Raw genomic sequence first — 288,358 nt, 5'->3', positions numbered from 1 at the left:
TTATTGTATTGGTCTATTCTCATTTTTTATTTCTTCTTGGTTCAGTCTGAGGAAGAGATTTAAAACAGAGGAAATGTCTAAGAATGGTAGTCAATGTACTGGTCTTTCAATACTGGAAAAATGGCATCATGAAATATTTTATAGATCCTGAAAGAAAAGTAGAATCTCATCCAAAAAAAAAAAATCATCCCTTTTACAACTGCTTTAGTTTAGGTTTGCTGCTGTAACAGAATACCATAGAGTAAGTGACTTAAACAACAGAAATTTATTTCTCCTGGACACTGGAAATTTCAGTATCAAAGTACCAGCAGATCTACTGTCTGGTGAGGGCCTTGTCCTGGTTTGCAGGTGGCTGTTTTCTTGTTATACCCTCACATAGCAGAGAATAGAGAGCGAGCGCACTCTCCTGTCTCTTCTTACAGGGGTATTAATCCTATTCATTGGGGATCCATCTTCATAACCTAATACTTCTCAAAGGCCCCAACTCCTAATACCATCACATTGGGGGTTAGGATTTCAACATATAAATGGGGCAGGGGTGGGGGCAAAAACATTCAATTCATAGCAACAATTTTCCCTATGCCAATACAGAATCTCAGCTACACCACATTAATGTTTTAAAATACATAAAATATTTCAAGGTACATCAAAATACAACACCAATGTGTATGCTTCTGTGATAGTTTATCAGGGGGATTGATGCAGTGACATTTAAAGAGAACCTGAGAGTTCTTCATAGCTTCAAAACAAGCATGAATCAAATGTATAGCATAAAAGAATATAGTGTAAGACATATGATTATTTTTTAACTGTACCTTCACACAGGTCAACATACACACACCATTCATTTATTGTTATGTCCCCATTTTCATTCCTAACATTGCTTATTTGTACCTTCCCTTTTCGTTCTTAATGCATTTTGCTAGTCTCAACTAGTTTTTTTGTTGTCGATCTTTATTTTTAATGTTTTAATTCATTATTTTGTGCATTTGCACACTGTTTTCTACTTTCTTGCTTTTATTCTGCTGCTCTTACTCTAACTCCCTAAATTCAATGCTTAAGTCATTTTTTTCTGTCTGTCTTGTTTTTTCTTAGTTATATATGAAGAACTAAAAATGTCTCACTGAGAACTTCTATAATGGGGTCCCACAAATTTCTAATATAATGTATTCACTGAAATCAAGTTCTAAATGTCAAAATTTACATCATTATTTCATTTTTGACCCACAAATTATTTAGTTTTTTAGTTTGCCAAGATGTGACTAGGAGCTTTCCTTTCTTATTTCATTTTTGATTACTTAATTGCATTTTGGCCTGAAAATATATTCTACATGATATCAATTTCTTGATATATGGAGAGATTTCCTCTGAGCCTAATAGATGGATTATTTTTACAAGTAATCTGTATGTACTTGAAAGAATGTATATTATCCATTTTGAAAGCCCATAATTAGCCAATAGATCTAGCTTTTAAGTGTGCTGTTCAAATTTTCTTTACCATTATAATATTTCTTTAGCTTGAATTTATTGAATTTTGAGCAAGGTGTTCAGTTATCCAATTATGATTTCTCCTTGTAAGTCTGTTTGTTTTTAATATATACACACACACACACACACACATATATATATGATATGTACATATATATTTGGGGAATCTGGCTGGTACAGGGATCTGAACCCTTGACCATGGTATTATCAACACCATGCTCTAACCAACTGAGCTAACCAGTCAGCTCTTTACTTTATATATTTTGAGGCAATATTGTTTTATGCCTACAGACTAAGAAATATTTTATCTATCTGGTGATTTGAAAGTTATAATTACATATCCTGCTAAACCTAATAATTTTTTTAAGGCCTATTTTCTCTGTTATCAATATACCTATGCCAGATTACTTATGATAATTATTTTGTGATATCTCTTTTTCTATTCTTACACATTCATTCACGTATTAAGTAAATGTTTTGTGCACTCTCTTTTCAGTGAATCACTTATAAATGCCATATATATAACTGAGCTTTCAGAAATTTATTTTGAGATCTTTGTCTTTTAACTTAAAAATTTTCCTGACATACATTATGATGATGATACACAGTGTATCTGGATTTGTTTCTACTGTATTATTTAAACTTTCCATTTACCATGCATTTTCTTTTTTCTACCCTTCTTGCTTTCTAATGAGTTGATAATTTTTCTTTATTCCTTTTTTTTCTTTACTGGCTTACAGCTTTATTCTATATCTATACTTTTAATGATTATCATTAATATATAACATGTTTACTTGATCAATAATATTTAAAAATAATCATTACACAGAGGGAACTAATTAAATAATTTATATTATTTCAAACAATATGTTATTAGGCTATCATATATGTACTGATCCAGAACAATCTCCAATTAAGCAGTTTAATAAGAAAATGCAAGGAACATTTATTTCTGTGTGGAATAAGCTGTTATTTTTTAGGGCACTTCAAAAATTTCATGAAAAAATAGACTTGAAAGATATTATTAATATTTTCATGAATTTTTTGAAATACCCTCGTATATACAAACACACACATAACTATACATTCAATTAAATGAATGTATAAAAATATCTCTGGAAGTATACCTATGAAACTAGTAATAGTGGTTGCCTCTGGAGAGAGGACATAGGCATGTTTGGAATAAGTGTGAGAAGAAAAATACTTTTCACTGAGTATTTGTACATTGAGTACATTTGTACATTTTGAATTGTGTAAAATATACATATACTAATTTACAAAAAGGCAATCATAATTGTTAAAAGTTAATCAATACCTCTTTTCCAAAACAATTCAAGGAACTTAGAATATCTTAAACTAAATTTTCTCGCTTTTATATCCTTGTTAGTATCTAATGTATCAGTTAGATATTGCTCCTTAATTGAATAAAATCCCAGGAGCATTCAACAATAAGCAATCATTTATCACTCATTTGTTTTGGCTGAGCTGGGAATGACTGGGCTATGCTATACTTGGCTGGACTGAACATTAGGTCCACAGATCTGTTCCCAATGTCTCTCATCTTCCTTGAACCAGTGGCATACACTTCTCGCGGCAAAAAAGCAAGAGAGCAAGAGTAATTGCAACAGGTATGCACATTTTTTAAGCTTTTTCTCTTATTACATATGTTAACATCCCATTGATTAAAGCAAGTTACAAGCCAAATCCCACATCAATGAAGTGGAGAAATGTATTCCTCCCACGGATGTGTAAGGCAAAGAGTGAGTGAATGCTTTCTAAATAATAATCAAATCTATCACACCTGAATTTTAGCTCTTCTTTCCTTTGAAATGTCCCCCAAATTAGTCTCTTTTTAATATTCAGTATTTAATTTGTTTAAGTCTTCACCAATTTCTTTGCCTAACATTACTCCTTTCATTCCATTCTTTTTTATTTAGTTCAATTTCCTTCTTAATAAAATAAATCTTTCAGTACATACTTCTTTCCACAAAAGTCCTTGAGTAGGAAACTCTCACTGTCTTTGTCTAGAAATGTGTTTTGAATGATAACTTAGCTAGCCATGGAGTAGAAGTGGCTGGAACTTAGACTCAATAATTAAGTGGGTAGTTAACAGTATTAAAACATAACATGAAGTCTTTTGTGCGAAAGTTAGAGTTAGGAAACGAATGGACCCTAAAACAGGAAATAAGCACATCTGGGTGTATTCAGACAAATCCAAATATTTGGAGCTGTCAAATCTCCCTGAACCTTTCTTGCCAGAAGTAGTCATTCCTCCCGTATCTGAGAAGACAGCCATTTCCTTGAATACTCTGTCATCACCTTGCAAAGTAAAACCTATTCTTCTTAACACTCACCCTCCAATAGCCTTCTTTGCCTCCAAATGTATGACTAGAGTCAAACCCAAGCATACCTCTGGGGAGAGTACAAAGTCTGACAACACGTAATGAAGTGTAAGATTTTGCTAATTTAAATTGACAAATTTCAGAGGAATATGAACTCTAACAATGTTATACAGATGGGATAGAATAAATATTGGACCAAAGTTATCAATATGAAATACTTGTCATAAATTCTGTGTAATTTATAAACTTCAACAGCTGAATTTAAAAGTCTGAATTTTTGCTTAGAAAAACCTGGACTCACTGATGAACTATAGCAAATGAAGATGAGATTTCAGAACTTCCCTTGCATCATCACAAAGCTTAGGAAGATAGCAATGTCGAAGTGCATATCAGATGTGTCTTTCTTACCCCCCTAACCATCATGTCTAACAGGAGGGCCCAGACTATACTTCTTTAAGACATTGAGAAATTCAACAGAAGGGGCAACTAGCATCTTTGAATAGCTTTGTAAAATCTGACTCATGCAGGCCAGGGAAAATGGTGAGAAGACCATCACTGAAATACATTTCCTGATTTCAGAGGGTATGGTGGGATCTTGAGGATACAAGGCCAAGTAGGTACAATTACCTAATAGGTAGCAAAGACATAGATTGATAGCCAATACCAGAAATCTGCATCTTATATTCTACTTAAAAACACTAGAGGGTTTTCTTAAACAAGACATTACCATCCCAGGACCCCAACACACACACACACACACACACACACACACACACACACACACACACACACACACACACACACAACAAGGCTGATGCTAGCTCCTAAGATAACATTCTTAACCCTATGTGAATGTAAAAAGTACTTAAGGAAATATCAAGACGATTTGGTGACTTGTAATGGGATCTTAAGTGGGACCCTCTCTGTTGCCCCAGAACTAGTAACAAAACCTGAAGTTCAGAAAAAAGAAGCCTTAAGTAGCCTCACTCTCTAAATATAGTAGCAAATAATTGAGTAAATCCTAGGAGCTAGATAACCATCTGGAGATAAGCAGCAGCTGAAGTGGCAGTTCTCTCTTCCCCACCTATCATCCAGCTGCACTCTGCCTCCCTGTCTATATATACAGAAAACACAGGAGGGGTGAAGTACAGTGGTTGTTATTTACTCTTCTCCCCACCTCCCATAAGCAGTAGAAGAAAATGGGACAGGAGGGGTGCTTACCTTCCCCAAGACCAATAAGGGAGGAACTCCAAGAAAAATCACTCATAAAAAATTTGGAAGTACCTGCTAGCGGTAGAGAGTGACATCTCAACCTGTTCAGCCAATGGATGTGTTACCTTTCCCTGAGCCAAGTAAAATATAATTGGGAAATGATAACAGGACAAGGACAGGGAGGAAATGTATCAGCTCTTCTATTGTTTATCATGGCAGGGATGCCTAAATTTCCTGTGTAAAGAAACATGAATAGAAGGTAGCCAGGTCTGAACTGTGCTACTGGTACATAAGAAGAAAACCTGCCAGGTGAGGGGAACATCAGTGGAGAGTAGCCAGGAGAGAGACCCGCAGGAACTGAAGAGTACTGGAAAAGAAATAACCCAACCAATGCCAGTGCAGGGAGCTCCAGAATGGAATCGTCTCCAAATGTTATTAAGGGATGGCAAAGTTTTGATCACTGGTTAAAAGCAATGATTCAAGAAAAAGAAAACCTTTCTTTTATGTTTGTGCCCATATTGGGTTCAAATGGATCAGTAAGTAGGTTAAAAGTCCATAGAATGTTGAAAGTAAATGAACCAAAGAAGAAATAAAGATGACTCTGAGATTTCAAATTTAGGTGACTTAGAAAATGATGATTTTCCTGAACAAAGGAAAGGGAGGAAGAGAACTAGTTGGGAGGGGGCTGGAGAAATTGGTGGGTTGGGTTTTAGACACTTGAGTTTCATGAGGCACTGGGATTTCCAAATGGAGATATCCAGAAAATATCCAGAAAACTGGAAATGCATGAAAGAAGGTAAAAAAAGGAGGTTACAGAGGACAGATGTGGCAGTCATTCAGAAAGACATGATCACGGAGCAGGTGGAAGGGAATAAATTCTCCACGGCAGGGTGCTCATTAAGCACACTCAGTCATCCCCCTAAGGTCATAATGCACAGTTCCTTTTGTCACCTTCAAAACACAACAGAAAATTAAAATATTTAAACATTGCATAAAAGTAACGATGGAAAAATCAAAACAATGCCTTTTAGCTGTTCTTATTACTTCATGAACGAAATATTAAACTCTTAAACATTTGATGATAGGCATTCTACTTATAAGAAAGTTTCTTCTACTTTTTATGAAAAGGACATGCTTTTCTTTTCAAGAAAGCCAAACTTTGTTGAAAGATCCTGTCACTTAATAACTCCAGCTTTGCTATTTAAACAGGCTGGATTTGTCCTTAATGACCAGACAAGTGTCTGTCATTGTAAAATTAGGCGAGTCCAACTTTTAACTTTTGGAAAGTTAAAGTTAACTTTCTGAGAACCATGCTTCACAGGAATGAGAGAACAAAATGTATGAGGGCCTAATTTCCAGGTCATATAATCTTTCTCAACCAAAAATAAATATTATATTATTTGTTTTCTTCTATCAGTTTGACTTATATCACTTGAACTTCATTCATAAAAACTAAAAAAGATTAGGCTGTCCATTTTAAACAGGACAAATGTGTGTATCTGGATATTCACAGTGTTTAATAAAGCATACCCTGATATGAATAAAGAAAAAAAAAACACCTTTAGTCTGAAAGCAAGGGTGTTTTCCCCCCTGTGGCACTTTATGACACTTGGCAGCTCATTATCACACTTCACAGAATCTCATGTCAGCATGTCAAATTTCTCTAGATTTTGACAGAATTAAAGTAGTGCCATTTGATATAATTGATATTGTACAGTTAATCAGGCAGTGGTTCCTTCACAGAGAAACATTCTCAAAAGGCTTAATTACTGAACTGTGAAGATTTACTGCCATCTGGAAGTTCCTTCCCAAAATTCTGTTCCTGAATTTTATCTAGGGTTCACAAAAATAACTTGGTCCATTTAGAAATCATGCCCTCGATTTGGAAATTGAAATTGTTATTTTTGGAATCTCATTTGTCCTAGAGATCATAGAAACCTTCTGAAAAATAAAGGAGCAATGGCAGATGAGAAAAAAAAGGAAATAAAAGTGAAAGCTCTGGAAATTAGATTTCTAACTCCAGTTCTGCCACTTACTAATCCTGTAACCTTGAACTTTGATTGAGATACTTAAACTCTCTGTGCCTCTGTTTCTTCATCTGTTAAATGAGGATACTAACGGCACCTACATTGTAGAATTAGAGTGAGGATTAAATGTGTTAACAGTTGAAAAGGGCTTGGAACAATGCCTGGCACATTGCAGAAGCAATATAAGTGCTTGCTAATGTTATCATTAAGATTTTAAATTTTGTTTGTCCTCTGGATTTTTTTTCACTCTAAGAGACAAACATACCATTTGAAAAAATATTTTCTCAGGTGGTAAACTTCCTATGTCTAAAGACTAATAAGTTAAAGTAGCACCATCACTTCTCAGGAATCCTGTAGCTGGGACCCTTTGTGAGTAAAAGGTTAAATTAGATTCCTTCTAAATTCCATCATATTCTAAGAGTCTATGATTCTATAGACTCTATAAGATCAACTACAATGGGTAAGGTAACTGATAAGAAATTTCAGAAGTGGAGGCTTTAACCAGAGAAACACTCATTCATCCTCTTCTATCCAGCTAATGCAATACACATGAACAAGTAGGAGGAGGAGGAAGAGGATGGGAAGGGAGTGAGCTGGGGGTGGGGAAGCATCAGTACCATGACAGGAGTTTCCTATTGATAGGAAGTGACAAATAACTCCTAGAGAGAAAGTACGGTCTTCTACAGCCTGAGTAGAGCCCCAGGAGGATATAGCAAAATACATAGGAAAGAAGTGAAGACAAAAGTACATAAAAGTTTATTCATTCCAAAGAATGAGAAAATTACTGATTTGGACAAAAAATAATTGATTTTATAAAATCAGGCCGTATATTGCCAATATGACCAGATTTTCCAATCTAAAATTTATTGTAAATATTTTTATATCATTATATATTCTTCTATTACTGTATTTTTTTGTTGCTGTTGTTTTTGGTTTTATTTATTTATTTATTTGTTTTTTTACATTCTAAGATGTTGTTGCAGAGCAGTTGGAGTGCAGGAGGCGAGAGGGGGGGATAGGATAGAAGGACAAGGAGGGGGACATGGTTGAGACCCGTGGAACTCCCGTCATTCCAGCAGAGGAGCCCAGGGGTCTTCCTGAGGCAGCCTTGGCTTGGGGCCTTGGGGCATTTCTGGCGGCAGCCTCCTGGTTGTCCCTATGCTGGATGAGGATGTGGGGGGAGGGCGTGGCCAAGGCCCTTGGTAGTCTGGAGGACTTCTGGTCCTTCTAGGTTTTATAAGTGTTCTTTGGTGGTGTTAGACCTTTACTGGTTAATATCAGATCTTTGTCTCTGATCTGTGGGTTTTTTGTGTTTGTTGTCAGTTCTGTGTTGGATTATTAGCTACCTTCACCACTTAAACTCTGCATTGGAACTAATTTGCTGTCCTTTGCTTACTTCTAAAATGGGGGAACTTCCTTTGGGAACCAGCACTCAAGCCCTGTGGTTGAGTTAAATTGTTCTTTACTGCTGATTTCCTGGGGGAGGCTTTTTGTACAGCTCAGGTTTTAATCATTGACCCTGTAAGCACTTCCAGGTCTCAGGAGATCTGGTACACATGGGTTGAGTGGAAACTCCTGTCTGGGCCTGAGTCTTTTCAGCAAACTGCACCCCCTGCAGTTCTATATTCCTGACTAGTCTCCACTAAGTGGTCCTGTGCTGATTGGAGGACAGATGAGCAATCCATGCTGTTCCCCAATGCTCCCCCACCACCCACACTCCAAACACTTCCCATGGGATGAGCTATGTGCTGGTCCCTAGCAATGACTCACCAGTTTCTGAGCGGCTCCTTTTTTCACTTTTCTGTGGTCCCTCACTCCTGTGTGGGTCCATGGGAACCCTATCAGTGGTCTAGCTTTCCTGGGGGCCACCAAAGCCCTTTCGTCCCCTGCAGACTATAAGCAACTTCATATGAAGGGCACAGCTGCAGATTTTGCCAGCTCTTGCTCCCTGTGTTCACAATGAAGTGGCTGTGCAATGAAGTGGCTGTGGCTCTAAATAGTTGGAGTGGCCCTTTCTTTCTCTCATTGCAGCTTCTCCCGCCTTCATGAACTCCGAAGGTCTCTCCTCCTCTTCCTCTGAGCTCTAGTGGCCCCGGCTTGGCAGCCATTGCTTTATAATTATTATAAATTGGTTGACTCTCTCCTACAGTCAACCAATTTACTACTACTAAATGGGTACCATCTTGACCACCATCTTGACCAGAAGTCTTATCTTGACCGGAAGTCCTACTACTGTATTTTTTTGTTGTTGCTAGGGAATTCAGTGTTTCATTGAACAGACATTCCAAAATTGGTTTAACAAATCCTGAATTGAAATTTACATTGTTTTTACTAGTTGAATGATATGATGTATGACCTTAGGACTATAATATCGAACACTTGTTAAGTACTTCTTTAGACCCTCTCGGCCTTACCTATGTTCACTTCAAAAACTTCTGTGGCAATTAATACTGAGTAGGCTCTGACCAGCTTCACATAGATGCAACCAGATACAATTTGGCTCAGGCACCTGTGATGAGCCTCTCACCTTGCATCCCAGAAATTCTCCATTTACTCTGAGGCATTAGATTCCAGGGAATCACGTGGTGCCCACATCCTGTGGGGTGAAATTTTGACCAATGGGAATAAAAATTAGTGGATACATACTTATCATATCTCTCTCTCTCTCCCTGAATGGACACATTTAATATGCATTTCAAATGGTTTCTCAGATGGTCCCGCAGGATTTAGCAACCAGATGTCCATAGGAATTTCCTTCTTTCTCTGCTTTCCTCTCCTTGTTCCTCACTTCTATTTCTCCAAATAAAGCACCTATACATAAGCCTTTGTTTTAGGTTCTGTTCTGTATTAGTCAGGGTACTCCAGAGATGTAGAACCAATAAGATGTGTACATAAATATGGGAGAGGGGATTTATTAGGAGAATTGACTTATGCAATTTTGAAGGCTGAGGAGCCTAATGATAGGCCTTCTGCAAATTGGATGCCAGTAGTGTGGCTTAATCTAAGTCCCAGAGCCTCAGAACCAGGGAAGTTGATAGTGTGGTTCTCTGGAAGCCTCAGAACCTGGGAAGCCAATGATGTGACTCTGAGTTCAAGGCCAAAGACCTGAGAGGCCAGGGTGCCACTGGTGTAAATCCTGGAACCCAAAAGCTGAACAGTCTCAAGTTTGAATGTTCACAGACAGGAGAGAAGAGTGTGTCCCAGCTCCAGTGGAAATAGAACAAAAGATTCACCTTTTCCTTCATTTTTGTTCTCTCCAGGCCTCCAGTGGATTAGATGATGCCCACCCATATTGAGGACAGGTCTTTACCACCTTGTCTACTCAGGCTTACATGCTAATATCTTCTGGAAACACCCTCCTAGATGCACTCAAAAATAATGCTTTACCAGATTTCTATGTATTTCTTAATCTAGTCAAGTTGATACCTAAAATTAACCATCATATGCTCTTTACGGAAAACAGATCATAAAAGATGGACCAGGAATGACCTTGGAAAGCAGACCCTCAGAATGGGATTTGGAACTGGATTACTTAATGGTCAGATATTAATAAGGACTGCCCCACCCCTACTGGTGGTAAGAACCCCTGTTATTCAATGGCATCACAACCACCAAAGCTTTTTCCTTTGATTGATTGAAAGAAAGTACAGGTAGAATGTGAGGCCTTTGAATGACATGAGAACAATCATAATCATAGTTTTTATGATTATAAGGATTTGGGTATAGGCTAGCTTTTGTTAGCTTGTTGGAAGCCTTGAAAAAAAGAAAATGAAGTCTCAGAGTAGCCAATCATCAAGGCCAGCAAACTGGGGACCTTGATGGCAGCTTTGAAGGAGAATCTCATCTCAGCCACAGGGCAGACAAGGCAAAAAATCAGTCTCAGGGGACAACTGTAAGGTTGGCAGAGCTTAAATGAGATTATGAGGCAGCATTTGGACAGATCTTCTAGATCAGAAGTTAGGGCCCACATAAGTAAATGGTTGCACTTGAGAACTGAAAGGAGGACATTTGGGTGGACAAGCCGAGAATCACAAACCCTCACATTCTTCTGAACCCTCAATTTTGCTGCAGCCAGACGAAAGGAGTCTCCCCTTGCATCAAAAACTTGCAATGACTTTACCTGAGGCTTGTGCCTTGCAAAATGATGCAATACCTGCCCTCGATGCCTCACTGCCTCCAGGCCAGTGATCAGGGTCAAATCTCTGAGTAGCTACTTTGTGTATTCTCTACCCTTGAAAAAAATAGCTTAAACACCAAAGAATTGCAAGACCTGTATTATCAGGGTTCAGTAGAATATGTAGGAATGGATCACAGGTGTAGATAACAAGGGTGTTGAAATAATAAAAGTCTGGATATGGGGGAATTTTTTAGATGTTGGGATATTCCAGATTCAATGACCTGTCAGGAACGTGTTTCCCGTTTTGTTTTTGTTTTTCACTCATATTTTTATACTATGTCATTGCAGAGACTGTGGCTATCCTCCACCTGGAAGGAGTCTCTGGCATATTTGACTTGCGCCTCTCCTTTTTTAGGGAAGAAGTGAGGGCAACTTGTTCTCACAAAAACTTTGGTCCCATCACTTAGTAAGGGAGATGCACACAAGCAGACCTTAAGGATGTTGCAAGGGATGGACTTTCCTGTATATCTCCTATGCACCACCTCATATCCTCTCAACCTCGTATTTCAGACACTTCAGTGCACTAATCAGCTTCAGACAAATGCAAACTGACAGCACCTCCCATCAGACACTGCAGAATGACCCTTAAGCAGAGACTTGGGATACTGTGAGGGTGGGGGTTTGGGCAGAGCTATTCACGTATAACCAGGAAATGTGATAGAGTTAACTCCCTGATGGTTGAACTTCTGCCCAGTGAGAGATGGGAGCAGGTGTATATATATATGTGCCCCTTTCTCCCTCAGCTGGAAAGCCTGAGACACATTTCATATAGCTTCGCAGATAATCCTGCAATAACAAGCAACCTTTTCCCGTAAAGGTGACTGAGTTGATGATGCATCCTTTTTCTGTCTGTCCCTCCTTCTCACTTTGCTTCCCTGTACTCAATCTTGCTTCCAGAGATGACATGCCAATAAAAGACTCACCCATAAGGCTTTGTTTCAGGGTCTGCTTTGGGGGGATACAGGTAAGATGCTAAATTTCTTCACCAATTTATATCTCCTTAGGATAAATTCCTAGATCTGGAATTGCTGAGTCAAAGCACATATTTTAAGGCTTAGATACATGTTGCCAAAATTACCCTATGGAAAGATATTGCAGTTCACTCTCATGAGGAATTTACAAAGTGGCCATATCCCCACATACTCATTAATGATTGGCATCATTTTTACTCTTCAATATGTAAAAATGGTGTATCCTTGCTTTAATTCTTCTTTTTCTATGTAAGAATAAATTTGGAATTTTTTCAATAAGCCTCTCCTTATTGCCCACTTGTTTATATTTGGAGATGTTTATATGATTTATCACTTATAACCATTTTTATGTAATTTTGAGAGATCTTTATTCATTAAAGTTATGAATAAATCCATTTTCTTTCTTACATGTTATATGTATTTTTTCAATTTGTTGGTTGCCTTTTAATTTTGCTTATGATGTTTTTGGATATATAAAAGCTTATCATTGTTGTTGTTTTGAAGGTCTGTCCCATTAAGCTGGCTTTTTCTATATCAGAATCACATAGTTTTATTATGACATTTCTATGATACTTTAATATAATTCTAGCTCACCATTTTCTTTGCTCATTTTAAAAAATATTCTTAGCTATTATATAGTCATTCTTTCCAAAATCCCATTGGTATGTTAAATTTTAACAAATGACTTTGAACATCTGATCTAGGTGTTCACATGTTTTTTTAATTTTACTTATTTGCATTGTGAATTATAGCAATATATTTCCAAATTAAACAATCTCTTAATGTCTTGAATAAACCCAGTATGGTATATTTCTTTCTATTCCCACTGCTGCTACCTTAGTTTAGACCTTTACCATTTAGTATCTGATTTATTACAAAAGCCTCCCTAAAAGATTCACTATCTACAATCTGTTCCACTCTCCAAACCATTCTAATAGGGTTTTCTTCAAATAATAAAATCTGATGAGTTTTCCTGATTCTTCATACCCTTCAGTAGGAAATCCATTTAACATAGCATACAAGGCCTTCATAGTCTAGCCTTTGGATATCTCTCCTACCTTATCCTTTGCCACTTCCTCTGCCCTTTTCTACCGTAACCCAACGCGGGCCTCTGCAGTCCTTCAGTTGTTCTCAGAATTAGCAATATACTCCCTATGAGCAATAATAGCCTCTGCCCAGGCTGCTCTGCAAGAAATGTCTCATCATTTCACTACTCATCTTTGCCTGTCTAATGTCTATCCAAGATACTCACCTCAGCCCTCATCTTCTCTAAGATGCCTTTCTTGACCCAATTTTCAATTTGTTTTCTTTCCTATGTAGCCTCCAGCACATCCCACACATACTGCAATCTTTACAATACTCATATTCTATAGTCTTTATTACTAAATCTTTGGAGTTAAGAATGATGCCCAGTTACTCCTGTATTCCCAGAGTCTAGTACATGTCTGGCATGTTAAAGTCAGTTTATATCTGGTTGTTGATAGAACAAATAAGTTTCAGTTTCCACACCTGAAAAAATGAGAATAATGTTTCAACTGAACAACGTTATGGAATGGCAAAATTAGATAAATATACAAAAGGGCTTTGACCACTATAAATTGGCATACAAATATAAGGTGAGAACCAAAGATAGGAAGTTATAGTCCCAAATGATCAGAGTGATGGAGTTGTTACTTCATAAATTAAAAAAGAAAAGGTAACTATTTACATATTGAATTCTATTTAACCCAGTGATTATCAGGAATAATTTTGTTTTTAAACATTTCATTTTGGATATTTTTATCAGTACTTAAAAATGTGCTTATGATTCATAATCACAGTTATTTCTACCTAACCTTTATATTTTGTGACATTCTCAAGTTTAGAAACGTTCCTTTTTCAAAAGGTTATCTTTCACCAATATTTTTTTGCAAAGCAGTTTCATAAATTATCTCAAAAGAAGATATAATTTTTCTTAATTCTAAAAACTGTAGATATCTATATTCATTTGAGAATCCTTTTAAAGGATACATATGTATCCTAAATAACCAGCTACATATATTAAATGAATATAGTAAAAGTTGGAAAGACTGACCATAAATGTCTGAAATTGCTGACATTCTTACCACATAAAAAAGGAGCATGCAGTGGAAAGTTTTTTAAGCTACCCGTTAAAAAGCAGTTTATAAATGGATTCAGAAGCTGTGATCTCCTAAAACTAAAAAAAAAAAAAAAAAAGGAAAAAAGACAAATTTTAATGCTAACAAATATACCAAACTGTTCTCTATCAATTTTGCTAAAAGTTTTTAAATATTTTTCTTTAAAAATATATTTACATATATTTGTTTTAATATAGTATAAATTTTATTTTGTATTTCCTTATCGATTATTTTAATGTAACATGGTTGTAATAAATTTACTGGGAGCAAGATTTGTTTAAGTACTAACATATAATGGAAGAAACAGGAGGAATAATCTGAATCTTGTGCCATTTAAATCATATTTAATTTATTGACTAAACATACATCCAAAACATTCAGAAAATTTTCATAAGAGCTCACTTCTGATTTTCTTCAATTATGATCTTCTAAAAATGTATACTTCCCATATTGAATTTTACTTTTGGGTTGTTTAAATCACTTCTATATTTTTGTTCTCTTTTTAATTTCTTAAGATCTTAAATAACTGACATTGCAGTTTCTCTTTTTTAAAAGTTTAGATGTATATAAAATACATTTGAAGGAACAAATTTTATCTTAATAGTAATATATATATACACATATGTATGTAATGGAACTTTTCAGTACAGTGCTTGACTCAAAATTTCATAAATTAAAGTAATACATTCCTCAGGAAAAAGCACTTCTGTTAAATGTGAGTTAGGGGAAAGGAAGGGCAATGGTTCCCCCTAAGAAGTTTCCAAATATTAAACTTCCCTTGCATTTACTAATTCTCACCCTTAATACTTTTTTGTTTGTTTTCAGTTCTCTTCCTGACTCCCAGGATTTGAAGCTCACCTTCCACAGGGTCTGTGTCCCCTTTTGTACTTCATTCCCTCTCATGAATTTCCCAGTCCTTTCTTGCCGCATTCTTACTGCCAAAACACTTCATCCAATAGATACAAAAGCAAACTTCAAGATGTGGCTGAATTTCTGTGCATACCTTTTCTGTACAGGAAAACAAAAAAGATGGGATGGTGGGAAGTATGATGTGTAATCAAAACCAAATATTTTTTCTTTTCTTATTGGTATCCTTTTCAACACTTAATGCAAAAGTCATACATGATGGCACATAAACAGACTTATGATAAATAAATTTTTTTTTCATCATTTGGCTCTAGGCTTGTTGAAATTAGTTTAGTATGCTGTTTCACTCCCATCTGAAATGCCAGCATGGAATTTTTAGCATCACATGTATGTTGTGGGATCAACACAACATACTGAACACTGAGTCTGTAAAAAGTGAACTTTGCATATTTTAAAATATACGTTTTACAAGTTAGGAAGTAAAAAGAAAAAATATAAAAATAAAATAGACAAAAGTCACCTAATATTAGATATAATACAGATTGTCAACAAATAATTTCTTATACAGTATATAGTACAAACATATTTGTTCTTCTAAAATATATTCATTAAAAATGTCTATTTAAAAATTAAACATCCATTTTTAAAAAACTGAACAATTCAAAAGCAATGCTTCATGAAATGAGCAAACAACTTTCTGTATTAGGAAAGAGAGGAGTTACTTAAAACTTTCTTTAATCTTAACAGTTGTGTTATCAATTTTGAAAATCTGATGCACACTTTCCACATTAGGGATAGACCTCCACTTTAGGAGATATACTTTGGAGACCAACACTTGGTTGTTGGCAGGGTGTCTCTCTTCCACTACCCAGCTGTGTTTCTCAAACTCTCGTTACATATCAAGAGGCCCTGCTCAGTTGTGACATTCCATCTTCAGAAAGCATAAAACTTTCACAGGAAAATCTAAGTTTGTGTTTCCAAAATTTTTCAAATTCATAAACATTATAAGGCTTTTTTTTTCCTCTATTTTCTGAGCCTCCACATCTGGCAAGAACATTTTATCTACTTTTATTTTCTATTATTTTTAAAATGTGCTTTTCTGTATGTGGAATACGCTTTTCATTTCTGAAAATGCTTGTTTTTTAAAAACAAAATAGCTTGCTTTACTGGTTAACAAAATATTGTATCCTCAGTGTAAATATTTCAGACTATATAATGACTTTTTATCATATGTACTTTTATTTATACTTTTTACATAAATGGGAACCTACTATAACCTACTTTTTTCACTTAATGTTACATCTTAGAGATTCCATCTTCATATCTGGAAAGCTGATCTGCTATATTTTTCTTAATGACTAATGAGCATTCCATTGTATAACTAATATCTTAATTGGCCTATCCAATCCCCTACTTACTAACATCAAATTTGTTTCCTATTTTACCTCAAACAATCTTACATTCTTGGACATACGTATTTGCTCACCCATTGGACTAATTCTTAAGGATAAAATCTAAGACATAGAGAGACCTACACATTCTTTTTAAATGTTACAAATACTCAAATTACCCTGCACAGCACAGTATTCATATCCATGTGCTCTCCCACCAACAGTGTGGGAGAATACTTGTGCTGTATTTATATCCCCTTACTTTCTCCAATGCTGGGAACTTGTCAATTTTTTAAAAAAACAAATCAATGAAAAATGAAATTTTCATTATTATTTTAATTCCTTTGATTAACAGTGAAATTAATGACCTTTATGTCTTTGAGGTTATACTTAAAAATACCTCCTGTTATGGACTGAATTATATACTCCCAAATATTTATGTTGAAGGCCTAACTCCAATTTGGCTGTATTTTGAGACAGGACCTTTAAAGAGGTAATTAAGATTAAATGAGATCATAAGTGTGGGGCCATAAACTAATATGACTGGTGTCCAAGACACCAGGGATGCAAATGCACAGGGAAAAGACCACGTAAGGGCACAGCAAGAAAGTGAGAAAGAGGCCTCAGGAGAAACTGGTTTCCTTGATCTTGGACTCCCAGGCTCTGGAACTGAAAAACTAAATTTCTCTTGTTTAAGCCACAGATATTTTGTTTGGCAACCCTAGCAGACTAATACACTTCCCCACCTCAAGACTTTAAAATTATTAATCTAATTTTTCTTCTTGTCTTTTATGGTCTTATTTTTTCTATTTAAATCTCTGGTTTTACATTTCAAAACATAGTTAAGTGGGAGGTAGGGTTCCAACATTATATTTTTGCAAATGCTAGCCATTTGTTCCAAAACATTTTTTGAAAAATTCATTCAGTACATTGCTTTGAAATGTCACTGACAGTGCTTGCTAAATCCCCAGGGTTTTTACGCTAGGGTTTGCTTCTGGACTCTTTAATCTCTTCCATTGACCTGCCTGTTTTCCAATGCTGGTATCACACACTATCACACTGTTTCAACTGTCACACCTTAACAATACGGTTTAATACATCATAGGTAAATTCCTTCTCATTACTCTTTTTTTTCCGAATGTTTCTGGGCTATTGTCACACATGTAGTCTCCAAACAAATGAGAGTTATCTTGTCATGTAAAAAAAAATGAGATCTCTGTGTTATATTTACAAATAAAATTGTAAAAAAAAAAATTTACATCTTTATAATATCTGTCCTCTCAAAAAGGACATGCAATGTGTCTCCATTCATTCTGATATTGTTTTATGTCCTTCACTTGGTTGGTGTTTTTTCTTCATACAGGTTCTATATAATTTCTTGTTACATTTATTCTTAGCATCTTTTGTACTGGGCCTGGACTTTTCAAGACAAAATAGAATGCCCTGCTGTGTAGATTTGAGTCTGAAACTTAACCCTCCTTCTCAAGCCTGGCTTATTACTCAAAACACCATTCTTGAAGATCTTTGACAGGCTTCCAGTCAATTTTGTTCTTGAGAACTCCATAGTTGATAATACAGAACCAGAAATCTTGAAATGAGAGATTTCTCCCCGCATTGCTACATGCACCTTGTCTCTGATTCTCAAGAGCTACCAATGTGACAGAGAAAGCTTTGGTCGCTTAGCAACAAATGGGACTAGCTCCTCCCTTCCCCATTCTTCGAGAAATAAAAGCTTAAGCCTCAGGGCCCTGAAGGAAAACATCAGTTAGAACTCTGCAGTAAAGATCCTTTCTTCCTTAATCTGCCTTTGCTTATTTCCAAAAGCCCATGCTGCATTCCAAGCTTTGGTCACAGGATGGATTTATAAAGGGATGTCTCATCACACGTGGGAGGGGGCTTATGCTGGAAAATGCCTCAGAGAGGCCACAGTGCCAAGAAGTCCCAGCTCCCCCATCCTCCAGAATAACATTGTTCCCTGTCAGGATCCCAACCAGACCCATAGAAACACAACTTAGTAGAAGACCCTACTGCTATCATTCAGTGCTCTGGAACCAGGAACCAGGGCCAGAGACCCTCCCTGCTGCAGGGATATACTGAACCCTTGCATTCCCCTATCTGTTTCTCACCTGGCAAGCCAGGGCAAGCTTGGATCCATGGGTACCTTTTCCTGCTGTACTTCATGTTAAGGCTGCAAGGAGTTACTGGTTCATTCCAACAACACACTTCCATTCAGCTCGTTTATTTAATTCCCCAAATTTATGAAATAAATCTGATTTTATCCAAAGCCTTTTTTAGGCAGGATGCAAAGCACAGGCCACTAGGAAGATGATGGCCTGGGTGCCCTTGGTCCAATTAGCTTTAGGCAGGGGTGAGCTAGAGTCAGGGGATAAATAATATGGTTGGAATACTATTAACAAGAGTGAATGTGAGTGGACAATAGTGATCAGCTTTTCTAGCATACTGCCCTTTTAACTTTTGAGTCACTTTGCTTCAGTTGTCTCTTTTACACACCATATAGACTGCTTTTTGACCGAATTTGAGGATTTTTCTTTTAAATAAATGAGGTTAATCTCATTTTATTTTGATTTAATAACAATATTTAATGTAATAATTTAAACTAAATATATTAAATTATTTAACTTAATAAAAGCAATCAGCATTTATGGAACACGTAGCATGTTCCGTGTGCCATCATAAACCCTCCTTCTATAAATGACATGTTATCATTTAATCTTCACATATAGGTTATTCTCCCCATTTTATAGATGAGGAAACTGAGGCACAAACAAGTTAATAAATTTGCGCAGTAGCACACACCTAGTAATTAGTGAACCAGGGTTGGATCCGGGGATGACTGCTGAGGGCAAGCTTTTTTTTTCTCATCTTAGTTCAGTTTTCCTACTTTATGTTGTTCCTCAGCTTTTGATTTTTTGATGTGTGGTCAGTATTCTCTTCTCTACCTCATCTGGTCTCTTAATTCCTGTTTCTCTCCGATTCAGACCTGCCCTCTTCATATTAGGGGGATCCGCTCCTGCATCTGATGGAACTGGGTAACGACCAAAAAGCCAGATCAGAGAAACAAGGTAAAGGGGGGCTGTGTGCCCACTTTGCATTCCATAGATGCCAGCATGGCCTTGGAATGTTGTTGAACTCTGGTGGGAAAGAGGCTCCAAGGCCCCATCATATTTCAGAACCTGCCTGCATCTCCAGCCTTTGTCCCTTCAATATTAGCAGAGTTTGCCAGAAGTTCCTCTACTTTCTGTAAGACTGTTACACTCCTTTTTAAAAAATGGTATCTTCCCTTAATTTGATTCTAAGTGCTACCGTATTTGCAGCAATTCTTTGGTGTTTGTGCTCTGTGTTTAGCATCATTCCCAAGGTCAGCATTACCATCCCCCATCCCATTCCACAGTACCTGTCATACCTGTCATTGCTTAACTTTGATCAAAGAGGTACTTTTTTGGTTGGGGGTGGACTAAGTGCCCTTATTCTGGAATTGTTAACTTCCTTTTGATTTATCCTACTTTAGATAATCTTTAATTCATTCCATCTACATGAGGAAAATTTTCAGCTATCTAATACCACCATTACAACTATGTTTAAATATTTTAGGAACAAACAACCAGAAAAAATTTATTGTTTCTATACATAAACTCCTTTAAACTAGGATGACTAAAAAGTAAATTGAAAGGAAAATAACAATAATGATAACAATAAGTGGTAATGTTAATATTTTATACAATAAAATCATTAAGCATATGTATATATTATAAGTTAATACTTATCTACCAGGAATCTAAATGTCATTAAAAATGCTACATATTTATCAAAAAATCTCACTGAGACCAGGAAAAACATTAAAAAAACATTACCTTGCTATATGGCACAAAGTTCACCAGTTTCTCGTTTGTAGTTTGTATTCTGGGATATAGCAATGAATTAGATCCTGGATGTCTGACAAAATTTTACCGACTCCAATAAAAGTCAATGGAAGTTTTGCATGAGTCAGATCATGTTCCTTAAGTTATTTAAACACTAAGTATGAATTTGGACTAATAGATATAAGAGAAATTGATTAAGGTCAGCAGTTTATAATTAATGTGTAGGCCAATAAGCATTGCAGAAAGATTAATTGCAAGTGTTATGCCAAAGTAAGACAAAATAATTTAAAAATTAACTGAGGGAGTAACTACTGAATCTTACATTTTATTGAAGAAGGTAAACAGAATTGTGCAACGATGTCTTCTTTTAAAGGTATTTTAAAGTAAAATTGAAAAATGCTCATATTCCATATGGAATCATCTGCCACATTATTCCTGAAGTACTACTAATAGAAGTAGAAATATATATATATTTCATTAATGTTCCACAAACTAATATAAGAAAAAACTTCTTAAGACTTCTTTCTACTGCAGAAATATAGCAGTAAAAAAGTCTAAATATAATATCTACTAAGCCTCATAAAATACAAAATCCTTTCTCAACACTAGAGTCTATAAGGGAGATGCAACATGGTCAGAATTATCTCTGGTTTTGCAAACATCAATTATGAAAACCATTAGGATTGTGTTTTTACTAGCAACTCCTTACCACATATCTGGGAATTTGGTATAATTTTCACAAATGAGGCAGCTAATGCAGTTTTATGCTATAACTTACCTCAAAATAGTACCATACCTCTCAAGGAGCATCCTAGGTCTTGGAGCTATTGAGTGCCACACAGGAAATTATATCTGTGCTCTGTGGGAAAAAGAAAAAATATCACAAGACATGTAAGCCCATGAAAAGGAAGGGAGGTAGGGCAGAGAAAGAGAACAAAAAGAACATAGAAAGGGATCAAAATTTAGAAAGAAAGAAAATTATGACTGCTATTTGGCTATAAAATAACAATTATGGTTTTGGTATGAAATATTTTTCATGGCTTTTTAGTTACATTTTGTACATTTTTCAGAAGAGAAAAATTGCTTAAAAAGTTATGACACATGGTTGAAAGCTACTCTTATACCCTTAGTGAGAGGACAATTAATTTAGACAGTGTTCATCATCCAATTGTAACCTTGTGAGCCTAACATTCATTTACTGACAAAACTTACTCATGACTATTCAGTATATAATTTTTCTACACTGAATCATTTCCATAATAAATTATTTTTGTGGCTCTTTTTATTATATCTGAAATTAGTGCTTTACTTTAAAAAAATAAAATGAGTCTTTATCATATTTCCAAAGGGATTTTTAAAATTCTCTTTTTACCTATTGGTCTCAGCTTTGAAGACTAATCAAAGCTAAATATTGATATTTCTTATGTACCAATATTGCCTCCTCCAAGAAGATACCCAAAACATGTATTATTCAAGGCAACTGGTAACTTCCCTTGAAAACATAACTCCTGAGCCACCGAACCCCAAAAGCTACATGCAGTGTGCCAGTTTCATAGTTCAACAAGAAGAAATGAAAGAATTTCTAGCTGATAAAAAATAATCTTTATTTGTGTCAAGAAACATATTTGGAAAATGGAGTATTTCTGGCATGTCCTTTTGCTGCTACACTGACACTGGCCTCGATCTAAGGAATCTGGGCCTAATGATATGTGATTTCACCAGCGATGTGGCATTTGGAAAAAATAGCATGTAATATAGCATGGAGTAAATAAACTAAATGGAAAGGACCCAGAAAGAAGGACTTCTTGCTGGTTAACAAAATTCAATGTCAAAGAGCCAGGCAGGTAATATAGATGAGTGAAAACGGCCCACATAAGCACAGATGTGTAGCCGAGTGGGTAGAGGGGACAGCAGCAAATTAGAGAGAGCAAGTCCTATCTTAAAAGGTGGATTAATCAGCTGACATATATATATATATATATACACACACACACACACATATACATGTATATATATATATATATATATATGTACTTTTTTTAGAGAGCCATTTGTTAATTATTTATTAGCATACCCTTGATGTACACTCATTTCCAAGTACCCTCAGTCAGTCCAATAGCTTTAAAACCATTATATGCAAATGACAGAAAAAAGTTATAACCTCGTCCACGCTGCTCACTTGAACTCCATACTATCATATCCCGGACATGTACCACATATACCATGCATCTCAAAAGTAACAGATTCTTGATTTTCCCCTTTGAAATCCAAATAGGATCTTGCCTCATTCTTTCCTGCCCCAATGAATAGCTCCACCATTTGCAGTTTCTCAAGTCAAAACCTTGAAGTCCTTGACACTTCTCTTTTTCTTGTCCTCAAATCCATCAGAAATACATTCAAAATATGCTCAGAGTCAGACCACTCCTCACCATGTCCAACCCTCCAACTCTAGTTTTTTCTCTGCCCTGGATGACTGCAAATAACTCTCTTAACTGTCTTGCTGCTTCCACACTTGTTTCCTCACAGTCTTTTCTGCACACAGCGGCTAGGGATTCTTTTGGATCATAAAATGCATAAAATTTTTAAACATAAAGTTCCCCAGACATATTTAGCTTTGAGATGATCCTAGTGAGGGGGAAAAAGCTATTCAATACTCTTCTTCCTTGGAGATTTACCCTTCTTTCATCTGTCTGAATACCACTACATATGTACACCAATCTCTCCACAATTGTTGCTATAGAGTGCTTTATTATCAACTAACTTATTATTTTCTTGTTAATTGTTCATGTTGTGCCTCTAGAATAAAAGCTCCAAAAGGGCAAGCTTTGTCAATATTCTTCAGAGGCAATAACTGTGCCAGACATACAATGGTTGCTCAAAAATGAATGGATGGATAGATGCATAAAGATTCATGGATGGATGGATGGATGGATGGATGGATGGATGGATGGATGGATGGATGGATGGATGGATAAATGGATAAACTGTTAAGATTTAAATCCAGGCATGAAATCTCAAAACTTATGCCTTCACCAATAAATAGGTTGACTCCTAGAATGGTGCTAGGTTATGAAGGACCTTATGAATCACAACAAAGAGTTTCAATTCTATCCTCAGGGCAAGAAGTAATTGAAGGGTTCTAAAAGGAAGAGTGACACAATTAGATTCACACTTGAGAAAGATTGCTTTGACAGTATCCAAAGAATATTTTGAACGGAGGGTAACTACGTACGAAGTTTTGCAATAATCTAAGTAGTATATGCTGGTGGCCTGGAATACAATTGTGGTAATAGAGATGATTGAAAAGGACCAATAAGAAAGTTATTTATAAAATGGATTTATCAGGAATTAGTGACTGATTAACTGTGGGGACAAGCAGAGTGAGGAATTCAGGATAATTCAAGATGCCATTCTCTGCAATAGATATTAGCAGGTTTGAGGAGATTAGGTTGGTGTAGATATGCTGAGTTTAGGTGTCAGTAGGATACCAACATGGAAGTATCATAAGGCCAGTTAGATATACTCAATATAGAGGTCTAGCCTGGGGGCTTAGGTCCTGCAATCATTTAGTAGATAGCTTATAAGGAGCCATTGAAAAAGAGATCAACCAAGCAGATCATGAAGATTAGGAATCAAAGAGAACCTAAGAGAGAATCATGAAGAAAAACATGTAAGAGACAGGCAGAGGAAGAAAAGCTTGCAAATGACAATGAAGAGTTGTTGGAGGGTATAAGCAAAATCTACTGGTGTATGCCCAGAAAGAACTAAGGCAGCTTACGGAAGTGCCTAATATATTCTCAAGAAATAGTATGCACCAGGAGACTCTGAATCAAATTACAACATCATTCAAAAGAGCTAATGTGTAAAGCCATCAGAACAGAGTAGATGGACAAGCTGAAAAGACATAATGGGTTGATCAATACAATGTCATGCTTGATATTAAATATGGTATATGATAAATAAGCAGATAGCAAGGTGCTGGGAAATGTCATGTAGAGGAATGATGATAGAGGACATAAAAGTAGGGGAAATGAAATATACAAAGCTATTTGCAAAATTTTGCAACGGTTTGAAATCTCTGGAGATTCCTCATTCTCAACACATATGGGGAAAACAAAAACCCCACGTGGTTAGAAACTTCTGTATGGACTTCACCGTAATTCTATAATACACAGCCAGTCATGCTGCACACTGTTAACCCTCACGATCAAGAAGTAGTCATTTTAATGGCAAAATCATCTCATTTTCAATGGTTTTTTTGAAAGTATTATTGCAAGATCTCTTAGATTTCTGTTTTAATGATTTTGAATTCCAATTTTTTCAAGTATGATTTACATAATAGTGTATTCAGGATAAATTTGAGAGTACTATTGAAAATATATCTTGTTTAGAAACAGCTCACATTTATTAAGCAATTATTATATACTTTGGGGAATCTTTTAAGTTCAATACATGTATCAAATAATTTAACGTGCAACAACCCTAGAAAGTAGATTCTATCATTATTGCCATTTTGCAAATAAAGAAACTGAGGCCTAGGGCTTTTGAATGTTTTGTCTGATTAGTAGCAGAGCCAGGAATTCTTGCAGTCTAGAATCTGTGGTCATTTTCCTTTCAGTTACTTTGCCTCCAGTATTTCATCATGTTGGCCATTCACTTACCAGCATTTATTTTGTGGTAAGAGCATAATTTCATACAGAGAGTCAACCCCATCATTTTATATGATGCAGTATTAATTTTTTTATATTTACAGTAGAAGCAAATTCTACTGTGTTGCTTTTGGAACTGAACAATCATACACAAACTGTACTCAATAATGAGGCACTTACATATAGATTTTAATATGAAATAAATATAAAATTGTGATCAATATTTAATCTCTTACAAATAATGGGCTTATTTCCATTTCCTGGTGAGAAAACCTCAAGAGACCTGATCAGCCGACAGAGCCAATGACTGGGAAGGGAACACAGCTAGGTTAAGTTCTCTAAAGCAGTTCCTGAATGCCTAGTCTCTGCGCCGAGATTATTTAAAGCATACGCAGTACAACTCCTGAATTCACCTCGCTATATTTCCCCTTTGTTTACATAAATTTCCAGTTTTCTGTAATTTTTTACACATTGATCAATGTACCTATTGGCTGATAGGCATTCCTGACTATAATTTTACCCTAAAATGACATTAATAATCTAGATTTAACTTTCATTTTTAACATTTTATATTTTATTTTAGTATTTTGTATTTACATTTAAATATCTCTAATATTTAAAATAAAATAGAATTTGTATTTATATTTTAATATTTTCCATAAACAATCTTTAATGTCATGTATGTCTCATAACCATGAGTAAAATGCTGTATATAAAAGGTGAAATTGGAGCTTGGAGTGATTGAGACAGATTGCAAAGTCACTAGTTTGATTTTAATTATAATGACTAGATCTCTGTAATTCAGAAAAGTGACAGTTGAGTGTGGAGTAAACAAATGAACAAGACCTTATATTCTCAATTCTATTGTAGACAGAGATAAATATGTGTACAAATGCTAGAGAAATGTACATATATTCACAAAAATACATAGTCAGATGTGCCTGTTAATGAGCATTGCTCAGGGAAATTTATGTCAGAAGTGTATGACCATTAGCAAATAAACCTGGTCCTTTGTAAGCTAGTAGTGGAAGTAGTATGTGGTAGGGGTGTTTGATTAATAAGGGGGTTTTTTGTTTGTTTGGTTGGTTTATCTTTTTTTAAAAAAACTAATTTTTAGTTCAAAAAGTATAGGAAAGGCAGGAGGGAGGCATGGTTTTGGAATTGTTCAATATGCTGACTATGGTGATAAGTAGACGAATGAACATGAACATAAGTGATAAAATTGTGAAGAATTCATGCACGCAACACACACACACACACTCACAAATGAATAAGATTGCTAGATTGTATCAGTGTCAATAATCTGGTTTTAATATTATATTAGGATTTTGCAAAATGTTACCATTGGGAGAAACTGAACAACATGTATGAGGGATATTTCTGTATTACTTCTTAATAATGGCATGTGAGTATACAATTATCTTGATAAAAATTTCAATAAAAGTAATCGTATAATTTTAAATTAACTTTATTAAACAGTGAATTCAAATAAAATTTAATTTTTTAAAAACATACTTTTCACTTATTAAAGCCCACTGTGTTGTACTCATTTAAAAAGTACTTTCTGGGCTGGCTGCTTAGCTCATGTGGTAGAGCATAGTACTGCTAATACCAAGGTCAATGGTTCAGTTCCTCTTACTGGCTACCTGCCAAATTATAAATAAATAAATAAAATAAAAAGTATTTTCTATTTATATAATGTTCTTATTTTTGATGACTTTCTAACATACTCTTTCTAGGGCAGGTCTTATTTGTTAATTTTCTCATATGTATACATATTTGTTGCATGAAAATGTTACTGAAAAAGAGACCTGTCAGGTTTGATCTAAAACGCATACACAAAAAGATTGTTTTTTATTGTGAAACAGCAACTATAGTGTTTTATTGCACTTCAAAGTAGGAAAAAAAGTAATTTTACATGGAAAAAATATATAATTGTTTCCCAGCCTGGATGGTTCTAACAATAATATCAGAACAATAAGATGAAAATCATTGCTAGCACTTATTAAGTATTTATTCTATTTGACCTTAAGTTCTTTGATTTTATTAACTCATTTAAACCTTATAACAATTTTATATGCTTGATACTATAATTATCCCCATAAATGAGAAAACTAAGACCCCCAAAATGAAATAATTCTGCCAAGATCAAAAATCAAATATAAAAAGATATATACGATATATAAGATAAATATTGTAAGATGTGTTATATCAAGATTAAATACAGTGTAAGTGTCAAGACTTGAATTAAAAATAAGACCAAATTTCTTTTGGCCTTTGGCTATCTTCAATGTACCCAAATCCTAATATATAAATCCCTTCTCTACCCAAGATAAGGTTGCATTAGCTAAGGAAAATGTCAAGATACTTGGCTTTGGCTAGATTTACATCAATAGAACTGATAACACTGATTATTTTTTGCCAGTCCTTAAAACTTTAGACAAACGGTCATGACATCTTAAGAATTTCTGTGATCCATGGAAAAGAAAGTAAAAATCAGATATCACTGTTACAGCATTTCTTATAGACAGGAAGAGAAAGGAGCAAATAAACAAAATCAAACAATTAAACAATGATGCTTTTGTACTCAGTTTATTCAAAAGTCCTGTTAATTATTAATATATGTTAACTACGGCATGGTGCTAATGTGATCAAATACACAAATTTACAAGTTTGATGTATTCATTTTAGAAATATTTATTAAACACTGTTATATACAAAACAGCAGTCTGAAACCTAGAAGAAACATGGAAATATGAGATTGCAGTCCTTGCCCTCAAAGAGCTCAAAATCTATAAGGAAAGATAAGAAATATAGGCAAACAAATTCAGTGCAAGGCAGCATGTAGTGAGACTGAAATAAATAAGAAAAAATAAAATATTTAGTAAATGAGTATAAATGTAATTCAGAAAGGTGTCTCAGTTATAATATTCAACTGATTTTAAATCAGTAAAAGGTAATTTATTGACTTACAAACTCAAAAATCACTGGTAGTGGAAGTTGCAGGCAAGGCTTTATCCAGCAGCACTATTGTATTCATCAGGGAGCACAGACTTAAACCCTATGCTGACCCTCAGCTAATCTCTCTGACTATGAGAATTCCATGTATTAAGTTGGCTTAAGTCTTCATTCACATGATGTAGCCATGAACACATTTCTGCTGTAAGGGGGCCCATGACTGTGTCACTCAGTTTGGCATCAGCCAATCAGGGTCCAGTCTTAAGGCAGCTGGACTTAGTTCCACCCAAAACATGTGGCTATTAGACAATGAGGGTCTGTGTCTTATGTCTCTTTGTATCCTCCACACAGTGCTAAGTATACAGGAAGGGCATAATACAGAATCGTTGAATAAAGTAAATGAAAGAAAACTTGGTTCTAAGGTGGTGAATTTCTTTGCTTCTTGGACCATGTATGCATTTTCCCTGAAGAACCCACAGTTTTAAAAATAGGGTGGCTGGTTCAGTTGGTTAGAGTACAGCCATATAAAGCCAAAGTCAGGGGTTTGGATGCCTATAATGGCCAGCTGCCAAAACACACACACACACACACACACACACACACACACACACACACACACACACACACACACACACACACACACACACACACGGACAAATAGGAAAAAAAAAAGATGGTTGTGATTGTTGATTTTATGTGTCAACTTGACTGGGGTAAGGGATGCCCAGACAGCTGGCCAAACATTTATGGGTATGTCCCTGAGGGTGTTTCTGGAAGGGGTTAGCATTTGAATCAGTAGATTAAGTAAAGAAGATCACCCTCACCAATTCCTTGAGGGCCTGAATAGAACAAAAATGCAGGGGAAGGGCAAATTTCTTCTCTTTCTTCTTGAGCTGGGGCATCCATTTTCTCCTGTCCTCGGACATTGGAGCTCTTAGTCCTTGGGCGTTTGGACTCTGGGACTTACACCATTCCACCATTTACCCCGTTTCCAGGCCTTCAGACTCATATTGAATCACACCACTGGCTTTCCTGGTTCTCCAGCTTGCAGACAGTAGATGAAGGGACTTCTTCACGTCTGTAATAATGTGAGCCAATTCCCATTATATGGAAGTATACAAAATGGGAATATAATATACACGTATTCTACTGGTTCTGGAGAATACTGACTTCTACAGTGCTAGATTTAAGGCACCTCTCTTGTGCTGGCAACTCAGTGGCATCTCCTTACTATTTATGTAGAGAAGGAACCAACAAGTTTCTACAGTCAAGAAGTATTTATTGAGTGCCAAATATGTGTCAGGCACAGTTTCTATGTGAAGAATTACGACCTCTGCCCCAAAGGGCTTATATTCTAAAGCCATGAGGACTGAGTGTCAAAGGGGCTGTCCCACTCCCTCAGTTTGAATTCATTCATTCTCCTCTTTGCGCTATTAGACAACAATCTTCTAAGCTACTACAAACTCATCCAAAGACGGGTGACCTTCCTAGCCCTTCAGATATTGGTCTATTCCTCAAGATGTTTTTCCTTTCCTGTCCTGGGGTTGACAGGGAACTTCAGTAGACTCCAGGTTCACTCTCACTAAATAGTAAATAGAAATTGTCAGTTAGGTATATTCATGACTAGCAGTATCTCAAAGCTGAATGCTCATTGGCCCCTAAAATATTTGCCCAAAGGGCAGCTTTAAATTCTTCTATATATTTACTTAAGAAGATGAGAAGTCATGGCTCTGAATTCTTATTCTACTAAGCAGGGTGTTTTTATTAACCTAAATCTCTGGAATATGGCGGTGGTATCTCCTTCCACAAATCTTGGAATTATTACCCTGATTTGTTGAAATGACATCAAATATACATGATTTCAGAAAATTAAAAGTAAACTAATCCAACCAAACAAAACCAAAACTAAACCAACAAAACAAACAAACAAAAAAACATTTTTTAAGTGGCTTTGGAACTGAGTGTGCATTATACAGTCCACTTTTTGTATGATATTTGCAACATTTTCCCTGAATATCTAAAACTATTCTAAAATAAAAAGTTTACTTAAAACACAGTTTCTGACAAAAAGAGGATAGAAGAAAGCATAGATGCCATTTGTCTCCTATTTTAGTCTTTCTATTGCCTCAGCTTCTCTTCTTACTATAAAGCCATTAGGGAGAAACATAAAATCCAATTCATTGTATAAACTGAATTATAAGATATTTCTCCTTTTTCTTTTTAAAACCTCTTGCTTGATTTGCTGAGAGTTGATCATATATACATATATTTTTTTAAGTCATTCTAACCTTCATACCAGATAAAGAAAAGACTTAAGTGCATTGACATAATGTGTTGTCCTTCATACATAATCATAAGGCTGACATCCTGTCAATAGCACTCAGCTTCGAGATAAGCACTGATGACAGGTTGATACCAAGCCATTCACAAAGAGCCAGAGTACATGTTCAGTGGAAAATGGGCCTGAAGCTTGGCTGCAAGTGGGACTGGGGCTAAACTTGGTTCTGGTACACCTGCATGAGATTCAAAATTCTGTTAGAAGCAAACTTTGCCCAAGGTATGGAATTTTTCCTGTCCTTGGCCAGGATGATTACTGGAAACTGAGCTAGCACTTAACTTGTCAATAGTGGTCCAATGGTGTACTCTTTAGACCAATGGCTACAAAAGTGGTGCAGGTACACTCTAAGAGGTCTGCAGAAAAATTTCTCAGACTTAAAGGAAGAACACATTAGAACTGGAACTTATATTTATTTTTACCTAAAAATAAACACATTAAACTTTACTGAAATTCAATATGAGTTGATCCTGATACCCTCAGTAGATCTCTTTGTTAAGTGATCTTCAGTAGAGGGGAACGTTGTTCTCACGGACCTTGTTTCTGTTAGAAGAGATTTTCCTAGATAAACTCTTGGCCTCTCCCACCTTCAGTATTCTCTCTTGGGGAGGTCTGCTCCTGTCTAGAACACCAAGACAGAATGGTGGCAAGTCTGCTAATTTTGGGGTCCCGTTAAAAAAAAAAAGCATGAGGACTAGGAAACAAAATATAAGGCTTAAACAGTAAGCTACATTCTTTAACCTAGATTTCTTAGACATAAAAATAATAATTTGTCTTCATATGCCACGTTTCATTTCTCAATTTATTAGGAGAAGAGGCCCCATTAGAGACTCTAACAGTCTTTCCTCACTCATGATAATGTGAAGTCTTCGGAGAGAAAGGTAGGAGTTCCATAACTGGAGGTCTTGACAGTGTTACCCTCATCCATTCATTCATTCACATTCAGTGTCTTACAGTTCACACGTGTGTTATTACATGATTTTATGGGTTTGTCAGATATCTCGTGTTGGCCCCTCTAGATTTACCCTTCACCCTTTTTACCTTCCTCTTTGCCTTGGGAGACTGACCTGAATGGGCTATATCCAAGGGCTCTCTTGACCATCCACTTCTGGTTGGTGATATATTTTATGATAACCAATGGCAATACTACCTAACAGACACCTGCAAAAATATAAATAATCAATCCTTTCATGGTAGAGGGAATATTTTAACAAAGAGTGAAATAGAAACTTCTTTTAAATAGAATTTCATGTTATGGAGGATACATTTTGAAAAGGGGTTTTTTGGAATGGTTTCAAATATCCTGGTTTTTTGTTTTGGGGGGGGGTTTTGGCAGCTGAAACAAAATCTCCCATCTTTAAATACAGCTTTTATGTCCTGATAGCTAGGAAATTTAAAAACAGAATCTTTCTGACATGCTTAAAAATATTTCACTGGGCTGAAATGCATTTGTTAAAAACAAAACAGTCAGTTCTTTGATTACTTTGCAAAAACTATTAATTGACATCAGGGAAGATGGAAATTTAAATTTACAAGTAAAATTCAACAAAATCTTTGCATAAATTGGTAAATAGGATTGAACATTGAGCATCACTTTTTTTTTTTTTACTGCAGAAAAATATATATTTCTTCCAGTTGGCTCTAGCTCAGATTGTGAAGGGTCTTTAACTGTGACCACCATTAAATCCAAGTATTACAATAAACTGAACGGTTTTTTTTTTCCTTTTGGTGGCTGGCTGGGAGGGGGATCCAAACTCTTGACTTTGGCCTTGGTTTTACAAGGCTGTGCTGTAACCAACTGGCAAGCCCTGAACTTCTAAACAGACCTTTTAATTGCTTCAACAAAAAGTTTTACACAAAGATTTTCAAAAATTTAAGGTTTTTTATATTTATTTAATATAAATTTTATATTTATTTAATTTAACTTATTTATATAATAAAACAATTTTAAATGGAAGGAGCCTGATTCTCTTAATCATTGAGTGGTAGGTCAGTCATCATAAATCCACAGTAATGTGTTATATGAGCAGAAATAGACTTTTAGTATATTAAGATGCAGAGATTTTAATGTTTAGTTATAGCAGCTCTCCTACCTTGGTAAGTACAGAGATTGGTACTTTGACATGTGCTACTATTGTAACAAAACTCCAAAATAAGTGGCATTGATTTAGTGACTTGCTGGCAGAAGGTGAGGATACTATATATCAGGCATGATGTCTGAACAGTTCTGCTGTGCATCAGCAAATTTTCCAAAAAAATTTGAAAAAGCAGTCATGGGGAAACTTGGAAGACAGGCCACACATCTACTGAGTCTGAAGCTCTAGGGGAAGTAGTTGGAACTGTAACGGTGACAGCATGTTGGCCACAACTTAAGCAAGAAAGAGATGCACTCAGGTGCATTTGGACTGATTTGCAAGGAGAGAATGGAAAAAAAGTTTAGGGATCAAGGGCTTTACATGGTTGAAAAGTTGTTAACTTTTGGACCCAGAATACAAAATGGCCATGAGTGAAAAAAGGGCTAGTGAGATTTCTCAAACAACCTAGCTCTTCAGTAAACATCAGATTAAGAGAGAGATACTTTTCTACCATAGCATATTGTTTCAGATAGCCTCAAGGTACCTGCCGTTAAGTTGAAGGAAAAACATGAGGACTAGGAAACAAAAAGGAGAGCAAGTTTAATGACTATGTCTAGTAAAAACCTTGGCACATGGAACTAACAGGAAGCAAATAGATCAGAAGCTTACTAAGAAATTTTTGAAGAAATTATAGTGCCAAAGAAACTATGAGCTAGGTCTTAAAAAAAAAAAAAAAAAAAGCCCTTAAAACAACCCTTGGGAAGGAAGAGAGATATGAAAGTCACACAGACCCCAAGGAGAGGATATTTCTCAACAAACACTTCAGATATTGCCATGGAGGATAACATTTAAGGAAGAAACTCTCAGAGAAAGTAGCCAAGGGCTATAGAACTAAGAATCTGGAATAGACAAGACACTATCCCACATCTTGGCTAGTCACTGTGCCTACCCAGAAGTATTTAATGATTTCTATTGGGTCATTAACTGCTATGTGTATCATATTCTTCCTTTTTCTGAATGGGAGCTTTGATTGCAGTTATATTGGGTCGACAACATAGATCATCAGACCTAGGGCCAGCTACATAATTTGCAGCACCTAGTACAAAATTAAAATTTGGGACCCTTTGTTCAAAAAAGCAGAGAAAATGAGCCATTAAGAGTACTGAAATATAAAGCTTTTTTCTCTCTTCTACAGTATGCTTTGACTTGGCATTGTGTTTTATATTTGCTATTTAATATCATTCTAAATAAAGAAAAATTTAATTTCACTGTTCATCTTCATACTGTGCAATGCTAGTTTTAAATGCAAATACAAGAGCATTTAACTCATACGCAGAATTACCAAAATTAGAATTCATATTTTATGGCTTGTACATGCATATGTATTTCATTCTTCCCAGAACATGGAAATCCTGCACAGGACTAATTCAACTGTTTTTATTTTGCTTCTAAATGTGTGCACATTCTAGTAATACTCTCTACTCTGGCTTACTGATGAGTGAGAAAGAAGTAAAAGGAGAAGGAATTATGGTTGCTCTATCATTTCCTTTCTTTCTATGACATCATTTTAGTGTCAATGGTTGGCTAGTACAGGGAAAGATAGCACAAGGAGAAAAGGATATAATAAGGTTCTTTGATCTTTTGTGCTTCTTAGAACACCATTGCCTTCTCTTTGTGTTCAAAGCACGTTTTGGGTCAAATGGAAAACGTGGCTTCTCAGGGCTGTCAGTGCCCTGTTTACTCAGTCGTAGACACAACATGGTCACCTTATATTCACTTTGTGTCTTGCTAAACTCCCAAACATTGTAGGTCTACCAGAATTCTGTGCTCACAGGGCATCACAAACGCTATATGTAAACGGGGCAGCAAAAAACAGAGGATACACATACGGCACATATCTGTTTGTACATTCATGCTCTATTATCCCATCAGACTTCATTTTAAAAACACAAGTTCAAAAATAAAATTATTGGTAATTTCAAGACAGTGATAACAGAGCATTATTCCAATTGCAGTGGCCCATCTGAATGTAGACCCCTGTGCAACTGTATAGGTCACACGCCCATAATGCCAGTCCTAACTGGACCTGAGAGAACCACAACAGGCTTGACCCGGTGATACTGGATTTTGAGCTAGATTCAGTGATAAAATAGGGCATTGGATGCTCTCACTTGGGTTGAGGATGAGTAAATTCTTTGTGTGGGAGGAAGAGTGAAGTGGATTTTTTGGTGAATAAAAGGACAGGCTATTGGCTCATCAAAGCTTATTTTTTTCCTTCAGGGCACACAGTTAGATTATATTTCCCAGCCTCCCTTACAGTTAGGTATGCCATGTGACTGAGTTCTATCAATGGAATTTGGGCAAAAGTGATACACAGTGGTTTCTTGCCTGACCTGTAGAAACTTCCCCCAGGACCCTCTGCTCTCTTCCTTTCCTCATCTGCCAGGTGTATGCAGACAAGCCAGCAGGGGACACAAATCCCCCAAAGGGATGATTGAGCAACAGTTTAGAAAAGTCCCAAATCTCTACTAAACACTTTAAGCAATATGTTAAGCCACTGAGATTTTGGGGCTTGTTTGCTACAAATGTTAGCTTCTCTTGAATAAAAGAAACCCCTAGCCTCATAATAACCTATTTTCAACTCAGGAACTTATCATTGTGGGGGCTTAAGTAACAACAAGACAAACCAGGTCAAGGATGTCAGCTGACCTTGGAGGCTTGACAGACATATGGGGTAATTCATGGATGTGAAGAGGATTTGAGTGGTGAGAATCTTCAGGGGCAGGGAGGCCACTGATTAATTACAAAACCTGGGAATGGGGCTAACCCTGGATATGTATATTGAACAGCTGTAGTTTTAAATTGGTTGTCCACAGTGGGGGTGGAGGTTAGGGTAAAGATTTTTTTAAACATCAGTATTATATTCACTGACAGGACTTCAGTGATTCCTCAGCAGTACCCCTCCACCCTCACTGCTTTGTTCCTTATCATGACACCTTGTTTATTTCCTCCATGACACATAATGAACATTATAATTATACATTTACTTGCTGAATTAATTCTTCATTGTCTGCTTCTCGCAGTTTAATGTGTTTCATAAGGTCGACTTTGTCAGGTTTATTAACCCCTGTGTCTTGTAGAGTGCTTAATACTGAATAACTGAATAAATGAAAAAAAATGAATATATGCATAACTGAGCTCACTCACGGAAACACTTAATACCTTAGACTCTTCTCAGTTGGCTCCTGCCTTGTCCTCTGGTACCACAGTGAATGGATATCCTACTTCTGAGCTCAGTCTTTCTTGGCTAGGTCCCTGTTCCATGCAGTCGGACCCCTACCACACTGCCACCCACATAGCTTAGACCTCTTTCATTTGCCTGCCATTTTGACCTTTGCCCAACACCTGCCTCACCTCTGGTTAGACACATCCCCTGGACTTTCTTCCCTTGATTTGGACTCTTTGTTCTTATTTCTACTCATGCCCGTCTTCTCATTCCTGACCTATCTTCAGACTTTCGATTCTGTGTGTTTGTTACCAGCATAACTGACACTGGCTTCATACCCTGGTCCAAGATCACATATCCAATTGTTACCATTCTGAATCCAAGTGTGCCCAGTGAGCAGCTGCTTCTGACTGTATCTCCAGTTGTTCTTAGTGCCTGTATTCAACAGAGAACACCTTACTTGGGGTTGGGCTCAGCTACCAACTCTTCTGAACTAATTTATGGCTCACATCAAATACGTACACTTTCAAAAATAAAATGGAACTATTTAAATAAAAGAAATTAGGACTTAATTTAAAATATTGCAGTAGTTCTGGGAAAAAAAAGTGACACTAATAATTAGACATTAATCTCAAAGAAGGGCTTGGGAGGTCAGGGGTGTGTTAATTCACACATGGTCCCCATTACAGTACTATACACATAGCAAGTACATGATAAACATTTTTTAAATGAATTGCTTGATTATTGTGTATAAAAATTCATAATTTTGATAAATATCGATGTAGTAGAACATGCCACAAAATCTGTTCCTAGTTCTAGTCCTCTTTAGCAACCTTGCTCGCTATCCAAATTATTATGTTCTGAGGTCTCTCACAGCTACATTTCATCATAGTAGTGATAGCACTGAAATGGCTGAGTGAATGTAGTGCCTGTCCATAAAATCATTTCAAGTAAAGGGCTTTAAGATCCATCCAGATATATCATTATTTACTGTAGAACATAAAACACCAAGGTCTCGTATATTTTTTCCTTGATTGAACTAACACCAGCCAAGCCATATGACAGGGCACCGAGGTATAATAAAGTTGGTCACCTCAGAATTTCCTTACTCAAGCATTCTAATTTTTCTCTAAATTGTGGGTAATTGGAATTGACAGTCACATGGAATTTAAGGGAATTAAATGCAATAGGCTGAAAAGCTTTGGTGCTTTGAAATGAATGGGTGCAGATCACTGAGAAGTTAATATGTATCTGTTTTGAGATAAACACTTTGCTGGGGCTAATATTCTGTAACGTTTTGTTATATTTTCAAAAAAAGTAAGTGAAACTGGTTGCCATGGAAATCATTATGATGTCACAGAGGATTATGACTTCTTGTAATCTAGAAGCAGCAAGAGCAGATGTGCTTGTAAGAAACAAAGATCTTGTTTCCATACAAATGTTCTCAAAATAAAACACAAAGGAAGAAAAATACCCAGAGCACATAATGCAATGAAAAAGAATTGCTTCTAAATAGAATGTTTTACAAAGTTTTCTATAAAGCCTCAGCTGCTCCTCAAAGCACAACCAGCTTGAACATGGATAGCAGACATGAAATTACAGTATTCAAAAAATTAGTATTCAGCTTGCAGAATATCTCCTTTCAAAGGCTTCAAGCATACTCTATGCATGCACAATTATAGCAGCAGGTAATGAGAGAGATTCTGATCTACCTCCTATTGTTGTTATTGTACTTAGCTAGATAAGTCTTGATAAAAATTGCTTTGTAAAAATAAATCTAACCAATAATTTATTAATTCTATTGAAAAGATCTTTTGGCTCTTATTATAAGATACATTAGATGATTTCTCTAAAACACACTTTATTCTGTCTGTGGAGAGGGGTAGCAACATATCAACTTTTAGTAAAGAATCAAAGTTCAGTAATAGTAATCTGCAAGGTGTAATAATTTTTTATAATTTTATTCCTTCACACCACAATTACTTTCATTTCAGTTATTAAAGATTTTTTAAAAGGATATTCAGAGTTTATGACTATGATATGATAAACAATATATCAAATGAATGGGTTGTGTCAAAATATATTGCAATGTTTTCATTATACCACTTTGAATTTAATTCCATATAACTTGACGGTCATTGATACCCTCATAAATTAATTCTTCAGATTCTCAAATATCTCTCATAGTAACCTCAAATATTTCTTAGAATTAACCAAAGTGTGAATAATAAAAGTATATTAAGTTCTCATTCCATGCAATAAAAAAACCTTAATTCAACTTGCAACATGGATTTGCCAATAAAAATTCTAAGTTCTTACATAACCAAATGAGAGATATGAACTAAGTGGAAAGGAGATTAAATTAACTATCTTGACAATTCCTGAGGTATTCTGCTCCTAAAGAAATCTACCATAGAATAACGTTTTACATGAAAACATAAAAGATCAAGACAAGATACATTGGGCTAGAATTCTACATTACTATTAAGTGCATATACATTAATTTTACTTTTAATTTAATATCCAAATTAATTTTTCATTTTTCATTGAGAAACACAAAATACTAGAAGAATTACATAAAAGAAAATAAAAACAAGTGACGTATAAAAAGTAAAAGTTCACTATGTTCCTAGCCTGAGTTAAAAGAAATTGAGAATTAGTTAACAGGTGTTTCTGAAAGCTAGACTTTAATCCTAGTTTTAGTTCTGTAATCGTACTGAAGTCAGATACTATTTTAAGACATAAGCTCACTTTTTAAAAGTATATAATATGAATACAGTACTCTAAATGGACACTGATGTTTGAGGTGTATGTTGAGAACCGAAAGACTATGATAATATGACTTTTGAAAAAGAGGGCTAAAAACACTTAGGCAGTTTTATAAACATTGAAAAAGATTTAGGAGATGCCAAAGAGATTTTAAAAACTGTAGAAGACAATAATAGCTTGGTTGATTTCACCAAAGGACAAAGGCCTAAATAAAAAAATAGCATAGGTATTTGAACATAGAAAGAAAGGAAATAGTATTAAAAGTGCTTTTTAAGGAATGAATGACTATTGGAATATTTTATAGTAATTTATTGATGAATTATCTCTATGACAATTTTTTATTAACAAAGATAGTATCAAATTTGTGTAAAGCACCGTATTAAGAAATATGAACAGTCTTTCTGTAAAATTGCTCTAACATAGGGTAGATAAGGTACACATTCATGAAAATATATATTTTATTGTGAGCTAAATGATAACATTATTGATGTAGATGGTAGGTGTTAAATAAATTAAATTAAATGGAATTACAAAGCATTCATTCATAATGTACTCATATAGTATCATCATAGTTCCAGAGCAGAAATAAAAATGTGATATTATGAATTAACACGATTAAAGTTGCATAAGATGTAATAGACTATGTTGTGTTTTCATATACAAAGGTTTTTGTCTCTAATTAGGTTTTACGGTACCTTTGATTTGATTTCATTAAAAAATGCTTAAGCCAAAATTTTTCATCTGAAAGACTCCCAGTGAATGCAAGCAAACAAAACTGGACAGTTTTTAGTCATTAGAGGAGACAACTTAGTTGACATATTGTCTTAAACCTTGCAATCCCTTCATGAACATAGGTTAGTTTAGCTGGTTGCTGCTATGTGAAGCTTTTCTAGGCAATGATACAGAGTCTCTAATGTTCAGATTTTTTGTAGAAAAATCTGAATCTGACATATGTTATTACAAAGATTACATTTTGAAGAGCAAGCATGAGAAATGTGTACTAGGATCCATGTAACAGAAAATATGTTTTTTATTTGTCTGATTTTTCTTTTTAAAACAATGACATCAGACATCAAACATTTGGGAAAAGACTTTAAAATATTGGGAAAGAAATCATTAGAAAATTGAGGTACAAAATAATGGTCATCTTTAATGTCACTGCAATAATTAATTGTAATAACTTCAATTACACTAATTTAAGAATGTGCTTTGTAAAACTGCTATTTCGAATATTTGCTTGCTTAGTTTTTTAAAGAAACATGTATATAACCCTTACCAGAGATCAGCCTTGATTTGATCAGTTATAAATATTAACTCATTTTATTCTTATTTTAAAAATTGATGAAGTAAGTTTTATTATCTCCATTCATTTTTAACAGATGAGAAAACAGAGAAATTAAGAAACCTGTCCAACTGTTAAGTAACACAGTAAGTAGTAGAGCTCGGATCTGACCCTAGGTTTTCTGGATTGAATATCTTGATCATTGTACCACCAATGAAACTTTTGTCAGTATCCCCTGAGTCAAATTCCTTTTAGAGCACTGAGGTAGAAATTTTTTTTTTTTTTTTTTTGGTTGTTTGGGTTTATGATTTCACTGGCTTCCTAGAAATTTAGAGCTATGTAATGTATGGGGTATTTCCTATTTTGCCTGGTTGTTATGATTTCAGAAATAAGCTTTGTGTTCAGTTGTAGCTTTGTTTAATAACCAGGCTTTATTGGTATTTTTTTCTTTCCCTTTTGCTTTTTAGTTTCTTTCATTGTGTGTGTGTGTGTGTGTGTGTGTGTGTGTGTGTGTGTGTGTGTGTGTGTGTAGTTACATATGTTTCATCTTCTTTTTCTCTGAATTTACTGCAAGTTCAAATTCTTTTAGGAAAATTTGGTGGATTAATCAATCAACCAACTTCAAAAAGTAGCCACATGTCAGCCTTGAACAAAACTCCTTCCTATTTTCCAACTTATAAATCATAGAATTAGAGGCTAGCATAAATCATTTAAGATAAGGTATGGCTAAACTAAACTGAAAGTTCACCTCAAACCAGTGATCTTAATTTCTTTTAATATTTAACAATAAAAACATACATTTGAATAAATTTGGCCTTTTCAAACATTCATTCTCTCCTTCAGTAGTATTAGAAGAATAATTGATCACTAGAACCACTTCATATAGTGAAGATGAGGATAATGGTGCTATTTTGATTTTACCATTCCAGGTAAAATGATGCCATATCCTTTTATCTTTCATCAAAGGCAAAGTTAAAGGGTCGAGAATGAAATACTGTAATTCCAGATGACTTGCCTCTATCTAGCCTGAGTTTTGCCACTAACTAGGTGGTTAACTTTGAGAAACCATTTAAATTATGTGGTTTGAATATTATATGATTAAATCACATTTTCAATACACAATTCCACTTCTCCTTTTAGCTTGACACTTTGATCACTCTCTGGTATTATACCTTAATTTCACATAGAATATGAAGAAACAAGGACAAGAGCAAAGAAGTCACCCAATCAGAGCAAAGCAGTTAATGGCAGAGCCAGAATTAGAACAAAGGTCTCCTGCCTTCTAGAATTGTGTTTATTAAGAAATCAAACATTGCAGAGACATCTCATCTTCCTCTGTCTCTCTCACTCTGGAGGTTGCTACTCTGAAAGTGATGTCTTTCTTTTTCCATTTTATTATACTTTTACTACATGGACATATGTAAGTAAAAAACACATAATATTGTTTTTCATGTTTTTAAGAATTCAATTATTAATCTGAACATCCTTTCTCAATTGGCTTATTTTACTCAACATAATATTTTAGAGATTTATATAATCGTATACTTGTGTATGAATTATTTAGTCTATATATCTATATATGGATTGATATATGTTGCAGTATATAGTTGCTGTATAGTATTTCAATGAAACTATATGCCCCAATTTGTTTATCCATTCTCTTGACCAGTGGCTTTTAACCTTTTTTGACCATGCAGTTAATAGGGGGTAAAAATACATTTTACATGGTGACCCAGCCAATAGATATGTGTGTCTGTGAAATAGAAGTTTACCTTTTCATTTATCCTCATTATGCATGATGTGCTTTCCTTTATTCTATTTAATTTTTTTTTAGATGCTGCTTATAACTCTCTAAATTACACAGCCTGCTAATGGGTTATAACTCAGCATTTGAAAAATACTGTTCTAGGAAATATTTTTCAAGTTGATATAACATTTCCAATATTCTGATATTCCTGTAAGATGGAGTAGGAAGCTAGGACACTGGGTAAGTCCAGTTTAGTACTTTTTCAGGAAATGAAAGATGTAACTGAATAGAAATGTATTAAGCAAGTAGATTGCTTAGGTACAGAAAACAAGTTTGTGAACCATGGTTTTAGGCAGTGAAACTGATTTCTTATCATGAAGTAATTCTGAAAAATTGTGTACAAGTTTTTGTTTTTTTTAATTTTTATTTATTTTTTATTAAAACATAATTGTACATATCTAAGGGGTACAGCATTGAACATCAATACCTGTGTGCATTATGTGATGCTCAAATCAGGATAATTAGTATATTCAACATTACACAGTGAAATCATTTTTTTGTGGCCTTTTACCAATTTCTCACTAACCCCCCTCAGATTTTTAAATAATTCATATTTAGAATTGATGCTGCAAACTTACTACTTTAAAGAATTCCTATAGACAGTCTATTTGTAAATTGGAATGGATATTTTTAAAAGTGAATAAAGTCACCCATTTTAACTTATATTTACTTGTCGTGGTGATTGAAGAATGCCCATAGCTCAGGGAAATGGCTCTACCTACATTTTCATCAGTTGCATTGATAACCTTTATGTCTCAATTGCATTACAGTATATTATTTGCAGACTTAAATACAAATGACCTCATTGACTTAAAGGTCTCTATGATGATGTTGTAATGGGGATTTCTGTGGTTAGTGGGAGGAGATCATTTCTTTTTCTAAAAAAATATTCAATTTCAATATTGTTACATGTTATATTGGTCTTTGAAGGTACATTTTAGCACATGGCTGTGACTAGACACATAAGAATATTTTGCTTTTAGCAAGGATGATAATTTCTACCTTTTGGCCTTGTCTTCTGACTTAAATACTCTAATCCTTTCATCATTAGCTCTCAGTATACAATGCTTGTCAATATCTAGTGACTTCGATGAATAAACCAAAGTCTTCATATGATCTAGAGGCCTTAAGATGCCTTGTTCTCTTACACTGATTTTGAAGGAAGTACTGTAGTTGAGTTGGCAGAGAGAAAGCCAAATCTGCCAAAACTCAGAATAAAGAACACTCAAAAGAGAAGTGCAAGGGAAAGCAAGTGTTAGGAGGCTATCATCCCAATTAGAAGCCATTGCATGGTTATGATCTAAAGGAACTTGGACACTGGTAAACACTCATAAAGGTCTCTTACCTGAATCTTTCACCTTGTAGTACACTGGCCACTGCAGTCACTGGCCACAATGTATAGATATAGATAATAATAGGAATATATAACCTCTGCAGGCTTGTCTGCCCATCTGACTCCAGTTTGAAGGAGTGAGAGAGTTGATAAGGAGATTGAAATGGAAGATGGGGGTTCCAGTGGAGGCCCACTCCTCTCTTCTGAACTCTCAGTTCCAACACTGCTTGGTACCTCCTCTCCCCTGACTCAATAGCCCACTTCTCAATACACTGCCAAACTCTTCTTACTGTGTACAGCCCCTGGAGCTCCTCTGTCAAGCAAAATTAAAAAACAAGCAAATTCATCCTACATCCTCCCACTTCTTTAAAAAAAGATTTGTTTCCTAAATGAATGAGCTCTTCCATGAGGCCACTATTTCCCTCTAAGCTAGGGTGAATATATAATTTGGCATGGAAACCAGGACACTTTTAAAGTATAAATGGGGGCACTATTAATAATTATGTCAAGACCACAGGTATACATTGGGACTGTTCTTGGCAAACCGGCTCATACAGTCAACCTAACTATAGTCATCTCAAGCAAAGGGTATTCATTTTCCTGTGATTCACCTCATTCGGGGTTACAATCCAAAGATACTTTAGGAACAACAACACGTCCATGCAAAACCCCAGTTCCTCTGCTGCTCATTCTTTCCTGCAACCTCTTCACAACCCTTCCTCCTTGCTGTTATTATCCTCCCAGGGACTCCTTCCTCCTAGACTTCAGCACCTAGTTCAATATCTCCCTCTGTTCCTCAAGAACTGGATCTATCCTATCGCTTTTCTAATAATCCAACCCCTAGTGGCCATGACATCTCAACTTTCACTCTGGATCCTGGCACCTTGCTGTCCATCAGAAATATCAAATTTTTGTTCACGATTCTCTATACTTTCTTATCTCTTTCAGTGTTTCCTCTTACATATGTTCTTCGACCTCCCTGGGACCCAAGATCACCCACACTTCTTCCTGTCTGCCAGTACCCTATCTCTTAGTATCTTTTATATAGCTTACTCAATGGTTCATTACTCCAATTCAATTCTTTTAATTAAAACTCAACTTCTTTGATTCAGTGTCTTCCAAATCCCCACCTGGCAAAATTTTTACACTGAATTGATCCTGTGGTTCATTCTTTTCACGATTATACTTGGGCTATGAGCTCAGCTATTGTCACAGCACTGACATATTACATTGATAACTTATTTGCAGTCACCAGCCTCAATGTCTTCTTTTTCTCTGCTCACCAATTCTTCTCTATCTTTTTAGTTAGTCTCTCCACAGTCTTCAAAGCAACTATTTCAAGCTTATTCACTTTTCTTAAACTTTCAATCCAGTGGATTTTCCCTTCACTTGTAGCAAATAACATCAATACCTTCTTCAAACCTTTCCTCTACTTCCCATCATGACAACTAACAAATTTACTTGCATCTGTACTCATTCTTTCTTCTCTTAAGCACAACTGGTATGTCCCCTCCTATCTAAAGTTAGTCATGCTGTTTATCCTTCTGTTCTCATTTTTTAGATCTTCTGGTTTCCCTCTCAAATCTCTGCGGGCTCTATTTAGACAGCTTATCTCCAAAATACTGCTGTCCTTCATGAATCTCCTTAAGTCGGGTGGCTTGGCTGAGGCTGAATGATCCACCCAAACTCTAAAACAGGCAAAAGGATTAGTCCATGATGTTCTCGAGGGTCAGAAGAGAAGTCTTGCCAGATGACAAGGAACACTGGCAAATGTTATGACCTTAGTGAGCTCCGCAGTCTGGGGTCTGGCATTAGCCTTGAAACTCAAGTTCATAGGTACACTACTTTACTTCACAGAAAAGACAGCTATAAATTCCTAAATTCATAAGACATGCATGTAAGAAACAAGAAAAACTATATATTTATAAAGAAAAATATAATTATCATGTATATTCTCTTCACAAAGGAAAGATATGGAAAGTGAAAATATCAAAGTTGCTAATGTTGGGTTTAGCATTGATCAAGCAGTTTTGTGTATGATATACTGCCTAGGGGGTTACCCCTCTGCCATTTAGATTAGATTGTGAAGAGAGATGATTCCTGTTTAAATATTCAACCAGTCTGATGTCAAACATTCATTCTCTAATTAAGTATATATTGCAAACATATCAGATACCATGTTCATTTTATTAAGTAGCTACTTCCTGATGTTTTGGGAAGCTCTTCTGGTTAGAACAAGTTATTCAAAATGCCTGAAAGCAAAATTCCCTCAAAGCCATTAATTAGCTTCTCTCATAAATTGTGTCTTTGTTATCAGATAAAAGCATTACAGTCGGCCTTCTGTATCCACAGGTTCCATATCAATGAATTCAACCAATCGTGGATTAAAAATATTCAAAAAAATATAAAAACTAACAATACAACAATAAAAAGTAATACAAATAAAAAACCAATAGAGTGTAACAACTATTTGCATAGCATTTACATTGTATTAGGATTATAAGTAATCTAGAGAGATTTAAAGTATATGGGAGGATGTGCTTAGGTTATGTGGAAATACCAGGCCATTTTATATAAGGGATATGAGTATCCACGAATTTTGGTATCTGTTGGTGTCCTTGAACCAGTCCCCCATGGACACCAAGGGATGACTAGTCTGTATTTCCTTTTGATTTTAGGGGAAAAAAATAAATAAATAAAAACCTATGACAGAACAATTAGGCAACAGAAACACCTATACAAACTGGGATAGAAAAACCTAATTAAAATAGTACAGTTATGTTTCTCTATTACACTATTCACTATCTTTGTAAATTAAAAATGAGAGAAAAATCTTAATCTCACAGTCTTCACTTAACAAACCCTAGTAGAATATTCAAATTGATTTTTACTCTAAACTAAGAGCTATTCTCCAGTAGAAGAAAATGTTTCCTAACAAACCCATCATTTAAGAATGCCATAACCATTTAAAATCACAATGTTCATCACAAGAAGTAATTCATTCATTCTCTGCACATGCAGGTGAAGTCTACAAAAAGGAAAAGTACTATCCATGTGTTTCTGGAAGCATCAAATTGGAAATTATTCCCTTTGAAATAGAATACACAAATATGCTTGGTGGCCCAGAATTTAAAATTATGTTTTTGTCTGTATCTCCCTGTTACTATTAATTGTTACTCAATTCTTTATAAAGTAGTTATCTTTTAATTCACTCTCAGTGGTTGTCTTGTCATTCGCTTATTCAGAATAACTCAAGGCAGATATTAATAAATATCTGATTTTAAAGGAGTAAACATCAAATAGGTTATGTTTTAGACACAACTAAGCATTAGGTTTGGTGAAGAGTTCTGTGTTGATCCTTGTGTTAGTCCGTTTGTGTTGCTCATAACAGAATACACAGAACTGGGTGATTTATTAGAAAACGAAATGTATTGCTTACAGTTTCAGAGGCTAGGAAGTCTAAAGTCCAGGGAACAAATCTGGTGAAGGATTTCTTTGCTGGTGACTTCAATGATGGCCGATTATCACACTGCAAAACAGTAGAGGAGAGAGAGCAGAGGGAGAGAGTAACCTCCTCATTCACTCTCCTTTTAAAGCCCTACAATCCATGCCCATGACCACCATTTTTGGTCTATTCACTAAAGCATGGTCCTACAATCTAATCACTTCTTCAAGGCTCCACATTTCAATTACCATAAAAGGATTTCCCACCTTCCTAACAGTCATAGCGGGGGTCAAGTTTCTAATACATAAAACTTGGGGGGCACAATTCAAGCTTCAGTGAGTTTTGGGGTGAAATAACTCAATCCACTACATTCTACCCCTGGCCCTCCAAAACTCATGTCCTTTTCACATGCAAATACACTCATTTCATCCAAAAAGTCTTAACTTGTTTCAACTCAAAAGTCCAAAGTTCAAAGTTCCATCTGTGAAATCAAAAGCAAGTTATCTACTTACAAGATACAATGGTAGGAAGCATAGGGTACATATTCCCATTCCAAAATGAGAAATAGGCCAAAAGAAACAGGTAAAAGGTCCTAAACAAGTCTGAAAACCAGCAGGGCAGGCATTAAATCTCAGAGCTGGTGAATCATGTACTTTGAGTCCACGTTCAACATCTTCTGCATGCTAGTGTGGGGGTTGGGTCCTGTAAAGCTACACGACTAATTGTATGGTAAGACATAGCCATACAATTCTATGGCTAATTGTATGGCTTCATAACTAAAGCCAAAATGTTTCATTATTTTCGTTATACTAAGTTTTCCATTTGTATTTTCAAGGCTGGGGCTCAGACCCTTCAAACCCATTGTACAGACTGTGCCAATTGTATGGTAGGGGTTATTGTCATACTCCTGCCAACATACCCCTCACATGCCGGGCTGGATCCCCAGACCCTGCACATGCAAGTCCACACTAGATAATTAGGAAAAGATCCCGGGAGCTGTTGGCAGATGATACAAGCTCAGTCCTCAGCAGTAGCAGCTGCAGCTTGCAGCAGCAGCTTACAGCAGCAGTAGCAGCCGAAGCAGCAGTGGCGGTGGCCTCTTGGGGCATCCCAGGCGCACTGGCAGCAACAGCTTGCAGTAACAGCATCCAGCAGCAGTAGTGGCCTCCCCATGCCCCCCCCCAGGGGCATCCCAGGTGTGTGTGGGGGGCACTGTGGATCAGAGCCACTTGTCCTTTATTAAGTCTGATAACCTAGGACACCTGGGCACACATACGCAATTACATTAGACAATAACCAAGGAACACCTGGGCACATGTGCATATTTACATCAAATGCTTGGCAAGATTCTGAATATCTGAAGAAGCCCTGACCATTTTCCTACATTTTCCATACAGGTCCCCAAGTCCTTGGACAGCTCCTATGGCTTTCCTGGTCTCAGGCCACACTTCAGCTATCCCAGGCTGCTGTTCCACTCTGGTAGCTCCACAAGTCCGGGGTATCCATGGCATTCCTGCTTTCATAGGAATGAAAATGCTTCACTAGGTATGGTGCTGTTGGGGTTTCTCTGCTGCAACTCTGATCCCATGTTTGCACTTGTCATTGCTCTAGTAAAGGTTGTCTGCAGTGACCCTGCCCCTGTGACAGATCTCTTTCTGGGCCCCCGGACTTTTCCATACATCCTTTGAAATTGGGGTGGAGGCTTCCAAGCCTCCACAGCTCTGGTATTCTGTAAGCCTGCATACCTCACACCATATGGACACTGCCAAAGCTTCTGACTTGTATTTTCCAAAGCCGTGGGTCCAGCCACACCTGCGGCCAATTTAGCCATGGCTGGAACAGCCAAAGCAGTTGGGGTGCTGGTGCTGGAAGCAGCTTCCAGAGGTGGCCCTGAGCAGTGAGCCTGTGGAGGTTGCCTCAGGCCTGTTTCTCTAGACCATTCTGTCTCCCTATGCCATTGGCCATGAAATGGAAGGGTTAGTCCCTAAGGCTTCTGCAATGCCTTCAAGGTCTTTCCCCCCTTTTCTTGATAATCCCATTCTTTTGTGTTAACCTTTTTAGTACTATTAAATTTTTCTTCTGAAAATGCTCTCTGCTTCTCTACCACATGGCCAGGCTGCAAATTTTCCAAATCTTTACACTCTGCTTCCCTTTTAAATTCTGGCTTTATGTCATGCCTTTGCCACCATAACTCAGCGTACACTATTGCAAGTAGCCATGCAGCTTCCTTACTGCTTTGCTGCTTAGAAATTTTTTCTGCATAATACTCTGGTTCACAACTCTTGCGTTTCAACTTCCACAAAGTCCTAGGGCATGGGCAAAATGCAGCCAGGTTCTTTGCTTGTTCAAAGCAAGGGTGATCTTTGCCCCAGTTTCCAATAAACTCCTTCTTATTTCTATGTGAGACCTCCTTAGAATGGTCTTTACAGTCCATATTTCTATCAACATTCTGCTCACCAATGTATAACTAGTCTCTAAGACATTCCAAACTTTCCCTCATCTTTTCGTTTTTTTCCGAGTCTTCCAAACTCCTTCAACCTTTGCCTAACACCCAGTTCCAAGGCCACTTCCACATTTTCAAGTATTTGTTATGAACAACACCCCAATTTTCTGTATTAGTCCTCTTGTGTTGCTTACAACAGAATACACAGAACGGGGTGATTTATAAGAAAATGAAATTTATTGCTTACAGTTTCAGAGGCTAGGAAGTCCGAAGTCCAGGAAACACATATGGTGAAGGCTTTCTTTGGTGGTGACTTCAGTGATGGCAGATTATCACATTACAAAATGGCAGAGTAGAGAGAGCAAGAGACAGACTCTCTTCTCTGTTCTTTTAAAGCCCTCAGAACCATGCCCCTGACCATTTTTAATCCATTCACTAAGACCATTTTTAATCCATTCACCTCTTCAAGGTTCCACCTTTCAATTACTATAATAGGAATTCCCACCCTCTTAGCGGTCACAGTGGTGGCCAAGTTTCTAATACATAAAACTCGGGGGACATAATTCAAGCCTCAGTGAGTTTAGGGGAGACACAATTCAATCCATTGGAATCCCACATTTGATTAACCTTCTAAGAACACCCTGGACTTTCAGTTTGCTTTCAACAGGCTCAACATTGGATAGAATGTTACTCAAAGTGCAAGATTTAACTATAGCAACATGTATGATTGATGAAGATATCTGGCTATTTAGGAGACAGTATAGCATGATAGCTATGAATATGAGCTTTCTAGAACTCAAAATATGTGTTTGACACTGTCCAGCTCTCACACTGGGGGACCCAGGACATGTTAATAATGTTTCCAACATTCAACTTCTTTATGTGAAAAATGAGGATAATACTACCTCTGTTAAAACAACAGTGGGAAGGGCTGGCTGGTTAGGCCAGTTGGTTAGATCACAGTATTACCAAACCAAGGCCAAGGGTTTGGATCCCTATATAGGGTTGGCTGGTTAGCTCACTTGGGAGAGTGTGGTGCTGACAACACCAAGTCAAGGGTTAAGATCCTCTTGTGGGTCATCTTCAAAGAAAACAAAAAACAAAAAACACAGCCTTGCAATGTAGGAGTTTCTGGAATATAGTGCATAGGACTTTTAGTGATATTCTTAATTTACAGAGTGGGACTTTCCCAGGTGTCTAGCAGCTCACTATGACATCATGTTTTAAGTACCATTTGGAAGCTTGAACATAGCTGCTAGAGGGAGAGATACTGATGGTGTTGTTGTCTTCTTCATATATCATGTCTTGAGACAGTTCAGAATGCCACACTAACTTCTATACTAAGCTAACCTTTCTTTAAACCACAAGTCATGAGAATTGGGGGAGGTGGCCTTTGACTTTACTATCTTCAAATGACCTTTCTTTGATTCAGTTTCCTTTTCTATAGCACACACCCTCTTTCAGAGTTATGAAACAGGAAATATCTCCCCAGTTCTATCCCTATCCAGCTCTTCACTCCCTAGATTGCCACCATCTGGCTATAAAAAACAGGAAAATAGAATCCCTAGATATTTTCCTTCACTTTCTGTTGGTAATGCATTCCTCTATTTTCTTCAGTCTATATAGGACTGTTTAAGCAAGTGTTTAGACTTTGCTGTATTGTGAAAGAATTTTGGCTTACAGAATTGAAGCTTCTCTCAAACACTGGGCATGTACTTCCACAAGCTTTTCACATGATTAAAAAGACAGGATCATACTGCTATTGGCACCGGTTTCACTACCAAACGTTTCCCTTGAGATGCAACCTGTCATCACTCTGCTTTAGAGTATGGATCTCTCTAGCAGAAATCAACCTTTGGCATTACAGATTATAGGCTAGTCTGTCCTATTTTCACCTCTTAATTCCAAAGTCAAATAATCATTTTTGGTTTTCTTTCTTATCACCAGCAAAATAAGTTTCTTTTTAATCTCTTGCATTTAGCTGCTGAAAACATTCTAGATTATAGAGTGTGTTTTGTTTTTATTTAATCCTGAATTTAAATCCATGCTCACTAGACAATGTCTTCTTCCTTTTTCTTTTATTGTTATTCATAAGGTATGTCTTCACAAAGTTGAATCATATGTTTCTTTTCTTTTATTCGCACTTTATTGGGGATTCCAATAACCTCACTGTACTTTTTGTGATCTAATATTTTAGGGTTTCTTAGAAGGATGTTCTTCCCAATGCCTTTTAGAGTTGGTTTTCGAGCATTATCACCTGACGCAGCTTAAAGTTCCTTCATTTTTGCATTAATGGAACTCATTTCCTCAAATGCTGAACATATCTGCATTTTGAAAGCAACTATAATGAATTTTAATGGCATCTCTGAAAATGTTTGCTTTCATTTTTGTTCAGAAATCTCTCTGGTCCTTACTCCCTTGGTCTCGCTTCCTCAATTCATAGTTCTTATTTGGGATAGAGTTAGCTTATCATCTGCTCTACATCAAAATTTACTCTCTAGAAGAAATCTGACTTTAAATGTGTATTTAAGTCATAATGTTGCCTTTTCTAGGGACATGGGTATTTGCACAAGAGCCTTATCTCTAATTGTGAAGTGACACTCTCAAGAATTGTTAAAAGAAACGATTCTTCAAGATGGATGGAATGAGAAGACCCTTACCAAGCGGGACTCACATGCCACTTGGACAGACTCCAGAGTGTCAATGCTACTCAGGGAGGCAAAGATAGGAGGTATTAATATGCCTTACTTATAAACTAGATTTGGTATATTAGAATGTGTTCTTTGAAACTATGGTTTTATTTCCGGCTTCCTTGCTTCTTCGCAGTGCCAATCTAGGTTGAAAGGAGAAAGGGAGACCACTGTTCCATATCCTGCTTAAAAAGAGAACACTACTTCAAAGAGAAGAATACCACCACCTGACAAAAATAAAACAAGCTATCAGTTTTAAAACATTGTGCCTATGTGTGCTTGTTCATCTTAACTTTTTCAGGGATTCAGGTTATTTTAGGACACCTACTCTGAGTGATTACATTCTATGTCTAGCATAATAAAGCCATCTAAATAAAAAGTTAGCATATAGTTAGTTTCCAAAAATTTCTTTCGTATTAGGAAAGAATTGTAATTTTCCAAATTGTCCCCTCCCACACTCTGCTAAAAACAAAACCAAACTTAAAAACATGGGGTTAATTCCTTGAACAAACAAAAATGAGATTTTTTCCAAATTTCTTTAAAGAGTACTTAGGGCTTTTACATTTAAAACAGATAAAACAAACCATGCAAAGAAAACAAAACCAATACTCCATAACGTACCTTTTAGGTACACTGCCTTGTAAAATTTTTCTTTTGCTGATTGCACTTAATGGTTATAAAATTAAACTCATTGCATTCCTTGATAGTCACACTGGTTCATGAATTGTCAGGTAGTAATATAAAATATTTTTTTTTATGAAACATAGGGGTCACGTGAATGTAATTTACTCAAAATTGCATTTTATGTATAATTTTAACCACTTTTACTATTTACATTTGTAACATTTATTTTATAATATCTACATTAAGAGATTCACATTCTAGATGTAGACCATAAGCCAGAGTTGACTTGTTAAGGATATTTGTAACATGATTTATGAGACAAGATCTGATTAAATTCTTTATGGAATCAGAATGAATACTTGATATTCTACCCTTTCTGTCCCTTGAAAACAGAATTTTATACATGGAAGCCAGATGATTATATGATTTCCTCTATATACATTCATTTACAAGAGTTGAATACCAACTTGTGCCAAACGCTGTGCTAATTCTGAGAAAACAATGATTAACAGGACAGACATAGACCCTGACCTTAAAAAGATCACATTCTAGTGGGGTAGACAGATTATCTTTTAAAACCTAACACATAAAATAATCACAAATTGTGTTATGAAGGAAATATACAAGGTGGTAAGATAGGAGTTGGTGTGGGAAGTAGTTTCAGTAAAAGGGACAGAAAGGATGAGAAAGAACCAGCTTTGTTAAAAATGGTAATGGTGGGGTAAGTTTTCTCTCCACCTTGTCACCCCCTCCCTAAAGTGAAAATTTAACTCTACAACTAGATACAGTGGCCAAAGAATATGGTATTCCACTTCTCTGGTAGTATATTTTCATGCATAGTATAGCTATATATGTACTTTTTAAAATGTGTACAGCGTAGTTATGGCAAAGGACAAAAATAAATGTATCCTCTAACCACTATTAAAACACTGTCAAGAGAAATCTGAACAAAGTGAATTACTGTAGTTTAACATGGGTTCCTTCCCATCAGTAGATTTCACTAAGTCTCAGGGTCAGGACTGTAGACTTCAGAGGCATCTTAGTGTGTAATCATAACCTTTACTTCTCTGGATGAGTTGGATACACCATGATTTGCAAATGAGAAAGGAGCATGAAATGTCAAAAAGGGGGAAGCATTTGCCAAGATGGTCTAATTCTCACAGGTGGTCATGAGATTCTGCCATTCTGAAATCTGGGATCTATTGCCCCTGCCCAAATATCCTACTTGTGGGGAGACAGGGTTACCAAATGTAAACTGTCTGAAGGTTTAGCCACTAGAGGGAGAAAGTGTGCCTCTGGTGACTAGAGAGCCAATGAAAGCAACTCATGAAAAAGACAGGCTGCGAGGGAGCTAAATTAAGCTCTAATCAACCAAGGGCAAGGACTATATCAATTGCAGTAACTTGGGGGAACTTGAGGATGTACCTTTAAGACTTCACAATGGATCCTCTTCTAGCAAAGAATGAAATTGCTTAAACTATTAAGATATTTTATCTTAATTGTGAAAGTGTTTAATCTTTCCTGAGGACCTCTATAACTTTGCAGACACTTAAACACTTAGGCTTAGTTTTTAGGTGGGATTTATGACAATTTAGAGATGTTGCCCTTTATATACTGGGTATTTACATATTATGAACAACATTCCAATTTTTCTGAGGTAATTTAAGATTAAAATCTTTACTGTCTATTAGGCTAATTAGAATAATGTGTGGTCTCTGTCTTCAATTTTTCCCAAATATAACTTTAGAAATACTTTCATTTAGATAATTGGCAGAAAGCTTAAAAAAATTTTGGTTTACCAATACGGAACTCACAGGAACTGCAATTATGCTTAAAATCATCAGAAAGTTTTTGTAAGCCTGAGCCGAAATGATTTATCTTGGATGAAAATCAGTTAATGTTGTTTGCTGTATGATCCCAACTATCACTTTCTGTAATTAGAAAAAATGAGATATTGGGCCTACCCCGTGGCGCACTTGGGAGAGTGCGGCGCTGGGAGCGCAGCAACGCTCCCGCCGCGGTTCGGATTCTATATAGGAATGGCTGGTGCACTCACTGGCTGAGCGCGGTGTGGACGACACCAAGCCAAGGGTTGTGATCCCCTTACCGGTCACGAAAAAGACAAAAAAGAAAAAAAGAAAAGAAAAAATGAGATATTGGTATCATTTATTGAGCAAAACAGTGTTTAACAAATACAATGTATACAATAAACATTTAAAAAGTAATTCATCATAAAATTTAAATATAATTATACAAGTTACATGGTATCTATTTAGTGTTTATCAATGTGAATGAATCCCTTCCCAGCAAAATCCAGAGAAAAGCCATTATCCAACATTTCCAAGACCTACAGAGTGGTGCTTAAGTATATAGTTGATGATTTTATTTTCAGTGTGTCATTTCTCTTTCCTCAGCAGAAAAAAACCTCAGCAACTAATTCTGGGATTCTTGAAATGAGTAGGAGTACGGTGCCTGCTCTTACTCTTTCAGCATTGATTTTCTTCACAATCTGTGATATGGTTTCTCAGAAATGCTGTCTGGCAGTCCTGATAATCTCATGTGTTTTCAAACTTAAGCCACCCAGACTACACAGTTCAGTATTTTCAACTCCTTTCATTTTCCTTTTCCCTTTAATTATAGAAGTCTCTATTCCCTCTTTTTGCAAATGCGGTCAAGAAAGATACGAAATGCTACTATTTGCAGAAAGAATATACATCTGTTTTTTTCATGATGATTCCTATTAGATGTTCCCAAGTAAAGAAGCTGTGATTGATTATACTGATGGGCAACACTTACAGGGACCTTTTGGACCCTCCTCCGTTCCTTGACTTAGGGGAATGTGGCAGATGCCCGGGGGAGAAAAAGCAAGCACACACTCTAATATCACATTTGCACTGCAAAGCACTTTCAAAATAGTAATAGTTGAGCTTCATTCCGGACCTGAATTTCTTTCTCCGTCCATTCCCGAGACCTCTCTGTCCTGCTTGACGTCCTGGTCTATCGAGTGCCGTTGTGTGAAACTGCACCGCATAGTTGATTGCGAAGGCTGAGTGGGTGGGTGGGTCCACGCGCACACGGCGACTCGGGCCAGGACGCAGATCCCGGAGCTCCGCGTCGGGCGCCCGGGTCGCCGTCCCGCTCCCTTCGCCGCCCGGCCTCACCCCACATCCCAGTTTGAAAGAAAACTTCACGCAGCCGAAATGAACCTCCCCTCATCGTTCCATTCCTTCCTTCCTAGCCGGCAGAAAACGTGAGATTTATTACAACTCGGGGGGGGGGAGTGGGTGCGGGTGGCCGTGGCACCCTCGGAAGATGGTTACCTGGCGCCCCCCGGGGGGGAGGGGTCCGCCGTCCGGGGACCGCAGGACTGGGGGACGACGCGGCCGGGCGCGCGCGGGTGGGCGCCGAGGGAGTGCGCGCGTCGCGGAGCTGCCGGGGCAGCACTTGTCCTGTAATCGATTGCCGAGCGCGCCGAGCGGCTGAGCGCACAGACACGCGCACACGAGCGCGCACCCCCACCTCCCCCCGCACAGGAGCTCAGGCCCCGCACACACGCACGCGCGCGCGGACGCACGCCCGTCCGCGCCCGGGGCCCCGCCGCCCGCCGACTGCCGCCGCCAGCCCGCCCTCCGCCCGCGGGCGTCTGCGCGAGCCCGGCCGGCGGGGGAGATGTGCTCGGGCTCCGGCGGATCGGTTTCTCGGGGTTTGACCAGCTGTCCCGGGCTAACCCTGCTCCTCGCTGAAGATGGAGGAAGTAAAAACAGGATTACCCTTAGCTACAGATCCACTGCCTTAGTTTCCACCACCAACTGCAGTGCACAAACACACGTTAGGCACAGGAAAGAAAGAAAGAGAGAGGACACACTAACAGTAAACACAAACAAAAGGGTGATGGGATTGTTTTACTGCATGCACTGCTGAGGTAAATCTCCGCTTGGCTTTTGCGTGGTGAAGAACAGCTCTTGTTTTATTTGTCTTCTGATTCATAGATTATAGATATAAATATGTGTGTGGTTGGCAAAGGGGGGGAGTGTTTTCAAAGTTGAGTGTAATGATATGGCATCTCGTTTTGCACTGTGATGTGATCAAATGACTTGTTGCTGTTAACCCGTAATAATAATAATATAGGTCTTTTTCTCCGGGAAGGATGGGTTGTGGCTATGATTAGGATCATGATTTCTGTAAAGGACGCTCAGGGAATCGGATGGAAGATGCTGTCCTCTACCTTCATTTATCGTCCCCTTCTTGTTATCCGTTTCTGGGATGTTAATCGATTAATCAGTTCTCATCTCTATAGCTGTCATGAATTTGGATTTGTTTTGCTTTGTTTCAACTTGAAATCTAAGAAGAAAGATCGGGTAGCCTGGAATACATTGCAGCTGTCCAGTTAGAAGGGAATATTCAGATCCTGTCGAATTAAAAAAGAAAAGAAAAGAAAAGAAAACCAAAAAGCCCCCCAAAACTGGTATGACACATGTAAAAAGGCAGCAGTTAAATCCCTTTGACAGGTTCTGGGATGGGCGAAAGAGATGGAATTAAGATGTAATTTTTTTTTTTTTCCCCCCTCTTTTTGCCAAGAGCCAAGAACCGTCCTGTGAAGTTGGCCTGGGCTCCTTGCTGGGTTCTGCCTGACCGTCCCTCCTCTCACCCCCCCCCCCCCCCGCCCCTTTCAGTTTTCTTGTCTTAGCTTTTGGTCGATTCTTAAGGAACCGGTGGATCAAGTTTTTTCTCTTGTTAATCGCATTGCTGTAGCACTGACTGACCTCTCTCTCTCTCTCTCTCTTCTTTTTTTTTTTTTTTCCTCTTTCCTGAAAGTACGTGGTGCCATTCCTGAGTGACTTTTCCTACTAGACCATCCCAAAGGGACGAGGGGGAGGGGTAGAAGGAGGAGGAGGGGGAGGAGGGGGGTGTTCCTTCTCTCTCAATTCTGGGTTTTGTTTATCAGCCGATCTGTTTGCTGGATTTGGGCTTTGGAATGACCCACCTGTAAAGTGCTTTTCCTTCCTCCTCGCCTTGAACTCTGCAGGGGGCTTGGCTTGGAGGGAGCAAGGGAGGGAAAGAGAGAAGGGGGAACACAAAAAACTTCTTTCTTTCTCTCTCCGTTTATCTTCAGCCCGACATTGTCACCTCCTCTTTGAGGGTTTAGAAGAAGCTGAGATCTCCCGACAGAGCTGGAAATGGTGATGAATCTTTTTTAATCAAAGGACAATTTCTTTTGTATGTACATTTCGTTTCTCCTTTTTCTTTCTTTCCTTCTCTAAGGGTTAATAACCATTTCATTGATGGGACAGACTTCTTTCACTTCTTCCTGACGTTTCTTTCTTTTTAATATGTGTGTATTAAATGTGTACCTTTTTAAAGAGATAAACTCATTTATCTAAAATATCCGAAGAAACTGCTCCCCTTTTAAACTTTACCGGTCCCTTTCTGTAAAGCCTTATGTAATCATAATTTGAAAGAATTTGATAACAGTACAGCAGGTTGAAATTTAAGTGCTATGTACTGACTGAGTTGGGAATTTGATCTGATTATTCCATAAAGAAAGAAAAGTTTTTTTGGGGGGGGGGGGTAGGGAGAGTGGTGGTGAAGAAGGGGAGGGGAGGGAGAAGGGAAGTGGTTTTGGAGACAAGAAGTGAAGCTGCCTGTTTTCCAGTAAGTAATGGAGAAATTCCAGGAGCCAGGGCTAAATATACTTGGCGATCAATACAGAAATGGCTCATTGTGAATAATTTAGCTGCTGGTGCAGTGAGAGTTTTGAAACTAAAGGCAAAAAGGACCAGGGCCAAAGGGAAAAAAAAAAAATAAGTAAAAATCTCCTCAGGACTTGTCAATTCTTAAACTTTTTTCCTTCAAAGAAGACAGATTATCGATCTTTTCATTATGTGAATCAAAGCTAGGGGGTGTCATCTCATACAATTTACTTTTGTTTCTGAGAATGAAGTTCTGTTTTGTGTCATTGGTGCATGAAATAATTCCCCAAACTTTAAAAAAAGTGATTCCCTCCTGTACAGCCAAAAGTTTATGAAATTTTCAAAATAAGAATGCATTAAGTAGGCTTGGCATTTGTATCCAACCATGGTCTGGCAGGAAATTAAGGTTACATTGAACAGGTGCTTATGCAGAACTGGGGGAAGGCTAAAATGTCAGTACTAGTCAGGGAGTTAGCCAACTGCTGCAGAAATCTTCGAGACACAGTTGGGCACTAAGTTTTTTGTTTTGTTTTGTTTTCTTATGTTTGTTTGTCCTCCCCTTCCCTATTAGAACATGATGAACCAACTTGCAACAATTGTGAATAGAGCTATCTGTATACTGGGGAAGTCCTCAAACTGCAGTGTGATTGTGGGAAGTAGTGAATGGTAAAATACTTAAATCCCAGTTAAAGCTGTCACATTTGGGATGTCCTCCCTTCCCATTCTTTTTCTTTGAAACAAGTACATTTTGATTAAGAGAGTCATTCCTTTCTTGCTGCAGCCCATCTCACAGCACACTTATCTTTCCTATCCTATCTCCAGCAGGAATCAGATCATTTGCAGAAAGAGTTGAGTGACTTGCAAATGAGCACATACAGTACACTGTAGTATGTTTCTTGGGCACAGGTTGCAGCAGCAACATGGACTAACTGCTTGGAGCTTCAACAAAATTAAGAATTTAATGGCAGATACTGAAAAGAATCATTGTGTTAAGAGTATAACCTTTTGTTTTGCAGCACTGCACTTTGACTATGGAAACAGAGGCTATTGATGGCTATATAACATGTAAGTATTCATTTTCATTAATTTGTTATTGATAATAAACTTATCTTCACATTACCTGTATTTTAATTCCTGAATTATAAGATTTTATTAAGAATTATGTACTTTTATTTTCTATATGTTCACAATTTTATCTTTAAATGAGTTTGAGAAAATAACAGCACAGAAGTGAAATAAGAAGGAAAAATAGAAGTATACTCACTACTTAATAAATTTAGGATAATATTTAAATCAATAGTAGCTTAGCAGATAAACACTTTCCTACTTGAGTTTTTTTCATTTACTTTACTGTAAGTTTAGAATAGGTCAGATAACATATATGTCTACTAATACGGTGTGTACTAAATGTTAACTACTCTGTAACCTAATTTTTTGGACGGAATTAGTTTCTTTAAGTTGACATTTTTTTAGCCAATTATCTCTTCAAAAACTCAGCTCTCTCTTGGATAGCCAGCATTTTGGAAAATACTCCTTATGAATACTATATGCTTAAAAATTAAATTGATGTTAAAAGAAGACTTTTTTTTTCAATTAAAAGATACTTTAGAAATCAACTACTTCATTTCCCCTTACTTTACGCTTTAGTGTATTGCAATAATAAAATTTTGGTAATTTTTAAATTCTGGGACAATTGTAGGTTTTGTTGTTTTATTCATTTACTGTATATTTCTAAATGTTATTATTTCCTTATAGTTTCTTTTAAGGGTAAGATGTATTACCTTAAAATCTCAAGGCTATGCATGCCAGTGTGTGTATGTGCAAAGTTAGTAATTAAATTTTATGTAACAGTGAATAGAGACCAAAAGATTTTATTTTGTGAAAGCAGGTGACAATGAGCTTTCACCTGAGAGGGAGCACTCCAATATGGCAATTGACCTCACCTCAAGCACACCCAATGGACAGCATGCCTCACCAAGTCACATGACAAGCAGTAAGTCTTTGTTTTATGATTTTTTTTTTTTTTTTTTCCTATTTCTCTAGTGACAGACTTGAATTTGTTAGGTCTGTGGGGTCTTCTCACATTGTGGTGTAGCTACTGCTATAGATTTTGCTAAAGAAAGAACAACACAGATTTATTCCTGTTCATTCTAGTACTATAAAACATGAGCCTGCTTACTAGTCTGAACTATCCCAAGGTGGCATTTGGGAGCTGGTGCTTACCTGTATCAGGTAAGAAATGTTAGGATTTGCTGGTTGTTGTTTTGATTTGCCAGGTTTATAACTGGATTTGTTGTTGCTTTTGGAGGAAAAAAATAAAATGGAAACATGTCCTTTCCAAAGGACTCTTCACAGTAAAAAAAAGTGAATTAGTTTTATATTGTCTTGGTACAAAGCTCAACCATCAGTGGTAGAATTGCAGAGTTAGTTGTTGTTCTTTGTTGTCTTTGTTTTTTGTTTTTAAACATGTGAAAGTTTCTCCTCTGAAGCATTGGAAGTGAAGTGTAATTGAAAATTTATGGACCTCATTTATATCTATTTCTTGAACAAAGTTGAAAGCATTCTCTTTTAGATTGTCCAGAGAAGGACTGAGAAAATTTTCAGTGATGTTTTGTACTTAAAGGAATAGATAGTTTTGGCTACTATGTTTGATAAAGGGTCATTCATTGGTGTAGTATACATTTTTGTGTAATAAGCAACTTACATGCTGTCAGTGACTCAATACTTTTATTTATGGAGAATATGGTTTGCTTTCTTTTCATTGTAATGTTTTATAAGTTTAGTTACCAAGTGCAAGTGCTCTATTACTTCTACTGAAAAGTAAATTGAAATCTTGTTTCCCTTATACTTTTGATATGTATTTGATTCTTATATAAAAAGGACATGGGATTTATATGTAAATATAATTTAATTTACAAGGTTTTTATTTGGATGATATGTGAAAAGAAAGGCATTTTCTTTTCTTTTTTTTCTCCGAGAGATTTAGTAACTATAGAAAACTGAATCATGTGCTTAATCATAAACATGTTCTTAAGTTAATTCTGATTATCTGGAAAGAACAACTTTTCCTTTCCACTTCCTTCTTACCGCTCTCAAAACTTAGAATTATTAGACAAGTTTTGTAATTAGTAAAGACTACTACTGAATTATGAGCAAAAGCATATGGAATGCTATAGAGTACATTTTGCAATTCATGAACTTTAAGTTATTTTAGCTATTGAATTGAAGTTATGATTGTACCATTTGAATTTATTTATTTGAAAGGTTTATTTATTTATTTATTAATAGGGAGAACTTCCTAAGAAAATGTCATTTTAGAAGCAGACCTTGAAATTCCTTTATTGTGTAGAAAGGAAAAACTAATAAAATTAGTGAGTGGTTATGCTAATCTGTCGTAATGGATCTTATAGCATTAATTTATTTTTTTGCTAGTTGATTTCAGTTATATGACTATTGCAATGTAGGCAATATAATTTTTACATTTTAACATTTTATGTTCCTAGTTCTTTGGTAGAATGTTTTTATTTTTCAGTTTGCTTTCACATAATTTCCTAAAGAGTAAAGTTGGATTTATATGCAGTTTAATATTTAATATTTAGTTACTGCTTTTAGAAACATTGACTATCTGGAGTAGAGAATAACTGTTAATCAGAAACTTTACTGTAATTTCTTAGCCAGAATATCAACAGGAAAATACTTATTAATTGGCTAATTGGCTCCTTTATTTGTGAATTTGATTCTGGTTTTGCAAGTACGTGCTTCAAAAAGGCAGTTCACTCATCTTTTTAAACAGTGCAAAGCTTAGGCGTGATCAATTTGAACAAATAACTGTGCTTTTGACATCTGAGCTTTTCTCACCCCAAAACAGTAAACTTATGTTTGGTAAAGAGCTTTTTTTTTTTTTTTTTTTTTAAACTTACTAGCCTGTGGCAATTCCATGTTAGTATATTTTTTGGCTAAGCTGCACATGTTTTCAGGTTCTTTTCCAAAGAGTTGCAGGTTAAATATTTTGGCTCTCACTTCAGAGCTGTCTGTTGCATCCTTTATGTTGCCTCTATTTACAGTATCTAGGTTACCCACTTAGGTGTTAGATGGAGAAGATACCCATTTTTCCTCTCTGTTAGATCTAGGAGAATATCAGCATTTTAGATTGCCAAAGCAAATAGTGGTAGAGAGAGACTCTTGTCTATTAATTAGAACAAGAGACATAGAATGGGTCACTCAGATATTTTTCTGTGACTTGGAATAATTTTTGTGTGCCTGTGGCCTGTCAAATCAGTTATGCCTGAGATCACTGGTTTTCTTAAGTCACTTTACATGCATTATTGACTTTGTTAAATGAAAAAAACTTATTTTCTGCATTTTTATATCCTCAAATATACTTCTTGGAGGGCTGCTGCTTCCAGAAACAGAATTGTAATTTTGATTGAAAGTTTTAAAGCCAAAAGTAAATGTGAAAACCTTTATGATAGAATAAGATAGTTTCTAGTTGCAGGAAGGAGAGGACGGAGTACATATGTAAGGGAGAAAAAGTTATTTTTAAACAGTTTAGGAAAAAAGGAAAGAAGTAAAACCTTTGATTTTTCGAAAACAGCCAACATTATGGTCATGAAGTATCAGTAAGGTATGCTAGGCCACTTATTTGTCTTTAGAAAGTGGTACTGTAAGGTCTTCGCCATTTGTTTAAGTTATTTGGTGACTATTCTAAGATGAAGGGTATCTGTACAACTTGCTGTCAGCTATTGTATAAAAAATAATGACAGCAGCTATCATTATTTGACAGTGCTAGAATAGATCACCGACAACTTGGGAGAGAACTAAAAATGTTATAATGCCTGACAGTTTTTGGTTTTAAAATTCAACGTGTGAGATAACCTTAAAGAGAAATAAGAGGTAATAGTGATCCTAAGATTTTATAATGACTACTTCCTATGTCTTAGAATGAATTTTCTTGGAGAACTTTAGACATTTTCTTCTAGAATAGAGATCTCTTTGATAAGAAGATGGGCATTGTTGCCTGAGATCATTAGTGTACATACTGAGTCTGCTGACAATCTTCGGCGTCAGGGATGACAGTATATGCCTTGATGGCTACTGGAAATACACAGTGTTAAGTGATTTTTAAAATAGAGTCTGGAAGCTAAGAATCTGAGACAGACAACTCAGACAGAACAATATAAAAATAATCCATATTGTATTTTGGCCCATCGGATGAAACTTACTTTGTGATCCCTTCTGTTTCTGGCTTAGCTCATTTCCAGTTCTTGCATAGTTGCTTCAGTATTGGTTGCAAACTGTTCTATATCTGCAGCTGACTATTTTGATAATTTTTTAAGGTTCAAAAAATTGTAATTATTTTTATTTTTCTTATCATCTAATTTTACAATGCCAATAAGTAAATTTTCTTTACAGGTAGTTTCTTTAATGGTATGAAAATACATCATGACACAAAATTTATTTCTATTACTTTAAAACCCTTAAGTGGATCAGCTGTGCAATCAATAGTATTTATCAGTCAGTTTGATGGCCAGGTGGCATGTATGGAATTGTAAGAAGTAGTAATTCTAGTTTTACAAGGCTCTGACCAATAATCAGGTCAGGGAATCTAGTTTATTCTTTTCAGAGTGCTTCATATTCATTTTTTTCCTAGCTAGTTTCCATTTTTAGAACCTAGTGAAGCAGAAGTATATTATAATTTCTATTTTTCACATGTGGAAATTGAGGCTTGAAGAAATCAATTGACCTCTTAGGTCGCTTAGCAGAAAAATGAAATTATCAGGAGTGGGACATAAAACTATGATATTACCTTGTGGATTAGTTAGATAACTGGTGTCTTTACAATGTCATCATCTCAGGGTGTCCACCATCTCCAATACTGACACATGTTTTAGTGACAAAAACAGTATTACAGAAATAGAAGAATGTTATTATGAGGGTGAAGTGATATCAGATAATCTTGTCAAGCAGGTGTTCTCATGAGCTTTTTAAAATGTAGCCTATACTATGGGACTCACTAGCTTTCTGAATTGTCTTGTATACCTAAGTTTGGCAGTCACCCTTGGTTGGATTTCTATTGGATACACCCTAATATAACAACATCAAATGGGCTTGATGTAAAATCTTGCTAGGTTTTGAATAGTCGTACTTAGGTTCATGTATGTACCCAATGTAGTTTACATTTAGTTGTTGTTAGAAAATTAAAAAATAACAACAACAAAAAAACCCCACTTCTGATTTGATTTTTTTACAGCTATCAGAGGTAGGTGTCATGACAAGGTAGCAAAAGATAAAAAGGAATAAAAAGGAAACTAAAGGAGGAAACTATATTTGCAAATAATTAACAGCAAAATGATGTATTTTCTTTTCTTTTCTTTTCTTTTTTCCCTCGTTTCTCCTACCTCCCACTTTTTAGGTTGCTTATTAGTGAGAGTTAAGGTTTGTCTTCAAAAAACAAAACAACTTACTATAGAGAGATTATTTTTATTGCCTCTATCTTTGACTAAATCTGTCTTTCCTGCTGGAAGTACTTTTTAAAAATGTAACATGATTGATTAGATTCTATTGGGAGTCTTCCTGTAAGATGTGATGAATTAAAATTTCTCAGTCCCATGCTCTTGTCTCCTAACTTTTGATATATTGATATATTCTGGATATTCATATATTTTGATCTTATGACATTCTGAAATATCAATAGCAGGGTCATAGTTCTAAAATGAGGTAGAATATGTTGTTTTTCTTTACTTTTTTCCTTTATATCTCTTTATATCAAATATATTGGTTGATCTGGTAATATTTTCCTTTTGTGAATTAATCAAGACTCAGAATACCTCTGCTTTGGAATAGATAAGGAGTATTTAGGAACTGTCTCCTTTATTGCAAATGTTGTCACCACTGGAGTGAGAGAAGGTAGAGGGGAGTAATTTATCGAGTGTGTATAGGATGCCCAGCACTATGCTAGATGCTTTCTACATTAATTCACATAGTCCTCACAACAACTCTGTGAGATGGGTAATTAATTAATCCATTTTATAAGGCATAAAACTGAGGTTCAGAAGCAGTAGATTGTAAGTGGTTAAAAATATGGGTTTTGGAATTATACTGGCCTGCGTAAGAATTCCTGCTTTGCCACTAACTTGCTGTGTGATCTTAGGCATGTTATTTCACATCTCTGAGCTCCAGTTTCCTTATCTGTAGACTGAGGATAAGCAATACCTACCTCATTGGGCTGTTGTGAAATTTAATTGAGGCAATATACGCAAAATGCTTAGCACAACTCCTGACACACGCTAAGACCCAAAAAATAGTCACTGCTTCTGTTATTCAGAGCAGTCAAGTTACTTTTTCATGGACTCATAACTCATAAGAGAAAGGGTTTGTTTTCAGATCCAGATCTGTTTGAAGTCTGGGTCTTTTGCTCTTTCCTGTTTACTACATAGGTCCATGGAATAGAGACAGGTATTTATAATAATTTAGGGAAAAAAATTGAAGAAAAAATTCACTATTGTTTAAGGTGTCTGTGAAGATTTTGATTAAGAAAGTAGAGTTTGTCTATATATCTATTAGAAAATTTTTAAATTGGGTTTCAACGTTCCTGAGTACAGCTTTGTATTTTTGGTTATATGCAAAGAAAATCATTGTTTATTATTGGTGCTTCAAAGACATTGGTCCATTAATAATGAAGAAAGAAAAGGTCCTCTTAATAGAGTAGCCTATCCCTATTGAGAATCAATTCTTTCTTAGAGAGTCCCCATCTAAAATATAACCTCATTTGATGCTTCTGGCAGTACCATAAATTCTCATTTGATGGTATCTAATCAAGTTGTAGGCTTTATTGTTGCTATTTGTGCATTTGGGGAGTAATAGTTTAGGTGTTTTAAATTTGAAGTAAGCTTAAAAGATAATTATTAATTATAGGTACTATTTTGCTGTATCATTCTAGTTGATTAATTCAACAAATATTTGTAGGCTACCTTCTATGTGCCAGGCAATATAATGTGAATGCAAAGGTGAATAGCATACCATCGTTGTCCTCCAGGAACTCATACTCTAGGGGGAAAGACAGACATCTGAACAGGACATTATACTGAAGTAAACTCAGTGTCTTGGTTATTTTTGGAGGGAGAAGGGTTAGAGGTGGTACTAGTTTGGGAAGATTTCCTAGAGGGAAAGGTTGCTTGAGCTGAGATTTATTAAGTGAACAGGATTTAGGAGAGAAGTGAATAGCTTTTTTGGAAAATGCTGCACCCAAAAGGATAGGTGAAAAATAACATGCAATATTCTGGGAAATACAAGCAGATTGGTATTTCTAGAGTGTAAACTTGGAGTCTAAGAATTTGAGGCCAGGCATGACTTTACTGTAGAGTTAATCAGAGCAAGATGATGGCATATCTGGTATGAGAAGAAACTTGGCTTTCAATTTCAGGGGAGCCAATGGTTTTAACAAAGCAGGTGACGTCAGTCTTTTGACTGGCATGGATCACATTGGCTGCAATGTGGGAAAAAGATTGTAGATGGGGACCCGTCTGTAGGCAGGGGCATCTTTAATAGGCTGTTGCACTGACTGAGTATGAAGTCATGAGAGCTAGTAGTAGTGGGGATAAAAAGGAAGAGAAAGATTTGGGTAATATTTAGCAGCTTAAAGTGAACAAGACTTGGGTAGTAGAGTTAAAGAGAGGAGGGAGTTAACGATGACAATCCCTAAATTACTTGATAGATGGTGGTAGGTCCCATTAGTGAAGACAGGAAATACTGGAGCAGGTTTTCAGGAAAAGACTGTTTAGTTTAATTCTACATACAGAGTTTGAAGCACCTGTAGGGTAGAATTTGGGAGGGGAGAGCAGGCAGGTGGATAAATTTAGACTGAAGTGTGAATTTTCCTAATTAGTGAAAACTAATATGTAGCTTGTGGTTTGGTTACTTTGCTCCTGTATTACTTAAAGAGTAGTTTAATATTTCTTAAAAATTCATACATAAGTAATTCTCAGCATTTGATCAGTGGCCTTATTTCCCCACTTGACCCATTAAATCAAAATTCTATATTGAAATATATGAGCAGATGCTTTAATAAATGTTTGTTTAATGGAATCCTTTTATGCTAGTCTCAGAAGTTGCATTAATTGATGTGATTAACTCACTGTGTTTTAAACAAAATATGTTAGCCCTTTCCTTTAAGATTTTGTGGTATATTTAATATCATAACTTTTATGGTTATATTTTTTAAAAGATCATAAGGCTAATGTATGCCATATACTCCAATACCTCTACTCTAGTGATTTGTCTTTCTTCTGTAACCTATTTCTTTACAAATAAATATGTAATGTAAAATACATGAGCAGATTGTTAGCTAATTATTTGTCATTTCTGCCACATTAATAGCCAAGGAATTTAACATTCTTATCCAGAGCTGTTTTGAAAACTTTGAGATAAATATGCAGACACGAAATATATTATTTTAAAATGACTTGGTATATATAATTTTTAAAAAAAAATTGTAATAATATGCCCCTTGGGGTAAAACTATCTAGAGGCAAAAGTGTGGTATAGAAAACATCTTAATCAACATACTTATTATTTTAAAATATCTATTACAGAATTCCATCTTAAAAATGTAACCTCTGATTACCCAAGACACCATGGAATTCCAAATGAATGTTAATGATGGAAATACATACTTCTGAGATTTCCTGTATGTGGAGACTCAGAACTCTCTAGGGAGATATTTTTCATCTTTCAGTTATTGATCTAGCAAATGTTTATTAAGCTCTTACTTTGTGGGATGCATTGCTGGTCCTGGGGCAAAATAAAAGATGTTTGGGGTGTTTCATAGAAAAGGATGTTATCTTCAAGGGTCTAAATGCATTGATGTTTTATTTGAGATTATAATACTTCTTATTGAATTTAGAAGTAAATAAGTGTAATGTGCTCACTGTGATTTATGTCCATCATAGATGAATGAATTGCTTCTTACTTTTTACTTCCAAGAGTTTTTCAAAAGTATATAAATTTGAATATGTACAATAAAGAGAGATGAAAGGTCAACCAGCCACTCAGAGAGGTTCCCAAAGGATAACATTTACCTACTAAAGTATTTATAATGTAGAATTTGGCCCTAATCCTTGAAAGTTCTGAAACTTGATTTCTGACACACTCAGACTGGATCCCTATCTCAGGAATGACTCACGTTAAACAGGCTTAAAAAATTGATATTTAAAATCAGAATGCCAGTTTATGGCTATACCCTGATTAAAAATAAAACAGACAAACAAAAAACCCAATCAACTAACATAGGATTTGGATCTCACTAGTTGGCTTGACCAGATCATTTTGTTCTTGTGAACTGACCTATATGGGTAATCAGTGAAGGTCATTTGGTGAGCAAGGAATCTGAACAAAGAGAGTTAGTTATATCATTCAAATGTTTAATGGCATCAGACTAAGAGAGCCTAATATATTCTGCATCACAATAGAGATAGCATTGCCACTGGGATCATTATGGTTGAAGTCCTTTGTCTAAATTTTTCTCCCTTGAATGGACATGTATTTACATTTTCTAGATCTAGGTTCAGCCAAAATATCTCTGAGAGTCCTTTCTTTTTTTTCTTGGCTTCCTTGGCTGAATCCCTCAGATTCAGTCTTTAACCTATATTAATACGTATAATCAGGTTGCAACCAATTCTTGCTGGACTGGGATCCTTTTTTTTAATGTGATTTATGTTTCTGCTTTAGATTTGTTAAATGTTGATTTTATAGCTTAACTCTATGAAAGCAATCCTATAATGCCTATAAAAGATACCTCAACTACTATTGCCATGAAATAAAACATCCATTCACAGAAATGTTGACAGGTGATGTGGTCAGCAGTTTAAGAGGTCTTAATATCTGTTTTAGATGAAGATGTAAAATAGTGCTGCCACCTGAGAAAGATGCCTTAAGATAGCTGGAGATCTAGAGGAGCTTCCAGTTTATAGGTTAAAAGAAAAATATCACACCAGTTTTATGAAATCATTGAAGTAATCCGATCACAGCAAATGAGATTTCATAGCAAAATCATAGTATTTCATGTTAGTTAATAGGAAAGCTATGTCAATTACTATCTTAATTGTTTTTGAAAAATAATATTTTTCAAAACATATAGCTTTATTTGGGTGCCACACATTGATTAATCAATCAAGATTTTTCCAGATGTGAATCTTTGAGGACAATGGCCATACCTTATTTCTTCATCCCAGTATACAGTATGCATTGTGGGAGTAAATATATTGTGAATGAAGGAACTAATTATGATTATCATATTGTTTATGTCTATTTAAATAATGCACTTTGGACCTTTTTGAAGAAATTTGGAAACTTGATTTTTTTGATATAGAAATAATTCTGAAATCCGGATTTACTTGTGATTTTCTCTGTTCGGGTATGTGTTTATTTTTATAATGTCTCACTTCAAAAAAGATTTTGTAATCTTCAAATCAGTCCCAAAAAGATAATCTTTAAGGTTCTACACAACTTTTAACTTTCCGATTTTATACAGTCATGCTCAGTGGAATCCAAGTTAATGTTAATGTAGATGTTTCCATGAAACCATCATCATCATCTGCATTACTGTTACTAACATATTTATATGGCACATTTAGAGTTTACAGATTCAATTCCATATTCTTGTCATTTTAAAGCCAGTATCTTTCACTTATTTAAAGTAGCTTGTACACGATGGAATGCTTCAATTAACTTTTTTTATGCACTCCAGATATTTTGAGGAGCATGTAATTAATCATTGTAAAGTCACGTTCTAATAAATTATTAACATTCTGGATGTCTACACCTTTGACATTTTTGTCATTGCTCACTCATTTTCATTGAAACTGTAGTTCTCCCTACACCTGAGTGTGTCAACTCTACCTGCTCTTACTCAGACATCAACATGCAGGGCTTGGCCATTTTGAAGTGCTGGGGTATTACATTGCTTTGTTTCAGTTGAATTAACGTGAAGAATTTCTGGTTGAATTTTAAAGAGGCATCATTTCTTCTACAACTATATAAAACAATTTTTGTTATGGCCATTTTCATAAAGATTCTTGTTTTATTTTTGCTGTTTAAAACATGCATATTTAACATACATAAATAAGTAATATTTATGTATGGAAATACACTTTTTTGTAAGGTATGTCTTACAGGTCTTTTAATCAGACTTATGTCAGTATCTTTATAATCCAGATGGTCTAATGTAGATTGCTTTTTTCCCAATACATTTGTTACCGTATAGACTGAAAAGTGGCATATCTATTGTTTTTAGAGTTGAGGATTTATGTTTAATTCCTGTTTGTAAAATATCCATCTATATCTATTAGAAATGATTTCTCAGATTATCCATATATTGTCTAAAGCATGAAAATTGGGTTGTTTAAAAATTTTTAGGTAGGGCCGACCCCGTGGCGCACTTGGGAGAGTGTGGCGCTGGGAGCGCAGCAGCGCTCCCGCCCCGGGTTCAGATCCTATATAGGGATGGCCGGTGCGCTCACTGGCTGAGCGCGGTGTGGCCGGTCACAAAAAAGACATTAAAAAAAAAATTTTTTTTTAGGTACCAAAAATACATAGGTAGTACCTAACCATTTTGGGGTACTGCTTTAGAATTACAATCGTGTTAAAAATACTGACTTTAATTTAGTATTTTGAAATATAAAATTACTTCTATTTTATTGTTAAATTTTCAGAAAATATTTGAAAGCAGCAATAGATTTTGTATGGACATAGCTGAGAACTAGAAAAATAAATGTGAGATATTTTCAGTGAATCTGCTGTTTTTGTACCCTCCAAGCATGAATTACACACTGCCATCTGTCTGAACTGTGACAAATTAGTGACCTAATGACAGTTTTGATTCAGTTTTTTGGAAACAGAAACAAACAAAAAGCAAACACCACTTGTACCCCAACAAAACAAAATTTAAAATAAATTGTTTTTACACAAATTGTTATAGTGCGGCTGTTTGCATAAAGGTTTTTTGATGAATATGAATAGTTTTAGTTTGTCCCACAGTTTGAGTACAATAGCTGGTAGCAGTTTTGAAGAAATATTTTTCAGCAACTCAAGACATTATAGTTAATTGGACAATTGATTTCTAAAATTGTAGAAGACAATGCCATTTATGTTTTTAATGCATATGTGCGTGCAAGTGTGGTGTGAGTGAATGCAAGGAATGGGGAAAAGAAGGAAACATCAAACTATTGACCGAGTTCACTTTTGGATATGTAAGTGTGAATAGAGCTTTTTATCTTTTATTCTAAATAGTTCTGCATTTTTGGATCTCTTACAAAGAATTAATTCATATATTAATTTTAAAAAATAAATGAATCAGGGAAATATCTTCTCAAAGAAATACAGTATGGACCAGTTCTGCAAGAGAGCTGCCTTGAAATTTCAGTGTTATTGTAGATTTATGAGAATGGACAACTGCCATTGATGATAAATGGCAGGGGTATTTTTACACTCAAATTCTATCTTCAGATTTATTGAATACTATTTTAGATTTAGTCAGAGTAAAAGGTATTTTCTTAATTGCTGTGATACAGTTCAATTTCCAAGTAACATTATATACTCTGAACTGTTTTATCAGTGAAATTCGCTCATAGCATGAGATACTGTATAAAATAATCTAAATAATATACATATGAATGTTAAAATAACTTCTGGTGATGGTGAGGAGACATTGTACCATCAGATGGCCAAAAAAACCTGAGTACAATGAACTAAAACTTACACGTAGATTTTCTGTTCTATTTTGTATATGCCAAATAAGTTTACTTTTTAAAAAGAGCCTTAGTCTCAATTTCACGTTCGTCAATTTAAAACTCCATTGAGTGTTGCTAATTTTTTACATTAAAACTTTTAAAGAGAAACTGTTTTTAGCAAGACAACTGTGGTATGTTGGTGATGGGGGTAGGACCTGTGAAAATAACTTGAGACATATGCAAAAAAAAAAAAAAAAAGAGCAGAGGTGTGAAGTAAAGAGAACATAGAAGAGAACTAGCTCAAGAAGAAAGAAAGAGACGTACCCAGGTAGGCAATGGCGCCAGCTGACGCCTGGGGGTCCTGAGATGGGACTGTGGACCTTAGCCGTGCCCCCACCCCACATTCAGGCAAGCAATGGAGGCAGCCCACGCCTGGGATCCTGAGATGGGGGCCAGGCCAGTTCTGCCCTTGCCCCCAACTAGATCTTAGAATGTACTTATTAGCCACACGTGTTTCTTTGTGGTATGTGACTTATCTGCTCATGTCTTTCCCCGAATTTCTGCTTAGATTTTTCTAATTTGTTTTTAAGAGTTCTTTTTGCAATAAGGACATTAACCTTTGCGTGTTAAAAAAAAAAAAAAAAAAAAGTACAGAGTAGAATAATGGAATAATGGTTACCAGCGGCTGGGATGGGTGGGGGTTGAGGGGAGGATGAAGGATGAACTAATGGGATAAAACTATGCTATGTACCCTAAGCAAATCTTTGTTCAGTATGTACATGTATTGAAACAACACACTGTACCCCCACAAAAATGAATATAAAAATAATTGAATATGAATATGTGAAAAAAATAAAAATAAATTTAAAAAACGAAGAAAGAAAGAATAACAATAGGGAATCCAGAAGTGAGGGAAAAAACCACAGACTCCATTAGGAGATCTACTAGAGAGAGAAATAGAGCAAATTAAAAATAGGATCTTTCCCTCCTTCTTTTTTCTTTTTCCAGAAAATATAAATGGGGAGAAATTAGAATTTATAAGTCAATCAAATATGCTATCTGCTTGAATGATAAAGAATAGGGTAATAAGATTAGAATGTTTTCTGGTAGATGCTAAATGAATAAGCATGGAAAATCAATAGAAAGAAGCATACTTCTTCAGGTATCTGAAAGCCAGGGAGTGGAAGATGGGGATAGATTGGTTAGAACTGGGGTCCTGAGGGTTTGAGCCTAGAGCAACTGGCTGATTAAAATAGAATAAAAGTCAGCAGTGCCTAGAATAGATTGTTCTAATAAACCAGTGCTGTTACCAATGTCCACCTTGGATTAATCTATTGCTTTTATATTTTGCACACTGTGTAATACACTATGTGTGTGAAATATCATAACTGGTTGTGTTCCTAAATTATCACGAATGCAGTAAACTTTGGTCTTGTCCCTCAGTTGCCTTTTTACTTCACTTCAGTGGAAAGGTGGGTTGGAGAGTTAGGGAAACCATAAGCCTGCCAGAAACAGTAAGGACTTTCTCTGCTTTTTTCCCCCCCCTCTTGGGAGATGGCGATGAAGGAGGAACTTGATATTGAACAGATGAGATAGGGTTTTGCATCCAGTTTTCGTTCTCTGATCTGTTGTTTTTCCATTTTCCACCTGAAATGTCCAAGACACAGGCACTAAGTGTTTCAAAAGACTTTCTTCCATCATACTCTGTCAGAGATTTAGAATCCCCAGGTTGGCTTTTACCCATTAAAACTTTTCTAAAATTAACCTTGTGATAATACTGCAGTAAAATTTTAACATGAGATGCAGTTCACATGTATATTACTGTTGAAGGAAAAGTTGCTAAGCCCATAAATAATAAAAATAAGATCAGAGTATATGTTTAACTTGCTTAAGAAAACAAACTGTTGTTAAGCCTATTAAAAGAATATACAATTTATTTGTAACATACTTTGTGCTATTCAAAATACTTTCATATCTAGCATAGAATGTGCTGATTAAAACTTGAGCTTAATATTTATTTAAGCAATCTCAGAGGAATCTACTCTTTCTGTCAGTACTTAGCTAGCATTTTATTTGTTATTGGAAAACAGTAAACATTTTTTAAAGTTATAGAATTAAATGAATTTTTCTCTTCCTCTCCCTCTGTAGTATAAAGTGATGAGCACTGATATTTAAAAATTATGTGGTTATTTTATCTCATGGAATCTCAGCTTTATTTGTAAAATGGGGGCATTAATATCGGCCTTGTCAGAGGAGTGGTGAGCATTAGAGATAGTATACAAGGGTATTTCACAAAGTTCCTAGAAAGATTCATATTATCTTTTAATTCTATTTTTCCATGAACAAACTTTTTAAAGTTTATATATATAAAGCTTCCAGAATGATGACTGGCACATGGTAAGTTAACCAGAATGATAGCTATTATTTTGTTGTTAGATCAAAACAATATGTGAAAAAAGTAGAATCAAATGATAACAAAGGAACAGATCCAACAAATGTATGTTATAACAAATAGTCTTCTAGGAAGGACATATTTTTAGTCTGCTTTTAATCAATGACAATAATAAAGTAGTCCCAAACATTACCTAGAAAACAGAAGATATCTGGATCTTTATTCACTTACTGAATATTTTTGCTTTTCATCTGCCTGAGTGTTGTCAGGTAGAAAGATTCAAAATCCTTGTTTGAAAAGAAATGTGTGTGCAGGTATGAGGCAATTTTAATTCTGTTGTATTCAAATCAATTACTGAAGAAATTTAAGTAAAATTACCTAATTAAAGTGAGTCACAAATAAACGTGGTCTGTTTGTGAGGGATATGATTGAAATGGTAATTATGCAGTAGTAATTAATTTTGTCTGAGGATGGCAATTCAGAAGATATGTTCGGTGGCAGGTCTTGGCTGTATGGTGTACCTCCCTACCGGACCTTGCCCAGGGTGATTTTTTTTAGCATGGACTTGTTTACTTATGTGCTAGATGTGTTGGTGAGTGAATTCCCAGTATGGCTCTGAAATTTCACAAATTTTCATACTCATGTGCTATATGTCATAACTCATCTCTCTGTTGCATATCTGGAATTCTCAGAAGTATGCATCAGACCTCAGTAGTGTCCTTTTTTTTTTTTCTCTTATCATGTGCAGAATCAAGGAGAAAACTGAATATTCTTTTTAAAAGATTTCACAGCAGAGTACATATAAACAGACATTTTATTTTCATGTCTGAATTTTAACTTTTCTTGGGTCAGAGTTACTATTAGCATTGGCTAATAAAATCAGTAAAATCACTCCCTAAAAATCAAATAATCCTTTTTATCCAGGAGTGGTTTCTTTTCTAAAAGCTTGGATGCCTTTATCACTTCCCATCTTGTTTTACCATGACTTGATTACTTAAGTACAGCTTATCTCCCCTATATGACTAGAAACTCCTTGAGGGGAGGGAAAATAGTTTTGTAATCTCTGCAGCCTGAGGGTAGCAGACAAAGCATGGCCGGATGTTATCACTCAGATTAACCCCACAAATTTGGTCACTTCAGTTTTGCTGCCTGTGTTGAGGATACCAGAGACCACACATCACCTAGCTAGTCTCATCCACAAAGCAGTTTCTAAAATAAATGCTCTAAAGTTAACTCTAGCTTAGACTTTAACCTTTCTTCCCAATACTCATTCAAGCAGAATATTATGTTGAACTAGAAGCTTCACATGGCTTCAAAAAATATACATCCTTTCGGCCAGTGTCAGTCTAAAATTTAGAGATGAATTTTATAGAATACTTAAAAGATATGTGGAGAATCTCGATATATTGTGTATACATGCACCAATTAAAAATGTTGAAATTCACCCCAAGGCAGTTTTATTTATTCTAAGGAACATGAGGTAAGAGGTTGTTGGAAAAGTTTAAAGTTACAGTTTTAAAATTACTGTTACTATTATTATTTTGACTAATTAATATTTCCAATTTCCATGATCCAAGATCTCTTAAATCAAAAATGGGCCATTTAGTGGACACAAAAAAAATGGCTTGTAAAACTAATGTTTTCAGTCAGTTCTTACCCACTAGCTAATTCCAAAGATTATTTAGAAATGTATAAAATCAAGTGGTTCTTCCTTGAAACTGTTAAGCAGTTATGTTTATGCCAGACTGTGAGGCCAGACCTCAATTTTCTTATAGCAGTTCTGAAAACTATCATATCTGTCCATGACAGAAATATTGTAACAGTATCTGGGATCAGATACACAACCTTTACAAAGGTTTCCCCCCCCCCCAATTAAATTCTTTCTTGAAATATTTAAATGTGTCCAAGCAGAGTCCCGAGCAATTTGTTAGATAAGCAATCTAACAAATCTAGTTTTACAAACATTTATATCTAGTTTTACCAACATTTGTTTGTAGTTGTTCCTATGGCTGCAAGAAATAAGGCAGTGTATTTAGTAGTTTGGAGAATACCAAGTCTTCTCATTGTTTACATTGTAACATCATCTTCTTAAGAAGTAATTTTTTTTTTATTGTTTCTCTACTCCTGTTTTGCTTTTTTTTGTTTTCCTCTCTTTAATGTTACAACAAAATTGTATGTCATTTGGAAGCTCATGAAATGTAATTTGCTTTGCATAAGGTCCTGTGAATTAAGCACATAATATTTAACTGCCATATATAGGAAAGCAATGTACTTAATCCCAAATGAACTGGAAGTGCAAACATAGATCTGTATAATTTTTTGTAGCAACTTAATAACAGGTCATATGCATTTTTATGCTGAAAAGAACCCTTTGTGGTAATCAATTGTTAATTTTCTATTTGATATTTTTTTCCTTATTGTGTGAGTGGTTGGAATTGAATTACTGTAGAACACTTTCTGCTGCTAGCAAGGTTGTTTTAAATCAAAATTAAAATGCATTTTTTTTTACCTACTTGAGTGTCTCTTAAAGATGGTGGGGAACTTCAGCACTTCCCCAAATGCTTTCAAGTATGGCATTTATGGATGTTTTGAATCTAAATGCATTTTCAGGATCATGTGTCTGGATGCGTACAACTCTCGTGACTGATACCTATTAATTGTGTTTATTACTTTATAACAAAGCATTATTGCTTCAAAACGCTCTCATGTTCTGAATTTGGTGTTTTTACACAGCAAAGAGCTGAGAGACCCTGAGCTTGATAATTAGTATTTGTTTCTGAGTTTCTATTTTTACCATGTGTTTTGATTTTCTAGATTACTGGCTAGTCAGATAAAGGAAATGATCCAGTTAGTTGACATCAGAAAACTAGAAACTTTTGATAGAAAAGTGAGCTCTTTTGCCCTTATGTAAGTGAAAGAAATAGAGAGGGAATGGTTCCATCAGAATTGTTATAATCAATGGTTGACAACTACTTGGTGAACAGAAAATATCTGCTACTAACCTTCGTCTTTTCGCAGCCTTTATGTCTCCTTCTGCAGATCCTCTTCTCTCTCTCTCTCAGTTTATTTCTTTATATATTGTTGATTCTTTGGTGACTTTCAACTCTGTGTCTAGTACTGTTCCTTTCTGCAAATCCCACATTCAATCCATCAGAAACCATTGGCTCTGGGCCAACCCCGTGGCACACTTGGGAGAGTGCGGTGCTGAGAGCGCAGCAGCGGTGCTGAGAGCGCAGCAGCGCTCCCGCCGCGGGTTCGGATCCTCTATAGGGATGGCTGGTGCGCTCACTGGCTGAGCGTGGTGCGGCCGGTCACAAAAAAGACAAAAAAAAAAAAAAAAGAAACCATTGGCTCTGCTTCTAAAATGTGTCCTGAATTTAAACAATTCTCACCATGTTCACTTCTATAACTTAACAGTCTACCATCATTTCCTAGTACCCTAAACCTGAAATTTTGCAACAGTTTATAAATGGTCTTCCTGCGTCCATTTTTGCTCCCCTATGGCCCATAATCCACACAACAGATATAGCTGGACTTTCTAAAACCTGTATCAGATTATAGAAATCCATTGCTTTAAACACAAAAGCTTTCCATTGGAACTAGAATAAAATTAAAATTCCTTTCCACAGTCTGTAAGATCCTGAAGGATGTGTCTACATCTCTGGCTTCCTCTGCCTCCAATCTTCCCTTTGTTCATTAAACTTTTAATACCTCTTTCTCCTTCTTTTTCTTTGAGCTGACAAGTTCATTCCCATCAAAAGGCCTTTGTACTTGCTGTTCCTTCTGTTTGGAACACACTTCTTTCATAACTTTGCATGAAAGCTGCCTCCTCTTCTCTCAATTCATCTGTTGCCTTCTTGGGGAAGATTTGCCTGAGTACTCTAGTTAAATAAGCCCCTCATCAGGCATTCTATAACATTACCCTATGTTATTTTCTTTATTATATTTAATAGTATCTGAAATTATCTAATTTATTTATTTGTCTCTTCTCCCAACACACCCAGAACAGGACCAGACATGTAGTAGACAGTGAATGTGGACCCACAGACTCACTGACTTCCTATCCTTTCTCTTCCATAAGTAGAATTCTTTGTGTGTGAGTGTCTGTATAGCAAACACAGTATTTTATCCTGTAGCATCCATTCCAAAGCTTATATTTTAGAAGTCTGTACATCGAGGCCCAAAGTAACATGAGGAGAGAATAGTTGAACAATGATTAAAAACCTTGTCTTTTGGCTCTTGGCCTGGTTTTCCTTCCTTTACATCATATATTTATTCATCCTTTTTCATTTATTTATTTACTCCATTTGTAACAAGTGTTGGGTTCATGTATGTTCTGGACCATAGCAGCCCCTGTGGATGCAGCTCTTCTATGTTTTGGGGTGAGGACCTGTAGAAGTGGCTAAGCTTTCAAGTTACGGAGACCTGGGTTCAAGTCTTGGTTTCATTCCTTACTTTTAGGTTAAACCATAGGGAATTGCTGATATTCCATTGTTTTTCAACCTAATAGCTATGTAACCTTGGGAACATTCCTTGGATTTTCTAAATTCAGTTCCCTCTACTGTAAGATGGGTATAATAATACTCGTCACAAGGTTTTAAAAAATAAGTGCAGCAACTTGCATAAAGCCCTTAGCTCATTTTCTGGCACAATTTGCTATTATTATTTATAGACTGTAAACATTTGCATTTTTTTAATACTTATTAGGTAGAGTTCTTAAGTTTAGAAAATTAATGAGTATCAACTTAGTCTAAAATTACCACTTGTATTCTAGAGAATACATTTTTTTCTGATTTGTTATGAGATTTATAATATTTCTTTCCATTAACAAACAAACAAAAAGTTTGCCATCCGCAAATTTCACTGTTTCACAAATCTATTGTGTTGTCTCACAAATATATTTTATTCTATAATGGTAACCTTATTTAGCTTTTCTATTTGATTTCATATTATGACTTAATAGTATTTTAATTTCTATGGTTGATTATCATGGTAATTTAATAGTCTCTTAGTACTAAGGAAAGGGAATGCTTTATAAAAACAATCAAATCTCATTTCTTTAGTTCTTAGGATGTTTTGGAAATATACATATTTTCAAGTTAGTTAATTGGGTGGAAAAATTGCATGTTATAATTCTTTAGAAAAGAAAATTGATATGTCTAACCAAAATTTTTTATAATAGATTAGGACCTAAAGAGAAAATGAAAATAAGTATGCCATTGATTCCAAATTACCTTTATTTGGGTCAGGTTAACTGTCTTTATTTTATTTCTATTTGCACATAATATAGATCAAATAAGGTGTTCAGAATGGGATTAACTACCTGGAATGAAGTAGTGTTATCTAAACCCTACAGCTGGAAAATATGAGATTTAGAAACAATTGATTAATACTGTATCACATCATTATCCAATGATTAAGGACTGCTATGTGGAACTGACATAATGGGGTTTTCGTTTTGGAAAAGAGTATATTAATTGTAATGGGGTTCCACTAGGTATTTAGTAAAAATGATATTTACTGAGAACACGCTTAGAGTTTAGAAAGAGATCTAACTCTTTAGCTTGGTTGTTACAGAGCTTCTGATTCAGATATGGGGAGAGGTTTGAAATTGGGATGTACAGTCAGAACAGCATGACTTCAGCTAATGTACTGTTTGCCCTGACCCATTCTCCACAACCTGCCAGTAATGAAAGGTCTTTGATAATTGTAACTGCCCTATACCCATTTTATTTAGTTTTCATAGCTGATGAATAATAAGAAAAAGTCCACCAGGACCTGATTGTTTACCTCTCTAATAGCAATTTACAGATGGTGCATGCTGTGGCTGTTACAAACCATGTCCTGTAATAGCATTTGATGTAAGTAGCTGCTTATCGTTCTGTGTTGTGGTTGGAGCTGGAGAGATAGAAAATTGGTCATTTCCCGGCAGATAGCAGTAAGTTTCAATTCAGTCAGAATGCTATATACACTGTGATAGGTTTATAATTATTACCCAAAGATTGATGGTATTTTGGTGAGTGTAAATTTGTGCAGCAGTAATCCATTAAGAAATCAATGATCATTCCATTCTGATGTGTAGTTCCTAGTCACTGTTATAAATGTGTACCAGGAGCTAAAACCAATATTTTCTTTTTCTCTTTTTGAAATAGTAGTTGATACTATTGGAAATGAGGGAATTATTGTAATATTTTTTTCTTCAATCAAATTCCTTTTTCTCTGCTTGTGCTCTCTTCCCTCATATGGCATACCTACTAAAACTCTGTGTATTTTCCTAAACTTCTAAAAAATTTATTTAGACCTCTTTTTATTGTATCTGTCCCTTTCTTCATCTTTTACTTAGTTTTTAATAATGGCAAATTATTTATAAGTTTAAAGTACCTCAGTGTTTCTTTCTCTAATCTGGAGATGATTTATTACCAAATCTGTATGGCCAGGAAAGTGGTAGATTCTTCATTTTTAAAACAAAATTTTAACTTTAAAGATATAATCTCATTTTAAAAAGGCAACTCTAATATTTATTTATTAGGGGTACTGTCTAAACACTGTCCTAGATGCCATTGAGAGAAGCAAGGATTAAGGCAACATTGAACCTGCTCTCAAAGGAGTTTATATTTTAGACAGAGAGAGAGGCAGAAATTAACACAAATAACATAAGGATGTGAAGAAAGGGGGAAAGTGGTGGGGGAAATGTTCAACTCTGAAACCATCCATTACGTAAGTTCCGAACTGGAACTTTGGTGTTATGGCCTGATAGTGCTGGGGATGGGGTGTGGGTAGTGAGCTTCATCCCACAGGGGATGTGGCCAGTATTACAAAATTCTATCATGATCTGGGGCTGAAGAGCAGTCTAAATAGAGATTCTAAATGAAAATGATTTAGGAACACAACAAAAAGTTAAAACAGTGAAGAAAGATAAAATGAAAAGTAAAAGCCCCACCTGCCCAAGTAATCCAAGTCCTCAGTTTCTTTTGTTACCAATTTCTTAATTAGCCTTCCATAATTTTTTAGTATATACTAGCATGTTCAGTTATCTACATATATTTTTACCGTTTTCTTTCTTAATGATACAAATAGGATTACACTGTGTATACTGATGGCTTAATATTTTTATTTGGGAATTTTTTTTTATATCAACACTGTTCTTGGCCACATATAATTCTATTATGCACTGGGGATACATGTGATTTAATGAACTTGTCCTCCACTAGTGAACATTTAGGTTGTTTCTTAGTTTTTGCTGTAACATAAACAGAGTTACAGTGAATGTCCTTGTTCATCCATTTACCTTTGCTTACACCCTTAGGATAACTTACCTATAGATTTGCTATGTCACAAAGTCTGTGCAATGACCATTTTGATAGATAAAATGTGGCCAAATTGCCCTTTGAAAAGGTTCTCAATTTACACTACAACTAATAATGTGTGAGTCAGCTTGACAACAAGACATTTTGTCAGTTTGGGTTAACCTGATAGGGGGAAAATGGTATCTAAGTGTTTAAATTTGACATTTCCTAATTATGGGTACTTAAACATCATTTTATATGTTTTTGGGCTGGAAAGTCTGTGTTTAATTTTTGTCCCTCAAGAATATTTCTGCTTCAGTGTCCATGGGACATTATAGTTTAAAACTGTATTAAGAACTAGGAGAAAGGGGGGAAAAAAAGATTTTACTTGGTATTCATGCCTGGAGACATTTATTAAAGGATAATGGGAGGATATCAATTGTTTGATGTTAAGTAAAAACTTCCAAATGTTGCACACTCTAGAGCAGAAGATATAGCTTTCATTCCTATATCTGCTTTTATTTCACTGGTTGGTCTTGGTAAATCCTATAAGAAACCCTTCCAAGGTATTTAGCATAGCACTTCAATAAAGTTTATAGGTTAATGAACTTTGAATTGTTATACTGAGAAACCTGGCCATCTAATTAGCAATTTCTTTAGGAGAAAAGAATGTGTATCTAAGCAGTAGAAATAGCAGGAAAAGAACACAGAAAGAAAATAAACATTTACTTAAAAATTATTATTTTTGTTTAACTACATTTAAATTGCTAGGTAAGATAAAAGGGGATAGATATCTTGTATAAAATGTAAGGGGGTAAGGACCTAATTTTTCTTTTCTATTTCAAACTGGTAGAGATCTCTGGGTCTGTCAATTGATAAGCAAGTTGAATTGCCTGGAAACTCACAGGCTGAGTCTGCTCTTGAGAAAAGCTGAGGTCTGGTACGCTCTCTCTCTCTTTTTTTTTTTTTTTTTTTGTATACTTGTTTAGGAAACTACCCCTTTTGGACCCGCCCAATGCTTTCCTCACATGGGAAACTGAAATATACTTGAGAGCAGAGAAGGTTCATTGCATAACATACATATTTTTACATAAGCAATTATGCTTCAAATGTGTTGTTGTAGTTCTGTAGCTCCCAGTCTGTCCCAAGAACTAGATTGTTGGCACACTGTTAAAGAATATGCTAGAGATCATCAAGGATTTGGGTTTGTTCTTTGACCCACAGAGAATCCTGAGGTAGAAAAACCTGTACCACCTTTCCTTTCCCCTTTCTCAGAGTGGCAGTTTGAGGACATAGCTGATTGATTCTCCTCTGCTTTTTGCCCTTAATATCACATGTTAAATGAACAGGCTTCCAAGTTCTCTTCTGGAGCAACAACTGTGTGTGTGTGTGCGCGTGTGCGTGTGTGTGTGTGTGTGTGTGTTACCCATGTCATGCATCTTACCACTGAGAATAAGCCTTGAATTGAACACTTACTTGAAAGTGACCCCAAAGGTCATTTAGAACAACTTCCTAAACAAAGCAAGAATATCCTTGACAGCATGCGTGACAGGTGGTCTCTGGGATTTTGCTTGACTGCTTCTAACTCCAGAGGAAGGAAGCTTAACTGTTGGCATTTTTGATCAGCTCTAATTCTTAGAAAGTTCTTCCTTATATTGAGCCCTCATCTGCCTCTCTGGAATGTCACTGCTTTTTTACTAAGATACAAACTAAATATCTCAGGGGAGTTTTAGATGCTTTGTTCTGTATTAGTGCTTGTAGATCAGGTTTTCAGGTAGGTTTTTAGAGGGTTTTGCATTGGCCCTTGTTTTTAAAATATTATCTTAATTTCTTCTGAGGAATAATGCCACAGGTGTAATGCTCAGTGTGTTTTCTGTCTCTTTCTACCTTTGCCCAAACAGCTGTAAGTAAAACATGTAAACATGGCAAATAACAAAAACAAAATCCTGAATTTTATTTTCAGTAATTTATATCTTATTAATGTTACTATCAGGCATTTGACTCTTAATTAACTTTTAAGTCTTTTATTTGGCAATTCAGATAAATTATAGTTAAAATGATATTTTGTGTGGAAACAATGCATGTTTTGAAGACAAATCCATTGAGTATGTTTTCATTGCAAGTACATCACAAAATTTGGAGTTTATAGGAGTTTGAATGGTTTCAATGTTACTGTAAAACCTGATACATTGAGATTTTTAAAGTGGGACTTACAAGTGAAGAGAGATATTGGGAGATATTGCAAAACTCCATATCAAGGAAATGGGATCGTTTTTCAGGGCTTTATTTAGCTTAGGGTGTGAGAATTTACCTCAGTTCTCCAACTGACATTTTTTATGAAAGATTCCTAGATGAAAAAAATAGCGTGGAGTCTACTGAAAGTGGTTCTAGGCATCCACATTTGTTCCACTGAGGATATTAGCAATATTTGAATTGGCTATGACTTCGTATCTCTTCCTTGCCTGAGTGGCAGTTTTACTGTGCCTTTATTGGATTTATTATTGTAATTGGATATGGAATTGTGCCGGGAAGCATATATTTCAATATGTGCACCTTAGCAATCTAAATCGTTAGGATGGTGACTCACTCACATTTAACAGGGAAATTAGCTGGCTTTGTCTTTGTGTGAACATTTGGGGAGGAGCTGACCTTAGCTACAGAGATACTGCCAGTATTCCAGGTCACTGATGGCAAAACCTAGCCTTGTGGAGGGTTAAAGTCTCTCTTAATTAGCTCGCCCAGATTTTGTCAGGCATGTCTTTGTTTTAGTTTGGAGAATTATCTAATTAGGAGATTTACTGGCTGAGAAATTACTGGATGTAAGTTTAAGAGATGTTAGCCCATTTAGTTATGTCGCTGCAGATTTGGTAAGGGTGCTTCTGCAAGGTACCATAGTACTTTCAAGGTCTCCCGTCATGGCAAGGGTGTAAAGCTACATGACTATGCCAGTTGTTGGGTTAGGGCTCAGACCCTTCAAACTCATTGTACAGACTGGGTCACCAGACTCCTCACATGCCAGGCTGGGTCACCAGACACCTCACACACAGGTCCATGCTAGGTAATTGGGAAAGATCCCGGGAGCCACTGGCAGACGACACGAGCTCAGTCCTCAGCAACGGTGGTAGCAGCTTACTGGTCCAGCATCTTACAGGTCTGGTGGTGGCGGCAGCCTTGCAGAGGGTCTTGGGGGCCTTGGCAGCAACAGCTTGCAGCAACAGCCTCCAGCAGCAAGCAGCCTCCCCAAGGCTCCCCCCGGGGGCGGGCATCCCGGGGGTGGGGGGCGCTGTGGATCAGAGCCACTGGTCCTTTATACTTAAGTCATAACCCAGGATACCTGGTTGCACATGTGCAATTACATGAGACAATAACCAAGGAACCCCTGGGCGCATGTGCTTATTTACATCAAGTGCTCGGCAAGATTCTGAACATCTGAGGGGCCCTGACCATTTTCCTATATTTTCCCAACAAAGGGGTATTATGAAATTCATGGGAAAGAATAATCCTTACAACTAAGTTATTTAAAAATAGTTATGTTATAGGGACTTGTTTCCCAGACTTGCTTGATCATAAGAATCATCTGGGATGCTTGTGAAAATAAAGATGCCAGACCTCACCCCAGGTGTACTGAATCAGAATCTTCAAGGGAGGAGGCTGTGACTCTGTGATTCTGATGATCAGGCAGGTTGAGGAAAAACCATCAGATAGTGTCAAAGCACTATGAAATGCAGGGAATGGGAAAGAAGACAGTGGTTGCTCCAAGGAGCTAAGGTATTACAGCATTTTACCATCAAACACTAAAATGTCCTCTACTTTTCAGTGGATGGTAGAAGAATATGATTGAACTGTATCTTTAGGGGTGGGTGGGTGGTGGAGGGGGTTGTAACTCTTTTCAAGAAAAAACTAAAAGTGTGAAGAAATATTGCATAGTTTTACTACAGAATGCAAAAGGTCTTTATTCTTTTTCTCTCTCTTTTTCTCTACCTGCCTTTAGTCATGTTCCTTTCTCATGGCCTTCCAGATCCTATTGTTTGGGATGAAAAAGGCCTTTTGTTCTATAAAATCATGTATAATATTTTCACACTGCATTTTATGAGGTTGAATACTCCTCTCTCCTTCTCTCTCAGTTGTATTACCTTCAGCCTGTTTACGCCAAATAGACACATGTTCTTGTTTCAGCCAGGGAGTTTGTGCATCTGTTGACACTTCAGAAATAATCAGTTTAGATTTCAACAGCTGATTAGTGCTCAGTTCTAACCAAACTGAGAAGGAACTCTTAAGAGTGGTAACAGATATTATTCTACTTAGTTTTCTGTACAAAAATGTAGTAATGACCATTTAAAACCAATGCTATGGTTATAAGAGGCCTTGGCTAAAATTATGTTTTTCTTTAATGTACTTCAAAGAACTTGTTAAAACATTTAGTGACCAGTAATGCACAAGTAATATTCCAGGAGTAATCACAAGCATTTCATTAAGGTCCTTTCATTTATAGCAACTCTATGAGTGTTAGAAAGAATAGTGGTACAGTTCCAGGTATATCCTATGTGATCTGCTAAACAGTTTCAGGGACTCCAGCTTCCACATTGAATTACTACTGAATGTAAGAAATATAGCTAATGGTATCAGCGTGGCACCCAAGTACTGATTTGCGTAAGATAGGAAGCCATATCCCCATGAGCTAGAGCCAAAAGGAAAGAAGAGATGCACATTTTAAATGCACTTGTGCAAATAATTACCTGGTTGACCTTTTATTTCTCCAACAGTCTGTAGAAATAGATTAGAAGTAGCATCAGAGAACATAATAGAATTGATAGAATAGAATAGAAACAATCAGAAAGTATAAAACTGAATTCTATAAAAGATCCCATAGAATAATTATTATTCATCTTAATCAAATAGCAAGTATTTATTGAATATTTTATGAAAATATTGTGCACAGGACAGAGAAGAAGAATAAATTTTTCCTTTAAAGAGAATGATATTTAGCAAAGTGAAATCATAAATGAATTAAAAAATTAAATACCAGCTGAATATTTTAGATGTCATTTTGAGACATTCAGACAAACATTAACAGTTTTCAAATTATAGCCATATAATTAAAGCACAGGATACAGTGATCTCTTAGGAAGAATTGGCATTCATCTGCCTTCCAGGTAGATTCATAGAATTAATCATTTTCTTTCTATAATTTTGTCACCTATTTCTGTAATAGAAATCTGTTTGCCATTCCCCTTCCTGAAAACCTTAATGACTCCTCTTACCTATGGAGTGAAGTCTGATAAGCATTAATTTGGTATTTTATACTATACTCTTTATTAAACAACCCAATCTTTTTGTCTTCAGTTCCTGAGGTTCCCTTTAACAATACTGTGCTTTAGCCACTGACACTTGCCATGTCTTGAACATAAGTGTTCTTTCATATTGCCTTGCCTTTGCATAAAACCCTCCCTTTTCCTTGAATTTCTGTTCCTTTTCCTTGAATTTCTGCCCCTTTTCCTTGACCAGGCAAACTCCCAATGTCATTGCTTCTTTGAAGCTTTAGTTAGTCCCTATATTCCTGTAGCACTGAGTGTGTATATATCCTTATTATAGTGTTTATCACATTGTATTGTTATTGTTTTATATTGTTTACTCCCGTATTAGACTTTGAGATCCTCTGGGGCAGAGACTGTGTCTTGTTCATCTTTGTACCTATAATCTTGCCACTGTGCCTGGCACAAACTTGGTATATACCCCTCCTCGTTTTTTTATGAACAAATGACTAAGGGAGAGTGAGTGAGCTTTCATAAAGTGGATGGGAGTAGGGATTGCCCTTGAAGAGAGATGGAGGTGGCTTCTTTAGCTGGGGGGGTGGGGGGAGGGAGAAAGGACCCAGGCTTATATAATGTGTAGTCTACTTTCAACAGCAAATCCTTTCTCCAAACAAATATGTGGGCACTTCAAAAAGTTCGTGGAAAGACTCATAATTTCTTTTAAATCTACCTGTGAACTTTTTGAAGTACCCTCATAGATACCATCTCACAAATGTCAAACAAGTGAAACTACTCCTTCCTTTACCATGGACTTTCCTCTAAGTGCAAGTTACTTATTGATTAATTAAATTAATTTTTCCTTCAGAATTGCTACTAAAAGCTGATTTTGATCTAATTTCACCTGCCTTTATGTGAACAGAATACAGAAAGGATCCATAGAAGATGGTGACTTCTGAAACCAGATCTGTAAAAATAGTCTTGCACTCAAGTTTATTCAGGCCCCATACTTCATGCTTATTCTTGTAATTTGGAGCTGACCATGATGGAAACATCTGTAGCTGTGCCTCATAGGAGGGTAGAGTATTAATAAGCAAAATTCCTATGGACTTCCTTATATGTATCATCTGTAACAGCATAATAACAGTGGTACACCCTTTCTTCTTTGTCCTTCTCGTGTTTCTTGTCTTCCACACTTTCATTTATCCTGTTTGTGCTAGCTCATGGCTTTAGAACTTCTCATGAAACTTCCTCCAGCTGAACTTAGGGAAATTTGTCTCAGCTCAGTCATTTGCCCTTTGTCAAGCTGACCTATTTCATTAAAAAAAATGAGGTTGTGGTGGGATGAGTACTTAGAACACAGGAAGGGGCATGCCACCAGTGCCCCAGCAAAGGTTATGCAGATAGGGCTGGCTTTAGAGAAGTGCGTGAATTGTCTTTGGGTCCCTTTCACTATTTTTTCTTCTTTCTTAGCACTCCCTTTTACAAACCCACTTCCCTCGTGGTACTTGCTTCTGCTGCACTGTCCTTGCTATTCAGTCCTGCCTTCCTTTCAGGGTTCCATGGTTCTGATATGTGTCTTCACAGTCCCTCTTCATCCAAACCAAAACCTGCCTGTGGGCCCTAGGAACCCTTTTCTCAGCTTTCCATATTGTCATAGAACAATTCAATTTGACTAATTCCAGCAGAGGTTTTAGAGAGTGACATAGTTTAATAGATTAATGTTGTTTTATAGTAGCATATATGCTTTAATAGAGGTGTCTCCAGAAACTCGGTCTCAAATCATAGTAGTAAATTTCTAATAATGGGAATTTCAGGCACCAGGTTATGCTGGAGAGAAGTTTAGAGCAATGAATATTATTCTTTTGTTTTCTATCAAATTAATAACATTAACGTAACTGTCTTCCCATCCCAAAGGTAGTGTCAGACTTGAGGTGAGACTTTATTAGTAGAGAATATTGGCACTAATTTTGTGGTTACAAAAGCCTTCTAGGATCTGAAAGTGACCCCTAGGCCATTCTTTGGCACTGTGCCAAATAATTTTTTTTTTTTTGTGGAGGGGGGAAGAAGCTTCAGGTGGTATCTATAAAGGTAAACAAGAGCTTTGAGCTAATAATAAGATTTACAATTACCTTTTCCAGTTTGTTGGAGTTAACTGCTTTTTACTTTTGTTTCAATATAAGGAACTTCTAGTTATAGTTTTATAAATGCAGAATAAATTTACAAATGTCTTCAAATACTGCATAAATATGTACTTGATAATCTCAGACTGGAGACCTCCAACCAGCCCGTCTCTTGTGGATAAGCAATGCTCAGTCATGTGTAGTGTCAAGAATGTGTGCTTATTTAATAATTTCTATAATTGCCAATACTCTACAATGGAAAAGAATTTAACTATTGAGACAAAACTCCCATAAAACCACAGCTTCTAAATATCCTTAAAGATGAAAGTGCCACAGTTGTAAAAATATGTTTTGCAAAAATATACCAAACCTTTCTATTTTTGTATCCAATGCACTTGTCCTAAGAAGGAGGGAAAACCTGGTTGGTTGGTGGACACAGAGTAATAAGTCCTCAATGTAACAGAGATAGTTTTGTAAGTCCATTTATAAACAACTTTTTTTTTTTATTATTAAGAATGCCTTTTTGTTCTGTATTCTAATTATGGTAGTGGTTACACAAATCTATACATGTTGTTTAGAACTATATGCTAAAAGGAAAAAGAAAAACTCAATTATTTTTCTGTATGATAATTTTAAAAATAAAATGATAGAATGGAAGAATGTACTTTTCAATTGAAACAGTGGTAAAAAATAGTGGTCAAAATCCCAGAATAAAAAGTGAAAAAAGGCTTAGTTAATGTGACATTTATCTGACCAGTACTATTAACAATATTACACAAACTAACACCATTTATGAGATGAGGGAATACATTTTTCCCCATACATAGTCAGGAGTGGGGAACAGAGCTATGGTAATTAGAGTTCTGGTGGTCGTGGCAATAAATGCAGTTATGTTCACCGCAGTGATGGATGTACGGGCTCAGAAGCAGAATTGGAAGAGAATAGATGGGGAGTAATTGTTAGAGACCCTGGCCTTAGCAGGTCAGGGTTACAACTGTTGTGCAGTCATCAGCTTCTTGATGCAACTAGCATCTTGTGCCGCATTTCCCTCCTCCCTAAAGAGTGTGAAGAGGTGCTTTCTTATAAGGCTGTTGGGAAGATTAAATGAGATTAAGCATTTAAAGCTGTTAGCAGAGTATGGTGCACATAGTGTTCCATAGTAAGTGTTCCAGTACATGTGAGTTGCCATTATTAAATAACTGTTGGATGAATGGCAGTATCTCCTTGGCTTGCTGTGTTGGGGAGGCAGTGTGGATAGACAGTTGCTCATTTACACATTGGTTCATTTATAGGGGTCATGAGCTTTTGTGAAATTAATTTCTTTCATAGTATAGAAGAGAACTCTCAGGTGTTTAAAATTTTAATGTTTATTTCTTCCCTTGCCTTTATACCTTCGGTTCTGAGCTTTTGTCCCACAGAATTTCATCTTAAATGCTATTGAGTAAAAATTTTTTTTCATGTACCTGTTACATGAAGGATTTATGATATGGGTTAATTTTCCTGGACTGTGATTATTGTATGTGAAAAATTATAATTTTAATAAGTTTTTTTCCAATGGTATATATTTTATTATAAACATTTTTAATAGAATAAATGCAGGTTTATTAAGGGGAAAAGAAAGTATGTATAAGGTAAAAAAGAAAAGTCAGGGATAAAGTACTCATACTCCTACAATCAGAGCAAATTACCACGCAGAATGATAATAGCAGAAATTCTTATATAGCATTCACTGTGTATTCAGCACTGAACTAATTGCTTTGCATATAATTCACTTAACAATTCAAAGTAAATCTGTTTAGGTTATTTTCTATGCCCATATAAACATAGGAATGGATAGGAATATATAATAGAAATTGTTCATGGTATGACTAATTTTCCCTTAACATTATACATCTGTTATTGTTTGAATGCCCCCTCTCCACCACGCTCGTGTTGGAACTTAATGCCCAATATGATACTTGAAAGGTGGGGCCTTTAAGAACTGATTGGATTGTGAGGACTGTGCCCTCATGAATGGATTAATCCATTCATGGATTAATGGGTTAATGGTTTAATAGGTTATCGGGGAATAGACTGCTTTAAATAAGGAGAGGAAGAAAGCATGAAGGGAGGTGCTTTTGCTCATCGCCCCTCTCACCATATGATTCTCTGCACTGTCTTGGAACTCTGTAGAGAGTTCCTACCGAGAGGAAGGCCCTCACCACAGGTGCCCCCTGATCTTGGACTTCCCAGCCTCCCCAATGGAAATAAATAAATTCTGTGTCTTTATAATTACTTAGTTTCAGGTATTCTGTTATAAGCAACAGAAAACTGACTCATACAACATCCTCAACATTGTTTCATGCTACTAAGCACATACATTATGATTTATAACAGCTACAGAGCATTTCGTTCTGTAGTTAATGAACCTACTAACACATCACTTTTGTGCTCCTGTGACCAACGTAGAGTTTAACATCTAAGATGTTGATAATGTGATTTTGTTTTTCTACAAATAGTGTTATTAACTAGAAAGCCGATAAAGTATAATCTATTATTCCATAATAAAAGAGACTCAGGCAGTTTATTCATATTAGAAGAGATTCAGGCAGTTCTTTGGTATATATAGGAGTTGTACCCTGTTTTTGTATACCCGTATATAATGTAAAGAAGCTCTGATGTTACAAAGCTGTTTTTTTTCTGTCACACATGTGTGCAATGTGATAGTATGATAGCTATTTCTTTGCTAAAATGATTTAAAGTAAATAAAATCTAGGTATTTATCATGCCATGTGAATAATTTGATTTTATTGTTTTACTGACATTTCATTTGTAGCATTTTTGTTTTGTTTTAGTTTTGATGAGGAAAACTTGGTGTAATACCAATTACGACTATTCCATGATAGTAAATGGGACATTTTTGTGGAGATACACATGATTCGAGTTATGCTGTGCCTTTACCTATCACTTTAATTTATTTTTAAGGCAGGAGATCAGAGTGATGGATTGGTTTCAGGGTGTGAACACCAGCCTCTGATTATAATTCGGGAGATATGTGGATCTGAAGTTGATGGGCAGGCTGCCTGGTTAGCCAGGCAAGCTTCCATTATCTCCAGAACCTGTACCGATTAGTCTGCTATCATTTTGAGAGACCTCCCTATAAAAACAGACGTTTTCCCAACATGGCAGATAAATAAATATATACATACACACACACAAATGAGTTTTAATTCTTCTGTTGTTTCAAGCCTATAGAATTTTCTCTGACAGTTTAGCATATTTATTCAGGAGGAGACTAGCAGTCTTGTTACCCTCTCTAGTCTCTTTCTAGTTTCCCTTTCTCCTACTTCAAATTAGGACCATTTATATTTAGTACATTAAAATGCGTAATGTTATTTTCTTAGGCCAACATGGCTAAAAATTCAGTAAACTTATTGAATACTGAATAAATGAAATTAGTCTAAATTAGTTAAATTTTATTAGCAACATGAGATATGATGTATTATAGCATATGATTATATATATTTATTATCCAGCTTTTCCATTGTTACCATGTCCCCAAAATTACCTAATTTAGCTGTGATATTGCCTTCTTTGAGCCAGATGTAAAGCTGCTCTTTTGCAACTTTTGAGATTTAAAATGCATTTGCTGTAATTCTAGAAAACTTTCTCTGAATAGGGTCATGCTTTTGTTTCTTAAGAGGTTTATGCATTTATCAAAGTTATATGAGATGTTGTGCAGGATCATATCTTCAAACTTTTCGGAAGACTCTTGGAGGAATCTCCTACTTATTATGAGTTTCACATTCTCTTCGTACACTTTATTTTGGGAAGGCATTTGGTTCATGCAATGTCCTACATCGCACAGTCAATTAATATGATCACTACATTCCTCAAGTCCATCCAGCAATAAATAAGTGGGTGAAACATGAAGGAAAAAAAATCCTGATCTTTCTTAACATTTTATTTAATTCAAAATACCCTTTTAGATTTTTCTGTAACAATTTACATTTAGAATGTATCAAACTAAAACATCAAAATACTTGTCAGCGTAAAAAAGAAATCCCTTTGCTCCTACAAAACATACACACACCCTTTTTATTTTAGAGGAAGATTACATTATTTTAGATTTCTCTGAGGAAGAAAGCAACTTTTTGAGAGACTATTGTTATCATTAACAAATACAAATACTGGGGAAAAAAAAGTTCATGGAAACAGTCATATTGCCTATTAATTTCATTTTCCCATGAACTTTTCCATATACCTGTGCATATTGAAAACTTTCAGTCAGTTGTTATGTGAACCTAAAATTTGGAGTTGGGTCGTAATGTTGGAGGAATTCAGGAAGACATGTAAGGGCAGAAAACTAGGCTCAAGCAGATGTAATAGGCAGGACTAATTATTACAGGTATATTAGAAGGAGGGCAGCATTGCAGTTGCGGGAGATAGGTGTTCTGCCAATGTGCTAACACTTGCTGTTCTTGTGATAAGTACAAAAATATGCGCTTACCTTTATTTCTGTCAAACTTTACCCTTGCCTGCACCACCACCCCCGCCCCCCGCCTTGCTGAATAGATCACAACTTTAAGAATATAATCCCAGTGAGATTTGGAAACATGCTGAAACAAAACAAAAACAAACCCCTTCCCCTACTCTACCCCTGCCACCATTAGAATAAAAAATGTGCCAAATATTAATAGGTACAACTGAAAGGAATAAGAAAACTTCTCACTTCCAAAGTAAATTAACTTTCAAATGTGGTTCTTCGTTTTTCAGAGGAACAGACATTTGAATAGTTAGGTGTTTTCTTAAGATTGTACCTGAAATTAAGGTAATATATTTACCAGAGATAGCCTACATATGAATACCATTTACTATATATTGGATACTTTTCAGCGAGTTGATTTAACAGTGAAATCATGTCTAAAAAAACCTATACTCCATTGGCTCTAATGTTCACTTTGGAGAGGCCCTGGAATACCAGGAGTTAAGGAAGAAATAAGATTACTCTTTATTGCAGGCTGAGTTTAAGATGTTTATACCACAAAATACCATAAAGATTATGGTACTGTCTGTGCACCATTTCAGACTGAGTTAGAATTGTACCATCATAGATTTCCTGGATAGTCCCTTGCTACAGATGTGCCAAGAGCAAGCCTGGGTGTGCATTAGTCCTGGTGGATAAAATAGAAATACTCATTTTTCTGTTATTGTGGGAATGATCACTGGATACTTGTGCCCTTTCATATGGATCTTGATCACATGCTTGTCTCCGCTGCATTTTGAGTCCCCTAAGTATTAACTTATAAATCTGGAGAAGGAAAGCTCTCTTCTGCTCCCTGGGAGGATAATTGTTCAACCAACCCTCCTCGTGTCATCACCTTCTCCAATAGCATTTCTGGGTAAGAAATATGGAACCCATGTATTCCAGGAGTTAGAAACTGAGTTTCTTATGATATACCTGTGATTATGTTGACAGTACCATTACCTCTTTCACTACTCAATCAGAAGCAGTAAGGAATAGGAGATAGCCAATAAGCCTGAAGGTTTTAATAAAATGTCTTCAAGAAATGTAGCATAAAAGTGTTTTTTTAAGTCACATTTATAGATTTGAAAATTTGGAGGATAAGACTACATATACCAGAGATATTTATATGTTGTTGTGGTTAAAAGTTAAAAGCATATAATTTAGAATTATAATATATGGTAACTTCTTCAGAATGTACTGGTAAATTATTATTTTTTAGCATGTTTAGCAGTTGCATGAAGGCCTTTGAAGGAGTTAAATGTATCTGTGTATAAAGGAAGAATAAAAGAGGCCCCTTAATGCTTGTTTAATTGAGCAAATATTTATTAGTTATATCCAAGGCCTTGGAGGGAGGACACAGTTCAGATTCAGTTTTAAAACAGACATTTAGTCAGGCACAGAAAGAGAAATACCACATGTTCTCACTTATTGGTGGGAGCTAAAAATTAATATATAAATTCACACACACACACACACAAAAAAAAAAAAAGGGGGGGGGGAGAAGATATAACAACCACAATTACTTGCAATTACTTGAAGTTGATACGACAAGCAAACAGAAAGGACATTGTTGGGGGGGAGGGAGGAGAAGGAGGAGGGAGGGAGGTTTTGATGATGGGCAACAATAATCAGCCACAATGTATATCGACACAATAAAATTTAAAAAAAAAAACAGACATTTAGATTATATTGGCATGCTCATAATTATTTTTATTAGATGACAGGAAGTCTATAGTTTTAATTTAGTTTTTCCTTGGTTTCTAAATTTGGGGGATGCCATTTTTCTTTTAGCAACTGTAGGATCAAAGGAAATGTTTTATCAAATCAATCAAATATATTATTTTAAACATGTATTTATGTGTACAGTATTAATTCATTTAATCCCCATCAAACTTTGTGAAGTAGATATTAGTATTGCGTTCATCTTATAGATGATAAAGTAGGTACAATTAAAAGCCATAAAGAGGTTAAGCTGCGATTCAAACCTAGGTTGTGTGGCTCCAGAATCTTTGTTCTTACCTAATATGACAATATTTTCAAAACTGCAAATTCCAATTTATTATGAGTTGGGAAATCAATATAGTATATAGCAATCAACATTTTAATAAAATAATATGGGATAGATTAGAATAGAATAGAATATATCATTGTGTAGAGTGTTAGTATGATTTTGAGATAATTTTTATAAACATATCAATATATATTAAGATACACATAGACATGTGTATGTTGAGTTGCAATAAAAAATATACTTTTTGTCATTTATTTGGGTCAAAAATGTTTGCAAGCCATTGAACTACACTATACAGCCTCTCAATACCTTTAAAATAATAGATGTTCAGTAAATCTCTGTTTCATTAATGTATTGTTAATAAAAAACAAACCTATATGCAGTGTTAGGATAAAATGCTCCTGCTGAGCATGTAATTTTCCTGTGGAGTAGGACTGAAAATTTTAGTTGTACAATTCTTAATGAATGGAACTGTAATAATCAAAGATAATCAATTAATTTATATCGACTCTTCAACCTAAATTCTAGTCCTTTTCTGCAAATCTTTCTGGTTGGTAATTTTTTTATTGATGTAAGGCTTGGGCTCCTGTACTTTAATACTGTCAAATAATCACAGTCCAAAAATAAGTGGCAATTTCTAAAAAATAAAGTTGAATTGACAATCTAGATTTCCTTAAAATAATACTGCATTATGAACAAGTTAGGTTTATTTCAGCAATGCAAGGATGGCTCAGTAGTAGGAAATCTGCTAATATTTATCACGTTAAATTGAGGAGAATAATCATATGATGACCTCTATAGACACTGAAAAGACATATGGCAAAAATTAACAACCATTCTCTACACTCAGAATGAACCATGCAGATATCTTCCTATTTGACAAAAGCCCCCCCCCCCAAAAAAAAGGCAAAGCAAAGAAAACAAAAACACTAAAAAGTAATAAATGAACTGTACTAGAACTACACTAAATGTTAGTTTGTTGAGAACATCATATTTCTATGGAGTGGGACTAAATGTGTGAGTCCCTCAGCTCCTTGCTAAAGGAACTGTAAGAGACTAGCATAATATATTAATTTTCTTCCCCCATACCTGGCTTAGATATAGGTTCCTCACACTCTAACCATTTATTGATAGTTTTATTTCTTGTGTGCATTCAATAATTTTAATTACATTTTATGTCTTAGATTTTTATACTTTAATACCATCAAGCAATTGTTATCTAAAAATGTGTATACATGGCAATTTTAAAATACCACTCATACAAAAATCAAGACTGGTATTCATTTTAGAAATTACTGGACATTTTAACGCAACGTACAACTTTGGAAACTATAATATTATTTAAAATCTCTGTATATATTTTACCTTGCTTATGTTTAATCTCTTTGAAATATAACATTGTCAAATTGTCATGCTGTAACATGATGGTAAGAGTGGTAGTGTTAGGAATTTGTTTTCATTAGAGTTATAGTACAGTTAGTAAATATAAATATGTGGTACTTAAATATAAATGAGAACATTGAACATATGTTCAGATATGGAATTGAAGAGCTACATCTTAAGTTTGGGTAGGATTAATTTACTAACTGCATCCTTTCAGAAAGTTAGCTTCTTAATCTATAAAAAGGTGGTGGTCAGTATTAGAGTGAATGTCTTTAAAACATGTAGCATGGTATCTCAGACATAACAGATACCAACTACAAGCATTTATTTTTCCTGTGCTCATATTAATCGTGATGTGCAGCCCTAAAATTCCAAGATGGATGTTAATAAGACAATGTGCACAGTTTGCCACTACCTATAATATTTGATTTATTTGAATTAAATAAAGGGGGGCTGATTATAAAATTTTCACTAAAATGATTTCATATCTGATTGCATTTTTCACTTACTGAGATCTCAATAGGTTCAACTATTAAAATCATTTAAAAATTAATCCCCCAATGTACATATTTAATATGGAGAATTAACTCTTACTCTGAAATATTTTAAGTAATAGTTGATTGTTTTAAAATGTCATATCCATTTTATAGACTAAGATGTGCCTATTAAAAACCATGTGCTACAAAAATAATTATGATATAGGAATTTTTCAAAATACATTAATTAAGAAGGTTGCACAAGTTTATATGGTAGGATCTCAAATTTATAAATAAATCCTGCCATATATAAATATGTGTATATTTCATATAGAAAAGATGGGAAGAACATATATCACATGTTAATAGTGGTCATTTTTGAGTGTTGGGATTCTTTGTGATTTTTGTTTTGTCTATATTCTTTCATAGATTTTCCAAATGTTTGACAACGAGCATGTATTGCTATTATATCAGGGAAAAAAGCAGTGCATTTTTATTTATTCTTTGAGATTGGATTTCAGGATGAATAGAATCTAAATATATGTATATCTCCTTTTAAAGAGAAACAGTTCAAAGATATATTAACTTTGTTAGTAGAATCTTATTCCAGAAGCGTAGAAGTTGGCAGCTAGATGTACTCTTGGAACGTTTTCCTATAGAGGAGGGGTTTATTTTGGTAAAGTAACACTATCACTATAGCCCCATGGCTACTGCAGGGGGATCAGATCTCAGGTCACATCAGTTCAGTAGCTCAGCGTGTAGCTCAGCTCTCTGAAATTGTGGGCCACACTAAGAAGTGTGTTTTAGAAGCTGATCCCAAATGTCTTGTCATGCACATAGATCTGCTTATCATGACACAGGGCATTGGGGATGGCAAAAGTAGCACATTAAGCTAATGCAAACAAAATTATTTTACACTATATAAATGCAGGAGAAGTTCTGCTCTACTTCTGCTCAATAAAAATCAGCTACTTTCCAATGAATAATTCTACATCTTACACAGTCCTCATTATTCCATTTCTTAGCAGTTGGTTTTATCCTCATTGACATCAGACAAAGCACCCATTTTGAATACTTTGGGGAGTCTCACTTAATATTGAAAAGGACGATGCTTTGTGGGTGCTATAGAATAAAATTAATCATTTTCCCTTTTTTTATATTCATTCTATTCTCCTGACAATTCAATATGGTGCCACTGTTGTTTTTCTGTTATTTTTTGCCTAATTTAGCATTATGCCTTGATTCTTTACATTTCATTTAATTATAGCTTTTGAGATGTATCACAACCCCCTTTGTTTTAAGGATATGAAAGGTGAGATGCAGAAATGTTAATGAATTGTCCAAGGCTACACAATTAGTACTTAGATAAACTTCCAGTCTTTTGACTTCTTATTCAGCATATACTGTGCTCTACCATGTTCCAGCATTCTTCATAATTCTCTAAAATGCTGTCGAGATGGGTCTAGAATTTTTGTAATATCTCTCCAAAGAGTTTAGAAATATGTATGTGTGATGTGTGTTTGATTAGTTTTTTCTCCCCTAAGCATTTCTGGGAAATACACACACACACACACACACACACACACACACATACACACACATACACGAGGGGTCTTCAAATAGTTCATGGAAGGATTTATATTATTTTTTAATTCTATTTTTCCATGAACTTTTTGAAGTATACTTGTATAAAGCAGGGCAAATTATCACTGAAAACTCTAATACATGAAGTTAGGTATATAGTTCTAGGAATGACTGAACTTGGACTATGATTTACATACCTTACCTATTATTATTCTAGTCAGGTTTTCACTAACAGATGAACAAATCTGCTCCTTTCATACTGAGAGAAACATTTAGAGACAATTCTACAATTATAATTTTGAGATTCTAATGGAAAGTGAAAAAAATATATGTGTGCACACATATTTAAATAAGCCATACAATTTGCTGGGGGTTTAAAGATGCATGCTGCTCTTCAAAAACTAAAACCATGAAGCCATGAGACCTTATAATTAGCATTTCTTTCTTGACATAAATGTAATAAATCTTTCCCAAGTATGAAATAGTTCATTTTTTTTTTCACTAAACCTTAAAGGTCTCATGGGCAAGGGATTAAAAAATATCTTCTGAGGACCATTATTTGATTGTCTTTAAGCAACAGTCCAAGTGTTTGGTAATGGTCCTCTTTCAATATATGACCGAGGGAGCCCTAAGTGTTGTTTCTGAATCTGGGCAGGCTGATTTGGCCATATTAGACAAATGAACCTGTTGACAATGGCACGTTCTTCTCACTCTGACCTCCTATATATGATATAGTTAACTTCCAAATTTATGATTTCCTCACTATAATTAATCAACAGCATGATATATTTGTTCTCTATCATATGATGGTTTGCTTAATGAGTGAAATGGTAAGAGATATTTTGAATGAAAATTACATTAATATTTTTCATCTTTTAGCTCTGAGTTAGAGGGGTACTTTTAAATCTAAATTAGAGATACTTGTAGCTTTGTCCAAGTGTTATGTATTAACCACATCTTAAATATGTATGTTATTTAATGTGTTCATGATAGTACTAAATATGAACAACGAGATATGAGAGTGAGACTTGAGATACTTCATTTTTGTTTTTCCAAGTGTCAAAGGGCTTTCAGATATTTGTTATTAGGAACCTAAAGCCTACTAAAAACAAATATTTTTTCTTAAAAGTATTTAGACTATATTCATTTTTGAAAAAGCAAGGATCTCCTAAATTAAACTAAAAATAGTTTGGACACCTCTTTCTATAAGTTATTTTATAAACCACAGAAGGAATGATAAAAAGATAAATAGGATTGACTTTTAAAATATTCCAATACCAATTATTTGGTTCATTATTTTCAGTTATTGTGGTAACATACATTTTTTTAGAGAGATAAGAAGCCAATCAAAGTTTAACAATTTAAGTAAAGACAGGTTAGGTAAAATTGTATCTTAAAAGGAAAAATGGAATCACAATTCTTGTCACTATATTTCTAGTATAAAAATATATTGATTGGACAAAATATTTTCAAACAGATTGTATATTTATCTTTTGCCCCAGAGATCTTATTGTTGTATGAAATAGGCAAAAATTAAAGTAGTGTGAAAGAAGTTGTTTGGAGACTCTTAAATCTAAGTACAAGCCTTGAAATGAAATAAAGTTTTCTGAAAGAGTTTGGTTAAGCAGTGAGCTAGAGCATAGCATTCTCATAAGAGAAGTTTTGAGCAAGATGCCACAATATCAATAGTTTTAGCTGAAGAAGTTTTGTTTGTTTGTTTGTTTGCAACATTCTGATTTCCAATATTTGATAGTCAGGAAGTAAAAAAAGATCTTTGCACTTGTGTTTTGATTTTGGTCACAATTTTGTAAGTTGGTGCGTTTTATTAGAAAAAATGTATGTGTACACACACACACACACACACACACACACACACACACACACACACACACACACACACACACACACACACACACACACACACACACACACACACACACACACACACTACATTTCTTTAAATGTTCCAGATAAAATAGTTGAATCACACTGTTTGGGAATGTTCGAGTGTATCAGAGGTGATATATGATGCATTGTGTTTAGACAAAGGTAAGAGAAAACCAGTTCTGGTATTAGAATATCATTCCTTCATCTTGTGTGTGTTGAGGGTGGTGTTTTTCCCTTGCTCTAGTGGTATTCTTTCCTCCCCACCCCCCAAGCCTCTGGTGTATTTTTACTGATGGTGATGTCAGGTTCTTTTGGGAGCAGTTGTAAAGGAAAACAGCAAAGGAGAAGAGGATTGGATCTTCAGGGAATGATTGGTAGGGAAAGCAGTCTGGGGAACTGGTTTCTATGGGTAGCTCATGGGAGAGATTTTCAGAAGAGGAGTCAAATCTTTTGGGAGATTCAGGAGAATGAAGGGTCAGGAATTGGACATTTCAGGGGTTATTGGAATTGAAAAAAAGCAGTCAGAACACTGAGGGAAGTCTTTTGGATTCTCTTCAAAGAAAGTCAGTGAGGGAAAGCAATGAGGTCCTTTGAGAAAATTCCTGGATAGGAGCAGAGGGGGAAATCTCTTAACTGCCTTTGTTGTTGGCTCGCTTAGGTCCCTGGTGTGTGAAGGTATCTAGATAGGTGTCGATATAAACGGGTTGGCCCTGTGAAGCTATTTGTGCCTATGAATGTCTTCTGATTTCCTCTTCTTTTTACAGTCTTATCTGAGTATGGGAATGGCTGAAGGCTTTATTGCTATCTGTGCATTGCATACTCTGTGGATCTTTTAAGGCGTGACCTTATCAAAGTTGGCATCTAAATGCAAAGGAAAATGCAGGGCAAGCTTGTTCTAGTTGGGGTTCCTGTCACCAGACCAGAGCAATGTGGAACAATGGATACAATTACCTGAATTTATTGGGTGAAAGCAGACTCCCTGCTTCCATGCCCTTATCACTGTTTTAAATGGTGACCAGTACTATGAGTTCTGTCTATAAAGAGAACACCTCCTTCTCGTTCTCTTCCTTTCCCGGTACGTTATGAATATTTTGAGCGGAAAGTCGTTCGTTTCAATAGTTAGAAAATGTGGAAAAGCAAGATTACAAGGTCGGGGTGAAAGTAGAACAAGATTGGAAGAATGAAACTCTCTTCACTTGAAGTAAGATGATACTTTTGGCTCAAGGCCAGGGAAACATAGGATCCTTAGGATGGTGCAGAAAGGACTAGCGACAAGACAAGTTTGAAAAGGAATGGACTGAGAGCACCTTGTCTCTGCCCTGTGGTTTACTGTTGTATTTGAGTTTAACTCTTAGTTTTTTGTCCGTTGGAAGCAGTGGTAGAGAGATTACACAAAGCTGCAAAACCACAGCAAAGGAAAACTTTTAAAACACTTGTGTGGTGGCTTAAGAAAATAGGTTAACAGGTTCTGTTTTATCTGTACTAGTAATGTTTTTCGAAAGTTTGTAATACCTCCAGGCATGGAATAGTTAACTCTTTTTTTTCCGTCCATTTTATCTATATTGAAGATAGAATCTGAGGTGTGCAAGCGTTAAAATAAAGGAAATAAAACACCATTATATTCGGAAAATATATACCTTTCAATACTAAAAATTTCAGAATATACCATTTGTATAATAATTAGCATCACTTTTATTGAGTACATTTCAAAATATACTACTCTTTTTAGCAAATTTAAAGTAATTTTAACATTTCCATATAAATCTGATCACTATGTTTGTAGCTAAGAAGGAATTTTAAAATGATACTATTTGATCCTATTTATTTCTGTAATAACTTTTCTAAGTTATAACAATTAACATCTTTAGCACATCTATATACTCCTTAAAATAGCTCATTCTTATTTAAACTACCTTCAAATATTGTATTTCATTCTTATTCACCCTAATTATCCAACGTTTATGAAACAAACATTTATTGAAGATCAAGTATGTAGTTTTATTGTAAGAAGACATTTCCTTTCAGGGAATGGAGGTAGCAATAAGAAAGGTTAAAGAGATTTCCCAATCACTTCTTAAAAAAATAAAAAGGGCACTGTTAATTTATGGCTTGTCATCTTGTCATTCATTCACTATTTCATTCAATGTGTTTTCATTAAGTGCCCACTAAACTCTCATTAAGCCTTACCTTTTATGTCTGTTGATTTGATAAATCAGAAGATTATCTTTTGTAAGCATTAATAAAATATTTTTTGATTAGCCCTTTATGATTGCTTATTAAGCTGTTGATCCAGGCTTTGGAGACAATCAGGCCTAGGTTCAAATCCAAGTGTTGCCATTAGCTGTGATATAGGTGTATACATGTCTGTTTGTCTATCATCATTTATCATAATCTATTATTGTTTACCCAAAGGAAACTAGTCTTAACTGAGTGACCCTGTGTGAATAAATTAATATCTCTGAGCCTCAGTTGACTTACCTATATATATAGTGAGAATACTTACATTTGTTAGAATTGTTAGATTAGTTGTATATTTAAGACCCCTGTACAGTATTTGGAACATGATAGAAGCTCAGTTACTTATTACTGTTTACATTATCATTATCCTGACCACTATATGGACTTGAGTTCCAATTATTTCCTTGGATCTATACCATCTTATCTTCCTTATTTTTCTATTACTGTTTACCCCATAATATTCTAGAATAAGAAAGAAATTTTGGTTGCCCCATTTCTTCACTTGTTTCCATCTCGACACCTTCATGCGTGCTGTTTTGCTGGCTGTTGTAGAGCAGCAGAATATTGCTGAGAAAGTACTCCTTTTTTTTTCCTTCTCTTTCTCTGGTACAGCTGGAAATGTGAGGAGGAGTGGAATATTTGATTATTATTTAAATCAACAGTATTTTTTTCTATTGATTCAATGTAATTGAGACCCCCTTCCTATAAGTATTAAAGTTAGACTTATTAAAACTTATTTTGCCATTTGCTGTGGATGTATATGCATTCTTTTTGTTAATTTCTAGTGATGAATTTTTGAAATTCTATAATATTAATCTTATTTCTTTTAAAAATTTCATATTGCTTGTACATTGGGAACAAAGAAAGAGGTGTAAAAACAACCTCTAAACTTGTCTTTGGTGAATTGTGAACTGCTCTGGTTTATTTTTGTATTTACTGCATTTAATGGTCACGTATTATACTGTACTATGCATTTTAATTCAGTATTGAAAACTCAATCTTCAAATTTTGTTTTTTTCTACCTTCTTATGCTTTTTTCTACCTCCTTTTTATGCTTCAAGAGCTTATTACCTTTGCTCCAGCTGGATATAAGTTGGGCAAACAGATACCTTGACAACTGCCAACAGCACCACGCCTTGGCTTTCCTGGGTAAAGAAAGTAGTTGATATTTCTGGGATTACACATCTGTCCCTTCTGAAAGATGCCACTCACAAATTCCAACTGAAATATAGTATGACTGAAAAAAATGAAAATCACCACAACTTAAAAAATATGTATTGCATGTGCTTCTTTTCTGGTTTTACCAAAAAAATGTCAGAACAATCTATGTAGCAAATTCAGATCTCCCAACTGCAAATTGCTTCCTGTTGGCCTGTATGGTTACACTGTTCTAAGTGCCAGTTTTGAATACTAGTAACCTGTCATGGATCAGTTATCTGAAATGGCAGGCTTATTTGTTAAGGGAGGAATGACATTATTTCCTGTCCTTTAGACAGAACTAAAGTGAGAATAAAGTGGTAAGAAAGAATGTTCCTTTGCACTGTAGGTGTGAACGTACTATCACTTATGCTACTGATTTGATTGCCACAGCTACTATCATTAGCATCTTGGACCAAACATGGAACAAGCTGTACTGTATTTCATGTATGATGGAATACAGAGACTGATTAAAAAAATACTCTGAAAGGTGCTGGATTATTCATTTGATAGCTGATGTGGCCTTATACATTGTGGTCTTAAAATTATTTTCATATGTGGACATTAAACATTTTTAATCACTGCTTTTGAATATGAAATATAAATTTAATTTGGATCCTAGGGAAAGATTTTATTCATTTGAACTAATTTGTTTTTGTAATCTCAGAATCATCTTGATAGTATGTGTAGTGTCAATCACCAGAAAAAACCTCAATGTAAAAGAAACTTATATGAAGGATCTTCAAAAAGTTCATGGAAAGATTTGTACTTTTTAATTCCATTTTTTGACAAACTTTTTGAAGTACCCTCATATCATAATTCTTTTTTCTGGTGCATTCTTAAGGCATATTGGAGTGAATATATCTATTTCCTTTCAATTTGGTTGACTTTTCTAGAGTACCTTAGCTAAAAATATTTTTAGTTAAACTTCTGAAAGAAGAAAATTTCCTCCAGGTTGGAGAAATAATGAGTAATGCTGGTTTAGAGACTGCCTCTTATCTACCTCTTCAATCCCGATCACTACGTTAGCGTTTTAAATAAACAATGAAAACATTTTCATGGTTTCTGAGATTTTTTTTTAAAGCAGGCTTGAAAGGTATGAAGTGATTTACTGATAAAACAAACTTTATCATACTTTATCATTGTAGACACAAGAATGTTTTCAGTCCATTTCACTTTGTTTCATTGTATTATTTTTCTCACAGGGATAAGGGAATATATGAGATTTTCATCAATAAAGGAATGAGTGTTTGTGTGAGTATATATATGTGTATTTATATACATATATTAGTATATAAAAGGGTACTTCAGAAAGTCTGTGGAAATAGAATTAAAAGATAATACAAATCTTTCCATGAACCTTTTGAAGTACCCTTAGATGTCAGCCCTAATAGAGTTCAACTGTGTAGGTAGGGTCTGTATTATTAAGTTCTATTAATACGAAAACTGATAAAAGGTTGTATTGAAACTCAGGAGAAAAGAAAATACCTAATAGATATTATGTATTCCATCAGAAAACTAAAACTAAATGTTTTAACATATTATTGACTTCGTTGGTTTTATGCTGTTGGGCCTTCTATTTAACTGTATACAGGTACTTGGCCTTTTTTCTTTTTTTTTTTTTTTTTTCATACTACCTAGAATAGCAACAGGTTCTGTTAAAGTTGCCAAATGTTCCTAAGCATATTGTAGTTAGATTAGTGTGAGGTTACTCTTATTGGTTGTTTTTCACAGTTTGTTTAGTGACTGTTCTACAGTATGGAAGTTTTTTTGTACTGTTCTGTATTAAATCAGTACCAGTGAAAATCTAGTTACTTTATTAAATAGCATTTTTATGAGAGTGTATTACATAAATGATTTTTATCAAGAGGGCAATATGGTATATTGGGTATTTTACTTTTCTTTTTTTTTAATTGACATCTGGTTTGAATTGAGATCTGTGTAAGTGAAACACCATCAATAAGGATATTTAGTTTTAATTTTTATTTTGTTATAAAGCAGTCAATATTTGCCATTTCTAACAATCCCACATTCTTTAGAAGAGTCTTACTTAACTAAGAGCATAGACTGAAAAGTGTTTGTTACCAGTCTGCCATAAGATGAATGCAGAAGTTGAGTAAATGCTTAAAACATTTATAAAAATTTGAGGGGGTAATAAAAATCAGAGGCTTGAATTTTATATTTATCAAATTTCACTTTTATTGTATTATGCAAAGCTACTTGCGATGAATTGGAAATTTAAAAAAAAAAAAAAAATTGGTCCTTTCCCACAAATCATTTGAAGAGCACTGCTTTAGAAGACTTAAGTTATCTAAGTTCTCAGTGTCAATTAGCTTAAATGCTTAAATGCTACACATTAAAACGTAAACGTACTGAAAACCAACTTATTTACTAACCTACCTGTGTAGATAACCATATAATTTTTATAAAGAATACTAAAGTGAAAATGAAAGCCAACTCTTTAGTGAATCTAAAGCAGCAGACAGAGCTTTTACTCACACGCCTGACAATAAGTATCATTTACTTATTGTTTACAATTGAAACAACCTCTTTTTAAAATTTTTTATTTAACTTGATCCTGTAAAAGCACATGAGGTAGGTTCCATATTACCCTAATTTTAAAGATGTGGAACTAAGAGTCAGTGAGCTTAAAAAATGTGCAAATGGTCACTCAGCTCACTAGCAAAGCTGACATTAAAACATGCTTTCATATGATTACACCTCCTGTATTTCACATAGTTTTTCTTTTCAAAGAGGAGGTAATAACACGAACTGGGTAAAGAAATGCTGTCTTGTGCTTGTAGGTAAAGCTGTGTGTCGTGTTATAGCATCAGGAACTAGAGATAGAAGGGGAAAGCTCAAGTTTTTACAAATCTTCAGTGGGAAGTTGGTACAGGAGTAAGATGAAGCTACATCACATGTGTTGATCTTGACTTCACAGTCTGTTATTACAAATTATTCATAAATGCAAAATTTTAAGCATAATGTGTTTAAGTTATAGTTGATACAGCTTATAAGGTGGAATCCCTTTTCCCAAAAAGCAGATGAGATGTGATTTTTGAATGGCATTCCTACTCTTCATGTGGACATAGGTACTCAATTTTCACAACAATAGATATTTGCATCTATTGGTAATACTTAAGATATTTTTGTCTTTCACCAACCTCTTCAATCATCTTTGTAAATGCAAAGAAGGAAGGAAAGAAAAAAAAAAGGAAGGAGAAAGGGCTGACTTTCCTCACGTAGGGTCCACAACTAAATAAGCCTTCAGATCTTCATCAATATTTTGAGTTTAACCCAGTTGGTTTACTAAATGCTTTCCTTCTGTAAAATTCTGTAATTCTACTAGCTAATATTTAGTTGGATTTATATTTTATTTGTCTTCATTTGGTCATTTTGACTGCTGATCATTGATGTCTATCTGACTGATAACTTTTGTACAATGTTTAAGGATTGAGGATAAAAACTGTCAAGGGCAAGATTAGAAGAGGTGACTGACTCCCTGATTCTCTCCTGCCCTTGAAGGCACTGGATAATGGAGAAACAAGTGCCTGCATGTGTTGGATTTCGTTGGTTGGATCCAGATCCAGCAAAGAGACAACCGAGGTCACGTCAGCACCTTGGAAGGCTGGGAAGCTGGAACTGGAGCAGCTGAGCCAATCCCCAGACAAACAGGTTTTAACCAGGACAGAGTGAGAGAGTGCTTTGCTTTGGAAGCTGTTTGCCTATCATCTAAGGCCGTGATTCTATTCATATTTTCCCTCTGCTTTCTATTCATTTTTGTATAGAACTAATTAGTTGTGAAAACTTATTTCTCTTTATATATGGCAAAAGGTAATTGCTAATTTTCATGTAGGACTTTAAGGTTTTTTGTTTTCTTCAAAGTAAGAAGCAAAGGAAGTGTGAGCTTTGAAATGAAAATTGCCTGATGGAAGGATCATTCTTGGCAATAGTGAGGGTGACCATTTGTTGACTATCAGCATTTTGTGTAAGGTTAAATGCAAACTACATTTGGTAGCTGCCTCAATAATGTGTTTAAACAGTTCCAGGCTATATAATATCAGACATTCAAACCTCTTTTGACTCTAGAGTGAGGTTTTCTTATAATTCCTAAAAATGGAGACTTGGATTCTAGTCTCAGCTTCTTTGCTGTCTTTTTCTGTGAATTGTTGAAAGTCACTCTACTTCTCTGTAACTAATTTCTTCTCATTGTATAGATCAGTGGTTCTCTACTTCACACATTGGAATCATCTGGGGATGTCTGAAAAATACAGATGCTTTTGCCCCACCCCGTACCAATTTAATAAAAGTCTTTGGGGGTGGGGCTCAGGCATCTATAATGATTTTTTTTTTTTAATTTCCCCAGATAATTCTGATGCACAGTGAAGGTTTAGAACCACAGATACAGAATGGTATAGCTGACCTAACTTTAGTGATTTTCTGAGGTTTATTGATACATATTAGCTGTTTTAATCACCCATGCAATTCATACTTTATAATTCATATGGTGTTTTTCTCTTTCACTATTTAGTTGGAAAGGGTTCTTTGATATGATCCTGTGCTTTGGCAGATTACTTTCAACTTTTATGGAATGTAATGCTGTTTGGCGATGGATATTGTGAATTTGTAATTAAATGTTGTTAAAATATAATTACATATTAAAATACATTTTAAATAGTATTTTAAATAATATATTTAACATTTAAATATATTAAAATATTTTATCAGTATTTAATTATGAATAATTATTTGATTTGTCCACAAGTACAAAGTGATAGAGAGAGGGGGAAAGAGGTGAAAATAAAGGGAAAGGGAATGCCATTTATTGAACACCTCTGTGTACTATGCTCCAGGTTCTGCAATACTCACAGTAATTTCTAATATAGCAATCATGATTCCCCTTACCCATGAAGGAATCAGGACTTTTTTACTAAGTCATAGAATCTCAAGAGTGTGACTGATCTTAAAAGTCATCTGAATAACTCATGTAGGGCACGTAAAGGCTAAATGTACAGGTTTCTGGGTACTTTAAAAATGAGAAAATAGGAATGAATCTTGGGATTTAAAATGTTGTCTGTTGGCAAAAAGTAAACAGGAAAAAAATAGTCTGGAGAAAGACTATATAACTATTTGGTTATATACAGGTTCTACACTATAACTATTTGATTAATAGTTCAGAATTTTCATGTGATTTATTTGGTAATTATGGCACAGATGAAATTTTACTTTAAGTAATAAAGTGTTTTAAAATATTATATATCAATTATATATTAAATTATATATTAAAATTTATAATTTACATTATAAATCTGTTTATTTCCAACTACTGCATATTTTTTAAAACTACTGTAGTAAATCTGAACGTCTAGAATAATTTCCAATTTATATGAATTAAAACAATAAACTAATTAATTATCTTATACAGCATGCCATCAGCCTTGATTTTACTGCATGTTTGATGTATGATCTCCTAGTCTTTTAAATATAAACACAGTAGTAGTTCATTCTTTTAATGACTGATTATATATTGGCATTTTTCAAAAAAATATTAATCTCAGGTGTTATTAGCTTGAATAACAAACTCATCTTTATAATGCTTTAAAAATAAGAAAAAAGAGAGAGGTTCATCCCTATTTGCAACCAGTGAAATACACATTAAAAGAATAAAATACCATGTTTGACCCATACTAAAAAAAGATATGAAAAAAAGATTAAAACTACTGTGATTATTTTACATTGATAACATTGTATTGGTTTTATTGATAACATTACTTTGGTAACATTGACCCTTTCACATAGTATTCATGGACGTATAAATTGGTACTTTATTTTGGAAGGCAATTTTATATATCAGGACCTTTTTAGTGTGCATATCAGTTTTGACCTAATTATGTCTCTTTTAAAACTCTAATCTTAAGAAACTAATCAGAAATGTGGACAGAGGTTTATCCATAAATATGGTCACAGAAGCATTATTATTGGAAATTATTTTTGTATGTAATGCTTAAGTAAGTTATGGTTATTCCATAAGTTGAAGTATTATATAATGATAAAAATTATATTGATGAGGAGTTTCTTAATGACATGAGGAATGCTTAGGTTATTTATAGAGGGGTAAATAGTATATAGTATATAGTATATATATGTTCATTATTTATGTATATATATAGGCTCAACTTATCTTGAAAAGAAACAACAGAAAGAGACATGCTAAATGTTAAAAGTAGGAGTAGGTTTGGGTGTTGGTTTATGTATCTCTGTATATACTAATTTTATGCAATGAAACATTGTTGCTTTGGTAATCAGAAAAAAAGACAAGGTTAACACATAATTAGCAACTTTATTTTGGGAGATTTGCTATTCTTAGACATTTTTAGCATCCTAGGACATTTTTAGAGCTAATCTTTTGTATTGATCCTCTGGTTGTTAAGTTTCTGTCTTGTGAAATTACTGTCAAGTTTAGAGTATGATGTTCTCTTGATCAAGAAACATATCCTTAGTGAATGGATGCTGGGTTTTTTTGAGATTTCTTCCTCAGTACCTCCTCTTCTTCAGTACCTCTTCTAGGTTCTTCTGAGAGTATGTTCTGGATTATGTTCTCATAGGCTGTGTAATACTTAGTGGGTACTGTAACCCAAAGATAGATTATTTATGAATATCAACTATTGTTACTGACACTCCAAGTGGGATTTTTTATTCCAAGTCATAATGTTTAAATTCTTTTTCAAATTTCTATGATTATCTCTTTAGTAAATGGAAACAATATCCTTAAATAAGCTACAAATATTAAATTAGGAGTTTTTCCTGAATTTAGCTTCCATTGAAATACATAAAATAGTTTTATTTAGATCTAGTAAAATATGGAAGTATGCTTCTTAACATAAACTGAAATATCACTTTGTTCTTCAACCTTTTATTAATATACATTTCTACCATAAGAAACTTCATAAAAGTAAACTAGATAAAAAGCAATCTCAAAGATATGTTAATTTTTATAAAAACATTTTTAAACAGCTTATCTTTAAGATGTTTATAATATACAATTGAATAACTGAAGTGTTAACTATGTAATAAAATAAGTTATATATGCATGGTTTTAAATTTTGACTCCTGTATCTTTAAACTGTTTTCATTGTCTAGATAAATATTGTTGTATATATCTCTTCATTGGAAATTATTCAAGGTTTTATATTTTTTCAGCTTATGAGATTTGACTTTATATATGTTCTTCCCACAAGATCATTTTATATTTTTTAATTCAATAGTTCTCATGTAATTGGTCAACATCAGTCTATCTTTAAAAGTAATCCAAAGGAGTCTAGTACAAATCCCAGATTGAGGACCGTTTTTTGAAAATGAACTTTGGGCTTTTTTGAGAGATTTATTCAGTGTAATGTTATATAGCATTCTTATTTTTCATTTAATGGTATGTTCTGGTCAATTTTAATTTACTTTACTCTGAAAGAAAGCTATCTATTTATCTGTCCATTCATCCAACATTCATTGTAATGTTCACTTACTTAAAGAACTTATCAACAAACTATTATATTTATACTGATATTTGCTTAGTTTTTCCGAAAGTCTGCAACTTTGAGTTTAGGTCTAACTTAAGATCTGTATTTTTAGCTTCCTTTAAGGACATTTACAAATAGCTATAAATAACATTTTTAACACAGTCATTTAAAAACTCGTAATTCTCATATGCCACTTCATTCAAATTTATTCTCTTTCCAAATGCCTTATTATCTCTGTCATTAATATAATTCTCTCCCCCATATGGTTCTTCGGGCTTGAAATCTTGGAATTGTTGATTACTTAATGATCTTTGTTTTTCATACTTAGTCTGTCCCCTGATATTTTCTTTTCCTACTTTAGGATTTCTCTTGGTCCTCTCTCTTCCTACTGGTCCTCGTTTTTGTTTTTTTTTTTCTGTGCTTTCTTTACCCGGGGCTGATAGTCACCCAGTACTTACAGGTACAATTATACTGGTTGCTAATATATTAAAATGCTTTTGTTCTGATTTGAGAAATAGCCCTTCCGCCAAGTATATGTTAAGTACATATACTCCATCTATCCCAAAAGCTTCATTGGTGCCCTGCTGCCTACTGTGCTATCAACTGGCGAGCCAGCCTGTCTCAGCTCACGCACCTGAGCCTCTGTCTTCCCATGGAGCTTCACTCCGAGGCCAGTGGGGGCTCATACTCCCTCAGGAAAGGTGCTACCCTTGGTGGCAGTGCTGGCAGTGCTTAGCAAATGCCAAGTACCTAGCAGGATGCCTAAAGCTGTGGTAGTTCCTTGCCAGCTCTCTCCTGCTATTGCTTGTGGGAACAGCAACCTCTAAGTAGTTTGCTAACTTACATAATTATTAAGTATGTAGGACATGGTCCCTGCCTTTACTTCAATCTTCATAGTCGTTATGGTAGGTTAGTACCCTCTTACTGGCCCTTTACCTCTAGCTACTTCTCCCTCTAGCGTAGCTGGATGAATCTCCCTAATTTTGCCACTTCTCCAAGACTTGTTGCTTAGCCTGTTAATCCATACCTCTGTCATGTGAAGTCAGGTTGATTTTCTCACACAAGATGTTCTCACTTACCTTTTTATGTTTCCCTTTACTCATTTTCAAATCTTTGAAGTTCGCTATCTTGTGCCACTTCAAGTCAAACATTTCCTCTAAATTCTGCCTGAGTTCTATTTCTGGTAATTCCTCCTTGAAACTTTTACTGATTTCCCAGATCATAATGACCTTCTCTTCTTGGAATCCATATAGCAGCTTATGTCTTATATAGTATTAGTTCCAGAACTAGAAATTTCAAGGTAACGTAGTTAATGTTTCTTCCTAATTTAGGAACCCTTTCTACAAAACATGTGATGTACAATGAAGATTTTTTCCAAGACTGTAAAGCTGTTGATTCTGTTTTAGGTGCACTCCTAGTTATTCCTTCAATTATTTAATAAAATCTTTCTTGAGGATTATTATGTGTCAAGCACTGAGCTTGCTCTACAGCAATGAACAAAACAGACATGGCTCTCTGTAGAGCTTATAGTCCTAACAGAGCTTACAGAAGACACTAAAATGTTAGCACATATATAAATATGTAATAATTTATGATAGGTGCTGTAAAAGAAAAAGGATAGGGTATTATAATTTAAAAGAACATCAGGGCCTTAATTTATATTGAAATTTAGAAGAGGTGAAATTTAAGCTGAAGAGTGGGTAAGGAGGGGCTACTCAGATAACAGTGGAATATAGGAGACTATTGTATGAGGGGTCTTCAAAAAGTTCACGGAATGACTCGTATTATCTTAATTCCACTTTTCCATGAACTTTTTGAAGTATCCATGTGTGTGTGCAAAGGCCCTAAGGTAGGAAAAAGTTGGGTTTCGTTATGTTTATCATAGGAGGGAAAGAAGGCCAGTGGTCCTAATATGTGAGCAAGATGAAGGGTAGCTCATGAAGTGGCTGGAGAGGGAGGCAGGAGCCATATGATAAACATTTTCTTACAGATCATGGGAAGAAGTTTGGATTTTTATCCTAAATGCAATGAACAACTGTTGAAAGATTTTTGAATACTGACTTGGTAAATGTGAATTTGGTGGGGGGGGGGGAGCAGGTTTTTAACTCTAGAAAGGCTTATTTTCTATATTATTTCAATAATTTTCTTAGTTAAGCAAATGTAGAGCAGGCACAGAGCCATTGTCCTAGAGCAGAAGAGTTTTCTGTCTTTAATAAAATTCTGCCCCTCCCTAAGAATGCAGTTGTATTCTGCTGGGAATAGATCACTTTACATAAAATGCCCATGGCCTTCTGGGAGAAACAACTAATAGCTCATCTCTGTTGGGATAAAGTTGGGTGGTGCCAACTAAATCCTAGTCTCAGGGAAAGGCAATGTTATTTCTGAAGTAAAATTACCTTGAGGATAGAAGGGGGGAACCCAGGCTGGGAACCAACATTCATTCAAGAGAGTAGCTTCAAAAGCTCATGGGGCTAATGATAGAAAATTATATAAATGCTGTTGTCAGCGTAGTTTGTACGCCAAGGAAGAACAGCTGATAATGGTAGTGTAAACCACAGAGGTAGAGCAACTTTGACTGAGCTGGGCACCAAAGGAAATGGGATCATCAAACAACCATCCCTTGAACAGGGAGCCAGGATGGTATCCTTACAGGGGAAATTAGCATTGCTGAGTGGTTAAAGACCATATAACCTTGGGAGTAGCAGACTCAGGGCTTACCACCCCTCTTTGAGGTATGGTATGTAGACTGTATGTCTGGGGCAAGTGAGAACTCTAGCTAGCTATGTTTGAAGCAAAAATTTAAATATGATCATAATTATGTATTGAAATTTTAGAGCAGGTGATTATGGTTACAGTTTATAAAAGATGACTTATGCTGTTTTATTGGGGAATGGACTGACAAATGCAAACGAAATGAGAAAACTAGTGGATGTGAGGAACCCAGCAATAGTTAAGTAAAACATGTTAGCATTATTAGCAAGATAATGGTAGAGAGAAGTGAAATATTCTTTTATTAAGATCTCAGATCTTTTCTGTACGAATTACTTTGATCCTACATCTTCCATATATCTAGCCTTGATCTTTCAAATCTACCCTTGCCCTCTTCCCTGGTTAAAGGTTAAACATCTCTAATTTTATTCAATGATTGCTCAGATACATGATTTCTGGAATCCAAACTCAGCCATTCAGAGGATCAGGTATCCCTGTCAGTTGTGTGTCATCCACAGATTTGATAAACAAACGTGCCTTGCATATTTTTCTTCAGTCTTGTTAAAGTAGCCCTATGACATACAACTTGAGACCTCTTTTCAAGTTAACATTTTTTCATTAATCAGCACTCTGGGGTATGGTTGTTCAACCTGTTAGAAATATACCTCTCATTATTTCCTGCATATTTCTCTATTTTGACGTCAAGAATATTATGAGAGGTTTCTTCAAATATGTTATTAAGTTAAGAATGAACAAAGTCCACATTTTTTTGAAACTACCAATCTAATAATTCCATCAACAGTAATAATATTATTCTTAGTGAACCCATTTTGGTCCATACCTTTTTAAAAGTTGTTATACAGCCACTTTTCTATCAATTTTAATGGGCTTATTGTAAGCTTACTTATCTGAGATTTGCAGAATTTACAACCTTTGCCTTTAAAAATTATAAAATTAGCCCATCTCTGGTGCCCTGGAACCTTTCCTCTTCTCGGAAGCATTTCAAAAGGATCTTGCAGTTGTTTTTTGATCATTTCTGCATCTTATTTAGGCCCCTGAAATATATCTCGTAGAAGCCTGTATTAACTTCCTGGGGCTGCTGTACAAATTATCACAAACTGGGTGTATTAAGAAATTTATTGTCTCAAAGTTCTGGAGGCTAGAAGTCTGGAATTAAGGTGGCATCCTGGTCAGTTTCTTCTGAGAGCTGTGGGGGAGAATCTGTTCCATGCCTGTCTCCTAGCTTCTGGTGGGTTGCTGGCAACCTCTGGCATTCCTTGGCTTGTAAGATGTATCACCCTGATCTTTGCCTTCATGTTCACATGGCATTCACCCTGTATGCATGTCTGCGTCCAAATTTCCCATTTTGGTAAAGACACTGTCATAGTAGATTAAGGGCCCATGCTATTCCAGTATGACCTCATCTTACTTTAATAATTACATTGTAGAATTCTCTTTTTTGTATGGCCAGAGCATCAAATAAAAGTGTCAATGTCAAAGTAAATGAACCTGGGGCTACTGACATAAAAGATAACATTTGTTTAGTCTTCAGTAGAAAGCTTAGAATAAAAGAAAGAAAAAGTTGAACTTCACCTATGGGCAGAACTTAGGTGTTAACAGACCTCATCAGCCTGTGACTTCCACATACAGCCGTGTACTTTAGTGAGCAGATTGCAGTAGCTCTGGTTCTTCCCTACCAGTCCCACTGGCCCAATTCATGGAAATTAGCCTTCTTCATAGTGTTTCTAGTTACCTCTGTGGACCCCCTGTCACCTCACATATGGCCACTTTCCTAGTTGTCACTACCACACAGTGCCTGCATTCCTCGCCTGGCTCCTAAATAATCTGCATTTACAGCTCAGGAAAGTCCATTGGCAAAAACCCTTTGTTGTCACTACCTATCAGGAGAAAGCCAGTGCTCATATCAAGGGTGCCACATGTTGCTTGTGGGTTTTTTTTATTTGTTTGTTTATTATTTTGTAGGAGCTGTCTTTCTAGCTGGGTCATACCATGTCATCTGTGCTTTAAAAAAGCTCTGCAAGTACCCAGAATATCAGGAAGTGCCTCCTGATTAGTTTCTGGCCATAATCTCTTTTTCAGAATTTCATTTCTTATGAAATGCTGTTCCATCATTTTTTGGCCCTGATTTCTCTACTATGAGCATTTAATCTCAGGCAAGAGGTTCAGAGAAGACAAATGCTAGGCTATACTTTCTTCTCTATACTTACCTATTACTATCCCTGAGTTCAATTTCCTCCTCCTTCCCCTGCCCTTTGTAGAATAAGGGTTGTTATGCACATAAATGGTTACAAATAAAATTGGGGGCTAGAGAGTGGAGATTAATTTTTTTTCCCCACCTCTATCAGCCAAAAGTGTTCCAGCACATAAATCATTAGATCTAGTAATTAGAATCATTCTTGGGAATTGTAAAACGTTGCATATTTGGTGTATTTGAGGAACAGCAAGACCACCAGTGTGGCTATAATGGTGCAAGTGAGAGGACGAGTAGTAAAGTATGATGTATAGAGATGTTCCTCAACTTAAAATAAGGTTATATCCTAATAAAACGATCATAAGTTGAAAATGCATTTAATACACCTAACCTATTGTACATTATAGCCTCGTTTAAACATGCTTAGAACATTTACCTTAGCCTGCAGTTGGGCAAAATCATCTAACACAAAGCCTATTTTATAGTGAAGTGTTGAATATCTCATGTAGTTTATTGAATATTGCACTGAAAATGAAAAATAGCATGGCTTGCTGCAGCTGTGCAGTGTTGAGAGAGAGTACCACTTATCGCCAGCCTGGGAAAAGATCAAAATTCAAAACTTGAAGTACACTTTTTACTGAATGCATATGGCTTTCACACCATCATAAAGTCAAAAATCCTTAAGTCAAACCACTATAAGTTGGGGTCCATCTGTATTTCAAACAGTCTGCTCTGGGTACTGTGTGGAGAGTGGCCGAAGGGAGCAGTAGTGCAAGCAGGGTCCACGTGAGGAGTCATGCATGAAAGTGATCTGCATGAAAGATGGTGGCGGATCCAGCTAGAGCAGGAGCAGTGGGGATGGTGAGAAGTGGTCAAATGGGTTTTGTAAGTAGATTTTATAAGTGGACTTGCTGGTGGATTGGAAGTGGCATGTCAGGGAAGAAGAGGCATAAAGAATGACTTAGATTTTTGGCCTTAGCAACCCAGTGAATAGTGATGTTGTTCAGTGATATGGGGAGGAGTAGACTTGGGGATTGAAATGAGGAGCTCTGTTTTGAAAAGGTGAAGTTTGAGGTTCATTTCTTGAACACATGCAAATGAATGAGTCTTAATCAAAGTGTCTTAATTGACAAAAGGATTGGTGAAGCACAACACTCTTGCAGGACAGTACAATGCAATGGAGGACCAAAGCTGTCAGATATCTTTTAAGACTTGGTGTCTTCATCTATAAGTGGGAATATATTACTTATTTCACTGGGTCATTTTGAAGATTACATTATATAATGTTTGTGAAACTCACCACAATGCCTGGCATGCAATTAGCACTTTGTAAATACCTTCAATTATTGTCATTATTATTTTTGGCAAAAAAAATATATATATATTATTTTTAAAGCTGATTTTAAATATTTTGGAATGATACAGGATATAAATTAATAAATAATGATGGATAAGCAGCTTACATGTACATGTATACATACACACCTATTTATAAAAAAAATTTTTTTTTTTTCTGACCAGTAAGGGGACCGCAACCCTCGGCACAGTGTGGTCTGCACCACGCTCAGCCAGTGAGCACACTGGCCATCCCTATATAGGATCCGAACCCGCGGACTCGGCGCTACCAGCACCTCACTCTCCCAAGTGAGCCACGGGGCCTGCCCAGAAGATTTTTTCTTATTTAAATGAGTTGCATTTTTCTGTCTCATAGAAAGAACCACCAAGTATTAAAATCAGTATTTTGAATTTTATGAGAACATGTGGAGACCTTTCTGAGTTATAAATATGATTAGTGATGTGTTTGCTGCCTTGTAAGATCTGCCATACCTTTATGCAAATCAAAGTTCCCATAGAAATAATGAGTCAAAAATGCAGCAAGGTAGTATTTAGATCACTTTTTTCTCTGCTCTACTTGGGTTAATCTTACAAGATGTTGCATATCAAGACCTTTATTTGCTCAGGTTTTCCGTTGATTTGACTTCCTCTACCCTTTGTTTTTTTTTTTTTTTTTTTTGTCGTTTTTTCGTGACCGGCACTCAGCCAGTGAGTGCACCGGTCAGTCCTATATAGGATCCGAACCCGCGGCGGGAGCGTCGCCGCGCTCCCAGCGCAGCACTCTACCAAGTGCGCCACGGGCTCGGCCCTACCCTTTGTTTTAAAACCTGAGATTACTTCTTTATGTGTACTGGTATTATGGGAGGTTTTTTTTAGAACAGAGTAAATTTGTACTAGAGAATATTATATTGAGACTCTCCCTATTGCATTAACAGAGAGATCTTTAAGGTGCAAAGGCTAGATTACTTAATAAAACCACAGTCTCTTCTTTGGCAGTAGTGTTGAACCTGGAGGAAAGCCAGACATAGCCAGTATAAAGTTAGATTCCACCCCATTAGCAAAATAGTTAATAATAGTTGATTGACAGGGATGTGAAGGGTGCCCTCTTTCCTCCCCGCTCCACTCCCATTCCACACTAACCTCTCTAGGGAATATGCCATTCCTTTCCCATTCCTAAAATTCTTTGTTTGAGCACAGCCAGGGGCTGCTGGACTGGTGCCTGACTGTATAAGGGTGGGGAGAGGGGGGTCTGTCTGAGAGATTGTTTGTCCTTGTAGTTACTGCTGAGGAAGCCCAGCAATCTCCAGACATCTTTAGGGATATGAAAGAAAGGTGAGCTTCCCCTGCCAGTATTTATGTGTGAAAAATAACCATACTCCTGTCACTCACCTGAACCACGCAATCGTCAGGATCAGGATCACTTCTGCTTCCCTTCAGTCACATGTGAGGTTCTTGTCAATGGAAATTTAGAGCTAGTTCAGTCCATTTTTCATGAGTCATATCTCATGTCACATATTATTTATTTGGGGGGAGTTTAGTACTAGTATATTAGTAACATTTGCAGCTTTCTTCCAGCTTCTCCCCCCCCCCATTTTTTTTGGATGCAGGTATTTGCAAGATATGAGCTATTCAAACAGTTACAGCATTCCAGAGATTCTTTCCCTGAATTCTGCATGCTTACATTTGGAGTTATATTTAAATACTAAGAAGTGTTGTTGAATATTGCTAAGCATAAGACCCATCAGTATAGTGTTTAGGTAAAAATTTAAAAGCTCTTTTCTAAGTCCAAGTAATTCCTGTTCTTAATGGAGTTCTTAATTCCTATACTAAGCAGTCTTGTATAATTTGGTACAGTTATTAGCATTTGGTGTTGCCTGCAGTTTGGGTTTAACAATTACTCTTTACCCCATGTCGCGTCACTACAGAGCCGCTTGCTAACTTTTAATCACCACCTTCTCAAGTTTAAGAACTTGGCCAGAGTGATCCCGGAAAGACTCAACATTTTCCAGTGAGTAAAGTCCATCTCTTTTGGAGATCTTGACACCTATCTTTAACAAGGCTGCAACCTTCTTAAGGATAATCAAGAAAAGAAACTGTTCTTCTGTATGTATAGCAAAACATAAAGAGGTTATACAGCAGGATAATTCTTAAATAGAGTTCATTCTTAAATGGAGTATTGTCTGGCAGGATGACCTAACATCATGTTGCTGCCTTCATTCTACAGGTGATGTTGAGAGTTTCAGGTGTTTTTCTCAGGTCAGTTTCCCTATCATTAATGCTGCAACACCTTTGCCGAATAGATATCTGCTCTTTCATTCTTTTATTACACCACGGTGAAACCAGCACTGCTGACTCTCATGGGTTGATGAATAAACCCCAGTTTTACTGGTTTTGTAAATAAAAGTTCAAAAATAGTTTCTAGAATAAGAATATGGTGAATAAAGTCCTAAATGAGATTTTTTAACAAAGCCCCATTTAAATGGCATCACATTGAAATATATTAATGTTTAGTGTTAATATACATACCATTCATACTCTAAGATGTCAATAGTGTCACTTACCTTCCAGGCAAATTTGGCTGGTAACAAGAGCATGTGTCCAAAAACCTTTCTATTTCATAACATAAATAATCTGAATAATATTTAGTTACTTGTCAGCATCTTTTAATTAAAGGAGTTCACCTTTTGATTTTAAAAATGCTTACTAAAAATTTATACTAACATCATCTGTTTCTAAGTGTTTTTGTAACAAAAAAGAAAGATGACTTTAGGAAAGGATTCAATTTGATTCAGTAAACATTTTCTGAACATTACTGTGTGCCAGCTACTGTGTTAAGTGCCTGGAATGCAGAGATGAGTAAGATTGTTCTTGGGTCCCGGTGTACAGTGCAATGGAAGAGACAGTTAAATCATATCACTCCCCTTATAATTGGGGTGTAGATGAATTATTCTGTTAGAAGCCAATAGTTTTGCCAAAATTGGTCACAATGGGATATTCTCTCAGGAAGTTAAAGAGGGGCTGGACCTTGAATGATGAAAGCTAGAAAATGAGGATAAAAGAGGACTTTCAATGAAAAGGGATACTTACTACATGATCAAAGAAACTTATAACAGTGTGTGGTGGGGAAACAGGGTAGAGCTGCAAAGATTGCAAAATATGATTTCAACAAAGGTTAGTGTTATTGCAATTTTTCAGATTAGAGAAGGTATGATAATATTTTTTCATGTATGAAGGGCCTTCAAATAATTTCTATCACAATTAGATCTTGGAACTTTGTAGCAACTTGGAAAATATGTAAGGAAGAAACTGTTGAAGGAACGTGTTTTTCTTTAAATGGTATTAAACTGCAGAGGCTTTCAAATGAGTAACAAGGAAGATTTCTTGAGATTGAAGACCCTAAACTTTTGATGGAGGAAGTGTATTATGTCACTTGCACATTCATACACTCATTTATACATACAACAATATTAATTGACCATCTACTGTGTACTTAGTTCTGTGCTTGTTATTAGAAAGACACCAGGTGACCATCACAGAACTTTAAGGTTAGAGTAAAGATATGACTTTTCTCAATTGTATTTCTGTTCTAGAGTGACATAGATCATTTTTTAATTCATATATTTTATCATTATATGATTGTTTCGAAAACATTTTGTGTTGACTTTGTTACTTCTATAAGATCTCATATATATTTATTTCCTTGTCTCAAGCTATAATAAAAATAATTGCTAAGCACTGTTCTAACACTGACTATAGGAACTAAATTTATATTGCTATGAGTAAACTATAGTTTAGGAAAATCTTTTGGAGAAAAGCGAGGGAAAGCATTAGCATTTATTGAGTACCCTTATATGGTAGGCACTGTGTGAGGTGATTTCATAAAGTTTACGTCATTTATTCCTTAAAGTATCTCTGGAAAGTAGCTGTAATTGTCTCAATTTTTTAAAACAGGGAAACATTTTAGGAGAGGGAAACCAAGGCTGACTGATTGCCCTGTGACACACAGCTGGTTAAGTAGGAGCTTTGGGATTTGAAATCAAGATGGTTGGATTCCACAGCATGTGCTCGGTTCACTGTAACTTAGAGAGGGGTATTGGAATAATTGGCAAATGATAAATATCACTTTGGGTATTTAAACCAAGGTCTGATTTACTGCAATATCTGTGTTCTTTCTACTAGAGCTTATACACGTTATTTAAATTTCAAACATTGCAAAAGCAAAGTGTTTTCATTACTTAAGGTGTTGTTTAATTTTAATATGCCTGCCTTCTTGCTATAGTTTTAATAGCTTTTTTTTTTTTTTTTTACCTATATGCCTCATTTTAACTGCAGGTTTGAAAATTGGGGGTTTGTTTAACTGAGGTTTGGTACCTTTTATCAAAGGTGTAAAATTACTATCATATTAGCAGACACATGAAGGAAAACTTTTTTAAAATGCTTTTCTTGGGCTCTAAATGAATTGCTAATAACCCTGCAAAGCAAAGTAAAACCTCTCATTTGAAATTGTATTTTGCAAACATATTTTAGAGTGAAAAAAAGAAAACTTGAACTGTCAAAAGTGGTGAAAATATCCCTGGTTTTTATGAATGTAGTAAGTTAATTAGCTGAAAACCCCATCCAAAACAATCGTCACTAAAATTTATGAGTCTTTGTGGAAAGTTGATAGCAGATCTTATTCACATACTCACCATACTTTGAAGAAGGATATTTTTAACTCTTGCTCCATACTAAGTAAATTCAGATGGTCAAATTATGCCTTCACTTCTCATATACTGAAGGCTTTGAGTAATTTGAATGACGTGGGATATTGTCTGTGCATGTGTTAAGATCCAAACTCTATGTATAGACTTAGAGTTTTAAAACTGACTTCGTCAAGAGGATTTGTTTCATTGACACTATCAGCACAGATTCCCTCATGTGCTTTTCTTCCTTTTATCAGTATTCATGTTAATATAAATCTCATCACTTTTGGCATGAATGTAATAATACCACAAGGTAAGCTAATAAAAATACATTGGTAAATTAAAGAAAGCACTTATCTGATACTTGCTGTACTTTGTATATTTGTTCATATTTTTAGATAGCTGTTTTATTTTCTTAATTTAGCTGTAAACTTCTTGAGGGTCAGGATCATTCCTTGAGTTAAAGGATCATTCTTTATCATTCCTTTTATTCCCCAAACTTAGAACAATTATTTTTATATAGCAAACCTTCAGTATGTATTTATTGCTGCTGGATTTCGTGATAAATTGTTTCAACATTGAGTACTTAACACTGAGTAGAACAAAACTAGAAACATAAATTTCCATTTGACATGTTATCAAAAATTCTAGATTTCTCATAATTATTGGATAACTTGTAGTCAGCTTCACTTGTCTTTAACTTGACATGTGTTCCACTAATTCTTTATAGACCTTTATTAGGTCTATAAAGTTCTCATTAAAATATAACGAGTTTAGTTCTTATTACAATATACTTAATGATCTGCCTAATTTTTCAACCTGACCTCTGACCTTTACAGCTGAATATCCTTAGGGACTCAAATCCTGGACCTTAATCAGGAAGGATAGTAGGAGCTGTATGGTGGTTCATTAGTTTAGTGCAGTTAGTCCTGGTCTGACCTTGGTACCTCAGTTCTTCAGGGCCTGAGTTTGTGGTTTACTCCCAGGGTTTTGAGTTTTTTGCCCTTAAATCCCACTTTCCCCATGACTAGTTCCTGGCCACCAACTGTTTGCACTCCATTTTTTCACACTCTTGTTGCATCGCACATGTTGTTTCTTCTGCTTGGACATCCACTCACCCAGTTTGATTGGTATGTGAACTCCTCTTCATGTTTCTAAAATGGAGTTTAGAAATTTTCTTTGAGAATTCTTCCCCAACCCACCCAAACTTTTGTGGTTATCCCCTCCTTTATACCGTCTCCTATAGCTAAGTCCACACATCTATTAGTGCACTCATTATGCCATATTCTCATTATTCGTTGAATTTCTGCCTCTATTGGACGTTGAGCTCTTTGTAACTCAATAAATGTTTAAAAGAGTGAATAACTTCTGCTACTTTAATTTGTGTCATTGCCAATCACCTGTCCTGTACCTTCTTTGTGGATATTATACATACTGGAGTTGAATTGAATCTACTAATGACATACTTACATACCTGAGTTTTTTTGTTTGTTTGTTTTTTTCTTTATTGTGGTTAATATCCTGATTTCAGTATACCTTTGGGCCGTGCTCCACTTTGTTGATTGCTGGGATAACCACTGGCCAGCTCTATATGCTGTAAGTCTTTCTGAACTACCTGTTGTGCTCTTCCCAGGCCTGGTATGTTTCCACTTGAGCTTGTGGGCAAGGGTTCTGCTACATTCATCTTTTTAGCATCTAGGCTTATAACTGCCTGACTTAATAAATGTTGGACAAGTGGATAGAAACTCTAACTGCTTTTTATCATTTTTAATAGATTTATACTAAAAAAAAAAAAACCCAGCCTAAAACCAAAATAATACTCTTTCTAAAAGGTATATTTAATGATTGGAGCTAATTTAAGAATAGGTCAAGACCGTGCCAAATATTTCATCTCTTATTAAATGGATTATAGAGATAACTTAGTGAGTGGCCTTTTTTCCCCCCATGTGTGTTGCAATTGTCAAGGCCATCAGAATCGGTTAGGATTTTGAGTCAGTAATATGTTTGGTACCATATAGTTTGTTTAATTACCAATAAACCATTTCTTGCCATCGACAACTTATACACTTCATCTTAAATTTTTGGCTGTTTTGAAAATTAATGTTCTTCCTTTTAAATATTCACTGGATGATTAATATCCTGATATATTGATTTGATCATCACGTATTGTACACAAATACTGATAGCTGTGTACTCCATAAATTTGTGTAAATAAAAATTTTTAAAAATTCATCAAATGTGTGAAAACTTACTAGATGTTAGAAATTATTTGAAATTACTTTGTAGACATTTAATTCTTATTTATTTTACACATATTCTTAATCACTTGCATTTTACTCATGTCTTTTATTATCATATACTGTTAAAGTTTTTTCCATCTTTTGACTACTTACTTTCTATTTTAAACATTTTTGAAGTTCTCTGAATTATAATTACTACATTTTCCTAACTGTTGTCCCTGGACTGATTGATTGATCCATTGGTTTGCTGGCTTTTATTTCTTTTTGCTTTTAGTGTGGAAAATTTGAATATATAGAGAATTAGACATTTAATGAACCTTTGTATATTCATCAGTTAGCTTCAATAGCTATCAATTCAAAGTCAGTGTTTTTATATATCCCAAGCCACTTTTCCTCCCAGATTATTTTAAAGCAAATCCTCAACTTCTTTGGAAGGTCACTAATACAATGTTTGTAAATTGCTGGTTGAGCAAAGTACTCTCCCTTTCCTATTATCACATCAGAACAGAACAAAGATCTCTCTGTGTAAGTATAGATAGATAGATAGATAGATAGATAGATAGACAGACAGACAGACAGACAGACAGACAGACAGACAGATACTTTGGGGTACATAGAAGCTTGGTACTTATATCTTTTTCTCTTGAGAGGTTTTTAGTTTGTTTGTTTTTTTTTTCTTTTGTTCCTTTGAACTTTCTATGTAGTTATAAGTTACAGGAAGTGGACTTGAGGTACACATGATTTTAAAGCATTAATCAAGTTCTTTGCTGGAAATTGCTGATCGATTTATCAAATTAGGTAATTGTTTTCTTCAAAAGCTTTTGGCAGGGTTCCAAGTAATAGGAGAAATGACAGTTGAATTTTATGTGGGGCGAGTGATAGGAAAGCATACAAAGTTGTCAGGATACGTCATAGAAAGGATGACGTGGATGTCAAAATGGAGGGTGGAAAACATATGGGCACTAATTAGATGCCTTAAGGGGGCTAGCACTTTAGGAAAAATGGAAGTGGCTGCCCCCCACCCCCTGACAAAAAAAGAAAGAGAAAGAAAGAAGAAGGGAGAAAAGTAAAAGCAGGAGATGACAAACTTTGCCTTTTTAAAATAATTGTTTTCTTGGATTGGCAAATATATACGCCCAATTGTAGTGGGGCAGTAGGAGCTTCCTCTCTTGGTCGTATGTAAGAAATTTATGGTGGTAGTCTGGATGGTGACTGTTGCTGATAGACCCTCCTTTCCCTCTCCCTTCAAAAAAAAAGAAAGAAAACTAAAGAAAAAAGCAAGTACGGTATCTGAAGTTTTTCACTAGAGTTAACCTCATGATGATGGGCTAGTCCTGTCATATCAACTTTGTGTATCAGAAGTTAGTACCCACCATGCAGCTGTTGTCCTTCGTGGATCTGGAAACAGAAAACTCAGAGAATGCAATTTGGTTGTGAACACAGTTGGTTGACATGGAAGAGAAGTGTGACATTGTCATGGCAGGAATTGACAAGAGTCCCATTCTGTATGGTGGGTTGTTCATGCTTATGGGACACATAATTGAGAACTGAATCGTCAAAATTAGGCAGTTACTCACTTTATTTCACCAAAATGTAAAATCACCTTTCTGAACTTACTTTTCAAAGGGATAAAAAAAAAACACACAGTATTTGGAGGAAAAAACAAAACAAAATACAAAATGTAGGCCCTGGCTCTTCAACTTAATAGCTATGTGATTTTGCTCAAGTCAGTTGAGTTTTCTGGGATTCAGTTTCCTTATATGTTTATTGGGGATAATAATACCACCTACCTCATATTGTAGTATGAAGATCTAATGAGATGGAAGATTTGAAAATACTCTGTGAACTATATAGAACTATCTGAGTATGAGTTCCATTATGATATAAACTCATAAACAAAACAGTGTTTCTCATAACCTCTGTAAGACACAGATTTTGTTTTTGGAAGGAACATAATAATTGTTGCTGTGGACCAAAGAACTAACATAACATTAAGTAAATGGAGGAGGAAAAAAAAAAAAAAAAAGAAACTTAAAAAAAGTCCTTTTTGTTTAACATTTTCAACAGAAGGTAAAATATTACTTTCCACATTTTTAAGTTTCCTTAACAATTTTACCCACTTTTTTCTATTCTTCTAAAATTTACCTACCTAGACATAAATCTGTGTATTCATGAATTGTTTTTTTTAAAGGACACATGGGTAATCTGTTTACAATTGAAGATTTGAGGATACAAGAATATGGTTTATCAGTTGGATCCCTAGAGGGATCGTAAAGCTTTAAAGCTGGAAAGGAATATAAGAGCTCTTAATTCAACTCACTTGTGTTATAGATTAAAAAAACAAAACTGGATTTAAGAGAGAAATATAGATACAGTTTCATTATTCAAACTACTATAAGCACGTTTTTTTTATAAGTACATAGAATAAAATTACAACTAGAAGCCTGAGTCAGTTAACATTTTTTAAGAAATTGACAAATTAAAGATGCTAGACAGTTTTCTATTTTTTGTAATTCAGATTCATTTGCTATTTTCATTCATTTTGCTGTTTGCCAGTATTCACTATAGATAATAGGTAATTAATGGCAGTGGTTTAATATAATTCTTAGAGAAAATTTAAATTTAGAAGTTCAAGAAATTAATATTTCTGTGATGGGAAGAGACTAGTATTTTATTTTTCTTGAGCTATGGAATACTACAATTTAATGTATGGAACACTTTGCTTTTCAGGAGTACATTTTAAGAATGTACACTTATTTGTTCTCCATCATAACATTAATTTGGTGCTAGAATTCTGGAAATGAAGAGTCTTCTTTACACCAGATTCAGTAAGATGGATATTTCTATCATTATTATGCAGCCTACATGAAAAGGACTATTCCACAATGCTTTAGGTAAATCTGTGCCAATGTGTAATCATCTTTTATTCTGAGGAAACCAAAATTTTCCTTTAAATTATTTTTATTTATTTAAATATAGTTTAACATTTATTTATACATGTTTGTGCAGTACAGTGTGTTATTTCAATGCATTTTACATTAGTTGTATGTCTCTGGATTTTCCAAGTTTATGTACCTTAATATCTTAATAGTGAAGTGCAGAATTGGTATGTAGAAGTGGACCATCTCTCAGCCTTCTTCTAATTTAAAATAACACATAATTTTTCCTAAATATTGAAAATAAATAACCATTTCATAGTGTTGAATATAAAGAAATGTCAGTATCCCATTTATGTATTAAATATTTAATTCCAAAAATATCATAATAACCATAGTTAATTCATGCATTTGATATTAGAGTTAAAAAGCACTTCACATACATTATCTCATTTAACCTAAAATAAAGGATAAAGTACAAGTGCTGAAGATAAATCCATAGGTGCTATATCAGTATAACTATATAGCAAACCACCATATTTAATTTTCATAATAGTATTATATGCCTAATATACATTATTTGTCTCCAAACAGTTCTCTGTGTTATTCATATTTTGTTTATATCACATATTTAAGAATATTATTATTATAATTTTAGAAAATGATTTAATATAGTAGGAATACTTTCCTGTTCAGTGTTTTGTAATAAGTAGAATATCTACAAATAAATTTTTCCTTTTTATTTTTGGTCAAGGAGAGAGTTTTTGTCACTTACCAAAACATTTTATTTTTCCACTATTATTTTTCAGAGGGTATTAATCCAAAGTTACAAACCATGAGAATGCTGGTTGTGGCTGGGTTTGGCTTCCCCCAGCTCCATACCTCAGGATTCAGGCAGGGCCCAGGTTGGTGGTGGCAGTTTGCCTAATTGTGGCTGGGTTTAGCTTCCTCTGGCTCCAGACCTCAGGACCCCAGTGGGTCCCTCGGGCAGTGGCAGCAGCTTGCCTAGTTATAAATTTTTCTATATAAGTGAGAAAACTACATGATAATCCATAGGACAACTTCATCCCTGGGAAAATTATAAGTTTTGTAATTGGGTTTTATAAGGCTTAATTCAGTTTTTTACTGATCGTTAAAAAAAAATTTAGTTTAAATGATTTCATGTGTAGAAAAGAGTTGGAAAAATCTATTGTTTTAAAAATAATGATTGAAAACATATAGTCATTAGTGTGTCTATATGTTTTACAGGATGTGTATGAATCATTGTGATGCTACATCTGCTCTGCTCTTTGCTGTGTGCCATTAATCTAAATTTGATAAAGTCCAGTGCCTGGGTGGTGGTATATTCTCAGTATTTGCTTATGATGATTTTATGCCCGTGAGTCCTTTGACAATGTCTCCCAGCTGAAGAAAGATCATGAATCTTCTTTCTATATTATTCAGGTTGTTTATCAGTAATTGAATTGTACCAAAGTAGAGGACACGTGAAAATGTTTAATCTGCATTTTTCATCTAAAGACAGATGATAAAAATCAACTGAGTGTGTTAAATATAAATTACTTAATGGTTATTATGTCAGTGCATATCAATTAATGAAAGATTAATCAAATGTTTCCTTTGAGGATACTGGTTTCATTTTTAAAGAAAACTTTTATACCTCAGACAAGCAATATTTATACTAGAATTCTCAAATGACAGTTGATAAATAATAATATGTATTTAGATGACATTCAGAGCAAACTGTGTGCTAATTAAAAAAAAATAAACCTCTTCTAATGACATTATAACAACATCCACATTTGAACTTAGATATGGCATAAGATATATGTATTTTCTATTGAGTCTAACTCAAAATTACTTGGCCTTTTCACATATTTCTTGGCTAATTGTAAATATTTCCTCCAATACCCTAATTTTAAGTATTTATACCCTAATTTTAAGTATTTAAATGACCAATTTGCTAATGAACATAAACACATATAGCACGTGCCAATAGATTGTTTCACTAAGGCATGAAAAAAAAGTTTTAGAAAACTTTTCCCAGTTTTACTATTTTATATTTAATGTTAACAAATGGGAATGAAATATATGTTGAAATACTGATAATACTATATTAAGCCAGCAGAACAAAATAAAATTTTAACTGAGTAAAATAAGGTAGTATAGACTATAGCATTTCTCATTTGGTGAAACTGTCTAAATCATATTAATAACAGAGTATCAGTGTGGTAGATAGCTAAGGAACAATTAATTTTTATGCCATTTTAGAATTTTCTAGAAAAGTACACACAGTTCAAATCTGAAATCACTGAAGGTTAGTTTTAAGAAAAGAAACTGCTTTTATGATCAGGGTCTATGCCTGTCTCTCTGGCCTGAATAAATTGGCTTGCATTTAAAGAGCATTTAAATAAAATTGTAATAAACTTATGTACCACCACATTAGTGTGCTAAAAGTCTTGTGAATGAAATTTGTACAAAATGTATAAGGGGAGGTTTGTTTCCTAACTGGAATAGTTCCAGAAAATTTAGTATTCTATTACTGTAGCAAAACTTGGCAAAAATTGAAGAACAGAATCTAGATTCTAAGTGAAATTTCAATCATAGCTACTATGCAGTGAGTAATGCTATGTCAGTCTTTAAAATATAGATATATAGATATATGGAGACATATATATGCATAACCAGTTGATCAGATTTAAGAATTTTGTTGTGCTTTTGTAAATTCTGACTTATATTCAGTCTGTGTTTTAGTCTTTGACATAAATATTTGTATATAATGGTTATAAACAATTAAGAATAATTTATTTTCTTTCAGTTAATGTAAAAGAACAGGGAAATGTGATTATAGAAACTGGGTCAAATAGGTACAAGTTTCTGGACCATAGGGATTGTGAAATTGAAATTCACTTTTTCTCAGTCCATAGATTTTGTTTGTTTTAGTGGTAATTTTTCACATCATTCTGGATTTCTTTCATTTAGGTTATTTATAAGTTTATAAAGACCTCTGGTTCTTTAGGAGTTAACATGGCTTTCACATCCCTGATTTGCATTTTATATATTTAATATGAGTTTTATAGTTTGAAAACAAAGTGTATGTTGATTTTCTTCTGCTTTTCTTGTGGGTAATAGGTAAATCCTTCAAGGGCGTACATAACTTGTTATCAGTTGCCCATCAAGCATTTGAATAATTCTTTGTCGTAGTGTAAAATGTTTTTATGATTATGAGAAAATAGATGATGTCAGTAATGAATAACTATCATTTATATAAACTTCCCTGGAAGTGTTTTCTGTTTAACTTTTGTAAAGTTCATCTGTGGTAAAAATGGAGTTAGTTTATTTCCATTTACTCATTGAGAAACTGAGATACTGATATTTATCTCCAATTTTACTCCACTGAACTCCATCACTAGCCAGCAGTAGAATCTAGGAATCTTACGTTTAGTTCTGTGGTTGGTTTATTTTATCTCAGTTCCTAGTACCGCATTAACTGCATTGGTTTCCTTTATTAACTTTTATTTATGGTGTTTCTCAAGGAATGGAAAAACAGTCTTCATTTTTCACTTCCCCAAGTCATGAAGAGTATGGGCTGATGAGATATTGTTGTTTAAGTAGATCTTAAGGTTTCTAAATAAATTATTTACATCTATTCCTTTAAATGTTCTGCCTTCTGGCACCCAAATAATACTGTGCTTATACTGGATGATAAGTATTCTGCCTTAATATTTCTTGAATTATGCATTATTCAATGAATGAAAAAATGAAACCTTGATTGAACATCATTAGAAAGTGTAGGATAAGGTTAAGCAGTAAAATTTATAGAACAGAGCATAAATTCAGGCGTCAACTGAATGGGTTTCAGTGACCTAAACTTCATGTTCGTGTGTTATTTGAGTTGAATTTTCCTATCATTTTCTAGGCCATACTTAATTTTTATTGAGTTGCTATGTTTAATAGTTTTCAGTAAAAACTTAAGATAAGAACACTAGAAAATACAAGATTTAATGTGCTTAATATACCAGGCTCAACAAGATGCCCTATAAACGGGGGAACAAAGATAAATAAATGTGGTCCCTTCTCTTATCAGGATGCCTTTCAAGAGTGTTGAAATTTATAAGGCTTATAGAACTTCATAGTTAAAGTCAGGATATGTAGACAGGTATCTTTGCCTTGTCTATTTTAGAATGAGCTGATTGGTGACATATTCAATATCCAATGAATGATAATGATTATTATAAAGGCTGCAGATTATAGACTGTCTACTGCATTATCCCTTACTATTTTATAGTACTACATATTTTTGACTAGTTTTACTTGACATACTTGCTGGTAACAAAGTGAGTTTAAAGAAAAGAAGTAGCTGACTGGTAACATTGGAAGACATCACCAGTGGAAACAGAAAAAAAGCAGAGGAAAGGAATCTGAAATCTAATGTATTCTTGGCCAATTAGTGACAGAAATTTAGGTTGCTCCTTTCTTATTTTTCATTGTTAGCCGATTTGATTGGGAAAAGAAAAGAGATTTTAATTTTACCCTTGTCATGCAGGGTGAAAATTCACTGTCGCAAAATAGAACTGACAAGTGAATTTCATTAGGACTGATAATGGCAGCAAAGTGAAAGCTTGCAACTATTATCAGCACATAGAAATTTTAACCAAGCTATTACTTTTGGACTGATGTTCTATTACTTGTCATAGCAAACTTGCATCTAATGATGGTGAATATAATGGGTTGAAGAGGTTTCATTTTAGGTTTTCATTCATTCATTTTTGTGTGTGTGTATGTATATGTGTTTCCTTTTAGGTTTTTTAGGTTTTGCTCGCATGGTGGGGCTAATTTCATGGTAAAAAGTGCAATTAGATAATTTTGTTTATATTTGTGGTGTAGGCAATCTAGGAACTATTGGTGAGAACTGCCAGTTGAAACTGACATGTATGTTTTCAACAGTAAATATTCTGCTATGTTAGTTGCTTATGTAGTAAAACAAAAATCCACATCAGTAAAGCAGTGATGAAATGAAGCTGCTTCTGATAAAGGGATGTATGGTAGGGCAACAAGTCCTTAGTTCCAGGGATTTAAGTGAATTGTTCTCAGCCTTTCTTGTTCCCAATTCTATGCCTTTTCACTAACCCCCTCCCTCCACACAGACAGACTCTTGCAGGATTGTGGTCTCCTCCTCTCCATCTGATACAAGCAGAATGTTAAGGCAAGGACTATGTCTGGTTTGGTTGTCACTGTATCTTTAGTGCTTAGCACTACATCTGGTAGAAAAGCTGTACCCCATAGATGTTTGTGGAGTGAGTTAATACTCACACTTTGCCACCTTGAAACAAGGTGTAAAAATCCAGTTCCTAGACCCACTCATGGTGTTCAGTTCCTTTTCTCTGCAAATTCTTTACACTTTTGTAGTGATCATGTTGCATTTCATTCGTTGGCATGTTTCTTAGTAAATGAGCTTGTGTTTAGTTTAATGTTGTTTATCTTTATTTATTCTGTAATATTCTGATATCAGTTATCCATACATATTTGTTTGTGTAGTATCTAGTAAAATATTAATGGTAAGATCAATGGAAAATGATCTTTGAATTCCTACATTTGTAGAAGCCCCCTACCCCATCCCCAGTTTTGTTCCCTTTGTAGCCAATGGTATACATCATGTGGGTATTCAGCTGGTTCAGACGCACAGTAGTATTCAGCATTATGATGTGGTACTGATCCTTAGCTTCCTTTCCTACAAAATGAAGCTAACTCCTACCAGAAAGATTTGTTTGAAAATTAAATGGCTAATGTTGAAGGACACCCAACTAAATGGGCCCTCACTAAATGTTAGTACTTTTTCCTCTCTGTTCATTTGTTACTTCCATTTCTAGCCATTTCACAAAACTGGCCCACATAATGGAGAAATTCTGATGACCCCATTGGTAGTGGATCGAACCTTTAAGAGGCTTAAATCTTTTCCAGCAATGCTATTTTGGGAGACCTGGACACCGTGGTTGACTCCCGTGTCTCCTTCTTTTTTCTCTTCTCAAACTCTGTACGTTTGTCACCGAGACCTGTGCTTTCCTGGCATTCTATACTGTCCCTGTCAGAGAAATACCTACATTGTTGGGATTTTCTCTATCCCCATCCAAACTATAAGTTGTCCCTGCCTTGTTCACCCCTATATCTTCAACACTTAGGAGTATCTAGTGTATAGATTGCATACTATAGATATGTATTGAATGAATGGATGGATTTGCTTGCTCATTTGTTTATTCACCCATCCATTCATTCTTATGAGAAAAGGATGACAGGAATGGGACATCATGAAAGCCAGTGAATTCCCTGATCTTGGAGTATAATACAGTACCTTCCCAAGCATACACTCTTTATATATTAAGTATAAACAGTAACAAGTGTTTGAAACTAAGAAAGAAGTGAAGAAAGGAGCTGAGTTTTCTGTTTGTAAAAGTTATTCTTCAGGATCTTATGCCCATTTGTTTTTCCTTTGAATGGTTAACGATATGCCATTTAAGCCTTTCTTGATCTCTTTCCTATAATTGAGCACAGTTAAAAATTCAAGTCTCGTGCTTTTCATATTATTTGAAAAACTATATCTGGATTTTATTATATTCCCATTAACCTTCTAAGTTTATAATTCTGGTGTTAGCTGGAAGTTTAAAGCTCTGTTAATTTAAGGAAGTTAGTTCAAATTTTGGAAAGGTAATTTTCTCGTTTCTCTGAGTATAACAGTTGAACCAGACACTTGAAAATCAATTTAATCCTGAAATGTATGAAAATAATAGATTTTACTGGGAGTATTTTTTTTTTAATATTACTGCACAATTAAAGAAAGGCTACCTTGCCATAAGGTAAATTAGTCATGCAACAGGTTTAAACTACTTAGAAATAGCACTATGAGGAAGAAAATAAAATTAATTCAAATGATAGTGTCAGATCAAGGGAAAAAAAATAGTTTACTCTTGCCAGGTAGATATTGTTAACTTTGTTCAGGTGGCAGCTTTTGTGGTTTGTTTAGGTTTCAGCTTGTCCCAGAAGGTGTTACTGTACTGTGAAGGTGATAGATAGTGTAGCAATGGAACAGGAGATAAAATGGTAGGCTTATAAAATGTCTTATCATTTAGACCTTTCTGGAGAAACCTAACTTGAATTTCTGAGTGGTCAGCTTGACATTTTAAAGCAGTGAGTTATGTCATTATTTCTAGAATACTACAGTAGTTAGAGGAAAAAGATTTAAAGTTCATTGCAGTAATTGCTGACAGCTTCCATGGTATGAGAGGTGCTTTTAGTAAGCATGTACTGCCTTAAAAAAAGGCAACCTACTAAGAATGTGAAAGAAGACAGTGGTCTTTGTAAGATGAGGGTGACGAAAAATGCAGATTTGGGCATTCTTGTGTTCCTGAAACAATTGCATTCATTTTGAAGGTAGAAAAGAAGTAAAATGATTGTTAATGGTTGTTCATATGTTTATGGTCTTCAAGCAAAGAAAGACTCCAGGTCACTGAAACTAATACGTTATATATTTTCAGTAACTAAAAGTACAAAACGTGGTGGCCGGATTGTCACAGCGAGTAAGGTAGCTACTATCACTGGGCTTGGCACAATCCATGGTGAAGTGCTGAGGCGATCTCTACTGTAACAGCATTCCCCTCCCTGGAAACCTGCAATTTGCCTCTTAGTCCCAGATGGGGAGGAAACTCGCAAACAGCCGCAAGCCATACATAATGGCAGGGTTCACATCCTGACAGGGACAAAGAAGAAAAAAGGAAAAATTCAAAAGAGTCTTCATAACATCATTCCAGTCAAGGACTTTATGCTTTTTGTGAAGGTTGTAGCACTTTTTTTTTTTTTTCTTTTTAAAGTTTTGAGTATGTTGTGTTTTGTTGCTTTTTTTTCTTCTCCTGGATGCCAGCCACTATTCAATTGAAGGAAACACATAGGGATGGCACATTAATCACATTGCACTATCTTCTGCTTAAGTAGCTAACATTTATTGCTTAATGAAGAATATCCTGCACACATACCAACTAGGTTTCCAGTGCATATACTATGCATATGTATAAATGTACATTCACATTTAAACATGCTCTTGCCTGTGACCTTCAGAAATGCATTAATTAGGAATGTTCTATTTAGCCAGAGGTTTTAAATATATAATCTAAAAGTTAGATCTTTATCCAAACCCCAAATCTAGGAACAGATTTTATATAAACAAATTTTCATTGTAATACTAAGTGACTAATACTAATTATTACCAATTATACAAATTGTTATTTATATAAAATTTCAATTTATCCTGGAATCATAGATACCAGACTGAAGGGACCTCAAAGAGCCTTGGCCTCAGGCAGGTAGGCTCTTAATTATTTTACCTGCGCAAATATGTAGATTACCTCCGTTTCACAGATACCTCTTAAAAGGTAATCTGTGCAATTACAGCTGGCATACATGAGATCTTCAGTGCTAAATTACAAGTTTGTAGAAGAAATAAAGCCCAGTTTATATAAATTTTAGTCAACATATTATCTGACCAGAAAACATCAAGTATTTTAAAAGAATAGTTTTTAAATGGAGAAGGAACTTTCTTACATCTGATAAATGATTACATTTATCTTACCTTTATAAGCTTAAAAAAAGCCATTTATATGCCCTTTAACTATATCAGACATGTCTATCTATTTCGCTTTCTATGGTACATAGAACTATGTCATCACTTCAATGTGTTTCATACACAGTAATCCATCGGTGTCCCTGGAGGATTGATTCCAGGACCCTCTGAATCCACAGATGTTAAAGTTCCTTATATAAAATGGCATAGTACTTGCATGTAATCCGCACACATCCTCCTTATAGCTTATGTCATCTCTAGTATACTTATAGAACCAAATACAATGTAACTGCTATGTAAATTGTTGTTATACTGTATTGTTGTTTTTATCTGTGTTATTTTTTATTGTTGTATTGTTATTTTTTATTGGGTTTTTTTTCTCTAATATTTTCCATCTGTGATTGGTTGAATCCGCTGATGTGGAACCTGTGGATACAGAGAGCTAACTGTACTTTAGTAAGGAGCTTTGGAAAGCTGGCTAAAGGGTGATTTAGAAATGGAGACAGACAACTCATTGAATAATCAAAACTTCAGTTCACAAATAGAAGAATGATGTGTTTAAAGTAGTTACTTACAGTCAGAAGAAGTTATCTTTTTGATTTGGAGATTTTATGAGAATATTTCTTGACACAGTCAGAAGAAGTTATCTTTTTGATTTGGAGATTTTATGAGAATATTTCTTGATTATTATGCTCTACACTTTGCACTAAGATTTTGTAGTTGCATATTCAGGAGGGGGCCATGCTTCTGCGTCATTGTATTTCTCAGCACACTACAGTGCATAGTTGTCCACATATAAAAGAAAAACAAAGGTATACATATATGTTAATATGCACACATTTTGCAAGTGCCATCAAAGCAGGAACCATATCTGTCTTGTTCACTGCTGCATCATGGTGCCTGGTACAGAGCAGGTGCTTAGTGAGTAATTTTGAGTGATTTCTTAAGAATTCCCTTCTTCATACTTCAGTTGTTGAAACACAAGTCTGCTAATAAGTGGACAGCACTGTCTTTTGAAATTATTGCCATTCAAGCATTAATTCTTGTATGCTTTACTCTATTTTAAACCCTGTTTGATTTTAGAATATTCTATATGTTACTCATTGAAAGTATGCATTCCAGAAAAAATGGTGTCACTCAAACCCAACATGTACTTATGCCTTTTTTCTCTTTTCATGCTTGCCCCTATCTTGAGTGCCATCTGTCCTTTCTCTTTATATAAATCATGACCAACCTGTAAGTACTATCTTAAATGCCACTTCCTTCATGAAGCCTTCTGTATCTTCCCTGTACATCCCTGTAGTAAACATATCCCTAGAGTTATGTTTATTTGATGTTGTATATTTATGAAATGCTTTCATATAGTCTGTTAATAAGAAGCAAAATAGCTCTAAGCATGTTGTATAAACAATTATATTTAATTCCCAGAACAACCCTGGGAGGCAGTTATTATCATTATATTCATTTTAAGGATGAGAAAATTGAGACTTCTGTTTTCTAAGGTCATGTGGCTAATAAATGGAAGAACCTGGCATTAAACCCCAGGTCACTGGATCTAGATCCCATTCTCTTAACCACGGGGCTGTATTGCTTGCTCTAAGTGACTGCACGCTTTCCCAATCTTACAATTATTTTGTAGAGGATATTATCCCCCCTTTCTACAGTAAGAAATAGGGAGAGATTAAGTGATTTTGTTCACACATGTTAAGAGTTTAAACACAGGTATTCTAATCCAGGGTTTCCATTTTTTACCTGGTAGCTCATATGTTGCTTTGTAATTATTTTTTACCTTTTAATGTGTGCATTCTGTATGCCGACGTAGTGTCCATTCATTAGGGATAGGAAATTAGGTATAAGCATTGTAAAATATTGCGGTTGCTGCTGCTGCTGCTGCTACATTGTAAAACATAAATATCTGGCACTGATCTGTTAAAATTTGCTTGGCAGTTGTATAGATTAATTTCCCTTAAACACCACAAGTTTTTTCTTTGTCCACTACTTGATACATTTTATTGGTTATACATTTCCAATCAATCCTGCCTGCATCTCAGGGCCAAGTGTGGACTCTGTTTATTTGATTCAGACAAATAATGACTTGTTTATGGAAAAACACCAGGGAAAGAAACTTCTGTAACCTGCATTTCAGTATGTATGACCTAAGGATATTTGAACCCAGGATATGGTAAACTGTTGGATTCCCCTGTCACATCACTTTAGAGACTCAGTAAAGCTGCTGAAGTTAGTCACACAGATTTGGTGTGTGACTCCCTCTGTTGCAATTACCCAGTAGTAGAAACCCTGCTCCATTCCTTATCTCTTTCTCTGTAGCACTGCCTTCTGACCTGGTTGAAGCGTCCTTAGTGACCTCTGGCAATCCTATGTTGCGAGTCCTTTCAGGGATTGCCCACTAGGCTGGATTTTACACTAATGATTTTACTTCTTGCAGAAGTTAGATTGAGTTTTGTACTCCTCTTATTAAAGAGATAATTTCATAATGTAATTTGCTTCACAAACCTCCCACAGTTATGTTAAGCGGATGGTTGCCAAACCACCAGTTCAAAGTAGATTGCTCTTATATGAAATAAAATACATGTTCAGAAAATTTGGCAGTGTAAGGTGGTGTTCTTCCAAAACAGGCCTTAGACAAATTTCTCTTTACCTGAAACTGGCAAACTACTACACCTGGATGCGACGTAAAAACATAACAGAAAGTATACACTGATTCAAAGTTAACATTCTTTAACATATTGACATCCTTTTCTCTCTATTGATATCTAGTAGTTGCTCTGCTTTTGGTGATATAGAGGAAATAGCAAGAATTTGGTCATCAGGTAGTTCTGGTGCTAGTGTCTGCTCTGACTCTAAATATTACTTGGATGTACTACTTTACCCATTCTGAGCTTCAGTTTCCTCATCTGTAAATGAGGGCAAAATTATATACTTTACAGAGTGACTGTCATGATTAAATCATTTGATACATATAATGCGCCTAAAGTCTATCCTTTCATACAGTGGTCCTTTAATTAACATTATGTTGATTATTTGTGTTTAAAATCTAACTCTGTATTGTTATACTTATTGTCACTTATAGTTAATTTATGAAAGGTCTCGGTAACTTAAAAAGAGTAGTATAGTATATAAATTAGCAACAATTCAACAAACATATATTGGGTGCTTAGTATATTTAAGGAAGGATGGTTTTACACTGTGAATAAAAATAGTATTTGATTTCAAGGGTCTTACACTATAGGTAGTATAGAGTTAAGGAAAATACACTAATGAAATCACTGTAATGTAAGGTGATGTAAGGTTCATGGGAAAAGAACTTTGTGCTCAGAAAACATTCATGAAAAAGGGTAGTAGATAAGTGAGCCTTAAATGGTGTGCCAATTTTGATAGAAATAGGGGAACTATTCCAGAAAATAATGACAGGAGCCAGAAAAAAACAGTAAAGTGAGATGCATAGGGTGCACTCCAGGAAGAGTGTGGAGAACAGTTTGACTGGAAAAGGTATGAGTGACTAAAGGACTAATAGGACATATGGCTGAGAGATATGATGGGAGGGACTAAGCTATGGAGGTCCTTAAATTCCACACCAATACTCTTATATTTAATTTGTAAGCAGTGGCCAGTGAAGACGTTTGGAAGATTAACATTAGTTCTGCTTTGGAAAGATCAAATAACTGAGTATAGGATGAATTGGGGGAGCAGGGTATGGTGAAAGACTGAAAAAAAGAAACCGGTTAGAAAATTGTTGAAATCATTCCAGGTGAGAGGTCATGAGGCTCTCAAAGTAGTTGTATTGCCCAAGAAGATGCAAAAACAGAGTTGGATATGTAAGACATGGCAGATATTGAATCTTTAGGACTTGGCAAATACTATGTTTCATTTAAAGGATAGTAGATAAAGGGATAGATTTTTGTTTGCCTGTTGTAGCTCTACTTAAAGTAGGCTTATTTTCTCCACATTATATGGTTCTCATGAAATAGTTGTCCGTCAAAAACTAGAAACTTCATTCTTGGGCCACAGTGGTGCCACTGTGCTGGGTAAAGGTGTGTGTTTTGATGATGGGCATGCTATATAAGGTTTCATGCATTGTGAGAGAACATGAGCGAGTTAGATGCTTTGCCCTTCCTTGTTTTATTTTTTCAGTAAGGTAGGAAGGACACCTTTTCTGTGTTTCTTTTAGTTGTGAAGATCTGTTTAAATGTAAATGAAATGCTACATGAGCTGCTCACAGGTGTGATTTTTCTTTATCAGTAATTGACACAAGACAGTCAAAACTTGACCACACAGGAAGTCCTGAAATGCCATTTGCCATAAACTGTTGGTTTAGAGATTAAAATTTGTAATATTGACTTATTCCTCAAATTGCTGTTTTTATGTACCATTGATAAACCATAGCGTGACAAGGAATTTAGAAATGAATGGGAAAAGTGGAGGGGAGAAGGAAGAAGATTGAATATTGACAGATTGTTCAGCAGCTAGTTGTACTGCTTGGGCCTACCTCTGCCCTGAGACTAAAGCAAATTTAAAAATTAGGAGGCAGTTGTTCTGAGTGACCTGCATTCCAGTTTTGATAGAAAGTATTAATTCAGTAGTTTGGTTTGTGGAGACTTAAAGTATCTTTATTGTATCTGACCATTCGGATTTGAATTCCTGGTATCCTCTTCAATTGATGGACATAGTTTTATAGCAACTGAAAGATGTTTATCTATCACTGATTTTTGTCCTAAATATAATACTAATGTCAGTTACTTGTTTAATTGGTGAACAAGTATCATGTCATAGAAAGATGGGTAGGCTAAGAGGCAGAAGATCTTGAATTGATATCAGGCTCCCATTTACTAATTATTGATTCTTTGAAAAGTCATTTAACAACTATGCTTCAATATTTATCTGTGGCTTCCCTACCAACAATTCAGTCATTTTTAGTATCAAATGAGACGGACTATTTTACAAATTATGAAAACTGTAAATTTTATCTTTCTATTATCATAATTACTGCTATTATTATTAAAAGAATCCTAATTCCTTAGTTTACAAGAGATTATCTTATCTAGTCTGCTGTTTTCAAGAACATCAAGTGTTATTTTCTCCCATATTTTAGATGATACAGGTGGCTGAGTCAGGATAAACAGATTTCCCAAGTTCCCACTAGTTACATAACAGAGGGGGAGGTAGAGACCCTAGTTTCCTGCTTTCAGGTGCAGAGTAACTTTTACGACACTACTATTCTTGGAATATTAATAGTATTTCAGAAATCAGTAGTCTTGATCTGGAATTACTTCAGTGGGTTTAAGAAATGCATAATCTAGCTATTACTGGAGAGAGGAGAGAGAGAATAGGGAGAAAAATGAGGCGATGTGATGTACAGACTTAGAATATTACCCACAAGTGGCTCAGCTGCAGTTCAGTGAAACCAGTGTCTAGACTTGCCCAACCATTTATAAAACGAATACTTTAAGGATGTAGTGAGGGAGCTGTTTTGTAAGACTTACCCATTTATTTATCCGCAGTTAAAACAAACAAAGGTTTTATATCACATGAAATTTTGTTGAGGAAATAAAAAAAAATGATTGCATATACTTTAAAATAATTTTTGTTGTGGTGATTTTATTTTAATTTTTTAGACTGTTGGTAAATTCTTAGTAAATGATTATGCTAACACATTATCTAAACAGCTGCTGGGCTATTAACACAGATTTAATCACATTTGGTGTTTCTGTTTTGAAAGTTTAAATGAGCGAGAGCTATATTAGTGCAGAAGCAACTTCAACAGATTATTAGAAAAACATGTTGTTTTAATTAGTGTGTGTAAGTAACACTATTTCAAGTATCTGGCAGACTAGGAGAAATTGATGCTTTTGTCAGAAAATCCCTCACGTGTCCTCTTGAATTCTCACAGAATAGCAACCAAACATTTAAAAGTCCACTTATATATCACATCTGAAAGATTGCCTTTTCTCATTGGTTAAATAAAGAATGATATTTTACCTTTTACTCAGTACTGTGAACAAATATTTCTTTAACTCCCATAGTATTTACTTCTTTTAATAATTAAAAATTAAAATTTAGAAAATATAATTGGAAACTAAACAGAAATAAGCCCCTACTGTAATAGAAATTAATTTAGAAAGTTTGTTTTGTACTCTATAAGATCAATAAATATTATATCCTGACAAATAGAGAAAATAAATCATAATCCCTCTGCATTATTTTCCTGGCTTGTAAACTTGACTCATCTTTTTATGGATTAGTAGAATCAGGTCATACTAATAGTAAAGTTTTAAATTGTAGAAAATTCAATTTAGATATTCAAAAATATTTTAACAATGCTATTTTCAGTCCTGATTACTATGGTATTTCTAGAACTTGCCATTTAAAACTTATAGGACTATTTATGAAAACCAAACTCTAATGATAGGGTAGAATTTATTCCCCAAATTTGACAATTAAAAATTAATTGCATATATTTCACCATGCATATAAAAATGATCTTTTTCTTAAAATTTTAAAAATTGAAAAATTTTTTATTATTTGAAGACATTAGTTACCAGACATCACAAAATCATAGGCTGTCTTGCATTGATAGGTGACTTGGTAAAGTTATGAAATAAAAAATAGTAAAGTAAAATGTTTAATTTCTAAGGAAATACCTCTTTATACTTATGAACTGTTCAGTTCAATAAATTTATTACAGTATATGTTAGTAAAATATTTCCTGTACTCTTACTCATGAACTCTTTCATAGGCTATTTCTGAGTACATACTATTCTGTTAATGTGGGTTTATTTAAGTTAGTAATATTCTTCTACTTTTAGTCTTAGACCTTTGCTATCATTTTTAGCAATGTGTTAGGCTAGCAGTAGGTACTTAATAAATGTATCCTAGTTCAGTGATTTTTAAAGAGAATTCAGTGTTCTCTTTGTTTCTTTTTGGTTGAGGTGAATGAGGTTTATAAATATAAGGTCTATGAGTGTATATAACAACATTGTACATTTAGTTTTCCATTTCGTTCTTATCTGGTATTTATTTGGGTTTTGCTTTTATTTTTTAACTTTTTGAAGTATGATAGTATTGGCAAGAAAATTTCCATTATGTCATAGGTTGAATTAAATTTATTTTTATCAGATTTACAAAATAATATAATTTTGCTTCATTTGGTTTTAGGTTCTACCCTTTTTTTCTTTTTCTTCTCTTTTTTTTTTTTTTTTTTTACAGAAATCTATATCAGTTTATCTGTGTAAATGCCTTTATTTAGTTATCTCTTTATTTATTGTCATATAGTGAATTAAAGGCAAGTCTCGTGTAACCATCCATTCGTTATTATATAACTAGAAACAATGATAATTATAAAGGTGTTTGAGTGCAGAGTGCCTAGTATGGTTAGTGAAGGAACTTTTATCACTGTTTGGCCTGAAAGTCACTTAAGAAAAGAGCTCCTGTGTAAATCTCTGTACTTCTCCACATTGGTAGGGTCATTAGGGAGATGACTAAACTATGTGTTTTTATGGCCATCTATAAGATTAAATTCTAATGTTTATGAAATAGCATTTTGAAATCATAGATAAGAAGAGGGGGGAAAAGCTAGAATTCATAAACATATTTGCATTATGAAGCAATCTTTTGGAAAAATATATGTGGAACTTTTTATCCTGAAATATATTGCAAGCTTTTGTTATATAAACTCGATCATAAAGATTTTCTAACTTATCCTTTTCATGTGTTCACAAGCCTCAGAGTCAACTTAAAAAATGGATAGAACAATTAGAGATAAATCTAAGTCTAAATAGAAAAGCCATTACAACTTCAGTATAAGAAACATTTTTATCATCGATTATTGACTGCTATGCACAAAAAAAATAGCATTTTCTTGATTACTAATCCTCTAAAAGTTGACTTTTGTTTTAAAATGTAAAACCTATCTTCTTTATATTAAGAAAGCAAAATTACATATTTTAAATATCTTTGTTTTATTCATTGTAAATATTCGAATATCTGTATAATATAGTTATTAGTGGCTACAACATTGAATAACAAAGAACAAGTTGACCAATTTACTGAAATCTTATTTTATATCCCCCTTTATTGCTAATAATTGTTGTGGCAAAATACTTTTTTTATTAAGCATTTATTGCTTGTCAGTATATAATAATGTATATAAATTCCCACAGATATGTTTGAGTTTTACATCATTTATTTCATAGTAGGGAAACAAGCTTGAAAAATAACTCTTGGTGTTGAGATTTGTAATACCAAGATTTCATTTTACTCAAATTAACAAGCTCTCATCTTTATAGTCCACTTATGAGAATGTCTTCTTTTAGCAAATTGTAAAAGAAATTTCATATAATCAAGATCAAAAATCTAATTTCAAAGATTTGAAAAGTAAAATACTATGAATATTATTGTGCAATGATTAATAGTTATAATAGCTTCATATACAAATAGTCATTATACAACTCTTTTATTAATATATAAATTATAATTTACAGTGTATGTAAGTTTACCAAACACTTAATTTAATTATTTATTAGTTAAAATATTAGGTACTCTGCATTAATTAGAAACATTTTAAATAGTGACAATAAATCATGGGAAAGTTTCTCTGATGAGATAAAACTTTTAAAAGTAAGATTCAAAGATTACTTTGTTTGATTAATTGCTTTTATCTTAGAATTTCAGACAAATTTTAGTGAGATGGGTTAAAAATTAAATGCTATGGGTTTTTCTTTATACATCGGTCATCATATATAAGCAAAACTTAATCTCCAACATATATATATAAATACACATTAAAATGTGTTGCACTTTATTGATTTACTATATCAGTACAGCAAAAGGATATACATCCATACATGATAAACATATAATTTCTTAGACTATAGTATTGTTAGAGAAAAGATTACTATATCTTTACCATTTCTCTATTTCAGTTCTAGCAAAAACATACATTTTTTTCTGTATTTATTTCGTTTATATTCTTCTGTGGATCGAAGGTTCTAACTTGTAATTATAATATCCTATAGTTTTTTTGGTGGGGGGCAGCTGTCCAGTACGGGGATCCAAACCCTTGGCCTTAGAGTTATCAGCACCATGTTCTACCAGTTGAGCTAACCAGCCAGCCTTGTAATATCTGATACTTCTTTAAATGCCATTTTTATCTATGTTTGATATTTTGTTTTAATTTCCCTATTATTATATTCTCACTAGAGATGATAATTTAATGTTGTACATCAGATCATATTTTTCATAATTCTGTGCTGTTTTGAAATTTAAGAGGCCTGTAGTTTCAGTCTCAAAAACTACACTTTTAGGTATATACTTCTGTAGTCCTTAAAGTGGAATTCTGGTAGACTTTATGCTCATTAAATGTAGCTTATCAAACATTGGCGAGTTTAGTCAAGTGATGGCATTGCTGTGAAGCTCTAGTCTTTAGTACATTACTTGAAATAAACATGTGGGACAGTTTGCTCACAGGATGGTATAAAGTCATGCTTTATAAAGTCATGCTTTTCATTTTTTTTCTTAATTTTTTAATGACAATTATGAATTAAATATGGGACTGCATTGAGTAACCAATAGCATTTTGCAACGATTAGAAGTCTTCTTTAACAGAAAAAAATATGGGAGAATTTCTTGTAGTATGGAAAATCCTATTGAAGCAAGATATTAGAACCCAGAAGCCATAATTGAAAACTTTAAAAAGTAAACATGTGAAATTAGCATTTATGCTAAAAAATACCCTGAGTAGAAAGATAAACCAAACCAAAATATTTGCAAAACACATCGTAAACACAGGGCTAAATTCCTTACTACATAAAGAGCATTTAAATTCAATGACAAAAGACTGAAAACCTAGTAGAAAAGTGGGCAGACAACTTTGATAAACAGTTCTCAGAAAAAAAAATAAACATTTAAAAATAGAAAAAGATGCCTAATTTCAGTCATAATTTTTAAATGCATATTAAAAACTATAGTGAAATACCAGTTTTGACCTGTCAGATAGGCAATTCCAAGTGGTATAAAATAATGTCTAAAATAGAAACAAACAAGAAATAATCTTAAATTTTTAATGATGGAATCTGAATTAATAAATTACATTACATTTATAAAATGGCTTCAGACACATTTCTGAATTTGGAAGTTATGATATTGGTTGCTTTTGAGACATTAACTGAGGGTTTGTGAGCCTTAGGTAGAAAAGGACTTAATTTTTATTTTTATCCTTTATGTTGTTTGATTTTTCTTTACTATGTGCATGGGTTCTTTAAACATACAAAATAAGTTTAAAGCAATAAAATTCTTAGTAAAACATCTTAGTACTGCTTGAATATCTCCTATATACCACAAAGTTCTTGAGTATGCTGGTGATATAAAGATGTGTAAAATATTGTCCCTACTCTTCTCACAAACCAGCAAGGAAGTATCAATTCATAATTAAGGTAAAACTCAATATAGTAGAGCTTCTCTATTTGAGATGTGTCTAGCAAGGATGTGTGTCCCTTTGTAGATCTTAGAGTACTATAGTTCACATACTTATAAGCTAATTAATCTTCACAAAAACCTCATGGAATAAATACAGCACTGTACGTCCAGAGACAAATGATAGATAAGCACATTCTTATATTTATACATTTAATGCTCACATCAGCCCCAGGAAGTGGTACCATTGTCATCCCCATTTTATGGAGGACATAGAGAACAAAAGTTCTTTAAGATGCTTAAGAATTTAAGCATTGTCACTCTTAATAGATAAAACCTAAACTTTATTCAGTAATCTGAATTCATCTCCTTTGCAAATTAAAAACATAAGATTCAGAGGTTAAACAATTCCTTCCAGGTTGTACTGTGAGTACTCTTATACCACACTGCCTGTAGCTAATAGGGGCGTTCCAAGGAGAGGAGCAGGGGAAGAACCATTTTAATAGCACTCCCTGTCAAGATAAGTACAATGACAAATCACAGAATGTGTGGTTTCTCTCAGAAAACAATTGCAGCGAAAAGAACTTACTTCCTTTTTATGAAAATATTTCCTCTGTTCAAGTAGTACCAAATAATTTGTTTTGCTCAGTAACTTTGATATGATTTCTTAAGAAATTTTCAAGATCACTGGATAAAAAACTGATATTCATTTAAAGGTTGCTTCTGCTCTGTGAAAAGACTTTGTCAGCAATCCAGAATGAGGGCCGTGCTAACAAAATTCCAACTTTTCTGTGGGATGGTCCAAGAACAGCAAACAGAAGGCATTAAATTTCTTAACAGTTTCAAGTGTGAACACGCATGATATGCCATTCCTGTCATTAGCTCCTTTTCGATGTGCAAAGATCAGAGTTAAAATACTTTGATTTGCAGACTAATATGTCCCATACAGAATTTTTTTCATCTAGGAAAAAAAGCAGAGTAACTTAAGAGCTTGTTAGGTATGTGTACCCTGCCCTACATTTTTACGGCTCTTAACTGAATATATGTGTTTAGTCTGATTTTAGAACATTTGCCTTAACAGTGTATCTTCATGTGTCAAAAGTTGCTGGATTAAGATTCTGAGTTGTTTCTCTTGCTCTGTTCAGAAGCACGTTTACACAAGTACTGTGATGTGAAACAGAGAGTATGAAGTATATCTAATGGTTGTTAAATTAAGAGGAGGCATGGCTCAGTAAATTAAGCAATATTTAATCTCGTCTCATCCATAATTCTATCTTAGTCTCAGTAGGCTTAGTGACAGACTCAAAAGCCAATACCAGAATTATTTAAAGACTTGCTTAAACAGTAAATAACTGAGTTAAAGAAATAAATGTGTGCAGAAATAGAGGGTCATTTTTTTACCTACAGCTTTCCTGAACCATCTTCATTTTTATGCCAAAGCTTCACTAAAATATCATACAGTACAATATGAGTGAACATGGCATTTGGTGATGGACTGTATTCTACTTAATCTATAATTCTTACCCATTTAAAAGAATGGAAGTGGGTGGAAAAGAGATGTAGTCACATAAGAACACATACATGTATTTAACATTTCTTTAATTTTTAAATTACAGCAAATTCAGTAAAGCTAGAAATGCAGAGTGATGAAGAGTGTGACAGGAAACCCCTGAGCCACGAAGACGAGATCAGGGGCCATGATGAGGGTAGCAGCCTAGAAGAGCCCCTAATTGAGAGCAGCGAAGTGGCTGACAACAGGAAAGTCCAGGAGCTTCAAGGCGAGGGAGGAATCCGGCTTCCGAATGGTAAACTGAAATGTGACGTCTGTGGCATGGTTTGCATTGGGCCCAATGTGCTTATGGTACATAAAAGGAGTCACACTGGTAAGCAGCTGAAAGAATAACCTGATGACTGCCTGTGACATCTGATGTTGATATTACCTGACATCTATTCTCTTTCCTTTTTATTCAGGGGTGGCAATGGTGAAACTACCTTTTCAGAATTCTGCTAGTATTGGATTGCTGAAAAGCAGAGAGTAGCCTGGGTCTTGACTTCCAGCCTTCAAATCTGAATAGCATATCAGAAAAGAAGTTTGGGATTCAGTTTCCACAGTTCTTAATATAGCAATAATATGATAAGGGTTCAAAAGGTATAGGAGAATTTCATTGTGTAACTTAATCTTTTTGTATTTCTATACATATTTTACCATACCCATGGGCAGGTAATATAGTTTGCTAGCTAAGAGTTTATACTACAGAATGGCATTCATCCATTTATATAGGGGTGAATCATTTTCACTTTGTCTAGTTAGCTCCTTAGAATAAAATTTGCAATCAATCTTTGCCTACCACAGGCTTTCCATAGTTCAGGGATGTTACCATCTTCCTGTAATTTTTGGCTTTAACACCTGCAAGGAGCTGTATAGGATCAAATATGACAAAGGATGAAGGATGTGCAGGTCAGAATGTCTAATCATGGAATAGGGTGAGGAAGAAGCCCTCAGATTAACTTCATGTATATTTTTAGACATTTTAAAGATGGACAGTCCTTCATGAAAACCACCAACATAAGGAAAAAGAAAAGACCTTGTTGAAATCTCTTCAAATTCTTTGCCAAAATTAAAAAGCAAACAAACAAAAAACAAGGCAACAGAAATGAGGTTGTGGTAAGATAGGGGAACCATTAACTCTTAAAAAACAGTTTCAAGTTCATGTAAAAATTGGTTTAAAGGTAATGGTAGCTTTTACTATAATTCGCAGTAGAAGTATGCAGTAAAATATTAATAACTAATATTCTCAGAGTTTTAAAATGTGATGCTCTTTTGGAAGAGAGATAAATCACAATAAAGAAATTTATTTAAAAGTTTTACTTCTGAATAATTTAATAATTAGGTGCTTAAAACATGAGGATACAAGGTACATCAAAGTCTTTTTAGTCCAAACCTCTCATTTTACACATGACAAAAACAAGTCAAGTGGTTTGTGCATTATCCCTTACATAGGTAAGGGCATTGCTGAGGCTAGAACTAAGGTTTCCTGATGCCTAGACTGTTTTTGTTCAAATACAATATGCTTGGTATATCAGTATACCAACAATTTATTGTGAAGTATTACTATAAAGCCTGGTATTTGTTAAATTGCAGTGAGAAGTTACACATTAAAATCAGTGCTGTAATCGAAATCATTGGCTTAAGAGAATAGACACTTATTCCAACCATGTAGTTACATTTTTGATTTTGTTTTGATGTGAATTTTTTTTTGAGCAGCACCATGTTTCAAAATATTTATATTGCTAATGCAAATTTTTCCCTTTAATTTTTTTAAACGTCTTAGGTAAAATTTGATAACAGAAAAGGGACAAGACTATAAAACAATGACTCTACTTTTTGTCTGTGCTCATAAAGTAATTCTAACTGCAGTAACAAACAAACGAGTTAGTTATAATATATTCATTGTGTCATAGTGATGATGTAACTTCTCCTACCTAGTAAAATACAACCTAAACAAAATCAGTCTAACAGCTTTGCGGTTGAATTGCGTATAGTGTTAATTTTAAGGCTGCAGAGTATCTGAAAACCATCTTTTCAGATGGTTTTTAAAAACACTTTATATTCTGAGTTAAGAAAATTCAAACACTTTATATTCTGAGTTAAGAAAATTCAAAGAACCAGATTACGCTTTCTTGAAAATTCAAGTTAATCAATGTTTCACTGAATCTACAGTGATATCCATGAAGATTGTTAGTTTGTAAATAACAGTAATAATCACGTACCTATTCTACTGTCCATTTGATATTTACTACTATGGTAGAATTAAATTACTTTAATTTTGAAAATAATCTAATTGGCATAGAAAATGTTTGTAGTTACACAGATTTCCACAAGTCCTAGGAATATGACATTCATTCAACTAGTGAAGGCAAGGACAATGGACTAAACAACCATTTCAAGTACACTTGTTAGACTATGAACTTTTTTTGTTAATAAATGTTTATTGGAGTTCTTTACAAATTATTGCTTTCTTCAGATTTGGGATATTTTTGTTGACATTAATAGCCATTCATGGAGGATCTTAGGATACCTACCATGCTTTGTTGACTTTGAAATTGTGGATATATCGTTAAATTAGCAACTTTAATACATATTTTTGATGACTTAGTTCATATATCTGAATGGGTCCTGACATTTTCAACACCATTTTAGTACTATTTGAGAATAAAAGGTTTATTTGTGTTTCTTTAATTTGTACTAGATTGAGAAAAACATAGTCAGAATCTAGTCATTAACCAAACGTTAACAACTCCTTAATACCTTAATAGAAATCCTTAATAGAACTACTATCTTCATTTTAGAACTTCCCTCTCTTACCAGTTTTTTACAACTAATATAAAAGGCACTGTCTTAAATCCTTGTAAAGCATTAGGAAACATATTTTTGAGTGTTTTTAGCTCATAGAATATCTAACATAAAATTGATAGTGAAAAAAGTTACATTACCACCCAATTCATTACAGTGACATGGAGTATCAGATCTAATTCAGTTTTTCTTTCTCTTTCATATTCTACTGAAGTGCCAATTCCAGTGTCTTATTAATGGCTTGATGTTATTTCTTTGGTATTGCTACTTCAGTAAGTAATCAGGTAATATTGTCATTGGATACTCCAGGCACTCTTCACTGGCAATATAGGGAGAGGAAAACAAGTAGGGGTAGTACATCAATTCATGTATAAACAAAAATTGATGGGAGCATTATAGATATAGAATATCCTTAATTTTGCCTCTCTTTGGGATAGAGTACTCCCATCTTTGTAACTAAGTTTCAGCACCATATTTTGCACATTTCAGCTTTGTGGAGCCATTCTCTTACTCCAAGAACCTCTCAACAGGTGCTTGGGATTTTGCATATTTGTAGGTGGTCATTCCATAGAACGCAGGAGCACCCCCTGTCTTTGATTCACCGAAGCAAATTGACGCATGTATATTTGCATTTCAATTTAATATTTAAACACAGATCTAGAAATATGTGTTCATGAGAGTGCATAAGATATTAAAATATAATTTATTACATAATAAAAACAGTATATAACCTCATCCAGGGAATAAATAAAAATAGACAAGTAGATTGGTAGACTGGGTTGTAAAAAAAGCGGATTGAGAATGGACACAAAGGAGATCGTGACTGTATCTTAATTGTTCTCCAGGATCCAGAGTGGTTAGTCCAAACTGTTTGTGCTCATCAGTAGGAAGATAGCTATCACAAGATACAAACATCTACTTTTTAAAATTAGATTACTCTTAAAATGTTATTAATGTAGCTAGTAAATGTGTGGAATTTTCTTAACTTTGATTCCATATGAAGAAGATTGTGATTAATATTTTTTCAAAGTCTAAACCGACTCAAAACAGACTAAGAAATTCAGTCAAGTTAAATAGCAAATTATTAAAAAGAAATAATTGAGACGTGTTATTTAAAGTTGCATAGACAATATGCAATTTTTTGCATATGTACTTTTTGCAGACAAATGGTAGCTAACTGAACCTTTTATTTAATTACCAGATAATTTTACACATATCTCTGTAATGCCTAGGCCAGGAAATATCCCACTACATTGCATAAAAGGGTTGCTGATGTTTTATAGAAATGGCTTTTTCAAAAATTGAGTTAATTCATATACTTTCTATTTGTTATTAAACAGATATATATATGAGTCCTATATTTGAATTATTCCTGAAATATGACTATGTATACTAAAAAAAAAAAAAAAACTCACTCATAAGTTATGTTACCCTCTGTTTTCATCCTTGTCTCCAACAGTAGTGTTATTGAGCATTTCACTATAATTCCAACTAACTTTAGTGTGGAACACAATGAAACAACTGGATTGTTGAAAGAATTATCGTTTCGTACAATCGAGATGTTAAGACTAGTTAAGCAAATTTCAACCTAAAATGAGGAAAACTATAGAATTAGTGACCAAAAGTAAAAAAGCATTGATCAAGACATTCATAATTCAAATCAGTATTTCTCGAAGGCTTTCCTGGTTGAAATCAAAGTGCCTTGTTGTCAGGGTCCCTTTTCTATTATCAAAAAAGGGAGCATGACTGGTTACTTCATCTGCCTTGTTCTTTACTTCCCATGGCCATGGGGACTTGCCAAAGGCCTCCATATTGCTTCCTACACACTCAGCAACCTGGCAATATTTTCAGATATACCTAGACCACCTTTCATTTTTTCCTACCCACTTTGAGAATGAGCATGTAAATTCAGAAGTAGTTTCCTAAAAAAAAAAAAAAAAAAATCAAAGATAGCTGGACTATTTTGTAAATGTAAAAGCTAAATTATCCTGTCATTAGTCTTGAAAAACTCAATTAGGGAAATGTTTAAAGTATTTTTTAAAAAGCGTTATCCTTATTATTGTTTTTTTAGTTAGCATTATTTTGAATAATGAATTAACTACTCAAAATTTTTAAGTATTTCCTCTCAAAAATTGTAGGAGGTTTAAAGAAAATCTGGTTAATGGGCACTAAATTACAGCCAGATAGGAAAAATAAGTTCTAATGGTGTACAGTAGTGCTAGGTATCTATAATTTATAATAATTTATTGTGTGTCTCCAAATGGCTAGAAGAGAGGAACTCAAATGTTCTCATCACAAAGAAACAGTAAATTTTTATGATGGTGACTTTGCTAAGTATACTGACTTGATCATTACACATTGTTTACATGCATTGAAATATAACTCAGTATCCCATAAATATGTACAATCAATACATTTCCATTAAAAAATAAATTCTTTAAAAAATAAAGAAAATTTAAGTCAGCATGCTATAGGAGTATTTTCCAAAGGCAAACATGATTTCAATTTTTTTTTCTTACCACATTCACTAATTTAATTCCTTTTTAATGTTATTGCATACTAATTTGTGACTTCTCTGGAAAATTTTACATAAAAAGATTCCAAAAGTTAAACCAAATATTTAGAATTAAAAGTATAATTTAGATATGCTTTTTCTGCTTTCTTTAAAAAGATTAATTTGTAAAGGTAGTACCTCTGTCTTTTATTACTAATTCCATGGCAGGGGTAGGGAGTAGAAAATTCTGATTTTATAAAGTTGTAGACTTTTATTCAATTGGAAAAAAAAAAATCAAAGAAGTTTAGTTGTATATGTGTGTGTAAAATAAAGAAGATCTGCTAAACTTAAGTTTACTTAAGAACTTTGATTATTTTGTAAGACTTCATATGAGTGGTTTTAGATTTTTACCAAGTGAATCAAACAAGTTAAGTAAGATACAATTTAAGGTAACTTTAACATGATGGATAATTTTTTTCAACCTAATGTATCAATATAGGACCTTCCGTAAACTTAGCTCCTAAGAGTTCCGGATGTCTTGAGAAAAAAACCTTAACCTCCACCACACAAATAGATAATGGGTTTTTTTGGTATCTACCTCATTAAGTTCCCAAAAGAATAAATACTACAGAATTTGACATACACATGAAAATTTATCAATTTTTAAATTTCTTTAGGTTTTTTAACAAATCTGTATGATAGAATTTATAATGGTTGCTGCCAGAAAGTGACTACAGTTTATCTTCTTTATGCCTTCTAGCTTTCTTTAATAAAAGAATCACTGAGTTTACATTATATAAAAGGGCCCCCCAAAATTAAGATTTCATTAATCACTATTATTAGGGAAGTTTCAGTTAAAGATGTATTGAATATGACAAGTCAATATAAAATTTGTTAAAACTATTAAAACTATAGTCTTAATCTAGCTTCAAGTACAGAAATGGTCTAGCTCAAGCAAAAGAGAATTATTTTATGATTTTCTTTTTATCCTAAACTTTCAGCTTTAGTGTGATACATTTTTACTATGTGTTTATTATAATTTATTTCATGTCTATCTTTAGAGATAGACAAACTTAAAATAATAGTATTTTCTTCATGGTTTGATAATGTTATCAATTTGGACCCCACTTGCCAATTTTACTGCTTTGTTACATATACATTTTTATATTTGATGACATAGGTGTCAGCAAACTGATGACAACAGACTGAACTGATAATTCAGGCTTAAATAATTTTATAGCAATATCAGTGATAATATAAAAGGGAGAAAAGATTTCTATCAAACAAATGATTTCCACAAAATAAAGAGAATATTCAGGAAATGTCCACATGAATAATTTTCTTTGGACTTCCCTTGATATATCAGGAAATTTTGCCAAAGGTTTTACTATTAGTGACTAGGAGAATCAAGAGACTTGGGCTGTATTTGGAGATCTTGTGGTAATGAACATTCATTGCTACTTTTTGGCCCCCTTTTCCTTAAATGAGGTAGTTAGACTAAAGATCCATTCCAACTCAAAATTTCTGTCAATTTCAAAGAGATAACATGGTAAAATAAAGAGCACAAGATTTTGTAGTCAAACTGACCAGGTTCAGTTATCTGCTTGAGTGCTTACTAGCTCTGTGACTGTAATCAGATACTTTGATATGTGATCTTCAATTTCTTCATTTGGAAATTGAAATTAATACCTAATTATTGTCAATTGAGGATTGAAATATTGTATGTAAAGCAACCAGTAAATCAGTAAAGTGATGGCACCTAGTTGTTCAACCAGTGCTAAGTACTATTATTGTTATTCTTTTGAGTCAATAACAGGAATCTTGTCAAATTCATATGAAGTGGGGAAATGGCCACTTAACACAAAGCTTGAGATTTTGGTATTAGCAAAGCAAATTCTAGGAAAATAAATGTTTAGAAGGTTTATGTGGGAGATGAATATTGTTAGCATAGAAAACTGGCTCTGGTGGATGGCGAATTAATCACTTGCACGTAACTTACTTGATCTTTCCTATTTCTCTTTTCTGCAGGTGAACGTCCCTTCCACTGTAACCAGTGTGGAGCTTCTTTTACTCAGAAGGGCAACCTTCTGAGACACATAAAGTTACACTCTGGAGAGAAGCCGTTCAAATGTCCTTTCTGTAGCTATGCCTGTAGAAGAAGGGACGCCCTCACAGGACACCTCAGGACCCATTCTGGTAAGTATCACCAACTCTGAGACACAACTCTTTGAGAAGAAAGCTAAAATATGAAAATTCAGGAGAGTGCTATGGAATAATCCTAAGTAATTTATAGCTTTGGTGTGTAGCTAGGAATGACCTAGCCAATATCTTGATTTGTGTACGTTAAATAACTGATAAATTTTGCAGGATGTATATGGCCCTGCATTTTTAGACTTGTAGATTGGCAAAAAGGAGAACTGTCAATTGAAGAGTGTCTTGTTTCAAGATATTGGAGCGAAAAAGCAGTGGTAATGTAAATTTTCTGTGATTTTTAAATTTTTACAGTTATTAATACAGTAGTAATGTTTAATCCAGGATTATTGAAGATTTAGTGAAATATCATGGTTACATTCTGAAGTTACTATAGAAGAGATAAAAGCTGCGATTTTTCTTTTTTTGACTAATATAGTGCCCATGCTGACACCTCAATAAGAAATCAAATATTACCGTTTTTAAACTTGAAAGCATTATACTTATTGGAAAATTAGCTGTTAGAGTATTTGTTTGTTTTTGTTTGTTTTTTGTTTGTTTGTTTTTTTGATCATCATGCTGGTTTTGGGATCTGAACCCTTGATCTTGGTTTTGCCAACACCGTGCTCTATCTGACTGAGCTGAGTATTTTATATTTAATTTTAACTCTCCTTGTTTCTTTAGTTCTCAAACTATAGTCATTGGGCACTATCTCAAACTTTTCTCTGCTTCATAAATCATTAAAAAATCTGGAATAAATTTGATTTTTTTAAATGCTAGAATATAGTTGATAAAAGAGAAAGAATGATCAGAAAACTGAATAATCTCATTTGACTTTCACATGAATTGTCATAACCAAGAAGTTAAGGGTAGAAAATTAATATAGAATACTCTCAAGCCAGCTTTATATGCCCCTTCTGTCCATAATGACATATTAAATTTTCAGTTTAATATGACGATATGATGGAAGTGATAGTTTTATCTACATTGACAAATTGTATTAGAGAGTGCTTAAGATTGTGATGTAATGCTCGTATTTATCTTTCTTTCCATTTTTCTTGTTAATCCTCAAGGCTGTACTTTGTTTTATAAACATGAATGTGAATCATATAAAACTATTTTAAACATTATTCTTAAGTTTGGGGCAGTTACAAAAATGAAATTAATGCAAATATTAAAACAAAATATTTTTAGTGTGTATTTTACTTTTTTCCCTGACTCAAAGTTATTCACTTATTTCCAACTTTGACATTTTGTTTTATTTTAACATTATGTTATGAAAATTATACCTTAAAGTGGCATCATTTCATTTTGAAAAGTATACTTTATAGAAAGATACTTTTAAGACATGACAGGTATTTCCTTTAGCTTATTAAAGTATTATCAAGTTGTCCAAGGATTATGTAGCACATAGATTTTCAGGCTAAGGTCCATGCTTAACTAATTGGTCAAAGAACTCAAAATTCATTGCTGTAGCTTTCTTCTTCCACTCAATTCCATCTTCCCCTTAGCTTTACCTTCTGCCACTGGGCAAGACAAGGTTCTTTATCTGATGGGTGACCAAACAGTTTTGGGAAGCCCAAGCGTACCATGAGCAAGTAGCTTCCCAAAATTGCTTGGTCACAGTTTCATTTACCAATGAAATGCTGTTATACACATCTTATTTTATGATATATTGAATCAAATAACACCTAGTTCATGAAGCACAGTTTGTGCCACATAGTCATTTGGAGTCCCATAGTCCAGTGCTCAGTCTTAGTCACAGTCCAATAGCAAGTTAGGAGCTGCTTTTCAAACAGAGAATAGTTGTTGGTGGAAGATCACATATCTTTACAACAAAACCAATAGGGATCTGTGCTCTGAGGCTTCCATTGACAGAGATGTCATACAACATCTCTGTTTGCCACAAACATTTCCAGAAATCATTAGATCTGCTGGATCTTAGAGCCAAAGATATAGGGCAGCTTTTATCATGGCAGGGGTATGCTATAGATCCTTTTCTTGCCCCAGGCTCCTTTCAAAACTGGCAGCCTTGTGGGTTTCCTAGTACATGTATTAGAGCAGCATACCCAAATGTGATCTATTTTACTTCCAAAGTTCAGAGGTCACCATGTTTTGTGCTTCATTCTTCATGATGGAAAGTGTAAGGTGCAGCAATTTATCACTCACTACAGTGGATCTATTTCAGCATGCCCAGACCATAAAATCTCACTGATGCTGAAAGTCCCGAACTTTCATGGAGTTTATCTCCTGTCCTCTAGCATATATCTTACTGAGGCATCTTGGGTGTTTACTGTTTTCTGCTGACCAAGTCCAATCAACGTAATGTCATGAATGTCATATTCCAGCTTCATGTTTTGTGGAATGTCAGGATGAACGAGATTCCTCCAGACTATATTATTACAGAAAGAGGAGAGTTGATCTAGCCTTAAGGTAAGATAGTGAAAGTATGCTGTCCCTTCTGTGTAAAGGCAAATTGCTTCTGATTATCTTTGTTGATAGGAACTATTTTAAAAAGAAGTCAAGTCAGTAGCTCCATACTTGGTGTCGGGGCTATGTTAATATTCTCCAGTAAAGATTCTACAGCTAGAACTGCATCTGCAGTTGGCATTATGGTGTGATTAAGTCTGAATTCATCCACAGAACAATCTAGGTCATGTGTTAGCCTAATAAACAGTTTAAATAAATATATAGTATGAATCACCACCCCAACATCTTTCAGTTTTCTGATGGTTTAACTAATATCTATAATTAACCCATAGATACATTATTTCTTTTAGTTTGCTGTCTTGGGAGAGATGATAGTTGTAAGACTATGCTGTCCAATATGGTAGCCACTAGCCACATGTGGCTATTAAGCACCTAAATATGGTTAGTGCTCCATGTTGAAATAATATTTTTGATTAAATAAAATGTATTAAAATGAATTCTACCTTTTTAATGTTAGTACTAGAAAACTTAAAATTACATATGTCATTCACATATTTCTATTGAACAGCATATTTCTTAGCTCTTTAAAATAGCCCTCCTTCCATGTGTCAGGGAATCAATGTAAGCATTTTGAGTTCCAGGGATTAACGTCAATTCAGAACTAATCTAATAAAGGTATCTAATAACTCCTGGAAGGACTTGGTATTTTTCTTTTCCCGATGTGCAGTCACCATCATAAATGGCCACAGGTGATTCTAAAATGGCTTGGAGGAAAATTCGCAGCATACATCTGTGGCCAGATTTCAGGACCCCTTCTAATAATAAGTCATTCTCCACCAAAAATTGAATGATTTGGGTTCTGTAAATAGGCTTAACTCTAGGCATGGGATAAGAGGTCATGAATCCCCTCCAAGGCTACTCAAGTTGGGTTTTTGCCCACAAGACCTAGACATTTTCTGCCTGTGCAAGTCAGTAAGCAGATTGGAGGTCTATCCATCTGTTTCATTCTTAGGGACTCGATGATCAATTATCCATCACCACATGTGGCACAAAACACTCTGATTATCACCCCATTCCTATGGCTTGTTAAGGTGATTGTACCTAACAAATTATTGTTTAAATCCTACCACATAGCCTCTGCCACTCTGAGATTATACTCATGCCTTGAACTCAGGAACCCTGATCCATTACAGCATCTACCATTGTTCTCTCCATCCTAGAGAAGATAGTTACCATAAAGCTTTTCAAGTATACTGGTTCTTTCCTTACCAACATATTTCTTAATTCTTTGGTGAAGGGTGTGTCCCACAAGCGCTTCCAGGGTAAGCGTAGTGGATGAATGGCTGAATAGGGTGATCCATAATAGATCAATTTCAATATTCTTACTTATGTGAGTTTTTATATTTCTTCCACTTTAGTATGCCAGGAAGATTTTGCCATTTTAACATTTTACTCTATAAGCTAGCATTGAGTTAAGGATTTAATTAGCAAGTCATTACCACTTGCTCAAGGCAATACGCTCAATCCCAAATCCTAGGTGAATGCACACATATTGATAAATTTGGCCTGCTCTAGCATTTTCGTTCATCCTCTTAACATAAAATCCTTAGATTCCATTCCCTTCTATGCTACCTAGACTCCTGATGACATAAATTGCCAAAGTTCTGCAATTCTTTCAGTGTTTAAGCTATCTCCTCCTGGATCAGGCCTTGGTTTTAGCTGTATTAGGATTTAACTTAAGAATCTGTAGGCAATGAGAGGTAATTGGAATGAGTACTGAAAATAATTGCTACTCTCTAATTGGGTTTCTGCCTCAGCTAAAGCAATTGAAAGTCATTTTTACTATATGGGATTGCTGGTTTCCTTAGATTACAAGGTGAGGAGTGACAAGGACTGTATCTTCTGGCAAGGATGGTTCTGAAGTGTTTGGGCATTCAACATTCTGAGTCTTCTCAGTATTTTATAAGTTATTGCCATCCCAAATTTTGAACAAGAACCAGAAAGCTCAAGGCATCATACTTTCTGATTTCAAAATATATTACAAAACTACAGCAATCAAAACTGTATGGTACTGGCATGAACAAAGGTACATAGACCAATAGAATAGAATAGAGAGCCCAGAAATCAATCTGTGTATCTTCAGTTAACTGATCTTCAACAAGAATACCAAGAACACACAATGGGGAAAGGATAGTCTGTTCAATAAGGATGTAGGGAAAACAGGATATTCACATGCAGAAGAATGACATTGGGCCCTTATCTCACTCCTTATGCAAAAATCAAATCAAAATGGATTAAAGACTTAAACATAAGACCCCAAACCATGCAAGTGCCAGAAGAAAATATAAGGGAAAACCTCATTGACATTGGTCTACACCATGATCTTTTGGAGATGACACCAAGAGCATGGGCAACAAAAGAAAAAACAGACAAGTGGAACTGCACAAACATATCTAACTCTTAGTGACTACAGTTCATCTGCTAGGCTTGTACTTGGACGTACCAAAGAGGAGCCTATGAGCTCCGAGAATTCAGTGTTTTAGGATAGCCATGAGTATGAAAGGGAATAGAGAGGCAGTCAAGACGAGGTCACTTACAGGTGTTTCTCTCTATTATTACTCCTATTGTACAGGTGAGGATACTGAGGCAAAAAGAGGTCACACAGGCAGAGCCTGGATTCAAACGAAGCCAGTCAGACTCCAGAGTCTGTGTTCTTACCACTATGCTATGGTATTCATGATACAACCCTATGTGTATTCCATAAAACTTCAAGTATGTTAAAGTAACTCCTAATGGCAAAGAAAAAAAGAATACTCTCTGGATGGAGGTCAAAACATCTGGGTTTTAGATGAGCTTGAGCAAATTAGCTGTGGGAATTTGTCAAGTCACTTAATTTGCTCTTTAAAATCTCCCTATGCTGCTGTATTATATGAAGCTAAATACAACGTTTTATCTTTTCTCCTGGCTGATCACTTACTACTACCAAACTTAAAGAGTTGTATCCACCTTCTCTGAACTTCTTCTTCTTCTTCGTTTTTATTTTTTTTTAATTTTTTTTTACAGTTTTCCCTAGTTTATCTTAACTTTTAAAATAGATTTGCATGAAACAGACTTAATGTCTTAAGGTTTTCATTGAATCTTCACAGCACCAATATTTCTTCTGTGCTACTGTATGCTAAGGAATGTCTATGAGATAGCCTTCATGTGTCTAAGAAAGAAAAAAGCAACATTTTCCATGTGAAATTTAAATGACATTTAAAGAGGGGAAGGGAAGAGATATATTGTTGCATCATCAACAATATATCAGCTGAAGAAAACAGTCACGTATTTAGCCCAATGAAAAGATGAACTATACTTTTAAATACATGCCCCAGATATACTTGTGTATTACATAAAGTGGTAGGAAAATAAAAAGTACTGGTGTATACTTTAAACTCTTGCTATTCAGTTATCTTGAGTTTAACCACACAGATCAACTAATTTGCTTTATATAAATTTATAACATAACATGGTATTTATGTGACTTTTTAATGATGAGTCAGTGAATTACTGCTCCTGATACAAAAAATGATCTTTATTGGTTTTATCTTTTAGATTTTCAGTTTAACAAGTGATTGTAGTTCTTTTATTTCTAGAATTTTGATCAGTGAGCTTTGTACATTACATATTACTCCTTTTAATTGTCTTTATTACACCCAGTACTCTAGGGAAATAGTGTTTTAATTAAGCCTCAGACCACTATTAATCAAAATGATACTTAGTATACTTGTTACTTTTAAAAAATCTATGAGAAAGTAGAATTGGGTATTTTTTTCTAATTTCAGGTATATTTCTCACATACTCTAATGTATCCAAATAAAAGATTTAAAATAGAAGAGTATAGATTTTTAATATATGGAAAACATAATACATATGTGTTACATACCTTTTTATAAACCTAAAGAGGAAAAAATGAGTAAGAATGCCTATTACAGAGTATCAAATATTTCTATGCCATACCAAAAATTCAATTTTGGACATGGAATTGTGCTGGATTCAGATTACTATGAAAAAAATTATCTATGGCTCAGCAATAGAATCATTTAAAAACATTTGAAAATGAAAAATCCGAATGCCCTTAAGAGATTATTTATTGTGTCTTCTAAAAGAGCCAAATACAGTAGTGCCCATTTATCTGGGGGGGGGGGAGGTGGATATATTTCAAGACCCCAAGAGGATACCTGAAATTTCATGTAGTACCCAATCCTAGCCAAGAAACACCAAGTTCACCTTTTCACTTAAAGGAAGCATTTTAGGGCTTCTCTTTGGCATGTCCGCACCGCCAGCACCACTACTCTTGTGCTTTGGGGCCATTATGAAGTAAAATAAGGGTTACCTGAACACAAGCACTGAGATACCCTGGCAATAGATCTGTTAACCTAGGTGGCTACTAAGTGACCAACTGGCAGGGAGCATAGACAGTGTGGATACGCTGGACAAAGGGATGATTCACCTCCCGGGTAGTAGGGTGCAGGGTAGCACGAGATTTCATCACAATACTCAGAATGGACCTCAACTCAACTTATGAACTACATGGAATTTTCCATGTAATATTTTCAGACTGGAATTGTCCACAGGTAACTGAGGAAAGCAAAATCACAGATAAGGGGGTACAACTGTATTTCTTAACAGTACCAGCATATTTTTAAGATGCTTGTTAGTTCTAACACTAAGTTGTTTTTGAAGGATATATAAATAAGATATACTCAACTAAGCAGACCAATGCAGGAATTGTTTCTGATTTTTTTGTTGTTGTTCATCATCATTTTAAGAAAAAAATTACGTAATGTTTTCAATAATAGATGCTATTAAATTCTAAGTAAAAACTTAGTTTCAATTAAATCGGTATTTGGTATATGATATATATTTTTATTTGTATATATCACTTAAAAATAAATTCTTTGTAAAATTAGTTTATGTGGTATATTTGTGTCACATACCCTTGGAGTAAGAGAGATTTAAGGAACTTTCCAGTGACAAAGTTCTTTTAACTTTGGGTCAGTAAGCCTAAATTATTCTGAACGGATACCCAATTTATTTATAAAGACCTCAGGAATGCTGATTTTTACAGCACTACTTTGTAACCTAGTCAATGTTTGACAATTTTCAACTTAAGAAGTTTGTTGTTTATGTATAATAATTGTCAGCTTAAAGCTATTTTGTGCTATGTAAAGGAACTAGACCAGACATATCATATAAATGCCCATCTGTTAAAACAACAACTTCCTCCCCATTGTACATTTTCAGGGTTTTTTTGTATAAAGACTGATTTTATTTTTCAAGGCCATGTCATTCTAAGGATTATATTTTACCCACCAAAAAAAAAAAAAAAAAGCTAAGAAATACTGAATTCTTATATTAGTTCTTAATGTTGATTTAGAAAAGAAAAAACAAAACATACCAATTAAATAGTACAGTGATTGCTGAAAACTCCTTAAAAGTTTGCCTTTTCTTTTTTTTCTTTTCTTTTTTTTTTTTTTTTTGTCTTTTTGTGACCAGCCACACTGCACTCAGCCAGTGAGCAGCGCACCGGCCATCCTTACATAGGCTCTGAACCCGCGGCAGGAGCACTGCTGCGCTCCCAGCGCCGCACTCTCCCAAGTGCGCCAAGGGGTCGGCCCAAGTTTGCCTTTTCTTAATCCCTAGTTTATGTTTTGTTCAGTTATGCCTTTACCTGTTATGAGAAATTCCTATAAAATAAAATATTATGACCCACCCTGCTTTTGAATATATTTTCATAATTACCTATAGTGGAATATTAAACTAACCAACTGGCATTTTTAACGTATAAGCTACATGCCATCAGAGACATTGGTAAGACAAAATAGCTTTTTTCCACATCTTCAAATTTCTTAAAAATAAAATTCAAAAGTACTGTCTGGCTTGGATTGAGATGGAGGTAGCCTTTGATCATATCGTTAAAGAAACAATTTACCGTCAGTTGCTCTAGTTTTAAATCTCATATGGGACACTCTGTTAATTTGTCATGAGAGTGGTATGCCCTCAAACATATTGTCATTTCTTACTAAGGAGTTCATTACCACAACCACATAATTTCTTTAAATTGCTGACTGATCAGCAATTTCATAAATTAAAATGTATTCTAACGTACATGTTGATTTGTAGTCACTCACTTTCTGTTCTAATGTATCTGGTTTCCATCTTGTTTTATTTAGATTTTCTTCCCCTCTTCTCTCTCATTTTTTGGTCTGCTCACTCTTGTCTTTCTCCTTCAACCATTTGCTTCAGTGTTACTTCACTTTATTTTTTTGTGTGGTGACTGCCAGAAAAAAAGTACATGAATAACTTCCTTCAGTTTATATAACAGGCAGAATGTTTTGTGTAACATGGATTGCTGTAGGTTATAGACCTTTGGATATTAACAGTACTGAATATTTTGTGAAATGAGCAAGGTATAAAAAATGTCTGAAATTAGGTACTGGGCCAAAAGATTATTATAGTCAGTTATTTTCATATTTACATTATTTTAAAATCAGACCGTCATGACTTTTGTATCAGATGTGCCAAGGAGATCCTTTAAAAAAAGTACTAATCCATGGACCATTATAATGATAGACTTGTTTGATTAAATTATGCTGGTTCATAAGTTGAATTTAGTATAGCTCGTTTATAATAGTGATGGTATATTAAGTGTAGTATAATTTGTCCTGCAGGCTTCCCATGAGAAGGAATTGTTTTAAACTGATTGTAGACCTGGCACCTGGCCCACTTTCTAGATAATCTCCCAAGTGTGAAGTTTCCCCACCCTCAACCCCTCCTTTCCTTCCTGGAGGTGGTTGATAGAGGTGGATTACACTGATAATTACACAAGCAGTGTCAGTTGCACACATGATTTGCATAACTGTGCTGTGCTGATTTCACCCATCAAGTCTTGATACTCATGCCCTTGGTGCCTCTCTGTATGCTTTTCAATAAACACTGAAGAGAGGGGCTGGCATTAGTATCTTCATTCCTGACTCTACAAACACACACTTAAGGCCCTGCCTGTTGAAATTTGACCAGGAGTTAAAAGCCACTTTCAGTCAGGCCAGCTGGTAAGATAATCCATGTAATTTCCACCCAGTAGTAGAACAACTCTTCCCCTCTCACCCCCAGACCAATTATTATTATATATCTCCTCTACCTTATATGTTCCTTATTAAAGAAATTTTAAAAATTTAATAGCATATACAATCTCATCTTTTGCAAATAGCTGTAGTCATGCTTCTTTAAATTTCAGACATTTATTTCTAGAAGGAATTATTTTTTAAAAGACTTTCTTCTATAATACATACTCTTTTGATGTAGCTCTTTTCACTTTGGTACAAAGACATTTATTAGATCTGTTTACTGTAAGAATCTTTCCTCTCTACCTTTCTCTGTTCTCAGGAGTTCTAAAGAAATGGACAAGATTCACTGGCTTCTTTCTCATTGTTCTGAATGTTCTACAGACATTGTCCTCATTCCAAACTTTACTTGCAGAGTTTTGCACCCTGCATGAATGTTGGTGTGGACAGTCTTAACTTGTGGCCATTGCACATTTTCCCTTCCGCACCGTGAGTCTGCATGCCTGGTATGTTTGGAACTTCATGGCAGAAGTGGAGAGGCTGCATGCCAACTTCATTACTCACCCAGTGTCCAAAAGGGCACGTCGCACTGGTGTGTGTGTGTGTGTGTGTGTGTGTGTGTGTGTGTGTGTGTGTGTGTGTGTGTGTGTGTGTGTGTGTGTGTGTGTGTCTGTTTTGTTTGTTTTTTTGTAAGCTAACCTCCATGCTCTCCTTATATTTTTCCTCTTGATTCATATATGTGAGTCAAAGAAACCTGTTCATCCACAGACTCCCAAATAGCAGAAAATCAGACAAATGAGGAAAATAGAAACCAAGTATCATTCATTATAAGCGTGTAAAATATGTTTAGAATGCAATTAAAATTTTATTTAAGGTATCATAAGTCATCCATCAGAGTAGTATCACTTTAAATTGTATGGATATAAATAAGAATGAAAGATCTTAAATTCATCTTCTTAAAAGAAGAGATTTTATTATATTCTATTTTGTATCCCTGGCCTTTGTATACCATATTAAATGAATGGATGCTTTCAGTTTAATATTCCTACATTAACTAGAAAGTTTTTTTTAAGATTAATAGAGGTCATTGGTGGTTGGGTATGTTTCCTAGTAAATGATAAATATCAGTTCATTATAAAAATTAAAAATATGGCTAATATTTAATAGTTCTTATTTTGTGATAAGCATTATTTTAAGGACCTTACTTTACAGTTAAGGAAAGTCAAATTGAAAGACAGAGATGTTACCTAATGTCCTAAATTACAATCTATAATTTTACATATTATGTGTATAGTCCCTTACCAAACTACTTAATAAAATTATATTTATTTCTCTCTTTTTTTCCTATTTTGCCAATAATGTATTATCTGAATTAGATTTCTAAACACATACACATAAACGTTCAGCATAATAAAACTAAGGAACTATAACATGCTCTTATAAACAAAAATATTCCATAATGCTTGAGGACATACAGAAGTTTAGAAGAAAATAAATAAATCTAATAATAGTATAAATTATCTTTGTGAGAGTCCCTCTTAAAAATTATGCTCTGATATAATAAAAAAACAACAACAAAAAACCTTACCATCATAGCTATGTATGCACAGTTTATACAAAAAGGTGGGATGTAAAATCAGGTCTGCCTGACTCCAGAACTCATGTTCTCAGCCACTATACTCCTGTTTTCCAATCTATTCTCTGTAGAGAGCCAGAATATTATTTTAAAACCTAATTTAAATCATGTCACTCCTCTGCTTAAAATCTTTTAATGGCTTTCCATTGTCCTTATAATAAAATCAAACTACTTACGGCCATTGGAATTTCTGCCTACCTCTCTCATCTGATCTCATACCACTCTGCCCCTCATTCTGAGTTCTTTACCACTCTAGGTTACTGTTTTCTGTCCTACCCTTGGGATATCGCACTGACACAATGATCCTAGAAGTTGCTACCTTCAGCTTTTTCCCTAGTTCTTGGCATGATTGCCTCCGTGTTTTTCAGACTTTTGCTTAAATGTCATTTCCTTGGATATAGTAGCTTCCATAAGCACCCTACCTAAAGTATCCTCTGACTCTATATTTTGCTGTCTTTGTCCTTAAAGTTTTAAAAAGCTTGAATCAGAATCTGTGGTTATCGTGTTATTTTTTGTTTGTTTATGCACATGTTGCATGTCTCCTCTCACCAAATATAAACACTGCAAGATGGTAGACATCCTTTGTTATCTGTTAATGTATCCTCAGCTCTGAGAATGGTATTTGGCACGTAGTAAGTAATCAAAAAGTATTTGTTAGTTGTTGAATGAGGAGGCCCTTAAGGTACAATGTACTTGTTCTAAAAAAGTCCCATAAAAGGAAAGAGAAGAGAAATACTGACATGTTCTAATTTCTTTAGAGTCAACTAATGTATATTTTTAAGTTTGTGAATCACAAAACAAATATACGTTTAGACATTTTCTCTTATGAAATAATACATCGCTCAAGATTGCTCTTTTCACTCACTCTTAAATGACAGACATAGCAGACATGGGTGATAGCCTCTCCCAGTTGGAAATCCTTGGTACCATGTGGAGAAACCCCAAAACACTCTCACAATGAAATTTGAGTGACATTTATTCACTCAACACGTATTTCTTGAGTATCTAGGTGCCCGGCATTTTTCTAGGCACTTGAGATACAGCAGGGAAGAAAAAAAAAAGATTTTGACCTTGTGGAACTTACATTTTAATGAAGGTAGAATGGGAGTAATCAGTAAATGTAATAAATAAGTTATATACTGTGTTGGAAAGTGATGACTGCTACAGGGGAAAAAAAAAAGAGTTGCCATCTATTGAGCATTGACTGTGTGTCAAGTACGTAAGTTTTCCATGTGCATTTTTTTTTTTTCTTTTTTGCTCGCAGAATGCTCTGAGTTAGGTATAACTATTTTCTCATTTAATATAACCTAGGATTCACACACATTTGGCATTAGGGCTACAATTTGAAATCCAAGGATGAAACCATATTCTGGATGTATATGTATATATTCTTTATAAGAATACTCCGTAAATTAGAGCAAGTTAGCTTTTTTCAAATGGATTGTTCTTGGACCTCTTTGCTATCCAGATTTCTTGCTTACTTGTAGCCTGAGTTGTTATAATATTGTAAAGTCAGTTAAAGAAAAAATTGAAGAATAGAAATTGTATCAAAAAGGAAGAGTTTATATGATTGGATTATTCATTTATTTATTCTTTATGCCTAGAAATTCTTACTTGGCTCTCTGTTTCTTTTGATTCCCCATGATGAATGTTTAACATATTTGTAATAATGAAACAGTATCAAATGTATCAGCTGTTTATCTTGTGTCTTAGTTTTTATTGTACCATCTCCTTTCCCCATGATAATTTTTTGCACCTTTATAATTTCTCTAGCTCTTTTTTCTACATTCATCCATCAATCAGTTGGTTACATAATTATGTTACAGTTAGTGTGAAAGAAGTGAGCATCCCTCTGAGTTCAGTGGTTTATAAATATTATATTTATTGTTGTGATTGTACATACCACATTTTAGGCAACTGGTAAATATCTGTGGCATAAAGAAACAATTGACATATATATACTTTTAACAGAGCTGCAAAAATTTTGAGAGATTTCAGCATCTATATTAATTATTTTATTAGCAAATATAAAAATAAGCAATAAAATAAGACATTTTATGTAATAACAAAGAGGCTGGGAAGCCTAACTGTTACACTGCCAAAATATTTTACGATGTATATTTTGCTCCATTCTATCTCGCTTCCTTATTTCAACTGTTCAGTTCAAGAAATTTGGGGAAATATGTTGCATAAACAAAATGATAGAAAAGTAGAGGCCAACAATTTACACTGTAATGAAAATAATCTCACATGAGGCTTTTATTTTTGAATTGTGCCTGGTTTTTTTTTTTCCCACAGTGAGCTACAAGTAAAAAGTAGATTCTATTGCTTTCAAATGTCAGTGATTTTTTTACTGAAAAGGTACACCTGTACAGTTTTATGTACAATTTTCTCTGGTGTTTGTGTCCTTTATAAAGTTTTTAATTTAATTTGAAAATTAATGTTATTACATTATAAAACAAGTGGAAATATATGAATGGTTAAATAATGTTAACTTGGGCCGACCCTGTGGCTCACTCGGGAGAGTGCGGCGCTGGGAGCTCAGCAGCGCTCCCGCCGCGGGTTCGGATCCTATATACGTACGGATGGCCGGTTTGCTCACTGGCTAAGCGCGGTCACAAAAAAGAAAATAAATAAATAAATAAATAAAAATAATGTTAGCTCTGTGAATGCAGGGTTAATGTCTGTTTTGTTTGCTGCTGTATCCACAGTACCTACCTAGAACATGGTGTGTGGAAAGCTGAAGGCGCTCAATAAGTATATGTTAAATGATTGTTAAATGAACTCTTTGTCCTTGCTCAACACTTGGCAAATCCTATAAAAGAACAGTAAAGTGTGTTAATGCCAACAGTATGTACCTGCTTTATTATTATAGAGCAGCGTTTCTCAAAGTATGACCACAGAGCAATTATTGGGAAATTAGTAATTGTTAAAATAGAAAAATAGTACTAAAATTAGCATAATGTGGGGAAACATTGGGTTACACAGGCTTTGTTTGTTTGCTTCCTTCTTTTGTTACCAAATCTAAGCATCCGAAATAATCTTTGATATGCTCACGTACATTGTGAATCTCTAAGAAATCCACATTAAACCCACTGTTTCACAGACTTGTTTAAACATTTAACATTCTCTCCGTACCCCCAGCTGCATTGATAAGCTCTGCTTAAAGAGATAAAAGTTATTTTACTGTAATAATTTTTGACAGACATCTAATTATGCCAAAATGATTTAATATAACAGTTTTTCTTTGAAAAATAGCTCATTTTTCAGGTCGGAATCTGTTTCCTTTCTGAAGTATTCTCTTCCCACTGAATCATTTTATTTAAAAAGCCTAGAGTTAAAACTTACAAAGATTTAGAAAAAAAGTGAAAAACTCGTATCAGTCAGATTTTTAAAACTTAGAACAGTCTAGGGAGATAAATACCAACGGTTTTGACCACATGGAAATTAAAAACCTCTAAACCTCAAAAAAAAAAGTAAGTTAAATATTTATAAGAAATAAGTCAAAGAGTTATTAACATTAATGTATACAAAGATTTAACAAATTGATGAGAAAGACAATAGCAATAAGACCATAACTGATAAGTTGGTGAAGGTATTAAACAGATAATTTAACAGGATAATATACAAATGGCTAATAATTGTTTTATTGTTGTTTAATGTTAAGTTTCACTGATGCAAATTAAAAAGAAATAGAAATTATGTATCTCATATTGCCTAGCAAAGAGGTTCCCAAACTTTGTTCACTGTGTCTTCAGTGTCTTAGGAATTTTTTCACAGTGCCTTTAGGACTAAAAGAAACACCTAATAGTTTCATTTATTAAATAGTCAGGTCCAAACAAATTATAGCCATTTGAAAAAAAGTGTAATGCTTAAATTAAGAAACAAAAAGTTTTTTTCATTCTTAAGGAGCCACAGTTCCTTATGAATGGGATTGTATGCTTTGTTGGGCACTGCACATCTTCCTAAACATTGGAATCAACTTGGATACTGCCACTCTCATTTCTTGTTCCATATTGACTTCACATAGTACTTGCTTTATACGGCTTCACAAAGATATGACATTGCTTTAGTGCCCCCAAGTACCTCACTACAATGTGAGGACACAGGGATTAGCACATCAGTGGAGAATTTATTATTTTAATGAGAGTACTCATTGTTGGTGACAGTATGGTAAAATGACTCTCTCATACACTACTAGTATGAATGTGAATTTGCAAAACATTTTCTGAAGCAGCAGTATAGGAGTAGGGATCAAGAATCTTAAAGTTTCCCATACACAGACTTCATACAATAAAACAGACCAAGATAACTTACGGATAATAAAACCAGAAAAAAATTAAGTATCAGTTGTGCCATGTCAGTGTTAATCTTTCTTCAGATTAATTTATAGTTCTATAAGCAATTACCAAGTAAAATCAGATATCAGACTCCCTTTGTTTCCCTCGAAATATTTATTTAAAAAGTAGGTGCACTTAATTTTATTAAAGGAAGTTGAATGTGACATAAGCATAATGTTTTGTTGCTGATTTTATGTCATGAAAAATGGTAAATATATATTCTGAATATAGATGTTTCTTTGTATGTTTTTGTATGTGTAAACGTACATGCATCTGTATAAAGTATAAAACATTTACATATATTAGTGCTATTGTAATTTGTTTTATAGGTTTCACTAGGATAACTCTTGAAGTGACCTATTTCAAGAAAATATAAGTGAACAAGACTTGGTTGTGCTATATATCTTCATAACGCCCTATGAATTTATGGTAAACATACCTGTTTCAAAATTCTTTATGGCTATTTGACTTGCTCTTACTTTTGGTTAGGTATATGGGGTTTTTAGGAGTACAGGGGCAGATATTTCTTATTTCTAATTCCTCATAAGACAGATGGAGAAAATGCTAATAAATACTGGCAGATTTTTCTAATTAAATAGTTAAAAGAATTGTCAAGTTTCCTTTACTGGATCTTTAATTTATTCCTCAGGTCAGGAGTCTGTATCTACATATCTGACATTATGCTGATACTTCTTTCGTTTTTGTTATTTTAGGATTTTTGTGAGGGACAATATGTCAAAGAGACTATATGTTAACTTTTAAGGTAGTTGGAAACACTGACCCTACTATCTCTGGTGTCTTTGAATCCTTAGTATTGTAACATATCTTCTTAGAATTATATCCATAAGAAACTCTATTTCAGTTACCTGAATAGTATTTGTACTAAAACTGATAAAGTTAGCATGACTTCTTGGTATCATTCCCATTAAAAATATAACATTGCTTCTAAACATGATGAAGTATCGGGGACCAGATTTATCCTCCCACCTCAAACAACTAGAATATTGGACACATGTATTAAATGAATTTTAGACAATAACAACAGGCAGTGCAGGACTGTGATCCCAGAGAGAGGAAAAAAAGGCAGTGAGTCCTATGATTGCCCCAGCTTACTTTCTGTAGGCAATTTCCAGGCCAAAGCTCAGGGAGAACAAATCCAGAGCCAGGTAGTCTGGCTGAATTGAGGAGACAGAACAGAGTCCAGTGAGACCAGTGTACTTAGAGTTTGTAGAGTAGAGTATCAGGTAGGAGGAAGCTGCTCAGAAAAAGCTCTGAAGTTTTGTATAAGTCCCCCTTAACTCTTTGGCTGAATAATGACCTATTTATGTGTATGAGATAACTACCTGAAGCTGGGAAAAGAAACACTAGAAAACAGAAGGACAAATAATTCTTGGAGCTCATGCAGGCTAGGAATAAATAGTTCTCACCAGTCAAGTTGGAAAGACCTTGTAATATGCACAGCACTGAGTAAAGTCCTAAGAAGAGTATTGCCTTAGTACTGGGGCTAAGCTAGCCCTCAGATTAAAGCGTGCTCTGGATCTGCCTTAAAGCATAAAAGCAAACTTCAAAGAATCAAACTGATTTCAAGTAACATAACTACATAACAGAGCAAGTCAACCACATTTTAAAGAAATCCAACAAAATCTAGAACCCACTAATGTAAAATTCACAATATCCAGCATTCCATTAAAAAAATCAACAGATATGCAGAAAGGAGGAAAATATTATCCATAATCAGGAGAATAATCAGTCAACAGAAACAGACCCAGAAATGATCAAAGTATTAGAACTAGCAAAGTTGATAAAACAGTGATTATAAATATACTCTGTATGTTTAAGAATACAGAAGAAAACATGAGCTGATAAAAATAGAAGTGGTGCTTAGAGAGAAATGTATAGTATTAAATGCTTATGTTAGAAATGAAGAAAAGTCTCAAATTAATGATCTAAGGTTTCTTCTTAAGAAATTATAAGAGCCAGTAAAATCCAAAGTATGTAAAGAAAGGAAATAATAATGATAGAGACCAATGAAAGAGTAACACAGAAAAATCGTGGAGAAAAATCAGCAAAATCAAAGGCTGATTCTCTGATCAATAAAATGTTTGACAGAATTTACCAGTGATCAGTAAAATGGATAAATCTCTAGCCAAGACCAATTAATATAAAAAGAGAGATCACACAATTTGCCAGTATCAGGAATTAAGATGCAACATCACTGTAAATCCTATAGCCATTGGAAGCATACTAAAATAATATTATGTCAATAAATTCAACAAAATGAAACACGCTCCTTGAAAAATAGAAATCATGAAAGATTACTGAAGAAGAAATAACCCTATATTTATTCCAGAAATTAAAATTGAAGTTAAAAAGCTTCGCACAAAGGTAACTCCAGATGACTTCACTGGTTAATTCTGTGAAACATTTAAGGAAAAAATAATTTAAGCGAAACATTAAGGAACAAATTCTTCTAGATAATAGAAGAGGGAGGAATACAAGTACTTATAAACAAATTATATGGAATCAGCATTACCCAGATACCAAATCAAAGACATTAGAAGAAAAGAAAATTGTATACAGTTGACCTTTGAAAAACATGAGATTGAACTTCACTGGTCCGCTTATATGTGGATTTTTTAAATAAATGCCGTAAAGGTATTTTCTGTTCCTTATTATTTTCTTAATATTTTCTCTAGCTTACTTTATTGTAAGAATATTGTATATAATACTTATACAAAATATATGTTAATCAATTGTTTATGTTACTGGTAAGGCTTCTGGTCAATAGTAGGCTATTAGTAGTTAAGTGTTTGGGGAGTCAAAATTTATAACTGGATTTTTGACCATGCAGGGAGTTGGGGTTCCAATCCCCGTGTTGTTCAAGGGTCAACTATAGTACTATCCCTCATAAACATAGATGTAAAAATTCTTAACAAAATTTTAACTAATTGAGAAATACATAAAAAGGATAATTTATCATGACCAAGTGGTGTTTTCCCAAGAATTTAAAGTTGTTTTAACATTGGAAAAAAATTAATGTAATTCATCATAATAAGAGACTAAAAAATACAAACGATGTAATAATCTTTATAGTTGCAGAAAAAGCATTCAACATAATTCAGCATTCACGCATGGTAAAAATTCTCAGCAATAGAATAGAAAGGAACTTCCTCAACATGATAAATGTCATGTATGAAAAACCGTCAACTAACATCATACTAATAATAAAATAATGAGTGTTTACCATAAAGATCAGGAACAAGGCAAGAATGTCTCCTCTCTCCACTTTTATTCAACATTATACTGAAAGTCTTAGGCAATATAGTAACGCAAAGGAAAGAAATAAACATTTAGATTGGAAAGAAATAAAGTAAAACTGTCGTTTTGTGTGGCATAATCACTTATATCGAAAATAACAAGGAATCCATCAAAAAAATTAAAACTGAGTAATTTTATTAAAGTTTCAAGATGCAAGGTCAATATAAAGAAATCCTGTATTTTTTTCTATAAAATTAATTTTTAATTGGCAAATGAAAATTGTATATATTTATCATGTACTATGTGTTTTGATACATGTATACATTGTGGAATAGCTAAATTGAGTTAATTAACATATTTATTACCTCACATACTTATTATTTTTTGTGGTAGCATAAAATCTACTCTCAGCAATTTTCGACAATACCATACATTGTTATTAACTATGGTCACTATGTTGTACAATACATATCTTGAATGCACTCCTATCTAATTGAAATTTTTTATTCTTTAACCAACATCACCCCACCCCCACCCACCCCCCCGCCTCAGCCCCTGGTAATCACCATTTCATTTTCTGTTCTATTAATTCAACTTTTCTAGATTATACATATGTAAGTGACATCATGCGGTATTTGTCTTTTTGTACCTGGTTTATATCACTTAACATAATGTCCCCCAGGTTTATTCATTTGTTGCAAATGATGGGAACTACTTCTTTTTTAAGGCTAATAGTATTCCATTGTGTATATATATATACCACTTTTTTTTTTTTAATCCATTTATCCATTGATGGACACTTAAGTTGATTTTATATCTTGGCTATTGTGAATAATAATGCAATGAAAATGGGAGTGCAGATATCTCTATGACATATGAGAAGAAATCAAGTGTATTTCTATATGCTAGAAATGTGGCTGGAAATTGGAATTTAGAAAGCAATGCCATTTGTTATAGCATCCAAAAATGTATGAAATACTTAGAGATAAATTTAAGTAAATATGTATAAGAACTGTGCATTTAAATTATAAAACTTTGGTGAGAAACACTAAAGCATGCCTAAATAAATGGATACAACATGATCGTGGGTAAAAGAGTCAATACTGTTAACATGTTAATTTTCCTGAAATTGAGCCAATCATGTCAATGTAATTCCTGTCAAAATCCCAGCTGGTTTTTTCTTTCTTCCTTCCTTCCTTTCCTTTCCTTTCCTTTCCTTTCTTCCTTTCTTCCTTCTTTCTTCCCGCCCCCCCAAATTTGTTTGGAATGCAAAGAACCTAAAATACCTAAAGTGATTTTGAAAAAGCAAAGTTGAGTGACTTACACTACCTGATTTAAAGACTAACTTTATTGGTTAACTTGCTTGGTTGGTTTAAAAATAGACATAGAGATAATGGAGTGGAGTAGAGTCCGGAAATCCACCCCAAAATAAATGATGAATTGATTTTTAACAAAGGTACTGAGATCATTTAAGGTAGAAAGGATACTATTTTCTACAAATATGGCTACAACAATCGGATATCTATATTTTTAAAAAGAATGGTATAAGGCTCTTATCTTACACCATAAATAAAAATTGTTGAAATAGTCATAGACAACTCTAATAATTATCCATATACATATTATATGATATGTATTATCTGTGTACATACTAAATATTGTGTGTATATATTAAATATTCTGTATGGAATATATATATAATACACTCACACAAACATACACACATTTCTACAATCCTAAAGGGCAAATACCTAACTTAGGCACTCTGGACCAGAGATGCATGACACATATTTCAGAAATTTCAAAACATCAGGGACAAAAAGAAGATACTAAGAGCTTTCAGATAAACAGTCCACATATGAAGCTACATTTGCATGAGACTTTAAAAAAAAAAAACTCGAGATTATTATTTCAGTGGAACAAAGCCTTCAAAATGTTATGGGAAAACAATTTCAAACCTAGAATTTCCATACTCAAGAATGAGAGAGGAATATATGGGATTCAGGCAGCAGGGGATCCAGTCATGAGGGAGACAAAGGAAAGTCCCAGGACAACAATTGTAATAAGCCCAGGATACCATCAGTTCCAACTGGAGCAAGAAGTACCAGTGGCTGTGAGAAGGCAAGAGGAAGTGGGGGTTGTATAGACCCCAGAGATTGTGTGGGACTCTGAGTGTTTAGAACAATTATTAATAGGTGTGAAAACATTTTGGGGGGTACGGGAGTAAGTAGCACTGGATACAGAAACACAAGCAAAAGTAGAAAGTGAGACAATTATTAACTCTAGGAAAAATTTAAAGCTGTAGAAAAAAGGAAATGTAATCACTGTTGAGTCAAGTAGTATGTTATAATTAAAATTTACATTAATACTGGAAATTTCTGGAGGTTCCAGTCAAGATGGTGGAATATATGGTCCCCAGCATCACTCTCTCCCACAAATCAACCAATTTACAACTATAAAGATGTAACATCAGCCAAGCTGGGGCTGCTGGAGCTCAGAGGAAGAGGAGGAGAGACCTATGGAGTTCATGAAGGCGGGAGAAACTACAGTGAGAGAAAGAAAAAACTGCTCTGAGCATTTCGGGCCATGGCTGCTTGAATGCTGGAGCTGCTGAGCACATGAAGCAGGAGCCAGCAGAAGCTGCAGCTGCGCCCTTCAGATGGAGTTACTTGGAGGCGGCGGCAGGGAAGAGGACCTTACGGGCTCCCAAACAGCAAGACCACTAATAGCATTCCTGTGGACCCACGCAGGAGTGAGGAGACAGAGCAGCTGAAAAAGGGGAACCATTCAGAGGCTGCTGAGTCATCACTAGGGACCGGCGCAGGGCCCATCCCATGGGAAGTGTTTGGAGTACAGGTGGTGGGGGAGACAGGCCCACCAGGAGAATACTAGGACACAGCAAGGACAGCTGATCCACCCCCCAATCAGTGCAGGACCACTCAGAGGAGACTGGTCAGGAATGCAGAATTGCATGGGGTGCAGTGTGATGAAAAAACTTAGGCTCAGATCAGAGTTTCTACACAACCCTGGTGCACTGGGTCTCTGGAGAGCCAGAAGTACCTATAAGGTCAACCATTAAACCCTGAGCTGCATAAAAAGCCTTCCTCAGGGAAACAGCAGCAAAGCAGCAATTTAGCTCAACCACACAGCTCAAGTACTGGTTCCCACAGGAAGTTCCTCCATGTTAGAAGTAAGCAAAGGACAAAAAATTAGTTCTGGCCCAGACATGCCACCAGCACCTTGGGGCCCACCAGGGGACATGAGGCATGGAACCAGGGACAGGACCCCCACCCACAACCACTCACACCTCCAGTGCCTCAGGGCCTGCCTGCTGACCCAAGGCATGGAGAAGAGGACCAGACCCCCCTCCTACAACCAGGCACACCATGCCAGCACCTCAGAGCCCACCCGGGGACCTGAAGCATGGAGAAGGGGACCAGATCCCCCTCCCATAACTAGGCACACCGTGCCAGTGCCTTGGGCCCTGCCCGGGGACCTGAGGCTTGGAGCCAGGGACCAGACACTCCCCACAACCAGGCACAATGCCAGTGCCAAGGAGTATACCAAAAACATCACCTCCATGTGAATGGCCCACCACAGCCACCACAATAACCATGGCTGCCATGCAAGTGGCTCGACACCACAACCACCAAGAAGATGGTCTGCCAGTCACTGGAGTGTATTGGCACAAGGAGAATCACCAGCAGAGAAAAAGAAAAGAAGAGGATGTCTCTCTCCACGAAGCCCATTTCAGAGTGACAGAAGAAGCATCTGCTCTATGATAATATCATGGGACCTGATCACACCTCTCAGCATTGGACAGATCATCTAGGCAACAAATCAACAGAGTAACCTTTATTATTTCAGAAGGAGAGAAGAAATCTAGGTAATTAGAGGGGAGGGAGGAAGGAGAGGAGGATGGGAAGAGAATGGACAAGGGGCATAAAGAATAATTACGATTTGTAACAATATATATGCTAGTAATATTGATTTGATTAACATATCTCAATGTTGAACCCCAAAAATATGTATAATCAATTTTGATTCAATAAAATTTTTTTTTAAAAAGTACACAAGTGAAAAAAAAATTTTTTTAATTTTAAAAAATAAAGTGTATAATTTAATGATTTGCAGTCTGCTCACAGACTTGTGCAACCTTCACCACAATTTAATTTCCTGAACATTTTCATCAATCCCATAAGAAACACTGTACTCATCAGCAGTCACTCTTTATTTCCCCTCCCCCAAGCTCCCAGGTAACCACAAGCACTAATTTACTTTCTGTCTCTATAGATTTACCCATTCTGAATATTGCCTATAAATGGAATCATATAATATGGAAAAAAAGTAGAAATTTCCATTTCTATACTATTAATCAGAAATTGTTATGTAACTATTGAAAGAAAACTATTTAAATAGTTAAGAAATGAAGTCATTCATGAAAACTACATTTATTAGATTTTTTGTGTGAACAAGACACCACACTAAACTCTTTGGAGTAGACAAAGATATATAAAATATTGTTCTAATTTCTCAAGGAGATCACAATCTAACATGAGAGATGAAAATGAATGTACAAATACCATGTATGAAAACAAAAAATAATACAAAATAAAATGTTAAAAGTATCTGACGCATGAGGGCCAAGGCACTTAGAGTTCTTTAGTGAGAAAGATGATTTTTAGATGGAGCAGAGTTAAGAGTGTTGGAATTTGAAGGATGTGGAGGATTTCAAGAGGCAGAAATTATGTGAAGCCATTCCAGAGTAAAATGAGACTACCAAGTGTAAGTGCAAGGTAAGTTTGGCTGGAGCCTGTGGCAGAAGATAGTATGTATGTTTTGGTACCAGATCGTGTAGGATGCTGAATACCAGGTAAAGGGATTTGGATTTTGCTGAATAGAAGTTAACAGTCATTGAAGGTTGTTGAAGAGGGAAGTAAATTACACATGGGATGAGAAAACCTATTTGAAGTCTGTCATGCTAGCTTAGATTAGTGATAGTGAAGCCTTGAACTAGGATATTGATTGTGGAAATGAAAAGGAGGGATAAACGAGAAATATTGAAGGAGAGAGTTGAGTATATAGAATTTAGCAATTATTTGGAAGCAGAATAGGTAGGAGGCAAGAAAAATGGCTGCAGTGTTGTGAGTCTGGATTATTCTAACAGTGGTAACACTAACCAAGAAGTGCAGTGAGAACAAAGCAGGGATTTGGGGGAAGAAGGCAGTTGGGGATATTTTGAATATTAGATTTGATTTCAGGGGAATATCCATGAAGCAATACTCCAAAGGCAGTTGGAAGTATGGATTTGGAGTGTGGTCGTTCAGCAAATACTTATTGTCTCCTGTGTGATGGTAATAACTACATAAACATTATCAATTCAAAATTGACTAAAACATAATCTCTGTCTTTATGGAGCTTGTTGTTTGGACTAGAGCAATAGATATCAAATGGATACTTACAATGCAAGTATCATAAGTAATGTATCAACAGAGTATGAATAGAGAGTTGTGAGAGCACAGAGGAGAAAGCTATGTCCCGATCCTCTTTGTTTCGGTTATGCGGAAGGGATACACCAAGGTCACTGAAGATGGTTCATATGGCCAGTAGGAAGTTAACATCATGGGGAATTATTTCAGGGGTGATGTGGATATTTCATGGAAATGAGAACTTAATCTAGAGAGCAAGGAAGAATACTGTACTGAGAACAAAATCTGGAGGAAGGAATGTATATATTTGCAAGGTAGGATGAGGGTGAGAACCAGTGAGGGGGAACACAGAATCTGATCCCAGAAGCTAAAATAAGAAATTCAAGGAACAAGAAGTTTTGACAGTGGCCAAGACATTAGGAAGATTTAGGATTGATAGAAGTCCACTGGGTTTAGTCATTCAGAGCTTACTGACTTTTCCAAAATGTTCAGAAATATCAATATAGGTGTTACAGTTGGTGAGAATGTGTAATAACTATTATAAAAATAAAAGTAACAAAATACTGGTCCTCTTCTATAAAATATGTATGCTATACATACTAACTCACATAATTTATTTGTATTTACTTATAAATTACAGATAAAGTCATAACTTACATATAAACTCATCATGTATAGGAGTAAATATAAACAATATTTTCATGAGCTTGATTTAAAAGAAAACATCAAGGAACTGATTGGAAATGGCCTTGTGGGGTAGTTGAGCCATTGGATTTGGCAGGGATTGTCAGTGGTGTTTGGAAACAATTTTCAAAAGAGTAAAAAGGTTCATATAAAAAATAAAATTCAATAAAAATTAAAAAACAAAAACATTTTAATTATTTTTAAATGACTAGAAAGGGTAGAATGTAGACCTTGAAGGAGCTAAGAATTTGAGAGAAAAGAGATGACAGCTGATCTCAAAAATCCTGCCTCTCCACATCCCACCCCCCTAATTATCTAACTACTTTTCCTTCATTTATCACCCTACATGTTCCTACCTCAGACAGATTTTCCTGCCTAACCTTCTGACACTAAAGTTCCCCATGTCATACTAGCATACCATTCTTTTGCTCCACAGAACCTACCACAATTTGTCATATACTGCTTATGTGTTTATTAATGTCTGTCTTCCTCACTAGACTACAGGTTGCATGAGGATAGGCACCCATGAGAATTTGTTTTTCACTTTACATTTTACCCTTGTCACAGTTTTGCTACCTCGCAATCTTTTAATAAATATATATTGAGTGAATGAGAGAGGTAGAAGGATAAAGTAGAGTATTCCCAGAACAAATTTCTTAGAGATAGGATATGAAGGGGTCTTCAAAAAGTTTATGAAAAGATTCCTGTTAATTCCTTTTTTCCACAAGCTTTTTGAAGTACTCTCATAGTTATAAGAAATGTCCAAATCAACATGTCACCCAGTTATTTGGGTTGCTGGAGTAGAATGGAGGTAAAGAGTTGGGAAAATTGAGGCCATACTTTTAGAAGAATTCCTCAAATCCCTGTTAGACTCACTGAGAACATGGATGGTATGAAGAGAGAAGAGTGATGTTTTAAAATGAATAGGTGACAAAAATGGGAGAAACTGAAGTAAAGCAGATGAAATAGACTTCAAAAATGAGGGTAGTAAGAAAATGAGTTGAAAGCAGTGAAAAGTATACTGTCTTCTCCTCTTGATCAGCTAAGTTGGGACTACATAGAAGGTTGTTAGCCAAGAGAGTAGAATGGGATCATGTTTCACTTAAGCTGAGAAGGTATAAAGATTGCTTGCAGAAATAAGGAGAAGAAAGAATAGGAGGTTATTATACTCACAGTGAAACAGAGGCAACATAAGGCACAATGTGGTAGAACTAAAACCAGGGAAGACCGGGAGATGACTGACCTATTTTACAGTGGGCTACAACTACAATGTATGTGCTTAATAAGTATTTATTGGTTAACAGTCTTCTTCAGTAGAAATTCATCACTATTTCTAGAGAAACAGTATGAAAGAACCCACAATTGGATAATGCTGATTGCAAACAAAGGCTTTTTGTTGTGTGGACCCATTTCTTAGAATATAATTTTGTGTAAATATATTTACATTATTTACACTAAATAATTTTGACTAAAATATTTTCTTGTATTTTTTAATGATCTCACATAGTGGTATACATTCTGCATAATGTTCACAGCTACTTCCCAGAAATTCTTGGTTTTGAAAAATAGAAGTTACTTTGCCTATTATTTTTTAAAAGTGACTAATCATGTCTGAAATAGTTTTTGATTAAGATGACATAAAAAATTCTGATTATAAAATAACTGACTTTAATATCTGTGTACCTTAAATGCAATCTAAAAGTTTGGTTTGGTTGTTTTAAAATCACTACTGAGACTTTTAGGCAGCCATGGATACCTTGTCTTGTTATAGTATTTCAGTTCCTCTTGTGACCAGTGTCATAATGCAGGTGTGTAAGGTGACAGGAATTAGAGATGCTGTCTTTGGTCATAAAAAAGAGTTGTCTATTCTCTGAGCAAAACTAAATGATTCCTACCTAGGAGAGTCAAGTGAGAGACACTAGTCTGATTTATACTGTGCTTTACTACTGAGGGCTTTGACATAGACCACCTGGTGTTATATGTTGTTCTGTACCCATTGAAAACCAAGAATCAAAGTGTTCTGTGATGTCCTTATGAAAAGTCATATATTAAAACATGCCTCTTTCCATAGAGGTTTTTTTTTTTTTTTTCTTTTTATCAATTATTTTGAGTTTTTTTTATATGAGCATCACAGTATTTTAACACATGTACTGAGATAATCCCTCCATGGCTATTAGGGAATAATTCATTTCCTGAATGTGAGATGTTTTGGAAAATGTTACAGTCATTGTACAACTAAATATGTTAGGGCTTCAGCAGTTATTGTTAATAATCCTGACTCAAAGCACCTAGCAGGTTAGTTCTTGGTATTATAAAAGCACTGCTGATGAGAGAGAATATACTTGTCTACCGCAAAGTTTTGCATATGTGAATAGTTATTGCCAAGGCGGAAAGAAAAGAGAAACTCTACTTTTATCTGTACTTTTTCTCAGCACTTGAATTCTTTTTAATCTTCTTGGTACCCATGAATAATCTCTTTTTATTAAACAATGACATTTTGAGTTGTTGCATTTAAGTTGTTTTTTGCAGTAAAATTCCCTGCCCTCACCCATCCCCCCCACCCCAAAAAACTTCATCATGTATCTAGGAGACTCCCAACTTCTCTTTTGAATGAGTCAAAGCTGAGATAATTGTGTAAGAGTAAATGTGTTAAGAGTCAGATAATTTGAAGATTGTTCATCAGCCATTCATGTTCTGAATACAGGCAGAGCATGAGTTTGATTTCAGTATTTCCCCTCTCTCTAGAGGTACGACCTGCCTATCTTCTTGCTGTTTTAGACTTGGTATTTATTATCTTCTCTTGCCTCAATTGGAAGGTAGAGGAGGAAGAGATTTAATTCAGAAAAGCATGTAAATGCTTCCTCCAGACTATCAAAATTTAGTTGTAAATTTTGCTTTGCATGTGGAAGAGCCTGACAGCATACTAACCTTGAGTTCTCTTCACAGTGGGTAAACCTCACAAGTGCAACTACTGTGGACGAAGCTACAAGCAGCGCAGTTCACTGGAGGAGCACAAGGAACGCTGCCACAACTATCTCCAGAATGTCAGCATGGAGGCTGCTGGGCAGGTCATGAGTCACCATGGTGCGTAGAAATCGCATTTGTGATTTTCATTCCCCCCAGACTGCTTTTGTAGTGTTTTATGAGTTAAATGGTTCCCTCTGCCCTTCAACAGGAAGATAAAATCTTATTCTGTTTGAAACAAGTTTAGATCACATTAACTTTCTGTGGGATTATCTTCTTAAGCACTTGAAATGAGTTGAGCTTTTGGATATATTACAAACTAGCTGTATTGAGTTTTTGTGATACTCTCAAATTATTTCTGAGAACATGTGTTTGAATTAACATAACACAGCCGACCTTTAATATACCAAAGGAATGTACTCTTTTCTTTCATTTCTGTAACCAAATAATTAGAGATTGTTCTACATAAGTCTATTGGTTTCCTAAAAGAACAAACTGATTACTTGCATATTTTCATCTCTGTGAGGTTGGTGATCAGTGATATAATTTGAAATTTTTCCAATCAGTCTTGTAATTTATCTGGAAAATTACTGATTTTGTTTTCTACAAGTGTGAGAAACAATCTAGACCAAAGTTAGACACCACCTCCCGCCACAAAAAACATCCTCCATGCAAAACATCCTGATCTCCACAATATACTATGGCAGGTAGGAAGGCAGTTTCCTAAGGTTTATCAGTTAATAATCCTCTATTCCTGAAGAGTTAGTTTTAGTAAATCAGCCTTACAAAGGAAAGTAATGAATTTTTGGTCTCTAGATTTGTAGTGTCTAACTTTTTGTCTTACTAATTGTATTTTTATACTGACCGATTTCATTATTCACACAAATACATACAAAAATCTTAACTTATTGGTACATTTATGTCTTTTATTTTTAAAAGGTTTGGCCAATATTGAGTAGTACAGTTTAAGATTTCTATAGTCACTTTTAAAATATAAATATCCATTTATTGACTTAGACATAGCCAGCTGAAGGATTATTTGTGGGGTTTTTATTTGTTTTATATAGTAAATGCTATAGAACTGTGTTCATTGTACAGCTAGTGAATATTTATTGTTGAGTTGGGAATTTTTTAAAATATTTTAAAATATTTATTGTTATCCTGAATATTTGAAGAATCTGCTTGTATTAGGGATAGTTTCTATAATCTGGAGAATTTGTTTTTAAACATTTTTTTTATTAAAGCATAATTGAGTATACCTATTTGTGGGGTATAGAGTTAAATATAAATACCTGTGTCCAATGTTTGATCATCAAATCAGGATAATTAACACATTCATCATTACAAAACTTAATCATTCCTTGTGTCCATTTAACCAATTTCTTGCTAACTCTCCTCTCCTTCCCCCTTTCCCACCTCTAATAACCACAGTTCTGTTCTCTCCTTCTGAAAGTTCAACATATTATGGTGATTTTTGAATCTGAAGAATTTAATTCCACTCATTATGACTGAGTCCATTTATTTTTATATTGTTATCATTATTAACTAATATTTTTACAAGCCTGTCTGTGTTTCAAGTCTTAGTGAATTTGATATTGCAAGCTTGCATTGCATGGGCTTATGAGAGTAGTACAGAATCAAGAGCATCAAGGTTATAAAATGGTGGACCTCAGAGTCCAGCAAATCTGCTCTGGCCATGTGGTGTCTGAGTGTGTCACTCAAAGGCTTGATGTGAGAATTAAATGTGATTAGGTGTGTAAAAAATACCCAATGAATGGGTTTTTTTTTTACCATTACATTTCAGGACATTAAATACTAAGAAACAGTAAATATGTCATCCCCTATAAAGTTGTCACTTAGAAGCATTAACTTAAGCATTAGAAGTTCCATTTGCCTACTAAGCATATTGTTTCTCTTTAAACTGTTGTTTTTAAGAGTAGCTTGAAGCAGAATGCTGATGAAGGCTTGGGGGTGTGCCAAATCTTCCCAAAGACACCTTAAGCCATCCCTGCTAGTTTTTTTTTATATAATGTTCTCCCGTTGTAGTTCTGACCTTTTGATATGATTATACATGTGCAAATTTTATTGATTAATTTATTTTTCCATTCACAGTTATTTATGGAGCTCTGAAATGCATACATACCTGCATAAGAAATAGAGACTCTCCTAAAAGACTTTATATTGTAATAGGGACTTAAATTGTAAATAAATAATTATAATCAACATTTAACTATCCATTGGCAGACTGACCTTTTAAAAGAATAAAATCCTAACAAAAAATTTAAACAAGTATATTTGGTGGGGGTTACGGGGAGAAAAAGACACATCCCCTAAATAACTGGGTCTTCAGTATTATTTCCCATTTCCCAGCCCTAGACAGATGGTGCTGAAGCTGAAAGAGAGTAGGGAAAAGTGGGAAAGAGACTTGGAGCATTGGATAGAGCACGGAGCAAAGCCAATGAAGACTGTGGGGTGAGGGTAGGTTTTGCTATCATTTATAGACCCAAATATTCGTCCTTAAATACTGGATATTGTTTTGACCACATCAGTTTATATTAATGCCATTTTGTACTGTACTTTTCCTAGGTTTGTTGTAATAGTAATTTGAGATTATCCTTCATCTCCTTTGTCCTTTGTTAAAGTTCTCACTGGGGAATTGACTGTATGAGGTAGGAGTAAATATATGCCATAAGAGAGAAAAACAGTAAAATGCTACTAGACTAAATCATTAAACTTGTGTCATCTATATAGCTTTACAAGTGTCTCCTTTTAACTAGAGCCACAATGAAATTTATATTTATCCCCTTCCCTCTCTTTCTATCCTGCTGTATTTTTTTTTTTCCTTTAGTGGTAGGTGTGAGGGTTACCATCATTGTGGTTGCCATTATCTTCATAAAATGACTTATTTGTTTTATTTTTCATATCTGATATATTTGTATTTCCTAGCCTCTCTTTCACAAAAGCCCATGTTGGCTCTTCTAGTAAAGTAGTGTCTGAAGAAAAAGAGACATTCTTTCACTTCATTCAAAAAACATTTATCAGGGACTTGCTATGTACCAAGTTCTGTGGAACATTCTTAGGATATAAAGATAAATGGACACATTTATTTCATACACATATTCTGATAGGAAATACATACATTTTTTAAAGTTGAAATAAAATGAAGCAAAAGCTCTAATAAAGGTGTGTATACAATTCCCCAGGAGCACAGATATAGAACTAACTTAACTCTGCCTGCAGAGGTAAGGGAAAGCTTCTTGCATGCAGCAGTGTTTGATCTGAGCATGAGGGATAAGTAAAAATTGTATAGATCGAACAAGACACAGAAAATGTATATTTCAGGCAGAGAAGAGGCTTGGAGGTATAAAAGATCATTAACAGATTCCTTGACATTGAATATAATTGGAGTTAAAGGAGTAATAGGAAATGAGACTGAAATAGTTGGTTGTGATACAAAGACAGAGCCTTTTATGCTAATCCAGTGTTTGAATTTCATAGTGTAACTGGAGAGCCATCAAGGTAGTCAAATCTGCATCTTCTAAAGAAAAATGTCGCCAATGTATAATATTGGATAGATGAATGCCTGGGCCAGGGACAGGGGGATTGTGAGAAGAGACTTGAAGTGAGAACACAAACGAAAAGATGAAAAGGCAGTGGCAGGACAAGAGAACAAGATGGAGCATTAAAGACAAATTTAGGAGGTAGAGTAAAAAGTTCTTAGACATGTTGATCGAGTTGGAGGAATTTCATGACTGGGATTTTTGGAAATAAAGATAACAATAAATTGAGTTTTGTGGCAGATTATTTATCTTATTTGAATGTTATTTTTATGCTCATTTTTCAAGTCTCTTCAGCTTGTAGAAAAAGATTTAAAAACCAAACTGTGTAGTTACATTTTCCCCCCTTGCCTGAAGACAAAAATGAAAGTGTGAATCAGAAAGATAGCTAACTTTAATGCTATCTGCTCTGAGGTTTATGCTTTGAATTATTTGGGAAAGGACGGTTTTTTTATTGAAAGTATGGAAGCATAACTGGAAACGTGCAAACTTTCTAGTACGTTTTTTGACTTATTTCCGTTGAGTGACATAATTCCCCTCAGTAAGTCATTCAGTAAACATTCATTGAATATAATATTTGTGTCACATCATAAAAGGTACTAGAGAAACAAAGTCAGGTAAAACATAATCCCTAAATTTCTTACCAACTATTGATAGAAATAGACCAGTAAATCAGCAATTAGAACACTGTGTGATAAGCATTATGGGAGCATAGAGGACAGACATCTAAATCAGACTGGGTGTGTCAAAGAGGAATTTCTGAGGAAAATTGTGTTTTAGTTGAGTTTTGAAAGGCAAAAATAGTGAGTTAATAAGTGGAGAAGGGTGTTTCATGCAGAGAGAACAGCATGTGTGTAGAAATAGAAGTATAAAAGAATGTGGAGGGTTAAAGACCTACATGTAGCTTTATATGATTGGAGTCCAGTTTGTAAGGACAAGGAGCAATTGAAGGTGAGCAATTGGAAGGTGATAAGGCCAGAGAAATAGGCTCTGGACAGAACTTCAAGGGCCTATTGTGCTAAGCAAAGAATTTTGTCATTTTTCTAAAAAGCAGGATTACATTTACATTTTATTGCTAGACATGTGGGAGATGGATCAGAGGAGTCAAGAAATAAGTAGGCCACTTAGGAGACTGTTGTGATTGAGGTGGGCAAGGTTAGGTACTTGAGAGCAACCACAGATGAGAATCTAAAACACTTGGTGCCTCTACGTGTGTTTGTAAGAAGATGTGGTAGAGACGAGGAGAGTATCCTGGGTGAAAGGAAGAAAACTAGGATTTGCCACAGTATCTAGCACGGATGGTGATGTAGATAGCAGTGTCGTGCACTGTGATGAGAATTAGGAAAATAGGAGAAAGTATGGGAGGAAATGGAGATTTCCATTTTTGAACTCATTATCTCTTATGTGCCTGTTAGACAACCAAGTAAAACGGTCTAGGAGGAGGTTGAGTGTATAGATCTCGAGCTCCTGAGAGAAATCTGGGTAGGAAATCAAGATGTGGGAGCCATCATTATATAGGTAATAGCCTGGAGTAGTAGGTTTTAATAAGATAATATGAGAAATGTAACTAATATGGTAATATAGGAAATTAAATATAAATTTAATAAGGAATAGAGTGAGACATCTAGAAGGCCAAGAACACATGTGGAGGAAGAAAAAAAGTCATGAAGATGAGTAACAGCAGAGTGGGAACATGGAAAGAGTGATTTCACAGAAGCCAAAACAAGTATCAGCACTTTTAAATGCTGTCAAGAAAATAACTAAGATAACTGAAACTTTTTTTAGATTTGGCAACATAGAAAAAATTTGTGACAATATAGAAGACATTTGCTGTTTTTGCCTGCCCGACAACCCTTCCTTCTTCTCTTGATGACAAGACTTCTATTTTCCTTTAGGGAACTTTCTCCCATTGCATGCAACTATGGTAGGACTGTTAGTCTGGGTAACCTGTCCTCTCCTCACCAGGTGGTAGTTATGTGACCTAATTTTGGTCTCAGACTGTTTTCTCTTGGAATTTGAATTTTGATTATATTGTTAGGGGAAATAAATTATATTGGAAATAATCTTATTGTTCTGCCTTTATGGTTTATCAATGTGATGAGATAATGACAAAGAGGAAATATAAATATATTTTTATCCTGGTTATAACTTCAAAAATAAGGTCGAAGAAGATGATTGATTATGAAGTTTGCTCAAACAAGTGAAGTTAACATATTAGTATATTTTTAGCCTAGTTAAATATCTTACTATGTGATTAATACATTATTGAGATATCTAGAGAATTTTTTTTGTGTTTCAAGCAATACATGTCCAGAAACATTTTGATGAGTTGCACCCAGATTCATGAAAGTAAAAAATTCAGATTAGTTACATAATTAAAGAAAAATATATCAAGTCTTTTCCCAATGGCAGACCTTACAAATATGTCAAACTGGTTTATAAGAAGTCAGCACTCAAGATACATCTACAAAGAATAGTATAGAATAGTTGTTAAGAGCCCAGGCTCTGGAGCCAGACCCAATATTAGTAGCATCTACTAACTAGATATAAACCCTGAATAAATTACTTAACATCTCTGAGTCTTTGTTTCCCCATCTGTAAAATGAGGTTCTTGAAAGGATTAAAGGAATTATGAATGCAAAGTCTTCAAACAGTACTGTACTTAGCATGTAGTATACAAGGATACTTCAAAAAGTTTGTAGAAAAATAGAATTAAAAGATAATATGAATCTTCCCATGAACTTTTTGAAGACCCATCATATGTCAGTTATTATTATTGCCAATATGGTAGAAGCAAGATCAATTTATGGGTTGTTGTAAGGTAGAAGTTAGACCAGAGCTCTGCTAAAGTCATTGTTTTCAGTTTTCACATGAGCTTCATTGAATTTAAGACAAATCATCTGAATTGAGGTGGATGTGGCTTGGGACAGTTCCCACACCCAAGTTTCATTTTGAGTGTTAAATATGTGCAAATATGAAAATTCAGGGTGAGACTTAGAGCAAAACTGCCAAGTGTTAGACTACTCATCTCAGAACTAATTAGCATATCAATTTGGGGGGCAAACCCCGTTAACCAGTTTTGCTTTTTTTTTTTTTTTTTTCTTAGCAAAATTTACAACAAATTTTTTTTCCCCAAATTCTTTCATTTTGGATCTTGGTCTGTGACATAGTTTCACCTTTGGTCTATACATGGACCGCTTTTTAGTGTTATAGTTAAGTAAGTCTCTGTGAATCCATTACTCAAAAAAAAAGTTAAGATTTTGACCATAACCTATATCTCATTACCTGGTTCCCCACCACATCACCACCACCTCTTCGCCCTTTTATCTGAATTCTAGGTCATCCTTAATTTTTTTTTTTTTTTTTTTTTGACATTCATTGCTTGTGTTTTTAATCCGTTGCTTTTCTTTTAAGTAATATTTCTTTGTTGTTACCAAAAGAGGGTATAATGTTTATGTAATGTCTTGGGACACACTTTTTCTACTTGATAATATCACATATTAAATCAGCATAGAAAATAACCTAGGTGTTTCCTTGTTACTGAACTTCATCTTGGAATGTTTTTTTTTTTTTTTTTTTTTCCAAATTAACATCCAGTAGTCGCAGAATCCCATGCTGTTTATAGACAGAGGACCTCTTATTAAATGTGGATTAAAGATTAAATTTTTCTGGCCCATCCACTAGGTTAACCAAAACTTAGGTTAAGTTTGGTTGATTTCTTTAAACATGGCCAGATTGGGAAAGCGTTTTTTATTTCTTCAAAATCAGCAACCTGTATTGGTTATTAAATAGGTCATTTTAATTGTACACTTGGTTTTCTTAATTTTCACATCTTGTTTTCTCACTTTATTTTACAGTCTGCCAATAGGATCCCCTTATAAATGAGAATGGGCTATGTTTCACATAGTGCAGCTATCTTGTACAAATGAAAGGATCAGAGTAAATCATTTTACAGTGCATGCTGAACAAGTAAAGATATCCCAAGACACGAAACCTTTAAGTTTCCAAATAGAACTGTCACAATTTTAACTAGGGACAACACACATACTGAAGAAGTAATTAAGTTATAGTCCTTCCTGTGAACACTGATTTTAATCAACTGATCTGATCTGTCTGAAATGTTACACTATCCTTAATAAACATCCTTGCACAGTATTTCTACTCAAAAACAACTTTTATAAGTTCTTTGTCTATACTGTGAATGTCAATATCTAATGTTGGGCTGGCCTGTTAGCTCAGTTGGTTAAAGTACAGCCTTGTAACACCAAGGTCAAGAGTTTGGTTCCTCGTGCCAGCTAGCTGCCAAAAAAAAAAAAAAAGAAAATTAATGTTGGTATTTAAGTATTAACATATTAGCCCATAACAACTTAGACAAATGTGATAAATAGGGAGCAGCACTGGAGAGTTTATGTCAAATGAATTAGGGCAGTAGTTTAGTGAGCTAATGTGCCAGTCTGGAAATGGATTCTTTTATCCTACTGAAGAGTTCTTTTTAAAGTAAATTACAATCATAAAGCTGCCACAGTTTACTATACATAGACATGTTCTGAATTGGATCCTCTTCATGAAGACTGCTTTGTGCAGGTATTAAGCTCCTGCCAACCGGTCTAACAGCTCATCAGATAGGAAATCTGCTGCAGGAAAATACTTGGGTGAAAAAAATAAAAAGGTTAAATATTGTGCTGTTATTTTGTGTGTCTATTTAAGCTCTTCTCCATACCAAGTAGACTTATTTAAGTTGTTTTAGCAAAATAAGCTCCAAAAGCCTAGAAAATAGTGCAGTCTTAAAGTATTATTGATTTTAATCAATGTTAAAAACACTTTCAGAGAAATAAGATGAGAAACCAGATGAACATGTTTGCCACTGATAGTGGCAACAGTTTATGTCACTGATCTGAGAGAGACTCAGATAAAAACAAATCCTGTGTGTATGTGTAAAATGAAAGAGTATACTTTTACACTAGAGGTTATTCCTTCTACTTGCTTTTATTTAGGCATACTAGCTCATGTTTTTATAATACATATTGAGATGGCAAATCCAGCTTTGTATCTTTCAAAATGTTGAAGAAATTATCAGATTGCATTTTTTGTATGGTTTTATATAGTACCTCCTATGGAAGATTGTAAGGAACAAGAGCCTATTATGGACAACAATATTTCTCTGGTGCCTTTTGAGAGACCTGCTGTCATAGAGAAGCTCACGGGGAATATGGGAAAACGTAAAAGCTCCACTCCACAAAAGTTTGTGGGTAAGCATTACAAATGCTTTTGTTTCTTTACATGGTGATTTTAATGGAAAAAGGGAAGTTCCCATGTATTAGAAATATATATGGTGTATTTCCATTCATGAAATAAATACCCATCTCTTTTATTTTTCTTTTCTACTCTATGATACTCCATGTGTCCTACTTAACACACACATAAACACACCCTTGGGCATATGGGCACAAGAAAGAGAAATAAAGACTGATAATAGTAAGTCATCATCTCAAAATGTAAACAGTCATGTGCTGCATAACAATGTTTCAGTCAATGATGGACTACACATCTAAAGGTAGTCCCATAAGATTATAATGACTACACCATATACCCTAGGTGTGTAATAAGCTGTAACATCTAGGTTTGTGTAAATACACTCTATGATATTCATACAACAACAAAATCACCTGACACATGACTGTATAGAATGAAATAGCACATAAAAAATAAAATGTTAATTTGTTTTAAAAGTAACAATGCATAAAGCAAATGGTCTAGCCCATTGGCCAGTGTTGTCATCTCTTTTTAAATTTGCAGTAGTGCCACAAACTGGTTTCTCTAGATGATATTAATTCTTTTAGTATTTGATCTAGAATTGAGAGAAATTTGAATTTTTTTCAAAATTCTGTGTTAGGAAAATAATGCAGCAACCTACAGTCAAAATATTTTATGTTCAGATCTATATTTTATATTTTGATCCTTATGTTTTCATCCAGACTGATTTTGAACTGAAAAGATTAAATATCATATGTTTAGATTTTTCTTATTCATTTCAAAACCCTTAGATTTTCTTTTATATACCCAGTGTTGGCATCATTCTGAATGAATGCTGTAAGTCTCTGAGGATACAAAAAGCATCTATTCTTTAAAATGAATATATGAGTAATAGAGATTCAATAGAAAGAATTGTTAAAGAATTGTCATTCTTGTATTTGTAATATATCTGTTCTTATGGACTTAATGCTCATTTAGGATAAAAATAAGAAGAGATAAAAAAATTCAAACAGATTCTTACATTCTAGTGTCAGAGAGCATTGTAGGACATCCTGATTGAATGGTGCTTGGTAGAAAAATCTTTGGTTATTTCAGGGAGGAAAGGGTAATAAAATTCCATTACTCCAATAAATGCTTAGAGAAGGTCTTCTTTCAATCTAAAATTGAAGAACTAGCAAGTCATCAAACTATCACTTTAAGACTAGATGGTGAAATCTATTGAGAACTCATTGAAAAAAAGCTAGAGTGACTCCAAGGGTCACAGTTTATCCTAGGTCAGCTTAAGGGTCCTGAGATTATAATCAAAGGCCTGCCTTGGGCCTTAGGTAACTTTTCTTTTTGTTCTTCTTTCTTCCTTTTTTAGGTAATTATGAAAAAGAAAAGAAAAAGAAAAAAAAAAAAAAAAGCCAGTTCATTTCTTTTTAAAATTGGCTAGTGTGATGGACGTCATTAAATGCTTAATCTAATTATATACTACTGCAGTTGGAAAAACATGAAATGTCTTATTATTCTCTCTGCCTTTTGAATAAAATCTGCTCTTTGTAACATGTTAGTCAAACTTAGAGATGCTGCTCTTGATTTGATTTGAGAAAAGAGGGGCAGATTTTATGATTCTAAAATAATGACAGTAGATTTTTGTTAAGAATTTGAGAGTATTTTTTCTTTATTTGAATTCTATCCTAGTTACATATAACAATAGTTGTAGTAACTATTTCTATGATCACTCTTGAAACAAAAAATTTTATCATTCCACACTTACTGTAAATTCCTTTTCACTATATCCCTCAGTTAAATTCTATTCATTGGCCTGATCAATCTCTCCCGGCCAATGACCCCTGAACTTTCTGCGTACCTACTTGTATCTTCCTCTCTTTTCTTATGCAGCTTGGATTCCATGATTTACCACTTTTCTCTCTTTAATCTCTTGCTTTGTTGTCCTGTCACCTTTTCCTGGTTAAACCCCAGTCTCTCGTGAAGCAGACTGAACATCTTTTCAATAGTTAAATCTCTGCTGCTAGTACTTTTGGAAAAAATCCCACCGTCTTGTGAATTGGTGTCACTATAGATAAATAACGGATCTCACCTCTCATTAGGCCCATCCATACCACGTATCAACACTTCTTTAACCCATCCTTGAACAGTCTTCTCTCCTACTCTCCACCATGGCCATTTCAACCTTTCTCTTCTCTCTGCAAACATAGTACCTCACTCTTTGGTGTTCTTATATCTATCCTCGCAGGGAATAAAGTCAGTTGAAATGATTTCAGTCCAACATCACAAATCACATAAATGCTTTTTTCTTTTTTCCTTATTTCATCAAACGATGCATTGCTCTTTCTGATTAAGGTTAATTACTCCTCTTGTGCCCTGGAATCCTCCTATCCTGCCTGACACATCCCCAAATACCTCACACTATTATTTTTCTTCTTTCTCCCTTATTTTTTATCCTCTCCCTTCTATTGGCATTTTCTATCAGCATTTAAAATGCAATAAACTCTTATAATTAAAAAAAAAACTTCCCTCAAACCCAAGTCCAAGTCTTCTTTCAGCTACCACCTATATTCTCCTTTTCTTCAATGACAGGATTGTTGAAAGAATTCTCTGTGCATTCTTTTTTTTCATTTCTTTCTTTCTTTCTACTCATTTCCCAGTTCATACAACCTGGCTTTCTTCCCAGTGCTCTACAAAATTATTCTCATGAAGGTCACTAATAGCTTCCACAGTGTCAAATCCAGTGGACCCTTTTTAGTTACTATCTTATACAACTCCTAGAGAGCATTTGCCACTGTTGAATAGTCAGTTCTTTTTGAAATGTGCTCTTTTCTTGGTTTCTGTGACATTGATCTCTTGTATTTCTCCCAGCTTTTCTGACTGTTCCTTCTCAGTCTTCTCTGTGGACTTGTCCCTAACAGCTATGCAGATAGAGCAGAGTATGTGGCCTTTATTCATATGCCTAAATATTTTCATATTATAAATCAGGCTGAAAACTTATGTTCTACCTTCCTAACTTGGAAGACTAAGTTAAAATAAATATGAAATTCTCAGATTCCTTGGAGCGCTGCACCAGATGTTGGCAGCATAAGCAGAACTACCCCTTGGCTTACCTCCAGGCCCCTCTCTTAGACCCTCTACTGGTTGTCTACTAGCAAATGGGCCTCATGCATTCATTGCATAGACACCCCAGCCTGTACATCCAACTTCTTTTTACGTTGTGTTCCACATATACCAAGCACATGAAGAGTAGTCCCTTGGCCATGCTTTAGGTCAAGGTGTGTGATTAACTAGCAAGCACAGGTGGTACTCAGGAAGATGGATCCTATGAAGAAGGATGTGTGCAGACTGTAGAAACAGGCTCAGAGCCATTTGGGCAAGGAATTCCAGGGTCCTGGGTACCTACAGGATGATCTGGGTAGTGAGCTCTAGATCAGCACATTCCCTTGGCCCTACAAAGTCTTCATTCCATGAAGACCATGGCCCAGGGCTCTCTAAACAAGGGCCCAGTGCAAGAATCCCACTTGCCCTGGTCAATGGGTAGGCATAAAAATCTTGGTGTTCTTCCAGGTTCTATTTTTGACCCTCTTTTCTTCACACTCTACCTATGCCTGAGTAATATCATCTATTCCCGTAATTTCAGAAGTTGCTTTCTATCAGCTGATGACTGTCATATCTCCATCTCAAGTCCAGATCTTTCTCCTATGTTTGATACTATATCTAAGTACTTACTGGACATGACTATTACTCATACTACTCCCCAAACTGAATTCATCATCTTTTCTATCTCTTTATCATCCACTAAGTTCCTCAGCCAGAAATCTGGGCTTCTTCATTCTTTCTTTCTCATTCTCTGTGTATAGATAATTACCAAACTCTAGCAACTGTATTTTCTAAATTTCTTTTCATTCCATTAACTTCTCCATTTCCACTGCTACTACAGTAGTTCAGGCCACCATGATCTCTCCACCAACAGCTTCCTAAGTCCTCTTGCTAAATGAATATCTAATCTCTTTGATCCTTATTGCTCTCAGGCTAAATTTCAAATTCCTTAGCTGTTGAATGAGCCCTATATTATCTGATTTGTCTTTCTTGTCTATTTTCATTCTCAGCCATATTGAAGTATAAGTAATTTCTTATTAGTCATGCCCTCTTGCCCCTGAGCCTTCCTAACCAGCTCCTCCACCCTTGCATTTCTTTACTTGGCTATTTAACTCACATTAGGAGAGTAAATACAGGAAGACTTCTTGAAGGAAGTGGTATCAGGGATAAGAATGTGATGGTAAATATTTCTCTTGTTTGACCCCACATTACACATCACACTGTACTATAAATGATCCTTAAATTGCTTCACTTTGAAACTCTTGACATTACAATATCTTAAATTGGATGTCATGAGATAATTTCTAATCATTTTCTTCTTTCATTTTCATTACTCTAGTCATCACTTTGACCTGTCTTTGGGACCTTTTCTTCACATCTGAAATAATACTAACTAACTGAATGTGCTTTTCCAGAATGCAGTTCTGTGGATCAGCATTTCCCTATCAACATTACAAGTGAGGTATTCATTCACAACAGTGCAGCTAAACATTTATAAGAACTCTACATATATTTTTCAGAAGCATTTTTTTTTTTTTTTTGTCTTTTTCATGACAGGCACTCAGCCAGTGAAGTGAGTGCACCGGCCCTTCCTATATGGGATCCGAACCCGCGGCGGGAGTGTCGCGGCGCTCCCAGCGCCGCACTCTCCCGAGTGCGCCACGGGCTCGGCCCCAGAAGCATTTATTTTAAGAGGTAATTAGGTAGTTAGAGACCGCATTGTTTTTGTAGCCAAATTTTTAAAAAGTAAAATATTCTGTCCAAACTAGCAATATTTGTAGAAAACTTAAATTTTCTTTTCTTGTTTTAAGCACCCAAACTCTTTTATAGTTAATGTTAAATTAATTATAAAATTTACATTTTTAAAATTACATTTGTTGAAATAAATGTTAAAGGAAAAACTACAAACATACTTCAATCAAGAAAAAGTATGGTGAAAAAGAAAAAGATAAATTTTAGCTGACCAGTTAGCTAAGTCAGTTAGAGCATGGTGTTATAACACCAAGGTCAAAGTTTCAGATCCCCTTACTAGCCAGCCACTCAATAAAAAAAAAAAAGGTAATGAAAAAGTATGGAAAAGTAACAATGGGTGTATGTACCAGCATTATCACATGCATGTCTGATTAACAAAGGGATTAGGTAAAAATGAGTAATTATCAATTTCAAAAAGCAAAACAGTGAAATGTAAGCTTTTCCAAATGTATGAGCAAGTACTTTTAGAAATAACTCCTAAATATATTTTATTTTTAAATAGCCCTAAATTTCTTTCATTTTATCATGTGTACAGCTTTTAAAAGTATCTTAATAATGACTTTTTTGAATTTTCCGGAATGACATATATTGGCTCTATCATTTTTTTCCTAAAATATGAGCTAAAGCAACCAAATTAACTCTACACCATAGTGAAGAGACATGTGTTGTAACCAGCTCACTCTCACTTTTATGATATTTGTAGCTTGGTCACTGCTGTTTCAAATACAGTAGTCCCCACCCTTATCCTCGGGGAATATGTTCCACGTCTCGTTGTGGAGGAAGCCTGAAACCACAGATAGTACTGAACCCTATATATACTATGGTTTTTCCTATACATACATACATACCTGTGATAAAGTTTAATTTATAAATTAGGCATAGTAAGAGACCAACGAGGGTACTTCAAACAGTTCATGGAAAAGTAGAATTAAAAGATAATACAAATATTTCCATGAACTTTTTGAAGATCCTTCGTCACAATATACTGTAATAAAAGTTATGTGAATGTGGTCTCTCTCGCTCTCAAAATATCTTATTGTGCTGTACTAACCTGTTTTCAGACCTCAATTGACCTTAGGTAAGCAAAACCATGGATAAGGGGGGACTATTGTGGGCAAAAATAAACATGGTCTCTGACTTATTTTCACCTGGTATTTATTTTTTCTCCTACAATCCCTGAGTTATATTCAAGCGAGAATTCTAATAGAAGATGAAAATATGATAAACTCAATCATTGCTTTAAGGCAAGATACGTGCTCATGATGGCACTAGAACAAGTGCAAATGGCATGTGAAATTTTTATTACTTATCCTTTTCTCATGTTAAGAGTATCTGTGAGTCTCAACAGAACCAAAGAGCCCAAATACTTGATCTATGGAAAATGAAGGTGGTTAGTTAACTTTGCACCCTTATATATTGTTTAATACAGTCACTAATTTCGTTGTATTTTCTTTTTCTTCCCCCTTTTCTCTCCCTCTCCCTTTCAGGGGAAAAGCTTATGCGATTCAGCTACCCAGATATTCACTTTGATATGAACTTAACCTATGAGAAGGAGGCTGAGCTGATGCAGTCTCATATGATGGACCAAGCCATCAACAATGCAATCACCTACCTTGGAGCTGAGGCCCTTCACCCTCTGATGCAGCACCCGCCAAGCACAATCGCTGAGGTGGCCCCAGTTATAAGCTCAGCTTATTCTCAGGTCTATCATCCAAATAGGATAGAAAGACCCATTAGCAGGGAAACCTCTGATAGTCATGAAAACAACATGGATGGCCCTCTCTCTCTCATCAGACCAAAGAGTCGACCCCAGGAAAGAGAGGCCTCTCCCAGCAATAGCTGCCTGGATTCTACTGACTCAGAAAGCAGCCATGATGACCACCAGTCCTACCAAGGAAACCCTGCCTTAAATCCCAAGAGGAAACAAAGCCCAGCTTACATGAAGGAGGATGTCAAGTCTTTGGATACCACCAGGGCTCCTAAGGGCTCTCTGAAGGACATCTACAAGGTCTTCAATGGAGAAGGAGAACAGATTAGGGCCTTCAAGTGTGAGCACTGCCGAGTCCTTTTCCTAGACCACGTCATGTACACCATTCATATGGGTTGCCACGGCTACCGGGACCCACTGGAATGCAACATCTGTGGCTATAGAAGCCAGGACCGTTATGAGTTTTCATCACACATTGTTCGAGGGGAGCACACATTCCACTAGGCCTTTTCATTCCAAAGGGGACCCCTATGAAGTAAGGAACTGCACATGAAGAAATACTGCACTTACAATCCCACCTTCCCTCAGATGTTGACATACCTTTTTTTTTTTTTAATATTATTACTGTCAATAATTCTTATTTTGTGGACGCAGTGTCATTTGCTCTGCCTAATTACAATAAGGAAGAAACAGAAGAGAGAAGGGATGGGAATATTGTTTCTTGATAACTTGGCTTGTTTATTTTGTAAGGATTTAAGAGCAGTTCATTTCTGCCATGCATAGATATAAGGCATATTATACTTTGAAAAATTACTTGATTCATATAGATTCATCTGAGATTCTAATTTGCCACTGATATTCAGATTGTGATTGAAGGCAGGAAAGTTTAGAATTTTCTGGGTAGAACTTTGGCAGTTTAAAATGATGTAAGTACTTTTACTCTTGAAAGAAGAATTTGTTTCAAAATGTAAACCATTTTTTTCCCTTAGAGATTATGGAACACCATTACATTGTTATTTTCAGTGATAACTCCTAGGATGAGTTGATTCGTTGTCGTGGGTTCTATGTTTACTTCCCCTATGGAATTTATAATTCAGTATGCTTTACACTGTACCATATAGCAAAATTTTTAAACTACAAGTAGTTAAGGACCGCCTACAATACATCTAAGGTCCTGGGATCTTATTTTTCTAAACTTAAGCACTGTTTTTTCCATAGTTTTGATGACTGGCATTTTATAGACACCCTGGCAGCCTTACTTTTAACACCTTTAACAAATAGTATTTTTATGTAGTTTTCCAAATAACATATGGTCTAAGAGTGGGTGAGAGACAGTAATTTCTGGGAAGGACTTCTACTTTTCATAAATTTGTTTGGGAAGTTTTCTTTTAAAGTTGTAATGTGACAGCAGCATAGTACACATATTTGTTTCTAAAAGTATGCTTATGATTTTACCTTTATCAGCATTGAATCAGTGTTAACCACTTAGCAGAAAAATATAATTAGGTTAACACTAGGGAGAAAAAGGCACTTAGAAATCCCTTTTCTGGTATTTCTCTTTTCACTGTTTTTTTCAAGCTGTGACCACCCAATGTTCTGTCCATAGTTGGTTCATCTTTTACTCTTCCAGTAGAAGGTCTTAAGTCTTGCTGTGGGTTATTTCTTTCAAAATCTCCTTGCAGCAATTGCTAATTTGACCTAAATGTGGTAACTTGAACCCTGTAATGCTGTTGAACTGGGACTATTTATTCTATTATTTTTTCAGTAATATGTACCACTTCTGCTGTAAAGAAGAGGGAACTTCTTTGTAACGTACAAATTGGACTACAGATAAAGCAAACAAACCAACAACTAGTTTACTTTTACCCTTCTTAGATTCTAGAAAATATCAGAACCTCCAAGCAAAGGTCCTGCACATATTTTTTGTTTCAGAAACATTCAACTCTGTAAGTCCTTGTCAGAGAAGAATCTCAATCACTGAGTACACAGTTTCTCTTTTTTTAATCCATATGTGACATATGTTGCCATATTTCATGTGCAGGTTTTAATTTCATTCATGTGGGTGCTCTGTTTTTTCTTTGCAGTCCAACAGCATTAGAGGTGAGAGACTGAGTGATGTTGATTCAAGTCATTTTGGGGGACACACTTGGAAGGCAGATCTTGCTGCTTGTGTTTGGACAACACAGGCCTGACCATGACTGGATTATCTGATAACGATTTGTGAATACTGAGACTATGTTAAGCAATAGCTGATAACGATTTTAAAAGACCATTAAATAGGATGCTGAAATTATGTTTCTCAATACAATGTGATATGAAAATTACCAAGACTAGAGAACTGTGGATAGATAAGCAAGTCTGGTCTCAGTACTGCTCTTAAATCATTTTCCAGTTTGCAACTTCTAAGCACTAAGACAGCTAGAACTAGGCAAAAATGATTACAACTTGGCTGTCTTTTACCAGGCCCTATCATAATTATTTTTGAAGAAATGTCCAATCTGTTTCTTTAAATCTAAAAGAATGCACCAAAAAAGAGATGTATAGAATGTCAACTCTTACTTTTTTTTTTTTTTTCCTGCATGCTTCAGTACACTGTGAACATACAATTTTTTCAAAGGTAAATCATGTCTTTGAGACTCCCTCACACCCACCAACCCAAGCCTTTCCCAAATAATAATTGGAATGCCATTTCTTTTTTGTTTTGGATGAGGTGAATAATTTTAAGATTCATAATTTTGTGTTTTACTGTAATTTAAGGAAACATTTTGATGCCAATCAATATGTTCATAACTCTGGATGTATGTGAATTTCTGCTGGCATCATCTATGAATTTTCTCCCTGCTTAAGTTTTTTTTTTCCCCCCAGTGTATGAACAATCATGTACCTACCTGCCCTGGGAAGAAACTGAATTTAAGTGGACCTGAAGAGTTGTGTGGTTCCCCTATGAAGACAGTGCTAATGCACTCTCTTTTTTTGATTTCATCTTTTTGGGAATCTATTTTATTGAAGGTAGTTAATAGTTGTGAGAGTATACTTGCTATAAGTGTGTACTTCTATTTTCTTAGCTTCATGATATGAGAACAGAAAGAGGTGGAAATGGCTCAGGGTGTGACAGGGACAAATGATGGCAAAGTCAATTCAAATTTGTAGGTTGGAAAGAATTTTTGTGGACATAGTGCTTTCTCAGAAAATTTGGATGGCTGTATTTGCAGACCTGTTCTTCACAAAAGGAAATAATATGCAAGGTGGTAGGTAGCACCTAAAAATAAATACGGCAGTCAGACACCATATAAATCAGGTTTTACATAACAGTTGTATGCCCAGTTTATTTAGGTGAGATTTCACATTACAGAAGTATTTGAGGGGCATGAAAATGGGTTATCCTCTGTATTTTCTGGTTTGGCAAAAATTCATAAATTTATCACATTGCTTTGCCCTAATTTTGTCCAGAATTTTGTTTCCAGCTCCTGTTGGAGAACTGCTGCCTCTCTCTAATAGAGGTGAATCACTTTTTAAAAGCTATTCAAATCAGGCTTTTTGTCAGTGAAAATGACCAGTAGGCAGATTGGAAGAGATTTCAAGTTGTTGAAACATTCCGTTAAGATTTTTCTGGAGGAACAAAATGGGAGAATGAGAATAGGATTTAAATTGGGCTATAAAGTAGGAAGCGATTTTCCTGCATACATACAGGCAATTGTATGTATAAACCATGTGTATGTCCATGTGTGTCACACACACATTCTTTTAAAGAAGATTCACAAAAGGAAGCCAAAGGATAAGATATGTTACATAGAGTTAAAATTGTAGTTAATACCTGAGCAATTAGGTGTGTTTACTTTACCAGATTGTATTAAAAAATTCTTTACAAGTTTCTAGTGTATCTTTAGGACTAGTAGCAACTATTAAACATAAACCTTGGGTCTTTATTATCTACTTCCAAAAAAAAGATGAAACAAATAATGAAAAAAAAAAAGACTTTAGGCTAAGATATAAATTTAAATAAATATAAATTCTTTTTTGAATAGGAAGAAAATACAGAAAAAAATTACCATCTTTAACTTGCTGGCAAATAGAAAAAAGACAAGAAAATTTTAGTGAGCTTGATAGATTTTTATTTATAGTTTTTGTGTCTCAGTTGTACACCTCACAAAACCATGAAGTCATGTGATATTTTATAAATATTTAACAAAATTTACATCAGAGAAGGCATTTAGATGAAGATTATGTTTTAATTATTTTCAAATCTTATTTCATCCTATCTCCAAAGTGATTTTGTAGGGTAGAAAAAAAGTAAAAGGGGTTGCAAAAATACAAATAAACAATTGTATGTTCCTAGTTTCAAGACAGTACTTAGACTTATAAAAGGTACTAGCTACCTTTTTTTAAATTCTGGATTGTTTACTTGACAAAGAGGGATAAGTTACATTTGTGGTCATCTTCAGTTATAGTTTAAATATTTAATAAGTGCTATCTGTATGAAGATTAATCTAAAAGAGAAAATACCCCAAATCTAAAAGAAAAAAGGGGGGTGGGTGAAATTGAAATTTGTACATAAGAAAGTTATCTTAGAAATATTTTTAAACCTCCAGTTTCTGCAAAATAATTAAAATATACAGTAACTGGTCTCTTAAAATCCTGAAATTGATGTATTAAATACTTATAATTCATTTTTTATATTGGTGCCTTTTTAAAATGCATTGAGAGTGTTGGTTAGCTATTGTAGCTCTACAACGCTTTTATTATGTATTTTTAAAAATCACTTAAAATTAAGTACTATATAATTCATCTTTGTGTTCTTAGAGCAAAACTGTTAAAGCAATTTCCAATACAGAAACTTTCAGCTCAGCTGTTAAAAGCAAAAGGAATCTTGGAACCAGATTTTAATATCTTTTTAGTTTGATAGTATTTCTGAATACCATTACAAGATTATGCTGGTAAAATATAAGGTAGAGTGAAAATTTAGCTATGAATTAAATTATGATGTGTGTTTTTGTTTTGTTTTTAAAGAAGAATAAATTCTGTATCACACAGGAATTTATTAGGGGAATTTTTGTCCAATAACATACAGTATTGTTTTAGATTTTCATCTCCGGACTAGTATTGTTCTAGTCTTGGAATTTCTATCTTCTAATCAGTTAGTGTTTTATGAAATAATGTAAAAAATCAGGAATTAATTCTCCTTGAGCAAAATGAAACTAAACAGTCATATCACATTGCTATTCTCCAAAGCATAATCTCAAATGGTTTCATACCATGGTTGTGTATTACTTGCGATGGATGTGTTAGGATATGACAGCTTTTGAAAAAATATGAGCTGCTGGTTATACAAAGCAAATGTCATATGACCAAGAAGCTGTGATACGCTAGTGTTTCTTTTTATCATAGTGTATTGCTAGGCCAAATAATGACACCTTGAATATTTTTACATTTATTATAGAAACCTAAAATTTTCGAACTTCCATAAGGTTTTTAAGTAACTTCTATTTCTAGCTTTTTAGTTTTATCTTGCTGTACTGTAAGTTTGTGGATATTTTTCACGTGCACTCTTAGAAATAAGTTCATAATTCTGTTTATGGGGTTTTTCCTCCCATAACATTGCATTTGTATATTTTCTGTATAAATTTGTTGTGAATTAACCTTTATCTCCCATACAGAGAGTGGTACATGAATGACTAGTTTTCTACGATGTCCTTTTTATTGTGAATAAAATATAAAGTTTAGAGGCCCTCTGCTAAGCCACATAAAGTACAGCATATAACTTCTTATAGGTACAAATAAGCCAGTTTGCAGTGAATTGGGCCTTCAAATTACCTCAAGTGACACACAGTAAGAAAACTTCTTGAACAGGTGGAGGTCACTGAATCCCCTACTATGCACTTATCATGATTTTAATTAATTTAATTTACTGGAAATGAATTTTTTTTAAAAAAGAATACACTGTAACAAGGGAAGAATCTGGGTTTTGTTTTTTGTTGTTTTATTCTTTTTTTTTTTTTTAAGTAGTTTAGTTCAAATTCTGAAACTGATATGAAAAAAATGGACTGTCAAGCACTCTCGGATTTTGGACATGTTACTCCCCCATCTTTGTAACAAAGTTCTCTTTATCTCTTCTTACATTTTATATACTCTCCCCTGCCTCTTTCTTTCCACTCTGACCATCTCCCTTCCATCACTGTTTCTGAATGTCTTTGCCTCTCTTTCCTCCTACTAATTTGAAGATTAAGTCAACTCTTATTTCCAGTTCATTGGTCTCAAGTCTTAATTTTTTGTTTGTGATTTTTGTTGGCTGTATAATCTGCTAACATATTTTTAGACTCAAGTGTACTTTTATATTAAAAAGAAAAGTGGTTGGATTAAAAAATAGTAAGCTGTATAATCCTCGTGTTACTTTCACTTTCAAGCACTGGGTACCTAAAATATGACTCCAGAGATTATGTAATCCTATCATGGTATGTTTGCCTTCCTTTTTTGTTGGACTTTACATTCTAATTTGGCTTTATTCCAAAAATGTATATCATGACACACTAGACTTTTTCAAGTATTTAGAAAGGTATTAAAAATGTAAAGCAAAGAGTCTTAACCTTCTCCTAATTGGGAGAAAAATGCTTTAACTTTACTATAATAATATTTCAGGTTTGGAGGGGATCCTCAGGCCCCATATTTGCTCTTATAGTTGGACCTTTTAGACCATGTGTTATTTGCAATCCTAGATGATTGCTTCTGCTGTTTAGTTAAAATGATATTATTCTGTTTCATTTTATTTTGTTTTCCTGTACAAGTGCAATACTCCCCTTGAAGTCTTAAAACTATGGTGATTTTTTTTTTTCTTTTCTGACCTATCCTTTCTTTAGCTAATGACAAAAAAGAATCCTTTGAAAATCATGGTATATTAAAGGACACAATAAGCAAGGAGAAAAACACTCCACAATTAAAAGATTATAGAATGTGGAAACCACTGGTCTAATCTTGTGGTATCTTCATTTCAGCTAAATTTTCATTAAAATCAGTGTTGCTTGAGAAATGCATCCTGAAGTTGAAATTTTTACAGACTGACATTTCTTCTTTGACCCTTGCCCAATGCTCTAAATTAAGAACCTAATATTTAATATTTTTATTTCATTTCTTACTTTTTGAAATGAATTTTAAAATAAAAGCAAAGCTCTTAGCTCGATTTTAAACACTCATCACCAATTAGAGAAACATATTTTAAATAATTGGAGGTATCCTGTTTTCATACAAATTTAAGTAAGGAGTATTTTTTGTATCATACATATTTATATGTAGTGTGCTGGTTTTCTTTTTTTATACTTGTGTCCCTGTGGTAAAACTGCTATAATGTTTTGTTAAAAGATAAAATTTCTTTGACATTTCTTTTAAAAGCAGTTACTGATTTTGTACAGTATATGTCTTTGCCATTTTAGATTTTTTTTTTCTTTAACAATACCAAAGGTAATTAGATTATTTTAAAGACTAATTGCTTGACAGTTTCTAGGATATTTTGAGTTTTAGAAGCAAAAAAATTTAAAAAATAGGTCAAACCAGTAAACCTCATTTTTTTTCAAACTAATAATTTGGGGAAATAAAAACTATTGTTTAAAAAAGAAATATATATATATATATAAATATATATGTAAAATTAAAATTCCAGACCTTGTATGTCAGGTTTGCTCAGTGTAATGTAGTTTTTTTAAGGCCCAAATACCGTACCTCAGAAACTGAGGTTTACTATGGAAATACTGAAACAGTCTTTGCAGCTGTGTGACAAGTCACTGCTATATACTGATTTGGAGACCTCCACTAAACAGTTTTATCACTGCAGACTACAATGTGGGACTTGTATTTTCTTTGTTTTTAATGCACACACATACATGTTCTGTGCATGTATGTGGGTACTGTGTATATGTGTATGAGTGTTGTATATGCATGTGTGAGTGTGTGTCTGTTTGTCTGTACAACTAAAGCTGCAGAAACTTTGTAATACTTTGTGAAAAGGATTATATTATAAAGGTTTGTACTGTCTGAGTGCACAGCTACTGGAATAAATTTAGGGAATCTCAGGAACAAGCATATAATTTGTCCAAGGTTTATTTCTTCTCAGAAGTGTAAGTGCAGTTTTTAATTCTGTATATTATTTAATATTTTACCAATAAAATAAACTTCTGTCATAAAAAGTTTGCTATAAAAACTTTCTGGTGAAAATTCTGTACGCAAACACCTCTTTTGAATACAGAAAACTAAACTATTGAATAGTCCGAGACTTATTTAAGTCATCATTGCTACCATGTATGTGTCCAACTTCCTGTCCCAGAGATTTGGATACATGTGATCTCAGCAATCTCCACCTCAAACACGAATCATCTCTGTTGTTACTATGCAGTCCATCAGGGCAGAGAACAAGTATTCCATGATTCGTTAAGGATGACATCTCCGCCCTTCAGCGGGTTTTCACATATATCTTATTTTACCTTCTAAATAAATCTAAGAGGAATTTATATATCCCCTTTTTAAGGAAGGAAAAAAAATGACACCCGAGGAAAGAAAATTGTGACTTGCTCCAAAATGCACAGTGAATTACACAAATGGTCAAAGTAATGGTCAATAACCATATTAGAAACTAGCGTTTCTTAGAGGTCTGACCAAGATAAAATTAAAGATCAAGCCTTAGAGATTGTTCCAGCAATTTGACAAAAAGTTAGTTGCTGGTTCTGCTTTGTGTACTCAACTACGTGAGTCATAAACTTCTCATTTCTCAGATTTTACAAAAGGAATTTATCTTTGCCATGAGAAGTTTGTTACAAACATCTCCATAACCAGAAAGGTAAAAAGGCACATGTGATTACAAACTCATTTGTTTAGCGTTAGCTATCTGCTCAGCCGTCATGCCAGTAAGAGATCCACCATCACATTTGAGAAAAGTTATTAGAGCTTTCCTTCATTGATATATATTTACAGAATTTCATGCGTATTTATCACATTCCCCAATAATATTACTTCCAAATGTCACACAGAATGAAAAATATTACAAATTCAAATTAAATTTTACTTTCTTGACTGCGTCGTAATTCAAAATATTAACCTTCTTTGGTGGGGGGTGGTATGCAAATGAGAGAAAGCCAAAAGAGGATGAATTTACCAAATTACAAAATTTCTTCCTCGCATTCAGTTTATGAAGAATCCTTTCAAGATGAGTAAGAGATACCAAACTCTCCCGGTTTACAGTATCAACAAGAGCCAAATGAAAAAGATATTTTGAAAACGTGCCATATGCTCTTGACTTTTCCATTGCAATAGGATCAGAGAATGATAATTGAAATTTCGATATGATTGTAAGACTTTTTATCAACATGTTCAAGCCAAAGGATTGTTCTTGGGCTGTAAGCCCTATGGTAAAGGCATTTTATTTAGCATTTTAGCAACTCTTGGTCCTGCTGTGAGGAGGTTCTAAGATGGACCTATTAAACTTCCAACATAATCCCGTTTTTTGTTAATCACCTTCCTGAAAGTTCCCAGTGTGATTTTTAACTTCTCGCTAGAGATTCCAACAAGGATAACAACTGGTGAATTTCAAATTTTGCTGTTTTTCTCCTGTTTGGCTCAATGCCTGAGGGAGGTGCTTCCATAAACTAGCCTAACAGGCAAATGGGAGAAATTGACAAAGAAGATAAAGTGATTCGGACATCCATAATCCCATAGAAAAATGGGTAAAAATGGGGGGAGATCCTAGAAAATAATGAATGCTCAGTCTGAGAAAAATAAATGTGTTAGCCTTTTTCTTCTTGTCCTTACTGCTGCTTTATAATACTTGACTATGTCTTGGATCAGATCAACTGCTTCTAACTTTAAATTTGTCAGGCAAAGGACAAATCACTTAAAACAGTAAAAAGAGATACTGCCCATATTGGTGTTGAGCTATTTGTTCTAGAAACTCTTGGAGAACTCTTTGAACCTTACAGTGGAATGCTTGTGAAGCAAGATTAAGTACTCCAGGAAGAACTGAAGGTAAAAAGGAAGGTAAGGTGTTTGTGTTGGGTTCCGCTGGGCCTTAGGTAAGCATATTAACTAATGAGGAAGGAGTCACTCTGTACTGTCTTTTTACATCAATAAATAGAGTTGGGATCAGAATCAGCTGTATCCACTGGGAGTGCTTTGTGAAATCCCTCGATTAGGAAGTAGAATTTAACTTAGAGGGCATGGCAACAGTTTATATCAGTGCCCTGCGCCCAAGTATTGGTTCTGGTTTGGGGCTTAAAAGACTCTGGCCAACACAGCTTTTCTAAATGATGGAGGGGTCTGAAACACATTCCCCATTCAAAATGCAAGGGGGAGACCCAGGGCACTTGGATATTAGAGCAGTAAAGTGGATGCATACCTTGGAAGTGGAATATCCTAGTCCAGGGAGTGAGTTGCCGTTTTTTCTATCTTTCTTATTTTTTCCTTTCTTCCCTGTTTATTTCATTACATCATGTGATTCATCTACACCTCTTTCCAGCTCTTTTCTCTCCTTCATCTTTGTTTCTTTATATCAACTTTTATTTTCTTTCACCTCTCTTCTCTATATAACCTGTTTTACCATTTGCTATCTGTTCTCTTTGACCATGTTGCAATTCTGATTAACTACTGTAAAATACATTCTCTTTCAATATGAGTAATTGAATGCAACCAGAATATATATGAGTTTTAACCATGCCCTGTTTTTACAAGTACTTTACAAATGAGCACAGCTGTTACTGGCTTTATCTAATTTACTCTCAAAATGTTCATGGAAAGTGTAGGGTATCTGATACTCAATTTCATTTTATTGGCAAGGAAACAGGTTCAGGTCGGCTGTGATTTTGTTCATAAACGCCCAAATCAGTGAAAAAGCTGAAACTTGGACCCTAATTCCAAATACACTTAGTCCAGTGTTTTATTTTCTAAATCAGTTTATTTAGCATTTGATCAATAGACCCCATTAGTAAGGGGGAAGAGTACACATTACAAAATAGTGGATAACAAAAACTATTTCAGCACACTTTAAAATGATATTTTGCTTATTCTGATTTTTTTTTTAGAAAGGAACACAAAACATTTTTAATAGATTCATTTTTGAACAGAATGATCCCATTGGCGGGCACAGTCAGGAGTGCTGGGAAATATAGTATTAAGTAGCAAGGCAAAAATAACCTGAAATTAAAATTTTGCTGCAGAAATTTTAAAAATGAATAAATTATTCTAACTTGGTCTTCTAAATACTCCTCTTATACTTAAGCAAGTGTGTGTGGGCTTTTGATTATTTACCAAATCTTCACTTTTGATGAAATTCTTTGCCCTTTCTAATCATTATATCCATATCTCATTTTCTTTCCTCCTTTCATTGAAAAATGTAATTTCCAGTTTTTGTACTTTGCTTTCTGACTCCTCTTCATTTAAAAATCTTCTGCTGACTCATCATGAATATGTGAATTTATCAGTACTGGAAGCTCTGGCAGTGACCTCCAAGTGTTTTCAGATATAATTGTCACTTATGGTATCTTCCAAATTCCATGGGCAGCCTGGACATTGTGCTTATTCTTAGGTGCTAAAACCTATCTACTAATTTATCTCCTTACTGATAATTCTGTAGCATAAAGAAATACCAAGATTCACCCCCAGTCCCAATTTTAACCATTGTGAAGTGAGTGATAAATTTACCAAAAAATCTGACCTCATGTTTCTACTCTTAGGAATGAGACATTTATACAACCATTCGGAATTTCTTGGCTTTCACCTGACAAGTTTCCCCAGTCTTCAGGGATGGTTGCTGCAGTTATGCCTACCATGATGTTCTCCTTGGCTTACTTCGACAATGTAAGTAAGTAACCTAGTTTTTTGGCCCACTAATAGTCTATTCTTTGTCTCCCCACCATATCCCACCTCCTTTCTTTGTTTGTTTATTTATTTTCATCAGATTGTAACATGCCTATATATTACTATCATTTACTATCATTTGATTACACTCAAGGGGGAGGGGAGAAATGGGACAGCAAATGACTCATGTTTTTCCAAACTCTTAGCCAAATTATTTTTTGGTCAGCCTAACATCTGCTAGTTTGGCTATACCTCAACCCTGATATGTTTTCCAAACTACAAGTGTAATCCCAGAGTCGTCTTCTTACTTCTTTAATGTTTTGACAAATCTGATTACAGCTAAGAAATTGATCGCCTGATCATATAACAGGCATGAGAAAAACTCTGTCACAGGCAAACGTAATGAGAAAACAGCACTTTATTCCCCTAGAGAAATTCAAGTAGCTTTCATGGATCTTTAAGTTATGAAATGGGTCATTGCCTAATTCTTCTGAAATGATGATAATCTCTATAGTTTTATATTTCTCACACGTTTTTTCTTTGCTTTTAGTTAAAACTCTAAAATGCACACACAATATCATAAATTTAAATTACAGTATGCCAAAAAACACGCTCTCTGCCTTAATTATAAAAACGTATTTTTGACTTTTGAAAAATTATTATCAAACATCATCTTGAGACCAGCCACCATATTCAATATAATATAGCTCAGCTCCAAAAAAGACCTATTCATGCTAAAATATTTGGAACTCTTCTTAGAGCAATTAATCCTGGTTCATAGTTTCTAATCACTAATGAGCTTGAGATGGTGTGGTGACTTTGGGGCCATATAAAATTGTATTAACATATCATTCCATCAATTTAGATTATCTTAATGATGTGGTTTCTTTTTTGAAAAAATGAGCAATCTGTCGTACGTTAGGATACCCTGTTTGCTTGGGTTAGTTATATTATACTGCTCCATCTGACCTATAGAAAACGTGGCAGTATTAGCCTCACTCAAAAAAAGAAGCACTTAAGAATCCCCAGAAATGAATAAGATAATCAGGAGTATGTGTTTCCCTTTCTGCAATTATGTGGCTCATATTTTCAATATGTGTATAACCCAAGTAGTCACCACATAGAGGTTTATAGGTAGCTTTAGACAACACTAGTGTCCCATGGTAACTTGGCATATCCATGCATCACATTATCTGTACTGGCAGTCTGTCAGCCTGCTACTGGACATCAAGTTCAGCCATAAAAATACACCGGCACAGGGTTCAGGTATAACTAGTGTAATTTATTCATTAGTTGTTACATTTAAATCTGTAGACTCTGGTTTCTATTAACCCACTCTTAGTTCTTTAGCTCTCTGGAGGCTGGGTTATATATAACAACTTGTATTGCTCAGAAGCAAAGCCTTTTTCTACTTTTCTTGTTTTTAGGTAGGACTTATTTTCACTATTTTGGAACGGTGTGAATTACAAATGCAGTCTGGAAGAATTGGTCCAGAACCTGTTTTACTCTTCTAAATGTGTTTTGGTCTATGAGATCTGAATTCATTCCATTTGTCCAGACTATTATGGCAGAACTCTATAATAAAAGTAATTTGGAGAAACAAGCACAGCTACATCGTTGGCCGTCTGATTGACAGTAAGAGTGAATGACTTGTCTCACATCATTTATCACTATGTACAAAGCAGGCCTGATTTATATGTAGCAACACCTAATTCATGAAACAGCAAGGCCTTTTGATATTTTACTGTAAGTAAAGTAAGTCTATATTAGGTCTAAGTGTGAAAAATATTCTTATTCTATTGAGTAATATTAAACATAGAGTTTCTAGAAGTTATAAAAAAATGTGCACATTTTAAAACCTAAATTTAAACCTAAATTCAAGGTGCAAGAAGGAAAATGCTATTCTTTGAAGATGTAACATTTTTACTTTTTTTCTTTTGAGGACCCTGAAAAAAGTTACTTGGTAAATAGTCCTAGAGGAATAAAAAACAGAGAGCAACATATTCACATTTTCATTCTAGGATTCTTGGCCCAGTGAATATAATTTATTCTAGGATTTTTGATAAGGTCACTTTGTGTCCTTGGAGAAATTTAAGGAAATGTCTACAGAATTAGCCCATATGATGAGATTTTAAGAGGATAGAATGTGCAGATGATTTAGAATTTGAGTCCACTTAGAGAGTTGGGGAGATTATAAGCTCTATCCCTTGCCTTTCTATACTATTTCTTCCTTTCTCCATTACTGGTTTCAGTTACAGTATCCACTAGAAAAATCATTTAAAATTTAAGGAATTTAAATGCTTATGGCATGTGAGCCACTTGGTTAAGTACTGTGGGAAATTCATGCATTTATTCAGTACTTCCAACGTGCCAATCTAGGTGCTTAGGATATAATATTGAATAAGACACAGTTCCTGTATTCAGAGAATTGAAATCTTACAGTGAGGAAGCAAACAATTAGGCGCAATAAAACATAATAGTTATTACTATAAATGGAAAAGTAATGAGCTATGGGAACAAATGGGAGGGGAACCTAATTTTAGCCTTGGAGTAAAAAAATGTATCCTGGTAGAAGTGACATCTGAGTCCAAAAAGATAAATGGAGGTAAAATTGGCAAAGAGGGAAAGGTGCGAGAGGTAAATGGAAAGAACAGTGACAGAAACAGAGAGAGAATAAATATAAACGATTCCATTCAGGGAATTGCATGTTCAGTATGGCTGGAGTATAGGATGAGAACAGGACATAGCAAGAGATGAAACTGGAGAGGTGAGTAGAGTCAGATATGAGGGCTTTGATTTTCTAACTCAAGGAATTCAAATTTATACCAAGGAAAACAAGGACCAATGAAAGTTCTGTTGGAGAGTGACAGGATTAGATTTGCAAAATTGCATAGGCTTCAATGTGAGATCAGATTGGGGGATGAAGACTAGAAGTAGAAGTTCCTGTAGTAAATCCTGGGAAAAATAATGGTGGCTTGTGCTAAGGGAGTAGTCTGAAATGGAGAGACATGTTTAGATCTCAAAGATATTTAAAGAGTAGAATGTGCTGAACTGATTTGTGCTGGATCGTATGTCAGTAGTGAAGGAGAGTGGTTAATTAAGGATGACACCCTAGTTTCTGACACTAGGAAAGTTAGGTGAATGGTGGTACCATTTACTGACATCAAAAACACAGAGGGAGAGACAGATTTATGGGGTAGAAAGACGGCGAACACACTGAACATGTTCAGTGTAAAATACCAATGTGACATTCAAGTGGAGATGTCTAGTGGGAAAGTGGAGATACCAGGGTAATATCAGCAGAGATATCCAGGCTTAAGCAATATATAATACACATATATATACATACATATACACATATTTATACATATATACACACATATGTACATACACGTGTATATATGGTTTTGAAGCCACAGATTTGATGAAATCATATAGGAAGAATGTACAATAGGTTAAAGTCAAATTCATGGAGTTAAAGTATAATGTATAAAAAGAGTTCTATCGAGGAATGCAAGATATGGCAGAAGGAATAAGATGTATGTTAAAATGACTATAAAGAAAAAGCTGTACAAGGATCAAAACAGAAGTACAAATCACCTGGGGGCTCATAGTAGGAGAAGATTTAGGTGCCAGGAATGATCTTATGGAAAGAATGGTATTTAAGAGAGATTTTGAAATTTTACTGGGAAGTTTTCAGGGAAACAACTAAAAAGTTAGGTTGATATCATGTGACAGAGGAATTTTAAGAGAAATGTACCACTATTTTCAGTTCCTTTGAATTCAAATGTGTCTAAGAAAGAGAAATGAAGAGTGAAACCTCGGCAGATATAGACAGAGCACCTCCTGGTCCACAGCGTCGCTGTATACTCAGCATCGGTCAGGGGAGTCCAGTCACTTGTGTCTCTTCTATCATAAGTGTTTGAGCAGTTTCTTTGTTTTTGTTTGGGATGTACAGTGTAGACTAGTAGATTAAATCATTCTCTTCATAAATGTGACATACATAAATGTAAAAAGCAGGTATCTGTTTGCAGTTACTTATTTGAATGTGCCATGGATTATCATCTTCTTTTGAGCTAGAGGTTATTGTAGATCCTCTCAATTTAGACATGGAGATTGAGTCCCTCATCATGAGGCTTTTGGTGAATTTATTTATACAAGCCTTGTTTCTTCACAGCTAGTTAATCACATGCCTGGAGACTGGGATTTCATCACAGTCAGATGGTGCTCAAGTTCACACTAAGAAGCCAGACTTACAGTTGCAGGACAACCTTATATCCCCACCCACACAGCTTTTAGACCATCTCTTTCACTTACATAAGTGATCCCTTCTCTGGGATCACTTTTTAACCACAGTCTACTATTGATCTTCTGGTAACCTGCATGCCTTTAGTAAAGTTAACTAAGTTTTCCTATTTATTATCATATAGGTTTTCAGTTACCTACACACATATAAATTAACTGAGTACATAAATATATGATGCCCAAGTAAATCTTTATTATTATTTTCACAGGCTCTATAAGGAGGCCATCTTGCAAATATGATATGAAAATAATCTTTTAATATCAAATTACAATATATGGATAGGTTATTTAAAAATCTATAATCCTAGGAAAGCGTCTTCTATATATTCTATAATAAAAGATTTTTAAACACTTTAAACGTCTATATAAGAATTAATAAAAGTTCATTATGGGTGACATTTCACATGAAAAAAAGTTTATGATAAGATTTCTAAGTCAAACTAAACCCACTTATGAGTTTTTGATTATTATTATCTATAGCAGTGCTAAGCAGTAGGAATGTAATGTGTGCCACAAATAAATACAAGCTACATATGTAATTTAAAAATTTTCTAGTAGCCATGTTAAAAATATTAAAAACAAGCAAATGAAATGAATTTTAATATACTTTATTTAATCCAGTATGTCTACAATATTATCATTTCAATGTGTAAGCATATAAAAACTTATTAATGAGATACTTTACCTTCATTTTATATACTGTCTTCGAAATCCAGTATGTGTCTTACATTTATAGCATATCTCAATTTGGACTAGCTACATTTCAAGGGCTCAATAGCAGATCTATGGTCTATTCTGATAATTAAACTCAGTAAACACTCCTGTATTATAACAATGACCACAGATGCCTTTTTTTGAATCCTTGTTATGTGGGAGTCACTATGACAATTTCTATGTTTTTCTTATTTTATCTTCAAAATAGTCCTATAGTGTAGATGCCATTGTCACCACTATTTCCTAGATGGAGTGACAGGAGACTTAAAAGGATCCTAATGGCTTACCTAAAGCTATGGAGTTAACAAGTGATGAACCAGGGATTCAAACATGAGGATCTGTAAGTATACTGAAATGAGATTTATGATTATTTCATGTTTTTATATGATTTTTGAATTTATATTTTTTAGTAAAGATGGCCAATTCAGCTTTAGGAGAAAGTAAATTTGTGGTAAAGTGATTGAACTGATTTGACAGTTGGAAAAATAAGAGACCACTCTGTCATCTTGCTTGTGGGATAATAAGGAAATTAATAGTAAAAAAATAATAATAATACAAAAGAGATGATGTTACAGAAATAATGATACTGAAGAAAGTAGCCATTGGGCCTTATAGTTGCCAAATAAAACAAACAAAAATAAGTAGAAGTAGGAAGGATAAGAGTATATCCTGGGTATGTGTTAGTGAGTTGATATGGAAGAGAATTTGTGGTGAAACACAAAAAGGTTTTGAACCTCTAAATTATTAGGTAGATGGAAATAAAATCAGTAACAAGTGTATAGAAAACTGGAGAATTCATTTTGGTGTGAATTTTCTAAAACATGAAGTTACTAGTTTGAAAGCTAAGAGATTTGGCACAAGATATGGTATCTAAAGAACAAAGATGAATATTAGGCAAGTCTGATTTGGATGAAATTAAAGATGAATGTGAGAGTCAGTTGTATGAAGCTGGAAAACCATTAATGAAAAGATGTTCTGGACTTCTCATAATTCTATCTTTTCTCTACTGCTAACTCTAACATTGCAGTGGCTCTTCCTTCTAACCATCATCGGTATTTGCTTATTTTTTATTTGTATCAGTTCCTTCGATCTCACTGTCCTTTCAGCCTGCAAATTATTTCTCTTTTTCCAAACACTAATCTATGTTTTCCTACCATGCAAGATACCACTTGGAGTCAATCTACTCTGGAAAGTCTTCCCAAACCGCATATGAGAAATACGATATTCTCTCTGGAGGGGAACAGTGGCATGGATATTTTATGCAAATGCTTTTATTCCATGGGTTAAGTCATGCCATAGTGTAAATCTATATATCCTTGAGTCTGGTTTGCTTTATAATCTCTTTCCCACCTCAGTCTCCACATGCCTCTGCTTCAGGCCACATAATCTTCTTTATTGCTCAAGTTTGTGTCCTTTTTCCGAAGCATTCCACTCCTGCCTGTCTTGCTTGCTGTTCACCTAAGAGTTCTATTTTTAAAAAAATCAAGAAAAGAGAATATTAATATTCACAGGCAGGTGGCAAGTAAGGATTGATTGGGGTCAGGAAGTGCTTTACTTCCATTCCTAGAAGAGGTGCTATCTTACTAGCTGATTGAAAGAGACATAATAGAGTTGAAATCTAGAGCTTGAGCTTTGAAGTACATAGACCAAGGAGACCCTAAGAGTTATTTGCTTTGTAAATTGTACTTAACCTATTTAATCTTTCTGGCCTCAGTTTCCTCATCTGAAGTAGTGACAAGAATACCTATGTGACAGGGCTGTTTTATTTATTTATTTATTTATCATAAATAAATTGGGGGGGGACAAAGAGCATGTGCTACTTGTATATTAAAACACAAAATATAAAAATAAAAACAATTTTTTTGCCTTCAAGAGGTATGTAGTAGATTAAAGGAAAACAGAAACAAAATCAAATGCTAGTAAGAGTATTTTAAAGTGGTATGTTGGGAGTAAGTGCAAGGTAAAGTGGAGGCAGAAAAAGAGGAGCTATACATTTTACTTCAGAGGATGGAGAAATCATTCAGGGAAGTCCAGCTGTATTAAGCTGTTGATACATGAGTTGTAGTGGAGGAAGAACAGAGTATGAGCGGTAGGTATTCTAGATATTTATTAATATATTTATTCACTCGTTTCTTTATTTCTTCAGCAAATACTTATTGTGTGCCCAGCACATGGCAGTGACAATAGTGGTGAATAAAAGAAGAGATCTCTTGGTCCCTTTCTAGGACATGCATATTTCCTTGTCTTCACAGTGCCTACAGTCAAGTGAAAGAGAGACAGTTATGTAACAGGAGTGCTCTTTTTTTTTTTTTTTTTTTAAGGTGACCAGTAAGGGGGTCTTAACCCTTGACTAGGTGTTGTCAGCACCAAGCTCACCCAAGAGAGCCACGGGCCGGCCCTAGAAGTGCTCTTAACAAACCTCCATGTAGCTGACTTGGCAAATTAACCAATACTGTCAATTCCCTTTGCAAAACAAACTAATATTCAGGGCTTGGTGAAAACTCACAGCCAGTAGGCTATGCTCCAGTAAACCTACGCTCCAGTAAGCCTACACACTTCTCTCGTTGGTTCAGTTGCATGCTTGCCAAGAATTAGTTGTGTTTATTCCCAAACTACTTATGCCAGTTGACTTACTATTGTAACCATGTAATAAAATTAAACATTGCTTACATAATCCAGTGAAATAGAGTGTAAAATGAATGAGTTGTTTCTTATGAAAATTAACTTGAATATTTTGGAAAAACTCAATAAAGGAGAATTGCTAAAAACCTTTCTATAAAATTACGTAGAGGAAATACAGTGGAAAAAGACTCAGAAAAAAAAATCTTAATCTAGAAAACTCTACATTCAGCTAGATTTGCAAATGTCTTTATTTTTCACTCCATTTTAAAGAAAGCAATACTAGAAATTACAGGTGGTACACTATGATGAAGAGGACTGCATGGATCTTCAGTCAGTGGACCATATCCAAATTAAAGGTCATAGCCCTACCCCCAAAAATAGGTGAATGATAGTACTTTTAAGTATATTAGGTTAAAATAAATGTTTAAGGAATGTAGCTATTTTATGGTTCTCAGATTTGAGTCTATACTATTAGCAATCATAGGGGATGAGAGGACTTCTAGAAAAGAAATGTGATGTGTGTTATGAAATGGAAAGTACTGGGACCTTAGAAATCTATAGTGGGAAGACACGATCAGTCTTAGAGAATAGGAGCTCTTAAGTAGGATTAAGCCAGGCAACAGAAGGGAATAGGGAGAGGACAGCATTCAAGGCAGGCAAACTAGAGACGAAAAGGGAGACAGGAGGAACTGAAAAAGTTCAGTGTAGCTGGTAGGTAGGGTCCAGACCTAGATCTTGGAAAACCTTCTAAATCATGATAAGTCTTTGCAATTTATGTTGAAGGCTTTTAAGTTAGGGGTTACATTACCAGATTCTATGTAAAATAACTAGTTGAGTATGGAGGAGGATGGGTTGGTGAGAAGCAAAATTGGAGGTAGGAGATTAATTAACATAGATGAGAGATGATGGCAGCCCTGGGTTAAGGTGGCAGCAATGGAATTGGAGATATGATGGATTATAGACATGTCTTCAAGGAATAATCAACACAATAAGGTAACCAGTTGAAATGTACGGGTCAAAAATAGTGGCAAAGGTCAAATCTATCTCCTAGATTCTGAGCTAAGAAATTGAGTGGTGGTGCCATTTATAACAAGTGTGTAACTTTAATGAAAAAGAAATTGATAGAGGGAGGGTGGGGCGATAATAAATTCCCTTCTGAAAACACTGTGCTTGTGTCACTGACAAGACCATGAAGTGAGAAAATCTTTTGAGCAATTGTGTACATAGACTTAGAGTATTGTTTGGCATCTGCACATAGACAGTAATTGAGACCATAAAGAGTAGAGCAGATCTCCTAGACAGAGTAAAGTATAAGGGAAGAGAAGAGAAGAAAACTGCTCAGAAAAGAGCCCCAGGGACAGAATATTGAAGTATAGATAGAAGAAGAAGAAAAAAAGCCAAAAATGAGATTAATAAAGGAACAGCCAAAGAATTAGGAGGAAGGGGATGTCCCTGTGTTCATTGCTGTTGAATAAAAAATGTCCAGTGGATTTAGCAGTACACAAGGCATGGGTACCCAGGACAGAGAGAACATTCAGCAGTACACAAAGCATGGGTACCCAGGACAGCGGGAACATTCAGCAGTACACAAGGCATGGGTACCCAGGACAGAGGGAACATGCAGCAGTACACAAGGCATGGGTACCCAGGATAGAGTGAGTGTAGCCTAATGCAGCAGGATGAGGAGTGAGGGGAAGGTGAAGAAAGGGACATGGAAAGTGCCATTATTTTGCTGTTTCGAGAGTCACATGCAAGGTGGAGTATAGAAAGAGAAAAGCCTTGTATTCCATGCTAGAGAGGGTTGAATTTTGTCCCATAGAAAATGCAGAGCATGTGAGAAGTCTATACAATAGAAAACTAACCCATGTTGACAAGAGTGTGGAGAATGGGATTAGTGTGGAATGAGAGAATTAGTAAAGAAAGTTAATTAACCCAACACTTCTCAGTCATGGCATAGTGACACACAGGTGTGCTGCAAGCAGTTTGCTACTACTGAAAATACAGTCACCAAATTTGAGCAAGACCAAAAAAGTAGGAGCATACTCAAGTTTACCTCTTTCCTAATATCACTCTTACTTTTATTCTAGTACATTTTCTAGGAGACTGGGAAAGAAGAGGGTGGAGTTATAGCCTAAACTTCCAGAATTGTACTTAACATTGAGTATGCCTAAAGGAGTGAGTCACACATGTGAACATCATCCATGCTGTGTGTTGATACCAGGAATAAAAGGTTGAGGACGACTGAGTTAGAGAAAATTGCAATCATTGAAGTAGAAATGATGAGATCCTAATTAAGCATTATCAGCAGAGATGGTAAAGAGAGAAAGGATAGTTGGAGTGAAATTACAGAGGTTGAAACAACAGGATTCAGAAACTGATTGTATGTGAGACATGAGACATCACCCCCAAAATAACAGTGCTCTTTATTGAGTGCTTTCAGTATGTCAGGCCCTCCAAAAAGAATATTATATAACAAACATCATCTCATTTCATCTTCTCAACAGCCTTCTCAAAAGCACCTCAAAAGTAGGTGCTTTTATCCCCATTTTATAGGTAATAAAACTAAAGTTTATAGAGTTTAAGCAACTTTCCCAAGTTTTCCAGATTTAAAGTCACATAGCCAAGGTTCAAACCCAGATTTCCCAGATCTAAAACCATTGCTCTTCATCATTACTCAAGACTAGAATGACTCTCACATTAGCTGTTTGGTTGTGTGATAGTAACATCAAATTCAGATGATAAGTACAAGATGAAGATCGGGTATGGGGGGATATGATGAGTTCAATTTTAAACATATGCTGTTTTTAAAGGCCTGGAGAATATCCCTAATGAAGATATCTAATACACAGTTACATATTTAAGTCTAGAATTTAGGGGAGATATCTGGGAGGAGATAAAGATTTATGAGGCATTAGCATTTAAATTGTGGATAAAGTCATGGGAATGGATGAGATTTCCCAGGGAGACTGCAACATGAGAAGAGAATCGAGTGAGGGACTAAGAAACACCAACAGTGAAAAGGAGGTCAGAGAGAAGTATCAGCAAGAGAGACAGGAAGGAATGTTAATACAAGTGAGAGGGTAGGAGCAGAGGGTGATATCACACCAAAACAAGAGAGAGTTGCAACAGAAGGGAGCGATCAAGTGTCATCACATGCTATAGAGTGGTCAAAGAAGACGAAGACTGAAGAAAGTCCAGTAAATTAAGAGGATTTTGAAAGAGAAATACATAGCGTGAGGTTTAATCTTAAACTATAACACCCAGAATTGTCTAAGCTTTGGGAATACACAGTTTATGGGAAAGAAAAGTATAAACCTTTGGAAGGGCAATTGCCAATGCATTTAAAAAGCCAGCATTTTCATTCTAAGTTGTTTTCTAAGGAAGCAATGAGAAATGAGGACACTGGTGGCAGCATTGTTAATGATAATAACCATGTCACAGTAGTTAAGGATACCCACTCTCCACCCAGACAGTATGAATTGGAATCTTGGTTCTGCCACTTACTAGCTCTATGATCTTGGACAAGTTTCTTAACTTTTCTGTGCCTCAGTTTCTTTATCTATAAAATGGGGACAGTAAAATAATTACTATTATTTATAGGTTGTTAACAGTCTAATTGGGTTTTACAAGAATTATATGAGTAAATACTATAAAGTGACCCTAAGAGCACCCAGCACATAGTAAGAGCAAATGAGTGTTTGTTAAATTAATATAGATAAAAATAATCAATACTCAATGGCAAGGTTGATTAAAAGAGCTTATATATCCATGCTTCATGATACCACGCAACTATGAAAAATTATGTAGTTAACTATTTAACAACATGGAAATATATTAATGGATTATTAATTTAAAAATATTATAAACCATATGAATAGAGTGATTTCAGATGTGAATAAGCAATATGTATGTATGTATTAGATATGCATGACAAATTTTAGAAAGATATATACCAAGGGGCATATGGCTAGGTGGTTGGACGTTGAATTTATTTTATTTTACTTTTTAATTTTTTACACATTTCTGAATGATATATATTGAAAACATTATTTTTATGATAAGAAAAAAATTAAAAACATCCTGGCAGTCACAATATAGAATAGAAAGTGGTAATTATTCTTTGACAAAACCTGTCTTTAAAAGGAAGTGGGGTGAGGGCCTAGGACCTAGAGCATATTTATAACCAACCAGTGGAGAAGCAGCATATATAAAATGCTACCTGGAAGGCTTCCAATAAATGAGGGCTGCTATTATTATCATTAAAATTTCTTCAGGCCTCATAGACTTTAGCATCAGCACAACTCTGCTGAGAAGCCAAGGGCAGGAGGTAAGAGAAGAAAAAATAAAAATGAGGAGGATTCTAGAAAGAGAACTTTCCTGGTAGAGTATTCTAGACCCTGCTCTTGGTGGTAAGGGCAGTGTCCAGAGCTAATTGTCTATAGGGACTGCCTCGGGGCACAGAGAAGATAAGATTCAGGTGCCAGACAATCTGTAAAGTAGCAGAGATAAGTAAGAATATATTGTTTTAAGATGCTTTCTTCCCACCTGTCATTTATATAAACTTACTTTAGAATCTAATCATTTGTGCTAAAAAATGCTCTGGTTTATCTTTACTACAGTATAGATTACAAACTTAACAGGTTTATAGATTACATCCATCCTATAATGCCTCTTCCTGTTCTAGTCATCTTACATATTCAATAAACTCTATTGAGAATTAATGGCATGAGCATTTTAAAAATTAAAAATGATTTCATTTAGCCACAAATAATTTTAAAGGCCTATTTAAGAAAAATAGATGGCCCATTTCATTCAGAATATCTGATTTCTAGGTTCCATTAAGGACTGAAATTCTAAAAGTAATAGCAAATAAAATCCCAGGAAAATCCGCTATTTTTGCAACCATGGCCCTTAGTAGAACAAAACTCGATGACCTTAGAAATTGGCCAATTTTAATAATTATATAAAGAAACCCACTTCTCAACCAGTTATATCTTCAAATCAGAGCAGTGTGAAAATGGAAGCTCCTATATTATGATCTGTTTAAAAAAAAAAAGAAATGAAAATAAATGTAAAGAGAAAGTCAGATTATATTGTTCATATGCTTCAGAATAAAGACAAACACACCATTTAAAGAGGAGCTTAAACTCAGATGTTATTTCCTTCAGGTTCTGAGTCAGTAGCCCAACTAGGTAGCCATTGTCTTAAAATTTTAGGCTGTGATAATAAGCCTGTCCAGGTCACCTAAACTTTCTAGATACTTGTCTCCACATTTGAAAGAAACACAGCCATGTTATCTAAATAGACATGCCTAGCAATTTCAAAGTTCAGGTAGACACAGAACACAAAAGAGAGAATTATCACTACATTATGGTTTGCCACAACTCCATAACTAAGCCCCCAACTTCCCTGTCCCCTTTCCTCACCCTGCCACCCCTCCACCTCATCCTAGTCTATAGACAAACAAGCTCTCCAATCTAATTCTTATCAAGATAGAAACAAGGCCAGACCTGCTCTTCTAGATAAAATGCTTTGGCTTCTAACTGCCTGGCTGCTTATCTTTCATCTTGCAGTGTTAACCATAACCCCTTTCCTGACCTGCTCTACTTCTTGTTTTCAGATGAGCAGTAAGGACTAGGGGAAAAACATGCTTAAATGGACAAGTTCACTCTCACGTCCCTTTCCATTCCTTTTAAAGTCTGTTCAAACCTCTTCATGTTGAAAATATCTTTCTAAAATTATCAGAAATCACATTGCAGGCCCTACATGAAATTTGATATATTTCTAAATCTTTTTTCCCGCATTTACTCTTCTTACTCTGCACAACCACATATATCTTTTCTTAAAAACTATAATTTTCATGTTTATTTTTCTCAAGGGGGAAGCAGATTAGGTTTGGGGAAGAATAGTAGGTTTTATAGGGGGGTGTTTTTTTCTCCTCTTTCCCCCCATTTGTCTGCCCAGATCCTAATAAACTGAATCATCTTCTCATCTAAGCTGTTTGGTTTGGCTTACCTGAATTCTTGTGTTTGTATCCAAACAAAGCATTGCACTTTCTTGCTCTTCCCTGAACCGGTGACAGTTAATGCAATATGGACCTTGAGGAGTCAGGCGGTGTAACTACTAGGTTCAGGTTAGCTTGCTATGTGAGGTTAACAGTGGCATTCCCCTTCTTCGACCGTCCCTCCTAAATGAAAAGTAAGTTAGTCTCTTATTTGTGAGAATTGTAGGAAACTATTTTCTTCTATATTTTGAAACAACTACTAATTTGGACTGTGTGAGATTGCACGGGGCTCCAGTGTTATAAGAACCTTGTTGTGGTTTGTGAGACCTTTACCCCACACAAACTCACGTACCTGAAACTGCATGTCCTTGAAATTGTGGGAGTCTTTCCAAAAGAACTTAAACTCCTTGGTAGAAAATTATTCTAGTACCTGTACAAGGTATTTTGTTGTCGTTTTCATCTTTGCCCTTTAGCATTTAAACTAAGTCTGCATTACACATAAGAAAATTATCTCATAGGTGCCATGCTCTTATTCGGGTCCTTCATTTTATTTTCTTAGTTTACAAAAAAATTGAGTCTTCGAATTATGTTATGATGCTTCTTTTCATTTTTCGTTTTCTCCTTGCAAATTAGGAACATAACTGACCTTTTGAAATCAGTTGTCTAACTATACCAGTATTATCAATACTGGGGAAATAATATCACTAATTAAATTTGTAAATATGGATTACATGCTTACCATGTATAAGGTATCTCGTTAGGTACTAATGGGGAAAAAAAGATAAATACATGTCTTTAAAGAAATAATTTTATGCCAAGATAATGAACTGTGATATTTTTTTCCTAACTATGGCATTTTCATAATGTTAATGATTTCATGTGCAGGATACCACATTCTTGAAAACCAGGAGAAGATACATTTTATAGTCCATGTCCTCCTGCATCCATAAACACGGTTCTAAAGTTTCTATTATTATCAAAACAATTGATTTTTAAATATTATTTTCCTTAAAGGAGATTCATACTTATTAACAATTATAATGTTTTATTTCTTATCAGTTCTACGAAATATCTTAAGCAAGTAAACTTGGAAAACTTGTTTCATTTAAAATAAACATGACTTTCCCATGACTCTTACTTAGGGCTAGAAATTCTAAAGGGTAATTAAGCTTGTTGCACTTTTCACTGAAGAAAGGGGATCTTTAGTGACCTGTCACTTCTGAAAATTTTCTTTTAGTTACCTATGGTCATGGGAGTTAGTCCTCTTTTCTATAGTCCAACTGGTCTACTTCTTGTTTTAGAGACATGGAGAGAATTAATTTTCACTAAACCTTATTGTTTGTTTGTTTGTTTGTTTGTTTGTTTGTTTTTAAACTGTGGTAGTCCTTGTATGACTCTAGGGCAAGAAACTGGTTTAAATAAAGTAAAATTATTCAGTGTCAAATGATTGAGTGTCTTTCAAGGCTAGTGAAAACTCTGAATGTACGGTTTAAGTAGAGTAGTAGGATTGGGAAACAAATTATGTGATAGTCCATGAATTTCACAGCCTTTCTATAAAATCTTTAACTAAATGCTACTTAAAATTTCCCTCTACTTAGGAAATACTTTTTAAAATCTAGCAAGATTCATATCAACATTAGAGTAAAAAAATCGGCTAGACTGGAGCAAGTTACAAGAAGGGAAGAAGGGGAAAAGGAAAACAAAGTTAGAAAGGAAAACTTTGGGGCAGGAGTTTGACTTGAGTATAAATTTGTTTTAGGAAGATAAATCTGAGAAATGGCTTGGGGCAGGGGGAATCTGGAAGTGGGAGGGTGAGTTGAGCTTTCAGTCAGTTATTCAGGCATGAGAAAATAATATAAACTTAATAACAGTGAGAATGAGAAAACATGCATGAAGGATGTTTTGAATGACAAAGAAAATGGCCAGGATATGGTGAGTTATTGGATTAGAAGAAAGGATGGAGCTAAATCAAAGATGAGGTTTCAAGTCTGGGCAACAGAAGAATGATACTGGAACTGACATCATGAACATGGGAGGGAAGTTGATGGGGGAGTCAGGAGAGACGTTTAGAAAAGTTTGGAACTTGAAAAAATGAGATTTCTAAGTATAGCTGTCTGTGCATTAGTGGAACTACAGGCCCGGAGCTCAAAAAAGAAGCTGGGGCTAGTGGTTCTGCTTTTTTTCAAGAATGCTTTAGCATAAAATTGTTTATGGGAATTGTGAAAAAGTTTCTGGGGTTCACTGAGGCCAGTCATGTTTAGAAAGAAAAGTTCAAGTCAACAACAGTACCTACAGGAATAACCACAGTTGGGGGATTTGTAAAGGAAGATGAGGAAGAACAAGGTTGGAGGGCTAATACTAGGTAATTTCAAGACTTATTATAAAGCTACTATAGTCATGAAGACAATTGATGTTGGTATAGTGATAGACAAACCAATGGATCAAAACAGAAAGTATATTTATTACTATATGATCTATGCATTCCACTCAACAGAAATGAAAGGATATGTTCATAGGAAAACTTGCACACAAGGGTTCATAGAAACTTTGTGTATAATAACCAGAAACTAGAAATAACACAATGTTCACCAAAGAATAAATAGAATTGAAAGCTTGGACAAATTGTAGTAGATTTATACAATGAATTCATACTCGACAATAAATGTAATGAACTATTGATACACAAAACAACATGAAGAATCTCAAAATTATTATGCTGAGTGAAAAACCCAGATGAAAAAAGAGTGAATACTGTATCATTCCATTTATAAAACTTTTAGTGAATGAAAACTAATCTATAAATGACAGGAACAAGATTAGTGATTGCCCAGGGACAAAAGTGGGGGAGTTGGGGAGATGGAAGAGAGAGTGGTTACAAAGGTCTGTGAGGAAACTTTGGGGGTGATAGATATGTTCACTGTCTTGATAGTAGTAATGGTTTCATGGGTGTGTAAATATATCAAAACATCAAATTCTACACTTTAAGTATGTTCAGTTTATTGTCTGCCAATTCTACTTCAATAAAGCTATTTAAAAAATGATTAATTAACTCGTCACCCCATAGAAACCCTAAGATAAAAGAAAATTAATAAAAATTAAAAAGAAAAGAAAAGGAAGCCACCAAAAGCTGCAAGAAGAGGCAAAAGAGAACCAAGAATGAAGCCAGCATTTCAAGGAGGGTGCAGTTAAATAATGCGACACAAAGATATCAGGAACGAGACTGAGACAAGTCCAATGTCCTTGGCAAAGAGAAAGCCACGGAACATCTGTGAAAGTGATGGTCTGGGGTGGAAGACAGAACATCAGAGGCTGGAGGGAAACTGTGTGAAACAGAGATGACGGCCATGCATCGAGACCACTTACTTGTTTTAAAAGCATGGGAATGAAAATGAGAGAATAAGATGGTAGCTAGAGGGGACAGCCAAGCAAACTAAAGGCTTTTGGTGAAGTTGAAAAGCAGAAAAATAAATAAATAAATAAAAGAGGAATGAAGAAGAAACTGAAGATTCCAGAGATGAAGTTAAAACATGTGGAAACAAGATTCTTGAGGAATTTAGAAGTGATGGGATCTCAGGCACAGGTGCCAGAGTGAGCCTTGGAAAGGAGAAATCTGTCATTGTTAACTCCTGACAGTCCTCCCCAAAGGATGTTACAGGGCACCTAAGTGGATTATTTTAACTCTGAGGAGGAAAAAAAAAAATTGTCCCGGATAACTGGACATTCAGACATTTCTTAAAACTGATATCTGATAAAAGATGACGTATTCATCATCATCTCTCACCCCCACAAAACGTGACTTTTCCCTGCTGTAATCTGCTGACCACAGCTCCTGGGTCTTTATGCCAAACCCCAGCACACAAGAGTTTTGTTGATCTCGGTTTCGTGCTGCTTCAGGAAGATGACTCTCTGTCAGATGCACCAGAAGGAAAAGGGGCAGAAGAGTCAAGGATAAGTTGTGGGTTTTGTGTACAAGGCAATGGGGGACATCTCCATGGAGAGACAAAACAACTGTAACTGTCAGGCTGGAAAACATTGCTAAGGCTTGTAAAAGAGTGAAACGGACATGAGGTTTAGAATTAGACTTGGTCTCAAATCCAGCCCCCATCCTTTCCTCCCCCGTATGCTGTATTCCATTCATCTCATTGACTCGTCCGTGTGATGGTATACTGTGTACCTCACATGGTTGTTCAAAGAATTAAATAACCTGATAGATTTCAGTATGTAGTAGAAAATAGGAAAGTATTATAGGGTAGCTGTACTTATTATTTTGATGTTATATAGTAGACGTTCTTAACCCATAAAAAACATTCCCAAGTTGTCTTAATTCCATGATTTATTTATCATGGATGTTCAGTTAATGCCTGTTAACATTTCAGTGATTAATTTAGCTGTCTTCTCTGTACAACACTGCAAACTGAGTAAAGGTCAGATAAGACATCATCACACAAGGATGAAGTGAAAACGTTGGCCTTTCTCCACGTCAGCATGTTGTTTTCTCTTTTGGTGTGTACGGGGACTTAATACCAACACTCTCCCTTCTGGTCACAGCAAAGTCCTGCGATGAAGCAAAAGTAACTGAGAGAGGTCTGTGACCCCAGAAGATGAATCCCTAATGAGGAATACATGATGGAATCCCTGAACTGCTGAATATTCTGTAATGCCACAAAGTAAGGTCCATGTTCCAGCAAATGCTTATATTTCTTAAGTATAAATCCTTATCCAGAACTTAGACAAAGTAACAACTTTTCTGGGATCAAAAGGAACATGGCTTTAAAATAAATTAATCCTTTAAATGCATTCCACGTAGTACCTTGAACCTACTTTAATTATATATTAGGCCCACTAATGAATTATGGCTTTTTGGTACAATTAAACTTAGCCTTTTAAAACCTACTTGTAGTGTATTTCAGGCATTTCCATGTCCAGCAATTTAAAGGGTATAGAATTTGTGAATTACATCTACTATCCATTTATTAAGGCAAAAGAAAATTTTTATGATAAATTCTTAGATGCGTAAGCTCAGGAATAGGATCTTTTTATCATGACTGGGAATTCAAATATGTAGTATGAACACATCCTGATAGTCTTAATCATTGGTGGTTTGATAGTAGCTCAACTTGTCTCAAGTTTTACACGACAATCAAGAATTAGTTCAAGTGCAAAATGGAATGTGGTCTTAGTGATCAGGATACATTTGCTAAAGATAGCACACCCCTCACCCATCTGATCCTCCTGGTAGCAGTTCACTGCATACTGAGTCCTGTGACTTAAGAGCTAGAAAGGGTCTGGCATGAGCTTTTCCCGGCTTTATATCATGTCTGGAATTAGTTAATAACCCAACCCTGGGCTTTGGTTTGGCTCTAAGCACTACTAAATTAAGTCATATATAACTTCTGGAGGATTTGCCACAAAAATTTTTTTTCATTTCCTGGGTCTTTGGAGAGTACATGATTGGGCAGAATATTATTGAAGCAAATATTTTCTTTGAGTTAAAAGAGGAAAGAGTATGCTCCATGAGTCAAAACCTACAAAAACCGTCCAGACTTGAACTGAGCTAATAACGTAAAGTTAACATCACAAAGTTAGTATTGTAAAGTTAATTTGGCATGTGTTTAATTATACACATTATTGTGCTATATGGTTATTAGCCATAAATAGTAAGCCCTTAATATATATGGCTGAAATCAGAAGTTTTACACAGTGAAACCAAGTTCAAATTGGTCATTTTCTTCTTGTTTCCATTTCTTATAAACAGCATTAATGTTGACAGCTTCTCTGATACCTTGCCTTAGGAATCTCAGTAGAAAATTATTTTGCTGTTTTAAAAATATACTTGGGCTCCATCCCCATGGGGTTTCAAAGGTTTCAGCTGTCCAAGTACCCTTTCTGTCTCTGGGTTCCAGGGACTGTCCCTTCCCCATTACTCCTTCAGACCTGGGGGTTGGATAGAGCTCTGCTGTCATACTGGGGCATGGCACGGGCCTGAGGTTTCCTTCTACATATCTCAGAAAAGGGACATCTTTTGTGGGGACTCTTCTCACAATTTCCTAATTTGAATATGCCATCTGTTTCCTGCTCGGATCCTAACTGATTCAAAAGGTATGATTTCATCCGTAAGCATTTATTTTGTCACAGTTAACAAAAAACAAGGTGATCATAACATCCCAGTATTTCTTGTTTTACTTGTATCGTATTTTATCAGTCTTGGTGTGTGGAATGTAGTAGGCACTGGATATCTGCTTGTAGAAAGAATCAATCTATGTAATGTAGAATATTTTCTGAGTTACAGTTCCTAACATCTGTAGAACTTCAGTAAGACAATTGTAAATTGTACCTGGAGTAGATAAAGAATTATTATTTTGCCACAGTTGCTGACAGTGCATTGAACAAAGAACATGCTCTAATTTCCAATCACCCTTAGGAATTTAGAAATCACCTGCATGCATTGTACCAAAACTTTGTTTTCTGAGTTCTTACTGTTTGAATTACCAAAGTTGTGTATTCGCACTCACAGCATAGCATTGATATAATTGTTTGAATCACCAGGTAACTGTTTTTCCTTGCAAAAAATATGCGTTTAATAAATTCAGTTAAATAACTGATTAGTGAGTGCTTAACACAGGTAAAATCATTTGATCAATTGTGTAGAGAATGGATTGAACAAGAGAGATTTGAGGCAGAGAGATTAGGCAGGAATCTATTGCAATAGTCCAAGACAAGCTAAATATTTACTGAACTTTGTTATGGCTTTGCTTTGGCTGTTTTAGTTCTGCTTAGTTTTGGGGTGGGGCTTTGGAGTAAAGTTGGCATTTGAGTTGTTCTGGAAATTTCTTTTGAATTACAGTGTTTACTTTCTTTTTCTGCATTACCTTTTTCTTTTTTTCCTTTGGTCAATCAATTCATTTTAAAAACAAAACAAAACCTTCCAGGAACTTCAAATTACTTATGATTGAGTTGGGAAACAAAATAGAAACACAGAAAAAGTAATAGAAAAATATTAAAGCAGCAGAGGAGTTAAAGTGTGGCTTGGGATAAATATCTGAATGAATGGTTGAGATGACAGGTGCCAGAAGTTTATGGGACTAAGAGGTGGCTATGGGCTGGGAACCTTGGAAAATTTTCATGAGGATCTTGGCCTTGATGAATAGGCAGAGAGCTAGAAAGAGAAAGGAAAACATTCCTGCTAAGAAAAATCCTAAGAAGAAAGACAGAGTTGCAAGAAAGTCTTATTTTTCTTAGCCTCTCCTTATCAGCCCCCCATCTCTTCCCTTCAAAGTGCAGAGCTGCGTGAGTTATAAGCAGGGTGGGGAGCTATTATCTCTGAATGGGGGAGGCCATACCGCTTCCTTTTTTCCATTCCTCAGGGCTTAGTGAGACCTGAAAGGCTTGTCCAACATGTTGAGGTACTACGTGTTTTCAAGTCTGGTCTAAGTTCACACTAAAAACCCACTTAAATATCAGGAAAGAATTAAAACTGAACGTATTTTATATTTTAATTCTAGAAAGTCATAGGGATACTATTTCTTCCAGGAATGGTGTGTAATTGGAAGATATCTATGTATTCTTTAAATTGTTCGAAAAGTCATAAGGGTAAATTAAAATGCCTAGTATAGATGGAGAGTTATGAAAAATAAATTTATTATTTATTAAGTGCATATCAGTTACAAACACTAATTTGTGGAGTTTATGTATGAGTAGATTCATTTATTTCTTGCAACAGCCTAATGAGGTGGTACTACAAAATCATCCCAATTTTGTAGATGATGAAACTGGCAAAGAGAGGTAAAGTGGCATACTTAATGCCCCACAGCTGGTAAATGCTGGACCAGTCATCAAACTGAAGTAGTCTGTCTCCCAAGCTTTTGCCACTAAATGCCTTGAGAAATTATGTAACTGATGTGATTCCCTGTCTGTGAAATCCAAGAAGCTGAATCAGATAATCACTAAGGTTTCCATCTGTCCCTAACATCCCCTATTTTGTGCATATATGACAGAGATTCCTCATCTCTGTCATATATGCAACTTGACATTTGCCCTTATGTTAAAAATTAAGCGTTAGGCTCACATCCTTAATTCCTACTCATGTTACATGGCTCACATTTGAAGCTCGCTCTCCTCACTTCTAAAGGAATGCTATCTTTATAGAAACTCTGACACCAATTGTTCTAGGTTTTGAATGGTTTAAAGAGGATAAGATTTCAGGTCAAGGAGGAGTAACCCCTGACTCCGATTTGCAATCTTCCCAAATTTTCCATGTAATAGAGGACCTATTTTCCAAATGTAATTAGAAAATTGCTCTGTATTATGACAAACCTTAACATGTAAGTGACTAAGAAGTGGCTCTAATTTTTCTCTGACATGTAATGGATAATCTAGGTTGAATGAATATACCTACTCTCACAAAAGACCAGATGAAGCTGTTCCTGTGTTGAATTGTTTTAAAGTGGCCTGTACACAATTTTATTTTTCCTGAATTGGTCTAAGTGAAAAAGAATATTGCTGTCCCTTACACTGGGTCATGACCTATGCATCACCAGCCTTTTCGGACACATGCATGTTCCAGATCTTCCTCAGCTGCTTCAGTATCTAAGGGAAGATGGGTACCATGACAGGGAGAGAAGAGAGGTGAGGCCTCCGTTAGAGGCAGAAGAAAACCCTGCTTGTTCACCATGAGTTCTGTCTCAGGGTTTTGGCTAATAGAATTTTGAAGAAGCTCCAAGCTCTACTGTTACCTGTACCTCCTGGACATGAGTGTGCACCAGCCACCTCCAGCACAGAAGAGAGCCTAGGGAGGAGGAAGGAAATTTACTTTCAGAGCCGGTCTCATAAGGAAACATGATGTCATAACTGAAATGTCTTAGGAACAAAGCAAACGTTCCAGAATTCTGCCAAAGAAAGCAGCACACTGATTAGACACTTATAGGAAAGTGTAAATGGCGGGGAAGGAGAGGGGTGAGGAAGTTTTCTAGTTGGGATTCCAAAAGGAGAAGGGAGGACAGAATTGGGGTTGTGGTCTAAAGATAAATTTTTTATACTTTTTTTTTTTTTTTTTACTAAACTAAAAAGATTCTGTACATTATTTTCTGTCACAAACAGCAATGAAGAAGTAGGCAAAAGAAGCACTTATTGAATCTGTAAGAAGCCTACAGATTATTTTTCACTTTATTGTCCAAGTTCCCCACAATAAATATAAAGCATCTAAATTTCAAACCAAAACCCAATGTGTTCTGTTTTCCTGTGATTCATTGCATGTCATAAAATTCTATAGAAAAGAAAACTTGAGATGAGGGTGGGTATTTGGGGATGGAAAGGGTATATTTTCAAGATTTGGATCCTCATTTTGTTTATGTCAGCACATAGCGATGAGAAAAGGATATGGTCAGCACTGTGGCCGGGGAATTTAGGGATGTGCGACGGAGGTGTGAGAAGGGTGGACCAAGTGGTAGGAATGTTTCTCCTAAAGTGTAGGAAAATGATGAAGTCCTCACGTTAGAAGTTTCAGAATATCTTCATATTTTCTACATATACCTTTTTCTATTCTTCCTGTTTTCCTTTTATTTCTTTTCCCTCAGCAACCTACAAAAATTCTAAACCATTTTAATCACCTTTATCCTTTTGTTTCTCTTACGTGTTATGATTTAGCCTTCAGTATTTAAACCCATTTAAAGGTAATTCCTCTCTTACATTGTATTAACGCTGGAAACCATAACACTTTTTGCCCCACACTCCAGGTTAGTCAAATGTCAACCTGGACTTAAAGCCCATTTCACCGATGGTACCTATGGGTCTGCCAGGCAAAATGCTGCTTGCAACTGTTTTTTGGAAAATGGCAGGTTATGTCTGCCATAGTTTGAAAAATTGATGGTTATTAAATTAGAGAGTTTGTCTGGGAGACTTCTAGGTAGTGGATGAACATATTGACTACATTTTATAGCATTTTTTGTCTCCAGCAAAAGGCCAAGAAGAACAGTATGAATATGTTGGTAAAATGTAAATTAGTGCTAAATACTCCATATACGGAATGGATAGGAGAGTGGTTATATATGCCTTTGATAAATTAAAGAAAGGGGAAGGGAGCAAAGATATATTCAAATTGAGTTTTTTAAAGGTAACAGCTGGAGGAAGATGCAAGTTCCAACAAAATTCATTAATGATACCTGGATTCTTTTAGTTTTCATTCCTATATCTATTGTTCTAAATATTTTAAATTGCAGCCAGACTACTGAAGACCTTTAAAGAATTAAACCCAAAATACAAGTCCATTTGCACCCACCATGCACATCTGGTCTTTTAGCTAATGTTACATGGTGAGCATTTTCCTGTTCCCCTATTATGTGCACTAAGATTTCACTGTGGTCTTTTCTCTAGAAGCTTACCTTCTAAGGATTTAAGTATAGTTAAATAGATGACATATTGGCTTTATTTAGCTTTTTGTTCTTGTCTTTGCTTTTCAGATAGAGGCCACTTCTAGTTTGCTAAATTTCTCAGTTTCATCTTAGCTAAAAGTCTGCATTTTAGACCCAAATGAGACCCAAATGAGTAATTGAAGAAAAGTTTCTACTTCAATGGTAGCAATTTGATTGGAGTAAATAGATCACTGGAGAGCCCACTTTGTCTCCTCTGCTAAAATTAGAAAGATTTAGGGTCTCAGCGTATCACTTTTTGAGCAAGAAGAAACATAGTCTCACTGTTGATGTAAACCACAAAGAAATTCAGTTTTGTTAGCTGAAGTGTCACATGAATTAGGACAAACACATGGAGTCTAATGGCAATTCCAGGTTCTTCTATAGAAAGGACATGTCTACCCTAATCTTGAAGTTAGTTTTAGTCAGTCCGCATGGTGTGGTACTGACATGAGTCAACTTTTTCTAAACCTTGAGTGATGAGGAAAATGAGCAAATTGGGTGGAGCACAGAAATAAACAGAAAATACACAGCATGTACGGACATGATTTAGACTGCATCAGTTAATATGAATTTTGAGGGAGGAAGGGGCAAATTTGTAAATAATTTGCGAATAGTTGGTAAGCAGAATGAAAAGTGTATTTAAGTGATATAAGTAAGCTGTGTAGAATTAACATTTTTGTGTTAATAGGAAAAGAAAGCAGAATTGTTTTATATCTCATGAGTTTGCAGTTCTCTCCCGAGTCTGTAGAGTTGTTCAAATTATCTATTCACACCAGAATTTTGTATACCAAGGGCGGAGTGCAGGCTTTGTACTTTGCAGAGCCCTCTTCTGGGCCTTCTTTTTGACATGATATTTCGACTCACTATGTGAATTCTAATTGCTCAGTACCTCCAGGCCACCAGTTCCTTCAGCAGCATAGTAAGTGTTTACTTGCAAAAATGTTCGTGTATAAAAATTTGTACAAAAGATTCACTTAAAGAAATTTCATAAACATAATATATTTTATCGGTTAGAGCATGGTGTTCATAACACCACAGTCAAGGGTTCAGATCCACATACTGGTTCACCACCAAAAAAAAGCATTTTAGAATTGTAAGTATTTTTCTTATTAAGAAATGCCTTTAAAAGTTTCTGTTTTCACCTGGACTGTTAAAGTCTGATCATGCTGCTCCGTCTTTCTTTCTTTCTTCTTCCAAGTGGTTAACTTCATGATAATTACATGTAGATTTGCATTCAGAATTTGAATAGATTTCTGCAAAATCTCTACTGGTTTCTAAGGGAGAAGATAACCTCACTCTCACATTTACACTTCTGTGGTGTTTTCACTGATCTGTTTGGTGATTCCAGATTTATTGCCCTAATTATGAGCTAATGAGCACAGAGCTTTGCAAGGAAATTTGCATTACTTGCTTAAGTAGGTCAAATTATCAGCTTAACCAAGATAAAACATCCCTTATTGTTTGAGACCCTTTTACACACCAAAAGAGATGCCTATCATGGAGACAAGTTAAATCAGCTTTCAGAGAAGGGCCCCAAGTGCTATCTTGAAAACAACTCTACTGCAACTTTAAGGAGTTTGCTTGGCAGGGTCCAAAGATCTTTGGAAGCCCTTTCATTGGTGTTCTTGTTTAGCCACTTGTTCACCCATCTCCTACTATTTTTAAGACAGAAGAACATGAAGGAATCCATTGACAAATCTCCTTACAACCAAAACAGGAGTTCAGGAATAATTTAACATACAATATAGCATGAGTGCAGGCTTTTTAGATCTCAAATCTAATCTTAACAGAGTACAAGTTATTTAATTTTTTTCCTTTCGGAGCCAGAAAAAATAGTGGTACACATTCTAATTCCATTTTTCTTTCCTTTATGTTTTCTCATTGAGGGTAACAACTTTGGGATTCGTTTTGGAGTTAGAAGATCGTCACTTTATTAAATAAGTTAAAGAACTTATTGTTAACATTTACTTCCTAAGTGTATCCTTCTAAGATTAAGTATTATTTTGAAGATTCTCTGAGAAATGATATAAAGTATAATATAAGGGGACCACCAGGGTCTCCCAAAGAGATTAAGAAGAAAAGGTGATTCAGCAAATTAGTCAGCTAAATTAACTAGTTGCTTTCGAGGACATGAGATCTTTAGTGCCATCACGCTGTGCCTCATTAGCTCCATTAGTTGCTTGACATTGTCATTATTCAACCCACTTCTCTCTATGCAGTTTCACTGTGTCAGCTTTGATTTCCCCCTGTACTTATTTTTTTTTTCCAGCTTAGACCTATTATATCACCTTCCAGGAACATTGATTTTAAATCAGGTGTCACAAATTTCCCACTCATCATTTCCTTGCAAGCGTGAGACTGACTGCTGCTGCTCCTGCTTCACCCTTTCATTATTTCAGAATTAATCACTTGTTCCTATTGGCCACTTCTAGCATCCTTCTTCCCTGTTAGACTCAATGTTTAATGATTAAAAAAGTTGTAATTGATAACATTCCCATCAGTGCTTTGGCAAAAATAAATCATTAAGAGGGCAAAGGAGAGGTCAATGATACAAGCATTTTTTGCTAAACAATCAAACATTTGTAGAACATTTATTATTTGTCCAGAATTGTAGTAGGTAGTGTTGGAGGGGTGACAGAAATATAACATATCACCACCCCTAACCCTTAAGGTCCTTACAATCTTGCTATGTGAAGCAATTTTGAAAGGAGGCTTAGCACCTTCACTATAAAATTCACTTTTTGTTTAGCTTACTTTTAACTTATCTGGATTACTTTGAAATTTTGGAAAAATTCAGTAAGTCCATAACTGGTGAAGAAAACTTTTTTTTAAAACAATGTAAGCAGCAATTATTGTTAGAAATTCAAACAATGCATTTATATTTTTGAAACAGAAATGGTAGTTGTTGACATCTTTTAAAAATTGCTAAGATACACCAGTGACTCACCATTTTACATTTAAAAAATTTTAATATGCAAGTCATTTTTTTCCTTTAGAGAAGTAAAAACTAAAATGACCTTTAGCAAAAAATTCGTACGGGTATTTAACAAGGTGGTATCTATCTTAACTGGCCTAAAAAACATCACTTTTTAAGAAAGGATGGAACAAATTCACACTTACACAGCCTCCTAGAAGTCATATCATCTGCAGGCAATATTTCTAAGATGGACATAGGAAATATTCCAAATTTAGTCATTTCATTTGTCAAATGTGACATATTTCCAAGTCAGAAGTGATAAAAATTGTGATTTTAGGGAACGAAAATAAGGATTTGTATCATGAACCATGGCAATTCAGCTATTTTTAAGGAGTCTTTTTGAAATATGTAGTATAGAATACTTTTGAAAGCAAGTAATGTGTGTAAAAAGGTACAATAAAACAATATAATTTCTTCAGAGCATAAACAAGGTAACAGTTAGATTACAAATATTGAAAAACCAACTCCAAGGGTTATAAAGTTACATCATCTTTATCTGCCAAGCCACATCTTTTATTATTATTATTATTATTATTAATTTTTCTTTTCTTATTTTCAACTTTTTATTGACATCTATCCTGCTTCTACTTCTAAAAGGCTGCAAACTTTCTTGGCAAGAACATCAAGGTGATAGAGTTGTAGCATGAATAAAAATTCTATATCTATTTTCATTGCAGGAAACAAACTCATTTTCTACAGTAAATTGTGAATAATTCTAAAGGCCAAATTTAACTATATTATATGAATCTTGTTAAAATAAAACAAAGGGGAAATGGATTTGAAAATACACTGAGAGAAAACATTTCATCCAAATGCCAATTGATGTTCTATTCTCTCCACAATTCATAAACCTCTGTTTCTCTGCAATTTCAAGTCATGAATTATATAATTGCATATTGTATATTTAAGCTCAATTAAACTTGAAGACACCATAGGGAATAACATTGAAAAGAAATAATAATAAAGAAATGCTTAAAGGACATTTTATCCAACTACTAAGCATTAATATTGCTTGATCAGACTTTTCTATAGTTTTCTCTAGTCACTCCTGTTTGGGATGCAATTTGTAGTTTTGAATACCCCGAGTTGGGGTTTTATTTTTGACTGAATTATATTGCTATAAACATGCCCTGTCATTTTCAACACAATATATCATTTGATGTTCTGAGAAATAACTTCAAAATTTTTTTATATTTTAGTTCCATTGATTCTAATATACAATGTAGAATACTTTGATAACCTATTGCTCTGCAGCCTTCCCTTCAGGGAATTTCCAAATTATACACATATTACCATATTATTTATTCTGCTCTGTAAAATGGGAAGAGCATATAAAACCTGCTCTACAAATAGTTATACAGTACCAGAATATCATATACCTAGAGTTGATGAGGGTTTTTTTTCTATAAATACACCTAACAGTTTTAGAAATTCCAATTCAGTTTTCCCTATTAAGACAGAATAAAGTATGAATTGAGATATTCTGTGTTTTTTTCATCTGCAATACCTGACAGTGCTTGGCAACAGTGTTTCTATTATCTAATTTGAAAGCAAACATTTCTCACTCAGCCTGAACTGCAATTAGTGATTTAGCTAATCCCATGTACTGTATAGACAGACCCCACCAAAAGAGCTAGAGAACATAGAGTAATTAATACACTGGCATTTCTTTGCTGGAACAACTCTCTTCGAACTTAATGTGACACATATTAGCAAAAACGCAGTTTCAGGTTTTCAACTTTATGTTCCTTTGGGAATGTACCTAGTGACCTACACACTAAATACTCAGTAAGTACTTGTGGACCCAAAATAAAATTCCTTTATAACTAGTGAATCTTCCAAACAGGCTATCTTGAGATAAAAGCCTAGCTTTGGCAGTGATGTGCAGAAATACGAGTCTTGCCTAAGATTATCTTACATCTCTGCAGATGTTGCTCAAGATTCCTAATCGTCCACAAAATTAGCCTGTCACCCCATGGAAACAGGAGTAGATTAAAGTCATTGCAGTAATGCCTCAGAACTGCAGCAAATAATTCAAAATATTAGCTTTTCTGTTCTAATAGTTATCCTGAAATCCAGCCATGTGTATCTACAGAACTTTCTAGTTTTAAAAGTATGAGACTCTTCTTTTGCTGGATTTTTTTTTTTAATTAAAATCTCTATCTAGATATATAGCTATATATCTTCATGTTAAACGTGTCGAAAAAACCCTAAAGTTCTTAATTTTTCTTAACACCTTTATTTTTATGTGGCTGCCGTTTTGCACTGGTTTTTGCCCTAACTCTTCCTTCCTTTAAACAATTAAGCTACTGAACAATATTATATACAATATGCAATAAACTTTATTATTTAAAACAGAGAAAGAAATTGTGCTGGAATATCTATAAATACAGAGAATGATATTAATATATAGGAAAATATATGTCAAGTCCCTAGCAGCATACCCAACATAGAAGAAGCCCAATAATTGTTAAATATTATTCCTCTGCACTCTCTCCACTTATCCTTGCCAACATTTGTAATAATAGATTGAAGGCATTATAAGAAATTAATTGAAGTTCCTTCTGAATCAGAACAAAGATGAGATTATATTTCATACCATTTAGTTTTGTGTTATACTTTACCTATTTAAAATAATAAAATCCATTTCTAGTGTGTAGTGGAAAAGTAGAAAAAGAGGGGAAGAGCACTTTATTCAGTTTACTGTAGATAAGAGTCATCCTTTGATTTGCCTAGAAGCAGTCTTTCCTGTTCCCAGAAAAATCAGGGTAGTCAGGCCCCAGCAAATTGCATTCCCTAATAATGCTAGAGTTTACTGTAAGTACCACATTCTATTTCTCCACGTTGTTTTAGTCACATTCCTCATCTGGGTTCTGATCATCATTGGTCTCAGCTACTATTCTTGGTTCACCATTCATATTCAAGACCCTCTTCTCTACAGGTAAGTTCATCTAAATACCACTAAGTAGGTTCCATTGCTGGGATCACATAATTCTTTTCTGAAAATCCCTCAAATGGCTGACTTGGATTTTGAGTCATCAATCAGCATTCCCATTGCTGTACCCAGCTCTTTCTCTATTTCTCCATGCTTCTCCATGATCTGGCTATAAGCCTTTACCCACAGTCTTCTACATTCATTTCTAAACTTTCTTCAATACTCAGTTCAAAATCCAGCTTATTCTTAAAGCCTTTCCCATCCTAGTAAAGGCAAATGGAGCCTTTGGACCATTTTCTGAGATATCATTGAATACTTGGTTCCAACTTGACCAATATTCCCTTTTCCCTACCTAAAATGGGTTTAGATATTACATACAATCATGTGAATATGATCACAGGTATTTAATTCAGCTTTTGTTTTTTCAGATTATCTCAAATGTAGAGACTGCCCTACACATTCCTTAAGCTTTTCTGTATAGCTCAAATGCATGGATATAAGCAACATATACTCACTTAAACATATTTTAGGTGGTTCACAATGAAACATGTATTGACCTATGACCAGGTGCATAGATCTGTAGTTGAGATGGTAAACATTAAGCTCCTCCTATTTGTCTATAACTCTCTAATCACCACCACAACTCACATACTTCTGTCTGCTTCCATCTTTCTAAGACTAGTAAGGGTTACCAGATGTGTAGGAATATATACTTTGCATTGACAAAGGGGGCAGTAAAGATACAGTTTTGGGGAAAGCTCTGTGTTTATATATACATATATAAATATATTATATATATTATTTTCTATTCCTTTAGTTGTTATTTCTATATCAGGTAGTGGTGTTATAGCTTGCAGTGTTTGGTTTACTTTTTCCGTAGCCCTCCTAATCTTTGGTAACAAAGTCACATCTGCTTGATCACCAGTTTATTAGTTTAGCCAAAGGCATCTTGGCACCAGAGCCCAGCTTGGAAGAAAACCACAAGTCTAAAGTCTTATTAGAAGATGTCACTTGAATCACAGAGAAGCATGTTAGTCATAAGCTACTAATAGAGATGACATCGTTGTTACCAGTTTGTCTTTGCACACGAGGAAGTTTCTATATCCTTTGCACATGATAAAATAAGTGCTTTGAATCCTTGTTTGTTTTTTCCGGGTTTATATTTTCTGGAAAATAATTACAAACAAAGTGATCACAAGTGTTCACATGAATAAACAAACAAAATGACTGTGGAATTGGGAAATAGTATGCCAAAGTGGAGTAACTTAAAATGGCATGAAGTCCCTGGATAAGATCAAAGAACGTTCTCTTTTCAGTTGATAGCACTTCTGGGTGGGAAATGGCACCTTACTGTGGTCGGTATTATTTGTCTGTGCAAGCCTGAGACAATCCTTATCTCTGGTACCACAGGGTGAAAGCCTTTGAAACTGACTTGGGTTACCCAAGAGAGTGCTGGAGCAGAGCAGATAGCAGAGGACAGAGGCGGCTGTGCCAGTCACTAGCTCTAGCTAGGGGTATGCCAGGATTGTGTATGCAGGGTATTAATCTGTAGTAGGAATGTTGGTTCTGGCTCATGCTTCTAAATTGGAAAATTATTTCCAACATTCTCTTTCTAATTATATGTCCAGGAGATGGTTTATTTCTTTAAAAACTGGGGTCTGATAGCATAGCAAAAATCAAAAGTATTCTTTCTCATCAAATATAATTCAAAACTTTGTGTATACAAACTCTTCTTATTTCTTCATTCAATTAGTTGCAGTTTTAAGGATATAATTCCCTTACTTTGGAGATTGTACATGCAATGTCCTAATGAAAATGCTTCCTTCTTCTTGTCTCTACTGTAGATTCATTCTGTGCTTTAAAAACTTTCCATTATAACTCACTCCATAGCTTTGCTATTCTGGTGACTTTATTCCTTAGAAGTAGACACTAAACAAACATTGAAGAAGAAAATTACCTCTCTCTATAAAAATAAAGAACTATAGGCAGGAAATAGGAGACAGAGCTTTAACGTTGGTGGAAAGAGAAAATAATGGCCTCCTTAGAAAAAGACATTTCATGTGATGATCATCAAAAATCTACAGAACAATTACAATGACAGCAACAATTAGGGGTGATGTCTACATCGCAGGTTTAGATTTCATTAAAACCCAGTGTCTCTTAGATTGCAGAGCTGGAAGGGACCTTCAATATCAATTATTCCAGTCTCTTCACTTTATAGATGAGAAGATTGAGGATCAGAAGTGCCAGGGTAATACTCCCAGGCTACACAGCAAGTGAGGTCTCCCTCTTTATCCTGCTCTCGGTTTAGTTCCCTTTCTAACCTACCACAGTGTGTCCTCTAGAATAGTGAAAGAATGAAAAGAAGCAGTTGTGCTGCAGAGGTGCTTATATATATTAAGCTGGTCATTGGGAATGAAAAATGACAAGGATAAAAATAGTAAAAAAAAAAATTTAGAGGGTGGAGATCTATTTAATAATCTGACTTGGATTCTAGTTATTTCAATCATAAGACTTTTTTAAAGAATATTGTAGAATGGTTTTAAATAAGTAAAATGGGTCCATTGTTTTGATTCACTACAATCATAAACAATCAGTTAAAACCTCTAAAGATGTTAGAGATTAGATATGACTCAGCCAGTTTTCCAATATATTCCTTTTCTGATGTAGGATTGTCCCCAAATGATTATTTTTTTAGTCTTTATAACCTACTTTAATTTTAGACCATTTGAAATGTAGGCCTTCCTTCCTTTCTTTGAAAAGGTAATTCCAATGTAATCTGCCTAGGGAATCAAGATAGGATACTTGGGAAACTAGTGCACCCCACAGAAATCATTTTGCCTGGCATCTGATAATGAGGCCACCAATTGCAATCTTAAAACGTGAAATCTCCTGGGAATCTCCTAACATCACTTAACAAGTGACAAATAACCAGGGCAAGGAACACTATTGCATTCGTCATTAACCAATCAGGGCCATTTGGTAACTGGGATAGCATCTGGAAGGAACAGATATCCAAGATGCCTAAATGTAAAGTACATTTGGGCTTGCTTGCCTGGACAAATCCCCAGTAGAAGAAAATGTATAGTGCAGCTTCTTGGATGTCATGCAAGGAGTTACTAGCCAGCTGGGCAGAGCGAGTGACATTTGGTTGAGGCGGGGTGTGGGCACAGGACTCCAGGCAATCTGGCTTTCGTCTTCCTGACTATGTTTTTGGCAAACTCAGTCATCGTTCCTTACTACTCTCCCTCATCTTGAGGCATTCATGTTGGGGTGAGAAGCTTTATTATAAATTTCACACAGTATTACTTAAAGAGTTTTCCAAGGGAAACAGATCCTCCTGGAAAACATGCCCACATCAAAGAAGAGTATAGTATGGCAGCAGCAGCTCTGACCTGGTCTGATTGACCACAACCCAACCATTCCTGTCTTCCTTGTGTTCCTGAAACCTTCCTTTCTGCTTTTAGATGAGCCCGAATCAAGTTGCAACCTCTTTAGATATGGGAGAGAAAGAGAACACACTCACTGAGATAGAAGCTCCATTTTCCTTAATAAGCTGAGGAGCTATGAGAGCTAGACAGAAGAAAAGCATTCAGTCATCTTCTTTGTTTACTGCTTCTATTTAGGGGAAGGTCAAGGTTTCTTCATCCTGATAAAAGTTGGTGAAGAGTGTCTATTCCCAAGTGACTCTTTGTTTTTTAGCTCACTTTGTTCCTCCCATGTCTGACCTGCTTTATTCAGGCCAAAGAATCAGCTGTAAGGAATTCTCTAGTGCAACAGAGTTTGGAGGGGGAAAGACATGTGCTCACACATGCACATAAATAAACGGGAGCTGTTTTGTTCCCCCAGAGCCTTATTATTTCCTTTGTGCTTTAATCAGGACCATAAGTAGGGCATGTGACTAGGACAAGGTTGCTACCGTTTCAAGGTGGTAATGGAATGGGTTACATTTGTTCCATTTCCTATGCTCTTTACATTCATGAGATCATTATCATGAAAACAGATTAGTGCTGTGCCATTTCCTGTTCCTGTTACAATCTTTATCATGACAAGAAGGCACCAGGTTTTAACGCCTGGTGTTATATTTAACGGTTTTCAATAATTGGTGTGTAGTTATCAGTTTTCTTCCCATATCATGTCTGAACAAAAAGTAAAGGTAGTGCAGCCCAGGAATTTGAATAATGGTAGGGGTCTCAAGGCTCTACAATACCAGGGTAAAGACCCACGTCTTCTCCCTTCTCTATCCCAGCCTAATCAACAGAACTTTCACAAGAGACTCTGACTTGCTATTGCACCCTCCATATAGACTTCTGATGCCCACTTTTCTTATCCTGGCTCTTTATAGCCCAAACGACTCGCCTAGTGACAGGCTGTATCACTTAAGGGGCAAGGCAGTGCACTTTCCAATTATCATCAAAGAATTTCCCCAGCATTACCATGCTGAGACTTTAGGCTGTTGATATGGATTAGATCAAAAATAGAACATGGTATAATAAGAACTCTTGCTTCTTCGCATGGACTAGAATCAGAATAGCTAATGGTACAACACTTTCAAGCTCTCCTTTTTTAAAAAATAGGTTTAGTTCTTGTGAAAGCTGCTGAGTTGACAGCTCAGGATACTATGGATAGAAAAATGATAAGCTTTTCCTCCTGCTTTTCCTAGTATACCTTCGGCCTGCCCTGAAGGGAATGTCTCAAGAAGACAGAGGTTAGGTCTGTCTTCAGGTGCTTTTAATCTTTGAATTCGAGAGTAGGAGTATTATCCAAGCTGATTATAAAGAATGTTTCAAGATGAGGCTATGTTTCCCCTAAGAGTAAAGCTAAAATTGACAGATCATTTCACATAGACAGCTGCAAACCCACCCAGCTAGAGCCTGTTTTGAAATCATGTCTGTCTTTTCATAAGTGAACTCCAGAGCTCTCCAAGTGAGTTTTGCAATGCATTGTGTGTAGTTGAAGTTTTTAGAACTCAGCCTTTAGTGAAAGGTAGGATAGAGCATCTGCTTCATAACCAGCACTTGTGAAGAATGAATTATTGCCAATGCTGACCCACCTGTATTTCTTGATAGCAGCAGAGCTCAGAGCATCAGGGCTGAGTAGGAGCAGCTACATACTTCAGCAATTGGGGATGGGACAGTGGCCAAACTCTTTCAAAACTTAGTAGAATAGAGCTGAAAATTCTACCCCTTCTTTATACAGGACTTACCTGATATTCATAAACTTTGGGGTGGGAATCCATTGATGAATTTAAAGGGGGTCGGGGGGGTTCTAAAATTCCTGAAGTTCTATACAACTTTTGTTGTGAGCTTATGAACTTTATTTCTGTCCAGAGAGTGTGCCTTCCCAGCTTTTATCTAATTTTCCAGGAGATCTGTGACATCCCGCATCTTAAGAGCCACTACTTCGGATAGTCAAGTCTCTTCCTTCACCTTCCTTCAATTTTCTCCAGTTCCGGGACTATTTGTTGCCAGTTTCACTCCAAAAACACTTAGGGGGAAAAGGTAGTAGGTTACTAATAACACTTAAGCTGATTTCTCACTTCCAAAAGCTTGGCTTCTCTGTCATTTAGGCTGTTTTCTTATTTGCTAAATGTGTTTTTATTTTGAGTTTGAATTTTTTTAAAAAGACATATGTGTATAAGGCACTTGATGTCTAGAATGTCACATAAAAGTAAGCTATTAAAGGGCATATGCACAATAATGGCTGCCCCATCTACCAGCACCATGTAAGGAAAAAGAAAGGATTCTTCTAATGAACACTATCTTTTGAAGAAAGGGAAACTAAGAAAAATACCTCCTAATTTATAAAAGATGAAGATTCATTATCAAATATAACAATTCCCTCTTAGAAATAATCTTGAGTGCCAAAACAAACACAACCATATTGCCTAAAAGAGAAAAGAAAAGAAAAGAAGCTAAAGAGAACAGCTCTTCCTTTCCCACAGAATATTATTCTGGGGAGTTCATAAGGTCAGGAACTTGACACTGGTTTCGAGTGGAAGCCAGTCAAGCAGGATTTCTTTGCCCTCTGGACAAATGGTTGGCCTACTTCAGGAATTTTGAATAATTATTGCTGTTCTCTTCAACCAGGAGAAACTTACCTTTTACAAAAAGAAGAGCTTGTGGCATTAATTTAATCCATTGCCTGAGTGCACAAAATCAGTTTTGCTCTGCAGAGTTATTGTTCCTAACTTGGGAGTATGAGAACTATTTCATCTCCTTGGGTCTCTGTGAAAATGAAGCACTCCAGGCTTTGTTCAGAGCATGACATAATGCCCAGCACTCTGCACTTCCCAGAAGAAAATCCCCTCATGAATACTAGGTAGTAAGAGGAGCAGATCGCTGTTCCTGCTATGACCAATGTGGTTTTTCTCTAAAAAGTGTGAAGGCAGCAATTTTTACCTGCAACCATGACACTCAAGAGTTTTAAATTTTTACTCTTTTCCTACTAAAATTACTCCTAATAATTCCCGCACAGATAACCTTGTAGTAGCCAAACTTTCTTGTAGCATCACAGTCAGTAGTCTGTACTGAGCTCATTATTGTGTTGTTATAAAACCAGTAGCTGAATAAACTGAATTCTTCCATAGTCAGGTTCTTCAAATATCATCTAAGTTGGTTTGACGAGGATGTGATATTGGCAACCACTGGCCAAAATTGCCAGCAGCTCTATTTTCATCAGAAAGGCAAAGTTCCCTTCATTTTTAACTCCCTCTTACTATCCCTTGGTGATTTCTATTGTTTTGGAATTATCCTCTCCCTATACATAACAACTACTATTAATCATATGGGATTACCTGTGTAAATTCCCAGGGAACAAAGAGTAGCTGTGAAGATCTTTGTATGCTTTTGTATTATTGCCTTAATGCTGCCTCAGATTACTACAGTAACTTTCACCAAGAATCCCCCAAGCAATTGACATCTCAGGAATTATTCTACTTATACTGGGAAGCCCATTAACTCTGAGAGAAAATATAGTATTGTCTCACAAGCACAGTATTGACTCAAAATTGTGTATAGGCTTTGATCTAATGTAGAAAAATCTTGCCTGTGTTCTTTTGGTAATATGGGAGGGTTTTTTAATTTGGTAGGGAAGTGAGTATGTGTTTATTCGGATATCAGTCCAAGTCATTTAATTGGTCTTTCAGCCCAAATGAAGCATACACAAAATGAATCCCTAAATTTTATGCAACCTATGCAATTGACCTTGTATCCAAATAAGCAGGCAACAAGCCTAGTGTTTTACAAAGTAGTTTCTCATTATTTTTTTAATTTATTTTAATTGATACATTTTAATTGTGCATGCTTATGGCGTGCGATCTGAAAACTTTTCAACTCAGGTTTGATGATTGCTTTAACATCACTTCAGTACCAAAAAAGGGTGTCTAGATTCTTTTTAAAAAGTTTAGTTCTATAATCTTACAACATTTGCCTTGATGTCTTATCACTCAGGCTTTTCAGTTGTATATAACACCGTCTCGAGGACACAGTAAGAAAGAACAGATTTTATGACACTTACTTATTTACCAAGTGGTTAGAGCTCATTAGATAAAATTAAATACCCACCAGGAAGCATTTCAAGTCAGTATTCGATTATGTGACTTGGTCAAACTTTTGAGATGAGGCAGAGTTGAGTTTGTGGACACGCTGTACTTCAGAATTTTGCTTTTTAGGCTTGTGTTGGGCCATGTGAAGTCAGGTGGCCCTAAACCGAGGAATCCTCATTTATGAACCTTCACTTCGTTTTCTCAAACTTAAGTGTCCATATTTTTTTATTTCATACTTTATTGCAGAATAACACTGCCCTCTTCACAAATTTTAAAGTGTACCGTACAGTATAGTTAACTATAGAAATGATGTTCTACAGCAGATTTCTAGAACTTTTTTTTTTCTTTAAATTTTTATTTTGTTGATATACAATGTGGTTGATTTTTGTGGCCCATTACCGAAACCTCCCTCCCTCCTCCCTCTCCTCCCTCCCACCCAACAGTGTCCTTTCTGTTTGCTGGTCGTATCAACTTCAAGGAATTGTAGTTGTTATATCTTCTTCCCCACCCCCCCCCCGGGTTTTTTTTTTTTTTTTTGGTGTGTGTGTGTGTGTGTGTGTGTGTGTGTGTGTGTGTGTGTGAATTTATTTATTTATTTTTAGCTCCCACCAATAAGTGAGAACATGTGGTATTTCTCTTTCTGTGCCTGACTCATTTCACTTAATATAATTCTCTCAAGGTCCATCCATGTTGTTGCAAATGGCAGTATTTCATTCGTTTTTATAGCTGAGTAGTATTCCATTGTGTAGATGTACCACATTTTCCGTATCCACTCATCCAATGATGGACATTTGGGCTGGTTCCAACTCTTGGCTATTGTAAAGAGCGCTGCAATAAACATTGGGGAACAGGTATACCTTCGACTTGATGATTTCCATTCCTCTGGGTATATTCCCAGCACTGGGATAGCTGGGTCATATGGTAGATCTATCTGCAATTGTTTGAGGAACCTCCGTACCATTTTCCATAGAGGCTGCACCGTTTTGCAGTGCCACCAAGAATGTAGGAGAGTTCTTTTTTTCTCCACAACCTCGCCAGCATTTATCGTTCATAGTCTTTTGGATTTTAGCCATCCTAACTGGGGTGAGATGGTATCTCAGTGTAGTTTTGATTTGCATTTCCTGGATGCTAAGTGATGTTGAGCATTTTTTCATGTCTGTTGGCCATTTGTATATCTTCCTTAGAGAAATGCCTACTTAGCTCTTTTGCCCATTTTTTAATTGGGTTGCTTGTTTTTTTCTTGTAAAGTTGTTTGAGTTCCTTGTATGTTCTGGATATTAATCCTTTGTCGGATGTACATTTTGCAAATATTTTCTCCCACTCTGTTGGTTGTCTTTTAACTCTTTTAATTGTTTCTTTTGCTGTGCAGAAGCTTTTTAGTTTGATATAATCCCATTTGTTTATTTTTCCTTTGGTTGCCCGTGCTTTTGGGGTTGTATTCATGAAGTCTGTGTCCAGTCCTATTTCCTGAAGTGTTTCTCCTATGTTTTCCTTAATAAGTTTTATTGTTTCAGGGTGTATATTTAAATCCTTAATCCATTTTGAGTCAATTTTAGTATATGGTGAGAGGTATGGGTCTAGTTTCATTCTCCTGCATATGGATATCCAGTTCTCCCAGCACCATTTGCTGAAGAGGCAGTCCCTACCCCAGTGAATAGGCTTGGTGCCTTTGTCAAAGATCAGTTGGCAGTAAGTGTGTGGGTTGATTTCTGGATTCTCTATTCTATTCCATTGATCAGTGTGTCTGTTTTTATGCCAGTATGTATGCCATACTGTTTTGGTTATTATAGCTTTGTAGTATAGCTTAAAGTCAGGTAGTGTTATGCCTCCAGCTTTATTTTTTTTGCTCAGCATCGCTTTGGCTATGCATGGTCTTTTGTTATTCTATATAAATGTCTGGATAGTTCTTTCCATTTCTGAGAAAAATGTCATTGAAATTTTTATGGGGATTGCATTGAATTTGTATATCACTTTGGGTAGTATGGACATCTTCACTATGCTGATTCTTCTAATCCAAGAGCATGGGATATCTTTCCATCTTCTTGTATCCTCTCTAATTTCTCTCAGCAGTGGTTTGTAGTTCTCATTATAGAGATTTTTTCACCTCCTTGGTTAACTCAATTCCTAAGTATTTTATATTTTTGGTGGCTATTGTAAATGGGCAGGCTTTCTTGATTTCTCTTTCTGCATGTTCACTATTGGAGAATAGAAATGCTACTGATTTTTGTGTGTTGATTTTGTATCCTGCTACTTTGCTGAAATCATTTATCAACTGCAAAAGTTTTTTTTGTAGAGGCTTTAGGCTGTTCAATATATAGGATCATGTCATCTGCAAACAGGGACAGTTTGACTTCTTCTTTTCCAATCTGGATGCCCTTTATTTCCTTCTCTTCTCTGATTGCTCTGGCTAGTACTTCCAACACTATGTTGAATAGGAGTGGTGAGAGTGGGCATCCTTGTCTAGTTCCTGCTCTTAAAGGAAAAGCTTTCAGCTTTTCCCTATTCAGGATGATATTGGCAGTGGGTTTGTCATATATGGCTTTAATTATGTTGAGATACTTTCCATCTATACCTAACTTATAGAGGGTCTTTGTCATGAATGAGTGTTGAATTTTATCAAATGCTTTTTCAGCGTCTATATACATCAACCCATTGAACAACTTCCCATTTCAGTCTCTCTCCAGCCCCTGGCAACCACCATTCTATGCTTCTATGAGTCTGGCTGTTTAGATGCCTCATATAAATGGAATCATGTAGCATTTGTCCTTCTGTGATTGGCTTATTTCACTTAGCATCGTGTCCTCAAAGTTTATCCAAGTTGTCCTGCCATATGGCAGGATTTCCTTTATTTTTAAGGCTGAGTAAAATTCTATTGTGTATATATACCGCAGTTTCTTTATCCATTTATCCATCAATGGACATTTAGATTGTGGCTTTTGTGAATCTTGGCTACTGTGAATAATGCTGCAGTGAACATGGGAATGCAAATATCTCTTTGAGATCCTGATATTATTATTATTTTATTTTATTTATTTATTTATTTTTTGGATAAATACCAAGATTGGGTTTGCTGGATCATATGTTAGTTCTATTTTTAATTGTTTGAGAAACCTCCATTCTATTTTCTTTAGAGGCTGTGATATCTTACAGTCCCACTAACAGTATACACGTGTTACAATTTCTCCATATCCCTGCAATCACTTATCTTTTGTTTTTTAGTTTTTATGTTTTGTTTTTGCTTTTTTATATACAGTTTAACATTTACTTGCACATTTTTGTGGAGTACAGTGTGTTGTTTCAATATATGCATATACTGTACAGTGATTCACTTAGGGTTGATGGCATAGTTTTGTACCCATTAGTCCACCACATCTCCTCTTCCTCTCCCATCCCACTCCCCTCTGTCCCCTGGTAACTATTATTCTACTCTCTACTTCTATGAGAACCACACATTTTAAAAAATATATATATTCAACATATGAGTGAAATCATGTGGTATTTGTCTTTCTGTGCCAGATGTACTTCTCTTAATGTGATGTTTTCTACTTCCATCCATGTTGCTGCAGATGATAGGATATCATTTCTTTTTACAGCTGAATTATAATAGCCATTCTAATAGCTATTAGGTAATATCTCATTGTGGTTTTGATTTGCATTTTCTTGATGGTTAGTGATATTGAGCACCTTTTCATATACCTGTTGGGCACTTGTATGTCTTCTTTGGAGAAATGGCTATTCAAGTCCTTTGCACATTTTTAAATCTGGTTATTTGTTTCTTTTGCTGTTGAGTGTTCTGATTGATATTCAGTGCATATCTCCTAGAATAATGATGTTTATATACTTAAAAATACTTTTTGGCACCATTTAAATGAACCCTGGGAAAAATTTTTCTTTTGTCAAAAAATGGTGGTGTTGGAGGCATCAATAAGATAAAGTTCTGTGCTAATAGCTGTAATTTTTAAATAATTGTATTACTCTCTTATACCTTGATTCCATTAGCATACAAACATTATAGAGCCCTCATATATAAAACATATAACCCTCCTTTGGTGGCTAGAAAGGTATGTTACTCAGGTCTCCCTTCTAAAAAGGCCTTTCTGGTCAATTGCAAGGGGTGGAATAGGTGACAGCCTCCAGCTACAGCATCTTTGGGAACTATCACAGCATTTAAGCTAAGGCCAGTCTTTCCCCAAATCACCCCTAGCCAACAACTGAGCATGGCAAGGCTCTTAATTCCCAGCCATTCTGCCTCCTGAAAGCCTCTTCTCTGAGCAATCTTTATGACAGAGCCCCCAATCGGGCTGGCTGAGACTTTCTCAGAGCTGTGCCATAGGCACAGGCTTTTCCTACCCAATCTCCCTTCTTGCCACTCACTTTTCACGGGTGGCAGGCCTGTGTCATGAGTTAGAGGCTTTTCCTGCTTATTCCTGCTCCTTCCTTCCATTATCTTTCAAGGGCATTTTCTCAGTAAGTTTCTTGTATTTCAGTTTCCATCTTGGGGTCTGCTTCTCAAAGGACACAATCAGCACACCTCCCTTGAGTCCCCATTTCTTTTTCTGCTCTCCAGCAGAACTTCTCACAAGAGCTGTCTAAAGCTGTGGTTTCCACAACCTACTCCTGCTCACTTGTTAACCTTCATCCATCTGTCTTCTATTTCCAATGCTCCCCTGAAAAAGTGATTATCAAAGTCACCAACTACCTACCTCCATGTTATAAATCCAGTGGGTACTTTCCTGTCACCTTACTTTGTCTCTCAGTGACATTTGACATAATTTTTCCATCCCCTTTAAAAAAAATTAAAATGTTCATTTGCAAATCAGAGAGGCAATATCAGGTCCTAGTTAACATCATGGCCTCTGGATTTAGATAGTTTTGATTTGAATTCTACTATATCTGCCATTTATGAGCTATGTGAAGTTGGGAAAATTAGTTAGCCTCACCATGCCTCAGTTTCCCTGCCTGTAAAATGGAGATGATAATAGCATCTACCTCTTGAAATTGAGTGGATTGAGTTTAAGTCGGGGACCATCTAAACTAAAAATGTTAAAAATAGAAACTATTTTAAATGTCTTAATATTTAAAAATTAAAGAAGCTAAAATCTTTGTTAGCTATATAATGTTTAGGTTATGTTAAAGATTATGTAGATATTGGGGTGAGGGGGAGTTAACATTTCTTGCATATCTATTATATGCCTGAAACTTAGCTAGGCTCTTCACATTTATAAAAAAAAGAAAGAGTATTTGTCAGGATGTATTCACTTTCTACTTTTATATTAAATTGATAAAAATAGGTTGTAATATTTATACATAAATATAGAATATTCACAAATACTTTACTTCCTATAATGTTTATAAAATAATACTTGATAATCTAAGTAATATGGATTTTGACACCTTAAAATAAGATAATTTAGGAGCCTATAAAGCTGTTTTCCATTGGAGTGTAATGCATGTAACATTTTAATATATCATAAATCAGGAATAAAAATAATGCTATATTTTATTATAAGTAGAATACTTTCTTGAATAGTTTTAGTGGTTACATAAGGTAAAGAAAGGCATTGCAAAGATAAAAATAACAGCTACCATCTAAGCCAGGTAATTGACTACATATGTTACTGATAGCATTTCAGTGACATAGCTGACTGCTCATTTTACAGATTTGAAAAACTAAAGCTTAGAAAAGTTAAGTAATTTGCCTAAACTCACTCTGGTAGTAATTATCTCAGACAAGATTTGAACCCACTTCACTCTGACCTCAAAGCTCTTCATCACATTGCTAGACAATCATTCATTATATTGGTTTATTGCATGAAAAGGTAAGTCACCTTAATGAGAAAAAGCTGAGTTCGTTGTTGCTCCTGCAGTAACAGTAAAACCCACAAGGGATTTTTCTCTAGTTCAAATAATATTTTATTACAAATTAAGTTATAAAAGTATATGATGAGCTCTGTCACCACAGAGACCTAGATCTCTGCAGAGTTGTGATTGAAGTTCTACAGAGATCCTTCAGTGTCTTAGGCTGCAGCAAACTCTCTTGGGTGCCTTACTTCCATGATCACTAAAAATCCACATGAGTATTGAAAGGAAGACTTGAAAGGCCCTCTGAGCTGACCCAGAGTCTGAGTGTTCCTTGCCTGTGCTCCCTAGTAGGAGATTCTGGCTTGATCAAGCCCAGATTTTTGCTCCTAGCTAGCAGCAACTGTACATGCTGTGCAGGCAGTCCTTTAAGCTCCCGGAGGGATGAAATGTCTCACTACTCAGCAACCACTTTGGCAGACTAAAGGGTGACATTGATTGGCTCTGAACAAGTGAGTAAGAGCAACAGTATCCAAAGCTCTGGAGAAAAATATGATAGCAAAAAAAAAAAAAAAGGTCCTTTTAACCCAATCTTAAAATTTTTCACAGATCCATAAAATAAATGCAACTCTACTTGTGGTCAGAAACCCTCAAATGAGGGTCCTAACAAAGTCATACTTAGAAAAGCATCAGTGATTTTATTCACCCCTTTATTTAATATTTACTGAATCTCTATTATGTGCCAGATACTGTTCTAGGCCCCGAGGATACAGCCTGAACAAAAAGTCTCTGATCTTAAGGAGAAAGACAAATAAATAGATAATATATCCGGTGGTGATGAGTGCAAGGAAGAAAAATAAAGTGAAGTAAGAAGCAGAGTGTACTGGGAAGAGGGAGGTGGATGCTGTTTCCACTCGGTAGTCAGGGTTTTCTTATTAAGATAAGATACCTGAAGGAAATAACAGGGCAAGCCATCCTGAGTATTTGTGGAAAGGGAACAGCAAGAGCTGTTTAAATGGTGCTTTAAATGGTGCATGAGCCATTTAAAGAAATGAAAGTGGCTGGAGCCGATGAAGATGGGGAAGAGGAGGAGCAAGGGGCGGCCTGGGGCCAGCTCAGGCAGCACTTTGTGGGTTATGCTAGGACTTAGGCTTTCACTCTAAATGAGGTAGAAAGTGATTAGAGGGTCTTAAGCAAAGAAGTAATATGATAATGGTTCACAATTTAATGGGTCTGCTTTGTGTAAAAGAGGAGGCAAGGTGCAAGCTGACAAATCAGTAGGAAGCTACTCCAGTTTTTCAGGAAAGAGTTGGTTTGAACCAAGGTAAATATTATGGTGGTCTTGAGAAATGGTCAGATCTGAATATATTTTGAAGGTATAGCTGGCAGGCTTTACTGATAGCTTAGATATGTCATGTGATAGCTGAGAGAATGTTTTAAAGATGATCTATGGTCATTTATGGAGACTGGGAAAATTGGAGGAGAAACAATTTGATGAAGATTTTAAAAATTTGAGTTCTTTTGGAGACCTGTTAATTTCAAGACACCTTTACATAGCCAAGTGGAGTCAACAGCTATACACAGACATCAGGAGAAAGGCCCATGCTCAAAATATCATTTTGGGAGTTGTCTCAAATAGAGGACACCGTTAAACACATGAGTCTACAAGAGAGATCCCCAAGGAAGTGAGGTGCCATGGTAACAGCTAACAGTTGAGAGCAGGCTTAGTATGTGCCAAGCATTATTCTAAGTGCTTTACCCTTATTAAAGTCACTTAACCCTCATAGCAGTACTATGAGATACATACCATTATTTACCACTTGAGGAAACCACAAGAGGTTCAAGTCATCTGTTCCAGATCACAATGCAGGTGATAAGTGGAAGAGGCAAGATTCAAGCACAGACAGGTACCAGACTCCTCCACAGAGAAGGCTCAGGTTCCACATCGCCACTTGCAGACCTCGTTTCTGTTTTGGTGCCCTGTACTCCCCAGTAATGGTCAGAACAAAGAATAAAAATAAAGGTCAGAGTTTTCCACCATGTAAATTCTAGGCTGATACATTCATTAACACTAGAAAAGTGAAGATTCATAAACAAGTTGTTAAAAACAAAAAAAATCAAACAAACTTGCCCTTAAAAGAAAGGCATAGAGAATCCAGAAATCAACCCACACACTTACTGCCATCTGATCTTTGACAAAGGCACCAAGCCTATTCAGTGGCGAAGGGACTGCCTCTTCAGCAAATGGTGCTGGGACAACTGGATATCCATATGCAGGAGAATGAAACTAGATCCATACCTCTCGCCGTATACTAAAATCAACTCAAAATGGGTTAAGGATTTAAATATACACCCTGAAACAATAAAACTTCTTAAAGAAAACATAGGAGAAACACTTCAGGAAATAGGACTGGGCACAGACTTCATGAATACGACCCCAAAAGCACGGGCAACCAAAGGAAAAATAAACAAATGGGATTATATCAAACTAAAAAGCTTCTGCACAGCAAAAGAAACAATTAAAAGAGTTAAAAGACAACCAACAGAGTGGGAGAAAATATTTGCAAAATATACATCTGACAAAGGATTAATATCCAGAATATATAAGGAACTCAAACAACTGTACAAGAAGAAAACAAGCAACCCAATTAAAAAATGGGCAAAAGAGCTAAGTAGGCATTTCTCTAAGGAAGATATACAAATGGCCAACAGACATATGAAAAAATGCTCAACATCACTCAGCATCCGGGAAATGCAAATCAAAACCACATTGAGATACCATCTAACCCCAGTTAGGATGGCTAAAATCCAAAAGACTATGAACGATAAATGCTGGCGAGGCTGTGGAGAAAAAGGAACTCTCATACATTGTTGGTGGGACTGCAAAATGGTGCAGCCTCTATGGAAAATGGTATGGAGGTTCCTTAAACAACTGCAAATAGATCTACCATACGACCCAGCCATCCCACTGTTGGGAATATACCCAGAGGAATGGAAATCATCAAGTCGAAGGTATACCTGTTCCCTAATGTTCATCGCAGCACTCTTTACAATAGCCAAGAATTGGAACCAGCCCAAATGCCCATCATCAGATGAGTGGATACGGAAAATGTGGTACATCTACACAATGGAATACTACTCAGCTATAAAAACGAATGAAATACTGCCATTTGCAACAACATGGATGGACCTTGAGAGAATTATATTAAGTGAAACAAGTCAGGCACAGAAAGAGAAATACCACATGTTCTCACTTATTGGAGGGAGCTAAAAATTAATATATAAATTCACACACACACACACACACACACACACACAAACGGGGGGGGGGAGAAGATAAAACAACCACAACTATTTGAAGTTGATACAACAAGCAAACAGAAAGGACATTGTTGGGGGGGAGGGGGGGAGGGAGAAGGGAGGGAGGTTTTGGTGATGGGGAGCAATAATCAGCTACAATGTATATCGACAAATAAAATTTAAAAAAAAAAAAGAAAAGAAAGGCAAACAACCCCAGGAAAGAAACAAAGTTACTTTTCATCTTATTCTATTTATCCGACTTCAACTATAGATTATAGGATGCCTTCCAATTTTAGAGATCTGAAAGACAGGAAAAAATGTGCATTAGAATTGATGAAATACGATATTTTGACTTTTTTCAGCAGCCTGGCTGATTTTGTTGACTGGGCTCTAAGCATTATTTCACCAGGAATGCATTGTTCTTAATATGCTCTCCATCATATTAGACCACAATTGCCTCCTTTTTTTTTCTAGGAATAATATTTATTATGAGCACCAGTAACACCTTTATTTTTAACCCTTCAGTTATCTTATTGTATGGAACAATTCCGAGTGAAGTTCATAATGATGACTGAGATGGGCATAAGAAATGCATATAATTTTCACATTTTATTGAGGGCAGGATCTTTATCTCATTCTCTCAATATCTCTAATATCATAGGGGCCAGGTAAATCTTTACTAAATTAATAAATAGACATTAAAATTTAGATGATCATTCCTAGTGCCAAAATATTACTGTGTATATGTGCAGAATGCATACATAAAGCTCACCTTTGTCACTTTGAATTTTGCTAATGTACTCAAGTGCAATATGTATGAAGATAAAAATGTTTTCGTACTTAGTTAATCTGTGTATTTATCAAGTTTCTCCATCTTGGGTATCTCCGGACATGACCAAACTGAGCATGCCACCCTAGACAAGCCGTTGCCATTATCCAGTGGTGGCAAAGAGGAGCTGCAAAGAGGTGAACACTTAATCTGAACAGTAGGGTCAACCTGGAAAACATTATGCTAAGTGAAATAAGCATGACACAAAAGAATGAATATTGTATGATTCCATGTATACGAGGTACCTAGAATAGTCAAATTCATAGAAACTGAAGGTAGAGTAGTGGTTCCCAGGGGCTGGAGGGAGGAGGAGAGGCATGGAGAGTTGTTTCATGGGTACAAAGTTTGTTTGTGATGATGAAAAGGTTTTGGAGATGAATAGTGGTGATGGCTGCACAACAGTGCACAGCGATGTGAATATACTTAATGCCACTAAACTGTGCACTTAAACATGGTTGATTTTATGTTATGTATATTTTACCACAAACCATATAGACAAACACAAACAGGAGGGCAATGCAATGCTACATTACTTCATACTTGCTTGAGTGGTTTCCTAAGGACATGGCAGCAAAAGCAGGGCTGTCTGTATCCACTCACAGACAGAAGCACATGTGCACACATCTACCTGCAGATCATGGCCGTGTCTCCAAACTAATGATTCTCCACCTCCTCCAAACCTGTCGTCAATCCAGAAATTTAGTTTTCAGATGAAATTTGCCAGTTGATTGTAGAATATCTCTTAACTCAGTACTTACTTACAGGCCCTTAAAGCCCTGAATTTGCTCATGGTTGGGATAAGGAAGGGCTCCATTGGAGTGATCAGGCTATATATCCCTGGGTAATTTACAATAGGACCTCATCACCTGCTGGGAGAATCTGAGAATCTGTTTGATAAAGTTTCAGAAACAAAGTTCTCCAAGGTTGGGAGATCAAATACTTTGGAGAATATAGTTTAACATTGTTTTTTCCTAGAACTGGGATATAATGGAAAGGGCACATAGCTTTGCCAGCTGGCAGATCTGGGTTCAGTCCCTGGCCCTGGTCTCACTTCCCATGGGATCTTATGCAAGTTATTTCTCTGATCTCAGTCACCTTATCTATAAAATTGGGAACACTACTAACTATTTTGCTTGGTTGTTATGACTATAGATCTACCATGCTGGGCACAAAGTAGGTGATCAAAAATTTGTAGGCTTCTTTTCCTTCCCTAATTAGAGCATCCTGGTATATCTGATAAGAGATTGGGTCTTGAGAGTATAACTGTAGGCAACCCATAGCTGGTTCCCAAGTTTATGTTTATGGAGAGGGCTTTGCCTGTTATCCCATAGCAAGAAAAGTAAAATCTGTAAATACTGAGGACCATCTAGTATAATGAAGAGAAATCAAATAGTTATTTAAAACTCAAATCAACTACAGCTATTTTGCCTTATATGGGAAGTGACAAACTCATATCAGAAATCAATCAGTACTGTTCCCTTCCCTGAAGAGTGTACATGGGGGGCGGACTAAAGCAAAGACGTAAATTTTAATGAATCTTTTTGATACTGCTGAAGGAAAAGAGCAGGAATAGATAACCCTGTGTTTAGGCTAGCATATTGATGTGTCTTTGGTTATGCAAGGATGGAGAACCTAATTGCTCTGCCTAATAAAGTGAAGGGCATAGAAATTTGAGGAAAGCTTTGAAGAAGCAGCACTATTGGGCTAACTGTATAAATTTCCTTTTTATCCCCAAACCTTTAATAAAAAGTGCTGCACACTCACGTGACTAACATGATATTTTAAGGAGGAAGATCAAGGGCAAAGTTCTCTATTCTGCTTAAGCGTTGCTGGGTACAGACACAGCTCTTGTGGGAAAGCCTCATAATCCATAACATAAACTTAGAAGAAGCAATTCAGAGCCGAGGTTGACCAAGAAAAGCACACACTATCTTCAGCCCTCCATTGCCAGAATTTGTGGAAAGACTAAAGAAAGGTTTAAATCCATTCCATTGAATTGAAAAAGACACCTCAGCTGATGCCTGAGATATTCTAGTAATGCACAGGGAAATAGGAAGAATGCCCATGCAGGCTGAGATACTGTAGTATTCCCCTGCACAAAACTCAGGGATGGCAAAACAGGGACACAATCTACACTTCACTTCTTACAAAGGAAAGATCTAGTCATCTCTGGAGAAGAGATATATTTTTTATTATGTACTTAGAAAACATACTGATAGTTTCTTTAAAAGAACTGGCTTCACAAGAGAAAATTCATCAAAATTTCCTTTCAAAGTTTTTGTCAGCTGCTAAGATGTGTGTTTCATACTCCAGCTCCCAGTTTGAATAGGAGCAAAGATTCATAACTTAATTAAAGACCCTGTCTTATTTCTTGAAAACAGAGAAAAGATGTGCACAAAGACAGATATAGCTTAAATGCAAAGGTAGATAAGTTTATTTGCTGTATCCTCTTTCAGTTTGCTTTCTTTTCTTTTCTTTTTTAAGTGCCTATACTCTGGTTTCTCTTCAGATCGCATAAATGTTTCGCCTTTTAACTGCCTAGAAGTGTGTTTCTGTGTTTCAGTTTAATCACAGTTAATTTAAGACTTATAGACCCACAGATGGGTATCTGTAATTAGTATAGTATTTTTGTTTGTTTTGCTTTTTCTTCCTTAAAAAAAAAAAAAACGATTTTAATGTTAGTTAAGCAAACTCAGGTGTATTTGAGGTTTTCTTTCCTCTGTAGAATTACAGCAACTCATTTTCAGCTCACTAGTTAGCTCTCTAAAAGGAGAATAGGTGTGCTAAAGGGAATGCGTGGAACATTGTTGGTTCTCAGTAAGTACTTTAACTGCAATAAAGACTGAATAACTCAATGAATGAGTGAACTAACAAGAGCTGGCCATATTTCAAAGGAATTGGCCAAACGCTCTCAGCTTGTATAGGTAACAGTTCCACTGTCCACCTACCTGTGTATCACCTTCCCATCAGCAACACCAGCAACACCAGCACACACACATTAGCACCAGTGTGTTTATACAAATGCTTGTCTAGGTAAGTGGGTACATAAGAATTTTAGATTTCTAGTCTTAGGAAATTGAAAGGCTGAAGTCTAGGGAAGGGAAAGCAAACTCTCTTTCCCTTCAAGTGCCTTCCTTTTGTTCAGGGAGTACTGGTTAAATGAATGAATAATGAAAGCTCAGTTCAGGCTATTATTCTCTTCCATCTGAGTTCTCTTGACAATCCCAAAGGATTTTTATAAATGATTTAAATTAGATATTTCGATTCTTAATAAGAGACGTACCTTTAGCTACATTATTGTTTTCTCACAGAAGGGATATTAAATATTATATTTATGCAACTTTATTCAAGACAAAATGGGAGTCCTCCCTTCCTGTCTCCCTCCGTCTGTCTTTCCCTCCACAAACTGTTTCTTTGTGAGTCTGTGTGTCTCTGATTAAAGCACTCCATCCTGAAGCTACAATTCACATTGTGCTGTGAATTTGTAATATTTATTCCTTTAGTAACTAGAAAAAGATACTGTACATAGCATTAATGGAATTATAATGGGTATTATTTATTATATTACATGAATAAAAAGGTTAGTGAGCTTATTAATATGTAGAGGTTACTAAGATTTCTGTTAAGACTTTTACTGTCAGCCCTGAGTGGCTTTACCTTTTTCTTCCACTATTGGTACAGTGGAAAAATCTGCAACTAGACCATTTGCAATCAATTACAACAGGTATGTAAGAACATAGGAGTGCAGAAGCTGCAGGTGGCAAGGGCATACAAGCAGGAAGACTGAAAGAAGTCTATAATGTCTAACACTGTAATGAATACAAAAACTATTGGCTGGAAGTTGATAATTTTGTTAACCTAATTGAACAAAAATTTTAAATATTTTTGTGTTATTTTATTTTAAAAGACTCAGTCTGTTTCTTATCCAGTGATTAGTGCATATTTATTAATATAAATTTTAAAAGGAACGAAAGAAAAGATGTTGGCATTTGCACGTTGGCTAGAGTAGGTTCCAAGTGTCAGTTACTGAAGGTGAACTCTGGTTCTTTCCTGGCTTCTCTGCATTGTTCGGGATTAGAATTGTCTAAATACCATGAGTAATATGGAAGTTTTCTGAAGGGTATGTTAGGGCTCTGATTAATATTTACTTTCTGATAATTCAACTAGAAACATAACTGAGAAACTTTGCTGTGGCAGTTTCTTGGAGATGGGAGTGATGTGCAGAGTCACTCTGCTTGGAACTTCATCAGTTTATTCCTAAACCCTGGCAGAATGAATTCAATACTTGCTTGGTCATTGCTGTTGTTTCTTTGTGCTTAAGAAACAAGGCCTAGTCCTTAAATACCCACTGTCATCATCCTGAAAACCCCATACTCTTTTCTCTTCCTCCCTGCTTCCTGTTTCAAACTCTATCGAATATTCTAATGATATTTCTAAAGGATAAGTGATATAGTATGCTGTGCTTTGGAGATATACTCTTGCAAGTTTTGAGTTTATAGCTTATCAAGATTCCATTGATATTTCTGTAACTTCCGTCTGTTTTGGAGTTAGTGTGTGGATGAGGTTCTATCCTATAAGCTTTGGTGATTAAGAGAAAAACAAATTATATTGTTAGAACACTTAGTAATGATCCTGTTCCTCTTCAGAGGAGTTCAGAATACTTTAGACATTTCTTTCTTTATGTCAGAATGCTTTCATGTACTACCACTGGCTTATTTTCAACTAGTTTATTTTCATTACTTAAACATCTAGATAGTCATGTAAAATTAAAATAATCTCTCTTATAAAAAGAAAATTATAAAAAGGACAAGTTTCATTTCTTTCATATATTCTTTGGGTTCACTTAATAGAGAGTTTAAATTGGGGCTTCAGTAAATTTTACCACGGCCTTGCATTATCACAATGGATATTGTGTTTTAATCCAAGGCTATGAAAAACCATTAGTAGATAAACAACAATTGAAGAAATTACAAGTTAGTGGGAAAAGTACCAAATTATAATCATGCATCAGCACCATTTAGAACTAATTTTATGCTTCTTTTAGCTTTTTCTTGGGTTAGGGTCCGTATTTTGAAAAATACATCTTAATCACTCTTTCTGTATCCATGAGCACAAAACACCAAAAATAATAGTACAATGAAGGGGTTTTATTACTACAAATATCAAGAGTGATATCTGGGATAACAATTTAAGGCAAATTGTAAAAATACGGAACAAAGACTTTTTGGCTATCCCAGAAAGGTCCTTTTTTACTGCTTCAATAATAATTGCCTGGTTCTAAACTTCCAATAAGGTGAAGTTCCTTATTAAACAGCAGAATACTTCCTAGAAGTCTTTTCCCTACTTTTGTGTGAAATATTAAAAAGCTTTGAAAAAGGTTCTATTAGAGTTAAAATATATATATATTAACAATAAAGACAAGGTATCCTTTCTTTTTACTTCAGGTTTTTAGACCATCAGCTATTAGATAAAGTTTGTGAGGATATAAGAATCTAGTAATGCTGCCTAGCTTAAAATTTGTTCTCAATTTGTAACTAAAAATAATTAGAAGTCTTCATTTTAAGTCATTCAAGATATGTACAAACAGTTGAATAACATTTCCAAAACTTTTTATCTAAATAAGAGGAACAGTATAGAAGGTCATTTTCTTGACATTTCTCTATGTCTATTGTTTTTGGTTTTCTGTGGGCATGGCTACGGAAAGAGTAATCAGTATGTACTTTTTAAAAATAAGGTTTTAACCGAAGAAGAAGTTAAAAACAATCATGAAAAGAAAGCCCTAAAATTAGTTCTAAATCATGCTAATACCTGTTTACAATTTGGTGTCTTTTTTTACTAAATCGTAACTTTTCTTCAGTTATTAATCTGCAGTGGGTTTTTCACTGCAGAACCCATATCTTATACCCTTTTCTCTATTTTTAGGGTCTCCAAACTATTCCTCAGGGATTCTGGAGCCTGTTAGGTTTTCTAACTATGGGATCTTAGGCAAGTCATACAGTGACACTGAAGGTCTGTGAACCTGAGTTTTCTCATGTGTAAAATGTAACAGTGAGGGGAAATGAAATGCCTCTAATATGCCTCTGCCCTCTAAAATTTCTTTATACGCCAATTCCAATTCAGGCTTCTCTTATGGCAGAACCCAATCCTGGTGATGTGTCTACTTCCAGTCTGAATTCTGGCATTAAAGTTTTGTTCTAGCAATTTAAATCATGTTTGACTATGGGAAGTCTTTTCTGTTCTCTTCATTGGCTATTCAAAGTTAAAACTGTCGCTTGACTTTTTTCAGCTATTCCTGCCTGTTTCCAAACTTGAGTAAAACCACCGTGAAAGCTGGAATTATTTTTATGCTTCTTGGCAGAATTCCGTGCAGGCAACTGGGCTTGTTGGCCATAGGTCTCTTAGTCACGGCCACAGGTAATCCGTTTCCTTCTTGGCTGTTAGGGATGGGCCTAATCCAACAAATTCCACTCCCTGCCCCCTGCTTCCATGGGTTAGTTCTCTGCTCCTGCGGGCTTCTTGCCAGGCTGCCCCAGGAGTGACCAAATCACTTTTACAGCAAGCCAGCAATAGCACAATGCTGTTTATCTACCTTTCACCCCACAATTGCCTTTTTCTGCATCAAAAGTTCTGCTTCACTTGATTCTTAGTCATTATTTTTCTTCCTAAGGAAGCCTTACATTTCTCCCATTTTCTTATAATGAATCCATGATTATGTTATTATTTTTAATGAAATAAAACAACTTTATCTTCTTAACTCCCAGTAACACGTCACTGAATTTCACATGATTTGGGGAGATTTAACTTAAAGAGCAAATGTAATAGTGCTGCCCCCCCCTCCAAAAAAATAATCTTTTTGTCTTTCTAAAAAGCCACGTGCATGTGCCTAAACATATTAGAGTAATGCAAACTAGAATGATTCAGAAAAGTTAGGCATTTATGATTTTCGCAAATAGGGAAATTAATTTTTTATTTCATTTTAGTAATAAACTTTCACTTAAAACCGATGTCTTCTTGTAACTGTCTTTGCTGAGATAGTATATGAAAAGATAGCATGAAGAAGTAAAATCTATAATATGTCAAGTTACATTTGGCAAAAAGAATGACTCATCTTCATGAATTCTCTGTGTATTCATGAAAGAGTTCAGTTTGTTGGCCAGGTGACCGGTAGGAGTGGGTTATTTACCTGGGAGGACCTGGAAAGCTTTTTACACAGTGTCAACAGGATTGTTGTTAAGCAGCAAGTTGGCAAACATGGGAAGGTTGTCATTAAACAATGTTGGGATTCAGAACTGTTGACGTTTATTTGCTTTTAGACTCTTCAACAGCTCATGGAGAGATCCAAGCTATCTCTTTTATAAAAAAGCACATACATCATTACACTCCCTCTGTCTTTTTAAAGCTCTTGACAACCCCAAAACAGGGTGAAATAATCCTTTAAGGTAACAGCTTTTTTACATAGGCTTCCATAAATGGGCTTCAGAGGGGAGCTCATGAACTCCTGCAAATATATGTTGCATTTGGTGTATAATTATGTGCATACATACAGTTTCCAGTTTGGGGAGGAGGATGTATGCACATCTTTTATTAGATTTCTAAAGTGTTCTATGAAACAGTACAGTTTACAAACTACTAGATGGAGAACTGTGCTTACTGCCACAAAGGTAAGAATAGTATGTTGGGAGCAATTGACTGGAGATAGAGAAAAATAAATGTAGCCCCTCCAAGCAAGTGCATTAGGACACTGTCACCTTATTCATCTAGACAGGGGTTTCTAGCTGTTGGTACTCTTTGGAAAACTGAGGGCCTCACTTATCAATACCACGTTGGGTGGACATGGGTCGGGACCTACCTGTTATCGCGCTTTGCTCATTGCACAGTCAGACTTTTACATCCAGAGTCCCTAAATGACCCTCTATTTGCTAAATAAAGGGAAACTGATGACTTGGGATTTATACTGCTCCATCCCCAAATCCCATCAAGGTAGCAGACTTCAGAAATAGCCACCTAACATCTAAGATTCTGAAACCTTATTTGGGGGGAAATACAGCATGTGAACATCAGAGATGGTTTTTTCCAAACAGGGTTGTCACCTTTGACTATTCCCTCCATATTCAGCCCCATGGATCTACATCCATCCACCATATGAAAATGATGATGATGACCAGAAACCTTGCTCCAGTTGGCTCAGATTCCTCCTCACAGGATGTCTTGTTTCTTTGGTTTCTTTTGTTCTCATGGTTTTTCAGGTCAGACGCAAGTTGGCTAAAACCAGTAATCATCTTTGGTTTAAGGCTCATTTGTAGGATCGTGCTCCATTTGCCTGCTTCTTCAAAAGCAATTGCCCTGCTGGTGCCTTGTCAGTTTCACGCACCATCATTGATATTCCAGCGACTGTTGGGCTATTCCCCTCCCCCACACACCGTGGCACCTCACCTGGCATCTGTCCCTGCTTTTTTTTGTTGTTGTGTTTTTTTCTGAGGTGGGGGGAAATTAAATTTAGATTTCCCTTGAAGTTTTAGATAACATTCTTAAAACAGGTTCTTTTGCTTCCCATAATCCTACCAGTTAGTTGCACACGTGCACACAAACTCCATTTCCACAGAATGTGAGATTTTACTCATCAAAAAGTCAAGTTATCAGAGTTAACTGGCAACCTATCTGCTTCAGCAGTGCTGAATCTGTGTCAGTATTTTAAATATGTCTGTATCCACTGATGGTATCATATGTTTTTCAAGTTTGAAAATTATTCTTTAGCATTAAAATAAAAACACTTCATTGAAATGCAGGCATCTTGGGTATAAAATCATGAAAAGTCATTTGCATATAATTGTGACAAGTAACAGAGTGTGGTGAAATGTAATCATGGTCCCTGATTTTGTGAACCTCGGATATAATTTTCCCCATTAAAGTTGGACAGATTTTTAAGTTCTGCTTTGTAAATATACTCGTATTAGTTTTGTACTACTGCTAAAACAAATTGGTTGCTTAATGATATGAATTTATTCTCTTAAAGTTCTAGAAGTCAGAGCTCCGAAATGGCATTCACTGGGCTAAAATCAAAGTGTCAGCAGAGCTGCATTTCTCCGGAGGTTCTAGAGGTCAATCCATTTTCTTGCCTTTTCCAGCTTCTAGAAGCCACCTGTATTCCCTGGCACTAGACCTCTTGCTTCATCTTCAAAAACACCAGGTAACATTTTCAAATCTCTCTCTGCTTCTTTCACTCTGTCCCTCCTACCTCCCTCTTACAAGGACACTGTGATTATGTCGGGCTCCTCAATAATCCAGGATATTCTCCCCATCTGAAGAACCTTAACTTATACCTGAAAGGTCCCTTTAGCCGCATAAGGTGACCTATTCAACAGGTTCTCAAGATTAAGACATGCACCTCTTTGAGGTTCTAGGGGTCTAAGCCTACCACGGGAAATTAATGGATTTCTATATTATAATCCTTACTTTAAAGAAGATGCTTATTTTTAAAAATTTGATTAGAAATCAAAGTATTTACTTTTCATTAGACAAATTAACCCCAGCCAAGTCAGAACTCTTAAATTCAAATGAGAAACTTTCCAATTCAACTCCACAAATGCGTTTGGGGAACAAGTCTAGACTAGAGCATTGAGAAAATGCAACAACTCTGGGTAAAAGAAGTTGTCAAGGTAATTTCTTTCTAGTCTGTGGTTTTCTCCACAGATGGTGCAAATAAATCAGAACAAGCATGGAGTAATGGCACACGTGTTTAGTATTCTCCAAACTGCTGAAAGTTAACAAACCATAAAAACCGTTTTCCACCCTTATTCCCAGGGAAGGAGTTATGTAGCTAGTTTGCCCTGCAGTCCTGCCTTTTCCAAATTTTGTAACTTTATGCCATCAGAGAATAGCCAAGGCTCTGCTCTGTTCTTCAGGTGGCTGCTGCTGGCCCATCTCAATGCCTCCTTTCCGCTGATGATGAGTGACGTGCTTGGACAAGGGAGCAGGTGTGGGGCATCTGCCCTTGGCGTGTTGAAGCATGACTTGAAGGAGGAAATTTACTTTTTTTTTTTTTAATTTCTTAGAGGAGAACCAAAGAGATGACAGATTCCCATAGGAAATGCACACACACCTGTTTTTTTTTTTTTGGATTTGATGCTCTAGGCAGTTTCAGAAAACAAACCCAAGAGTAAACTCATCAGCATGAGAATGCCTTTGTGCCATTCAAGATTATTCTCAAAAGCTAAATAGCACTTTCTGACCAGGTGCAGAATTTTTTTTTCCTTTTCTTTTAAGCACGACTAATTTTTATTACCCTTCTGGGCAATAAATCATTCTTTTAAAATCATATGTGGATAAAATAATCTGAGAGATAATACGAACTATTTTTAAATACTGATATCTTGGTACATAACCTTTGAAAACAAAACTTAAAGTATTTTTGGACAAATATATATTGAAATAAGATTTATATATAAGTATATAAATTGTGCTTGTGTGTGTAATAAATATGGAGCCTACTCAGAAATTAGCATTATTAAGTAAGAGAGCTACTTAGTTGATATTTTTACCCACTGTGGGCCTAGCTACAATGGTGTGCTGGTACATGTGTTACAAAAGGCTCTCCAGGAGAAGAAAAGCCCTGATTTGGATTGTTTGCTGATTTCCATGGTGTTAAAAATGCTCGCACCAAGACCAGTTTCAAGCAACCATCCTGAAGTCGCCGAAGGTGGGGTTGGGAAGAGATGGGCCCAGTGGACTCTCCTGAGCTGGTATGAACTGGCTCCAACATACTAGTGCATAGGTAAGTCTCTATACATGGCATGCTTAGAGGATTCGTAAAGATAACGATGGGATATATCCAGAACCGTTGAACGCTGATTCTGAAAGGAGAACTATACACCTTTGCTATCCCATGGAGCCTAAGATTGTATCATAGGATCTGTAACCAAGAATGTAATCTCTGACCTCGGATGGTCTGGACTCTTCTTTTTCTAGCTTCTGGTAACCCTCTTCTGTCTGTCCTATCCTAGTTCTGCTGGGATCTGCATCTTGCTTCAAGGCTTTAGTAAAAATCACAGGAAGATCTGAATTCTTATTTAAACATTTGAAACTAAGTATATGGAGTCTTTCCCAATTGCTCTGTGTGAAAGACTTGAGTTCTTTCCAGTATCAGCTGAAAGTACCAGATGTTGTGTATGGAAATTTCCTGAGACTGTAGCTCTTAATTCTCTGACCTGAGTAGCGTGTGTGTGAGTTTTCCATTGTGTTGTGTTCTCTGCATTTTCTCTGCTATACAGTGGCAAAATTTTTGTACTAATGTACAAAAGCCCCTTTCAGCCTTCCACCCCCAGCCTCAGTGCTGCCCTTAGACCTGGCGAAGTGGACCCCCTGCCCTGAGCTCCTGCATTTGAGGTGTGACTCTAGTCATCTGCTGGCTGTGCTCCTTTTACCAAGTCTTCACACCCTCCTTCCAAGGGCACTGTCTGGGCTCCAGAGACTCGAGAATCCCCGGCCCCAAAGTCTCTGCACCTGTTGGACCTGCACTGGCCTCTTGGCCTTACCCATTCTCCAAAGGACGGACTGTGCCATCTACCAAGATTTTGATTAAGGGCAACTGGGTTATGTTTGGGGAAAGGGGGAGACTGTGCATGTAACTGTAGCTAACGATGACCACGGATGTCCACACAGTGCCCATGCTTGCTGTGCAGGACAATATGGAGTCAGAAGAAAGCGGGTAAGGATTCAGCAGAAGGACAAGGCCTGGGGCCTAGGGCTGGTTCTCCTCCACCTGCCACGTTTCAGTGTGGACCTCTGAAGACTGCGAGCATCCTAAATTTGAACCTTGTTTTTTTAGTGAGAAACATAGAATTCACTTCATTTCATTTAAGAGCTTGTTGGCTTAATTTAAACTTTAATATCGACAGATGGTATGTGGGCCTCTACTTGTACTCTTGCTCCAGACCCTGTGAATAGTGGGTCAGGCCTCCCCAAGCCACAGATTTTATTTTACTTATTTATTTATCTGTAATGTTTTGTTTTGTTTTTATTGGTTATGAATATTCATGGGGTACAAAGCACATTGTCACCACTCGTGCCTAAGATGTGATGGCCAGATCCTTACTGGCAGCACATCCATTACCACAAATTGTGACTATGCCCCATGTCCCCCACCCAATTATCCCCTCAATTACCCCTGACCGCCCTCCCCAACCTCCTTTCCCCACTCCACTTTGTATCCCTAGGTACGTTCTCTCCCTCCGCAAGTCCCATGCACCACTGTGGTCTGTCTTTCTTTCTTCTTTCTCTCTTAGCTCCCACTCATGAGAGAGTACACACAGTATTTATCCCTCTGTGCCAAGCCACAGATTTTTATAAAAGTGTTCTCTTTTCTCCTTCAAGTGCAGACAGTCTAGGTAAGTGAAGATGAGGTTTTTAAGAGGGTTAAGATCCAGGGAAAGAGGCATGAACATGAGAATAATTTATCAAAGAATAGAAAGCTAACGCCCCCAATGTCACTGCAGAGAGAAGGTCTAGCCCTAGGAGCTGCTATGAGGACATATGCTGATGCCCAGACCAGCAGCAGGACTGGTCAATGGCAGCAGTCTGTTCTAATGGACAGGACTATACTGCACGCAACAGCATCCTACTTGTTTCTCCTCACTTCCTGACTCTACCACTACGTGCCCAACACTGTCTTTGTGTGCTCAAGAGAGCTGGCAACTGTCCTGGGGGAGGAGTTGCAGGCTCCTCAGAGTTGGTGTCTCTCCTGCCATTGCTTTGTCAACTGAGTTTCATCTCTTCTACTATGGTCACTGTGATTTGCTGAAGGGAACCAATGGGCCGTTTTAAGCCCTGTAAGTGGGAAGAATCATTTTTTGCTTGGATTCTGGGCTGAAAACAAACCTTCTCGTTGTGCACCGTGGTGGTTCTTTCTGTCTCTTGTTATTAGCTCCCTTCTCGCAACTGCCTAGCTCTAGGATGTTACAATATAATTGCTTCCTACTTAATATCATGTAGGCTACATAAATGAAGCATTTCCTGAGGCTTTTTCAGCAATATCTATATCAATGTGGAAATTCAAGTTAAGACAAACTCTAGATTGGTGTCATTTTATGTACTAGACAAAATGGTACTATAAAAATGTAACATGGTTCCAATAAGGTCCCAATTAGTGCACATGTAATAACAATGCTCAAGTTTAGGGGCAAGGAAGGATGTTCTAGTATCTTCTGATTAGTAAAAATATTAAGATAAACATTTTTTGAAACTTAATTGGGAAAATAAGTAAAATTATCAATTAGCCAGGATTTGGGGAGCATCTGAGTACTGTGAGGTTCGCAATAAAAGTATAACAAGATTCCTGCCTTTGGATGGATGCTATCATAAAGGATGTTATCAGCTGGGTAGAGACAAGTGTAACACACCAAGAACAAGAGTAAAAAATGAAGACACTAAATCACCCTGGACCATCATGCGGTATTGACTCTCTGAGTGCTATAGGCAGCTGAGACAAGAGGAAATCCACAAAGCGAAGTTAGGGAAAGCTCCCTGGAAAAACAGTGCTTGAACTGTGCCTCATAAGATGTGTGGCGAAAGGAGGAGGTTTCTAGGGGATGGAAACGTGATAAGTGTGACAGTTCATTTTATGTGTCAAATTGACTGGGCCATAGGTTACCCAGATATTTGGTCAGGCATTATTCTGCGTGTATCTGTGAGAGTGTTTTCGAAGAGATTAATATTTGTACTGGTAGACTGAGTAAAGCAGATTGACCTTCCTAATGTAGGTGGGCCTTATTCAATCAGTTGAAGGCCTGCATAGAACAAAACCGCTGACCCTCCCCTAAATAAGAGAGAATTCTTCCTGCTGATGGCCTTTAAACTGGGACATTCTGATTTTTCCTGACTTTAGACTCAAGCTGAAACATCAGCTCTTCTTGGATCTTGAGCCTGCCAGCCTTTGGACGGGACCTACACCATCAACTGGTTTTCAGACACTTGGCCTTGAACTGGAACTAAACCATCAGCTCTCCTGGGTCTCCACCTTGTCAACTGCAAATCTTGGGACTTGCCAGCCTCCATAATTGTGTGAACCAATTACTTACAAGAAATTTCTTCATAACATGTGTGACCATGTCCAGTTGGTTCTGTTTCTCTGGAGAACTCTATTTCATACAATCAGTAAAGACATACGACATTTGCAGGACAATACAAAGTTTGGCTTGTAATAAGGCACAGTCCTTAGTAAGTTGTATGTGTGAATCCTGGTGCATGGGTGAGGTCTGGACAAAGAGATGAAAGAGTGATAAGTGCTTTGATAGGGATAAGGACAGGGACCAAGGGTCATCACATGAAGGGCATGGAACCTTGGCCTTGAGGGTCTTGGTAAACTTTCAGGAACATATAAAATGCTGGATATAATAAATGTAAAAACAGTTCTAATTATGTTTACTTTATAATCATTCTTAAATTGTACTTGTATGTTTTATGCACTTCTCCGTATGTACATTTTGTAAAAGAAAACAAACAGATACAATGGGTGTTGTTTTTGAATGCAATGAGAGATCTGGGGTGGTCTCAGTTTGCATGTTGGCTTATAGGAGATGCATTCCCCACATCCAGCTTGGTAAATGCCACTTCTCAGTGAATGGCCAATTGATCTAATCAATTCAAACCTCAAGCTGTTAATCATTTCAACTCCAGAGGCTAAATAATTGAGACATAAGTGAATTTTACTTGAATGGTCTAAAAAATGCTTTCATTCCTTATAGTATATCTTTAGGACATACCTTTAGCCTAACCCAGAAAGACAGCTTCTTATCTATTTTTAGATAGAAAAATAGGAAAGGGAGCCTTTACAACATCTCATCGGCTCTAACAACACATTAGAAGGCAGACTTAGAAAAAGATCAAGTAGGAAAGGGTTAAACCTCTGGTTTTTTTTCAGTGATGATAACTCAGAATAATGGGCATTTAGAAGGAATGAATGAAAAATGAAAGAGAGAACTCTTTTGTTCTTACTATACTTAGTTACTTGTGTCTGATATTATACAGAGTTTAGATTCCAGTCAAGAAGAGTCCATCATATACTGAGAATGTTGTATTTGTTTAGACCAAACACTCTCAGGAAAGACTTGATCTCATTTAGAATGAATGTTAAAGAGAAGAAAAGCATTTGTGATTTTCAATAAAAAAAAAAAAAAAAAAAAAGAGAGAGGACAATGTATTATACCAGTTAATGCTCTTCGTTTGCAAGCAACTAAAACTGACTAATTTAAAGAAAAGTGGAATTTGGTGGAAGAATGTGGAGCAGATTCCAATATCTAAGAACCGGAAACACTACCAGTCAGACCTCCAGAGAGACAGAAGCAGGCTGGGAGCGGAGATCTGGGTGAGGAAACAGGGGCTCTCTCTTTGGGAAGCTGTAATCAATAGACTCAGCTCCAACCATGCTCTGTCCTTGGGCCAAATTCCTGGGAACTTTTATGTGATTGGTCTTGGCAAGTGAGGTAGGGATGGGAGGGGAGGGAATGCCAACTCCCTCCTTGTACTTTGATCCATACATAGTTTGACAGTCCCACGAAGGTGACTCATGATGGTGATGGGCAGACCACAGAAAATGAGAGGGGCATTATCAAAACTAAGGGAAGGGATACCAGATCGGCAAAAACAACATATGTTCACCATAAGCATTTTTGTTTTATCAAGAGGGAAAAGAGGTTTCTCTCTAAGTCTATGTGATCCAGTGTTGCTGACACCTTTCTGCATACCTACATCAGGGGTTCTAACCATTGTCAATTAAAGGCCATGGCACACTTCATTATGCAAACATCAGTAACAATTTTGGAAGTCTTGGCTGTTGATTGTAAGTCATTCTGCAGCTTTGCAGCTACTTTTATGTAGATGCTGCCTTGCTGATCATTTCACTTCTTAGAATGATCACATTAACATCATTTTTTTTTTTTTTGGTATAGAAAATTATGCAATTTACATTATGCAACCTGTGGACAAAATTAACATCAAACATTAGGGAAAAAGTATTTAATGTTCTTTTGTACCTTATGAATTTTTTTTACTTCATGGGATGTTGAAGCTATTCAATTTCACTTTAATTCACTAATGCTCAATTATTATTTTAATCCTAATCTGGGTTTGGCTTGTCTAATTTTCTCCCTAGTGTTCAGTGATGTGGAGAAGAGGTAAAGAAGATGTCAGATGTTAAATATAATTAATGTTAAAAACAGATCTGATGAATCAGGATGTTATTTCTGAAGAGAATGACTCAACAAAGACTTGCCGTTCACAATTACTAAAAATTAGTCATTTTGTGAGATCTTCTTGCCGATACTAATAGATGAAACACCTTTGAGGGAAACCCTTTTGAAAGCGCTGCAATGTGACCTCAGAGAAACATGCCTTCCCAGACACCAAACTAGTTACCAATTCATCCGAGGGGATATAAGCAAAGTTTTCTTAGAATTTAAGTATCACTGAAAAGTACCTTTATAAACAGACTTCTTTTCTTAGCAAGGTTCTGGGTAGGTGATCTTTGCTCTGTACTTTTTATTCCATAAAGTTACTTAAGACTAAGGACTTAACCTCTGTAAGTCTCAGTTTTCCAGTGTGCATGATGGGGACAATATTAATGCCTACCTCTTGGGGGTACGTTGAATACCAACTGAAGTAAAGCACGTGAAGTACTTAGCATAGTACGTATGCTGGAAGCTTAATAAATATTGGTTAATATAATTATGATGAAACCATTTTGCGGTAATCTGAAGATTCCACCAATTTTCCCAGCCTATGTGGGAAGTCTCTTTAATTTTAACACCCCAGTGAATTTTAATCTGCTTGCCAATTTATGTTGCAACTCTTCTTCCCTAAGACTGTCAAGTGCCTCTTCCAAGTCATGTTTAGTGTGCACTCAGCTGGAGCCTTCTCTCTCTCAGCTTCTCATGAGGCAGTGAACTGGCACATCACCCTCATGGTTAGGACTCAAGGTGCCAAGGAGATAGACCAATTTCCTTGACATTTCTCCCTGTTCCTCAGGGGCATCGGCTTTCCTTTTCTGCCTCATCACCTTTAGAAAAATCTTCTTTTGTTCTCACAATTGCCTCCGAATACTGTTCTTACAGTTTGCCAGAAGATGTACTGGCATGCCCAGTGATGATGAGTTCCACAGAAGGGACAGGGAGTCTTAAAATGAAAATTTGTATTTATCTAGATGGAGCAATGATAGGAAATATGGCCTGTTTTAGAAATAATAAATAAATGGAAGAGAATCACGAATTCTTAGCATTTGGTATATCTCATATAAAAGAAAACGTTGAAATATCCCTGTGGACCTTTCTTCCACATTATTTTAACTATGTCATTTCTATGGTATTTATTTCCTTAAGATATTAAAAATACACCTAGGTTTGCATGGGAACACTCATGTCTGAAAGGAAATGTTCTTAAATTGACATATTACTTTGCTATATATGTCAGTTGCTATGACTTAACTCCCATCTTATACGCAAAAGAGCCTCAGGGGTCATAAAGAGAGATTTGATTGATTGACTGATGGATTGAATAATTTTTAGGTCTAAAGGGACAGTTGTTATATACAGAAAGAAAAAAACAAAAGAGTTCATTCTTTGAAATATTTTTAACTAGTATTTGTTGAGTTCCTATTCTTTATTTAATACGAGGGTACTTCAAAAACTTCATAGAAAGACTCATATTATCTTTTAATTCTGTTTTTCCTTGAACTTTTTGAAGTATCCTTGTACATTTGAAAATTCACTGAAATCTTAAAAAACAAACAAACCCCCCCCCCCAGGAGTTAGGTATTATTTTCATCTCCCATTTTATAGGCAAAGGAACCAAGATTTAGAGAGTGTAGATGACTTGCCCAAGATCACAGGCAACTTCGTGGCATGAACAGGAATTGAATCAAACTATTTTTACATCTAAATTCAGTGTCCTCAATTTCTATTTCATACCATAACACCTCTTCGTGAAAGCTAATTTCTCCTTCAACACTAGGTTCTATCGATGGTTCTACTAATTTTTCCTGTGTCATTTTGAATTGTTTTATTTTTCCTTCACAACTTGCCACAAATCAACATTCTCATAAGCATGAGTGATGTAGCTTCAGATTAGGCTTCTCCAAATGGAGGGACTGGACACACCTCAAGCTAAAGGCAGGGTTGTGATAGACGGGTCCCAGCTCCTTAGGAGCCAGAAACACCTCCTCCCCAAGAGTGCTGTGACCTCTGGGCATCCTTCCAGGCCAAGCCTGACTGCAAGACCTGTTTGCTCCATCCTGCTGCTTCTCAAGGGAGAACTCTTTGTTTTGGATCTTGTCCTTGTATTCTGCTCAGTGGACTTGAAAATTGGAGCTTTCCTTGCTTCCTGGACCTTCCTGTATCTGGGAAACAGACTTGGAATTCTTCTGTCCTTCTCCTCATGCAGCAAAAGGACAACCCACCCATTACAATTCCTTGTTTCAGATCTTGGAACCCAGCCTGGGCCAACAGTTACCTCTTTGAGAAAAGAAGTTTAACTTCCTTTGCCTATTTATTCCCTCAATAGACTGAAGAAATGAAGAAAGAAACACTTCTTAACAGATACTATGTAATACTAAAATTTACTTTTTTTTAAAAAAAGACAATTCCTACATTACCGTAATTTGAGAAAATTCATATGTTAACGTATGGGATAATTAAAATAAAATAAACCATTTATTTCCTCCTTCCCTCCCTTACTGATGGTTAAGCATAGATAGTTGTTTGAGTTAATAAATCCTCACTGTTCACAGGTTTGAGTACTTCTGTATACCCAGTGGCCCATGACCACTATATGGTCAACTTTTACTTTGCTGAGGCTGAAATAGTGTATATGGCAAGGACTGCAAGCTATTCACCAAAATCCCTTCTCTTCTTCCTAAGACTACAGTTAGACTCTATTTCCCATTATGACTTGCAGTTCAACATGGCCAGGTGCTAGAGTTCTTGCATTTCTGGGCTCTTACAGACCCTTCCATCCTCTGGCTTCCTGAGATGGAGCCTACTACAGCCACCTTGAAAGGACAATAGAGCCTTTGACATCCTGGTCCACTGAACGGCTGCATTGAGCCCAGCCGCCACTGACCTGGAACCCTTGGGCCTGTGATCAAAAGTGAAATAATCATATTGTTCCCTGAGACACTGAATTGGAGGTCTATTTGTCACTACCTCGTAGCTTGTCCTAACTGAAACAGTGCACATATGGTGTGCAGTACCAATTCCTAGCTTGTGAGAGTACTTAGCAAAAGCTGAGTGCCTGCCCTTCACCAGGACTGGCTGTCTCCTACTTAGCGTAGCATAAGCAATAACTCTTGCCAAGTGGTAAATCTTTTGAATGTTGGTGGAATATGACAACACAAAGTAAACTAATCCCTAAATGTTGGTAGCAATAGTAAAATGAAATTGAATGTGTCTAAGAAGGCAATGGTTCTTAGCTAAAAAGTGGATGTTTTCTATAACTTAATAGTAAAATGCCAAATTCATATCAGTGATATGAATAATTCCACCATATGCTCTCTATACAGAGAGAACAAGAGACTTAATTCTTGAACTGTTTCCACAAATGCTTCAACCAGAATTTTTAAAATAGGTTTATAAATAACTATGGTCCTGAATTTATAATATCATTAATGGTATGTAGGAATCATTTATATTTTTCATTTTATACTTTACCACAAAACTATAAAAATTGTATGGTATGTATTTGAAAATTTGATGATACACACACACACACACACATGCAAAGTGATCACCTTATAATGTATTCCTTCTAAATATCATTTGGTTGGTCCAACTCTAGAGTGAATTTACCTTCCTGATTCTCTAAGACTGTGATATTAGACCACATGATTTTGTATCTTAAATTGTAAAATTTCAGAATATAGAGAAAAGGGAAAAGTAAATATATACTTATTTGTGACTACTAAATTCATGTGTTAGCCTGAAAAAAAAATGGTCCCCCAGAGATATCAGGTCCTAATCCTTTAATCCAATAATGTTACCTTGTTTAGAAAAAAGGTCTTTGTAGGTGTGATTAAGTTAAGGACCTTGAGATGGGGAGATTGTCCTGATTATCAGACTGGGCCCTAAGTGCAGTCCCATATGTCCTTATGAGAGGGAGGCAGAGGGAGATTTGACACACAAAGAGGAGGTGGTCATGAAGGCAGATTGGAGTGATACAGCCACAAGCCAAGGAATACCAACCATCACTGGGAGCTGGAAGAGGCGAGATTCTCCCTTAGAGCTCCCAGAGAGAGAATGGCCTTGTTGACTTCTTGATTTAGGCCTAGTGAAACTGATTTTGGACTTCTGTCCTCTAGAACTGTGAGAGGATAAACTTCTGTTATTTTAAGCTACTGAGTTTGTGGTAATTTGTTATAGCAGCCACAGGAAACAAATCCAATTCCATTTTCACGTGGCTGAGTTTAACTTTGCTGAGTTTCTATGTGTGACATTTTATTCCAAACCCTTGGAGACCTAAGTTTGTCTCTCTTTCCCTTGGCCTAGAAAAGTCAGGTATACCTCCCATTTATTGTATGTTGTTGAGGGCCTTTAGGGGTCTTAAGAGAGGGGGCATCTCTCTTCCCCAGCTGAGTTTGGGTCATTGAAAAAGATAGTAAGATAGAGAACAAATGATTATTTTTCTCATTGAAAAGGCTGATTTTGAAGGATGGGCTTACTAACACTGAACCTCAGATTTAAAGATACTTACCTATTCTATTCCCGATATTGGACAACATAGTCCTCTAAAATACAGAGTCTGAAAGAGCAGATTGGAATGTATACTTTCTGTAGATACCTAGCTTCCAAGAGGATTGGGAGGTAAAGGGGCTCAGTAACATTAAATGATGCCTTCTTCCTCTGAGGGCAGAGATGTCAGGACTGCTATACTAGTGGAAATCCCTCTATGTGGAAGGAGCAGGAATGAAACATTTCTGATGGCTTCATCCCAATATGGAGCTATCTGTGGGCAGGATCAGTGACACAAGCTATCCCCATTGTGGAGGACAACTTAAAAGGTATATGGTAAGCTTGTAGCTGTTCTAAGTTCAAACATGGACTTTGGACTGTGTCCAAGACCCTAAATGAGTCTGCTAAAGTCCCGAGTCTCTCCTGAGTTCACACACAGACCATTCTTTACATATCCACACCCTTCACCACCCCCTGTTTTTAAAAAAAATTATGCTAAAGGAAACTTCTGCTTTATATAGTCTTGTAATAGAAATTATCTTAATAAGTATATTTGTTAGTATGCACCTAGAAATGTGAGCCTTCACTCCTTCAAAATGATTCTTACTTGAAGATTAAAAGAACACTGTATTTACTGGTAAAAGCCTGCAACCTTAACATGAGTTCTCTAATTCAGCAGATATCTGTTGGTCTTGGTAGATTCATTTATTCTCTCTTTCCTAAGGTTATTTTAGCAACCTTATATTATTTGTAATGAAAATTGTTTTTGTTTCCACATTGAGCCAGAATAGATTGAATAATGATACTAACAAATAACTTGAACTCACAAAGCAACTTTCACCCTATAACCTTTTCAAGTACTAACTCACTGTCTCCTCAGTGACAGTGGGTGGCATTCCCATTTTTCAAGGGAAAGGGGAGAGCATAAAATTGAGAGCTCATCTGTATCTAGAAATCAGAGCCTTTGACATACTACCATACTTTTTTTCCCCCTAATGGAGTACATTGTGTTGAGTATAACCTGGTTATATTGAATGGAAATGCTATATGCAGCCCTGGGCTATGGTTGTGCTCAATGACTAAAGCATGACATAATCAATGACTAAAGTATGACATAATCAAGCACTGAAGTGCCTACTGTGTGCAGGGCATACTGTACTTCTACCGTGAATCTTTGGGAGTTCCTAAAACCTTAAGGTTTTGAATGAGAGAGTGGAGGCATTGACTTCCTCTCCTATTCTTGCAAGTTTGCTCAGGTAAAGGAGCATTATAAGACTCGAAAATATGAGCATGCCATAATTAATTCAGGCACCCACGTTCAAAACCAAAGAATGCCGATCATTTCCAAGGGGTTGACCGTTTTCAGTTCTCCACGAAATGCTTTCTGTCTTCCTCGTGAGGCTTCCTAAGACTGAGACCTTCTCTTTCTGGTGATATCAAAAATTGAGTCTTCTTCTTTTCAGCAGCAATTGCTATGAACTAGAGGAATTGTCAGCCAACAATACCAGTCAGCAAAACACATCAATTTGATGATGCACAATATTTGATGTATTGGGTTTTTTTTTTTATTGTTATTTTTTATTCTTTTTTTTTCTTTAATATTTTTGATCGGCTACTGGTTGAAGGAATTTGCAGCTCCAGGGACAACTGTAAGTGATAAAGGATTTCACTAGAAGGTGAAGAGCTTTTTCATAGGAGGAATGTCTTATTTGGAAAGAGTTTATAAAGGAAGTGAATCCTGAATACATAGTGAAATATAGATTGCTTGAGAAGGGCTGTAGGCAGAGGGACTAGTGTAAAGCCTGGGAGAGCCTAAGATCTGTGAGAAATGGTAACTCAAGCACATACAGCTTAAAAAAAAAAAAAAATCAGTGGTTGTCCAGAATGTTCTTGTGTCTGGCAAAAATAGAAACAAATTTCCTTAAAAAGATTTTATTCTCATTAATTTTTTAAAAATTATGCCATTAATGCATGGGCATTATATCATATTTGACTATACAGAAAAGCATGAGGAAGAAATAAAAACCACTGAGAGATGACTAATTTAATTTTCCTGTTTCTTTACAATGTTTGTCCTATGCATAAGTACGTATACATACATTCAAGTGATTGGAATTACACCACAGTACACATTTTTAACAATTAAATTTGCACAATTCACCTCTTTCTACTGATCAAGCCTTTTTCTCCAAGACTGACCTCTGGGGAGAGAGTATCTTTGCCATTTTTCTGCCAATCTGTGGGATTTCCAACCATTAAGGATTCTGCCTAATCCAAGTCTTTTGAAGGCATTGAGTGTAATAGTGACTAAACAATGCTGAGAGGTGACTAGGAGTTAGCTGGAGGCCAAGCAGGGAAAGAATGAGTTTCAGGAAGAGGGAATAGCATAACTGAAGTTTTTTAGAGCATGATACAAGAACCACAACAAAGCCCTCAGTATGGTTGAAGCATGAAGTGCAATGAGGGTGTGGGGACAGATAATGTGACTGGAGAGGTCAGAATCAGCAGGAATGATCTTATAAGCTATATGAAGAAGACTGGAAGTTTAAGAACAAGGAAGACTCATTAAAATTTAAAGTGGAGAGTGACATGATCAGATTATAATTTCACTTAAAAATTCTATCAAAGATAGTTACTTTCTTAATTCTAGCTGCAATTAATTGGTTTATTTATCAAATGCCATTTTGATGCCAAATGCTTTACTCACATTAAATTACTGACTATTCATAATAACCTTTGAAGTAGATACCATTATTTCAATTATGCAGCTGGAAGATTGAACTCAGAGAGGTTAAGTAATTTGCCCAAAGTCACCATGCTCTTACATGATAGAGGAAGATCTGTTTTACTACAAAACCTTTTTTTTTTTTTTCCCCCAGTGGACCTGGTTGCTTTCCAATTATGCTCAAAACGAACTGTTGAATGAGAATGCCAAAATTTGTTTTAAACCTAACTAGAACTGGAGTAGCTTCAAAAAAAGGTAAAAAGGGGGGTCAAGCATAGGACATAAACTGGGCGGGGGTGAAAGAGTTGAGAGAATCAATTCCTTTTAGCAACAGACTCTACTGTACTTAGGTCTGCTTAAGTGGGTTCTTATGCTCAAGAACCTGTCAGCCAACTGGTATAATCCTTTCAGAATACACAAATTTTCTTTCACGAAGGGGAGTTTGGTTACATTGGCAACTGCAAGTAGTCCCCATTTCTCTGATTGTTTGAGTTTCTGGTCTCATCATAAACAGGGGAAATGAAAGTGTTCTACTCTCAATAAATGATGATTGTGACCTTTTCACAGTAGTCTGTGATTTATGTGAGAGCTTCTAAAACATAAGTAGCCATTAATTAAGTTTTAAGAAGGCAGCAAATGCAGACAGGCAATGTAGGAGAACATCACCCCAAATTTCTTTCATTTCTCATTCAATCTACTGTAGTTCAACCATATACACTTGGTGTTTGAAATGCCTTATTCTTACATTCTGTCTGCAATTCAAGGACAGGCACTCATAGAAGCTTTTAGTGAAATATAGATAACATCATTCAATTCCTTTTGTTCACAGCAATAAAGTGTATGGCATATGTTTATGAATTAAGGAATGCCCAGCTACAATCAAAGAGTTTTCAGAGCAAGAATTTTTTTTTGACATTAGTCCTGTCCCCTATTTTGTAGATTAGGAAACTAAAATTCAGATTGGCTTAGAGACCTGTTCAACATCATCTCCTAATTCTCTGGACAGCTGTTTTTTCCCCAAATATGTTGTAGTTGACTCTATACCACCAGTAATTGGCAAACCAATTTGATTTTAAAAAATAAAAACCTCATCCATGTTATTTCTTTATTAGACTAAGCTGCAAATCTCTAAGTTATGAAAGTTTAGATAGTAGATCAAAAAGAACAAAATTAGTATATTATGAATTATCTGTTTTATAGATGACAAAAAATAGCATTTTTTGCCATTTTCGTTTTTGGAGGTGTTTTGACTATTTCCGTGCTCCTGTAATTGGCAGCCACAACAAATGCTCCAGTAAGGGAATGAAAATTGTTGAGGAAGTGTGTGATAAAAATGGATTAGCTCCATGGAGAAGCATATCCAGTTATTTCAGCTCACCTGGTTTGGCTGCAGAGTGTTACTTCACAGTGAGGAAGTGGAGCATTTAAAGTCTTGCTCACCTTCTACGTGACCCCTTCATACCACACCTCTGTTGGGAGATAAAAACAAACACAGAGCTGAGAATTCCCAAGGGTTGAAGGCCAGGTAATCCTTTCAGAACCACTCTCACCTGATACTCCCTGACAAAGGTGGGACTCTGGTAGCCTTTGAGAAAACTGAAATCTACCTTCCTTTTCTTCTCTGTTTTTCCTATTCCTTTGGCTTAAAAATAGCCATCACACAATCCCCCAAATTTTCTCTGCTCTTATAATAATTCCCTCACCTACTTTCTTTGGGTAATTATTATCTTAAAGGAAAAACAAATGACAAAGATTTTATAATGGATCAGAATTGCTGATTTGGGAATAGTCAAACAATATTAAAGTATTACAACTACCTTGTATTCACAAGAAAGCAGCCAACTGAGAACCTCAAAGCACCTTAGAATCCTGGTAATTTTTTTTAATTGCCTCACAAAAGGGACATGGAAGACATGACAGGAAGTATGATGCCTTCGAATCCAGTGTGTGAATGAAGCCTCCTGGTGGAGGCTCAAACCATCTGGTCCCTACTACCTGGAGAGGACCATGCAGACTTTGGTTAACTTGCTTTGTGCTGGGAACAAGAGGCACTCCAGTCCTTAAGAGAGTCCCCAACTCTCAGCACTTAAATAGGTAACTTTGTGGCTCCAGATCGCATATAGCTGTCATGAAGAGCCCAGACTTTTTGTCCTTGGCTTCCAAGAATGCCCAGTTGGATGCTAAGAAGGTTTCACATCCAATTTTTCTGAATTTGTTCAGTGAGTGGCTATCTGGAGGTTTCTGTAGCAGTCAGACATCCCCATGTTCTCTCAAATCATCCCCTTCATTCTCTCTCAAATTCTAATCAAAAAGCTCAGGCTCAGTCCCCCCAACCAGAAAATGTTGGCCTCAAACACAGTGGCCCTGTGTACTTTACCACAGTGCACTAGGGACTGAAAAGTCAGGCAGTACTGGAGAACCTGAGTCACTAGCACCTGACCACATGCATTAGAACTCTTGCTCCACCACTTACTAGCTATATAGCCTTGGGCAAGTTACTTTTCTGGCTTCAGTTTCTTCCTCCATATAATGGGCATAAACAAATTTACCTCATGGGGGTTGGTTTTATAAAATTCAAATAAATTGATATACATCAAGTGCTTAGACTAGTGCTGGGCACATAGCAAGCACTCAAAAAATGTTGATTCTTACCATTTTAAACACGATCAGCCCCAGATGAAAACTGAGAGACAGAATATGGCCCCAAGTGAACACTGAAACACAGAAGAATGAATCAACTATGTCTGACCATAAAGCAAGTCACTTAAAATTTTACACATCAGTGGTATTCTTCAAGGCTACCTTTTGAACAATTCTTGGGGATGCTTCACATGTTTTGTGCAAATGGTGCACCTGGAGTTGTGCAAATTGATGATTGCAGTATGCTTTGACTTTCTCTCTGTGGTTCTCCAGTGTTCTGTTTTCTTTTTTGTTGGTGTTTTGTTTGTTTATTTTTTCTTTTCTCTCCTTCACAAATAATAAATATTTTTACTGTTATGGTCTGTATTGATTTCTTCTGGTACCAGTGAATAGAATAAAATTTATCCTAGGACACTTGAAAATGAAAACAAGTGTATTCTTTCTCACAAGTTACTCGCAGATCTAAGACTCCTGTCTGGCTAGCCATGCAACAAATTAACATAAGAACCCAAGTGGGTACGTCCCTCCAGAATTGGATGGAAAACTTATCTAAATTGCTGTTGTTGCTGCTACTGCTAAACCTGTGTGGAAGTTACCAATCTTTTAAAACAGGGCTTTCAGTTTTTTTGTTTGTTTTTTAATGATAGAAATTCAAACCAACCCATAATTTTTGAGCATGAACTATATGCAAGGTATTGTACAGATATGAGATTACAAGAGAGGCATTCTTCAAAGAGAAAATAATGCTAAGTATAAGCATTCATGCTTTTTATTTTTTCTTCCAAGAGATTTTCAAGGGCACTTTGCTCAGAAATGAAAGAATATTCCATCAGAGGAACAGAAATACACTTCAGTTAAAACTGGGGTCTACTCCTGTGAAAATTTTCTTATAATTTGAAGTCTCGTTTATTCCAGGAAAAGAAAACATGCCCAAAGTGAAATACTGTGGCTGGAGAGACCCCTTGCTTTTCTTCCGGATTTCAACCTGCAGAAGTTTACAGCCAAAAAGTCAGCCAAAAAGTCAGCTAAAATAATTAATTCCTGAGTGGAGTTTTCCAAGCTCTTACGATAGTAACATCAGCCGTCTCTGCCTCCCATAGGGAAATCTTCTGCCAAAAAAGTCCTGTTTGCTGCCTGTCTTTGCTCGACATAGCCCTTCCCTAGCCTTTTGTCATGTGGCCAAGTTAAAACAAAGCCAGCTAACACAGGTGCCCATTTTTCAGAAGGTTCTATACGTATTAACTCATTAATACGTATTAACTCATTAATACGTATTAACTCATTTAATCCGTACAATCACCTTGTAAATTGGGTTCTACTATTTGCAGGTAAGGAAGATGAAGCACCCAGAGATTAAGAAATTGCCCAGGGTTGCACAGCTGGAACAGCAGAATCAGGATTCAGACTTAGATCATCCAGCTGCACAGCATCTGGTCTCTTAACACCCCTCTGCCACACTGCTCCCAGGCAGGAGTGGTCTCGCTGCCAATAGTAGATTTGCCTGTGGGCAAGTTTTCTTATTCTCATTTTCTCATCTAATTCAATAAAATTTCAAAATTTTAGGAGAACAGAGAAAGACTCACTCTAATTGAGCACCTGTATTGGATGAATAACTTTTCACAAAGTTTGTCTCTAAGTGACATTGCCTCTGGAAGAGAAGCAGCACTGACTGGCCCTGGGCAAAATTGTGACAAGTGGGTGAGATTCCACCTGTAAAGAAGTGGCCCAAGAATCCCTCTGTTTAGGGAAAACCCATTAGCAGCTGCTTGGGATAGAAAGTGAGACCCTGAGGGTATAGGCATTGAAGAGGGGGCTCTACGGCTCTTCTTGAGAAAGTCAAAAGTAGCTGTTACTGCTTACGAGATGGACCAGGAAGGGATGAGATTGGTGCAAAGAAGGGAAACTAACACAGCAAGAGTCTGGGAACGACAAGGCTGAAAGGGCAAGTGAAAATGCTCCCATGATTTCTGGGGTAGGGTAGGTCTCCAGAGAGGAGGTTGTCTGTATATAATAAAGGATATTTTAAGTATTTAACAGTGGGGCTTCTTAAAGTTTGATTTGAAGGTGTCCGCATCACTTTACTGTAAACCCTACTTAACGGCTCCCCCAACCCCCCCTCCTACACTGGGTCCCATCTGGACGTCTGTTATGACTGGAGAAGGTATTAGTGGAAATCTGGGAAGGGTTGGTATCACCTCTGTTTTCTGCAGAGGCAGAAGAAGGAAAGCAGGAGCCCAGAAGCAGAAGAGCTCCTGGGAGCTTTTGCCCTGTGGAAATTTGCAGAAATCATAGCAGCAGCTCTGGATGTCCACACATTTTGAAGTTGGGGGGGGTTGCACAGGCATCGTCTAAATTTCAAGGGACAGCAGAGTGGCTCTAGCTGTTGTGCAGATGAAACATCTCCTAATCTGGGTGCACTCCCTCTCCATAAGAACCCAGAGTTTTCATAAAACCATGTATTCAGTGCACTTGAAATTCAGCTTTACAATTTTCTTAACTGAATCGGGAATTGATTCATTGTCTATTTTTAATATTCATATTCCCTCGAACCTTTATCAAAGTTGCTTTTTTTCATGGTCACTGAAAAAAAGAGAGAGAGAGAGAGTAGTCACTTTTGCTGGTAAGGCTCTCCTCAGAATCTTTCATTTTTTTCTGGAAATGACCTGGGGCTTCTTGCACGCAAACACCGAAACCAAATAGTCATATTATCACTGTGTTCCTAACCCTAGAGACACTTAGCATGGGTGTGGGTTTGCATAACAGGGAAACTAGTATTGACCTGGTACAAATGCTAATTAAATGTTTGAAAAATTCAGGGATAATGCTGCAATGATTCAAAGGCAGGTGTGTATGTGTGTGTTTCTCTAAATCATCTAAATATATTTGACAGTGATACAAAATTCAGGACAAAACAGGGAAAAAAAAAATGTATGCTTGGGTAGGCAAAATAGCTCCCTCTTCCAGGGAAGTTGATGACTCACTGTGTGACAAGCACAAGTCACCTGTTCTCCATGTTCTGTCCTCCACCTTTAAAATGGGGACTGGAACACTTGAGAATGTTAAAGACATTCAACATTCAAACAAAGGATATCTCCAAGGTACATGAGGTTCATGTACTAAAGTACATGTATCCTTGGAAGGAAAGATTTCAGTTGGGGGGAGGAAAATTTATGTGAAAATGAGCCTTTGAAGACTTTCTGGGACTCTATGATATTATGATGCTACCTGGAAAAGTGAAAGCAAAATCATATCAGCAAAACTCAACAGAGAAACCCAAGTTACATAGAAATGGGGAAAGAGTGGAATGGGAAGGGGGGTGGACAAAAGGAAAAAAGAAAAGAACTAATATTCATCAAAGAAAGTATTATAAGCTTTAAGTACTTTCATTTTTATTTTTTCAAGAGAACTGCTAAATCGCTATCCAGCTTCTGCCGGCTAAATTCACTCTCAATTCACATCTTCAGACACCTGTGCGGTTGGAACACTTCAGCATTCAAAGGACACGGACTCACGGATAAACACGTTATCAACACAGATAAAACACCTCACTGTCCACCTTTTTATCTTTGCAGATGCGCTTTAGGCAGAATATATAAAAGGGAAGAAAAAAAATTTAACCACCTCTTTCTTTTTGCCCTTTCAAATACTTTTTATTGTAGGAAATAGAAGTTTCCGATGTTGGTATACTCTGATTCAATTCAACGAATACTTTCTGCTTGCTCACCATCAAAATGAGGAAGCTGCTTGCCCACAAATTCTCTAAAAGAAGATTCAGAAGAAAAAGGAATTGCAGTTAATCCTTTCCCAGGTCACACCTAAAATAGATCTCTGCTAATAGGGCAGTTATACTTAAAGTAGAAATACACATTTTAAAATATGTTGGAGAAATCACTGATGAAAGAATAGAGTGAGAAATTTAATCCCGCATGAAGTGGATTGAAAAATATAAATATAGAATAATATTTTCCAAACTGCATTTGAGAGTCTGGGATCTTCTATTAGCTATTCCCAGAAAAATAAAAATATAAAAAGTGTCCCTTGATTAAGTAATTGTGGGGAAGACTGAATTAAAGGAAGTTATTACCCAGGGCTGGCCCGTGGCTCACTTGGGAGAGTGTGGTGCTGATAACACCAAGGCCACGGGTTCGGATCCCTATATAGGGATGGCCAGTTAGCTCACTTGGAGAGTGTGGTTCTGACAACACCAAGTCAAGGGTTAAGATCCCATTGCTGGTCATCTTTTTTTTTTAAAGCAATAAAATGTGTCATATATTTTAAGGGAAGCATACTGAAAAA

The 288,358-nt window shown here is 35.4% G+C and overlaps 1 protein-coding gene across 1 annotated transcript; it reads left to right on the top strand.

Moving 5' to 3' along the window:
• The first annotated feature begins 55,173 nt into the window (after positions 1-55,173).
• On the top strand, positions 55,174-199,886 carry IKZF2 (IKAROS family zinc finger 2). The gene is made up of 9 exons (XM_063087486.1): positions 55,174-55,380; positions 57,244-57,347; positions 58,837-58,885; positions 59,709-59,813; positions 148,095-148,361; positions 155,355-155,522; positions 183,346-183,483; positions 192,026-192,169; positions 198,506-199,886. Exons 3-9 carry the CDS (start codon positions 58,852-58,854, stop codon positions 199,228-199,230), a joined length of 1,581 nt encoding a protein of 526 aa, XP_062943556.1. The 5' UTR covers positions 55,174-55,380; positions 57,244-57,347; positions 58,837-58,851; the 3' UTR covers positions 199,231-199,886.
• The last annotated feature ends 88,472 nt before the right edge of the window (positions 199,887-288,358 follow it).

This window comes from Cynocephalus volans, chromosome 1 (genome assembly GCF_027409185.1).
Source record: "Cynocephalus volans isolate mCynVol1 chromosome 1, mCynVol1.pri, whole genome shotgun sequence".
Taxonomy (NCBI): domain Eukaryota; kingdom Metazoa; phylum Chordata; class Mammalia; order Dermoptera; family Cynocephalidae; genus Cynocephalus; species Cynocephalus volans.
The sequence above is the reverse complement of the archived record's forward strand: the minus strand, read 5'-3'. Positions and strand labels throughout refer to the sequence as shown.

Coding starts and splice junctions, on each gene's coding strand:
- IKZF2 (XM_063087486.1), top strand. CDS start 58,852: ATGGAAACAGAGGCTATTGATGGCTATATAACAT. Junction 155,523..183,345: donor ACACCTCAGGACCCATTCTG/GTAAGTATCACC, acceptor TTCTCTTCACAG/TGGGTAAACCTCACAAGTGC. Junction 183,484..192,025: donor GCAGGTCATGAGTCACCATG/GTGCGTAGAAAT, acceptor GGTTTTATATAG/TACCTCCTATGGAAGATTGT.